The sequence below is a fragment of the Amyelois transitella genome, chromosome 9 (genome assembly GCF_032362555.1).
Source record: "Amyelois transitella isolate CPQ chromosome 9, ilAmyTran1.1, whole genome shotgun sequence".
Taxonomy (NCBI): Eukaryota; Metazoa; Arthropoda; class Insecta; order Lepidoptera; family Pyralidae; genus Amyelois; species Amyelois transitella.
The window spans coordinates 10,474,323-10,759,437 of NC_083512.1; the positions used below are offsets into that span (position 1 = coordinate 10,474,323).

General features: G+C 35.5%; 2 protein-coding genes and 1 non-coding gene across 6 annotated transcripts; 2 read left to right on the forward strand and 1 right to left on the reverse strand.

Moving 5' to 3' along the window:
* Nucleotides 1-278: 278 nt before the first annotated feature.
* LOC106132498 (centaurin-gamma-1A) lies at nucleotides 279-215,246 on the reverse strand. Of its 4 annotated transcripts, none has more exons than XM_060945751.1 (16): nucleotides 214,790-215,246; nucleotides 39,810-39,956; nucleotides 38,350-38,432; nucleotides 17,404-17,545; nucleotides 17,125-17,259; nucleotides 16,059-16,183; nucleotides 12,218-12,745; nucleotides 11,305-11,470; nucleotides 10,638-10,835; nucleotides 9,277-9,443; nucleotides 8,345-8,456; nucleotides 7,763-7,880; nucleotides 7,106-7,225; nucleotides 5,924-6,146; nucleotides 4,950-5,112; nucleotides 279-2,361 (listed from the first exon to the last, which is right to left on the reverse strand). In XM_060945751.1, exons 1-16 carry the CDS (start codon nucleotides 214,983-214,985, stop codon nucleotides 2,090-2,092), a joined length of 2,895 nt encoding a protein of 964 aa, XP_060801734.1. In that variant the 5' UTR covers nucleotides 214,986-215,246; the 3' UTR covers nucleotides 279-2,089. The 4 variants fall into 4 exon arrangements, with proteins under 4 accessions (XP_060801734.1, XP_060801733.1, XP_060801735.1 ...); XM_060945750.1 differs by having other exon boundaries at nucleotides 38,350-38,435; XM_060945752.1 differs by lacking the exon at nucleotides 214,790-215,246 and adding an exon at nucleotides 64,697-65,326 and having other exon boundaries at nucleotides 38,350-38,435.
* Nucleotides 86,665-86,736, forward strand: Trnah-gug (transfer RNA histidin (anticodon GUG)). Its single transcript has one exon. It is a non-coding gene; the product is annotated as a tRNA-His (tRNA).
* Nucleotides 215,247-217,838: 2,592 nt separating the features above from the next.
* LOC106132499 (angiotensin-converting enzyme) lies at nucleotides 217,839-279,561 on the forward strand. Its single transcript, XM_013331937.2, has 25 exons — nucleotides 217,839-217,984; nucleotides 253,526-253,747; nucleotides 254,361-254,616; nucleotides 255,076-255,219; nucleotides 256,219-256,410; nucleotides 257,123-257,390; nucleotides 258,717-258,841; nucleotides 260,215-260,342; nucleotides 260,780-260,994; nucleotides 261,696-261,836; nucleotides 262,762-262,937; nucleotides 263,773-263,846; nucleotides 270,197-270,418; nucleotides 270,807-270,913; nucleotides 271,302-271,450; nucleotides 271,838-271,981; nucleotides 272,340-272,531; nucleotides 272,886-272,983; nucleotides 273,127-273,299; nucleotides 273,889-274,013; nucleotides 274,493-274,620; nucleotides 274,932-275,146; nucleotides 276,880-277,020; nucleotides 278,731-278,906; nucleotides 279,441-279,561. Exons 1-25 carry the CDS (start codon nucleotides 217,970-217,972, stop codon nucleotides 279,518-279,520), a joined length of 3,906 nt encoding a protein of 1,301 aa, XP_013187391.2. The 5' UTR covers nucleotides 217,839-217,969; the 3' UTR covers nucleotides 279,521-279,561.
* Nucleotides 279,562-285,115: the final 5,554 nt, after the last annotated feature.

Below are 285,115 nucleotides of genomic sequence, written 5' to 3' on the forward strand. Positions count from 1 at the left end.
ACCTAAATAGGCACAGGAGGGTTCAGTACATTTGGCTTAAAATGGTTATAGCATAAAGAGAAATGCATTATTAGGATAATGCCAACCAACATCACAAGTTTACAAAAGGTTGCTTGCCTTTTGTGTTGGGTAAGATGTCTTTACATATGATTTAAATTGTACCCGAACAAATAGGTGAAATATTCGTTTTATAAACAGACTTCAAATGAGGTTGTCCATATGTCACGGTGTAAATTTTTACTAAATACATAGGTATATATATTTTCTTGTATTCTATATGTATTCTTGTTTATTAAATTTTGCGCATCTTCTAATTTAAGATTATTGTTTAATTTCCATTCGTTCATTACCTAATTGTAAAACAGTGAAATAAAATATATGACGACTCCTCAACTTACAAGCAAACATAGAGTAATATTGATTGGTACCAATGTGCACTTCCCTTTAGCTCGAGCCACCGTGGGAAACCTTAAAAATATCACATCAACTATCCGACCCTTGGGCACACAATGGAATGTTAATTCATGATTAAACCACATCAACATGATGTCTTTAATTAATTTCAAACAACGGTCCCTAAACCTCTTAAGGTTGTGTCATTACAAAAATCAATCATTGTATTGTTCTTAATTTTTAAAAAAACACTCGAATACCACTTCAATTGTAATTGTTGAATTAAAGAGCTTTTGATAGAATGTTGGGGTATCAAGATAATTCATTCAATATTCAAATATCATACAATAGTTTATCGTACGATAATAATTTGACATTCAGATTTAATTATAGATAATCTTAATTATTGGAAACCAAATTAAGACATCAATGAAGTCGGGAATCAAGGATACAGCACACCCAAGGGATGAAGGGTAAGCACAATAATTAACACTAAAACAATTACCCTAATTTACCCTACATTAGCATTGAGCTGAGATCTTGCACTAATTCAATAATAATTTACTTTATACCTATTACGTACCTAAAGTTATGGTTTGTTAATCCGGTATTAACCGGTTATTATGTGATTTTTCCGGTACAATGTGATTATATACTATTTTTTTAGTATACAACGGGCAGAGATATCTAATTTTTATTAAACTTGCGTGCCTTATATCTGCGACACGACTTAGTTTGGCGGTAGTTCGGAATTTTCCGCCAAGTTACATAGTGAATTTTTTTTATCAGGTAATTACTTATCCGAATTTTCATAGCGTCATGAATGCAACCAGGGCGAAACACTAGTTTGATAACAGACTGTCGCTACAATGTAACATCTATCTTTGCAAAAAGAAACTGGATTAAAAAATCTAAGTTATTTTAAACACTGACTAAAAAAATTAACACTAATCTAATTAATTCAACTAATTGCAAATTGACAGATAATTTCGCTAAGTACCTTCGATTTCCAGGGTATATTATATTTTAAAATTTACACAGAACATTAATATAATCCAGTGAGTCAAAAATTTATATTTAATCAGCAAATGGGTCAAATTTCAAAATATATACCAAATTGGTAATTAATACACGGAAAGAATTTTTGTAAAACTATTGTAAAGTAGTATTTACACATATAATAAACACTTTAACCGAACGAGGTTTTTTTTATACAAAGCAAATGCACTGATAACCAAATTTACAAAACGACATTGTTAAAAATTATCTTTATTTACAAAAATAACACAATAACAATAAATCTTTATTTCAGAGAGAGCCAATGAATAATTCGAATTCAAAATTTATCGTAATCGGACTAATATGTGACAGAGAAAACAAAAACTGTATAAAAACGTTGCAATAACGTTACACAATAAATGTGATAAGATTAACCGGTTCTACACAAAAACGTTGCGATAACGTTACACAATAAATGTGACAACATTAACTGGTCATGCCCTTCACTACAACAATCCCAGATCATAAAATGATCAAATATATCATTCTTTTTTTGAACGCGTGAGATAAAAGTCTAGTATACAATACAGAAATATAGAATGGTAACTATAGAACTCTCTCTATGGTTTCAGTCACGATACAAACTCGTATTTACGTAGTACGACGTCACATAGTAAATGTGAAAATTCGACATTATTTAAACGATACTACCACATTTGCCGTTGGTCAACGATAGACTCGGGGCCAGCGACGGCCTACCTAAAGTACCGTGGCTGTATGAACTGCTGACACCGTTATTCTCATAACCGTTCATGTATTGATTGTTCTGCAGTCCTATTAAAAGTTCGACTAACGCGTTGGAGGCGCTCTGGGCGTTCAGTAGTTCGAATATTATGCAGTTGCATTCCGTCTCTTCTGGGTTTTTCACGTTGCTTTTGGCGCTTGATGTGGAGCTCGTAGAGTTCGTGCCTGCGGAGGGAAAAGTTGTTTAAAGTAATTTATCTCACAATGTTAAGCTGGTGTAGAGGTTTTTAAAATACTCTGCTCAGTTAGCTTCTTTAAAACATATTGGTACCAACTTGATAGGTAAAATAAAAATCACTAAAAAGTTCTTCTTTCTGATACGAGTACCAATATTTTTTACATCAGTGCCTCTCTCTATAAATGGGTAAAAGCGTATTGCAAATTAAAAATATCAACGATTGTTTTTTTTTTAATAATAAATATTGCTGGACGGATTTTCTAAATTTACTTGCCTTTATTAAATTGCCTGACTGAAACTGTCGATTGACGTTCCAAATTCAAAATGAAATTTAAAAATTACCAACATAGCTCGCTTTTTCGTTCGCAATGTTACCTCATAATGCTGCCGACTGACATTCCAAATTCAAAATGCAATTTGAAATTACTAGTGTCCGACCGAAGCTTCGGCTTCGGCCACCTTCGGCCAAAAAAACCACCTTCGGCGAAACCTTCGGCTTCGGTCGGGTTTTGGGCCGAAGCCGAATGTTTCGCCGAAGGTGGATTTTTTGGCCGAAGGTGGCCGAAGCCGAAGCCGAAGCCGAAGCTTCGGTCGACCGTCCGAGCGACCGTCGAGATTGAACGAACTGTTACGAAAGTCATGAGGCGGCGGGGAGTCACTGTCAAAATATCACATTTAGAAGTTAGTGTTTGTTTATTTTATTTATTAGTCTAGTTTTGGTCTAGTCGAGTAAAACAAAGACTGATTGGTCTAATTGTAATTTGTGAATTACTGTAATTCAATTACATAATAAAGAAATCAAATCATTTTTTTTTTACCAGTAGGTAAATCACAAAATCACAAACTTTTATTTATCTCTAAACCAACCATCTCTATGTTATATCATCAACTTCTACGAGGGCGGGGTTCTCGGCCTGACAATGAAAAACTACGATTTCTATGAAAAAAGTTATTTTATTTCTCTACATATTCTCCGTTGACTTCAACACACTTGGTCCAGCGTTTCTCTAACATCAGAATTCCTTCTCGGAATTGAGAATCTGGGAGCCCGTAAAAACCCCATCTACTGCCTCTTGAACTTCTTCATTGGACGAAAAACGTTTCCCAGAGACGATTTTTTTCAAGTTTGGGGATAGATGGAAGTCTGAGGGAGCCAAATCCAGAGAATAGTGGGGATGGTCGAGCAAATCATACCCCAAATCACGGATTTTTCCCGTCGCCAAAACACATTTGTGTACGGGTGCATTGTCCTGATGAAAGATGATTTTTTTCTTCGCCAATACAGGCCTTTTCTCACGAATTTTAGCATCCAGCTGGTCAAGAAGGTTGGAGTAATATTGCCCAGTAATTGTTTTGCCTTTTTCAAGGTAATCAATCGACACAATTCTTTTCGCATCCCAGAAGACACTGGCCATGACCTTTCCAGCAGACACAATCGACTTCGCTTTCTTTGGCTTCTACCCACTGTTTCGACTGTTCTTTTGTTTCTAGCGTGAAGTGGTGGACCCATGACTCGTCCATAGTGATAAATCACCGCACAAAATCGGTCGAATCCCTCTTAAATCTGTCCAAACTTTACTGCGGAAGTCGTTTGCGCATTTGCTTTTGATCAGCATTCAGCAAATGCGGCACCCACCTTGCGCAGAGCTTTCGCATCCCCAATTCTTTATGCAAGATTCGCACTCATTCTTCCGATATCCCCAGGGCCTCAGCTATTTCATGCACCTTCACTCTTCTATCATCCAACACGATATTGTGCACCTTTTCGATGGTTTCCGGTGTGATGGCAGTTTTTAGCCGTCCTTCGCGGGGGTCATCTTCGGGGGATGTGCGACCACGTTTAAATTCGGCTGCCCACTTTTTGACGGTTGACATTGAAGGAGCAGAGTCCCTGTTAACTTTTATCAACTTTGGATGAATTTCTTTAGACGTTAATCCACCCAAAACGAAGAATTTTACGATAGCACGATATTCCAGTTTGTTCATTTTAACACAAAACGCGTAAAACGTTTGCATTAAAAATTCGTGTAACTAAACTACTCCGCAGGAAAAGTTGAAACTTTTCATAGGAAGTAAAGAAAAGTCTATCCAGATAGGAAAAATATAATATCCCTGATTGGAGTTAAATTTCTACGTCAGGCCGAGAACTTTTCACCTTGCCCTCGTATACAGTCAATATATAAACCTTCAATATTGAGGTTATGAAATAATTTTAATATGAATTATAGCTTGTAGACAATATTCAACAAAATTAATTACTGACTGCTGAGAGAATATAAACCTTCGGCTTCGGCTTCGGCTTCGGCCAAAAATAGACCTTCGGTCGGACACTAGAAATTACCAACATAGTTCGCTTTCGAGCAATGTTAACCTCAATGATACTGCGACTGACGTTCCAAATTTAATTTTTTTCTTTCTCTGAAAACTATTATATGTACATACATAACACGCATATATCTCTCGTGGGGTAGACCGAGCCAACAGTCTTGAAAATACTGATAGGCCACGTTCAGCTATTTGGCTTAATGATAGAACTGAACATACAAAACATAAGATGATAGAAAGCTATAATCACCTGAGCTATTGGCCCCGACGGGCGGGTCCGGGTGCAGCGGGCAGGCGAGCTGCAGGTTCTTGGGGTACTGCGTGGGGATCCCCGACAGGTGGTTGGCGGCCGCCCGCGCGTAGAACACGCACGTGTGCCCGTCCGCGTCGGGGTAGTTCGGGTTGCCGTTGTGCTGGAAATGCAGTTTGAATTTAGAATTGTATGTTTTTTTGTTTTGTTTTTCGTTTGGAACTCATTTGAATTCTGTTCAATGTAATAGCTTTTTTTTTTCAATTTTGAAAAAATGGAATTAGGATCTGTGATGGAAAGGTCAATTATGATGTTATCCAGAAAGTTCCAGCAAGTAGTTGAAATAAAGCGATTGGAAGGATATATTGTGGTTCCCGGCACCAATACAAAAAAGAATAGGACCACTCCATCTCTTTCCCATGGATGTCGTAAAAGGCGACTAAGGGATAGGCTTACAAACTTGGGATCCTTTTCTAGGCGATAGGCTAGCAACCTGTCACTATTTGAATCTCAATTCTATCATTAAGCCAAATAGCTGAACGTGGCCAATCAGTCTTTTCAAGACTGTTGGCTCTGTCTACCCCGCAAGGGATATAGACGTGACCATATGTATGTATGTAGGATATATAGCTGAGCTAAGTTTAAAGATTTGTTTAAAATGAATTTACAAGTCTATCCCTTAGTCGCCTTTCACGACATACATATACATTACATATAATTGCAAAATATATTCAAAATTATGTTGTGCGAGTTATGAATGTGGACGAGGCGAAGGAAGTATGCAGAGATCGTGGCAAGTGGATAGCTGTAGTCTCTGCCTACACCCTCCGGAAAAGAAGGGTGATTTTGTATATGTATGTACGTATATATGTATGTATGAACGTATGTATGTACGTATATATGTATGTACATACGTATGTATGTAATAATGTATGTACGTAAGTATGTACCTATGTACATCTAAAACCTCTCACCCATATCAACAGCTGAGCGGCAGCCAGCTGTCCGGCCGCGGCGGCCGCCCGCAGCGCCACCGCCCGGTCGTGCGCGGCGGGCGCGCGCGGCGGCGGCGCCGACAGCAGCCGCGCCAGCGCCGCCAGCGCGCCGCGCGACCCCGCCGTGCGCAGCGCCTCCGGGCTGGGGGGCGCCTCGTCGGGGGGGAGGAACGCGCGCCGCTCGTACTTCAGCCGGATCCATCTGAGAGGGCAATTATGGAATAGGGATGTTTTGACAAGTTTCGTCTTGAAACAATAGAAATTAGTGAATAAATTACCTAGTGAATTTTTTGTAGATTCTTTTATAAGAATAAATTTCTTTAACCGTATAACATGATAGAATACAGGTAATTAAATACGTTAAGTGAAATTTTTAGTTTTAATTTTCACGCTCTACATGTTTTATACTCATTCAAAGTACAATGGGAAAGTCCATTTTAAAAATTCAATATTATTTCGAAATAATTAAGCTAGGAGTGAATTAACCAAAAATGGAATAACTTTTATTAAGACATCATATCCATAAACGCAATAATTTAGGTAGCTGCCATACAAATAAAGTTCATGAGGCGAACAAGATACTAACATGTGACGTCACACTTGAGTAGCGTTTTGTAGGAGGCGTTTTGGACGAGTCCAAATAATGTGATTGATGATTTCTCACATACTCTATCTGGTTGTAAATACTTTTCTGTCATTGATTTAGTTAAGGCTTATCATCACGTCGGGGTCACCAGTTGTAGAAAATATAGTTATTAAAGGTTATTAATTCCTACAGAAGAAAGAAGGAGAAAAGAGGAGAAAATATTCAGTTTAAAATAATTATATTATGAACATAAATATTGAGAAGCTTTTACAATAAAAAATATTTTTGACATATCTCACTAACAACACCATGGCAACCGTTGCTATGGGCGTCTAGCAAGAAGGTTGCCTACATGTAATATTACTTCGCATATCTCAAGTAGATTATTGTATATTGATAAGTTAGACTAGTTTAAAAGAGAAAAGATCTGAGGTTATTATATCATTCTGATATATTTTTGCATCAAGTCAGTATATATGAGTATACAAACCAACTCATACACTAATTGGCCATTGAGTCTCCCAGCCCATTGACATTAAACATGAAAGAGAAAAAAAAATAAAAAAGTTGCATACCTCTCCTTTTCTTCCCTGGTAGACGTGGCCATTGGTTTGATGTGTCCCCTGAGATCAGCCTCCCATATGGAGTTCGCCAACGCATTACCCATAGACACCATGACGCTGACGTGGCCCAATCTGAATTTTATAGAGAAATATTTTTTTTATACATACATAAAATCACGCCTTTTTCTCGGAGGGATAGGCAGAGACTACATATTTTCCACTTGCCACGATCTCTAACTCTATATATCTCTATTTTTGGTTTAAATTTACTTATTATATATAATGGTACCTAGAATAGTTTTATTATTTAATTTGAATAATTGTAAAGTTTAATGTAATGAAGAAAATGCTGCAGTGCAGTTTGTTACCGCAGTAGTAGGCAGTAAGTTTTAAGTTATTAATTTGACGTTAACCAAAGTTGTGAAACCAAAAGATATGACAATTATTAAGTTATATTGAAGGGTCCCATAATAACGAATAAAAGTTGGGAATGTTGAATTTTTGAATTTGATTGATTCCACGCGGACGAAGTCGCAGCCGTCCTCCAGCATAATTATACTTACATATGTTGACGTCAATAAGCGATAGCTTATAACCTCTTCTTTGAAAACTAACCTATTTCTATTGTTCACGAAACATGGTGTCTCTGGGTAGAAATATAGTACTTACGGCCACTCGTCCAGGTCCAATGACCGCACCCTGGATATATGAGAACCTAGGTTCCTGTGTATTCCGGAACATTCGATGCAGATCAGCACGCCTAGGTTCAAACTCGCCCAGTCTGGATCTGAAAATGAAAAAAAGGGTCAATTTAACTACTAAGTTTTTTTTCCATACAGCACCAATTTATCACTGTTTAAGTAAAATTCTAATGTTTCCATTGCAATTTTCTATCTGTGCAAATGTCATGGAGATTGGACAAGCAGATAAAGCACATGGGCTGGCAATAAATAACGTTTTTTCCATTTACATAACACTAGCGACCCGGCTTCGCATGGGTAGCATTATTGATTTTCATACAAACTTTCACGGTCCAGCATTTAAGCTGTGAAAGCGGAACAAACAGACAGAATTTTCTATATATATATTTAAATCAAATTGATAAAAGTAGGAGCCAATAAAAATAAAAACTGAGGATGTCGAGGACCCCGAGCTCCGAAACAAACCAATGGGCAGTTCAACCGAGACCACGCTAAACTGAGAGAGAAGAGACGATTTATACAAAATAATATATATGTATATATACAATACCTTGCGCTTCACAATCGCAACATTTATCGTTGCCCTTCACCCTCCTAATGTAGTACGTGGCTCGCACATCGCCCGTGGAATTCGCCCCGGTGGGCGCCGGCTGACGGGACGTCTGTAAAAAACAAATAAAGTATATTAACATCATCATTATGCTTTAAGGTTGCGTTTCCTCTGAAGCGTAGAAGATAGGAGAAGCGTAGAAGACGAGAGGAGACGTGAAAAGTGGTGGCGGAGTAAACCGAGGATATCAATTCGTTTCTCACTCGGCGGTTAGGCTGTGTTTTCGTTAGCGTGGAGGATGCGAGATTAGACGTCGAAATGTGGTGGAGGAGTAAACTGGTGGATATCAGTTCGTTTCTCACTCGGTTCGTCCTCACATCGCTTATACCTATATATGCCGGGCGTGCTATATGCGAGATGCTGTATATCGGTGTGACATATAGAAGTGGCGTCGCCGTACTGACCCGGCCCTGCAGCGAGGCGAGGATCTGCGCCTCGAGCGCGGCGACCCAGGCGTCGCGCTCTATATGCGAGATGCTGTATATCGGTGTGACATATAGAAGTGGCGTCGCCGTACTGACCCGGCCCTGCAGCGAGGCGAGGATCTGCGCCTCGAGCGCGGCGACCCAGGCGTCGCGCTCTATATGCGAGATGCTGTATATCGGTGTGACATATAGAAGTGGCGTCGCCGTACTGACCCGGCCCTGCAGCGAGGCGAGGATCTGCGCCTCGAGCGCGGCGACCCAGGCGTCGCGCTCTATATGCGAGATGCTGTATATCGGTGTGACATATAGAAGTGGCGTCGCCGTACTGACCCGGCCCTGCAGCGAGGCGAGGATCTGCGCCTCGAGCGCGGCGACCCAGGCGTCGCGCTCTATATGCGAGATGCTGTATATCGGTGTGACATATAGAAGTGGCGTCGCCGTACTGACCCGGCCCTGCAGCGAGGCGAGGATCTGCGCCTCGAGCGCGGCGACCCAGGCGTCGCGCTCGGCGGCCGCGGCGCCGGGCCCGCCGCCGCCCGCCGCCACCTCCCAGCGCCACCGCTTGCCCGCGAGGCTCACGATGCTGAACGAGTACGACTGCGGGGATTCCGCTTCTGCAAAATTTTATTACGGTTCACATCTTGGTCGTGATACGAACCAAAAAACAAGAACAGAGTTGAAGGAGAATTAGAAGTACATTATTTATAATTCATACTTGAATATGGTTTGTTAAAGCTTCTTCTGCACTAACGCTTTGTAAACGACAGTATACTTAATTTTTAAGTACGAGTTGTGAAACCAAATTTGAAAATAAATTTGAATTTTTTCAAGGGTTATATAATCTTTAACATCACACCCTGTAAAACGCTCACTAACTCAGGACTCTTGATTTGATGAGAAAAAAAAGTTTTGGTAATATTTCTTAACCTAGCTAAAGCTTTTGACACAGTCTATACGCCTCTTCTACTGACAAAATTACAGATTGGGAATTCGTGATAACCCTCTGAAACTTTTTCAGGATTATGTGTGGTAGGCTGCAGAGAGTTAGTGTTCGAGAGTACAAAAGCGATGATTTACCAATTAATTACGGTGTACCACAGGGCAGTGTAATTGGTCCCACTCTGTTTCTTACTTTTATTAATGATTTATATAACTTGGATCTGCCAAATTGCAAAATTGTATCTTTCGCTGATGATACTTGGGACCAAGTATATCAACATGCCCAAAAAGGTTTCAATAAAGTCTGTTCTTGGCTCTCTGATAACGGCCTTACACTCAATGTTGACAAAACAAAATATATACAAATATGTTGTTATGGATTGGTGATGGGTCCTTATGTTCATTTCGTTTTGTTATTGCTTATTTTGTTTTATGTCATAATTCTTAAATTTTTTTTTCTTTTTGTTTTTCTCCACAGGTACATACCTAATGAACCTAAACTAGTGTAACGTTTACCTGCATTGTATACACTTGCTTCAGAGTAGGAGAGACTGGTAATCTGTCATACAGGTTTTCCTAGTACAGACACCAGTCTCTCACATAGATCATTATTTTGTAACTGCATGGTTCATCTTACTTATTTTTTTTTTAACTGTGTAATTCTATGTGAGAGTGGAAAAATATAGATTCATTATTATTATTCTCTTTTAAAGCGATGGGCTAGCAACTTGTCACTTTTTGAATCTGAATACCATCATTATGGCCAAACAGCTGAACGTGGCCAATCAGTCTTCTCACTTCGACTGTTGGCTCTGTCTACCCTGCAAGGGATATAGACGCGAATATATGTATGTTTTAAGTATACATACCGTCATCATTGTTCTTCACTCCGCTACTCTTCATCCGTCTATGGCGTTTCTTCACATGCGGCGTATCCTTGTCCCCACCATTTGTCGCCAATTCTGCTTCAGAAGCCAAAGATTGTCGACTTGAAGCCGGTTCCTTCATAGTATCGAAGGCTGACATCAAAGCCTTGTCAGTGGCCCGTTGAGGTTTATCTTTGTACCCTGAGGAAACACAGTCTGCTTGAATCAGGAATTACACTGCTTTTATGTAAAACTATTTGTACCTTGTTTTTTTTTTCAGTCTTTCTGATTAGAACAGTTTTATGTCAAAACTACAGGGGATTATTATTTGATAGACTTATTTTCAAAACCTTTTTTACATCTTACCCATGAATGTCGTAAAAGGCAACTGAGGGAAAGGTTAATAAACTGTAGACTCTTCTTATTGGCGATGGGCTAGCTTCAAACTAATCTACATAACTTTTAAAACAGTTATTGGACCATGGCCGAGGTGGACAATGCCTTATAGCGCCACACGTAGTTTAATTTCAACCGGAAACTTTACCGATTCGACCACCGGCGCATTATAATTCCCATTTATATTGAACGAAGTAAAACATAGTGTTTGGCAAACGTCATAAAAGGAGAAATAGCAAACGCAGCTGATTGCATAATTCGTATGGAGACTTACCAAGGGACAATCCACCAATGCTGTCGTGTATATCCAGGCTGCTGTACCCGTTGTACCCTGGTACCGTCGTGATGACGGACTTGGAGCCCCGGGGCTTCTGTCCGGGAACCTTCACCGTCACGTATTGCAGCGATATCTCTTTGCCGTTCACGTCTTCCATGTAATCCTGAAAGTTATATGAACATACATACATATAATCACGTCTATATCCCTTGCGGGGTATACAGAGCCAACAGTCCTGAGCGGACTGATAGGCCACGTTCAGCTATTTGGCTTTAAGATAGAATTGAGATTCGAATAGTGACAAGTTGCTAGCCTATCGCCTAAAAAAATAATCTCAAGTTTGTAAGCCTATCCCTTAGTCGCCTTTTACGACATCCATGGGAAAGAGATGGAGTGGTCCTATACTTTTTTGTATTGGTGCCGGGAACCACACGGCACAAGTTATATGAAAGTGAGATTATATAATAATTTGAGTGCGTTTGACTTCAATCTGCCTGGAGGTATGTAAGATGAGGTCTAAGATGGTGTACGCAAGCTCAAACAATGCCTCTCCTCTTGCCTTGAGAATCCCCAAGTTTTATGTATCGGGGAAGAGAGATGGAGAGAGGGAAATAATGAATAATATTCAGAAAATTTAAAAATTTAAGATATGTATGTTTCGCTTCTTAGGAGCCAAGGTTCCGATAAAGAATGTGAAACATATCGTAGAAAAATACAATCATGCTTATAGATGTCAGGTCAATGGAGTCGGCACGTTTTGATGACAGTTTCCAAAATAACGTCTCATGACTTTTGTCTCCGAAGGCAGATACTGATACAGTTCGGGGCTTAATAATTGTTGAGCCAATCAACTAATTGACAAATAAAGCTGTGCTTAATAAATAAACGAAAATATTTCAATTCAACTTACATGCAAACTAGGATGATACGTCAACCGCCCATCGTCACATAACGTGACATACTTCTTCTTCCATTCCTTGTTCAATGCCTTGCTACTTTTCTTGTACAGGTAACCCTGCTTCAACGGTATCGCTCTACCTGACCCCAGCTCGCCATTCTTCAACCTATCATCGCCTTTCTTCGAAGGCGTAAAGAGGTTAGACCTTCTCCTAGATTTCCTGGAAGTAGTCGGCGTCGAGGACGGTGTGGGCAGGTCTTTTGAGTCTTTCACCGGTTGCAGGTTGTCGAGACAGTGTGGTGCTGTGAATTTGACGTTATTATTCTCTGTTGCTATGGAGACGAGGCCCGATGAGGAGCCGTGGCTCCCCAGGGAGTTTCCCCATCGCGATGAAGTGTCAGAGCCGTTTGTGCTGTGAATTTCGACGACGTGTGTTGAGGATATACCGCTACTGTTGGATGAGGCGTCGAACGAAGACGCGCCTCGGTGGAGGTGGTGGGAGGACGCTGAGAGCGTGTGGTGCCCGCGGGGAAGAGAATCCTGGAATGGCACGAGGTTATTTTGAATGAGATGGAACATAAAGCAAAAATCTGAGCAACTTGAGCTTGATAGGTATGGACTCGCCAAATGAATTTATGATTACAATGGTAGGTATGGACTCGCCAAATGAATTTATGATTACAATGGGTATTTCAATATTTGCGTGGCGTAACAGGGCGTGTTTGCCAATAACTAAAAGTTATGGAAATAAAGGGATATAATAATCTTAAATAAGCAGAAAAAAAAACGAAAAAAAAATTATTAACGTTGTAAAGCAAGTTTATCATAGTTATTGATTTGATATTAATATAAGTACCAACACGTAGTATTTATGCATCATAGATCGCAGTTGCCATTATTCTTTATGGCTTGTTGAGGAAAAGCAATGAAATAACTATCTCGCGCAATCTGAGAACATGTCACTTTATATGATAATTTGATAACCACTTTGATAAATAACATTTCCGATAAATATTCTTTCCAGATAACTAAATGTCGGCGTTTTAGCCAATATGCATACACCTGACAATAACATAACCACAGATTAAACTAATGTACAGAACGGACATTTGACGTTTGGTTTCCGGCAATGTATTTAATGACAAATCTGCCTGTGGATATCGTAGGGAGTGAATACAGGATATTTAAAACACTAATAACTAGTGCTTATGAAGCTCTTACTGTGAGGGAAAACATCATGAGGAAACCTGCACATTCTGGCAACTGGATGAGTAACCATGATCCAATACGAGTTAGGTTCCCCTGGCAAAGGTTGCGGAGGTTGCTACAGATTGTAGACATATATACTGGAAAATTATGAACTAGTGCTTATGAATGTTGTAGGAGGAAGCTAAAGGCTATGCAAAATTCTAAATAGTGCATATAATCCCTAGATTGTTTGTGAAGGTATTGTATGTTTGTTTGTCAGACAGCCCACATGAAACATGTAGTTATTAATAATCTCATACTACTATCTTTTTCTCTATACACATATATGTACCCAATAGCATTCTTTTCATCTTTTAAATCATCATTAAAAAAAATATGGGTGATTCAAGGATATTTCGATGCAATATAAAGCTACCTACCATCTTAGTGCTTTTACTGAGTATATTATTATTTTAGGAGTACTTCAAATACCAGTCTAAGCCTATGCGACATTGAGTTGCAATTAAAAAAACCTTGTGGACCACTCACACTCAGTTTGGGCTGTTTAATTTCAACAACAGTTAAACCCAACCCACACATTCCTTAATCTCTAATTTGGTAATAAAACCTATTGTATTCTTTTAATTCTTTCCACCTACTTCCTTCTTACTTCCTTTTTCTCTTCAAGGAGTTTTTTAAGAGTCTTAGATATCACCTATTTATATGTTTAATATCAGAACTCATATTGAAAATTAAAAAAAAAACTAACATTAACAACATATCAATAAACAGAGCAAAGTTACAAGACTCCATTGATTGATATTTACAACCTGCGCTTGAAGAAAATCAGCTGGAACCCTCTATGGGGTTTTCCAATAACAGACCAAAATAGAAGTTGGTACTAAATGAACGATGTGTCCCCTTTATATCTGGCATTCTATTAGTAGTAGAGAAATATTGCACATTTTAGTATCAGTTGTTTGGAAAAAAGAGGGAGGCCGCCCGCTATCGACCTGGTGGTCGAATATCCAAAAAGATCCTCAAGCAGTTGCCAAAATCTACAACCCAAGTCCGATAGTCAAACCCATTCATACATAAAAAAATAAGATCACGTCTATGTCCCTTGCGGAATAGACAGCGCCAACAGTCTAGAAGAGACTGATAGGCCATGTTCAGCTGTTTGGATTTAGGATAGAATTGAGATTCAAAGAATGAATGAAGAGACAGGACCCCAAATAATGGGACCATGGAAGAGAAGATGAGTATCTCCCTTCCCCGGTCCCATTATTTGGGGTCACATCTATAAGTAAACATCTATAAGTATGTATTTAATAAGTATTACTATTTGTTAAGTAAACTGTATTATTTTTACCAGTCCATAATAGGTATTTATGAGTTAATTGATATCTTTATCAAAATATTTAAATATCAAGGACAGGTCGTCTTTGCATTAGATAAGGTGTGAAAATATTGCAAGGTCAATATAGTTTTTTTAAGCAGATAGTAAGCATATAAAGTTACATTATTATCTGTGATTTCATAATCCGTTGATAACTTCATTATCTTAATGCTACTGTAAACAGAAAATTATTTTTTTGTCTACCATTGTTTTTGGAAAACATTGATTTATATAGCAGTTGCTTAAAAGCGAGATATATAACATATAGGTAGGTGTCATGTGGTTCCAAACACCAATAAAAAAACATAGGACCATTCCATCTGTTTCCCTGGATGTCGTAAAATGCAACTAAGGGATAGGCTTATAAACTTGGGATCCTACTTTTAGATCATAGTCTAACTGTCACATTCTAATCTCAATTATATCATTAAGCTAAACAGCTCAAAGTGGCCTCTCAGTCTTTTCAAGACTATAGACTCTGTCTTTCAAAAAAATTTTTTAATTTGCATGGAAATCCATCAAAAATTATCTGATTTTTGATAATTACTACAATAATTATAAACAAAATCAGGGCACTTAACAATAAAGCCAATTATAATTAACACAAGTTATATTATTTAATTAGTTAATTACACAGTGTTAAACAAAAATGCTAATTATAAAGTAGTGAAATAATAATAAGGAACTGGTTATCTGTCAACAATTTATTAAAATATTCATAATATTCAGTGAAAGTGTACATACCAACTCTCCATTAAATATTTTTTTGTGTAAATATACAACTTTTAAGCAATTTACGGCATTAAGTAATTCGCTACATTAGTATTTTTTTCATTTTCTTTTGTCTTTTAAAGACAAAAGGAAGGTAGTACAGACTCCAAAAAGAAATTATGAGGATTTAAGCTAGTGTAAAATGCACTGGATAAACCCAGGTAAGTATATGACATATACTGCCTATCTTAATTCTGATTAATTGATCGCATGATTGAAAAATAAAATAATGCAAAAAAATTTACCTCATGTCATCAATTTGTTTGTTTGTAAATACTTTGTTACAAATTAATTAAGTTACAAATAAGTGTTAAACACCCTTCATTATGTTTAAGAATTACGCAATTACTCTCAGTGTTACTTTCAAATCCTTTACTATTTTACTGTCCAATATTTCATAAAAAGTCTACAATCTTAGCCCAATGAAGCATGACTTGATTGCAAGTTATTTCCAAGGAAACAAATACGGAACCACCATTATTGCTACAAACTTACCTTGTAGAGGAATGATGTGTGATTGTGGCTTGGTGAATTTGCCAACGGTTGAGGCGTTACCGGTCGGGAGCCCGACAAACATTGAGATGACGCCGAAAGCCGTGTGCCCACGATTTTCTGACATGCTGTAAAACAAATCACCGTATAAAACACCGCACATATCACTGACGATCTTAATTACTTTCCAACATAGGTACATATGAAGTGTAAATGCGAACAAACACTGAAATATTCACGCACATTCAAATTTCACCGATTTCCTTCGATCACGCTCTTCAGCCCTTTGTATATTATAACACGAGCTTCGACGCCTCAAACTCCCTATCGGCGACATATTCGTCTTAAATATGAGTGTTTTATCCATTTCTCCATTCAGAAATCACAAATTTAATTCCCGAAACAACCTTCAAAACACGAACGTTTATTGTCAAAAAAATGTAAACAAAGCGCGTTGCGCGGAATGAACGAACGAACAACCGCGCAGCTGGAGACCGGTGTTACCACTGCGCGTGGCTAGAACTCCCCGCACGCTCGGCGACTCGGCCGGCGGATGGCGGCGGAACAAGAATCAAGATCATCCACATTGAATTGACTAGGAATACGGCCTCTTGAGCACGACATTACCTATTCATCACGCAATTCTCTAACGTGAAAATATCTCGTATTACATAACTTTACGAGTAAAGTTTCTACTAAGAGCATTCATTTGAAAAATGAATTAATGATGATGTACGATTTTGTTGATTGGTTTCGTTTTATCATCGGTATAACTAGTATAGTTTTCAAAACCTTGTTGGCTGAAGTTGGCTGGTTTATTTTTTTTGACAAATTAAATAAATACGTAACGATATACTGAAGTTTTGGACAACATAGTTATATTATTATATATATATATTATATACAACATACTTAATCTCAAAACCATAGAATTCATAGAACCATCGAAAACATGAATCCGATTTTTATTCTGAAACCCATTTGAGGCCGAATCAGGCTTTATCACTTCACTTTTGAAGGTACAGATACCTACGAATTGTATGTAAATGCTATGTAAAGTTACGCTTACCATCCTGGAAAACCCGTTCCACGTTTAGACCATACGTAGCGCAAGTCTCGTAGTAAGAGCATCTTCGCAATTCGTTCGACAACTTGCGAGCGCGGTTGTCGTCCACCACGCGTGGACTACTTTCACTTATGGCATCTGGAATAGCAACCAATCATTTAATAGGAAATGAATAAGAAACGCGATATTTATTTGAAATCATTATTGTATAATCTTTCCATTCATTGAGGTAACGCTGATATTGAACTCTGTGCACGATGTTGGAATTCCTAATCAACTAACCTTGCGTCCCGACCAATATGATCGGTATTTCAGCGGAATTCCGATAATGGGACATCTTATTGAAGTAGTTCGACACTGTGTTGTAGCTGATTTCGTTTTCCAAACTGAACACGAAGATTACAGCATCCACCCAGGCTGTGAACTGAAACAAAAAGAAACATTCGTAAGCAAACATGTTAAGATTTTTTAAAACAAAATACTTAATTGTTGTCTTCTATTTTCTATCAGACAAATGACATAAATTCCCCTAACACGAAGTTGCCCTATGATACAACGCAAATTGTGGTTGTAAAAAAAAACTGCACCCTCTTTCGAAGCATACTCATTACATGCGGTAATACAGTACAGCGGTAAGGGAGCTTTAAATGAAAGGGTTTTGTATATAATACACATAATACGCGTAATATTCCTCCGCTAATTCAAGAGATAGTCCTATTCTATAGAAGATACTATATAAAGTCAATGGAGACATATACGTGAAAAACAAATTTTATAAAATTACGGGAAATCAAATTATAAAATTAAAACAGGCCTATCCTGCATTCATAGTTCAAATACAACAATCATGTATGAAAACACGTTGGCACTTTTTGAACTTGTGGTTGTAGTACGTGCAGTTCAAGAATACACACAAACGAGTACATACCACATGTTCAAAAAGTACTTAGTTCACTTTAAATGAACTGTTCAGTAAAAACGATACGAATTGAAAATAAAATATTTTCTCCTGAGTAAGTGTTAGAAGTCAGGTGCTTTTACGTGTATGAGAAGAAGTTTCCACTTGAATGAGGATATGCGTAGGAGGGTGTCACCCCTTTCTGAACAACAATCGACGGCGATGAGAGGCGTCATCTGCCATAGTGGGGTGACAGGAGAAAAATACTTTTCCATGATAGAAAAAAATCTCTTTTTGTATGGTAGGAAAAACCTTGACAGGTTATTACGGAAATATCTACGTTTAAAAAAATATGTATAGAATTTGGTAATTATTTAACAGCATCGAATATAAAGCATAAGTAATTTCTTCGAAAGGAATTTCCGAGCTATAGCTATGACAAATTTAAAAGTATTTTTTTTTAATATCAAGATCAATAATATCTTCGTGAAAGTCAAGTCAATACATTAAATTTGATAGACCCTTGTTTGATTAACTCGTTGATGCAAAGATATAAAGCGCTTACACGCAAATGTAAAATATTTTCAACGACGCGTGAAACAAGATTTACGATAGATAAGATAGGTCATAATGAAACATGAGTTTGAAAATATGTATAAGTGAATTAAAAATACTTATTAAATGATCTTTCTATTAAAGTTAAATTTTTAGTTTTTTACAATAAATGTCAGTAAAACAGTCGATGAGTATTTTTAGTATGATGAAATCAACAAAATAAATCCTTACCAATCCATTTCAATTAAATTTGCAGCGAGTGAACGGCGCGTCTTTATAAAATCAACAAATCACTGTACTTTTTTATTTGAAGTGAAAAATAAAACAAATAGTGATAGAGTGTGCCCCAGGCTGCTTGCCGATGGCGACTGGGCGGGCGGGCGGATTCAGGCTTAGGCGGCAAAACCTCCATATATTTCCATCTCACTCTACCTACAATTTTACCTGTACGGTAATGAAAGAGACAAAACAATAGATGCACCGAACCCATTACCAAGCTTGCAGTATAGTCCATTGTTGCGTACGGTATCTGGCTTGCATGATATCTGTGATAACTAAATTTAGAACTATGACGATCGATTAGCAGAGATTACCTTACAAATGATTTTTATTTAAGCTAATGCTTTAACCTTTTCAGGAGAAGTGTCCTTGAATCGGCTTTAATATAAACCAAGAGCTGTATTCGTTTATAATTAGATCAAACAAAAGAAAAGGTATTTATTAAAAAAGGATTAGGTAAGACATTCTAAGTGATGAAATCAATAAAAAGATTGGATAGTAAGCCAGGCCTACGTTGGTTGAACTGCAATCAAATCCCCTTTTGATTAGCTCTGATAAGTGAAATCTTTGTGTGCAAGATTATCCATTGACCAGATTAAAACGAAATAGTTCTCTATATTCATTTGGAATGTGTTGAGTTGTTCTTTTCAAGGATACAAATTTTGTACAAGGGCCTGGCCGAAGCTGAAATAGGTAAATATATTTTGTGGTTACACGATTCAAGCTATTTTTATACATTATCGACACATTGTTATTGCAAGGTGATTTAACAGATGAATTTAAATTTGATCTTGACTGCCATTGACACTAGACTTAAGGGACGTCGGGGTAATGCTCTCCTCGGGGGGCAACCAACTTTTTCTAGACAGGGGTTAACACAGTCTACACATTATGACCTGATCGCACTTAAAAAAATCATGATCAAATGAGAGCATATATTGCAATTGCTTTTAAACATTACGACATTAGAATTAAAAGTTTGTTAAATCAGCAATAAACGCAACAATTTTTGCAGAACTACATGAGGTGAAATGTAACGATAATAAAATATACCAACCACTTTCATCTTTGATGGCAAAACAGACACGGTTAGGAAGCAAAATAACGAGGAAGTAATTCGTTGCTCAGTGCGTGCAGTCACAACGGTGGGCGACGCAATTTAATATTTCGACATTCCGTGGAATGAAGGAAATTATTTGCTGCGTAAATTAAATGTCCCGGATAATTACTTTATTACTCTTGTGATCTATTGTGCAATATACAAATTAATATATAGATCTACAAATAGAAATGGAGGGCTTATTAAACGCACAACATCATCACTAAACGAACTTAAAAAAATAAAAAGCTAAATAGAAATGTTTTAACATCTATCAAATCCATACCATACTTCACCATCCAATGTATTTCATTTCTTATCTTTTGAGAGCATTGTACTAGAAATCTAGAAATAACGATCCATCCGTCCGCAAACATTTTGATAACGCATCCGGTGCATTGCATTACATTACAAAACGTCCACGCGCTTTGCTAAAATTTTTAATGTTCATTTTTTAACTTTCACGAGCCAGAAAACCTCAGTAATAACGATAGTGCATATCAGCGTACACAATTCATGTCCTTTGTTGCCTTGTTAAAAGTACTCGGAAACAGGTTCTCCTGCCCCCACAATGCCGGGGTGCGTCTCGAACAAAGCAAGTCGGGCCTATCTACATACTTACGCGAGGAGTTAGTTACAGTTTTTTTTTTACGTACCATGAATAGAACCGAGAATAATGTCTGGCCAGGTAACCCGATACACGAACGTGACCCTTTTCACTCTCACCAAGTTACATTGTCTGGATGATACGATGATACCTTTACTTCAGAACTACGGATGTATTTGCGACCACATCATATCCGTAAGAAAAGAAATTTGTGGTATCGTGTTTCGCAAGATAAAACGATGTTGAAGTAAAGCAATGAACAAGACAGAAGATGAGTAATGAAATCATATGACAAAAACGACTTCGGTTTGGCAAGGATAAAACGAGGTTACTGTCTTCTACTGAATACCAGTAATCTGTGCGACAAATTTTAAAGAATAAATTAGAATTCATGAAGAATAATAAGGGTCAAAACATTTTGTACACCTTTTAACGCATGACAATTCATCAGCTTGTAAATAGGACCAAGACGAATGAGGCTCTAAACTCTTTGAGTGTGATCCTATTCAAAGAGCAAAGGAAACGTGACTGGCCGACATCGGTCAGAACACAAGAGCATCGGTCACTTCAGAACAGTAAAAATAAGTACTAAAGTATAAATATGACGGATAAACAATGGAAGACCATTTGTTATTCCTTTCAATTATGCGGGTGTCTCATTTGTTATGCTTGTATAGCAATATTAATGAAATAGATAATTGTATCTTATACTAGAAAAGAATTATGATAAGTCGAAATAGAAGTAAAAAGCTTGCAAAATTTTATCGAAATAAATATTTCATTCCAACTAGTAAACACCCGTAATTAATTAGCATGCAATAATGAAGTTAGTGTATGAAATGGAGCAACAAACTCATCAAGAAATAATTAATGACAACAATTTAACAGTTCTTTGTTTACATTTATAATAGTCGCACGTGTCTTAGATTAAACTTAATTGTTACGATATGTGTAAACAAACCAACAAAATTACGACTTATAGCGTAACGAACACCAGGGGGGCCATAACAAACAAAACGTAGGACAAAATTACGATCTAATTAAAGCACCCCATACTGATTAAATTGTCTCAGTCCGGCTGAATTCTGTGGGCATGGTCGTATTATAATAGACTTTGTTTAAAAAATATGAGAATTCCATAATTTGTTACTTTTTATACAAATTCGTACTTATCAAATAACATTTATTCTGGGATATATTAAAAAATGACAACACTACAAATGAATGGATTACATTAATTTCCGTTCATAGAAAGTATTGTCCTTTTTCTTAAAAACTGTAGGTAATTTATTTATTATTTACAAAAGTACGTAAAGTAGGTTGCTTGATTCAAAGGTGTAAGGTAAACTCGTAACATTAACTAACTTAGTATTTTCTAAGAAAACACGTACGATACGACCAAAATTTGTTCCCTGCAAGACGACCCCTTGCATCAAACTTTCATGACTCGTGAGTTTCTTCTTATTCAAGGAAAGTTTTTGTAATAAATACTGATCAACTAAGGGGGAGACCAAAATGCAAACAAATTAGATATCTTTAATGTATCGCTCTCAATTTCACCTAAGTAAACAACTTTATGCATACAGCAAAATTATGCTAATTGATTTGATAATAAATAATGATAAATTGAAACTGACTATAATTTAAGTTTATACTTATATTATTTCGTATCAGTACTAACACTGTCGTTCGTTGATATGAATGCTAACCTAAATATGTAGGTTAGTATGTAAATGTGTGAAATTTACTCTCTCATCTTCGCAGTTTCCCAGTTAAACTACTATAACCTAAATATTTATTTAATAATAACTATAACACTCGGAAGATTTACTAACTACTATATAAAGTTCTTCATTGTAAGATGTCATTACAATTCTACAATGTAGAATTTCTCGTGCGTACCATACTTAACCCCTCGCGTTACGAGTACAGTAATTATGTCGCTACGCTACGACTAGACGTAACTACCGTCTGCATAGGTATTGCATACTGCATTATGACCATATTACTTAATCAATAAAAACAACGCAAACTTCCAACGAGTGCTGTCTTCACAGTGCTTTCAACTTTTTAACTTTATTTAAGTTTGTCGCTTTTACCGTGCCACCGCCACCGAGAGCTTCCAACCGTGTTCGCAAAGCATATTTATTTAGGAATTTGTTTGAAAATACTTCACTTTAAAAAGGAAATTACTTCGATATAGGATTTACGTGTAGAATGTTTCTCACAAACGTCTGGTCTGCACTGAATAGCTTTGTATCATTAAGATGTGATTAGAAGTAACAGTGCACTAGGGTAATTGCTGAGCTTCAAGTCCAGCACATCCTGTACTTATCATCAACTGGTGGATTGTTTAGCCCCATTGAATTCCCTGTGGTTAAACTTGTTGGTGTATTAGGTGTGTTTAGGTTTTCCTTGTTAATTCGTATTTACAAAAAAAAATAAGCTTCACTAGTTATTTAAAATTTATCTTCATGTTTTATTATTTTCTATGTCAGATTCAAACTTTTGGAAAACATGCAAAATGTATAAAAAAATGTCATCAATGCTTGATGGCTCAAGCCTCTTTATCATTGTTTTGTTGAAAAATTAAAACCTATCATATTTCTTCGATAAACATTCACAAGTTATCACAAATGTATATATTAAGTTTCAGATTCTTTACAAATTATGTTGTTAATAATAATAAGAACATCGAAATCGATAGGTTTAAATTGTGAAAACTAAGAAAAAGGATTACTTGAACCATATAGCGCAAACTCAAACTTAAAGCCGTTATTTAACATTGAAAGTGCGTTGATCTCAGGTCATCGGGCTTTTCTACAGTCGTTATCAAGGTCAAATATTTTGACTTGGATAATTCTAACATGTATTGAATATAAAACACTCGTTTTACAATTTAATCAACCATACTTTCTTTTATTTATGTAATACAGTTAGCTGTTAGTTTTTTTTTTAAATTATAAAAACTACTAGGACGTCTAATAAGAAACGAGGTTTTGAATAATCTACGTTCATTGTACGACCCCAATGCATCATCCATTACCATAATTTCCTCTGAGAAATATCTTCTAGGTAAATGGAAACTAATGATAAATGTTCGTCGCTTGAAAACATTAATGAAGTACTTTGAGCCACCTGGGAAAGTGTTAAAAGCTCTAAGTATTTTTTTCATTCTCCTTCGTTATAAACATTTTAAGTTTAATATAGGTGGTGGATAGACGTTTTTGATCAGACAAATATACGACCAACACACAGATAATAAAGAAACAATTGACGTATAATTTAGTAAGGAAAGTAATTATGACACATGGAAGGTTTTATGTATATAGTGTTCACAGGTTTCATTTCGTGGTGGTAATAATTACGTAAATACACTAAGACACAAGTCACAAAGCATACATTTTGGTATTGATTGTTGAACTTAAGAACCAGAAGGGAACAAAGCGATAGAAATTTTGGAATTTTATGTACTACATGGGGACCAATTTCTACAGTACAAAACGACTTAATCCGTGGAATATGTTTACTTTTGTTGTAACTACAATACATTTTATGAAGTCTGCCACTGGGAGATATTCATTCTTAAGTTAAGAGTCCTTTATTTTCAATTTTAATTTACCTTAGTGCGATTGAATGTGAGCATATTGTTTATATCCTACCAAAAAAATAAATCTGATAGTACCTAACTACAAATTGGTATTTCTAAAATTAAAATAAAAGTTTAAACATTCTATGTTACTATGTATATACAATATATCGGGTACTGTTTTGATATTATACGAAGTCTCAATAATTTGCGAAACAAAACTTCAGAGCACGAAGCAATTCCTGTTATTTGCATCGGTTATTTGACAGTTCATAACTGACTTGAAATATTATGTACCATTACTTCAGCAATCGCCCGAGGTGAACTGTGCTGTGCCTCGTTATATATCTACCTACGTAGTTTACAACGCAAAAGTGAAAGATACTCGTATAAATCAACCTAATCGACGCTATCTCGTTCACAGATCTATGAATTTCGGCATTACACAATATGAGCAATCAGTGTAAGCGAGTTTATATTCTCCAAATTATGATCTATTTTTCTTAACAATGGTATGTCAGAGCACAAAGGTGAAAAGTTAGAGGTGAAATATAGAACTTGATCGCAAAGGATCGTGTACGTAGGTTAATACTGTCAGAAATTTATGAATAAACTGTGAAAATATTAGAAGAGAGAAATTGTATAAGTATATTTTTTATGCGTACTTTTTCAAATTTCAAAGCAATTCTTAGTCTAGATGGTGACAAAAAGTATTTGCATAAGTATGATAAGTATGCATAAGAATGACAGATTTTCAATAACGTGAAAAATTATTTAATAGCCAGTTTAAGAAATAAGCGACAAATTTTAATTAGAATATCTAGCGACGGTAAGGCGCCACACGCGACCTACGCGCCCTCTTTGCTTGGTAACAGTATTATAGCCCTCCCTATTTCATTTCCTTGTCGACGCCAGTTCACCCCTGCAAACACTACTATAGCACTAGTTAACCCCACAAATGTCATTCTGTGACAGCTAAATTTCATTCGTTCAATCACGCGCGCACTTATTCATTCATCTTCGATTTTAGATTTAAATTCGTTTGTTTTTATTTCGACGTTGACTTTTTAAATAAGTAACTTTATAAATTTACTTACAGTAGGATAGAAAGTAAAAAGAAATGTTAGCATGTTCCTTCTCGTAAAATAGGTTTCTTAAAAATATAAGTAAGTTTTAAATCCATTTGGACAGTTTCCATCTATATTTTTTATTCTACAATCCACTACAAGTTAAGGGCACTTTTTACCCTTCGACGCCGTCCGCCAATTAGGTACCAACGGTTGTAATTTGATTAAGAATTTCCTGCCGTTGCGTTGTTTTTTCCAAACGGGGTAAAGGTTTTAATTGTAATTGTGGTCATTTTGTGATGTAATTGGCAACACCATAAAAGTTGAGTTACCCATAAACAGAAATTTACTCAGTTACAAGAAATAGTACATAGATATAATAAAATAAATAAATCACTTGCAATGGCGGACTTATCACATCAAGGGATCTCTTCCAGTCAACCGGCGAACTAAAACACTTTCTGTGGTGTGATATCTACTTACCTACCTGCCTAAATAATGCCTTCCTTGCAACAAGAAGTAGCTATATCCTTATCCCTTATATCCCTTAGCAATCATATTTACACCATCCCTTTGAAATTGCAAAAATAAATAAATTCTCTGCGGTAATTTATTTAATATTAACCAACCAATCAATGTTATTACAGACGAATCAAATGCTACCTAGTTACTCGTTGGTTAAGTAGGTACTTACTTACCTACCTGTAAGGGTCAATACTTAAAAGAAATTGACAGTATAGCACATGGTAATACTCATATTTTTGTTATTATATTATCTACTGTCATTAGTGTTCGAAACGGAGTAACAGGAAATACTATGAAACAATACTCTACTCATGCCTACGAAGATATTTTCCTCTATGAAGTTCGTAATACATATTTTAATAGGTACCTACGTAGAAAGAAAATACAACCGAAAATTGTCTTCCTTTCACAGTTGGAACAAAATTAAAAAATACCCTCACGTTTTAAAGAAATCTTGTTACTTCAAAACGTATAAAATACTCGTAGGTACGTATTGTTGAATATTCTACACAGTTACACATTTACCATTCAAAAAACATTCAAAAGTGTCATAAAACAAGTTATAAAAGTCACCAGGCAGTATATGGAATTCATGGTACGGCTATAAAACGGAATAACAGCCATAAACAGAGGTGTAGTAGGTATTAATTCACCCCTTAAAATATGATTAAACTAAACGCATTTGTAATTTATTAGTCTTTGGAAGCACTCCCTCAGTATTTCATCTATTATGTATCAAATTTTCTTTGTGAAGTTCCCTCTTCGCTTTGAGCGCTGGTTCATATATGTTTCATAGGGTTTACGAATTGCTCGCGGTGTTTTAACATTTTGGTATGTTAAAAGGGATTCGTATCAACTTGTCCTATTGGCAACTCGTTTTGCAACTTTAGGATGATTTTGTATGAGGAACATAACCAAAGACTGAAATATTCTAGCGAACACAAACAGTTCAACTATAAAAATGAGTAGTGCAACATGGCCCTACAAGACTTAGAGACGATTTAGTATGTAGAACAAAATCAAAGACTCAAAAATATTCAAGGGAACACAAATAGGTAGTTCAAACAAGCGTTGGAGGATAATTAAGTACCTACTTAATCGTCATAGAAATCTGAATAATATTAGCTGTATATTCTTCTTACTAGCTGTGCCCGCGACTTCGTCCGCGTGAAATAGTTATTTTGGACATCATTGAAGCCCTCAAAAATGAATAACTTACCCCGTTTTTTTTCACATTTTCCATAATTTCTTTGCTCCTAATAGTTGCAGCGTGATGTTATATAGCCTAAAGCCTTCCTCGATAAATGGTCTATTCAACGCAAAAATAATTTTTATATAGAACCAGCAGTTCCTGAGATTAGCGCGTTCAAACAAACAAACTCTTTAGCTTAATAATATTAGTATAGATAAGCGGCTTACATCCAAGATTAAACTAATAATCATAGCCAGCAATAAATCCCATCAACTATCAGAATATTTAAAAGTATGTGCAGCCTAGAAAAGTTGGAGATTGAAAATTCCTATTAAGTATTTTTCATTCGCTCCAGGCAAGCCAGGATGCGAGACAGCGAGAGTGTTACCACAGACATTATTATAACATCCGCCTAATAGACAGATCAAACATTGAATTTCGTTTAACATAAAAATTATTGAGAACTGTATTTGGTTTTATAAGAAACTAGCTTTCCGCCCGCGGCTTCGCCCACGTGTAATTCGGTTATATATAGCGTTTTTTAATGATCTCGACAGGGCTTTTTCTTCCACAGGCTGAAATCTTGTAGAAAATAAAATTCGGGTGTTTTATTTATGCATACCGATTACGCCGAGATTTATGGACCGATTTACGTGATTCTTTTTTTGTTCGGTAGAGTATACTTTCAAGTTGGTCCCGTTGTTACCTAGTCAGGATCTGATGATGGTATTCCAGGGAAATCAAGGGCAAACCTCAAATTTACAGGCAATTACGTTTTTGACAATTTCATAGATCTGTTTAAGTATTTGCGTCTGATAGTCATCATCCCATGTGAATGAGCTGATGATGGAAGGTACAACTCCTCAACGGTTAGGAGTTGAAAGAAAATTCTTACGAAGTTATACGTACATGTGAGGCTATTAGGTTGACCTGATAATAAAAAGTAAATCTCATTAACGTTAAGAATTTAGGTGAAAATGGATGCGGACAAATTTCGTCTCTTCACTTGTTTCCTTTTAGCTGTTTGTATGGGTAGTGTTAACACAAAATAGGGATTTAAAGGCGTGATGTTATTAATGTTATGCATGTATGTACATAATTATGTATGTTATTATGTATGTTAAAGAGACGACTGAAAGTTGTCATACAAAGTCTTTTTTTTTAAGGATGGGAAATCATCAAATGACCTCTCCCGCTCTGGGTGGAACGGAAGGGTGTGTCAGACTTTTACTGACTAAAACCCACCTCGTTCCTTCAGTTGCCCTTTGCGTTCCGGGGCCACGGTATCTCGTTAGAACTTTCCCGCAGCCCCGGCTCAGTTTATCCCGTTTCCCCCCCCTTGGGGGTTGACATTTCAAAAATCCCTTCTTAGTGCTCACTTATGTTACTAAAGGAACCTCTGTTCAAAATCTCAGACTCCTATACCGAGCGGTTTCGGCTGTGCGTTAATAAATCAGTCACCGAATCGCACCACCTTAATCACGATTGGAGGGTAGTTTGAAAAAACTTATAATGTCAAACATATTTACTTGCCTATGTACGTGTTCATGCCAAGTTTCAAGTTTATAAACCCAAGGAATAAGATTTTTCATAGAAACGTTTTTACCCCTTTTCCCCCCCTTGGGGGTTGAATTTCCAAAAATCCTTTCTTAGTGCTCCCCTACATATCCCAAGGAACCTACATTTCAAATTTCAGCTGTCTACGACCAGTAGTTTCGACTGTGCGTTGTCTGTCAGTCAGTCACTCAGTAACGGAAGAGTTTTATATATATAGATTGTTAGAACTTTTATAGCAAAGAAAAAAAATCGGAAAAAATAATAGGACCACTCCATCTTTCTACCATGTCGTTTAAGTCGACTCAGGGATAACCCTATAAACTTGGGATCCTTTTTTTAGGCGATGGGCTAGCAACCTTTCACTATTTGAATCTCAATTCTATCATTAAGCAAAATAGCTGAACGTGGCCGATCAGTCTTTTCATGACTGTTGGCTCTGTCTACCCCACAAGGGATATAGACGTGACCATATGTATGTAGGTATGTATGTTTACTAAATAACTAACTGATTTTCACGCGGTTTACGCAGACATACATATATGAAGAAACTTGATGTATATAATGCTCTAATTCCCGTACGAGAATCCACGTATATAGACCGCCAGTCAACTGGAAAAGTCCAGCATTGTTATTATTACGACTATTTTTCTGAACAAAATCGGACATGTTCATTCAAATAAAAGAATACGACGACGCCGCAATGGAATCACGATTTTGTTGAAGCCACTTGTTCACTGAATGTCTAAGCTTACGCCATGACACTTCTATGCGTTAAAAATGTCTTAACTTCACTTTTGGAGCCATCTATCGATAAACAGCGAGAACTTAGTTGCGCACCTAATAAATTATCCGTGCAACGTCTAGCTCTCAAATATACTAGATGGTCTATGGAACTTTCAGATGCACTCTGAAAGTAGGTCACACTCGCAATTACCGAGTGGAACGCACTAAGGACAGATCGTCAAGGGACGCGTGCATCTGTGCATGTGCATATAATAATGTATGCATATACTGGCATCTCTTAAAGGTCACTCTAGTTTAATGCCGTGTGGTTCCCGGCACCAGTATAAAAAAAAAAACAATAGGACCACTACATCTCTTTCCCATGGACATCGTAAAAGGCGACTAAGCGATAGGCTTTTAAACTTGGGATTCTCTTCTTATGCGATGGGCTAGTAAGTTGTCACTTTTTGAATCTCAATTCGATTATTCAGCCTAACAGCTGAACTTGGCCTACAAGATTGCTGGATCTGTCTACCCCACAAGGGAAATAGACGTAATTATATGAATGAATAGTTTAATGGAGAGGAAACTTTCTTGAATGTTTGACGTCTTCCGAAAAGTGAAAGAACGCGTAGCATCTATTGTATTCAGACTGGTACATTAATGTGGACCATCAACCATTGCCTAAGAGACCAAGATAGTTTTAACACCAAATAATTGCCATGTGGTCTGTAAGAGACGATCAAAGTACTGTGGGGTTAGGAGATAGCTGTGTCACCTCGCCTTGGTATGGGGAGGTGACCCAGGTACCTCCTGAGACGCGTGTACAAATACACCACAATTTATACACATACATAAAAAGCTCTCTTAGGCAAGCAACCGAACATTACAATGTAATGAACCTCTATATTCGGCACAAGCTGTTGAGATTACAATCAGGAATTAGCTATGAAGAAGAATACGTACCTACGTAACCAAATTTATTTTCCTGCATGCATTATCTTAGTGCTTAATTTAACTTATCTCCACGTTTTTAAGCGATATAATAAGTGCAAATAATTAAAATTAATTATTCTGTGTGTGGTTCACTTTATCAAGTTTTTAACCGTAATACAATTCATTATAGATATAAACAGACCTTCATTGAAATTTCAATTAAATTGATAACGAAATGTGCATGCGCCGAGGAAGGCTAGCGCATAAAGTTGAATTGACGTATTTTCTAAAAAAGAATTTTTTATACTGCACATAAAAAATCGACAGCTCTTGAATTCTGAATATATTTTTTTATTTTATTTTATTTTATAAATATTCCGACCAATAAACTAACACCTGGTGAATTCAACAAAAAATTGTGAAGAAAGCTATTCAGTGTCCAGCCGAGCCGACTGTAAACCCCTAATAATATAGATATAAATACATATATACATATAATCACGTCTATATTCCTTGCGGGGTAGACAGAGCCAACAATCTTGAAATGACTGAAAGGTATTTAAGACAGAATAAATAAACTTTTTAATAACCAGATAATTTCACGTTTTGCAAATATTACTCGAATGCAAAATTTAATGGAAGTTTTAACACGAACAATTCCATAGTTAATTCAGGACCACTATTACTACTAACAGTATCACGAGAGAGAGGGAAACAGAGGCAAGCCTTTAACCACGTAAGATGCCGAAGCTTGCTTACGTGGGGCGCGGCACCCGATGGCATCACGCAGGGTCCGAGCCCGAAATAACCGGGAAAAGGTCAACCCTGGGCCGAACAAAATTATATGCCAATCAGTCACGCCACGTAAAGAAACCTAAACATCAGCATAACTCTTTGAATCGTTTGAAAATGAAAAGAAATATTGTACATGGGTACTTACTTACATATATACCTACAAGAGAATGGCTTATAAACTTAGGATTCTTGTTGGGCTTACAACCTGTCACTAATTAAATTCCGCCATTGAGCCATACAGATGAACGTGGGCCTTTTAGTCTTTTCAAGACTGTCGGCTCTGTCTACCCCGCAAGTGATATAGACGTGACTGTGCGTATGCATGTAATCCTCCGAAACCAAATAGCGAAGCTTATTATGTCGTTTAATAATTTTTCTGTCTTAATTCTTCAGTGTATTTTTAATCGAAACATAACAATGTTCAGAATATTGTTAAAATTAAATATGACATCTCAGAAATTGCTCTCAGGAAATACAAAACGCAATATACTTTGGCATTAATCCGCCTCGTTTCCCGCATTTCCTTAATTCCTCTCGTTGCGACGGAACGTCCGGAATAGCGGCTTTATTCAACAGGGCGGGACAAAAGCGAGGTATTCCCGCGATAGTGCTTTATTTATAAACCACATTTTTTCCGTCAGCGACTCCGCGCGTGTATGAAAGTGCCCTTTGTCCTTTTCCGTAGAGAAAATTTCACGGACATCGGTTAAGTGATCAGTCAGACAGAAAAACAAACACAGTTTCGCATTAAAATATCAGTGATGATTCTATTATAGCCTAGTATACTTCTCTTAGTTAGACAGATAAAACATTTTATTGCACCATGAGCAGTATACAGCACGAAAGAAACAAAGGTTTAACTGTTCTTATAAGTAACTCATCTTGCTTAATGTTTTAAATGCCCATCAGATAAATGAAGATTAGAAGAACGACAAAATCTGTTCAACACTTTCTCAATACATTTGCCAACAATGAAAGATCATCCAATCGTTTAAAACTTAAAAATTGACAAAAAATATCCCACAATGGAACTTTATGGAACCTATGAAAATTATTCAACAATTTTTTACAGCGACGGAACTGCCAGACTTTATTTTTTTAAGTATGTACTCAAATAAAACTGTTTGAAGTTAAGTTTAACGAAAATTTACTGACACAGCAATGTCCAATAATTCTGTAATGCAGGTTTCACAACGGTTTCCAAACTACACTTTCCATTTAGCTAAAGTTTAAACGACAGTTTTTGCGGCGGCTCCCATCTCCCGCCAATTTGTTGTAAATTGATGTGGTTAGGCGCACTCTGATCGGTTATGGAGCTGCTGTGACCACACGGTTTGGTCTACACATACATACTCGTACATAAAATCGCGCCTCTTTCCCGGAGGGGTAGGCAGAGACTACCTCTTTCCACTTGCCACGATCTCTGCATACTTCCTTCGCTTCATCCACATTCATAACTGTACACGATATGTAAAAAGAATGTAACATGACCAAGATGCTGCTAGTCATCAAAATCTAAGTGTATTTCTGATCTCCTGATTATTGCTTTAGAGCTATGGGTTCTTATTGTTGATTTGACAAAGGTATTGGTTAAAGATGGTGCCGTGAACGGTATAAAAAATATGAAAATATCGAGAATACGGCGCTGCTCAGCTTGTGAAGCTGTGTGAAGCATTTGCCGCACTATCCAAAATTGATATAACTGGAAATTTAATAGGTTTGAGCATAGAAATCGTAAGTCTTTTATATCGAACTGGTAGAGAATGCTATTAGTATTGAGTCCACATATTGTACCTTTGAGGTTCAAAAAAGATTATTAAAAAAAAAAAACCAAATCTCATGATTTTGAGGCTGAGCTAGTTTTATTTCTTTGTAAGGACATAGTAGTTTTATTTAATAAACAGGTACCTACTTAATTCAATTTATCTCCGGCATATGCCAACTATTACAACTTATCGAAAATTTCTTATGGAAAATCATGAGCTATAGTCACCCTAGTTACCACGTGTCACCGTGACTATATTTAGCCGTTATATCGGGACAACCCGTTCGCGGGTCGCAGGCCAATCGGCCTAATGCGATGACGTCATCGGGTAATCTGTGACGGATTGGGACGAGATGGCTCAAAAGGGCCATGATTTGGCGTTGCGGTTAAGTAAAACGTGTTTTGTGCAATCGCAATGCCATGAATGATGTGAAATAGAATGCAATGTTACCAGAGATAATAAAGAAAATATCATTACAACTTGATCTTACTGGTTTTTTTTTATAATTTACGTGATTTTTGGATATTGCTTTATACTTTGCCAGGTTATACGAGGTTAAACACTTGGCAACATTTTTTTTTTTGGGAAAAAATGGGTTGTAAATACTTGTAAATACGTATTGTGAATATCTAAATGTTTATTATTCTGTGCCCTAAGAGATTTAGCTCCGTTTCCAATCCCTGCTTCACACAATACACCGCGGGCCATCGGAACCAATTGTACATTAATTAAGGGAGTTGTGCAAACAACGCCTGGGGCGCACACTAGTTCAGATTGGAGCGACCCAGTGAACCGAGAGAGGAATTCAGTTTGTAGTTTAATTATTTCCTGGATTCATAACTTACTTTAACAGTGCCGTGTGGTTCCCGGCACCAGTACAAAAAAAAAATAGGACCACTCCATCTCTTTATGTATGTATGTACCTATTCAGAACTTAAATATACGTGGCCGATGTTACATACAAACACAATATAATCACGTCTATATCCCTTGCGGGGTAGACAGAGCCAACGGTCCTATAAAGACTGATAGGGCACAGCTGTTCAGCTGTTTAGCTTAATGATAGAATTGAGATTCAAATAGTGACAGGTTGCTGACTCATCGCCTTTTACGACATCCATGGGAACGAGATGGAGTGGTCCTATTCTTTTTTGTATTGGTGCCGGGAACCACACGGCACGGCACGGCAGGAAGGTAATATCTGGTAGAAAACCAATTTAAAGCGAAATGGAGGCATCTGTCATATTTTACCGAGAAAGAAAAGCAAAAAAAAGGGATCATCATCTTAAATTATGCGACATCTTTTCCTCATACTACCAAATATATTACGGGACATTGATTAAAAAACAACCTCAGGAAAATACGGTAGAAAAATGTTATTTTTAGCTTAACTGGGATAAACATGAAACTTAATTGGATTTGTACGTTACTAAAGGCTTTAAGGGAAAATGGGGATTATAGTAACTAAAATCCCCTCGGGTTGCGTGCGCAGAACATCGACCTTGTTCCTGTTCCGGCCAGAATTAATTAGTCCGTGAAAAAAAATATTAAAGATCTGGATTTTGCAAACCTCCTTTTTTTGAAGTCGGTTAAAATTGGAATTTACTCATATCAGATTTAAATCGAAGCGTATCACAATCATCATCATTTATCCAGTTCTATACATAAGCCTTTTCCCTCATCTCACACTCTTGGTAGTTTAACGGCCTTCGTTCCGTATTAAAAAGTAAGAATGAAAAAGGTCACTCAAAAAGAAAAAAAAAGTAAAGGTCTTGGAGTCTCAATTTTCTTTAAGAAAACACCTACAATAAAAAAAAAGATATGATCGAATTCAGAACCTACTCGTTTTTTGAAGTCGTTTAAAAATAACGTTTGTCACAGATCTTGCTTAGATATTAAAGAAGCATTCATCCTAAAGTTTCCTTGTAATAATAAAGTTCCTTGACTCTTATCTCGAGTCGTATTGATTGACACCCGTTTTACGATTTATTTACCAAGTAAATGGGGGTCGTGTATAACGATAGCGAGGTCATAAAGGGCAACCCAAAAACGACGCAAATGCAGACTAAAGGATGCACTGTGACGGCCGTAAAAAACTAAGCGCCTAGTAAATTCCAATACGGTGCCGTAAATGCGACCGCAGCGGGTTTAGGGTTGCCATATTTAAATTAAACCGTGCTTTTACGGAGAACAAAGAGGAAAAGTTTTATTGCTGGAAGAATAAAATGTACGAAATTGTCACACATACCTATTAATACATACATATGATCACGTCTTTATAAATAGGAAATAGGCACGGAAGAAGAAGAAGAATAAGAAGAATCACGACGGCAAAAAGACCGCGTTCAAGCTGTATGGCCTTATAAGGTTGCTATAGCGTATAACCTTGACGTTTTAATATAATACGTGTAAGTAGGTTGTTTCCCGATAGGTTAGCCGTGTGATGCTGGCAGAGTGGAATAGCACCACCCCATATCGGCCCGTTGGTACCGTCAGAGGCGATTGAGGGATTAAGCGGAAAGTGACAGCAGCGCCTCCTACGCTGATATGACAACATAGTCCAGAATCATTAGATACTGCGGTCACCAACCCGCCTGCCCAGCGTAGTGACTATGGGTAAAATACTCCCATTTCTGGGGAGGCCTTAGTCCAGCAGTGGACTTTTACGGGCTGTGAAGGTAAGGTAAGTAGATTGTTTATAATATTTAATTCTTTGTCGGTAAATTTTTTATAGTTTGTTAGTATATACGATAAAACTTCAGCGGAGACTATTTTCTTGTTTTACTTTTTTTTTTTTAATTAGTTTTGTTTTTAGTTTTTTTTTAAATTTTTTCGCTTGGATTGTACCACGAAGCTATCATTCAGTCTATATATTTTTTTATTTCTAGACAAATAGAACGACAGCTAGTATAGATCCTTTTTCAAATCAGCTAACGAATTTCCGGGAACACGATCCTAAATTTAGCCGCGATCAATACGAAACTTTCTGGGTTTTCTCTGGAACTGAAATAATAAGCCGCGTTGAAATATTACGGTTCAATCAATATACCACCACCACCAAAGGGAAGATCTTCCACCAGGCTAGGTGGTATGCCTGGGGAACCGCGGCAGCAATCCGTAAAAACTTTGTAATCGCGATTTAGATTCTTCGCCACTATTGGCTGAGAGCGTCATTTTCTTCTCTATGATTTACATGAGTGATGTCACCACACCTATAACTTACTACCGGAGGTCCCGGGTTTGAATATTTACATATGCTTATACTACAGTATAAGCATTTATTACAAAAAATAGTTTCGTTGAGTTAATATCTCGTAACACAAATCTCGAACTTACCACGAGGCCATCTCAATCTGTGTAATTTGTCCCGTATATATTTATTTATATAATTTGAAAACATTCCCTTTCATATTCCGTACTTAATTTTACATCCTAGAATAGAATAGATTTATTTTCAAAATTGGATACAAGGTATCACTTATTGACGTCACATCACTTTAATCTAATTTTAGCTACTACCGCTTTCAAAGCGCATGTGTAGAAGAAGCGGCGGAGCAAACTACTCTGCAGCATTTTCATCGGACGTCAATTTACAAATATAGATCTCTTAAATCTAAATCGTGGACGAATGCAAATTGTCTACATTAAAAACACGAATGAATGTAGAACTAACATCCTCTGAGTAGTCCTGGTTACATCCTCACCTCTTTGGCGACGATCCCGTTGTGCGCTTTATTTATTTACACACTTTTATACAAAGCAAAAATCACGTCACTTCCCCAGACGGGTAGGCAGAGATTACATCTACTTACGTTAAAACAAATACGCTGCGAACCCTATTAGGCGTAAATAACGCGGCACATCTATTAAACTGAATTCCCTTTATAGCGTGAATCGATACACGACCCAAACGATACGAACATGAAAATACTTTCTGAAAATACATGTTACACTAACGGCGGGGACAGAGCCTCGGTACAGACAGCCTTTGTCAGTAATGTGATGGCTTCCAGTGGGAATAGATGGTTGAAAAAGCAACGTGTAAATTTGATCACAAACTAATAGTTTTAGGGCACTCCAGTTACAGAAAAAAATGTTAAGAAAGAAGATACTATGTGGTTAGATTTTAAAAAAATCTATCTAAATAAAAATATTCAGGTTTTTATTCTATGCGGGCTAGACAGAGTCAACAGTGTCGAAAATACTGAAAGGCCATGTTCAGTCGGTTGGCTTTTATAATGTAAATTGAGATTCAGATAGTGACAGTTTATTAGGCTTTCCCTCGATTGACTTATAAATTAATGAACTAATACAAAAAAGATATTACAATAATATACAGAATATACTTTACATATAGTGTCTATTACGTAGAAATTAAGTTACTTTATTTAGTTTATTATTTATTACGTTTAGTACGTAGTTTAAAAAAATAAAGTAAAAATGACTTAATTTTTTGGCCCTATATACTACAGGATACTAATAGACAGAATATAGTATATATTCAGAATATAGTATGTATTCTGTCTATTAAGTATTACTGTGTTCTTTTTAGACAATAGAAACTCTTGCTAATGATACGAGTATATAGTATATGTAATAGGTCAGAGCTATTCCCAAACACGATATTGATGGGCCATCAATGTTTGGAAACACTGCACAATGACACGCACTACACTTGTTCTATGCTGCGTTTGTATGCACTTAGTGAACGGTGGTAAATTTCTATCTCTGTTTTTTTTTCTCTAGGTTTTTCTTCTCATATTTACAACAACTTATTTATATTATAATGAGACTTCAGAACCTGTTCTGTAGGTTCCAAAATGGGATCTAGATTTTACGAGTACTTCTTAAACGACCGACATTGCCAACAATGATATGTATTATAGTAAATTTATATTTATATACTTATTAAAATCAGTCTTCTTATTATTCTCCTTTTTTGGCAATAATAACTCGTGTTTGAAGAAAAGAGATAAATGGAGGACGCTCCAATTAACTCTTTCGACAAGAGTTAGCTCTTAAATGTAAGATGTTCGAGGGCACGTTTACTTATTTTCACACCCATAAGAAACCAGTCGGATGCTAAATCTTGAAGATATTTTTTTTAATTTATTCTTAAATTATATTTAGTTATATGACCATGTAAACGTAGCACTTAACAAACTACACCAATTACGACAATGTTTTGAATATTTTATTGTTTGTTATCGATTTTCGTGGAACGGTCGTTATGTTTTATGTTACGATAGCTTAAATTATATTGTACCTCCATTATTTTTATTCCCCAGAGTGAATTTAATGTAAGTAAGCAAGTTGTACATTTTTGAGCAATTCTTTATTTATCTCGCAATTTGGTGGTAATAGTTTGAATAGAGCACGTAAGGATTTTTTCTTACTGTTATGAGTACAATAGTCATCAATATAACTATGGAAATAAACGGCGATAGAGTAAAAATAAATTGATTTGACAACATCGTTTTTCATAGCTTTTCATATGAATTCAGATTTTATTCTGTAAAATTTTGTATTAAAATAAAATTATACTTCCAACTAAAATAGAAACACACCTGAATTTCTTTTAGCGGTACAAAACATAACTGAGAAAAAAAATAATTTTGGTATTATAAAATAGGTACTGACTTGCATTTCTGGGGGCCCGCCCTCGTCTCTTATCAGCAGGAGGTAGCTGTGACCGTCGATGATCACTTCCTTCTTGAAGCGACCTCCTGGAACAATCGATCAATACCTTAAGAAAACAGTAAGAAAAATGTGTCCGAAATACTTAAAAAAACATGAGTGTTAGTCCCGTCTGTCTAATTGTTCATATCTGTTCGTAGACGCTAATCTCCGAAATAATAGGATTTTGATAAAAAAAATTGTTGTATAAATGGACAAATGAATTTTATTAACTAGAACATATGATGTAGTGCTATAATACTTTCTTCCACGCGTACTAAGCCGAGGAACAATAGCTAGTCAATAAAAAATACTATATTAGATGGAGTAGCTACATTGGCTGAAGTATTTCCTAACCTTACGACGCAAAACGTGAAAATTAATACTAAAAATTAAAAATCATACTGTATAAGTAGGATTTATAGAATAGAATAGAATAGATTTATTTTCAAAATTGGATACAACGTATCACTTATTGACGTCACATCACTTAAATCTAATTATAACTACTACCGCTTCCAAAGCGCATGTGTAGAAGAAGCGGCGGAACAAACTACACTGCAGCATTTTCATCGGACGTCAATGTACACGCGGATGATACAATGGACGGAATCAATCAATGGCTCAATAATATAGCATGAAGATATCTCTATGTCCGAGTACGTTGGGGCGTAACGTAAACCATTTGTTCGAAGATTTCTTTCTGAGATTTCTTTTATGACTCGTTGACGTGTGGTTCTCGGCACCAATGAAAAAAGAATAGTATGTACCTTACATAGGTACATACAAAAGCAAACTTGGTTTTTGAAAAACAAAAAGTTTAGGCCTTTTGGTTACTCACAGGACTCTTTATTATTATTATTTTTTTCAAAGTATTTTCCTACCTTATATAAATTTAGGCAGAAAATATTGATAAAGATCTGCAAGCCCACGCCAGCAAAGCAGATCATTGAGTGGGCTATTTTGTAAACTAGTAACTTCGATCTTAAAATCAAAGTCGGTTCTACTTTTCTTCGCACAAGCCTAAATACAGATTTAAAATTTTTACGTACAAAATTTTAATAACTAAGTTGGCTTAGTAACTAAAACATTTCAACTAATGCCACGTTTTCTTATTTTTTAATAAAATTTAACGCCATCTAGTGTCATTTTAAGGTAAAAAATTAGCACCGTGTAATGTCATACTAAGAAAAAATTTAATGCCATCTAGTATTACTTTAAGAAAAGTTTTAACGCCATCTATGAAATCGAAATGAAAACACGAAGCAGTACTATTGCCATCTATTGGCGAGTAGCAAATATATTATATTGTTCAAATTAAGTTCAACAGATGGCGGTATAAACGTATGAAATATTTAATGCTTTCGAACATAGATGGCGCTAGACAAACCGACTAATCCGAATCTAAAATATAAATTGAACACCTTCTGGGCTTTCCTCCTGCATGTATGCACCAGTCAAATAACGATGAACAAGTGCAGACTTTCCGCTGTCTGGGGATCCGAGAACTCCAACCCGTAATTCCGTTACACCTCTCGCAGCCGTCCATTCTTGACTGTTCACGAAGGAATCTGTAAAGAAGGAAACATAATTTTAATTTATGGACCTTTCTGATTAGAATTACGTTAAAATAAAGTATAACATACATACATGCATACATACATAATATCACGCCTATACAATAAAGTATAAAGGTACTTAAACTAATGTTTTTACGAGTTTATTATGCCGAGTTTATTATTTTTTAATGATTCTGTATGACCAATTTTAGATAGCTTGACGTAATGGATATCCAATTCGTCAGGCGACCGACTGACCATTAAAAACGTTATTTATTTTAAAAACTTTTTATTCACAGCATGTATAGATAGGTATTATCGTTGCTGACCTTGGAATTTTGGCACTAACGGAAGCTAAGTTTGGTAATTAATAAATACCTAAAATTACAATATAAACAAAAGAAGGCATCAAGCGTTCAGCTTCAAATTCAATGGGGTTGTAGAATTGCATTACAGAGACAATGTCACATATAATACACTCATTTGATTACACATGCAGAATTTTGTAAGATCTTCTCAGATTCTGGCTAAAAAGCATATATGTATATATATTACACAAACACATCATCTTCATTACATATAGAGACGTCTCACCATGCGCCGGAGTGTTAAACATAAAAACAGCGTAAGAGATGATGTCATCAAGATATCTTTATTAGTGGTTATTCGCAAATGAATGGCTAACTTCAACTTTCACTGATATCCCGTTACTTCCTGGTCCACGGTTAGATAAACACAAACCAGTCGCCGTATTGTTTCTATGAAGCGTGAATAGAGATATGTAATTTATGAGGCAACAGGTCTTAACTATTTAACAACCAACAACTGAAACATTCAGTTTTTTAAGACTCTTGGCTCTGTCTACCCCGTAAGGGATATAGACGTGACTATATGTATATATGTATGTACAACCAACAAAATGAAAAATGATGAAAATTTTTCAAAAAAAAAACAAGCTTTTCCTCCGAAGTTCCCATCATCAGACCTTGAGCTGATGATGAAAACATCCTCCTTATTTAAAGTCTGCTAAAATACGGAAATGAGGTCTTAGAATTGTTGAATAAAAAAAAATTAGATACTCCACTCATTTTACTACAGGTACTTTTTGAATCTTGATTGATGTACAGAGTACAAAGATTTTTGTAATCCGTATCGTACGTATCTTTGGCTTGTTGTAATTTGTAATTTTTTAAAATTAAAAACTCAATTTACGAAAATTCTCTAAGATCGATTGTTTTTGTTTTTTAATTTTCTATTGTGTTCTATTATAAGAATGTTATTTAGTATGAGTCCTCTTTAATATATGTATCTTATACACATATATACGTAGATTAAACGTGTAAAATTAACGAAATAAAGAAAAATATGAATATCTTTATTTTTATCAAAGAGATATGACTTATATTTGGCAATATGAGAAAAATAATTCGTAGTACACATTTAACGTGTTTATAAGTTACCATTCTTTTGATAATTGTGTTAGCGGACGAGAACATATGGCTTTAAGACTCTTTGGGAAGTGTTAAAATTAGTGCTAATGAATGCTTTAACTTACATTTGACAGCCAATAAATATAACTGAATGCACACATCTTGTTATTTTTATGGGAAAATTACATAAATGACCAGAATTACATAAATGAGAAAATTACATAAATGACTCTGTATAAAAACACGTGGTCAAGAAATGCCTTCAGTGTAACGGATTTAATTTATAAAACCGGATAAAAATAGGTTTATTTATTAATTAAACTTACAAACCTCACGGTTTTCTATCGAGAATTAGACATAAGTTTCTACTTTTTATCGAAGTGTCTTGAATATTTTCAGTATATACATACATATACAAAGTATATTATTTTGAAAACTACTTTATAAACTAGTTACTAAACTATCTAGCAAAAGATCACATAAAATCCGAAATATTTTCACTTCGCAGCAAACAGATCATATAACATCCACTTTAAACCCTTAAATCTTTATTGAACTCAAAAATGGAGGCCGGAGAAAATCCGCAAAATCACGACCTATGTACCTAAATACAAATGTCGCTTCATTCATTCCCTTGAGCTGAATAAAAAAAAATTCATTGAAGTTGTTTAGATTACACAATCCTAAAGTCACGACTAAGCTGTTTTTCTAAAAAAAAGGATAAAAGTCGGCCGCTTTCTAGAAAACGGCAAAAACAGCCCGTGCCATTACACAATGTGAGATCTGTCATTTGTCAAACTTGCTAGTCGGGCCACGCAACTTCTTTTACCATCCATACCAATAATATAAAGCTGAAGAGTTTGTTTGTTTGAACGCGCTAATCTCAGGAACTACTGGTTCGAATTCGAAAATTCCTTTTGTGTTGAATAGACCATTTATCGAGGAAGGCTTTAAACTATAACATCACGCAGCAGCTATTAGAGCGAAGAAATAATGGAACATTTGAAAAAAAACGGGGTAAATTATCCTTGAGGGCTTCAATGATGCCTCAAATAACTAAAATATTAGTATTTATAAAAATGAACGAAACACACAAAAATCCAGGGCATGCTTTATCGAGAAAATCGATCACAAGCACTTTGAAATAAGTTGTTTCCACATTAGATTGCTGATTTAGTGGCCATCAAGTCTTTTCAAGACTATTGGCTCTGTCCACCCCGCAAGGGATATAGACGTGACCATATGTATTTAGTGGCCCCACCCGAAGTGGAGGCCGGCGGTCGGATTGCGTCACGGCCGCACAAATCGGCCGGTTAGCGGCCCATGCGCACACAATAGTCACTAATGATCCAGAACTTGTATTGGAAATTCCTAGCTTTAGTTACGTAGCAAATGTTGCGATCAAGGTGATTGAAGGTAGCCTATCTGAGGTTGAGAATTTCATTAGAATAGTTATTGCGATATATATGTATTTTTGTGTGAGATTATATTAGAATTTAGAGCGTCCGTGGTCGAATGGTTGACATACTGTTTTATGGCTCTCTCTTCTTCCTCTTCTCTTCTTTCCAGTTACATCCTTACCTCTCTGGAGAAGAACCAGGAGTGCGCTTTTTGACCAAGATGTTTTGATTGGGTAAGTCAGGTTTTAAAACGAAGACTCTCCCGTCTCCGCAACTTTTAGAAACTTAACCAATATGAAATCATGGTACATCAGGTGAATGTGTCTTCGTCACGACATCCAAGAGCAATCCATACATCCATATAATCACGTCTGTATCCCTTGCGGGGTAGACAGAGCCAGCATTGTCCAAGGGTAATAGGTATTCTACGGGGTAGACAGAGCCAGCTGGATTGGATAATCCAAGGTATTCTAAAATGCCGAATGAACCACACGGCACAACTCTATACTCTTAATTTCACCAAACCCCAAACGTAACCCGACTATCCAATCCAGTCAACTAACAAGCACTAAACGTTTAAATACCTCGTAAAACTCACACAATCCATGTAACCCTTCACCAAAGCAAACTCGCGCCCATTCATTACAATTTGACACATGTTTACACTCCTTACCATTCAGAACTATCATTAACGTCTGATTCCCGTAGTAAATTACCTTTATTACCATTTATTACGGCGGCAATAAATCCCGGGGTCCCTTTGACCCGTTTGCTGGGGGTTCATTTGAAATTCATGGGTCGGCCTTTACGACGTCATAAAGGTGTGAAATGAGTGTCTAATCGTGATCATTGAGAGACGGGACAGATTTTTGCTTCACCAGTTCACTTTTAAGCCTTTTGCAACTACAGAAGACGAATTTCACCATTAAAGCCGAAAATTTTATACATTACCGTACGTATTATTCTATTATACTTATATCTGAATCTAAAATCCATCTTACTCAACGTGGTCTTATTATTATACGGGATCTGTCTATCCCGTAAGTGGCTCTGTCTATAAAGCTTTATTATTAAGACATGTTATGCATATACGTCTTCAAAAACAGATCCATAAACGAGTTTGTTAGTGCTACAAGCGTAGGTACATGTATATTCGTACATAATATATTTGAAAACACAGCGGAAAATATAACTAGAGAAACAGCGAAAACATTTTCCCATTTTCCTCAATTCCCGAGTCACAATCGGGTTGCGAACACGTTATTAGCAACATGGCAATGAGACGTTGAACAAAAAACTGGCGTCTTGACCTCGGGTAAAAGTATTACGGGATGCCTCAGCTTACCGATATTAAAGATCAATCTGTGTTTCGATTTTATCAGCAAATAACGTTGCCGCTCATGAAAATCAATAAAGATTATAGATACAGGTATCAATGCCGTGTGGTTCCCGGTAATTCACCAATAAAAATAAGAATAGGACCACTCCGTCTCATTCCCATGGATGTCGTAAAAGGCTACTAAGGGGTAGGCTTGTAAACTTGAGATTTCTCTTTTTGGCGATGGGCTTGCAACCTGTCACTATTTGAATCTCAATTCTATCATTAAGCCAAACGGCTGAACGTGGCCTCTCAGTCTTCAAGACTGTTGACTCTGTCAACCCCGCAAGTAGTATTAGGGCGTCGGTGGTCAAATCGGTAAAGTGCTGGTTAAAATACGTGATGCGCATAAAGGCACAGGTTCAAATCCAACATTACTGCTCATTTAGGTAACTAGTTATGTATCCAATACGGATCCACGGATCATTGTAACACGATTCAAAACAACTGAAATAAAATAAAGGTACGTTACTCGCGCGTTTAATACCAGTATTGTTTATAAATAGTATATAACGCAACGCGAAAGTTTAAAATCAGTTATAAAAGTAATCAATAAAAGTTCAAGCAATTTTCCAAACTTATAAAAATAAGAATTTTTTTCATCATCAGTTTTCCAGTAGAAGTCTTCGAAGCATATTAAAACGTCTTAACATAATCGACACACCTTCACAAAACTGGCGAGGAAGGAAGCCATATGTTTCCCGCGTCCGGTGCGTCACCTGGGTCAAGGTTCGGTTCCCGGGCCGTCACGTGCGTAGTAAGCTCAGATTTATGCTTTGCGTGACTTTCATTGTGACCTTACATAATTTTTTATTACGTTTTTATGAGGGAAGTGGAATTTATGTGTAGGTAACTTAAATTTCAACAAACATTGAATATTTTTAAAAGTCGCGAGTCCCTTACGGCTTAGAATGTGTGTGATACAAAACCCGAACTGAGAATTATAAAAAAAAAATTTGACACCCTACGTAAGAGTAATGTTCAGAAGAGCTGCGATGATTCGACAAGAACGCAGTATTACTAAACTTTTCACAAAACCTATTCTGAGCAATAAGAAACGACTGAGAGGGTATATTCCGAGCTACACCCATCTTAGTTTACTACTCATCCGACATCCATTTTAATTTGATCCAAAGGTCCGACTTGCAGAGAATGCCTTGTGGCATTAAGTCCACGTGTTGTACATTTTACGTGCATAAAGTTTAAATAAATAACACTTCGTATACCTGTAAAGGATACGGAGTAAACAGAGTCAATAGAAGGTTACGTTTACCTAGATGGTTGAGATTCAGATAGTGACAGGTTGCTAGCCTTTAAGTAGAATCCCAAGCTAGTAACCCTTTTTTGCTAAAAAACTAACTTTCAGATGTCTTTTTGCATAAACTCTACACTATCGTGATGCGCAGGTAGAGAAGCAATTGGCACATACTACTTATGTGTTTTCGTCGCTACCAACTCCCCAAGCAAGTCACGCGCGACGCCGTTTTTATCGCGCGAAAAACTATCGCTGTTTCGCTTTTTATTATAACGTGAAGCGGGACAGCGACAATTTTCTTGCCTAAAAAGCCTTCTTAAAAAAGCCTTGCATTTGCCAAACTACGAGGGCACCATATAAGCATCAGAACTTTATTTTACAGTAATTAGCTACATGTATACAGATTAGGGAGTGAAATGTAATTAATGGATCTCTCCCTGAAACCTGATCATTGCTGAGTACTCGTATGTTTGTTCACTCCTCCATTTCTCCCACACATTAGGTATTGTGTTTCGCCACTCTAGACCCACAAATGCTTTTAGGGCCAGAAGGTTTAGGGTTACTAACATTATTTGTTATGCGGTCATTAGTTAGCAGCTGTATGGAAGTCGAAGAGGTGATAAATTGCGTTTCTAACATTGTGATATATAGTAATGGACTTTGTTAACTCTACACTTTTATGTAATTAACAAACATAGATCCTAGACAAATACTGCAAATTTAGTTTAAATTAATACTTGCGCTTCTGAATATTTTGTATCTATCAGACAACACAAGCTTAAAGCTTCTTAATGAGAACCGTTTTGAGATTTTAATACGTTCTTTATCACTTAAAAACTATATTCCGACAGGTCCTAAGATACATCCTTGAGGTACTACGAGCTTTTATTGTAATCTGATCACTTTTTCATTTATTTGTTGACTAATTAACTTTTAGTTAGCATCTATCAGCTTTACTCTTTAAGATAACGTGGATTCGTTCCGCGACATTATCTTGAAATAATAACTGTTAATAATTACGGTATCTTTGTATAGGTTGAAGATGTAGTGACAGCAATATAACATTATTATCTTCAACTGTCAACTGTGGCGCCAGAACTTGTATCAGAGTAAATTCAAAACAATAAATGGAAGATGTATTATTAGCATGGAAATCGACGTGGGTCACCACGTCAGCAGCCGTTAAGATATAGGTCACATTTACTGTAGGTAAATTTCATAAATAAATTGAAAATCTGTTAAACTTGGATGAAGTTTAAAATAATAATTGAAGTTTGAAATTGAAAAAATGTAAAATAAGTTACAGTTGGAAAGGATTAGGTCCAAAAATCGTGCTTATATACTAACGTATGCTGTATTCAGTATAAAATAAAATATCATGGAATAAAGATATCACTCATTTAGCTAACTGTAATTAAAATATCTTTAAACTTCCTTCACAAGTATTCATGCATATTGCATAAACTACACGTTTTGTTCCTGTTTGCAGATAAAACTATGTGGATTCCTATTTTTGCATCTGGTATGAGGTAGATTAAAAGAGATTACTAGGTATGGATTTAAGTCCTTTAGTGTTTAACATTTTTTAAGCCCTTATCTGGTCATTTCTAGGATATCAACTATACGTTTCTGGTTGCAATACAAATGTATTCATAACTTATGCACCGGCTACATGATCTTAGTCAATACATACATACATATAATCACGTCTATATCCCTTGCGGGGTAGACAGAGCCAACAGTCTTGTAAAGACTGATAGGCCACGTTCAGCTATTTGGCTTTAAGATAGAATTGAGATTCAAATAGTGACTGGTTGCTAGCCCATCGTCTAAAAAAGAATCCCAAGTATGTAAGCCTATCCCTTAGTCGCCTTTTACGACATCCATGGGAAAAAGATAGAGTGGTCCCATTTTTTTTTTGTATTGGTGCCGGGAACCACGCTGCACTAACCTTTTGGCTAACATGATCGTATATATAGACTGACTAGCTGTGCCCGCGACTTCGTCCGCGTGGAATAGTTATTTTGGGCATCATATTTATTTTTGCAAACATCCTGCTCGGCTTTTTCAATTATAGCGGTCAGGCGGTCACGCGTATTAGAAAGAACGCTGGTTCGCCGTATTAAATGTTTCGCTGCAAATTGCTTATAACGACTATATCTCAAAACCTATTCGTATGATTTATATACTGTAAATGGCAATTTTAGTCTACATGAGAAGCCGAAAGTAATAAACATATTTATTTGGATAACGATTAATACTGAATTAAAGAAAATTGGTTTCAAAATAACTTATGTTTATAATGAAAAAATAATCTTAAAGAATGAACATAAAAGTGGTTATTGTAAGTAAACCTTAAGAGATAGATATATGCTCTCGCGGACTTTTTTGTGGCAAAAAATGAGTACTTCACATCTTTAGTACATTGTTTTACTATATCTTTGTTGGTTTGCGCAGCGTTCGCGTGGAAAGCTCGCAGATGGCCGACTCATTCAACTTTCACCTGCATTGTCGACGTTTCCCGTAGGAAATTCGGAATAAAATGTAGCCTATAGCCTTCCTCGATAAATAGACTATCTAACAGTGAAAGAATTATTCAAATCGGTTCAGTAGTTTCTGAGATTAGCGCGTTTAAACAAACAAACAAACAAACAAACAAACAAACAAAACAAACTCTTCAGCTTTATAATATTAGTATAGATTAATCTGTCTAGTAAGATTCCATCCTTCCAATTATGTCAGTCTCTTCAAGACCAGTTAGAACAAAATTACTCTTATTAATTCTTACACAGGCTATTTTAAGACTAACCAGTTGTAGGCCTTTTAAGGAAGATTGAGAATCAATAAGGTTGTTTTTTGTGTGGTGACACAACAGGTTTGATTCTCGTTAATTAGTAAGTTCATGTGAAGTTGTTACTATCTTATTTCTGACCGGTATCACAGGAATGTCTCTTTCATCTTGAAACAACACCATTGCTTGTCGTTTGATCAAATCTTTTTCGTGACTAATTGTATTTATAATTTTTGAAGACATGTCCCTATTTTTCGGTGTTTCTAATGCTACAATTATAATATTTATTTCATAACAATTCTGAGCATTAGCGTCTTCAGCTTATCAAATGGGAAGAGGTGAAGAGGAAATAATAGGCATATCTTATTTATTATCAATGCTTCAAACACAAAAGGAGCAATGAACGATCGGAAGAAGAAATCCGAAGAAAAAACAGTGAGTTTTTATAAGATTTATCAAATTACTAAGCACATAGCTTCAGAAATAATCCGCAAAAAATATATAACAAGTAATTCAACCAGTACATATTCGATACGATAACGATAAACTTAATTGGAAAGTAGGCTTCGATTACAATAACTGTCAGTTTGTTCGTTGAACTCTTATCGAACATTTACATACAAATTGGCTCGCTGAGGTACGGTTCAAATTATATAATTCGTGCTATGTTTTTAAGAAAGTCTGGTTATATTTTTTTAGCGTTCATTTATAAAAGTATGCGGAATCTTATGAAGTATATTAGTATGTTTAAAAATAACAACGTATGCTAATATTTAACATACATACTTATATATAATCACGTCTATATCCCTTGGTGGACAGAGCAGACAGTCTTAAACGGACTAATAGGCTTAGGCACGTTAAGCTGCTAGGCTTAATGATAAAGCTTATATGAAAAGCGTATAAAAAACCACAAATTAAGTAATAATTTTTTTGGCATTACTGACTGGTGTAGTTAGGGTGGCTCTTACTCGTAGGGATCGTTCGAGGGATTGGTAAGATGGTAGATTGAACTGAGTCATTATATCTAGCACAATACATATTTTGCTAGAAATAAGTAGTGCCCTTATACAATTTCTCTTTCGTTTATGTTCTATTTTTTCTATTTCCTTGATGTACAAAAATACATAAATCAAAAATTGTTGCCAAATAATATTTTTTAAGCAAGTAAAGCTGTTTTGTGTAAATGTTCAAACATCCATCTATAATTAATAAAGTTGACGCTTTGAGGCATCTACATAAGATATTTCCGTTCAAATTTTACCACAAAAATAAGGAAAACAAAAGCCAAATCCAGAGAAAAACGAGAAATTAATCCGAAGACTCTCTAAAATCTTTTGAATTTGTTCTAATAAAACTCCCACAAGTTTTACCCTATTGTTGTTGCAGGGTTTGTGACTATGCCTGACCTTTGCTTTGTAATCATCCCCAGGACAGTGAGTATGCGTCTTTTGTGAGGCTGTCTTTTTTTGAGATTTACAGGATATTTGCTGTGTGGCAAAAACTAATTTATATACGTTACTTTTGTTAATATTACCTCTATTTTAAGTTCTATTTCATATATATATTAAGTTCTATTCATAAGATCAATAGCACTCTATACAGGGTGACATTTAAAACAAAAGGGTGCACCTTTTAAACATAGACTAAACCCATGCTTATGAGCCGTTTGAGCCTATTTTTATTTAAATTAAACTTCATCGTTTTCACATTTAAGAAACCCTCAAAAATTACGTTACACGCTTTATTAAAGACAAAAACTACAAAAAGAAATTAAAACTAAACATGTAAATACATGTCTGAAAAAGAAATTATTTTTCTAGTATCAAGATCAAGTAAAATACAGAGTTGTCGAGATCGCTCAGCTGAATGAATTGTGTCGTTGTCCTCTGAATCTTACGCGTCACTTTTCCGCCGGCCGGTATTGATATTTTGTATTTAGGATCGTGGATGTTGATACTTTTATTTTTTTCGTACTTTCTGAAATATGAACCGATATTTTTCTTTTAACGTTTTTAAATATCCTTTAGATGAGTACACTTAACAGTTAAATTTATGCAGTTGAATTAAAAATCACCCTGTATATATAAAAGAAGATAGCACATCTGGCCGTAGTAACCTTTGAATCTTTTGGCCATTATTTGAACTGACGGATTTATGTCAATGATTTGTTCATTCGGGAAGGTTTGCGCGGGTGTTTTTGTTACGTTTCTTATGTTATTTTTTTATGTAGGGGTCAGTCGGAATCGGTGACATCTCTTTTAGTTACAAACGGCATCATGACATCGACTATCAATTAGTTACACTTTTAGTTCAGTTCTCGTCTCGTCCTTGAAAGAACTGAATCAACGTTACGAATGTGTGCCACGTCGCCTGCATGCTTCTTTCGCTTCATCCACATTCATAACTCCGTTCATGCAAGCTCGTCGATTTCGGGTTCTTTTGACCTGAGGTTTTGGCAAAATTTTGTTTTGTCAATATTTTAGCGTACCAATAATATCGATAATTATTACGCCCGGTAACACTTTACCCAAGCGCGTCGAACCAAGTCGAAAACTTCAATTTACATAATTAATTGCTGTTTAAACGGTAGTTATGTTAAACTATGTTAACAGGATACCTAACATTTTCACACTTCACGCATACATGGACATATGCCTAGTTAATTTACAATTCCAGTTTCTTTTATTAAGAAGGCATTAATGTGTTTGCGAGGAGGGATAGTGGAATGTATGTAAACTACACTCCGTATACCCTCCAAACAATTTTAAATTCTAAACTCCTCGACACTTACAAAAATTAAAAACGACTAAAGAAAAAAAGACAATAATGATCTTGTACAGCTACAAATGAATATTGGGTGTTATATTAGAAGAGTCTTAAAATTGACATGTAGAGATAACAGCTTGCACCTCCGATTAATTTTTTTTTTTTTTTTTTTTTGGACAAATTATAGATAAACATCCAATACCCAGGCCAAACAGAAAAAGTTCTTTTCTCATCATGCCCTGGCCGGGATTAGAACCCGGAACCTCCGGTCTCACAGACAAGCCTACTGCCGCTGCGCCACAGAGGCCGTCAATTAACATTAAGATCTCAAAAAAAAAGATTAATATTTCGTCAATTTTATAATTCACCAGAAATGCGCTTAAATGAATTGATAGTGAGGTGCACCTGCAACTATCGATTATCGATATCGGCGACGTAGGCAGTAAAGCCGAGCACGTAGCTGCGATAAATATATAAAAGAAATTTCAGCGCAGTCTTACTTTGTAAATTATTGCGTGGTAGATGAGAGTTTCAAATTAGAAAAGTTTGGTAAGAAAACCTATTTATATGACGAAGTGCACTTTAATCTTTAAGAGTACGAAGACAAATTATAACTACAAAGTAATAACTGCATAACTGAGATTGATTGCATTTTTAATGAGTTTGTTTGTGAGTCCTGATCTAACAAGTTGAAATAAGCTGCTTTTTACTTGGAATCAAATTATTCTGCATAATTATATCTTACAAAATAAACATGAAGGGATCGAGGCAAGGGGCAAAATGCGTCTCTTCTTAAAATATATAAAATAATTTTACATTTAATTAAGTAGTTTAAACTAATTTCACAAATTTTAGTTGAATGGTTTATTTAACTAAAATTATGGTTCATTTGCATTTGAATCACCACGATAAGCATAAAATAATTTAAGTCTTTCTTAACACTATATGATGTTTGATTGTGCTTCAGAATACACGTGCTAAACAGACAGATTGCCTAAGTAACTTTCATATGTCATATTAGAATACATAAATATAAAGAAGACTGAGTTATTACAGGGCACTCCTAAAATCAGGGCGTCTAGATATATTACGTAATCCACCGACCCAGCCCGTCCTTTTATTACCTAGTCTACCACGCAATATTGTCATTCGCTGTTATTTTAATTTCGGTTTTTATAATGGCTGCTTTATATCTCAAAATTTATTCGCTCGTCAGATGGAAAAATGCTGACTTATATTTAAAGCTTAGTTGGTGTAGTTCAAGAAAATTTAAGATTTAAAACGAAACGAACAAATTCTATCATTAGGACAAACAGCTAAGCGTGGCCTGTCAGTCTTTCAAGACTGATGGCTCCGGCTACCACGCAAGGTATATGGACGTGATTATATGGGTGGTTGGATGGATGGAACAAATATTTTGCTATACAAAGTCAATGTCGAAATATTCGGTTAATTTAATTTCGGTTAATTTAATTTAATAAAGTCAATGTCAAAATAAAACCGAAAATAACAATCTTCAAGCTCAACAATTTACAGTTACGGCAAATAAGAGAGCGGTTACTTGTCCGTGTGTCTCAAATCAGTAAAAAAAGGGTTGAAAAAATCCGTGGCATGTTTTGTGCAAAGGTCTGTGGAGCGTGAAATGAAATTGCCAGGCTGTTAGATTTTCGATAAATAATTCTACATAACGGTTAGAAGAGAATACTTTTTACTTGACAATTATTTTCTGCTTTCAATCTTACAGTTATTTTAACTTAAGTTTGTGACACCCAAATTTGTGAGACACAAATGTGGTTCGTTATCAAAAGTTATGTTTAAAAATAAAAGAGTAACTGCCAGTTGCAACGTCTGCTTAATATTTTGCTAAAGGATTATATAAAAAGGTTTACGGTCACGGCTCAATCAGGTAAACATTTTGACACAATAATAACACAAGATTAATGTAACGTTACGTCATAAGCGAACGTTTCCGACTGTGTTGTGTAACTAATTTTGCCAAATTGTACAACATGACTTGGACTTTTTTGGCAAATGGGAAAAATAATAATTATAATTGTAAAAATTTTCTAATGGCGTCATAAAAATACAATCATATAGACTAATGAGTTGGAAAAGTAGTAAACGTCAAAAAGAAAAAAAAATACATTCAAAACGTAACCAACACTGAGGATGAATTTAACTTAGTTTTTAATAGAAAAAACATCCTCAAGGCACTATCACATTCAAGTGTTTCTCAAACTCTGACACAATAATTTAATTAAAAGCTATACAATAGAGTCGTAAGATGGTCGGTTACATTGTTCTACAAGCATCTGCCTGCGCAGAATGCTCCGATTTACCTGCATAACATCTGCCTCACAGTCAGTTCCTTTGTACGGTTCCCTTCGCGAATAGATTACGAAATCTTTAATGTCGAGCGCGAGCGCAACCCTAATCTTGAGTAGTGAGGTCATCGCCTCGATTTTTATCAGTCGATATTTTGTTTTCAATTATGATTAACAATTTATCCGTCGTGCAATTAAGGTAATCGTACGATTATTCGTGATATTTTAATGTCAATCAACTGTAAGTAGAGCATAAATTTGAAGTTGTTTTTTTTTTTTTGCTAAATGTGCCTATAATTTGTTAAATGGTGGTAAAAAAAAAACAAAAACGCAGTTATTATAATTACTTTACTTGTATTTTGGAAGGACGCGGATTCAAAAAGAATTGGTTGAAAACAGCGAAGATTCGAATTAAAAAACCTTCTATAAAATTACATGTTATCTCCGAGATGATGTTTGTTTAGCAATGGAAACAACGAACAGAAACTACCACAAGAATCTAAGACAAATAAAGATTTTCACAAAAATATGTACTCTATGATAAGAAAGAGATTTCCTACACCTGAAATATCGGGAATATAGCAAGTTCTTAAATACGAATTTGAATATCAGTTACAATTTAGCAATTTAGTTCTTTTTATTTTATTCCCTTAAGAATATTTATCGATATTTGTTTTATCGGAACCCCAACACTAACCTGTCCCTTCGTCTTGATGCTTTTTAATAAGCATAATTACATGTTTTACCGATACGTGAATTTTTCGGTTTGAAGGATCATTATTAAGTCATTTATCGTCAGTTACCATGGAAACGCCCACAAACTATACTTCGCAGCGGGGTGCGGATTCGCACACTCTAATGATATGTTTTGATGTTTTGAGTCGGTGTTTGAATTAATTCATTCATAATTCCATTAAACACGATCGCTTTGTTGAACTAATTTCACTCAAAAGCAAAGTTTGTGAGAACGGATGAAATTTTTAATGCACCGATTTTACGGCTAATTTATATTAATGAAATTTAAATTATTTTCGTCATACATTTTGAACCTTTAACCATTGTAGTTAGTAATTATTTTAAGCTGTAAGGAAATAAGTATTGTTTAAGTGTTCACATTACGAATAGGGTCAAGTTTAACTAGGTAACTGTATTTACATAAGCAGAGACGTAAGTACAGTTAAGCACATTACATTACGGTATAATCATTCTTGCATGTAAAAGAAGCTAAAAAGCAATTAAACATAATTTGAAAGATATTTACCATATGTAAATTATAAATCTGAATTTCATTTCAAAATTAATCCATGCAGTTAACGCTTGCGCGTATTATTACTATTGTATTTTAGGGATAAGGAAGTGATACTAGTAATACTAGAAACTCTCTTTTATATTTTGTACGTAATTTCAAACTTCAGCTAGAAATAATTATCGTTTTGTTTATCTCGCTGAAGAATAAAAATACAAGTAAAAAAAATTTCTTCGGAAATAAAATAAAAAATAGTAATGCGAAAACTTATATCGATAGTCGACTTAGCACGTGTCGATCGTATCGTCGAATGCGATACAGCGGAGTAACAATGGCTTCCGTTTCCTGCGGCCACGTGCGTTCGCGCACCGAAACGACTTCACGAGATCAAGGTGGAAATTATTTGTAGAAATGTTTATATTCTCGTTAGTGTTAGTTAATATTATTTAGTTAACTTTTTTTTGGTCAGTTGACAAATACACCACCATTTTTGCAGTAACGTCTTTTGCTTGAATTTTTTATTTATTTAGTTACAAAATTATTTGTTAAAGAACAATTCACATGCGCTAGTATCTACTCGTTGAAAAGAAAATTTAAACGATGGATACTTTAATGATATAATTGAGATTCAAATAGTAACAGGTTGCTAGCCCATCGCCTCGAAAAGAATCAAAAGTTTGTAAGCCTATCTCTTAGTCGCCTTACTTACTTCGTATCGCTTAATAATTGTCAAAACGTATGGTTTAACAACATTGGTTGACGTCAAAAGAAGATGGAGGAGAGATGGAGTGGTCCTATTCTTTTTTGTATTGGTGCCGGGAACCACACGGCACAAATAGCTGAGCGTGGCCATTCAGTCTTTTCAAAACTGGTGGCTCTGTCTGCCCCGCGCGGGATATATATGATACTTTAAATAAGTCTTTAAAACAGACCCACAATTGGATTCCTTCTAATGAATAAAAACAAAACGAAAAAATATATTTAACAAACAAATTATTGAAGTTTGTTTTCCACAACGTAAGGACTGGAATAGATTTCCTAAAACGAACTCTGGGTCAAAAGGGTCACTGAAAATCAGGTCGCGAGACTGTCAACTCGCATTTTAACTGTTCCTTTAACGCTAAATATACAGACACTCTTTGTTGTTATGTTGTCATATCGAGTTGCGAAACCCAGACTGTAAATGAAAATTATATTGGAAGATTCGGAAAATTTATTAAGTAAATATCAAAATATATTTTCATATAAGTAAAAGCTGTTATCCAGTGCTCTGCTATCTTTTAATTGTAATATAAAATATAGCCTATGTTAACCTTCAGATAGTTTATTTAAATATTTTTAAGTAGTTAAGAATAAATATCTACTAATAATTACAAATCCAAAAATAACAAGTCTGGTTGGACATTGACAGATTAAAATGAAACCCAATTCTCACTGCCATTGCCAAAGTGGTATTAAATATTAATAGGATGAGAAAACTTCTGAAACAGAAGCCAACCTTTAGTAATTATTAAAGCGCATAGCGTGACGGAGGTCACACAAATTAGAATACAAATTGCTACTAATATATGATAATAATTCGAATGACATTAAACTCTATTGTCATCCGCGTATGGTTGACGTTTTAATGTTGGGATTAAAGGAACGCGAATCACAGCAGTGCAAATTGCAGGAAGTAAATGTCGTCATATATTTTATCGATATCGATAAACTAAACATTAGATTTGGAAATGTTACATTAGTTACTACAGAACTTAACAGCAGTTTATTAAAGTGTTTGTTATTACAAAACCTCTAGTCTATGTTACACGGTTGCATCTTCACGACCATGCTTTCGGCTCCGGAGTCTGCTTTCTTACAATTCTCTCCACATTACTCACACTTACCACATGAAATACACTTTTCGATTTTATTCTGCTTTAATATTAAAAATATTAACAACCTAAAAAAAAAATATAAAGCCGATTTTGAACTGTTGTTAATATCATTTATGAATCACCGCTATGACAATGCAGACAGGCAGTCAATTACTCATTTCTTTTATCAGACTAAGATTGTTATCGACAAAGAGCCAACACTATGTATTCAGTAATAATGTCGTCGCAGATATATCGATAGTTAATATCACGGTAGCTGTGTTGGGGTCGATATCTCGCTTCATTTGTCGACGTACCAGAATAGGGTTGGCAAATTAATTTCAAATGAATGAATTTAAATCACTAAAATATCTATAGCCTTTATTTTACAATAAATAAAATTGCAGCACGAAAAATTTGGAAAACAAATGTCATATCTATAGTGAAAATTAAAGAAAAAATACTATATGACTGTCTCAATATTAATAATATTATGTTGTGACAATTAGTGACAGGGCGTGCCGTATAATAGGACAAAGTGGATGAAAATAACAAAAAAATGTAATAAATTTATAAGGAAATTTTATTTTGTACTTGAATATGAAAAGTAAACAAAAAATTGACTAAGCCTTCACGGTCCATCCGACAAATCACCTTGTAATTACGACATTGGACGTAACTGGAACATTATAATTCTTTGTTGATTTATCAAATTTCATGATGATAAATTACCGAAGCAGTACCCAAAAAATTATTAAATATTGTATGAACAAACCAATATGCTTTTTGGAAATTCTCGCCTTAATTACGTAAAAAATTGACCAAACTTAAAATTAATACATTAATTTATTGCAGGCCGTGGTTCCAGGCACCAATAAAAAAAAGCGTAGTAAAAAGAAACAGCTGAACGTGGCCCATCAGTCTTTTCAAGACTGTTGGCTCTGTCTACTCCGCAAGGGATAAAGACGTGATTTTTTTTGTATATTTATGTTTTTCAAATTCATAACGGCAAAAATATTACTATATATTTGAAATTTTAATATTTCTGAAATAAACTGACATTGTAGGTACAAAACAATGCTTTGAATCAAATCAAGACGGTTTTCTTTAAAGGAAGTGAAAAACAGACAAACAAAACATCGTCTCGAAAAAGTCGACAGTTCGCAGCCCTGACTTCCGCTCAGCGTTCGCATCCGTTGCAATTTATTTGTTTTAAACGAGTGTTCACATACGCAACGTTATTAACGTTGGCTATAAATTCACAATTTTATATATGAAACGCACGGAGCCTACTTGTATTAACGGAATTTCTCCTTGTGCAGTAAATGAAACCAGTTATCAAATCACAATTAAAGCCTTGATTTACGAACATATATTTCTTTAGTAATAAACTTGTAAATAATGACCAAATTGCAAGGTAATAGAAAAAGCAACAAATTATTAATGATGGCTCTCTGCACATTTAACACATAACATTTACTAACCATTAGGGCAGTAAACGTAACATGTTAAAGCTCTTTCAGGCTTCTTTCACAGTTAACGAGATTGCATTGTCGCGAAAAAACGCTTCCTCGAAAAATAGGTCAACCGTCAACTACCAAGCCTCCGCAAAATGGCTTCCTGGGCCAGCTAGGCGTTCCATTTTCTTTGCCCCTTCTGGTTTTAAGCTTTTGAAATTGGAACGGGGATAGACTCGAGCCGTCAGGTTGGCAGCACTTTTATTTCTTTTTAAAATTTCGCGGTCGAATTGTCAATGGTCACAGTTTTTAGTGGCAGTGACTATTTATACTGAATCGATTAGTCGAATTTGTTGTTGTATTGAAGTTTTAAATCAGCATGAAAGTGTTCAAAGCGATTGAACTCTTCAGATGAGAGTAATTCAGTTATATTTTATTCTTTAGTTATATTTAGCCAGCTCTAGAAATCAAAATATCTTTGGAAAATAAATAAAAGATTTGTTGACTGCATTATTCATTTCTCTTTCGTTTGAGTTCTATTCTTAAAGTTGTTCCTTGATGTACATAAATATATACATAAATAGAATCACATCAAAATATGTAAGGTCGTAAAAGCGTTTGAGTCACCGCAAATGACGACATACTCGTATCAATTATCCATTTGATACATTCGTCTGCCTAGTGAATGACTGCATCGACTATATCGTCAACGGTGCTATGAGTACGGCAAACGTGACGAAAATCTTACTCGACGGTCATCACTCACTTCTTCACTACATAGTATAAAACGAAGTCGATTCCCGCTTCCCGCGTTGTATGTATGCTTTTATCTTAAAAACACAACGGATTTTGATGCGGTTTTTTTTCATACTAGATAGTGTGATTCAGGAGGAAGGTTTATATGTTTAAATTCTACCCGTGCGAAGCCGGGGCGGGTCGCTAGTTATTATATATTATTTTAGTAAACATTTTAGATGATTTCAAATCTTTCATTCAAAAACTACTGAACACTGAGAAATTATATTATTTTTGAAAATACGTTACATGTAAGTTATAATTAGCGATCTCATACTCGCCTATAGGCGTATAAATACCTAAAATAATCATAATTTCAGTTTCATTGTCAAAAGATAAAAACATACCTGTCACAACTAAGCGGGAATTTTCCGCCTCCATCTTTTCTTTAGCTGGTGTAAGGCTGGTGTTATTCCAGGTATTCCCGTTGGGAAAATGAATTTCACCAGTGTCAGGCCTATACGAAAACACGCCCAAAGCAATAGGCGTGCGGAACCTTTTCAATAACATACGGCTTTGGACGACCCCAATAAATTGTCGGGCGGCGCGCGGCAAGAGAGGAAGCGACAGCGGATATGTTTTACGACTCCTGATATATAAACTTCTGAGAATTATTTTATGATAACACAGAGCGAGTCTTCCGAGGAATTGGGGACTGTGGACGGGCACTCACTCCATACAAATGTAGCCGATCTAGAAAATCGACGTAAATTACTTTAATGAGCGTTTTATTATTTCTTGATGAGTTGTGTAGACAAAGCCATCGTTAACTATAGTCGCTGCACTTTGTTGAGTGCATTATATATATATGATCTTATTTCTGTGCAAAATAAATAATTCATCACACAACCCGGTCATTTCTCTTTTAAATCTATGTAAGATGCCTAGAAAGATAAATAACGAAATATTTAGGTAAGATGTCTTTTAAGGAGATATATAAGATTAATAAACGCGACTAAGGGATAGGCTTATAAACTTGGGATTATTCTTTTAGGCGATGGGCTAGCAACATGTCACTAGTTGAATTTCAATTTAATCGGTAAGCCACACAGCTGAACGTGGCCTATCAGTCTTTTCAAGACTGTTGGCTCTGTAGACAGAGGATTAGAGATCCCCGCAAAGGATATAGACGTGATTATATGTATGTATAAGATTACTAATGTTCTATTTTGTGGCTCGCCCGCTTCCGCCTATCGCAGACACCACAATAATCGCGGCACCATTAAATGAATTTATTATGAGTTTGCGCCCGGAACTTTAGTAATTTTCGATAGTGTACTTTATGTGATAGGTTTATTCTCGTAACTAATGTCAGTTGACGGGATCTTTCACAGTTCTTATGGCAATTTCGGAATATAAAAGAATCATTTGTTTATTCAACTTCACTTAGTACCTAGCAGGAAATTTTACGTCAATAATATCATATCAATCAGACAAAAGAACAAAACAATTTTTTTTTTATATTTACATACATACATATAATCACGTCTATATCACTTGCGGGGTAGACAGAGCCGACAGTCTTGAAAAGACTGATAGATCACTTTCAGCTATTTGGCTTTTAAGATAGAATTCAGATTTAAATAGTAGCAGGTTGCTAGCCGATCGCCTACAAGAAGAATCCAAAGTTTATAAGCCTATCCCTAAGTCGCCTTTTACGACATCCATGGGAAAGAGATGGAGTTGTCCTATTCTTTTTTCTATTGGTGCCGGGAACCACACAACACATGTTTTATGCCAAAAAATAGTGTAGATTTTCTGAAATTACACGAAAATAGATCATATCACTCTTTGCATTGTACTCAAGCATAGATTTCGAGATTGCAATCTGCTCTCGGCCGAAACAATGAGACGCCACATTGCCACTGAACCGTCAATTGGATCCAGGCCAGTCGTCTCAGATCTGCATTCCGACCATGTGGAGTCACCGCACCTTGATTGAGGTATTGCCTTCTGAAGGACGTTGCTTGGAGTACCACATACTATTTAGGTACAATCTTACTCTAATGTACAGGTTATTTATTTACATTTCCTTCGATATATCCACAACACACATTTCCTTCGATATAAAACAAACAATAAACCATACTAGCTATTCATAAAATAAAATAAAAATACTCTAATTAACTCAGATGTCCAATAGGCAATATGCAATGCAACTTTTAGGCCAACGAATTGTGTACTCATTAGAACATTAAAGACTCACTGACTACTTTGTAAATGTCATTTCATTAAAAATTTAAATTGTCACCAATTAATTAATCATAATATAATTATTATAATTATTATCATAATAGCTTTTTCCTATAATATGAATAGCAGCTAAACATGGCTTGTGACTTCCAGCTCTGTCTACTCCGTTAGGTATAATTACGTTTAATGTGTGTGTTATAAAATTGAACCTATTATGATGATAATTCTAGACCGTACAGCTTATTCTGAATGGCTTTGATCAGTGTGGTGCATTTGGACTGCTTCCAAGTTGCATATGGTGTGATGGCTTGGGCACCAGGCCAGGCATATCGACAACTAGAATAAGTTACTTAAATTATTTGGATAAAAATATTGAACACCGAATAAGGTACACTAAAACTCTACTGATTGTATGAACTTTATGTTTTAAAGATGAAAAAACGTTTTTTTTTAAATTAAGTAATAAAAATATAAAAACAAATGTTAATAATTTAATTCTCATTGTTATTCGTGATGACAACGATACATCACTTATTCTTTTTTTTTAAATCAAAGCAGGTTAACGAGACACTACATGTGGCCAGTAATAAAAAAAAAATTGCGAGTGAATCGACTACATGGATCTTCGATGTGTCGCGTCTCGTCTCTAGCAATTTTATGAGTTCTATATTTTTAGTTCTCACGCTTGGAGTTGTTAGCTAAGCTGTTAAGGTCAGCCATATTTATAACTGAAAAATGATAATACAAAATGTTGTCTTTATTTAACATTTCTTTTAAAGTCATACATAACCTTTGACCATAATGCGGGGGACATTTTATAAATTAATCTCATTTCTTTTTAGTGATCTTACAGTTTAAAGTATTTTTAAGACTTTTAGGTAAGGTGTGGTTTATGTATGTTCACATTCTCATTCTATATTCCTGTATATTCTCAGTGAAATAGGGCACATCTCTATTTCTCTCGCAGGAATTGAGCAATCCGAGAATGCAGGTGACGCGGAAAATTCTCGATAAGTGGGATAACGTTTTAAATGTATGGATAACAGGGATATTCCAGTTGAAGGGAAACCCTCGTTGGGGTAGGCAGACTGTAAACATTAACCTTGTACTTGATTAAACCTTTTTAGGTCAGTGATGTCCATTGAACCGGGGGTATCGGTGACACACCCATGCCTGCCATGCATGTGATTCCGATGGACAATTTACTAATTAGGCTGCTAATGAAGACGTTATAATTAATTAATAAGGGATAATAAATTTATTTTTATTGTCAATCAACTTTATTTAATATTAGACCGACTAAGGGATAGGCATACAAACTTGCGATTCTTTTTTAGGCGATGGGCTAGCAACCCGTCACTATTTGAATCTCAATTCTATCATTAAGCCAAACAGCTGAACGTGACCATTCAGTCCTTTCAAGACTGTTGGCTCTGTCTACCCCGCAAGGGATATAGACGTGAACATGTGTATGTGTGTATGTATTAATCCCTTAAAGACGCGAATAGTCTTTCTTTATAGGTGATCATTTATTAATGTGACGAGCGTCAAAAAGCCGCGGTACCGTCTTACCTAAAAATAGGCAAAAATCTACCATATACATATTGCGTTACAAATTTAAAAAATTGGATGATCAAAGTAGGTATTTACAAATATATTTTAAACTCGCTGGTCGATGTTCATATGGAGATACGTTAGAAATAATCTTAGTCTAATTAAATTAAAATCAATTAGACATATTTAATCAGCAATCGGGCTTAATTAAATTCCCCTCAAAGTGGCACGTGTCAAAATAATATATTCGTACCTTTTGACCCCACCTACACGTTTTACCCCAAGTATATTTTTATTGACCAATTACTTGGTTGCACCTGGTTGCAGTAAATGTCACAGTTTTACGTTACACAAGACCAATTTCTGTTGAACTCAAGACACATAGAATTTACAACGAGAAGAAGTGGCACATGACACTGGTAGCTCTTAGTATGTTGTCTTGCAATTAATGTAGTTAAATTAGAATTCTTTCTCTGGTATTTGCGACCGTTAACAGAATATCGGAAGCCATATTAGTTGTTCTAATTTAAGGTTTCGATATATACTTGTAGCAATATACCAGAGTGCTTTGTGGCAGAGGAGAATAGGAACGCTTCATTTTCGTCGAATTAAGCGAATGTAGTCGATAGCAACTAACGAATTAAAGCGCGTAAGTGCACTAAAAAGTTTACCCACAATATAAATTAAATAAACATTGAATTTGGAAAAACCTTCATCTTTGTTTCATCACAATTTTTGACAACAAAGATGAAGTAACGTCAGCAAAAGAAATATACATAAAATGCCAATCAATAAGAAAGGTGAAAACTAGATCAATTTGTTTTTATTGCAATTAGTAAAAAAAAAAATTAAGTCATCTTATGGGAATCATGTCAAATGCAGTTTATTTACACATAAAGTCATAAACGCTGATACCAAGCCATGTGTGGACTGAAAAGAATACTTTGCAACATGTGGATATCATGCTTGTTACTCGCATGTGGGAAAATATACCTTGAGTTACAAAAACAATAAGACACTAATTAAAAAGACAACGGCAGGATAATTAGCCAAAAAGAAACAGAGAGATTTCTTGAGATATAAAATAATTTAAGGCCCAATAGACACTTTTTTAATATTATGACAATAAATTAAAAATCAAATAATATCCCCAGCTGTGAATTCAGATCGTTCGAGAAAATACACACGCCCCGTTTCTGCTATATACATATATTTTTGCAATTTTATAGCGATATAATATTTTTTTCATAAAAAGAAGTCTTTATTACAGTCACAAATTCTTTTCTCTCTTTTTGTTAGTGTTTTTTGACGACTATTAGTTGTTGAAAATAGAGAATCTGTTCATATTTTGAAGAATAATAAATTCCTTCATCCACAGTATTATTAGTATTATTCCCATCAGATTAATTTTAATTTTATAATTTCTCCATGCCTGCTAAATTATTATCTATGTATAAATGTTTGTCGACGCAAAAACTAAACACACTATGCACAGTCAACTAATGAATTTAAAATTAACCAAGATAATACCAATTAAGGTGGTCAATTAGCTGATGAAGAATAACAATCAGAAGACAATGCTAACCACGGAAGACTATTTGTAAAGCAAACAACGTGATAATAGGATTCGTGCTGAATTATCCATCAAATCGTGTAATGAATTATGGATTTGTAGAATAGATGATTTCTAATGTCAATAGCCGTCAAGGTAAGCGATTGATCTCACGATGCACCTGAAGTTACATCAGAGATTGAAATTATGGAGACAATTAACTTTCTTGAAAATATAAACCAATGTAATTATTATCGGGAAACAGTAAAATAATAATAACTTGTAACAGCACCCAGCTAAGCTTAACTAGACTAAATAAGTATAATTAAGAAAATATTTCACACACCTGCTTATATAATATTTAATATTACTTATATATAAATTTTAAGTGTCCTTAATTACCGTTAATATAGACAAGGCATACCTAATAAAAAATAAGTAGTTACACACCATTTCTAAAATTTACTTAATCTAGTAGCAGAAACTAGTTTCATAATGGATCATTTCATACCAAATAAGTATATGTGAGTAAAGCAGTACCAGGAAATAATGCAGCCAGGTAAAATATAGTAAAGCTGACCGACAACCAACAATTCCATAAAAGTAAAATATGTTTTCACATAACAACTGAATCGTACAAAATTGACATGAAATTACGAAGAACATGTTATTAATCACTCGATAAAAATATCACAATTTCGGCATGTTACGAAATGACGTAATTAGGTACTAAATCATACTCTACCACTCACCGGACTTCCGTTTTTCATTGACCAACACCAATGACTTGGTGCGCTTCACCCTCAAGGATCGCCTCCTAATAGATCTCATCAGAGCCTCAGGCATTCGAGAGAATCTTGGAGAATCAACCCTTTTTTCGGGCATGAAAAAATTCTTCACTGCCAGCATCGTCATTATAAATGTCTACTAAATTTAAATTCCGAGGTTCTAAATTTAAACTTCTCAAAAGATTTCCAGAAGGAAATTCATATTTGAAATTCGATTGTCAATATCACTTTAAACATCGCCATCGCTTAATCATTTGGATCGAAGCCAAATAGACCTGCACCAAAACACAATTATAAGTATTTTACGGGCGAATTAACATCACAAGGTCGACTTGAACAATCGTAATTCACTATTGTATAATCACTTCCAATTATTCGGTTTTCAATTTTCTCTTTACTTCCTTTAACACTGACCGTAATCTCGTCTATTGTTTAAATGTTAATGGCGTCACTATTGTTCTTGTGATCACTATTCGAGTCACGGGACGTTATCCTGTCGCCTTGTAAGGATCAGTCCTAGATATTGTTCGATTGTGAGTTCGGATCGCGAGCACAGTTCACGGCGGAATTGGACACGTGCGTCCTTTAGAGAAGCGTAGCACGAACTGCGGATTCAGCTTGAAGGCGAGAGAGGGGAGGTTTCCCCGCCTCGATATCTGTTATCAAAATTCACCTAGTATGCACTGCACAATGCTTAAGGTCGAATGGATTTACAATTGTTGATAACCGTGAACAAGGTTAATCGAATAGTCTATTTGAATGAAAGAATATCAGTTTAAATGAATTCATAGTTAATTCGTAATTTTTTCCAAGACTTGTCAAACTTTTGAAGAAGAGAAATAAAATTATATTACCGAACCAAGTTTATATTATGTATATGGTGCGTTTATTTTGTTTTCCCCAATGTCATAATTAAGGAAGAACAATTTAATAACATTGGCCTACATATGTCTGCATTTTAGATTACAGGGCGCATTCCATTCATTTAAACTTTAGTTTGGAGTCATAACTTTGCTGTTATGATGGAAATTTTGTTACTAATCTACAATTTTTTCAGTAATAATCATAATTAAGAAAGAAACAATTTCTAGATCAAGTTTTAAGCAGGTTTGTTAAACTAATAAATTATTATATAGAAGATGTCCAATTAGCGTAGATATTCCTACATTTATTGTGAGAATTGGAACTTCATGAACGATCCCAAGACGTGTCTAATACTAGAACAAATGTGAGAAAACGACACGCATCTCCTTCATTATGATATTTCTGTCAGTTTCATACTAGGCATGTAGATCGTGAGAGCGTGTTAATTTAATGAAATGCTCGATATAAAGGAGAATGAAACTTATGGATTGCTATAGTGTTTCTTGAGTAAAAAAATTCAAGAGCGCTGGAAATGTCTCAATCTTATAATTTTGATATCCATTGTAAAAATTAAAGAGCGTATCAAGTACTGGTGTATAATTGAAATATATAATATCGACATTACCCTTTTTTTTTTTAATTGAAATTATACTTAGTACTTAAACATTATACTGAAATCTAAAAGATACGTTCTTTTACATTTTCCATGATAAACGGTTTGAAACATTAACCTCGGGATCAAGTTTCTACTCGGTTTTTCCATCATAAATCCAGCTATATTGCGCTGAAATCTTTCATCTTCAATCTTTAAAAGTGTGTAGTTTTAAATTAAGTTACGATTTTGAGATAACACATACTGTGAAGAAATTACTAGAATAAAATGCGGACAGAAATGAGAAACACCAAGTTAAAACTAAAAAAGAAAAAATAAAAACTGATACGATCAACGACACCATAATAAAAAGAAACCTGAAAGAGTAGTTACATGTATTATATATAGAAATGATCATTTCTCGAATAAACTCGTACTCAAGAATTGCATGCAATTTTCTCAAACCAGTTCACTTAAGCGTATTACGCTACATTTTACAAGACACGGTGCTGTTATGATATCAAACACGTATGAAATATGCAATTTATTCTTGTTACTGCAATCTCCAGCGCTTCATCGCTTTATTTCCTCAGCTCCTTCGAGACTCGTGCAATTTCATATCTCGACATCGTGCCACGATGTGGTTTACATTTTGAATCAGTTACCACTTTACTTTGGTCTCTCGACCCCTTTTCATCTGCATCAGTATGAGTAGTTCGTAGTAGTTACCTGCTGCGAGGTAAATGAATGGTCATATCACGGGTCAAATTATGCTGGTCAGAATAAGTATCAACATTACATTTTCGTAGGAAATACATTTTAGTAGGGAATGCTAGCGTCAGGTATTTATGTTGGTTACTCTGAGTGAAAATTAGCAGAAAAGTAAATTTATGGTTTGAAATGTTAGAATTTTTGCTGAATATTTTCGATTCACTCAATTCAACTTTACTATATGATATTGTATCTTTATAAATTGATGGAAATTTTAAATGAGAAATGTTGTGTTTAGGTTAAAGTTTCATAAAAACCCATTTATACTTTGATTAGGTGTTCAAAAGCTTTAATCAACTTTGATTTTTTTAAACACTTATACTAAAAGCGTGTAATGATGATACACTTGCCTAGAGTATTTGGAGAATGTCGCCCACGTCCTACGGGAACAGAACCCTGAACCGGTTGTGTGGCGTCCTACAAGAGCGGTCCTGAGATAACAACCAGAAGTAGATGTAACCTGAATTATTCTCAGACAACTTGTACACGTATTGATTAATTTTATAGAGCAGATACAACTTGCTAAACCTTCAAGTATTTTTGAGTCTGCTGTCTCGGCTCTGTCTACTAGGGAAGGCATGAAGACGTCTTATAATGTACGTAGATGTAGAAATTATAAATTCTTTCAATGAAAATTTTCAAAGACTGATGTCATGGACTTCAACAATATACAATAAAGAAACAAAATGGCAAATTCTTCTGGTTTAAATCCTTAAGCTATATATACTTGAAAGAACAAATGAACAGGAAAACGAGAGAATAATAATCCTGAAAGCAATGAAAAGTTCAGAGGTAAATGTCGAGTTCATTAGCCACGCGAAGGAGGTCGTCTACATTGTCCGCACACCGAATGTTGTTCACATAAAGAATATTAAATTAAGGCTCCTTTTTCTTGAACACTTATATATATTTCGTACTATCGTTAAATAATATTTTTCCGATTTGTGCAGCATCTATTCTAGGAGTCAGAAATGACTTTGACATAAGCTGCCCGACAAACAAGAGTTATGCAGAGGTTCCAATATTAACCATGACTTTTATCCCGAGTTATGGAAGTTTGATTTCTTAAAAAATGCTCTTACGGTGAGAAAAGCCATCGGGTCACCTATCAGGCGACTGATGGATGTTGAACATGATTTAATGATGTAAGATATCCCTGCGAAGATTGCGGAGGTCAGACGGGAGTGCTCTCCTCTCCTCTCTATAGACATGAGATAGGACCGCATTGAGCGTAACACCAGGAACATGATGATATTTATTTATTTATTCTCAAAGACAGAAAATTTCACAATGTGTGGTCTGAAATTAAAATAATTAGAATTACAATTCGAAGTTCTACCTTTAAGAGTGAAACCTTGTCGTAAGTAAGGTTAGTTTATATTTCATCCCACTCACATCAAATATGAACAGACAAGATTAAGTACTTTGTTAAATTACCCTTGAAGTAGCATTCGTCGTTTATAAATTAGATATAGCATTAAAAAATAGTAAACATGACTATTCAATTCAAAAAGGTAGCTTATTTGCCGTTAATGGAAGAAATATTTTATATTTGAAAGATAAATAGGTATATTCTTAGTAACTATTTCAAGGCTTGTTACCGATTCTATTGATAAAGCGGAATAATAATAATATTCAGATACCTTTGTACTATGTAGAATTACTGTATTAAATACTTCTGTATATAATTGTACATAAATAAATAAAAAGAGCGACGTGCTACAATAAAGCGGTTAGGGATCCAATCTGGTCAAACTTGACATCTATAGTAATTGTAGTTATATGAATTACATGTCGTAAAAGGCGACTAAGGGATAGGCTTACAAACTTGGGATTCTTTTTTAGGCGATGGGCTAGCAACCTGTCACTATTTGGGTCTCAATTCTATCATTAAGCCAAATAGCTGAACGTGGCCATTCAGTCCTTTCAAGACTGTTGGCTCTGTCTACCCCGCAAGGGATATAGACGTGAACATATGTATGTATGAATTACAACTATTTGAAGATAGTTGTAATACCGAAAGTTGCCGCTGGCGTGGCTGAAACCAAAATAACAAGTGTTTATATAATGAACCTTTCTGAATAAGCAGATTTAAAATATTGCTTTTGCAGTAAACTGCCTTGAGCCAATTTGCGAATTGTTCGAGGCTTAGATGTTTTGCTGTAGGAGGTGAGTGGGTGCTAAGTTAATTCAGAGCGAAACCCGCACAAGTTTTCGGTAATACTGATTAAGTTAAAGGTCAGTCATTAATCATACTCAATATAATTATAAGTTCATATATCCATATTTTCCTTATGCATATAAAACTTAAAGATCCGTACACACAGCACATCAAGTTGAAATGACAAGCCGAGGTCACAGCTGCCATTACCTGAAACAGAAATCAAGGCATCAGAACACAATTCATCTGTAACGGCATTCATCATAACATTAACATTGTTAAGACCTCGTAAAATTAGAAAAAAAATACAAGGCCAGGAATCAAACAGCCATCAGATTTATATATAAATCTGGTCAGAGAACAGTTCATAAAAGTGTATGAGGTTTTACGAGCTGTCTTCGGAGTTAATAAAAGATTTTACGAGTTCTCCCTCAATGGACAACAAGATTGTAAATTTGAACATTAGCGGTCGGTCCATACGAGGAAGCGTTTCAAAGAATTAGGTCGAAGTATTATGAACTTAAAGAATCGTAAATTTGCGAATAAAGATTTGCCGGAGATATGTTAAGGGATGATGTTATAATACAAACAGGTATTCTTGTCAGCCGTGAGAATTAGATGTCCAAATGTCTTAAATAGAGCCGGAATAAACCAGAGGATTTGATCTGTGTTTAAGATGGAATTGTATGTGTTAATTCAGCTGGGATTAAGCGTGACATGTCTAACTAAGCTGGTCTAAGATAATATGATGTTAATGATCATAATGCTGATGTTGTATGAAGACATAACGAGAGCTTTACGTCCATGACACTTTCGTGGTTAGATAGTCGTGTGATTACCCTTGATGTTTGAGTTCATAATGGGTTTAACATGTTTTCATGCTATATTTAAAATATAATTTTGTTTAATGCAGCGGTATGCTTTCTCTCGTAATTACCGCCTTCAGACTCGCTATGCTTTTAAGTTTCATTTTGTTGTTTTTCACTGTTCTGTGTGGAAATACTTACAGATCTCTAAATAGCTTATTCAAAAATACGTTCAAAATTTATAACTTAATCATAAGCTTTAATTTAATTTTAGGCACTTAAATCGAGTCTAGGTCTAGTCTAGATTTAGATGTCGTTTTAGTATATTCTTTTTCTCCTTGTTGCTACTTTTCAAACAATCACGAAGGGCAGATTTTGATCGAATTTTATTCGATAAATTAAGTAACAAATCCATAAATGTTTATTACACACTTACATCGATTATAAAATTGGAAAATTCACCATTTCTTACACAGTTTTAAATTGACGTCAATGAAAGTCGATGAACTCTTAAAAAAATCATGATTTCACTTCAGTGATTTCAACGGCCTATAAAACATCATACATTAGATGATCACCGTCATACCGCCTTCTTGGACGTGTGATTTGTGTGTTTGTCGGACGATTGTACTTACTGGAGTCAGCGATTTGGCAGTGTTTTTAATGCTGTATTAGATTTATGTAACAATAATTACTAATGTTATACCAATCTTCTAAGAATAATAAAGGAGAAGTAACTATTTTCCTAATTTAAGATTACTAGCTCTATTAATACCTAAGCTGTGTTTGGCAGAAAATATATTATAGTAGAAATGGCTTAACCATTTATGTGATGTTATTCAAGGCAGCTAAAATAAACAACATTTTTGCAACACACCCTAAATCCAAAAGTGACAAAGAATATTGTAACGTTAACAAATAACATGCACAAGCAATAACTTTTCAACAAGCTGGATCATAATTCGTTTCACAGAACGTGAAAACTGTTATCACCGCATGACTATAAATAGTGAAAAATTTGTTGTCCAAAATCACAACAATCAAGTTTGCCAATAAATTGGTCATACTGTAGAATTTAATAACAAACCCCTTTGAACTATTGTAGAATACATTAAACAGTAAAACAAATCGTAAAAAAATATTATAATGTTTCAGTAACGTTTCATGAATGAGAACATGTTCCGGAAATTATAATAGTCATGAGCTAGATTAAAATGGGCCACAGCCTAAAAATGTCAAGGTGAGTTATAAGATTACCTCTATTTTTATACATGCATCAAATTTATCAAAACATGTTTTCTTGGCAGTTTTATCAGTTTTCTCAAATCAATAGTAGATGTTATATCCACATGATGTACTTTCTTTTGTGTTAAAGATTGAGAATTCGTTTTGTAAACATAATCGCCAATGGGAAATATTTGAATTACTATTTGGAGATTTCTGTGATTAGATTACTGGAATAATTATTTCTAAAGGTATTCGAAATATTTGAGTTTGTACCAGTTCAATCCAATTATTACCCACCATGTTGAGGTATACATTTGGTGCATCTGTAAATCTTAGCTTATATAATTTTCACAAGGCTCCGTTTGGTAGTAAATGTTGTTGTCGTGTAATTAAATGCAGAACAGAATTTTCATTTCGCAGAATCAATCAAGATAATGAAAATAGCTACGCAGTGATACCTATCTCATACAAACATTCATTAGTTTGTGTGGAAAATAAAGCATGTTCTGAAACTGACATATTTTATTCTCATCTCATCTACATCAAAGACACGTGACCACACTTTCGCAGAAAATCTGTGTCTAAAAAAGTTTATGAAGGAATAATTCAACGTTATTATCTAGCTGAGTGGGAAGACCTAGATGAACGTATCTTGATCAAATTAAGGACGTCCTGGTAAAGGGTCAGGTCAAAAGTACCCGCAACCGCCGAGCTTGCATGAAGAGAGTTATGAATGTGGATGAAGCGAAGGAAGTATGCAGAGATCGTCTTAAGTGAAAAGAGGTAGTCTCCGTCTACCCCTCCGGGAAAGAGGCGTGATTTTATGTATGTATTATCTAGCTCAACGTGATAAAAATTTAAAAGCAGTTACATATATACAAAGTAAATCTGGCTAAAAATGACATCATGGATGCAAGTAGTGAGTCACTTATGTAAATGTACTTACAAACAATCTATGTTGAAGGTCGTTGTAAATACAATTCGCATTTATTGATTTAAAAAAAAATGCATAATTATCTTTCTGATCTTCTTTGATTCCAGAACCTCTGACTTACTAAAAAATGACACTTAATTTCGGAAGTAGTTAAATTGCGCCGTAGGTATCATCGTTATTAACAACATTATGGTGAGCAGGCAGAAACTAAATCTTACCACTAACCACAATCTCTACTTACCTACTTCTCTTGCTGAATTTACTTACTTTCAACAATGTTTTTGTACAAGATCATCGGTTACTCTTATTTTGTACCCGCTTTCATTTGTCACCCCGAGACAATCACAAAATGCCTTTATCAAGCTGTTATTTATTCAGTCGATCATTTCTCTCACTTAATTTAAACTTTTATTTAAATACATACATACATATAATCACGTCTTTATCCCTCGCGGGGTAGACAGAGCCAACAGTCTTGAAAAGACTGATAGGCCACGTTGAGCTGTTAATATAGAGGGCTAGGCTTAATGATAGAATTGAGATTCAAATAGTGACAGGTTGCTAGCCCATCACCTGAAAGAAGAATGCCAAGTTTATAAGCCCATCCCTTACTCGCCCTTTACGACATCTATGGGAACGAGATGGAGTGATAATATTCTTTTTTTAATGGCGCCGGGAACCACACGGCACTTCATTATTGTATGTATGGAATGTATAAAAAGAATTTCAAACTTGCCATGCAGGTAATGAAAATAGATGATGTTACAAAATAATGCAAAATGACTAGTAACATGCTTTTCAGGTCAAGGTGGCAGACTTGTGGGTTAGGCAAAATAAAAACTAGACATGCAATATTTTATAGGCTACTCAAACACGGCAGAATACTGCAAAATGTGGAGATGATGCAAAATGAGGTCATGTGGAGAGGATGAATGAAAGCAGGTTGACTAAGCAGATATACAAGGAGAGTGTGGAGGGAAAGGTCGGAGTGGGAAGACCTAGACGAACGTATCTTGATCAAATTAAGGACGTCCTGGTAAAGGGTCAGGTCAAAAGTACCCGAAACCGCCGAGCTTGTATGAAGAGAGTTATGAATGTGGATGAAGCGAAGGAAGTATGCAGAGATCGTGGCAAGTGGAAAGAGGTAGTCTCTGCCTACCCCTCCGGGAAAGAGGCGTGATTTTATGTATGTATGTATGTATACTGCAAAATTCTTGAACAAACGTGACATTTCGTATGTATAACGATTGAAGTGGAAAAATGTGTAGCTAATTGAGGAGTGCAAATGATCTTCCGTGCGGTTTCCATCACTTTAGAGTAGGACTATTCTTTCCCGTCGATATCGTAACAGCTGATATAAGGAAATAAAACCTTTACTGTACGATATCATCATCAATTTTTAACTTATATATGGGTCTTATATATGTTCTATATGTGTGCCGTGTGGTTCCCGGTACCTATACAAAGAAGAAAAGGTGGTCCTATACTTTCCCATGGGTATCATAACAAGCGATTAAGGAATCTAAAAAGACTGATAGGCCACGTTCAGCTGTTTGTCTTAATGATAGAAGTGAGATTCAAATAGTGACAGGTCGCCTAAAATAAGAATCCCAAGTTTATAGGTCTATCCCTTAGTCGCCTTTTACGACATCAATGGGGAAGAGATGGAGTGGTCCTATTATTTTTCTAATGGTGCCGGGATCCACGCGGTAATTATATAGATACAAGATATTAAATAAATTGTGTATAATTTCACCACGCCTCAAGCCTTACCCTACTCGTGTCAACATTCACACAATATTCTTCATATCAATGTGCAAGGCCCCTTATAAATGTTGCGTAACAACTACTTTACGAGCCAAAACTAAAGGCAATTTACGACTCCTACAAAATAGAATTAGACGCGATTCGCTGGCTTCGATTAATACCGATGGTATCGATTTATTTGAGAATTGATTTCGATCGATTAAAGCCTGTTCACACGGGCGTATTTCATGTGTGATTCAATTTATCGGATGCTATAATGGATGATAGAAAGAATATTTATCTGCAGTGTAGTTTGTTCCGCCGCTTCTTCTACACATGCGCTTTGGAAGCGGTAGGACTTATAATTAAATTTAAGTGATGTGACGTCAATAAGTGATACCTTGTTTCCAATTTTTAAAATAAATCTATTTTATTCTATTTATAAAACGTATCGTGATTAGTGGAGAAAAGATAGCGATAAAACGTTTCGTACACATACATAATAAATGACGCCTCCTTTTCGGAGGGGTAGGCAGAGACTACATGTTTCCACTTGCCGCGATCGCTGCATACTTCTTTCGCTTCATCTACATTCATAACTTTCTACATGCCATGTCCTTTTTCCAGAACTGTATAAAACATTACATATTTTATAATTTTGATATCAAAATAAAATATTTACTTAACTTTTTCTGACTTCTGTATAACGTACGATATTTTATCTATTTCAGTGATTTATAGATAAAAATCTCTTATTTTCATAGCGCTACATTCTTAGCAGGTCATTAAGGTTATGCGTTTTCCATCACTTCCTACGATTCAACCTCAAATTTAAAATTTTATATCACAAAATCGTTAACTCAGTAAATTGTATGTCAATAAAGTTTAAATTAAATTAATATCCTAAGGTCACTAGAAAGTAAGACCCATAGGACCACATTTCATCAAATTATGCATTTCACAATCTGTCATTTCGCGTAATATCCGATGTTACGGTGAAACTGCGGATAATTGCGTAAAGGAACTTTCCTCGTGGCGTATAGAATGGTAATTATGGCATAAGCGAAAACGTCTAGACTTTCCTTTTTGCTAGGTCTTTGTTAAGCTGTCATAGATAATAATAATAACATTTAAAATATTGAAATGAACTTATTTTCAAGTGCACGAAAGTATTTTAAGTAAAACGCAGGATCTGTCTACCCCGTAAGGGATATAGACATAATTACATGTATATATGTATTTACTCGTATAATCGGTTTGCCGTGTCAGTCTTTTCAAGACGTTAGCTCTGTCTACCCCGCAAGAGATATAGACATAATTATATGTATGTATAACCGGTATAACACGAAGTATACACGTTCAAAAGTAATCTTCAACCCTTAACCTTAAATAATGGATCTTATGATATTAAGGAAACAAAAATTAGTCACATCAAAATAATTTGGAACACCATTACAATCAATTAAAAACATATTTGGACTATCCGAAGGGTGAATTATTTAAATAAAACTTTATTATAACATGTGGCGACGGTTGATTTTATATTTTTAAAACATAAATAACGAGCGGAAGCGGAAGTTTTAGTATACACCGTTCTTAACTGGATTCTATTAATTTAAACTTTTTTCGTTATACAAAGATTCTAAATTTTTATTCATGATTATTATGGGACACTTCATATGACTTAATAATTGTCATATCTTTTGGTTTCAACAACATTGGTCGACGTCAAATAAGTTACTTAAAACTAAGTTTACTGCCGCTTCCGTTATACATAATCTGTGAAAGTGTGATGAGATTTTTTTTTAATTCGGCAAATAAACCAAATCCTCAAAGATTTTATTAAAACAAGGATACAATTAATTGTAACGGCTGATTTGCAACGGTTCAGTCTTCAAGTAATAAAACGTCATTAAAAATTAAAACATCTATTTAGCTACCCACTTTTGGTTGCTACAAAAATACGATGCCACAAATGAAAAACAGGTCATAATTAAAACAACTTTAGTTTTTTGGAGAGTAGTTCAAAACTGCAGATATGATACCGAAAGGTGGCTCTCTCAACGCCTGAAAACTGCCAAGTTTCAAGCCATTCCCTCGATTAACAGCCATACATACATACATAAAATCACGCTTCTTTCCCGGAGGGGTAGGCAGAGACTACCTCTTTCCACTTGCCACGATCTCTACATACTTCCTTCGCTTCATTGAATTCATGAATTCCAGGATACTGAGAAATCGCTAGCAACTTATAACTCGCTCTGTACCATAACTCATATCATACGCACGTGGTACCGTAATTCCTCGAGCATTGAAGTGTTAAAACTGTCACGGCTTGTGACCTCGCGACCACCTACAAAACTGTGGCTGACCATTACGAGGGTTAGGCCGGATATCCGACGATTGGCATCATCGATCACTATTCGAGTATTATCAATCGATATATATATCGCCTTGTAGTTGGCTTTTGGAGAACGACCTCTTTTGTTTGGCTCTTTAAATGGATTTGTTTGTACTAAGTGTTTCTGAGCAATGTGACGGGTAGACAGACATGGCAAAAATATGTGTTTTCTTTGTAAACTATACAGCTCTGAAAAGCAAGATAAAATATATCAAGACACATATACTTATCTAACACGTGTAAATTACTAACGGATATACAGCCAACTGTTTCGAAGGATTTGGGATTCAAGCAGCGATGGTTACTTAGCCCATCACATAAACTGTTTGTAAGTATTTATGTTTAATATCCAAAACTTAGAAGCAAAATTTACAAGAAACTTACTAACTTTAGCCAGAACGATCATCCTAAGGCAGGTAATGTCAAGGGCACTAAGCCGAAATTAGCCAAAATTCACGTAGCGCCGGTAACCTAAGTGATGTTATGCCTTAACTTTTAATAGACGTAGGTAAATCCACAGATCTAGACAGGTATGTAGTCCACTTCTTTAGGTAGGTACTCAAAAAATGATAAACAATCTCTTACCTCGTAAGACATTAGAAGATATTAATCTTCTCGTAAGATATTAATATCTCGTAACACAAGTGTCTGTCTCTGTATAATTTGTTTCTTATATATATATTTAATCTTGATACATAATTTAAATCTTTTAATTGATACTGTGAACAATATGATACAACAAGTGTCTTAATAACTTAATGATAACAAACTTAAATTACATACATAAAATTACAATAACGCAGAGACGTCATCTTTCCACTTGCCATGATCTCTGTATACTTCTTTCGCTTCATCCACATTCATAATTCTGTTCATTCAAGCTGCTATCGTCTCCACAAGGGATATTGACATGATTATGTTGTGTATTTTGATATACTTACTTCTTCATTATCATAAGAAATAACTTTGAACACAGATTACTGCAGCCACGGCTGCCTTAGTAATTATAGTCAAAGAGGGTATATAATACAAAGCCACGTGGCTATGAGGGTCTAGGCTTAACAAGAGGGTGACAGCCCTCCTGTCTACCCCTACATCTTAAATGGGCTTTTAATATCGATCGTTAGCAAGAAGAGGTTCCTTTCACTTACAAGAAGAGGTTTCTTTCACTTAAAGTTATATTCTATCTATTTATATTTAGATCTATGTTTTACTCGTAATTAGTATTTAGGATCGATTTGTCTTTATTTGTATCTATGTGACGTGCACATGAATTCTAGAAACAAAGATCCTGAATTTTTTTTTAAATATCCGATGTAATTATGTAATATAACAAGTATAAATTAAATTAAATGAATCCGCTTAAACACACAAGAAATTAGTATGACAAAAATTGTAACCATTACAATTTTTCATATTTGCATTGATTACAAATCTTAATTATGTATGTATGGTGACGCACAAAAATATTGCAATATGCAATTTCATATAAGCCGCTTCTAAATTGAGAGTTCTAAGTTACTTAAACTTACTACTTATAATATTAAATTTACCTGTCCTAAAAACCTACACACTCTTGTTACCTTTTAATTTTGACTTTTTATCTTAACAACCATCAAATTGCTGTAATTAACTTCATTAGCTTTATGTTACTTGCCCCATTACGTGTTTTGAAAGTAATTTAAGAGTGAAAACAGAGGTCCCTGTTTACCAATTAGGGAGCTACTCGGTATTTTAAAACTCTTATTTACTTACGTTTAGAAGTTACAAAGAGTCTTTCAAGTAATTACTTCATTGTCTGTTATTAAATAACAAGGCCTTTTCCATTTTCTTCACATAATTGGTTGTGTTTAACTTTTCCTAATTGGCCTGGGTCTTGGAGGCAGATATACATATATATATATATCCGCCTCCAAGTATATATATGTAATATATTTATTTTTATTCACTTCGAGGCTAACACAATCTGTGTAATTTGTCCCGTATATATTTATATTTTCTTTGTTTAAGCTTTCATACATACATATAGTCACGTCTAAATCCCTTACGGGGAAGACAGAACCAGTACCATACTTGAAATACAGACAGGACAGGTTCAGTTGTTAGGCTTAATGATAGAATTGAGATTTAAATAGTGACAGGTTGCTAGCTCATTGCCTATAAGAAGAATCCTATGTTTATAACCCTATCTAAGGGATAGTCAAATAAAATTATTACAAACAAAAGTTCGTCTTACTTTGTGGTCATGCGACTGTGTTCCCTCTTCACCTTGTCGTGTTGTTTTAGACCTTTTCTAAGCTTGGTGAAGTGACAAGGCTGATGTTTTACACAGATCGACTATTCTGACCTCCACAATCCAAAGAGCCAAGCCATGAATCAAGCCCCGCAGCTTAGAACGCGCGTCGCCGTTTTTATCGCGCGTAAATCTATCGCTGTTCTCCTTTTTATTAATGACGGGACGCGGAATAGCGATAGTTTTTCGCGCTATAATATATCCAAGATACAGGCCAATTAGAAAAGTTAGTTTTTCATTACGCCCTGGCCTGAATAAACTGATACTCAAAGGCATTGTTTTTTTAATAATAGTTTATATTCGTTACTACTTATAACTCATGCATAATAACGTTTAAGCATGTATGCACAGATGCATCCCACACACGTGTGAGTGCATCAGAGCGTTAGAATCGTGTTGATTTTATCGTGAATCCATCCATCTATAAATATTGTTTTCCCATATAGATCTTTATGTTGTGGCGATAATGCTTGAAATGTAATGAATTGTGTCGAAATTAATAGGCTGTTAACAGCGATTAAAAAGATCAATATTTAAAAATGTCAGTGTTTTTGAGAAGATCAAAGTTACGCTGAAATAAAAGGCAGTTTAAAAAAAGTCGAAATCCTGGGCTCATTTGGTGCTTTGGTAAATTTTTGGTTTGGTTTATTTTTATATGTACATACATACATATAGTCACGTCTATATCCCTTACGGGCTAGACAGAGCCAACTGTCTTAAAAAGACTGATTGTCCACGCTCAGCTTTTTGGCTTGATGATAGAATTGAGATTCAAATAGTGTCAGATTGTTAGCCCATCGCCTAAAAGAAGAATCCCAAGTATAAGCCTATCCCTTAAACGCATTTTACGACATGTTTATATTAAGTAAAATTACTTTGGGTTTTAAATACAAAATGCACATCAGGCATAACAGATATCTGCCCGTACATTACAACATTATTACAAAAAATACAAATAAAAAAAATCTATAAAACTGTAAACTCACACGTAAGAGAAAACATTAGCGATAAAATACTCCAGCTCTTCGTATACAGGGGCGCAAATACTTTCATAGAATCAGAGTTATTAATGATACGCCAAAAATATACGTATCATTGAACATTTATTACACTTACGTCGCTTCCAGATATAATGATTCAGTCAATTTAGATTAATGATAGCTACATTGTGAAAGATGCAACAGATTCGTCGAAAAATAGGGTATTAAAGTAAAAAAAAGGAAATCACTTTGTGAAATAAACGTTATACTTGTAAATTCACGTTCATCTTCTGAAGACTGATGGTGTTTTTATACAGCTAAAATATTGAATATAAAGTTAGCGTCCTTATCAATTTAAAAGGCGAGAGCTCAAAGCCTGACAAAAAAATTATCAAATACTCAACTCCGACAAGAACATTCAAAGTTTTCAAAGCGAATACTTGAGAACATGTTTCAAAGTAACAAAAACTTCACCATATTGGAAACAAAATTATCGAAATTCGTGTCACGTAATATCGACAATTGTTAGGAGTTTCAACCGCGGACAATCCATTATCCGCACTAATCCATGCTCAAATGGCACAATATTTCCGATCATTCAAATTGATGGATCATCAGCATGACGTCTCCGCAACAACTTGACGTCACAAGAAAAAAAGCGTACATAATCATCAGCAGGGGACCAATTAAACTGCATTTAAAATCTAATCCTTGCACACCTTAAGAAAACATTAGCATACAAAAAGAACCCAACGTAACGAAATAGACTGTTGCAATAGAATAAGAAGCAGGTAATATGAGTAAGTATAATAGAATAGGAAAATAAACAAAACGTCGGAAGATATTATAAAATCAAGTTGCTCACTGTACTAATTGAGTCTGACAAATCCCTTTGTAAGTCGACACTTCAAGTGAAAAGTTTGTATCGTGTGAATGTAAAAAACAGAGACAATGCAATGACAAACAATAACAGAGGGTGCGCTAACTACACACACGTACAGGAAATAAGAATTATTATGATTTCTCTCAGAGTTACTTCAGTAAATTACAAAATGATGAAATAGTAAAAGGTGACGAAGACCTGGTGATTATATCATTACTGAAATATACTAGAGGTGTAAATCAAACTACCCAACCAACCTATTTAAGCGAATTAAAAGAAAAAACTTTGGAAACTTCAAAAAAATTGGAACAAATGATATCAAGGATGAATCGAAAACCGGTAATAATATTGCGGAATTACTCGCCACACAAAACCCAAGAAAATTTATCCATAATACCGCAATATTTGCAGCAAAAAATATAGAGATTTGCGGATCCCGTCCAAAATTGGGGCAGAATTGCTAACATGGAAAGAATTGCAACCCCAGAGGTCTTTGAATTTTTTATGCAATACAGCGAACACGAGGGGTGCAAAGATAAAGATTCGAATTTAAGACACTACCATTTCGCCATTGGAGGAGAATTGTAAAGGGCGACACCCAATATGGGAAGGGCGGAACGTAAAGGGTGGTTAATGCGAGAGATAGATACTGCACTAATGAAAGTTGACTTGATTGAATTTCAAACATGTCTTGATCCGATATGTTGTATCATTTTCAAGACAGTTTTATAAAGGTCTTACCATCGAACAATTTGCTACCCAATTTGTAACTATTGATCATATTCAGTGATCTACTAACCTAACACAGAAAAAAACTCATGATATCTAATGTATTTCAGAATAAAAGCTATAAATCCAATTCACTCACTATAAATATCTTCACGGCATGCGCAAACGCACACGGACAATACGTTGCACTATCAAAAAGTTTTGTCCCGACGTTATCAAAGGCGTTAAACAAATTTATGACCCGTAACAGCCACGTAACAATTATGATAAGAATATAAATCATACAAAAACTAGGGTATACCAATGGTACCGTATAATTTTGCGCTACTAAGATTTGGTTATGGGTCGTTTAACTAATTGAAGAAATGGGAACAATAGTACACTATGAAAGAGAAAGTTTCGGTAATGCAAAAATTATTTCTTACTTTTACGCAGCCTTTTTACAATACATAACTTATATTCAGAAGATTTCTGGAATACAATTCTAACTGATTCATTTAAATCAGATCGTGCGTGGCTAACAATTATTTTTGTTGTGACTACTTATAAATATTCTGAGGTACTTTCCGAATATTGAAATACAAGATATCCTTAGTAATATTAACGCACGTTCTCAAATCACAAAACAACAATTCTCCCGTAAACAAATCATAACACGTCAAGATTTTGACGAAGACGAAAGTGCAACAATGGCCGACAATGATGCACGAAACGTTGCACCAAACACTAAAGCAACAATAGATTCAAACGGATTTTCTGAACAAAACGCATTTGACCTTCCATCTGTTGCTAAGGTACAGACAGATTTCTCAAAAACTGGAATATTCGTGGGACTTAGCTTCCGTGTTGTGGAACCGGTTTTAGGAAAAAAAAATGAGAATGAACAATTGGGTATTTTACGTTTTCTCATCAAGTTCATGGGAAATGTTGAACAATTCAAGGTGAGCGCTGCGATGGCGTCTAGACAGATATTTAGTACAGACATTTGTAAGTGTACAATGTTAATCCTTTAAAGATAATTTTAATAGTAGATGTAAGAACTTCAGATAGGAGTGTGGTTTCCGGCAGAGTGGAATAGGGATCATCTCAAATGACTAAAAGAGAGAATCACTAAAATCTAGTGTCACACAGGCAGCCGATTGCAGAAACATAATTACATTTTTTTACGATTATTTATACTTTATGTTAGGTTTGATGGACTCAATTTTTTGGCACACAATTGAGAACGTATACTACTAATACAATTTTATCACATAATATTATATCTCTCTTTCGAGAGAAAGAGGTAAGTAACTACGAAAAGAATTTCCAACCGTCTCAACTACAAAATATTTTTATTTGTACTTTCAGTTTTGCAAATAACATAATCCAAAGATCGAACCACGACTGCATCAATCTGACAATAGTTATAATCTAGATACGATTATTAACAATATATTTAACCCGATCTAAAACCAGACGAAACAGCTTATAACTTACAACGATCTTAGATAAACGGTATGACATTTAGAAATATAATTACGGTATTGTTGACCCGGGGGTCGAAGTAGAACCCTTTCGCGTCAATTTGCAAGCGTGACAAGCAGGCAGTCACGTCAATCAAAATGTTGAAGGAGAAAATGCACTTTAATGGGGTGGCATGAATGCAAGTTTTGAAATGTATCGTAACCTTTCGGTGCGAAACGTTCACACGATATTGATTACTTTGAATGATAGGCAGTTTTTCGGTTCTTCTATCTAGTCAAATGATTCTACACACCGTGGTGTAAGAATTTCTTGTGTCACGCGTACGAGCATCAAATGGCGATGGGTTTAAGCGGCTTGATTTCAGAAGAACATACATACATACATACCATCATTGCCTGTTTCTCATTGCGGTAAGCAGAGACTATGCATTTCCACTTACTAAGATCATTACAGAAGAACATTTTCATCTTTCTCTTACAGCTAAATTATTTAAATCAATTATAAGTTTGGTTGCAGGAGATTTGAAACAATCTCAATATTTACCCACAACAACGGGTTAGGAACATTCAGAAAGACCACAGAGACTAATATAGAAAAGCAGTTCATTCTTCCCCCATTAAATTCAATATTACATACATCGCATGATTTTACTAAATTAAATAAAATTTAATTTAAATAAAAGAAAATAAAATAACATTAAATTAAATTTTCCTAAGATTTTACTAAACTCCATCGACTGATAATATACTAACCCGCCTTCTCCACGATCGGGTAAAAAATAACAGTTCATAAAGCCCGAGGGTACTGTCCTGTCTCATCCCGGGCAAAGTCCTGCGTTCCCGGATGACGGAGAAATCCCTTCCGCGTCAGTTAACATGTATTTCGCCTAAAGCGATTTAGGTCGCTTTGTTACTATTTTAATCCTATAAACTTGCACATATAATATAATATGGTTCATAAAGAAGAACGGCAGATTAGTATACAAGTTTGGATGATTGATAAAAATTTCAATTTTGTAGTTGTGTCGTTTGGTTCCTGGCACCAACAGAAAAAAGAATAGGACCACTCCATCTCTCTCCCATGGATGTCGTAAAAGGCGACTAAGGGGTAGGCTTATAAACTTGGGATTCATCTTTTAGGCGATGGGCTAGCAACCTGTCACTATTTGAATCTCAATTCTACCTTAAAGCCAAATAGCTGAACGTGGCCTATCAGTCTTTACAAAACTGTTGGCTCTGCCTATCCCGCAAGGGATATAGACGTGATTATATGTATGTATGTATGTAGGTGTATACCTGAGGATATATGTACAAATGAGGATATTGATTGACTAACTGACTGACCATCCATGTAGAGCCCTATGGCACAGTCAAATCGGCTGGTGTTAGTCTAGAGATCTGATTACTATCCAGTATACCTACGTCAATATAAAGTAAAAGAAGATGTTAACGTGATGTATCGACGCACAGCTGAAACAACTTGACGCATTTCGTTGAAAATTTAAATAAGAAATAAATACGACGTTAAAACATTACCAATATACCAATTGACAAGTAGGAATGCATGAAAAACAAAATCCTCCGTTTGCAGCCCAGTAAAAATTAAACAATATTTTTTTTCCTCTCATATTAACGTAAGAATCTTGATAAATTAAAAATTGAATCAAAATTATAAAAAAAATAACAACGAATTTTTCATCCCGCAAATATTTAACGACTCAATAAATAACAATAATATCGGAATTTCTCCAAAACCATAAATGTCAGGAAGCCCACAATTCTGGGGTGAATCTCAAAATGATCTTGTTATTGTGTTTACGAGATCCGAACTCATTGCACTATTGAATATGAAGCCCCCAGTTTATATTTTTGATTTACTTGATCGAAATATCATAGTGAAATTGAAATTTTCGAGTCGAATTTCAACCTTGTTACGTTTTATTAAGAACAGTGCAAAGATTTCTCAAGATAAATGTAAGTAAAGATAATGTTTTTGGAAACAAGAGATGTTATATTTCCGTCAGTAGATTTGACAGATTTGTGTATTTTATTCCTTTATTGTGTGAAGGAGATTGGGAATATTTAGTTACGCTCCTTTCTAAATAAAGCAGTACCGCGCTGAATTTACAGTTGCTTCCAAGTCTAGGCTTGAAAATGGCACGCAAATGATACATCGTGTGAATATAGTGATTCACAAATATGCCTCTGTTACTTTTGATTTACCCATTTTAGTGCCTTTAATCCTTCTAGATTTACAGATAATCTGTGCTCCCTTTGGAAAAAAGGCGTGATTTTATGAGAATACTAGCTTTTATTCGCAGCTTTGCCCGTCCGAATTTACCGCCACCTACAGAGACACATGTTCTTCTAACTGCACAAACCTAGTTTTATTTACTTTATTTTATTTATTTAAACTTCATTGCACAAAATACAAATGTATAGCACAATTGGCGGACTCAATGCTAGAAGCATTATCTACCAGTTAACCATTCGGTCTTACAGAGAACTTAATCTTAATCTCTTTAATCGATGGATACAACTTAACGTTATTCTTCTTCTTCCAAACAATAGTGGTCCTCTTAACTAATTGGCTATAATAACATTTGTTTTCACAACTTCCTTTCAATTCTGTCCAAAGTTTGAAGCAATGAAAGTATCATTGCTTCAAACTTTTCAATGTACAACCATGTTAAAATACGTTCTTAAGGCTAAAAATAATGATTAACTAACAGTATGTATGACAATTTTAACAAGCAGTTAAACCCCTTGGTTACAATGGCGAATTGGATTAGCCCGTGAAATAAACAAGATGTCGTGAATAGCTATGAGCATGATGAGAATACGGTAACTGGCATTATTCAAACTAAAGAAATTTTTATCTAATTACAATATTACAATGTAAGTCTTGTTTCAGTAACTTAAATTGTCTGAATTACTACTTTCAGTTACTGAATTTAATCAAGTAAGTAAAATACGCGCTTCTTACAAAGCCATGTACATTACAAAAACGCCTTTGACCATGGATCCTGAATTGGGTGGGTCAGGTTTTTACACGAAGCGGCTCCCATCTTACCTCCGCAACCTTTGCAGGGGAACCTAACCTAACCGGATTGGATCGATCATGGTTACACATCCAGTGGCCTGAATATGCAGGTTTCTAGACGATGTTTTCCCTGACCGTAAGAGCATCGGTTAGTATTCAAACGAATGTAGATAACTTCGAAAATAGTTATTGATACATGGCCGGGGTGGGAAACGAACCTGTGCCTTTTTGCGCACGCATTTTAACCGGTAACATTACCGATTCGACCACAGACTCTCTTTTTTTATACCTACTTTATTAAGTGGAACAAAAGTCGAGTTGTGATTTCGTCTCATACCTTTAAAAATCATTCGCAAATATTCACAATTTTTTATTTTTATTAATTTATTTTGTAATAATCTTAATCCAGTTACCAATTCCTACCAGCTACCAATCAAACCAGTCGCGAATAAAAATGAATCCAGTTCTACACAAGTACTAGGGATCATTCTTATTCATCACTATGCAAAAAATGATGTAGCTTGCCCTACGTCGGTTTATGCGAAAGACTGGATCTTTGATTTATGTATAGCGATTTGGGTCTGATTAGCCGGTGAATATGGCTTGTTAAAATCGATGAGGGGACGGACAAGGCAATATAATGGTACTCAAGAATTGTGTTCATGAATAAAATGTCTGTAGGCTGCATGGGTTTGTAAGACTTGCTTTTATTTATACGTTACGCTTGTTACTGTTACTGTGTGTTATTACGCGTACCTTTTAGATAAATCAAAGGCGTACCATATACATAGACTAGACATTTTAAGAACATTATATAATCAAAGCTATTTTATTAAGAAATTTACAGACTGTTATTTTTCACTGGGCCATCAAGATTTGGTTTTATTTTATTGGTTTGATTTTATAAATGTTGGCTTGGTTGTCTATCCCATCGTTTTTAAATCAGATTTATACTGCATTTCAGTTAACAAAACCCTACCTATTCGACCTTAGAAGGTACTCAGTATTTTCAACGTTGCTTCGCAGTGCTCCGATAGCCGTGATCGTCTAGTGGTTAGGACCCTACGTTGTGGCCGTAGTAACCCAGGTTCGAATCCTGGTCACGGCAGTGTTCAACACTGTCATGGCGGAGCTGTATTTTTGTTTTTATTTAGATTATTGTATTTTTATGTGGGATTATAGTTTAATTATAGTTTAATATTCTAGATAATCATTAATACTTTTGATATTTAGGTACTTTAACCAACTTTTGTCATAAATTATTAATGTATTTATTTACATAGCTTTTTAAATTTTATTATTTACTGGAAACAGTCACTATTATATAATTGAAAGGAATAGTCTCGTTTTAATTTTTATAATTCTGGTTCCACCCTTGTATCAAACAATGTATTGTGTTTGTTGCCATCTAGCGACAATTTTTGGAACTATTTACACAAACTTACGAATTGTTGTTACTATTCAACAAAAGATGGCGTGGTGAAAGCATGCTATTCATAACTTATTTAATTGAATGGTAGATGTCGCTGTTTTTAAATTTATAAATGCAGTCCGTAGATGGCGCTAGGTGCCTTTTATCAAACCAATTCTAACACTATTAGTTTGTGTAAAATCGGTTTAAAATGAAACATGGTAGCACTATAATTTAAATATTATTTTTAATTTAGTTTTATATTTTTCATGATAAATAGGATTTTTTATTATTAAAATAAAATAAAAAAATTAATATTTTAAAAATATCCACGTTACTTATCTTAATTATCCAAATTGTTAGCGGTATTAATTTTTATCGTTATTTTATCGTTTTTCCATCGTTTATCGTTTTTCTACTATGAACTGTCTGTATGTCCATGATCACTACTCGTAGTAAGTACACATCACACTTATAACCCTAACCTTCTCATTAGCCATAATTTTTTTTAATATAATAATATAATCTGGTTTGGTTTCTTCAGTCAAGAATAATGGCTACTAGGAAAGTTCAATGTTTGTGTGTCAACTTCCATCATTCTTATCTCAGGCTCGGATATCCAATAAGTCCTAAGCTTAGTACGAACCAGATAAGTTTTAGACTGAATCAACCATGATTCAAGTATGTAACTTACTTATTAACCGATTACAATAACGGAGGAGGTTCTCAATTAAACCGTTTGTTTTTATTATGAAAAGTGTCAAAAACCTATTAAATTTGCACATTTTATATGATATAATTCTCTATTGGTAGGTTCTTCTAGTCATTTTAGTTAGAGGATAAATTTTTATTAATTATTATTCGTATTACATTAATTAAGTGCCGTGCGGTTGGAGCACTTCAGAATAGAACCACTCCATATCTTTCCCATGGATGTCGTAAAAGGCGACTAAGGGATAAGCTTAACTTGGGATTCCCCTTGTAGGCGATGGGCTAACAACCTGTCACTATTTAAATCTCAATTCCATCATGAAACCATTATACAGCTGAACGTGGCCTTTCAGTATTTACGAGACTGTTGGCTCTGTCTACCCTGCAAAGGATATAGCCGTGCCTATCAGAGTATGTAGAGTATTGAAAAAAATCATTTAAAATATTTTTTTTTGTCACTAAATGAACAAACTTATAACTATTTAAAAAATTTAATTAGGACCTTGGTTACCAGGCAGGTACATATATATATTTTGCTTCATTTTCCAGACTTATTTGCGACAAGCGTTAATGCGTGCTACAAATCGATTAACAACCTGTACAAAATCGGTAATATTTAATGAAATATTGTCAAACCTATCGCTACCCTTATTTACCCTTGACCTTAGTCATTTCCAAAAATAAACAGTTTGATCTATAAATCGTGTACGGTACAATATGGTACTTACTGGTTGCTATAATTTCATAATGATACCATATTTACACCATATTACTACTAGAGCGGTATAATAAGAAAAATCCCTTCAATTTCTATTCCCGCGGGAATTTTGAGAAGTCCTCTTTAAATAACCTGCTTAAGAAGAATACCCCCAGACCACACAGAGAACTTGCATGTCCAATTTCAAATGACAAGACCAGATGTGCTGTAGGTTGCTATTTCAGTCAGTCAATTAGTGTACTACTACGTGATGAAGCAAATCATTAACTACTTCAAAATAACATAAAGCGTCTATAGAAGCTTGACTTAAATCGAAAATCTATTGAATGCATTAAATATTTTACTCGGGAATTCTTGGAAAATCTTTGTTTAGTTTAAGCCTACGTCATTACAGATCTCCATATAAAAAAAGTTATTTTATCTGTGGTTTCTTATATTACACTCGAATTTTGGTTCCAATAAAAAAAAATGTGAGAATTTCATGAAATTGTCGCTTTATTTAGAAAACAAACTGGAATGAAGAATTCTACACCGTAATCTCGGGATTAGCGGTGGAGGGATTCTAAAGTTCAATCACTAGTGCAGTGAGGGATTTAGTGACGTACCTCCCTCGCCTAAGATTATTTTAATTTGATTTTACACCTGACACGAGCATTCTCTTTATTTGTTACTAGAGAGGCGCCCGCGGCTACGCCCGCATAAAACGAAAAATCCCGTTATCTCCGGTGGGAAATTCAAAATAACCTTTCTTAGTTGACGTTCTCAAGTAACAATACACTTTTTCGCCAAATTTTATCTTTATCGACCCAGTAGTTTTGGAGATATCGTGATGAGTGTGTACGTGAACGAGTGTCTCAAAGAGCAAACTGAGACTATCCGATCGTTAGTCTCAGTTTGCCCTTTGTTGGTATGACTTCGGCTGAACGTTTCAGTCTTTTCAAGGCGGTTGGCTTTGTCTTCCCCGTAAGGGAGTGGTCATGTATAAGTATAACTTCTTTATTTTTAGTTCAAAAGAAGACTTCAACTTATAAAATACTGTTTTTCCTCAATAGACAAAGCAACTCACAACAGCTAAATGTGGCCTATCAGTCTTTCAAGACTACTGGCTCTGTCTACCCCGCAGCGGAAACAGACGTGATTATATGAATGAGGTCACGACGTAGTTTAAACATTTTTTTAATAATTTAATAACATGAAAGTAAAATAAAAAAAAAATACACAAAATTCTGTGGCAGATGTAAAATGGCCGCCATAAAAATTAATTAAGAGTAAAGTTGCTAAGTATAATGAAAAAAAATTAAGAAAAAAAGTAATTAAAATTATGAATAAAGTGAGTAACATAAAAGAATCCACATTATCATAATCTGTATTATACCTACCTCAAATTGCGAAGGGAAAGCTACGTACTTACGTAGTACATAATTAATGGGCCGCATTCTTCAGCAAGAATGAATTTCTTATAAGACGTTGATTAGATTTTGTTATAAGAAACCGTAAAAATATAACACTATAGAGAGAGGCGCTTCATATTATAATAAAATTGATGGAAATAAATAAAAAAAATACTATAGCGATTTCTCGAATAGCGAAATTTTCCAGCTAAACGTGGTTTTTCGAGACTGATTCTGTTTACGCCGTAAGAAACGAAGGACGAGATATTATGTATGAAATTTTATTTGGAATGTAAAATACATTAAGATGCCTTACTCGAAGAAGCCAAGGTTAGTCTAAGTCGACTAGAGATACTAAAAGACATCTCACAGTCACCAGAAAATAACAAGAACCGCAAGTTTATGAACTTTCTAGGAAATTTATAAACTTTTGTGAGATTCCAAAAGAGAGAAAATAAAAGGAGTTGTTACTTCTATCTATATCTTACGTCCACATTTTACAAAATGTATCAATTTGCAACCTTTCCTGATAAATTTGTAAACTAACAGATACCCATTCGGCAGCATATTCTAAACGGTTCGAACAATTACAGACGAGCTTTTAATTTTACATAACATATAATAAAATAGAATAACATCTATAATCCTTGCGGGGTAGACAGAGCCAAATGTCATCAAAAGACTGAAAGGCCACGTTCAGCTGTTTGGCTCAACGACAGAATTGACATTCAAATATTGACAGGTCGCTAGCCCATCGCCTAAAAGAGGAATCAATTAGTTAATTAATCAATCAATTTAATTCTACGTTTCTTTAAATACGGAAAATAACACACAGCTCTCTGCTTATTTGTATTTCCTTTCAACAGAAGAGAGGGAGAAAGAGACAATCGTTAAATAAACAAGAATAGGGTTCCCGCTAGATTAGCAATGCAAGACACTCGTAAATCCCCCTTTATACACGGTTAACAGGAAATTAGGAGGCTCAATGAGTGTGTGTGTGTGCCTTAATTACATCTAAGGGGGTGTGATACGGAAAGTTTATTCGTCGATTTATAATTTCTTCAATGTAAGCTGTGAGCTAAGAGCAGCTTTATTTTATATATTTATATTATATGCCGTGTGGTTCCCGGCACCAATACAAAAAAGAATAGGATCACTCCATCTCTTTCCCATGGATGTCGTAAAAGGCGACTAAGGGATAGGCTTACAAACTTGAGAATCTTTTTTAGGCGATGGGCTAGCAACCTGTCACTAGTTGAATCTCAATTCTATCGTTAATCCAAATAGCTGAACGTGGCCATTCAGTCTTTTCAAGACTGTAGGCTCTGTCTCCCCCGCAAGGGATATAGACGTGACCATATGTATGTATTTTCAGGCATCAAAGGCATTACGTACGATGCATTTATAGAAAGCTTTGTAAGAGGCAGATGCATTAAATTTTGTCAGTTGGTCAGTAGTGTCCTGAAATTTTGGCAGTATTATTTTATGCAATAAAAAGAAACCGCATGATAATCGGTTTACCAACTTATAAACTTATCGCCATAGACTCAGGGTGGATGAAGTTTATAACAGTGATGCAAAGAATTAATAAGTACCTACTTACTCACATTTAGATAATATAATTCGCTGAATAGCATATCAGTTGTTTTACCTGAAAAAGGAAAACAATAATTAGTATTATTCGCTATTTGTTTTGTAATTTAACCAGTTTTGTTTTTTAAAAATATTAAAATACAAAAGCAGTTTTCAATTTCACAAAATAATAACATTTACAGACAAAAAAAAAATTTTAATTATAAACCAAAACCGAACGAAATTTTTAAAGGTTATGTCGGTAAAAGACAAACACTAATGAAGTCTCATTAGGAGTATATACGGAATTAAAATATAAACAGGATTAATTAAAATTATACACATATAAGTATTCATAAAAAAAATATCACGGCTTATCCCTTACGGGATAGACAGAGCCAGGTCTCTAAAATACTGAAAGGCCTAGTTCATCTGGTTCGCTTTATGATGGAACCAAGTTTCTAGGTTGCTAGCCCATTGCCTAAAAGAAGAATCCCTTAAAAGATCCCTAATTTCCCTAATTTTTTTAAACACCATCCAAATTTCACAATCATGTGACACAAAATTTCCTGAAAGCGATAAAAAATATAAAAGCGATTATCTTTTCAGGCTGTTCAAAGAGATATTTCGATAAACACAGGTAGCAAATAAATCCTTAAACTAACTCAATCTCTTCATAGACCAATATATAAAGGGTACCACAACCTGTTTCCCCCCTACATTCAATAAACCCGACCACTGAACGTGACCCTTGTTTTGATGGAGAAATCACAAGCGATCAAACTTACCTACTGCTACGGCGGAACTATCGAAATCTGAATAATAAATTCTGTTTCTGTGAGTGGGACAGAGTTGAAGTTTCAGTATGATACATACAAACATATAATCACGTCTATATCCTTTGCCGGGTAGACAGAGCCATCAGTCTTGAAAATACTGATAGGCCACGTTCAGTTCACTCAAAGGCCACGTTTACGACATCCATGGGAACGAGATGGAGTGGTCCTATTTTTTTTTTATTGGTGCCGGGAACCACATGGCATCATAATACAATCCTACAAAAGTTATCCATAAAAAGCCTTTGGTCATATAAGTGGACACTCTAAGATGTCGTAAGAACTGACACTGACTAATGCATTGGAAATTTTAGACAGATTGCTCGAAAATAGTTTTTCAGAAGAAAGTTCAAACAGTTTTTACGAAATAGATTCATTTATTTAGTATATAAATCTAATATTGTGAATGAACATCGCGCTGTGTCATCTTAAGGCTATAAATATTATATCGGTTTAGGTGCATCCATCATTCGCAATGACGGAAGGGGCAGTTGGTTGGCGGTTAGATGGATAGAATTGAGAGATGATAAACTTTTATGTCATAAACTGAAAGTATCGATGAAGCACCAAGAAGAAACGTGATTAGTTGTTTGAAAACATATAAAATTAAGTTATTATGTTATTAAAGAAATGTACGGGAATATTTATTTACATAAAAATGCTTATATTTATTTAAAAAAATTACAGGTCTCTTTAGCCTATGAAAATACATGAAAACATGCTTTTTCCCTGAAGGGATAGGCAGAGCCTAAATCCTGATACTTCTATTTACACACTTAAACACAAAACACTTTTAATAAATATATTTGTTTATTTTTATAGAATTTGTATGGATAACACGTTATATTCAATTATATAAAAATGTACTGAACTTGTCTAGAAATTTATAACTACTGACACATAAAAAAAACTAACTAAACTTCTAAAAATAACAGCAAAATTCTTCACTTTGAGCACGATCTTCCTGACAGTAAATATACAAGAATAACCTACGATGAAAAACTACAATATTTCCGACCAACGCGACCTCACAAACGCTATACAAAAACCTCACAACAAAATACACAAATCACCCAGCTGAAGGACCTCAACAAAGGCCCATCAGGACATTTGCCGGTCTTATCGAACCTGCGACCCGGAGCCAGAGGGTCGCCATTCTGCCGGGAGCCTGTGATTTTTATTTTGGGAACGCACCCTTTTGGGTTGAGATTGAGATTCGAGATATTTTTTATCGATATCGATGTTAAAAATTTTGCCCATTTGTTTGACAAAGCCCGCTATTGCTGTTTTTAGATTGAAAGACACATGATTTTCGCGCAGATTGTCCGTTTTATGCGTTGAAACTTCACTTTAAGAGAAAGGCTTATAAAATTGGGATTCTTCTTTCAGCCTGTCAATATCTGACTCTGTTTTTTATTGGGCATTCGAGTCTTTTTAAGACTATTAAGTCTATCTACCCTGTAAGGGAAAGAGATGTGATGTAAAGTATATCGATTCATGTGATTGATAATATCGACAATATTTTATCGATAAATTGTGACAAGCCTATCACATGCGGTAAAATCAAATATTGTTTCAGGTTGTTTTCTCGCAACCACGGCAACATTTTGCTGTTCATCGGCGGAAAAACATAATTTTATGTTGTTTACATTCGGTATTGGTTGATATTTACGTTATATCATATCGCGTTGATTTACCTATGAGCAAATAAATTAAATGTTTTAAATGCGAAAGTTTGAGTAGTTATCTATGTATTAGTCTTTATTATTTAAGTTAAAAACTTTGATTTTTACTACGGCTAGGATACAATTAGTACGCAGGCAAGCGATGCCGCAGTGAGACACCGAGAATAGAATAGAATAGAATAGGTTTATTTTCAAAATTGGATACAAGAGACGTCACATCACTAAAATCTTATTATAACTACTACCGCTTACAAAGCGCATGTAAGTAGATGTAGAAGAAGCTGCGAAAGAAACTACACTGCAGCAACCGAGAGGTAGGTAATACACACTTTTACACAAAATATTTTACGAAAACGTAGCATGGACTGAGGTAGTTCCAAATTTTGTACTTATTTTCAGTAGGTAAGTATTATTTCTTAAATAAAAAAAAAAAATGCCAAAGGTATCCTCAGTGAAGTAATAATAAAAAAAAACCATTAAAAATGCCAACCTGTACAAGAGTACCCTCTTAATCTGGTCAGCGATTGAGGTCAACCTAAGATCCCTTCCACCCTAGAAGGGTTAAAAATAAAATGCGCCCTTTTGATAAAACAAAGAGAATTAATTAAATATTGCCTGAGTTAATTACATTTCACCTACCTACTTGGAAAGCGCAGAGTAAATACATAATGATATAAGCTTCTTACGTAGAATTGGATACTTATAACCTAATTAGTTACTAGCTAATGGCCTAGTTATCTCCTAGTTTTTTCGCGCTAAATGCGGCGTTTCCCGTACCATGCCTTGGCATAGCTGAAGATTGAAAAATACCACGATTAAGCCAGTACGCAAGCTATTGTTACTCTCCCGTGGGAAATCATAGGAAGCACGCACATGGATATTTGATAACTTATCTCATATTCAAAAAGTGTGCCGTGTGGTTCCCGGCACCAGTACAAAAAAGAATAGGACCATTCCATCTCTTTCCCATGGATGTCGTAAAAGGCGACCAAGGGATAGGCTTAAAAGCTTGGGATTCTTTTTTTGGGCGATGGGCTAGCAACCTGTCATTATTTGAATCTCAATTCTGTCATTAAGCCAAATAGCTGAGCGTGGCCTATCAGTCTTTTCAAGACTGTTCGCTCTGTCTACCCCACAAGGGATATAGACGTGACCATATGTACATATGTATTCAAAATGTTCTCTTTTTTTTCGTTGCTCCTCTCGAAGCCGCTACGAATCTTATGTCTAAGATGTGTAAATTCTTTAAGCCGCTTGAAGTTCACCTTAGACCCCACGAGGTCGGAGTAGCATACCGGACTCATCCCGAGGGGTTCCACATTATCTAAAAGATTCCTACGCGCACCAACAAGAGCAGACTACATACATACATATGTTCACGTCTATATCCCTTGCGGGGTAAACAGAGCCAACAGTCTTGAAAGGACTGAATGGCCACGTTCAGCTATTTGGCTTACTGATAGAATCGAGATTCAAATAGTGACAGGTTGCCAGCCCATCGCCTAAAAAAGAATCCCAAGTTTGTAAGCCAATCCCTTAGTCGCCTTTTACGACATCCATGGGAAAGAGATGGAAAGGTCCTATTCTTTTTTGTATTGGTGCCGGGAACCACACGGACAGCAGACTACATCGAGTAAATAAATCATCGACGTAGCTCACTAACTTCTTGGTACTTCCCAAAAGCTATAGAATATTCGTCCGGGAACTGCCGAGTTGTTATGAATGTTGAATCGGGTCCGGTGCACAGAGCACTAAACGGCAGCCTATCGTGATGGCCCTTGCTCTGTGGACTGTTCAATGTTGCAGTGCTAACTGCATTTGTAAGAGATTCAATTTCGGTGCTTGTAATTTTTTTTTTTTCATGAGCTAGTACCTAATAGAAAGTACCTATATTCCACATCGTCGGAGATTTCGAAAACATTTATAGAGGCAGATATTGTATTCATTAGAATCGTTCTAATGTTAATCTGTGTTCATGGTTCTGAATTATACAAGTTTATGATTGCGTAAATTAAACATCGTAATTTTCACATTAATCTATACATATAATAAATCTGTAGAAGGGTCAATTCTGTACATTGAAAATATTGAAAAAATAAATAGCAGGGGGTGTTACTGGATCGATACCAAACACAAATATGTGATTAAAAAAATTTTTGTCTGTCTGTCTGTATGTTCAGGCATCACGTGAAAACTAACGGTTCGATTTTGATGAAACTTGGTATAATTATACCTTATTATCCTGGGCATAAAATAGGATACATTTTATCCTGGAAAAATATGTAGAAAAAAAATCTTAATTTTTCAGTTTATCCATAGACGTTGTTCTGTAGAACCGCGAACACACGTTACGTTACCCGCAGTGAATTCAGCGCCGTAACCTGTATCGCCGAAAGTCGAATTTAGCTTGAACCGTTTGCGCCACACGCGGGCTGCTACTAATTACTATGAAAAACAAATACTTTAGTCCGGTCAATCTAGACATTCGAAGCTACATTAATTCCCATCAAGCTGAAAATGAGTATAATTGTTTAAAACACAATCAAAAGCATTATTTCAGAATTCCCAATGATTCCGGTTTAAGGAAAAATAAAAAAAGGTAAAAAATTGGGTATTTCGAGATTTTCTTCAAAACGGTAAGTTTTATCGGAAAATTACCTCCGATATAAATTTTAGATCATAAAGTTATCTATAAAAAAGGTATCGATATTTTTTTTCAATAAAGCTACCGTTTCTGAGATATAACGATGCAAAAAGTTGCAAGCGTCATAATATGCACACGTTTCCACGCCACCTCTGAGGTAGTGTACTATTAGCGCGTCTTTTTAACATTTTTATTATTAAACTTGAAAAAGTCTGAAATAGGTTAAAATAAACGATTTTGGAATAAATGTTTTCACTACGCAGTGGCACTGAAAACTAACTTTCGCATTTATTATTAAAAAAAAAAGAATAACCCTAAGTGAAGAAAATCATCTTAATCTATAAAAGAGATTACAATTAAATCAAATTAAAACTAAAACTACCTACTTATAAAAAGAAAGAAAAAAGATGATTGCAAACAAAAAATTTAATTTATCAATTGTACAGTCCCTACATAGTATCAACATGCGGGAATGTGCCCAGAAGGCTGGCAGCATTGCCAATTTGAATGGCAATGCTGATTCTCTGAGCCAGATAATTTCTAGCCCTCCGGTCAAGAGATACCTCAATCAGCTTTTTCGACAATTTTCGGAAAAGATGATGGGCAGATAGGCCCCCCGGTCCCAGAGTTTCTACCCCAAAAGGTTCAAAAGTATAGGTATTACCGATACCTACATATTTGCGCCTTTCGAGGTTTTTTGCCTCATTTGAGGCAGAACTGGTCTTAGATTTAGTAACCTGAAGATGAGACGGCGCAAGTGTGTTGACACAAGTAGCATCCCACACCAAAGGCCGCCCCAATCTCCAGGGTACCAAAGTCATACCAACCGGTCTCTTGGCATCACCCCGAGCCAGACCGTTTGGTTCTAGAACGACTGGAACATGGATGGTGGCAAGAGCACGGATGATTATATTATTTAGGGCGGCATGGCGCCCTAAACGGCCGGCACTCCTAGGGCATGAGAGGCCGTGGTGTCCATAGCCGTCAACGGTATCCCCGCAAGGACTACTATTATTAAAGACTGAGCATTCTGAGATAAAGCAGGTATACGACCCTAGCCACGTACACAATTAAACAGAGAGACAGTGATGTTGTCTCAATGTTTCACTACAGTATAAATTAAGGAACTGGGTTTCATTATATTTATTTATATTTTATATTTTGAATTCAAGTTAAAGTTACCGACAGAACAATATTTTTACTTATATTAATGCTACACAGAGTATATACGAGACGTGCTTATGCATATTATGACGCTTGCAACTTTTTGCATCGTTATATCTCAGAAACGGTAGCTTTATTGAAAAAAATTATTGATTCCTTTTTATAGATAACTTTGTGATCTACAATCTATGTCTGAGGTAATTTTCCGATAAAACTTACCGTTTTGAAGAAAATCGTGAAAAACCCATTTTTTTACCTTTGACCTTAGGTATTTTTTTTTCCTTTAACCGGTATCATGGGGAATTTTGAAATAATGCTTTTGATTGTATTTTAAACAATTATACTCATTTTCAGCTTGATGGGAATTAATGTAGCTTCATTCTTATTTTTTGGTCTACATTGACCGGACTACTACTACAGAACGCGAGCTCAACAGCAGTAGCTCAATAGAGGGATCTCCTTAATTATTATAGGCCTAGCCGTAATTGGGTCCAATAGATATTAAAAGAGATGTCATTGTCAGAGTTACTCAAAATGGAGAAATAAACCATTCACGCGAAGACCGACATCCGCGCGGACGGAGTCGCGGGGGGAAGCTAGTATATAAATAAATATATTCTTCATCGTTACCTTTTCCCACGTTCTACGTGGGGTCGGCACAGTATTTTAGTTTTTTCCAATTACTTTTTATTAAATAAATATACATACATACATATAGTCACGTCTATATCCCTTGCGGGGTAGACAGAGCCAGAGTCTTGAAAAGACTGATAGGCCACGTTCAGCTTTTTGACTCGATGATAGAATTGAGATTCAAATAGTGACAGGTTGCTAGCCCATCGCCTAAAAGAAGAATCTTAAGTTTATAAGCCTATCCCTTAGTCGCCTTTTACGACATCCATGGGAACGAGATTGAGTGGTCCTATTCTTTTTTTATTGGTGCCGTAAACCACACGGCACTATACTAAACTACTAAGTAAAATATGATAGGATAAACTTGAATTACTCGGCAATTTTCAACCAAACTGCACACAACAGACTCTGAAGCTGGCGACTCGACATGAATGTTATATCAGGCAGCTTGCAGTATCAATGATGCATTTCACTGCACGTTTGTTATGTGCAACGTTTGAGGTTTACATTAGTTCAGCTTACTCTGTAATACACCACAAATAGAGGTAAATAAATTACACAGCTTTTTTTTTACAAAATGATAGAATTGAGATTCAAATAGTGACAGATTGCTTGCCTGTTGCCTAAAAGAAGAATCCCAAGTTTACAAGCCTACCCCTTAGTCGCCTTGTACGACATCCATGGGAAAGAAATGAAGTGATCCTATTCTTGTTTCTAATTATGCCGGGAACCACACGGCACCGGCACGTCACGGCCTATGGTAACCCTATTCAAATAGCACGTTGTCACGGCTGAAGTCTACAGAATAGTGAAGCAACCTCATTCTTAAAATCTAGCGGGCCATTGCATGATTGATGTGATCGCGTCTACTAGACGGACGCGATTCGTTTACAGATGTATGGAATCGCATAGAGTTGATGATACAGCTAATATTTTTCTCCTTTAAGCGGACTCTGGGACAAACTCACTGAATTGAGTTTTTTATACAAGAACTTGTATTAAATTAAACCAGTTCCCGAGCTGAGAACCAAACTTACCAGCTAAACAGCTTGTTTGATTACTCCACTGACACATATACATATTGTCTTGCCAACAATCTTGAAAAGACTGAAACGTCGTTTAGTTATGTGGCTTTATAATGGAATTGAGATTACAATGATTAATACAATAAAAAATACAATGTTTATTAGCCTATACCTCAGTCGCCTTTCACGACATCCATGGAAAACGTATGGTATGTTCCTATTCATTAGTGCCGAGAACCACACGTCACAAATGTTAAACAATTTTCTTAACTTTAACATCGGTTTCATCATCTCTATAAAGTCCTACTCCAGCGCTTCCCAACACACACTCAGCCAGAAAATTATGCTAATATTGTATACCTCCAGCATTTTGGCTGCATGTTACTCTTTTTTTATGCTCTCATATTTTTGATAACTCCGGGCGTTTATCAATTTTCATGCGTTACCGTAGAGTTGTAGTTTATAGGTTTCAAGATATGAGAGTGTTATAGGCAATATAAAGATAGGCGCTAAAATAAAAGACAATTACGGCTTTCGTTTCCTTCTTTACTTTTATTTGCTAACATTTGGTGATATGTTTGAGTATGAACTGATGTGTATCGAAATTTGTATTGTAATAATTTTTATCTTTGACTTTTTTATAATGAAATCTAAATAAATTGTTGGATATAACTATAGGAGTAATGATTCGAATTCCTTAAAATATCTATTTTTTATTTGGGATTGTTTCCTAATCTCAAGAAGCAAGATTAATTGAATCCAATAATATTTTTATGTATCAAAGCGAAAATAATTGAAAACCAATTGTATACATAAATAACAGAAATGTGAAAACGATTGGAAAATGCGATAAAAAAGGGAGCAGACGATGCAATATTTCAATTGTTTATCTGAAAAACGCCATAATAGCATGGCTGTACTCAAAAATGTTCGACCATAGATTTATAAAAGAACAGAAAGGCCGTCGCAGTGGCATAAATAATAGTCTTAAATTTTTTTTATAAGCCTGAACAATTTTTTGTATTTGCATATTATTTTTCCATGCATACACTTATTAACTAAATGGTAATATTTTTAATTTGATTTGAAATCTTGAGTTAGGATTTACAAACCGATAGTTTAAATCCTGTGTCATTATTATAAAACTTAATCCGATTATATTAATTCTTTCTTTCTTTCTTTCTTAATTCTTCGCTTTATCTCGCTCGTCGGTTTGGGGTCTGATAAATACATACATACATACATAAAATCACGCCTCTTTCCCGGAGGGGTAGGCAGAGACTACCTCTTTCCACTTGCCACGATCTCTGCATACTTCCTTCGCTTCTGATAATTGTGGAAATTATACTGATGTCACAAACGTGGAAAACGAAATGGTGTTCCCGTGTCAGATGTCGGACCCGTTTCGTGACTGGACGAATTTAAAAACGCACCGCAAATAATAAATGATTGCCTCGTGGAGACAAGGGCGGCTGGAAAAGTATTTCATTAAACCGCGTTAAAAATTACAACAGTAGGTATTGTTTTATTATTTTTTATGCAAATCTATTTTTCTATTATTAAAAACTATTTCGACTTGCACTGCGCTTTTTTGCTCTTGTTGAGAAAACCAAAGTCATTTGGTCCGATTGTTAGATCTATAATGACTTTTTTGAGTTTAACTACTTACAACGAATTATCAAAGTCATAATATAAAACTAACTTATGAAGTAACTACGTACCTAACGTATGTTTCTTTAAAATGCTTAAGTAACACTAAAAGTTATTATAAGTTATTGATTTAATTTATTATAATTTAATTCTTTATTGTATCATTTACAATTTGTGAAGCACAATAGGCGGATTTAATGCTAATAGCATTATCTAACCGTCTACCATTGGGTTAAGCAAAGAACCTTTATGTGGTATGATATGATAATAAATAACGTATAATAAACATACTTACTATACTATAAATACTAATCAAATCGTCTAGTTATACTGTATGAATGATATAGAGAAAACAAAACGTAAAACATATCTGTGACAACCCTAATGAAAATCCCCGCGCTTTCCCGTAGAATTCCGCTAGCAAATTAAATGTAAATATCTTAAAAAATCGAGTTATATCTCTTAAAAGGAATATTAAATACGTCGTGTTGGGGTTGAAAGAAAATTTTTAAGAGTTCTGTTTTTATAATTCCGCACATTTTAAGGGTTCCGTAAAAATATCTTTTATATATTATGTTCTTTTCTTTTTTTATTGACATAGCTACGTAAAAACTTTTATCGACTGTGGTAATACATTTTTAGTACGAGTCATAATACGGTTAATTTAATCCCGTCGTACTACCGTATTAGAGCTTTTTTGCTATCCAAGTTTATTATTTAATCGTATATATATGAACATACGTATATCACATATTTTATTATTTATCCTTCACGAGGTAGACAGAACCATAGATTTATGAGTGATAATCCCATGTTTATTAGCCCTTTTCCAGGCTTCGGGGCGTGAAGTACCCTTTCTTACTTCTCTCTTTCGACAGTCTTTCCTTAATCTTTTTTTACAGACTACAAGGAAAGAGACTTTACTTTTACACACTTTATTTTTTTCCCCTACACTTTGTTTTTTCCCTACTAGACTATGGCAGCTAAAATTTATAATACCTTAATTTGTTTCCACCACGGCAGGATAACGCTGATTTACCTTTCTAAAAGAGTACTCTATGGAATAGCAATTCAATGGTTGGAACAAAGCCGTAGCCTATCACCGTAACTCCCTAAGGTGCTGTTCTGATAGAAACAGGTAATGAAGTGGCCTCGGTAACTAGCTATGGGATCGACTCTCGATTGTTCTGCAATATTCACACTCAGAATCTATCGCGAACCTTCATTAATAGATTGTAGATTACAGGAGGTAACGTTAAAGTATTTTGGATAATGTGAAACGAATTTCGTAAGGTTAGCTGAATTAAAAGATATATGCTCTTTGTTGCTGGTTAAAGGGGTTTTAAGACGACGCAGTCCGAACTGAGTGGGAAGATAAATGTCGTAAAGCGGACCCAAGGCCCGAAACATTAATGGTGGAGGGTGCAACTGGGAATGCTCAAAGATGAGAGACAAAGAGTTAACTGGTAAAAAGGTTGTCAAAGCATATAAGTATACGTTGTTTCATTCGTCCAACTTAAGTTAAACGTTACTTAAAAAGATATAAAACACCCAATACCACATATATTCCGAATACAAGCACGTATTGTAAACTCACACGTAACAGGCTATAATAAGGAAATATATCTTCAATTCAGGAAAATCCATCACTTTCGCACATAATGCACCGAGCCCCAGTGAAGCGTCCGTCCCAGCGGGGGCCTTCGTGTGGACACCTAAATGCAATTTTACACCACAGTGTCACGCTATCAAAATTCACAGCAGGCTTCCCTCCTGAAAAGGTGAAAACATACAGGCCGTGTTCACGTTTTTGAACGCTTTTAATTTGTGAAATTATAGCAAAATTGATACATGTCTTTGTTTATATGTGAGAGATATAATTGTCCAAAAGTAAAGTTTCAAGTTGGTGACTGGTGGCGAGTTTTTGAATGGTGACTTTTTCTAAAAAATGTGACAAAATTACAAAGTAATGAAAAATATGTTTGCAAGTTAAAGCACAAAATTTCTTAAAAAAGGCGTCGGCATGGTTTTTATATAGCTTATACAGAAAATTCAGAAATATTATAGCAACATCAGCAATTATATATTTTTTGTACATGTCGTTAAGAGTAAAACTTTACCGATCCTACTTAAAAATTTTAAAAATCTCACTATTAATACAACAATCACAGCGTTTCTGCCCAAAACTTTAGTCCGTATGTTTAAAATGTTATATGGCAACAATGGTCGTTGTCCCGTGGCGTGCCTATTCCTATCCCATTGTCCGTCAGGATCTGTCTGGGACATCTTGTCTGGAAGCACAGCCGAACGATGCGGCAGTAACAAGGCATAAGTGGAAGCGACAATGTGTTTTATTACTTGATGACACATAAAGTAAACCGGTATATTTCGCGCGTACCTCACGCGTTAGTTAGTTTCCTAAAGTTTTAAAAAGATTGTACTCTTATTATATACCACGTACAACAGAAATACGTCAAATGTCACTCACATGTTTTTTTATCATTTTAAGGTCATTTTAACTGAAATTGGTTAAAGTATAAAACTTAACCAATAACCATAATTGGACAGGGTTTACGTTAAAAAAGAAATACTGCCATAGCTTTTTGTTAGACAATGAAATCACATGAGATTTCTATAAAAAAAAAATTATTCTGAATTAAATTGAAATCTCTTATGACTTGTGCCACCCAAATCTTCGTCACAATCCCCATTCACAACCTAAGGCTCCTTGTGACGATGGCTGATAAGATAGACTGATGTTTGGGCTCTGAGACGCTTTCTGACGAATGACACAAAGTCCTTTTAATAGTGGAACAAGTTCGGCTATTCCCGAAAAAAGCTTCTTTAATCAACGTTCTGCGCAATTAATTTGATGTATCTTTTGGAGTAGTAGTACGAGTATATGTAGTGTTTATGCTATGGCTTTATATAGTAAAATACTACACCATTTTTCCGTTTAAGCTTACAATTTGTAATAATGTTGTAATCGTTATATTAGGATTGCTTCCGAATTCTTTTGTTTATCTTTTTTCATTTATTTTCTCGACTTTCTCGAGACAAAACGAAAAGATCTAGTCGAAAATAGAGTGAACAACCGGATATCATGAGGACGTAATTATCAAATTACGATACCATTGTCTTTCCCTATGTCAAGTAAAACAATGGTGTAAATATTTTTGGATATAACCCAATTCTTCTTCTTAACCGTAGCACTGTATAAGAAGTGGGTATAAGCCATATTTTGTTGTGACGATGAAACTTTGCTAAAACGAGAATTATTTATAACATTTTCCCGCTTAACTGCAGGCTGTTTTTCCTCCGATATTAAGAACTTTATTTAACTTTGCCAAACTCGAGCAAAAGTATTTAAAAAATATGAATTTAAAATAACTGGTGTAAACTCGAAGTAACTTCTTACTGCTACTGGAACAAGTTCAATAGAAACTATTTCAAACGGATTTACTTGCTCAGTTCGGAAGTATTTGAGAAGTGGGGGCAAAAGTGTATAGCCTAGCAAATTAACTCTTTCCAAGTTTGCACTTGTTTTAAGCAAAGAAGGAAATGAGCAAGAGATTTTATTTCCAAAGAAGATAAGTTATCATGATTACAATGTCTAGAGCTAGTAAGAATTGAAAACTATTTAAGGAATCCCGCATGCAATACACATTTTCAATTCATACATATACTATACTAGCGACCCGCCCCGGCTTTGCACGGGTGCAAAATTATAAATGTTATTATACATAAAAACCTTCCTCTTGAATCACTCTACCTGTTACAAAAAACCGCATCAAAATCCGTTGCGTAATTTTAAAGATTTAAGCATACAGACAAACAGACTAAAATAGCGACTTTGTTTTATACTATGTAGTGATGAATTACGAAAAGTGATCATTGACATTTAAATCATTGAAATGAATCATACATAAAGCTTCAAATCATCTGATAATACAATCAATAATACATCTACATCTTTAAAACTTTATCACAAATTAAATTTTAACAGCGGAAGAGCTTTTCTTTTTGGTCATTTCATAGGTTTTCATATATGCTCAACCTATGCAGGATTCCGATAAACAATGAAGATTTAAAGATGTAATAAGGAATGCTCAATAGAGAGACGGGCATATAATAAATCAACCATGAACTACACGAATATACAAGTGAGACAAATATTCAGTCTAAATGCGCAGGCACCCCTGGCGCTCCCCTGAAAACCCCTCGGATTCGATTACAGTTTGTTTCCTTTTTTAAATATTCCCTGTAGGGTTGTTACATTCATTGATTTTAGTAACAACATGTCCTGCCGTTTTGGCAGAGATCAAAGTAAAGATACGCTGGACGCAGGCTGCCTATTACCTAGTTTAATTAGCTTTCTTTCCAAGAGTATATTTAAGGTACTGCCTAAACTATATGTTAGTTGTACCATAATAAATGATGGCTCTTCATGCTGTTACACCTCCAATCTGCGATATTAATGTCCGTCCACCCCTAGTTATTAGCCGACCATTTATTAAAGTAGGTGCAGTGTGGGTGGCAGCGCAATTTGAGGGTTGTATTATAAGTAGTGGTATTATATGACATGCATATTATGGTGCGTTGATAATTGATTTTACTGCACCCTGTTTGTAGTTTAATTAATATTTCTATGAATAAATAAATAAAGTAGACTTTCTTGACTTGACCTTATTCTATGAGAATTCTCATTTGTTTTGTACATTCATATTTTTATGCGTGGGTACTTAATATTTTGCGAATGATGGAATGTTTGTTACGCTTTTCAACTGAATTATTTAATGACTATGAAAAAATTAACTGGTTTATCAACTTAAACGTAACGTACATAATATCGTTTGTATTTTTGTAATATTTTTATTGCATAGAAATTTACACATTAACAGGAAAAAAGTACCTACATAGTTATACAAGAAACGAATCACTTACATCATAATCAGCGTTAGTTTAAGATGCTTTGCAAACTTCTGATCATAATATTTCGCAATCGAAAGTTTTATATAATCGCCAAGTCGATTTTTTTTAAAGACGATATAATCGATTTGCTTTTCGGGAGAAAGGAAAATAATCTGGAAATACCCCGTGAACGCAATTTTTGCAAGGTAACGTTACGTAATTTTCTTTGAATTGGACCCCAGGTGCAGATTTATACATTCAATTATGAGAACAAAGTATTGGAACAGCGTTCTCAATGGCGCAGTGGTTAACATGATAGTCCGCCATCTTGCGATCCTTGGTTTGATTTGCAACTCGTCCGAAATTTTATAACAACACTAGAGGCCGCCCGCGACTTCGTCCGGGTGGAATCATTCCCGTGGGAACTCCGGGATAAAAAGTAGCCCATATGTTATTCTGGGTCTTCAGCTACCTACAAAACGAATTTCATCGTTGTCGGTTCAGTAGTTTTTGCGTGAAAGAGTAACAAATATCAATAGGTTCTTACACCCTAACATACAAACTTTCGCATTTATAATATTAGTAGGATATATCGGACCACTCTATCTCTTTCCCATGGATGTTGCAAACGGCGACTAAGGAAAAGGGTTTTAAACCTGGGATTCTTCTTTTAGGCGATGGGCTAGCAACCTGTCACTATTTGAATCTCAATTCTATTATTAAGCCAAACAGCTGAATGTGGCCTTTTAATCTTTTAAGACAGCTCTGCCTATCCTACAAGGGATATAGACGTGATTATATGTATGTTTGTACATAAACAGCCTTTACCTAACCACCAATGAAAAAGTTAGGTAGTCAAACAATCCGAATCTCTTTTTTGCTAACTATTAAAAATAGAAAATGGACGTTAACTCGCTTAGCAATAGGATAAAGCTGGAAAATAAAGAAGTGCACTCTATAGTCGACATGTAATTTGTCTGAAGTGGAGTGTGGATTGCACCGCGTACGGGGTGGTTCGAGTGCAAACTGTCAATAAATTAATTCATTAAGGGCTTTGCGGTCGTTCACATGCGTCGATTGTACCGTATTGTATAACTATGTCCATGATTTAGATTTAAGAGATCTATATTTGTTTATTGACGTCCGATGAAAATGCTGCAGTGTAGTTTGTTCCGCCGCTTCTTCTACACATGCGCTTTGGAAGCGGTAGTAGTTGTAATTAGATTTAAGCGATGTGACGTCAGTAAGTGATACCTTGTATCCAATTTTGAAAATAAATCTATTCTATAAACAAAAAATGGTTTATCACTCATATCTTTCTATATATATTTCTACATATGATTTTTTGCCGTATGGTTCCCTGGTATCAATAGGAAAAAACTATAGGACCACTCTATTCCTTTCCCATGAATGTCGTAATAGGCGACTAAGGGATCTTCGTATTCTTCTTTTAAAATTGCATCCTGTCACTATTTGAAACTCAATTCTATCATTAAATCAAACAGCTTAAAGTGGCCTTTCAGGGTTTTCAGGACTGTTGGCTCTGTCCACCCCGCTTTTTTTTAAACTCATGCCCGGCTACTATTTCTTCACCGTTATAAATTATTTTATATTTGAAAATATATTCAATGTACAGACAAAATATTTTTACTGTTTTATTATATGTATTGATTGATTTATTGATGATATTGATTCATTTAATAGAAAAATGTAGACACGGCATCACTTAAGAATATATAGCGTTATAGAAAAATAAGCCAGCTACATTGCAAAATATGCGAGTAGTAAAGTATTTTCAGTTATTCGTACATTTAACGGTTCTATTAGCCCATTACAAATTACAATATCCCCCCGACCGTAATTCAAATTGGATCATGTCGTGAAATTACCTTAATTTGAGGAAAATATACAAGGTTTCCCCGAGAAAAATGGAATATGGGTATTGGAAGGGGACTTGTAAGGAACGTCAACCACTGCACTGAAAAGTTGAGTACTTCAATACTTGATGTCTTACTGAATGATTTATCATTATATTAAATCTCATATCTTTTTATTTTCGGTTGACAAACAACCTATGTATGTTGACTTCATTTTAATCGGTTTGGAACTAAAAGCGACACGTCTTTAGGGAAGCTATTTAAGCAATTGTCAAAACACACGAGTATATCATATCTTCGCCCTATCTCTTAGGTACAAATCTCTAACTCCTTGGTTAACGTAAGAGTTAGAGATTTGTACCTTATCTACGCCTGTGTCACTTTAATCTCAGATCTTTTATTGTATTTGGCCACATTATTTAAGAGAATCATTCTTTTAGGGCCTAAAAGAATGATACCCTGAAATAATATGGTTTTTCAAAAATTTTGGCGATGAGCTAATAACCTGTTTCTATCTTAATCTCAAATTTGAGATTATTTGCGTAGGTATATCGATTTGTTCCCTTTCTTGTTTTCCAATTCAAGTTTCGTGAGCGACTCTCCTTATAGGGGAATGTTATGAGCTTCGAAATTTATGGGCCAACCGCCTATTGGCACCTGCGACAGATCGATTCATTTTATGACACAATTGCTAAATTAGAATTCGTATACGTACGTATTTGGATTGAAATAAAGACGAAAATAACGATATTTTAGGAAGAGAGCTCATCTGAATTTAGAACTCACTTCTTGGATTTATAATTTTATTGTATTCTTAGTTGCTTTTCTACATTCTTAATTTGCCAAATTAAGTGATGTTTTCCACGTTGATTTAAATTTGTCGAAGTTTTTTAGTTTAAAACTTCAAACATTTTAATGTTTATTTTAACATGTTCGCGGAGGCGCGCGTGGACACCTTCCAGGCCATAGTGCGGAAGAGGGTAGCCTCCCTGATGCGGAGGGTGGACGCTAGCTCCAACAGCCTTCTCACTGTTATTGCTGGCAGGGTGGATGGGCCCATACTTAAACACTGGACCAATATCCACTTAAATAAACTACTAACATAGGTTTAAGAACATTGTACTAACATTTGATATGGATTTTATCTGAAATAAACGATTATTATTATTATTATTATGTTTCTCCTCTTGGATTTCACGGGTCTATACACCCCGGATTTTTGAGAGGCTTGCGTGGGGATATAAATCCAACACGTAGAGGCCCTTTGGAGAAGTTGATGTTATGTTGTTCTCCTGCCAAAACCCGTTCCCGGCCATATCAATAGACGATATGTCCATGAACAGGTCTCGGCAGGAGGTGGAGCTATTACAAAATAAGGAAAAGGATGATGGGTTATGGAGTTGACGTTTGGATGGATTTAAACTGGGCTATTGCTGGAGAAGTTCGGACACCTGCCATAATCATGAATACGTGACTATTATGTGGCAGGTGGTGACTCGCCACTCACTAAATGGACCCCTCAAATCAGTCACCATGATTGGCAACAAAGGGGCAACATCGGCGTGGGTGGCTAAGGATGTCGAGAGGTGAGACTGCGGGGCGTGAAATCGTGGTGATCCAGTCAGGCACCCCCGGCGTTATGACATTTTACACTTCCATCCTTCGAGCATATAGCTCTCGCGACTCCACTCTGACCGGCCGGTTAAGGCAAGCCAGAGGTAGGGGTCCTGTCCCTCATCGGTTTCCACTCCGACCTTGGCAAAGGAAGATCGGAGGCGAGGAACAGGGGCCTCCCCTGGGAGCACTCAGGTCCGTGGGGTCGCTACTCCCCAACAGCTCGCCACAAGCTGCCCTGCGGAGACTGACTGCACTGGGAAGGTGACCCAGGGGGCGATGGGGTCGTCACGTCCCTACGCCTTTATTATTATTATTATTAATGCATATCGGCTAGTATTTTTTATAGCTCTGATGGCCTTCTTCGAGTTTTGACTTAGCTGAATGTGACCTAGTTAAATAATTGTGCTAATACTAAAGTTATAATTAGCGATTAAAAGTAATTATAAGAGGAATCACTTTTCTGTACTTTTTACAAGCCTCCCCTAAAATCACGAGAATATTGGTTAAAGCCATATAATTTATAGCCAATTTCAGGTAATTTCCGTAATGGCCGTTGTTCTGACATTATAATTAAACCAGCTTTCACACTTTTATTATTAGAAGGCTATTTTTCTTCTCGCTTCACTGGTAAAGGTCTAAGGTACATACATACATACATACATACATAAAATCACGCCTCTTTCCCGGAGGGGTAGGCAGAGACTACCTCTTTCCACTTGCCACGATCTCTGCATACTTCTTTCGCTTCGTCCACATTCATAACTCTCTTCATACAAGCTCGGCGGTTTCGGGTACTTTTGACCTGACCCTTTACCAGGACGTCCTTAATTTGATCAAGATACGTTCGTCTAGGTCTTCCCACTCCGACCTTTCCCTCCACACTCTCCTTGTATATCTGCTTAGTCAACCTGCTTTCATTCATCCTCTCCACATGACCGAACCATCTTAACATACCCTTTTCTATTCCTGTAACTACATCTTCTTTCACATCACAACATTCCCTTATCACGCTGTTCCTTATCCTGTCACTCAATTTCACACCCATCATACTCCTTAACGCTCTCATTTCCACTGCATTTATTCTGCTTTCATGCTTCTTTTGCCATACCCAACTTTCACTCCCATACATTAATGTCGGGACCAACACGCCCCTGTGCACAGCCAGTCGAGCCTTTTTGGATAGTTTCTGACTGCTCATAAAGGCATGCAAAGCTCCATTCACCATGTTCCCCGCGTTCACTCTCCTTTCAATATCACTATCATACTTGCCATCTGATGTAAACTTTGATCCTAGATATACAAACTCTTTCACTTGCTCCACTTTTTCTCCTCCAATCAAAATATTACATGCTGTCATTTCTTTCTCCATTTCAAAAACCAGTGTTTTAGTTTTACTTACGTTCACTTTCATTCCTTTCTCTTTTAAAGCTTCATGCATACAGTTTACCATCTCCTGTAACTCCTCCGCTGATGACGCCAGTATAACCTGATCGTCGGCATAGAGCAGACATTTGACGAGTAACTCATTCATCCTTAATCCACTTTTAGACTCTTTCAAATCTGTCAAACAGCTATCCATAAATAGGTTGAACAGCCACGGTGACGCAACACATCCTTGCCTAACGCCTTTCTCAATCTTAAACCATTCAGTGTGCGCTCCGTTTATCCTGACACAAGCACTCGAATCCTCATATAAGGATTTCAGTGCTCGTATTAAGAGACTGCTCACCCCATGCATAGAAAGTGCTGACCACAATTCATTCCTCTCAACTCTGTCATAGGCCTTTTCCAGATCTACGAATGTGCAATAGACTTTTTGACTCTTGGCCAAAAACTTTTCGGCTATGCACCGCAAGGAAAAGACCTGATCAGTACATCCCATTCCCTTTCGAAATCCCGCTTGAGCATCCCATATTTTGTCATCAGTTTCATTCCTGACTCTATTAATCAATACCTTAGCATACAATTTGCCGACGACGCTAAGCAGGCTTATACCACGATAATTTTTGCAGTCCAGCTGTGACCCTTTTCCTTTGTAAAGTGGCACGATAACAGCCTTACACCAATCTTTTGGTACTCGGCCGCTTCTCCAACACAAATTGAAAAGGCAGTACAACTGACTAGCTACTACGCCTTTTCCTGCTTTAAGCATCTCGACCGACACTCTATCACACCCAGCAGCCTTTCCCGCTTTCATACTCTTAAGTGCTTCCACAATTTCGAACATTTCAATTTCGCCTTCCATCTCATTCTCTTTTTCTTCGCTATAGCAGAAATCTTTCTTATTTCCTTCCTTTTTTTCAAATAAACTTTCAAAATAGTCCTTCCATATCTTTAGTACACATTCTTCTCCTTTCACAACGCTACCATCCTGGCATCTGATCCTAGTCAGCTCTCTGGTTATAGTATTTCCTCGGGCTGACCTTACGGATTTCCAGAATACTTTCAGATTTGACTGAAAGTCTTCTGATAGCCTTTTATCAAAATCCTCTTTATACTCTTCTTTCTTTCTAATCACAGCTTTCTTAACCAAATCTTTCATTTTCTTATATTCCTTACGTGCTTCATTCACATCTTCATCTATAACCTCTTGCATTCTTAAGTTAGCTTTTGCTGCTAACAAATCCAGCCATGCTTTCTTCTTTAATCGCACAAGTTCTTGCACATCTTTACTCATCCACGCATTTTTGTGATTTTTTCCTTTCCTTCTTCTACTTACACCACACACTTCAACAGCTACTTTCACAATTCTTTCTTTAAATTCCTTCCATCCATCTTCAATATACCTTCCATCCATCGTCTAAGGTAATCGGATAAATATAATTATGTGTTTAAAAAATCTTTGTACCTATAGCTTTTTGACAATTAACGGCTTGTGTGACACCGGAGGTCTTGGGTTTGAATACCGGCCAGAGCATGATGAGAATCAACTTTCTCCGTTGGGTTGGGTCCTGGATGTTTATCTTCATAAGTATTTATTTTAAAAATTTGTATCGTTGGGTTAGTATCGAACTTACATTCCGTATATAACTCTTATCAGACTTAACGTATTGCGGAAAATACTGGGCGAAGGAGGTCTAATTTTGTTATGATTGTTTCTTGGAAAGTCCTGGTCACTAAGAAAGGATTACTTCTCAAACTCTCAGGGAAACGGGAAATTTCGATTCACGCGATCCTTACTAATATTATAAATATGAAAGTAGGTTTCTTTTTTACCTCTCTACATTTAAACAACTGGACCAATCTTCTTCAAATTTTGCATACGTATTCACTAGTGTGAATTACGGTGAAGAGCATACTGTAAACGCTGGCGGGCCGCGGACAAAAGCTAGTACTTTGTAATAAATGAAAATAGACACTTTCGCGTTTATAATTAAGTATAGACGGAGTCGTATACTAGATATGTAGAGATTAACCCTGTGTTGTATGTTGTGTAATCCTTTAATGGACTGCCATTACCGTGCATTCAGCGATGCAGTGATCTCGCTGTAGATGTGTGCAAATTAGCTCCCCTTTATAGGTAGTATGTAAATAGCTATAGTATAGTAGTATATATTAAAACGAGCCGTGTGATTCCCGGCACCGATATAAAAAATAATAGGACCATTCCTTTTTTCTTCCATTGCAAAAAATGCAGAAATCAGACAGGAGTCGCTTCGTGTAAAAACCTGTGCTACAATCTACTGTCATAGACTTACCTACATTCTTATACAAAGAGGAAGACTTGACTGATGCTTCTAATATCGCCTTTATGGTCCTCTTATACCGATAATACTAAAGTTGAAACTGAACACTTACTGTAGCTTAATTCCACATTTATTTAAGTTCACCAGCTGAATATGCAACAGCTTGATCGAGCTAAATGCAGCCGCCCAGTCCATTAAAAGCTTAGCAGTCGAAAAGCACTGGCTTTTAAACTACTAATGGAGGGTGCCTGACTGAAATTTACTATTGAGCTAGAACTATTTTGTCAATTCTGTCAATTAGTTTTGCATTATTAAAATTACAAAAGACAAACGAGCATTGTGAAGAAAAAAAAGGACCGCTCCATCTATTTCCCATGGATTTCGTACAAGGCGACTAAGGGATAGACTGACAAACTAGGAATCCTTGTTAAGGCCATGGGCTAGTAACCTGTCACTATTTGAATCTCAATTCTATTATTAAGCCAAACAGCTGAACGTGGCCTATCAGTTATTTCGGGACTGTTGTCTCTGTCTACATCGCAAGGGATATAGACGTGACTATATGTATGTACAAATGTATAGTATGTATAATTAATACGTGGATTGACAGGGAGTAGGTATGATTTATTTATTTATATATTTAGACAGGAAAAGGACTTTAATTCATGATTTTTACTAGATTCTATCAATTTGTCTATGCGAACCTTGTTATGAACTATCTCTTTCTTAAAAGCAAGTAAATATTAAAATTTTAATTAAAGAGAAACTCACAAAGTGAGTCTACTGAATTATAAGTGACTGAAAAAATACGAGGCAAACAAAAACGGCTATTGCAAGATGAAACGAAGGTTTGGAATAAATACGCGTAAAGTAAAAAGGTTCCGTACGAATATTTATGAAGTCGGGGAGGGAATAGACTGAATATCTGAATAGACAATGCAAAATATATGCCTATTAAATTAAATTAGTGTAACAAACAACAATGTCGATGGTGCAACACCCAAAAACCTACATAACATGTAATGAAAACATACATACATACATATATATAATCACGTATATATATATATATATCCCTTGGGTGTAGACAGAGCAAACAGTCTTGAAAAGACTGATAGGCCACGTTCAGCTATTTGGCTTAGTGATAGAATTGAGATTCAAATAGAGACAGGTTGCTAGCCCATCGCCTAAAAGGAGAATTCCACGTTTATAAGACTATCCCTTAGTCGCCTATTCTTTTTTCTATTGGTGCCGGGAACCACACGGCACTGATGATGTAATGGAAACATATGCTAGAATTTAGATATATTATTGATTTTTTTTTCTATATCTTTAAAACATCGTTTTACAAGTTTTACATAGAAAATAAAGAATTTTTCATTATTAGTACAACGCTATTGTCCAAAACAAAGCCTAAATAATTCCACTAATAAAGTGACAAAATTCAAGTATATTCCCCTAATCATAAATATTTGAATCTTTATTTACTTCAATCCGAGTAATAATATTTAATCTATTTATTGATTAAGTCAATAGGTAAAGGGTGAAATATGGTCAAGTGTGCTCTGAAGATAAGCGGAGGGTTCCTCGTGTAGTTTTGGCGGTTAATGGCCCAGATTTGTGTCACAGTTTTCGTTACATCAAGTCGTTGAAGTTATTTTGGATAACATTAACAATAAACCTGTCAAAATTATTGTCTCTTATGTAGGGGATATTTGTTGGCTGTGACAATTGACTGAAACAGAGCGCCGGTGGCTAAATCGGTAATGTGCCCGGTAAAATGCGTGATACGCAAAAGGCACAGGATCGAATCCCACCTCGTCCATGTACCAATGACTATTTTCGAAGTTATGTATATTAGTTTGAATATTAACCGATGCTCTTACGATGAGGGAAAACATCGTGAGGAAACCTGCACATTCAGGCAACTGGATGTGTAACCATGATCAACGATCCAATACGGGCTAGGTTTACCTGCAAAGGTTACGGAGGTCAGATGGGAGTCTCTTCTTGTAAAAATCTAACTCACCCAATCCAGGATCCATGGTCAAAGGCATACCCCGGGCTCCCAGAGTGAGGATGCAACCGGGACTAAAGCCAGGAGGAAGAAAACAACTGACAAATACAAACATATCGTGACTGTGAAGAGATGACTCTTGTGGAGTTGTTGTACGGAAGGTGGCTCCGGCTTCTAAGTTTAATTAATATTGTAAAGTTGACGTTGTTGAAGAAAATACTGCAGTGCAGTTTGTTACCGCTTCTTCTGCACTGACGCCTTGGAAGCGGCAGTAAACTTAGTTTTTAAGTAATTTATTTGACGTCAACCAATGTTGTTAAACCATACGTTTTGACAATTATTAAGCGATATATTTTGAATTTTTGCTTCTCTTGAGCCGTATGTACTGAGGTAATAGGAATTATTATTTGTTTAGAATTTAAGGTCTTTATAATCTTCTAAGGGCTATAATTCCCATACATCAACCCTAAGTTTTGAATCTAATAGTAAACAGGATGCGTCTTTTATGAACTTACCCTAATGTCCATTCGCTACATGACTTTATAGATGAAAGTATAACAGCAGACCAATTTCTCAACCGCTAACGACCTTTGGCGATAACGTCATTGCCTATAAGGCGGTATACTGTTCGTATGAGTCAGTGCCATAGTCTTAGATAGCCTGTTTCTAGGTCATATAGGATGTTGACTTGAGAATGGTGTAATATAACTGGTTTTATTATTAGTGCTTTCCTTCCAAAGTTGTTAGGAGGAAATAATGGTTGGATTGTCCACAGTAATCTTTAATGTGCACAGTTTTATAGAGACATTTGTGATACAGGTTGCTTATCCTATATCAATCAAATCTATACTAATATTATAAAGCTGAAGAGTTTGTTTGTTTGTTCGTTTGTTTGAACGCGCTTATCTCAGGAACTACTGGTTCGAATTGAAAAATACTTTTTGCGTTGAATAGACCATTTATCGAGGAAGGCTATATAACATCCCACTGCAACTTTTAGGAGCGAAGAAATAATTCATCCTTGAGGGCTTCAATGATACCCAATATAACTATTCCATGCGGACGAAGTCGCAGGCACATATAGTAATATTATAAATTTGATAATAACCTCTTCAGAATAAAATCAATGAAACTGAATTTTGCATACATATAGTGTGGAGAGTACGGGGGAATAGACGTGGTGTGTACTTATCACGCGAACGGAACCACAGGCGAAAGCTTGCTTTCAAATATAATAGCTAATCTGCCCGGCTTTGCACAGTGTTATTCTTAGTCTGGATCTCAAAAACAAAAAAAAAATTCTAAAATTTTACTTCATACTCAATATACAACGAAATGGGAAAATCCACTAACTTTTCCGATACATAACTAAATCAAATACAACTTTACCTTTTTTCAAAGCACCTGCTACCACAAAAACCTCCACCTATATCAATGTCATCATATGACTAACGACCTGCTCTTACATACAGGATGGTGTGAGAAAAATAAATAAAGAAGAGTAATAATTATGAATAGAATTTATAGCTCTCGCCTGCGTACCATATGATTGAATGTACGGTACATTCAATCATACTTCTACTACTACACTCCACACTATAAGTATGGAAAATTTAATTGGGATCGGTCCAATGGTTTTGACGTGAAACACCGAAAAACAAACACACTTATGTATGAGACGTATGTATGTTTATCAATTTTTTTTTCTTTTTTTTTTTTGCTAAGATGTTCTTCTTTAAAATAGGTTTCTGACATCATTTTCGAGCTTTTCCAACAATACAATGTTTAATTTACATAATGAAAGACTTTAATATTAATATTTCTCTTGGGTCAGTTGGTGTTCTGGTCAAAAAATACCACGAGTTTAGCATTTAGTCAGCTATTAGTAATTTTTTGTTACAAAAAAATTTAAAAATGCTCATGAATTTAAACACATTCTGTATAAACCATAGAATACAGAATTGAATAGAACGGGCCCCTAAAAGCAATACGTACAAATCGTGGAAAGAGAATAAATAATAAAGAGAAGCTGCGTTCTACAATATTTTATTTTCCAACGCCAATTCACTCGGATCTCTTTGTGTTTACTTTTATTACATAAATAAAAACCACTAGAAGGCAATCTTCATTAAACAATAATAGAAATTGTATTTTTTAGAAGCATGTAGCTTGCAAATAAGTTATATTCTTTGCTGAAAGTATTTTACTAATCTTATCTTTACAATATCTTTAGATTATTTTATCCACGATTTATTTATAAGTCAAGACCTAAACGGATCAGTTTTCATGGAAAGATTCATAAAATATTTTCTTATAAAAGATCAATTTTATTAAAAGAATTAAGCCACTTGGTAAATTCTTTTAATAGACATGACCGTAAGAAGAGGCTTTCAAATATAAGGTTAATAATATACATACATACATATGGTCACGTCTATATCCCTTGCGGGGTAGACAGAGCCAACAGTCTTTTCAAGACTGAATGTGCACGTTCAGCTATTTGGCTTAATGATAGAATTGAGATTCAAATAGTAGTTGTTGCTAGTTAATAATATAATTGATACTTAATCGACCAGCATCCAACATCTTAGTACAAATAACTTAGCTGCAGTGTTTACATTCAACTTCAGCTTAGCAATACAACTATGAGCTTGAAGGCGGAAGGAAGCTAATAAAAGCTCGCTAACTCGATTGCCGAGAAACATCCCAAGGCTTTCTTTGATCGCATCACGTATTCAGATCGAGGCTGTTGGGTTGTTCATTCCTTGAGAACCCCTCTATATATGAGCTTTGTGATAATTTGCGAATGTGGCTTTTAAGCTTATTTTGTATAGGTTATATCTTTTTTGTCAAATGTGGGTGTGTGATTTTTTTTATTTATGCATCCTTAATGTAAAGTATACAGGTCATCGTTTCCAAAATAAAGGAACAATTAAGGACCCTGTCATTTTAGTTCTGTTGAATAGGTATTGCACCTTAATGCTTATAATAGACAATATTCTTTGTCACATTTGGATTTAGGCAAAAGTTGTTTATCTTATAAATATCATCTAATAAATTTATTAGCCCTTTCTTATTTTATTATATTTTTCTCTCTAACAAGTTGTGTCACCATTTTAAATTTTATGTATTTCTATGTATGGACTAGGTATTTTCACATTCTAAAATTAATCATAATCATTCATTACTTGAATTTAATTTATATATTGAATTATATTGAAATAATTTATTTTATCTTATAACCAAATTATATTTCATATTAAGAGTCCAATAAATGTAAAATAAATATGTAATTACTTTTTTTTCTGGTACTGGTGCCAAATTGTGCAAGACCTAATAACCTAATACCGTACAAAGACACTGGCGGCGTAACCATTTGAGTATACGAAATATTTTCTTTTTTAAAATCTCTGTTATATTTAGTTAGTACGTAAATACTACAACATTCCATATTTGAGTCTCCAATTTTTATTAAAAAACTATTTTTAATTCGAAGTCGACTTTGTTGGCTAATTATTTGTTGGCTTTGACAAGCCAAGTTCAAATGTTTCTATATAGAATCCACATTGAAGATCTAAGCTTCTTAATAATTACAATACCATTAGTGAATGTGTTTCGTTCGATTGTAAACGAAGACAAACCTGAAACAAATGAAAAGTGAAATTAGATTTTTATCCATTAAAGTAGTAGTTTGGCAGCATTAAATATCGGTACAAGTCTTTGCGACACAAGTAGGTAACGAACTTACTAGAACATAATAACAAATTATTATGTAAGTGCAAGAAAATTCTACTTAATCTGCAACAGCTGTGAAGCGAGAGCCTGTAATATCCGGCCATCGGACAATATGAGCGTTGTCCCCGGGAGACCATCAAGCCGTTTTCTTGAAATATCGACCATCCCGCAGGAACAAATTGAGATCTTAGATCCATTCGAACGATTTCCAGTGACTTATTGCTTACTTCAGGTGAACGACGCAGGTGACGAGAGAATTTGTAACATTTGAAAATCGAACGGCATCAAGATCGTTCTGTGATTGGCGTATGGCAATTTCCAAACGATGTGACAAAGGATTGTTATTAATCGGACAATGTGAACTTTGTCCTCGGGGATCAAACACCATTTTTTTTTTAAATATCGACCGTGAGCAGGAACAAATTGAGAGCTTAGATCTATTCCAACGATTTCCAAAGACTTATTGCATACTTAAGGTGAGTGACACAGGTGACAAAAGAATTGGTAACATTTGAAAATCTTGATCAGATCTTGGGTCTGTGATGGGCTTATTCCAACGTCCAAACGATTTGACATAGAATTAGTAATAAAATATTAATTTTCAATATGTTGCAACTTGTTACGTACAAGTATTTTAAGTGGCCATTATTAAAAAGACGTATTAGTTTTCCACCCATAAGATTTTTGAAAATTTATATTGAATTACCAATTCCTTGTTAAATCGTTTGGCCGTTGGAATAGCCCATTCGAGACCAAAGATCTGATCAAGATAAATGATATTGATAAACGATAACTGTTACAATTAGCAAGCAGTTTATTGAATTAGTATTAGGCGACAATAATTCAGTAGTTGGCGGACCCCGGGCCCCGAAACACTTCTGTGGAGGGTTCAACCGGAAACACGCGGAGATGAGAGAGAGAGAGACAATAATTCAGTAGTTCTGTTTTCAATTTATCTAATTATAGGCTGTTAATAATGAGGTGCACTGCACACCTTTCTCGAGTCTCCTTTGACACCTTTAAAATTAATCATTCTACCCCTTTGTTCTAGATTAATTGTTCTAGCTGAGAAGGCTTTTGGGGACCTGTCAAATAATAGACGTTTATGAAGCTTTGTCATCTGACAAATAACTCATTCATAAAGTTTAGATAAGCCGGATGGAGAATAAGAAAGGGATCTCCTTAAAGTGCTTATTTATTAATAAATGGATTATTAGAGGCTCCTTAAATTCTGTTTTGTTCGGAGCGAATCTTAATATTCCATTGTCTTGAATTTTTAAGACTTTAAAGTCACACGACCTTAATCTAAATATAAATAAATAATAGTTTAAAAATAACTAAAAAACTACGCTTTTATTGCTAATCAAACTAAAAAATAGAAAATAAAAATTAATGACAAAGGAATTCAGTAGTAGCAAGTCGAACAATCAGTTATAGTCAGTTGTAGTAGTAATTACCTCGGATTAAAATTATAACAAAATTAAATTTATTAACAAAACAATTTAAATCTGAGTAAAAAGCGTGGGGTGCCTGATGTAGTAAATATTAAAATCATTCTATTAGCATATATTTATGACAAGAGAGTTATGAAAATGAAGTAAAATGCACCCCACGCTTTTTACTCTGATTTAAATTGTTTTGTTAATAAATTTAATTTTGTTATAATTTTAATCCGAGGTAATTACTACTACAACTGACTATAACTGATTGTTCGACTTGCTACTACTGAATTCCTTTGTCATTAATTTTTATTTTCTATTTTTTAGTTTGATTAGCAATAAAAGCGTAGCTTTTTAGTTTTTTATACAATTATTTTTTGGAAGTTAACACTTCTAGTATAACTATCTTACTAGAAAAGACTTTCGCAACCATGGGCCCATCGCCGGCGGTTTTCACAACTAACTTTCTTAAAGTTATATGTGGCCTGATTGGATTAAATCTCATAATATTCTCATCATCATGATTCTTTTTTAGGCGATGGGCTAGCAACCTGTCACTATTTAAATCTCAATTCTATCTTAAAGCCAAATAGCTGAAGGTGGCCTATCAGTCTTTACAAGACTGTTGGCTCTGTCTACCCCGCAAGGGATATAGACGTGATTATATGTATGTATGATGATTACCCAATTGAAAAGAATTTTATAGTGATAAATCACTGTTAATAATATTTTTGACTATCCAGCAAACATAATAATTTTCGATTGTGGCCTTGCCAGGAATCAAACCACAAGATTAAGAGGCAGATTGATACAGGAACAAAAATATTTCAAACATACCTCCACTGCCTTTACAACCAGGAACGCAACAATGTTTATCTGAAGACATCGTGGCACTTTTGTTGTAAAATCTGTCTGTCACAAAAACAAACACAAACTTGGGAGTCCTATCTCAAATAATCAGGTACTTTTTACAGGAGTCCTATCTCAAAATATCTGCACAACACTGTGAACACAGTCAGGGTCCAATCTCAGATGATAAAATCACACGAATATCTGGAAGAACAAAGCTCGACTCAACGGGAGATTCCAAACTCCAAATAACGACAAGTTATCAGCACAAAACAAAGTGCAAATAGGTAAATACACAGGCACCGGTAAAAAAAAACAGAAAGAAAGTTTACAGGTGTTCGAATCGAATTCAAAACTTACTGCAAAACTTATTTGACATAAATAAACTGTCACTCATTTTCCAAACGAGTATTACAGTGTTGCTATTATAAATAGGCAAAAGATACCTAATGTTAATTCAAGAATTGCATTAATATGTTAAATACGTATTAAATATCGCAAAGTTCTGTAGGTAGTAACTTTATTCTTGTATTATTGTAAATTTAGATGTTCAATTTTCATTTATTACTTTTGTTTTATTACTTATATATTTTTTATTGTTTTAAAATATTCTACTAATTATACTATTGTTTCTAATGGTAATTCTAAATGGAACGATGCGATGAAATAAAAAAGCCTCAGGGTAATAGTAACATTATATGGAAATATATTACATTTTTTTTGACTCATTATACGTCAGAACTTCTCGGTTTCTTGCATGGAAATTGCTAGCTCTGTCTCTCTTACTCTCCTACGAAGGATCTAAAAATGAATTTATTAATCCTGGCAGTTTTAATAAGGATAATGAGAAACTCTTATCAAAATATTGCATTGTCATCGGTCCTTAATACGTGTGCAAAGTTCCAAGTTGATCAGACGTTTAGAAACCAGTGAAAATTAAGGTCAAAGATTCCGTTACATACATACATACATACCTACATACATACATACAACCCAAGCTAATAAAAGCGTAGTAAAAAGAAGAAAGTAAGAAATGACTGAATGAAATATCTACGCACAGCCCAAATCTAGAGCCTAGACTTAAAACTTGGCGTATAGGTTATAAAGGGGGTGCACTAAGAAAGGATTTCCTGAAAATCCTGCGGGACCGGGAATTTTCGTGATTCTTTTTTTTACGCGGGCGGAGTTATCTTATAACTCAATTTTTTTTTTCACATCTTATAATTTTTTAAGAAGATTATAAACTTGTGATTTTATAATGTGATAAACAAAATAAAGATGGTCCCCATGGCGTTTTAATCAATGAGAATAAAGATAAAGTACATTTAATCAAAAGGGATGCTAAGTTAGAAGCTGAAATGCGTAGTGTTTATCAAATTAGATTAAATTGTAGTTAATGGCCGGAGCCGACCAAATCTGCTTAGTGCGGCTGGCGTTCGGCCGATCCTATTACAAGTTGGGATCGCCCATTATGTTTATACGTAACAAGTATTTCGATAATGCCGACTCTCCATCGATTTTAATAAGAGATGCGATATATTAGATTATATAAAATCCTTCATTATCCAATATACCTAATATAAGAATCTTTGACGTTACTGTCGTTTGGTAATTTTTATCAAATGAAAATAGTGTCTTTTTTACGGAATTACAATATAAAATTTATGACCGATATTAACAAATAAGGTTACTTCTAGATAACGTCGCAGACAAATATATAACGAATTGAAACAAATAATAGCAAAGACGGCCCCGCGCACTATAAATGTATAAAATGTAAAAAATCTTATTTATAAGATACAGGAGAAAAAAGGTTTTCCTAAAATTAATATCAAATCATGTCATCAACAAACAAAAAAGCCTACTCAACAAGGCTTTTCTTTTATAACTTGTTTATATTTTCATTTTGTTTTAACAAAGTGTTTATCATCTCCTTATTACTTGCCAAAATATTATTCGCTTCTCAATCACTGTACTGCAAGCCTAAGATACTGAAGCTAACAAGTCTACATAGTTTGCTAACTTCTCGTCTCCGATAGGCTCTTACTGTGTTTGTATTCTGATATCGGCTGGAGCTATCGTGATGAAAACACCGATTGTATTGATACAAACTCAAACTAAGTGGTAACATTATTTCCTATTGAGTACTTGAATGTTAGTCGATACGATTTGGGTTTAGTTTTGTTTACACATATTACATATACAATATAGAGCGTCTTAACATACATATACATACGTCAGGCAATTTATCTTAGTTTATGTATGTTTATTTATTAATAAGTTTATACATATATATTTAGTGGATTGGTATATGTCTATTATATGTATTTCTGTTAGTATATTATTATATTGTTGCTAAAAACACTGTGACTTGCCGTTTTTTACTGAATTATCTAGTTCCTTTATTGTTTGCCGGTTGACTGGAAGAGATCCTTTCATGGGATAAGTCCGCCATTGCAAGTGATTTGTTTCTTTTATAACTATGTAGTATTTTCTTGTTACTGTGTTAATTTCAATGCAATAAACATATTACAAACTAGCGACCCGCCCCGGCTTCGCACGGATGCACAGCCGATACTAAATATATCTCTATTAGAACTAACTAAAGGACCGCCCGCAAAGCGGCTAACTAAGTCTTGCTCCCGGCAAAAGTGTCACTTCTGCCTGCAGTCCCGCAGATCGTAATATTTTAATTTCACCACAACTTCAAAACCAAACGTCCAATTTTAATTATTCAAAGACCAAATATTATCTACATAAACTGTACTCATTGACGAAATTATTTATTTTGATAAGGATTAATAGCATGAGTAAAAAAAAAACGCGTTTAAATGTAGACCAAAAAAAATTCAAGATTTTTAAATAAAAATGTGGTTGTTGTGTCGCGGACTTTTTTGTAGATATTTATAAGATCTACAATTAATTAAAATATTTTATGGTTCTATCTTTTGTAGTTTAGGCAGCGTACGCAAAATAAGTAACTTTTTGGTTGATTTTTTTCAGTTTGTGTCCGAAAAATCCAAATATATTACGGAACCCTATTTTTTCCCAAAATAAAATATAGTCTATGTTACTCGTGGATAATGTAGCTTTCGAATGGTGAAAGAATTTTAAAATCGGTCCAGTAGTTTTTGAGCCTATTCATTACAACCAAACAAACAAACAAACAAAGTTTTCCTCTTTATAATATTAGTGTAGACAAACAAACATATAATCACGTCTATATAGACCACCAGTATAATTTTCGTCGCAAGTTTGATTCAATTTTTTCAAGCAATCATAAACGAAAATTGGAAAATATTTTTTCAACCACATACCTTGCCGTTTCGTATGGATGAACTGGAGACTCGGCCTTTGAAGTTCTCGTATGACCTTATTTCTATGGTATTCCACGAACTTAAAGATTGGTATTCCACGAACTGAAATTTGGGTAGTGCTTAAAAATGTACATACATACATAAAATCACGCCTCTTTCCCGAAAGGGTAGGCAGAGACTACCTCTTTTCACTTGCCGCGATCTCTGCATACTTCCTTCGCTTCATCCACATTCATAACTCTCTTCATGCAAGCTCGGCGGTTTCGGGTACTTTTGACTTGACCCTTTACCAGGACGTCCTTAATTTGATCAAGATACGTTCGCTAGGTCTTCCCACTTAAAAATCTATACTGTTTTAAAATGGCGTCACGCATGTCATAATACGGGGGCAGCAGGTGGTCTTCTAACAAGTACACGGAAAGTTAGCTACAGTCTGTTAATCACGAAATCAACATATCACGGTGGATCGGAACAGTTCTTCCGTGTCATTACTCGTCATTACAAATTACAGACGATCAATATAAACACGGCGAGCAGAGCGAGACGAGCCGGAGGAGACCTGTATCCTATTGAAAAAAAAAACGATATAAAATAGTTAAATAAACAGACTAACCCTACAAAGATTTAAAAAGCTTCGAATCTTATATTTTTTGAAAAAAAAAAAACGATACAAAATAGGTAAATAAACAGACTAAAACTACAGGGATTTAAAAAACTTCGAATCTTATATTTAAAAAAAAAGATACTAAATAGTTAAATAAACAGACCCTACAGACCTACAGATATTTAAAAAAACTTCGAAACTTATATTATAAATGCGATAGTAAGTTTGTTTATTGGTTTGTGGGCTCTTCCCGGGGTTTCTACTAAACTAATCTTCTAATTACGCGTTTTCATAACTAAGTCGGGAGTCGGACTAAGGGCTACCTTTCCAGCCATGTAAAAGCTAAGTTCCTGTAGGATTTGCGAAAAACCTGCATTATTTTTTCGATGGCGGTAATTTCACACAGGCAAAGCCGTAGTGGTAAATGCTAGTTTAGTCGTGCAATTCAAATAGTTATAGGTTGCTAGTCTGGCCTAAATGAAAATCTCAAGCTTATTAGGCCATCCCTAAGTCTTTTGCGACATCCACGCCAAAGAAAGGTCCTCTCCTAAATTGCCGAGAACCACGCGGCCAGACGTATAATCAGCCAGCAAAATAATCTGCCAAATTCGTCTTATCCAAACACGATGATGGACTTGTCGGATCACGACCAGACAGAACACAATACGTGATGATTTTAATAATGCGAAATCATTTCCCATTTTCGATCCTGACCCGTTTCACAGATTCAAAAGGGCTTTTTTTATTACATACATACATACATACATATGATCACGTCTATATCCCTTGCGGGGTAGACAGAGCCAACAGTCTTGAAAAGACTGAATGGCCACGTTCAGCTATTTGGCTTAATGATAGAACCGAGATTCAAATAGTGACAGGTTGCTAGCCCATCGCCTAAAAGAGGAATCCTAAGTTTATAAGCCTATCCCTTTTTTATTACGATCCGATAAAACAGCAATTAGGACGCTTCCATTTGGTGCTATCAGCTTTACGAGAAATAAAAATGTAGTAAACCGCTCACGAGCGATTGAATCGATTTTCGATAGTAATGAAGCATCGAGTGCCGGCTATTGATAAAGGTTTAACCTTCACTTTGATAAATTGAAATGATTTTCAAATCAACTGAAAGATAAAGATTTCTACGTAAGGAGTTTCAAAAGAATTAAGAGCATATACATGATCAGGTCCCATTCCCGTAGGGGTAGCTATCTACCCCTAAAATTTTCTAAGATCGTGACAGCGAAATGATGCTATCATCATTTCGCTGTCACGATCTTAGAAAATTTCTCTAACTGCACATTTATCGATCGATTCATTAATTCATTAATATAATTACGTCTTTATCCCTTGCGGGGTAGAGAGATCCAGCAGCACACAAATAAAAAACTTAGTGAAAATGTGGGAAAAACTAATTTGCCCAGACATGAGACCCCGCTTAATCTATTTTTACCCCGTATGCATCTACATTTCAAATTTCAACGAAATCGTTAGAGCCATTTTCGATATTGCTTGTTCAACAATAGTATAACGATTACTAGCTGTCTCGGCAAACGTTGTTTTGCCATACAAATAATTTTGAAGTAATTTCTAGTTAAAAAAAATGTTGAGGGTGGACAACTCTTATCACTAAGCGGTATGAAAAATAGATGTTGGCCGATTCTCAGACCTACTCAATGTGCTCACAAAATTTCATGAGAATCGGCCAAGCCGTTTCGGAAGAATACGGGAACGAACATTGTGACACGAGAATTTTATATATAAAATTTATAGTATGATCAACTGTTTAATGAATTTTAATACATACAATACAGACAATGTACTTTTGCAGGTAAAGCTAAAAAACGTCATCATAATTAAAATAGATACCCAAAAACAAACATAAATATACATAATGGCCGCGGGTCCTGGTAATGAACAAAGTTGACCGAAATAGGTGAGAGGACATTTGCGGGCGTGAAATAGTTGGTACTTTCTCAAAATAAAGTAGGTCTAGAACGAAACTGTTTAATCCCTACATTAAACCCATTGGTAAAGGGACCAATCAGTAGCTTTTGCATCATGAAAATAGATTTATTTGTTCTTCTTGCAGTTCCTTTTTTATTATGAGGGCTTATTTTCCAAACGATAAATACAAAAAAAAATATTGAATCCTGTGCAAATTATCACTTACCTTATTCTATATGATTAGAGGAACTGAATAGAATATGATTAAAGTTTTTAAATAGATTATATTATAAGAAAAAAACAATGTTACATCTCTGTACTCTCTCTCGTTTGAAATACAATTATATATGAGAAATACGTGCGCCAAATGTAGGAGAATTTATATGAGACGGTGAAAATTCAAGTCTAGTATGAAATTCAATACAAAAACAAAATAGTAAATGAAAATTTAACAAAATTTATTTATTTACTAATATATAAATTTTGTTTGCAAATTGAAAGTTTTTGTATTAAGACACGCTGCCTACGTAAATTAACTGACTTAGTGCAACACAGGATTTTCCGAGTCGGAAGTCCGTGTTGCTCAAAAGTTGACTGGCATTACATAACATGGTGGGCCCATCGTTCAACTTATATGCCGAACACTGTCAGGAAGTGTATTGTAGCGGGAGCGATGATTCGGCTCGACCGCTACCAAAGGGAAGATCTTCCGCCAGGCTCGGTGTTATGCCTGGGGAACCGCGGCTCCGACGATGTTGTGTCGGAGGTTGTATATATAGCGCCAATCCATGAAATCTTTGAAATCGCGATTTGGATTCTTCGCTCGCTGCTATTGGCTGAGCGCGTCAATTTCTTCGCGATGATTGAGAGTTGTTGTGTGATTTGATGTTGTGACGAGTGGCGTAGAGATGTCGCCACAGAATTTATCAAAAAACAAATCTTATGAGTATGTTACACTGGTATACTGCAATTTGTTTTTATGTCTCATCGAGGTTACATGCCTAACCGTCGTCACAAAGGATGCATTCCCACATCTACAAAGCGAGGTTCTCACATTTCGGAGGAAGGCATTGTTGAAACGAAATGGGAGGAAATTTTCGTCATCTCATTCTGTTTCGGTAAAAGAGGTTTTCCTTTAGATGCTTCATAGGTAAACTGATGTTATTTTAATCTTAACTAGCCAAAAGCAACCTCAACCAAAACTTTTTAAAGGTATAAAAATATAACCAAAAATTAAGCCGGATTAGACTTTCCTGAATCGTGCTCTTCTATGGAACAAGCCATTTTGAAGGCATCATGGGATTTACTTTGCTTTTTACCATGATACTTTTGACCTGATTTTCGATAAGTCCGCCTTTGTACCATATCTGTCTGTTTTGTGTGTTTTACTCTTATAAAGAGTCTATCAATCTATCTAGTCAATAACAAAATACAAAACTTACAAACTCACATATAAAACGTTAACACATGTGCAAATTACACAAACTACAAACAAGTTACAATCTGCAACCCGCACTGGAACGAATTGAAAAATGCGTTATCCCTGAAAGCAATCTGCATATCCCGCGGGTTTATCTGCACATTACATACATGCGCAATGCACATAGCACTTGAAATATGGAAAAATACTGGGAATGTTTATATTTTTATCGCTTACATTGTATTTAGGTGCAGGATTTTTAATTTGAATTCATAAAATACACAGTAAATACACGGGACTTTGAGTAGATCAGTTCTACTATCCATATAAATTTGTAAGATATCAAACAAACATAAAGTCACGTCTATATCCCTTGTGGAAAAGACAGAGCCAACAGTCTCGAAAAATCTGAAAGGCCACGTTCAACTGTATGGTCTAATGATGGAATTGCCTATCCTTTAGTCGCCTTTTACGACATTCAAGTGAAAGGTATGGAGTGGTTCTATTCTAAAGTGCCGGAAACTACACGGTATTTGATATCAAAATTAAAACCAATATAGATATTTCTTAATTAAATTAACTCGAATGTATAAACATTATGTGTAAACATTACTAAACCAATAATCATAATATGCATTCAAATGAACAAAATTTATTTTATAGCTATATTTCAAATTCAATATGTGATATTAAAACACAAAAGATCTGCAACATACAATACGGGCGATCGATGCTGCACTGAATAACTAGCATATTTGAAAATACATATTTGAAGTTCGGACTGATACTACCCGTGTAAATTTCCAACCTGATTCAAAAATATAAAGTTACTTATGAACTTAAATTGTTTTTAGTCTTCCTCCTGGCTTTAGTCCCGGTTGCATCATCATCACTCTGGTGAGGAGCCCGGGGTATACCTTTGAATATGAATCCTGGATTGGGTGAGTCAGGTTTTTACACGAAGCGACTGCCATCTGACCTTAAACCTAACCTAACCCGTATTGGATCGATGATGGTTACACATCTAATTGCCTGAATGTGTAGGTTTCGTCACGATGTTTTCTCTCACCGTAAGAGCATCGGTTAGTATTCAAACCAATGTACATAACTTCGAAAATAGTCATTGGTACATGGCCAAGTAGGGTATCGAACCTGTGCCTTTATGCGCTACACGCATTTGAACCACGCACCTTACCGATTCGACCATTAACGCTCTTAATTCTCAACTTCTTATTAGTATTGACGGCCTCTGTGGAGCAGCGGTAGTACGCTTGTCTGTGACACCGGAGGTCCCGGGTTCGAATCCCGGTCAGGGCATGATGAGAAAAGAACTTTTTCTGATTGGCCTGGGTCTTGGATGTTTATCTATATAAGTATTTATTATAAAAATTTTGTGTCGTTGAGTTAGTATCTTGTAACACAACGTAACACAAGTCGCTAACTCAATCTGTGTAATTTGTCTCGTTTATATTTATTTATTTATGGTTAGAGACTAATATAATATCATGTAAACAATGAGAATTTAAAACACTTATATATCTTCTGTACAATACAAAAATTCCAGCGACACTCGCGAAGCCGCAAGTGCAAAATTCACTTCCACCCACTCCAATTATGTCACCGCGGGTGTTCACCCGAATATTGCGGAAATTTTTAGAAAATTTTCGCCAGAGTTAGCTAACGCGCCACACGTCCGTTCCGTATAAATGTTGAGAACACAGTGACATTGTTTGAAATTTGAATTCTTAATTCAAACTTTTAATGTGGAAATATTTGAAAACGTATGTTTGTTTACTCTTGAACACTCTTTTTATTTCTTTAAAGTCTTTTAAATACCAGTATCATGTACTGTCATTAAACGTCACCTCAAGCTGCTAATATTATCTTTTCATTAGAATACGGTTATCTTAACAGGTAGACTGTTAACATCATCTTTTCATTTGAATATATTCATAAAGAAAATAAATTCTGTAACACCTACAAGTTATCTGAATAATTTATACAGCCTACGTCTCGCTTATGTATATGACGTTAGCGAAGCTTAACTAACTTCCCATGTCAGACTCGAGAGAATGTGAAGACAGGTTGAAAAGTAAACCGAATTCAAATAACTTATTTAGCAAAAAAAAAAGTAAATTTAATGGATGAACTAAGTAAGTCCCAAGTTCGAATCCCGGCCAGGGAATGATGAGAAAAGAACATTTTCTGATTGACCTGATTTTCTGATTTTATAAAATATAGTATCGTTGAGTTAGTATCTCGTACAAGTCACGAACTTACTTCGAGGCCAATCCAATCTGTGTGATTTGTCCCATATATATTTATTATTATATATAACTTAATATACGTTAAATCGTTCATACCGGGAGTACCGATAATTTGGGTTCAACCACCGCAAGGGACTATCTTCTACATCCCTAAAATCTTTGCATGCGTCATTTAGCATCTGCGCTATGATAGGCTTGGTGGCGTATGAAATTTGAGATGTCGCCATAGATTCTTCGCTGCTATTGGTTGAGAGCGTCGCATTCTCACTAGGATTGGTTGATGGTGTGTGACGTTAATAAAGTCGCCACAGTTCTTCCGTTTTCACATAGATACATATAGTCATGTCTATATCCCTTACGGGGTAGACAGAGTCAACAGTCCCGAAAAGACTGAATGACCACGTTCAGCAGCTCGGCTTGATGATGGAATTGAGATCCAAATAGTGACAGGTTGCTAGCCCATCGCCTAAAAAAAGGATCGCAATTTTATAAGCCTATCCGTTTTTTACGACATCCATGGGAGAGAGATGGGAGGAAGATGTCTTCCGTTTTCATCTTATCTCATTTCCAGAGTGGCTTTATTTTTCTCGATAATTTCAAATACACAAATAAAAATCACACGGTTAGAAATCCACTGCCACAAAGCTTCGGAATTAGGGTCAAAGTTATTGCAAAGGCGACACCTGCAAAGGCACTTTCAATTTTATCACTTACTCTTTCGTTTTTATTACCTTCCTGGCGTTCAACGCCAAAGAATTAATAAATCTAAGAATGTGAAGAATGACTTTCTATTCTAGCGACTCAAACTAATTTTGCACTCATCAATTGAATTGAACCAATACATTTTATCGAGTATATTTTCTTATTTATATGTATGTCGTTGCGTCTGGTCACACATTTTTCAATTTTCTATAAATAATAAGCAATATATTTTTCATTTAATTCTTGACATTGTTTGTGCGTCTGATGCATTACTTAATGGAATTGGAAACAAATCTAAGGCAATGATCATGACAGACATACAAATGTGGCGATTGTGACGTCACGTCCGCAATGTGACAATATAGAATTATAAAAGTTCTAACGGTAATATGGCATTGTGATTCATATATTATTTTAACTAGTAAACAGGAAACAAGTTGTAGAAAATAAATACATAGAAATCGGAATAATATGTGCCTATCGGCCATGCTTAATTGGAAACTGTAAAATGCTTGTCATAAACTATTCTATTGAAATAGATTTGGAAAGTCAATGAAAATAAAACATTTAAGCTATGCGCATATGTTGATATTTTGATATACACCATTAAAATGGCTTGTTTGCCGTCGAAACTATTATTGTCAAGATGAAAATGAATGTTATTTATTTTTTGGAACTAATAAGCGATAAAGAGCCCCATTTATTTTATTGTATTGTTATACAGATTTGTGAAATTCTTAAAATAACGTTTATAAAACCTTAATTTATTTAAGTTGATATAACGGTTGTTTACAGATGTTTATTGTTGATGACATTATCAGAAATATCAGCCGCATTGCGGTCAGTTTTCAACTCCAACCAGATCAGATCAAAAACAAATTTCTATTCAACAAAGAAAAGTAGCAATTTGTTGTCTTCATGCAGTGCTTAAGAACATATCGAATCATACAAATGTTGTTCTGGAGCGCTCATCTCGAGCCAGTGGTTAATCACGGCAGCTCACTGCAAATTTACAATACGTAAAGTGTCAAGATACGGTTTCACCTTTAACTAACCAACTATTAAAACAACGTTCGCCCGCGTGGAATAGTTATTTTGGGCATTATTGAAGCCCTCAAGGATGAATAATTTTGCCCGTTTTTTTCACATAGCCATTATTTCTTTGCTCCTTATAGTTGCAGCGTGATGTTATATAGCCTAAAGCCTTCCTGGATAATGGTCTATTCAACGCAAAAAGAATTTTTCAATTCGAACCAGTAGTTCCTGAGAGTAGCGCGTTCAAACAGCTCTTCAGCTTTACAATATTAAGTAAAGATTCCCACATCCATCATATCGAAGGTTAAAATCAGTTGATAATGATCGTGTCAGTCAGTATATGTATCAAATGCAAAGAATTGCTAACGATATTGGCTTGTTGTATCCCAAACGAATCTCCATCAAAGCTATCCGAATCGTGATTGCCAAGTAATCAGCTGATTGACCCATCGCTCATGCGAACTTGATCGATGTTCGCAAATTGATGTGATAACCAATATTGAATTGTTTCTAGTAGGCGTTAATTTATCACTATCATTGACTAGCTTTTGCCTCTGTTTCCTATAATACCAAATTTTTATGTAAAAGAAGACCGGAAATTTCATATCTCACACAGATATGAGAAAATATTGTTGTAGATATTTATTTTAATTAAATAACCCTCATTGTAGTAGTATTTGTAGTAATTTGTAGCTCTACTCGGGTCTAGCGTCCCTTTGTTTTGCCGCAAGATGTATTAAGTAAAACACGGTTAAGATTAGTTGAAGGCTTATCATAAATATTGTCAAGGTTATATTTCCCCCAGGAATTAGCATTTGTAGGTTAAAGGATTACGAATTAACTCTAAAATGTACAGTTTTTTAAAGTAGGTTTTGCTCACACTCCTATGGATGGTTAACAATAAATATCTGCCCTGTAAGTGATAAAGACGTGACAATATATATAAATATGCACGTATATATAAAAACAGAGGAAATTTTGACTCGGCAAGAGGGGCAACTATATATTGCATCACTTTTCACGCTTTAAAAGAACAGCAACTCTGAAACTAACGGACGGGCACTAGACAAAAATAAAAAGGTGAAAAAAATTAAGTTATTCCGTGTCACGCCCTACGAGCGCTTAACAAAACACTTTTTTACCCACAATGGTTAGCGAGACGGCAACTTTGGTCTGGAGTTTACAACAAGATTAATAAAAGTAATGAAAGATCTGTTTTCTGATCCAGGAAATTATAAGATTAGAGAAAGTTTAAATTATGCCGATGCTTTTTTTTTGGTGTTTTGAAACCTAACCAAACAAAATAATAAATATGAGGGTTCACAATTTACGAAAAAGGTTTTATTACATATCTTTATATTTTATATCACAAAATCATTACTTTGTAGTTATTTTTATCTTAAGTATCGCATTTCTAAATAATAAAGCAAAAAAGATAAATATGAAAGAAAATTCGCATTTGACAGCTGTTTACATTTCCACTTCTTATAACATGGTATATTTCGTTCATATTGTTGATGTTCCTTTTCACGCCAAAAATTAATAGAAATAAAATTTCTTTCAATGTTCAGTAAATAGGTATCCGGCTTGCATCAAAGGCCGATTCGGAGGACTATTCCAAATATGACCCATATTCGGGATGCGAGCGTAAGCTCGGGAATTCTTCGGCACAGGATCCGAATATCTTTTCGGCAAAACCCACTTCTAAAGTAAAGAATGCTTCGGTGTAGGCTTTTCTTCAGTAAAGCCGCTAAAATATTTTTTTTGCTTAAATAGAGAATATGATATTGCAAGTATCAGAATCGATTTTGATATGATTACTATTGCAATTTTTTTTAAATTTTATTTTGGAGGAAAGTAGCAAGAGTAGCCTAAACCGACAACCTCGCGTGGAAATATCGATGAAAGTACAAAAAAAAGTTGTTACCACGATCGGTATCGTGATTCGGATTCGAATTGATATAGTCTTATACCCATCGATTTCGGTAAATGCATGTGTTCTATCATGACACGAATCTCATCAAAAAGACACAGATAATATTTCCAAAACCACGATAAGTCAAGTCTGTTATAAAACTTGTCCAATCCATTCTTCACAGTGGACTGGATGGCATGGACAGTAAAATTTACTCGCCGAATCAATTTTTAGAGCTCTTCATTTTTTACTGCAGTACGAACAGATTTGACTCGATTTAAAATGAGATTACATATACGAGCGGAGTTCGACAAGACTTCTCTGGAATGCAGCAGAATATTGCCGAATTAAAGTTTGATGATTCGTTCTCGATTCTGCGGTAACTTTTAAAACAAACCGGTATTTTACTAAGCAGTCTTTGCTAAATTTAAAAACAGTGGAATTTTCAGGTAACCCCCGTAAACTAAGCTGTTAAATAACTGCTCGAATACTATGATTTTCGAGGTATTATATTACCAAAAATAAATTAGCCGCTTTTTTTCGTTGTAATAAAAGTGTTTTCACTTATATTTCTTTTCTGTCTCTTGTATTTCCCGACGCTCTCTACCACTGCACCAGTTTTTTAATGACGCGACGTCATTTTACATCGTTTAAGGACGTTGCCGATACCGTGCATACAACATAATGTACTCTCATTTCGTACCTTTTATCCGCAACTCTGTCTGCGTTACATGAAAATATCCGTTGTTGTCTTTCTTTCTGCTGAATTATAAAACTATCTCTCTTTTTTTACGGATTTTAAGAGTTACACCCTAAGATATAAATAAGGGTCACGAATAATAAGACTCTGATAAACAATTAAAAACACTAACATATGTTAGTAAAAGTTTGAATAAAAACGCCTCCTTTTTTAAGTCAGTTAAATTTCTCCTGAGCGTGACAAACCCCTTCCTTCAAACGAAAATCACATCAAAATGGGCGAAACGCGATAATAGTGGATAAACGTACAGGTCAAACTGAGAACCACTTCTTAGGCGGTTAAAATTTCAAACAATATTTTAAAAGACTTCAACCAATTGCACAAATTCATCAAAGGCTAAGCGGAAGGAAATGAACAGTTTGACACGTAATAAAAGTAAAACGGTATTTATAAAAGCAACATTTTACGAGGTCGATGACCGCATTCACAGGAACTATGGTTCTGTCACCCAAGAACAAAGGGGGGGCGAATTGAATAAAAAGGTACGTCCATGAAGCGAGCTTGCATGAAGAGAGTTATGAATGTGGATGAAGCGAAAGAAGTATGCAGGGATTGTGGCAAACGGAATGATATAATCTCTACCTGCCCCTCTGAGAGAGACGTGATTTTATGTATGTATGGTTCAGTCTCGATATCTCGATACCATGCGAGTAAGAATTGGAACGTAAGAAGGCCTAGACGAACGTACCTTGATCAAACCGGGTATGGTATGTGGTCAGGTCAAGAGTACTCTGACCTGAAGCATGAAAAGAGAATGAAGCGAAAGAAGTATGCAGAGATCTTGGTAAGTGTAAAGATGCCTCCGAAAAAGCGATTACAAACACTGAAAAATTCCACTTGTACGGAATTATTAGTAACTGCGAGAAAAAGCCGTTATAAAATACTAGCTGTGCTCGCGACTTCGTCCGCGTTGAATAGTTATTTTGGGCATCATTGAAGCCCTCAAGGATTCCCCGTTTTTTTTCACATTTGCCATTATTTCTTCGCTCCTAAAAGTTGCAGCGTGATGTTTTATAGCCTAAAGCCTTCCTCGATAAATGGTCTATTCAAAACAAAAAGATTTTTTTTATTCGAACCAGTACTTCCTGAGATTAGTGCGTTCAAAAAACTCTTCAGCTTTATAATATTAGTATAGATTTATAATGGCAACGCGAAAGTTGAAAAATAGATTAAACCACTGGTACGTTGTAGTAAAACTATGTTTGTGTTTCATAAAATTAGTATGGTAATGTATTCAGTAGGGCATTATACGCTGTAGGCTCATTCATTAGATTGTTCGACCATTCAACATAACGACGAGTCGTAAAAATATTTATGCTACCGAGTTACTGCGTTCATAACTTAAAATTTTGTTTGTAAATGAAATTGAATTGAATTTCTGGATGATTGTTTAGAATGCTTCGTATATAAGAACGCATAAATCCATTCTTGAACAATTAAAAATAAGTGACTTGGTAGCGTAATTATGGTATACTAGAGGCCGCCCGCGACTTCGTCCGCATGGAAACCCTATCAATCCCGCGGGAACTCTGGGATAAAAAGTAGCCTATGTGTTATTCTGGGTCTTCAGCTACCTACATACCAAATTTCATGGTAATCGGTTCAGTAGTTTTTGCGTGAAAGAGTAACAAACATCCATACAAACTTTCGCCTTTATAATAGTAGTAGGATCTAGTATCACGGCGCGAATAAAACCTTCCCACGTATGTAGCATAGCACGCGCGAAAAACTAATGCTGTTTCGCTTTTCATTATGACGTGAAACGGGACAGCGATAGTTTTTTGCGCGATAAAAACTGCGTCGCGCGTGTCATACTACGGAGGCTGAAAGCCTGCTCAATCTCGAATAGCCTAGAAGTCTACGTTCGGCTGTATGGTAAAATTATGGAATTGAGATTCAAATAGTAACAGATTGCTAGCCAATAGCCTACAAGAAGAAATCTAAGTTGAAATGTCTTATTATATAGTCAAAAGGAAAGTCAAGAAAACGTTTGCCATCGATAATTATCAGCTCTATATAATCATTGCGGTCTATGTACCCTAAGTGAGGTATTCCAGAAATTCCAAGTAACTTAAATAAACTGGATCTTTCGTTTTACGCGCTCGGAGTCATCAAATGTATGTATATCTATACATATATCTATCAAGAAGACATTATAACAGCAAGTGTCCACGACATGGTTCCAACATTTATGAGTGGCCATCAAAACCTCCATCAATATGATGAGAAGGCTTACGGTTCTCATAAACTTAATTTACGGTGCCGGCTTTGGAATTATATTAAACTAGCTTTTTCTCGCAGCTTGGCCCGCGCGTATTTAGCACCACGACTCTTAGAAACGACTCTCAAAAATTTAAAGAAGTGGTTTTGACATTATGTAGCATGCAACAATAAACGTTTCATATATATTTATTTTACCTGCCTCAGTTTTTTATTCCCTCGGGAGAGAACCCTTGGGCGACAGCCAGTCAGTTATAAAAAGGGAGAATTATTTAACCAACTTTGATTAACCCATTTCCCTTGGCATTAACCGTTTGAAAATTCCGGATATTATGTTCTAACCAATGTTAAGCCGGTTCCGCCGCGTCGTGATTTCTTGTTTGTAAACAGGATAACGAATTATTGCTTTTGAAAAGATTTAATCCCTCTATTCTGTGCCGTGTAGTTTCCGGCACTTCGGAATAGGATCACTTCATCTAGAATAGAATAGATTTATTTCCAAAATTGGATACTAGGTATTACTTATTGACATCACATAACTTAAATCTAATTATAACTACTACCGCTTCCAAAGCGGTTGTGTAGAAGAAGTGGCGGAGCAAACTACACTGCAGCATAGGACGTCAATTTACAAATATAGATCTCTTAAATCTAAATCGTGGACGAATGCACATTGTCTACATTAAAAAACATGAATAAATGTAGAAGTAATTATGTCAATACGAATAGGTATTTCGTCAAATAAAATCTCTTTAGCATACATGTCGTACTTATTTACTTATTCACTCATACATTAACAAGAGAGCTAAGTAACAGAAAAGGATAGAAAATAGAAATAACAACAGATAACAAACAAATGTCTTCTTTTTCCAGGCATCAGTCCCGTTTGCGTCCTCACCTCTCTGGAGAGGAGCCCGAAGTCTGCCTACCACGATCCAGGGCAAGTCAGGTTTTAGACCTTCCTTAGCGACCGTCCTGTCTCCGCAATCTTTGTAGGGGAATCCATCCCAGATTGGATCATGACATATCCAGTCGCCTGAATGTGCCAAGGTTTTTTCTGCACTGTAATTTTTATTTGATATTAGCTTATTTAATGGAAAGCATTCTTTTTAATTAAAATTTACTGAAGTTTATCTCAAGTTAATAGTCCGAAATAAGACGCTGTCGAACTTTAAAACAAAAAAGTTGTAAGCAAAATTACGAAAGAAACTCCATTGTGTACGTACAATTTTTCTTGCAAAGTTACCTTCTACTACAGTTTTACCAAAATGAGGACTGGAATAGAATAAAAATAATATATGAAGAAATATCTGGACTAGAGTTAACATTTATACGTTGGTAATTTTTGAATACATTTAAGAATCATCTCAATAAAAGTACCACTACATAATCAAATTAGTTTTGGACTTTTAAAGCTGCACAGATAGACAAACAAGTTATGGAAACATATAGGCATATAAGTTCAACTTATATGACTTACTTACCCTAAAAAAACTTTCTCTCAAACCATTCTACGTAGAATTGTTTAGTGAAATTCCCAGTCCCATTTCAAGTTTTGATATGAAATAAATTATTTAAGATAAGGGTTCGTAATGCAGCCTCGTTCTCAAGGGGAGTACACACGGGTAAATAATAAATACATGAATATTTACTTACGATACAGGAAACGGATTTGAGATTCTAGTACCTGGAACAAACGCGTATGATATTAGGGTATGGGGAAAACATAACCCTACATATGATTTTCTTAATTGAATATTTTCTTAATACTTAAGTTAATTGCTTTTCAAAAAACTTTCGCTGTTCCGCTTTTGAAAACGGGACAGGAATAATTTTTCGCGCGATAAAAACGGCGTCGCGCGTTACATGCTACAGGGGCTCCACAAACCCTAATTAATTTCCTGGTCACTTTAATGTCTGCCTGATATAAAGTGAGCATCGGTTTACATAGGTTTATCTGAGAGCCTTTTTTTCGGCGTCACGATAAAAGGTAAGTAAAAACGTTGGGAGGAGAAAGCCAAACTATACGCACCTTCATTAAAACAGAGACGTGCTCATAAAAGCTCAGGTAAAACTACTCCCTCTAGCTTGCATGAAAAGATTGACAAATTTAGTTTCTATCTACCGATCCGGGAAAGAGGCAAAATAATACACACGTACGATTCAAACAACAAACTAAAGTACAGTTACATCAACAAAGAATTGATGAATTCTCTATACTTTTCCCTTGAATCTTGTAAAAACCATTTCTGAAACTGTCAAATGTAAACTAATGTTGCCTACAGCGATCCCTGCCGGGCCCTCATCAATCTTACCATAGAGGCGCACGAGCGTGAAAACTGAATGGGGGGGACCCTTTGAGTACATTCCCCAATACACCTTTCATGGCTCACAAATATTGATTGGAGAATTCTTTAGAGAGAATGATGCGATTGACACAGAGTATTCACTAGGTTTTATTAGCTTGTGTCAAACTAAAGTCCCCGTTTTTATAGGTAACGTGGGACTGTCCAGTTGAATTAATATAGCATAACTTTGACCTCGAATATTTAACTGAATTCACATGAAATATATCCACACATCGTTAACATGTGCCCGTAACCGTCGAGCTTGCATGAAGAGAGTCATGCATGTGGATGAAGCGAAAGAAGTATGCAGAGATCGTGGCAAGTGGAAAGATGTAGTCTCTTTCCAGGAAAGAGGCGTGATTTTATGTATATATGTATCGACATAGTGAAATAAAAAAAACAAGTGTAATATTTGTGGTAACAATTTCAATGCAACCAATTTATTTTCCTCTTTATTGTCTTCTCAATCCTCATCTTATTTCACATTATATAATAATAATTTCAAAATACTAGCGAGGAAATTCTGCCAACAGCCTTATGCTCGTACATTCCCAAGCATACCGCCATATTTGTTGACAAAACAAATAAGCAAATAAATGAAAACTCCGTCTGCTCGTCCATTAGTGGGCTTATAAAGTTTCATGCAGTTTTTCGTACAGCCAACCGCATATCAAGGTGCCATGTACGATCTCTATAACGTGGTAATAAAGGCGAATTTGGAGTGAATTTGGTTAGGTTAAGATATGCTATACCACAGTCTAAATTCCCTTCGCATAATGAATTCGCTGAAAACTGAAAGGATTTGAGCACTGTTTATTTTGCTAGTCTGTTGCCTCACTAGAATATACCTGTGTGTTTACAAAATTTATGTTGTAAAATTTATATGAAAATTTTGCGGTGCAAAATTTAGACAAATCGTGTATTTTCTTCTTTTTCGGTAAAGAATAATGCATAAAATGAAATGGTAGAATATAATAAAACTATTCTTGTAGTCCTTAAACTTTTTGAAGCAGATGATTTGACTGAAGCCTGCAGGGGATATAGTCGTAATTACATGTATGTATGTTATACTAGCTGTGCCCGCGACTTCGTCCGCGTGGAATAGTTATATTGGGCATCATTGAAGCCCTCAAGGATGAATAATTTTCTCCGTTTTTCTTCACATTTTCCATTATTTCTTCGCTCCTAATAGTTGCAGCGTGATGTTATATAGCCTTAAGCCTTCCTCGATAAATGGTCTATTCAACACAAAAACAAATTCAATTCGAACCAGAAGTTCCTGAGATTAGCGCGTTCAAACAAACAAACAAACTCTTCAGCTTTATCATATTAGTATATATATGAAACCGCGGCCCAAATATTTAGAAGTACAGTAAGCTGCAAAAGTCCATAAAAATAAAACTGACATTTGATAAAAAATAATAACAATCTAGATTTTTTACAGGTGATTGTCTACACTATGACTAGACGTAGCATCAGACGAGGCATCCAGATAGCCGTGAATCCAAATGGAGTTAAATAAAACGGCTTTCATTTGAATAGATCGTTCAACTCCACGCGACTGGCGGCGGACATAGAATATTCATAACAACGGAATGTAAAACGAAATTCCTTTTAACGTATTTTAAAACAAGCTGAGCGAACTGTACATACAAACATATAATCACGTCTATATCTTTTGCGGGGTAGGCAGAGCCTTGAAAAGCTGTTGGCTCAATCATAGAACTGAGATTCAAATAGGTTGCTAGCCCATCGCCTAAAAAAAGAATCCCAATTTTATAAGCCTATCGCTTAGTCGCCTTTTACGACATCCATGGGAATGAGATGGAGTGGTCCTATTCTTTTTTTTTCTATTGATGCCGGGAACCACACGGCACTATAGTTTATCCGAAACAAAATTATTTTACGCTGGTAAAGTACAGTAAAAAAGGAAGTACAGTACAGTAGTAGTAAAGTACAGTAAAGTAGTAGTAAACAAAAAAATACAAAATTACAGTATTCCTATCGTGGAAGGAAGGATGAAGTATGAAGTTACTTCAACACAACACCGGCTCCGAAAAACATTTTCACTTCTTGCAGAACCCTTGTTATCGCGAACATTAAAAAAATTACTCCTATCATTTGTCAATTTGGTCAATCAACACCAGAGAAAACATCTGGTGAAAAATCTCTATGAAAAATAGCTTCATTATTATTTTTAGTTTTTAAAGAGCTGGCTTCATGTAAGGGACATTAATGTGGGGAATCCGCCGAATTACAGTAGGTATATAATTAAAATAAATACGGACACAACAAAAATGTTAATAAAGATTCACGAATCATAATATTAAGCTCGACAAATTAATTTCTCTTCATATTTGGAATGCTTCTCATTCCATTTTTAATTTTCCCGCCAAACGCAGTCACGTACCCCAAACAAAGATGGCCGTTAAACATCCCACAGCGACCGCATGCAGTGTTGCCATCCCCTTTTATCTACAAATATATTTATGTCTTCCCATTCTTCAGTTAAACCACAGAATTGGTGATTTTTTCATTGTAGGAACATTCAACAATATTAATCAGGTTACTCAAATTCACCTCAATTACCACACCATAGTTTCATCGTCATCAGGATAAGTTGAAATGTGGTTGACCGTATAATTATCAAAAAAATAGTCAACGGAATTATTAAAATTTCTTAGAATCATGGTCATGAAAAAAGCTTCTTTGCAGAACGTCTTTCAAAGGGGACTTATTTTTTTTTAAGCTGTTCTACAATTTTCTCTACATTTAGGTTGGCAACACTGACCGCACATTAAATTAAATGTTAACATTCACAGGTCAGCGCGCGTCGGACGCAGACATTTTCAGATCTAATTAGTTTTTACAATTAAAATGCACCGCGGTAGATGCACGACTCGTTTGAACATGCAAATGTGTGCATTTAATTTGTTTTAATGGTGTTGTTCTTTGTAACTAAGTTTTGCTTGCGAGACGCTATGTTTGCCCGTTGAGAATCTGAGAAATATTTAAATTTCTTTTTTAATAATTATTTATGTATGCATGTATGTATGTACATATTATATTATGAGGTTTGGGTTAAGCAGATAAGGGGGAAAAAAAGAAAAATATATTACGAGCGACCTGCTCTTATTTCGCAAAGAAAATAAAAACAATACGTGAAAATTATTAAAATGAGGGTAACTGATGTCTTTCTCCCTCATTCACTGCCATTCATTGAGAACTATGGCGACATTCACTGTAATTATCTTTGAAGTTATATTCACTCATGTAAATATTATTAAAACAAGGACAATACTGATCTTTCTCTCATTTGATTGCGTTACTGTGTGTATTTAATGAGAAATATGGCGACCATATTTTCCTTGCAAGTCAAAAACAGAAATATATTAAATTTATCTTATAAACTTGTGATTCTTCATTAGGCGATGGGCTAGTAACCTGTCACTATTTGAATCTCAAATCTGTCATTAAGCCAAAGTGCTGAATATGGCCTTTTAGTTTTGAAAGGATTTTGGCTCTGTCTACCCCGCAAGGGATATAGACGTGATGTATGTGATCAAAAAAAGATGCAAAGTTAAATTCTTTCTTTTTCAGTCACCATTCACACATTTCTAAAACATAACTGAAATCGTTTAATCTAAATCATTTCACAAAATTGGTTTCATATGTCAGAAAGATGAAAATGGACGTCGAAACATAATTAAACGTTAGTCTGCGGTCAGACCTCGTTGCGAGCAGTCGTGTCGATGACAGAAGTAATTAATTTTTACGATTAATATGTCATTCATTTGTCCGCGATACGGTTTAGCGGTTTTGTTACCTACCCAAAAAATGGGAATATTCCTATTTCTATGTAATCTATGTTTTTTTAGTGAAATACGGTCTTATTCAAATCTAATTTGCAAACGAATGATAACCTCGTCTTCTTTCAGCATTTAAATGTTGGAAAGCGGACCCCATTTTTTATTTTATATACTCTCTCGCATCTTTGTGTGTTCCCAGTTACACCCTTCGTCACAATTCCTCGAAGCCTGGGGAGGTGCGCTTTTCCAAATTTTTCTTTCCACTTTGTCCAGTTCCCAGTCTTTAGTTTTATGTTGGCATCCGCTTTCGCTTACTTTCTATCTTATATACCAACAATAATAAATTAACAAGTATATATATATAAGTTGGTTAAAAGTTTAAAAAACAACATAGATCATTAAATGTATAAAATAAGTACATTCTCGCTGTTTCTGTTAAGAAACAAGAAACTGTAGTTGCATAATATTTCCTCGTCATATTTTCTGTGACTCAATACGTACTTACGTACACTGGGCTGGAATTGAGTTCTCAAATCGCAGAGCTTAGAATCGAGTGGAGGTTACCTCATACATACATACATATGGTCACGTCTATATCCCTTGCGGGGTAGACAGGGCTAAAATTCATGAAAAGACTGAATGGCCACGTTCAGCTATAACTAGTGACAGGTTGCTAGCCCATCGCCTAAAAAAATCCCAAGTTTGTAAGCCTATCCCTTAGTCGACTTTTATGAAATCCATGGGAAGTGAGGTTACCTCACTTAATAGTTTTCCATCTGCATACACGCATATGTAAGTATTACATAAATCGCCTCTTTAACGGAGGGGCAGACAGAATCAATCAATTAATCAATATATTTTTATTTGTGAAAACATGTTACATCGGCGTTACATTTTTGTTTTAATATCACGATAATATCTGTTCGTTCATTTCCTCTCTAAAAACTAAGCTGTTATAAATATAATTTCATTTATTGTAATCAAAATAAAAAAATATCATATTGTAATTTTTTTGCGAATCTGAAAACAATGGCAACCCTTTCTAGTGCGAAAAACATATACTTCATTGAAGTTTCTGTTTTTGTTTCAATGTAAACTCCACTCACTTCATAGCTTCTTGTTCTCCAATACTAGCTCGCTTAATAACATACGGACTTCATATAGGAGAGATCAAAAGACACTGTATGAATTCCGACTGTACACAGCCCTCAAATTTTCAATATCTTTCACGTTCAAAGCTTTACTCGGATTTCCTTCCCTGAAAATCCATTTGCGTTGAGACATCCACTCAATTTATATAAAAAAGCAAAAGATGTCACAAGCTATATGTTTTTATGGGTGATCTAACTAAGTAAACTCATCTTATCACTTTCGCAAAACAAATTCTATACACTTAGAAAAGTTGATAAAAATCCATCTTTACATGTTTATGAATTTTGCTTGTTATTATATCTTAACTTGATCCAATGGGGGACGTTTTGCTAACAGGTCCAGTCCAAAGTACCCCAAAACCGCCGAACTTGTATGATTTATGAAGTCGATGAAGCAAACGAAGTATGCAGGGATTACCTACTACTACATCGTTGCGATATAGTCTCTGCCTACCCCTCCGAGAAAAAGCCGTGATTTTATGATATATAAGTATTTATTAATAGACAGACAAAAGGAGTAGACCCAAGGGCGAACAAAAAATGTTTATCTGAAAGTTTAACCACAGTTTTCGTCCAAATATCTTACTATTAACAATAAACACATGTTTATTCTGGTCCGGGCTCCATTGCAAACCATTATTTACGACTTAACTTTCCGAACAGTGCAACCAATATGATTAATGTGATAACTGGCTTCGGAGAATTACAAACCTCCCGTTAAATTTAGTTTAGGATGTTTAGTAGCGATAAATAGAAAGAAGCAACTAGTAAGTTGTGATGTTCTGTAGGCAATTAAAACATTTATTTAATTATTACAGCCCTAACTTTGTTGTCCTCGTGACCATCTCGGAACGTCAGGACTTATTACCAGTCCACCAAATGTTACCACCACAATGTCCAGCCGGTTTTTAAAAGTCACTAAAACTTACGACTAGGTGAGTTGTGAACGACAACCTTTTATCCACCCCTTAAATAATGAGCCAAATATTTTGCTGTAACTAACTATGTACTTTTTTTAATGGTAATTATTCAGAACTTTATCTCTAAATTTACTTTTTGTTATTTTGTCTTTAACCAAGTAATAATAAATGAAATATTAAGTACCTTTAAACGTATTTTATTCAAGCACAGAACGTATTTAAGTCCTATTTACACCGTGGGCATTGTATTTTTCCTTAAAACACATTCAAACAACACCTTCAAAAATGAATTCGTTTATAAGAGCGGTAAAACATCAAATTTGTAAAATTAAATCTGGGATTTAAATGCAGAAGTGAGCGAGAACTTAAAAACAATTCCTGATTCAAAATTTAAATGTGAAGCACAGACAATAGACGAGCAGAGTCGATGTCGAACTCAGAGTAAGGACTAAAATGTTGAAGAATTGCAATACTGTACAAAAAACAACTGCAGTAGAGTGGACTATTTAGCGGACTCTTTGTCTTCACCAGTTTAAATAAAGAGTATTGACAAATCGAAAGGTTTCAATACCAATGAGAAAAATCGAACTGATATTTAAGTATCGATCGATCGGACTTTCGATCACAGGCTTAATTCGGAACTAGCTCAAATACATATAGATTAAAAATGTTAAATATTTAAATCAAAAGATACCATCGATCCAAATTGAAACACAAACAAATTTATTTTCGTGTCTATGGTACTGCTAATTCTGTATCAGCTAGACTGGTATGGACAATGGGTCGTATTTAGATGCGGCTCGCGTACCAATGTACTTTACAAGAATACTTAAAATTAGACTTGGGACTCTTCCGCTAACTTAGGCAAGGGGAGAATTCGATCCGTCTTGTCTGAAGTGATTCTGATGGTTCAGTGATACCGATAAGGGGGTTCTAAAAGTGTTTATTTGATTACAGTGAGAGTTAGGTGTAATTCGGTGTAAAGAAGCAATTCTATTGTTTTAACGGGGTTTGAAAAGGGAATTATTCTCTTTTCTTTTTCTTATAAATAAATATATGAATTTATGTATATATCTTGTCGGTAGTTTTCACTAATAACATAAAAAAAGGAAGAGGCATAACCTCTTTTATTTAATTATTGCAGGCCTAATTTACTTTTATTTAATTTGACTGTATGTTTGGTAAGCTTTTTACTTGGTAATTGTGACTTCATAAGGTTATAATTATTTTTTAATAAAAAATATGTATTCTCAAGTTAGTCTTACATTTCAAAACATTTTTTCGAGACATTGCATTTGCCAGAACCCTGAGTATTGCTTTCATCAATATTTACGTGCAAGTGCCTGGATTTAGTCCTACTATTGACCTAACATTTTAGTTGAACGGGCGCTTACACCTCGGAATAATATATATAAAGAAAAAAATACTAATTCTCGCATGTCTTAGCGTATAAGATTAAGCGATCCGTACAGTATTGAGCGCTGAACGTAACGTAGGTCGACAACTGGAGTTTTAGGTTTATTTGTCTCAGTGACATTTGGAATATTCTTGAATTACGATTAACCAAAAGGGTCTGACCTGAGTTTACTACTACAATAGGCCTGGCACCATTTTTTTTTTTTTACAAACAGATTAACAACTCAAATATATACAAGGAGAGTATGAATGAAAAAGTTGCCTAGACCAAGTATATAAACAATATTAAACGCTATTGGTTCTTCATTTTGCCTATGATAGTGAGATTCAGTTTTTAGACTATTGTCACGCATATCATCTTTAACGATGTCAAGTCATGTTTTATTAGGCCTGCTCCTTCTACCCGCTGTACTGCAACCTACAGTTTCCATCCTCAAATATATAAATCCTGCTGCAAAATTATCCCTTAAAAGCTTATGATCTCAGCATCAGGACTACCTACATACTGCCAGCACCTACGTAGGTCATTGAACTGGACAGGGGCATGCATCGCGGATTGCCAAAGCGACCTAATATGGCTTTGGGCTTCCGCCGCACACAATGGTCCCCGCAATACTGTTTATGGACGGTGAATTTTAAGTTTATTGTATTCCAACAATGATACGCCTTTGTTGGGAATGGCTGATTTTTGACTGTAGAACAAAAGCATGATTAGTATTTAACAGATTGGAAGAGTAAACAGTAGATTTGCCGGAATAATTGCATCATTTTCGAAAGAAATCTTTTCGAAACTGTTGGCTCTCTTTATCCTGTAACTAGCTGTGCCCGCGACTTCATCCACGATGAAGTCGCGGGCACAGCTAGTTACTATAGAAGTATAACTAGCTAAGATGTCCAAAGGCTACATATATCTAGAACAGGTAAATAAGTCAGAAAATGTAGTCGCTCGGAATCCTCTTACCGTCGCTTTGAGGACGAGCCTGGGGCGCGCAGTCGACGAGATTAGCAATGCAAAACTAATTTACGGGAGCCCTACCTCAAATTAATGCCTTTAAATAACTATAGAGTTCAGTTTTATAGTAAATTATACAAATATTCCTTTTATATTATTGTTATATTATTATAAGAACTAGCTGCGCCCCGGGGCATCGCTGCCGTAATATTTTTGGGATGAAAAGTACTTTTTACTTTTTATCAAACAGGCATTCAATTAGATAAAAAAAGAAAGAAAAATAATTTCCCTTGTTGATAATAATCTGCAAATCTTTCATCGCGAGTCGATTTCCCCTTGCAAATTACACGTTTTGAAAACAGGAAAATGTCCCTTTACATCTGGATTATTGTTGAAACGCATGCAAATTATACATTGTTTTTCTTATTAGCCGTAGTCACACATTTTCCTCATTAATTTTCTTATATGTAACTATGTCACTACAAATTTTTAAGTCCCTCTATTTTCTCTGTCTGTATCTACACTAATCTCGAAAAGTTGTTGACGGATTTTGTTCCTGTTTGAAATGTTGGAAAGACGGGTTTTCTAAAAAAATATTTTTGCTTTCTATTATTCATTCTAAGTGTCCCTCTATCCATTTCAGTCAAAAATACTAAATGTACAGACAAAATATTTTTACTCGTATATGTATAGATTTGTGGTATCAGTTGGAATTCAATTAAGCGAACAGTATTCTTTGACTCAGTATTTCCCGTTACTAAGAGTTTAAAAAAGACAAAAGCATTTAGCTCAAAGGTCTTCTTACATAAACCGGTCCATAGCTAGACAGAGTAATTATATTTCTTTGTAACTTGAAATAAAGATAAATCCCATACTCTGCAAGTGTGTTCCCTTTAGTCACCTTTACTTGTTGCAAAGCTTAATCCCAACTAATATAAAAAATGCAAGTTTTTTGTTACCACTCTACGGGTTATCAACTGAATTAATCTTCTTGAAATATCACGTATATATTATTAACAGTCTGGATTAGGATATAGGGTACCTTTTATCCCATAAAAACTATTGTTCCTTTGGGATTTGCAATAAACCTGTATTCCTTTGTATGTGGCGCTAAATTTGTCGTTTTTTGTAGTTAGCGTTTAATTCGTTGCTTTTTGTAGGTGATGCTAAATTCGTCACTTTTTGTAAATGAACGCGAGCAAAGCCGCTGGTAAAAGCTAGTACAATTTATAAATATCAGTTGCCTAAATGAGCCAATAATTCATATTGAATAGAATAGAATATCCTTGTAAACATATCTAATCCTGTATTTTGCTGGTCTATTATGCAAAAATTTATTTCCAAGACAGCGCGCATATTTTAGCGAAATTCGTTCAACTGCTTTTTTTCAACGCAAATCGTACAACTTAAGTTAAAAAAGGCTTATAATTTTTTTTTTAACTGTCATGAATCTCAATTTCACCATGAGATCAACCGCCCTTTGGTTCTTGTGACAATTGACTCAGACTCGGTAAGATTTAATGACGTAGATTTAAATGTTTTCTAAAGATTTGTTTTATTTAGAGATGAAAGATTATAAATATAAATAAATAAAATAAATATATACGGGACAAATTACACTGATTGAGTTAGCCTCGAAGTAAGTTCGAAACTTGTGTTACGAGATACTTACTCAACGATACTATATTTTATAATAAATACTTATATAGATAGATAGATAAAACTCTTTATTGCACCATAAGAGTAAAACATACAAAACAACACAAAGCAGATATAGATGGTACAAAGGCGGACTTATCGCTAATGCAATCTTTTCAGTCAACCTTTGGGTGGAAGTAAACCAAACAGGAGATCGGCGTTGGCGCAGAGCAAGATAAATAATAAAATACACATACAGAATATATATCTATTTATAATACATATAAATACATACAAATATAGATAAACATCCAAGACCCAGGCCAATCAGAAAAAGTTCTTTTCTCATCATGCCCTGACCGGGATTCGAACCCGGGACCTCCGGTGTCACAGACAAGCGTACTACCGCTGAGCCACAGAGGCCGAGGTAGGATTATCCTCCTAAGCAGATAGTTCTCGCACTCACTCACTTTCACAATTATAATATTTTTATTATGATTTTCAAGGCAATTTTTTAAGAAAACATAAAGAACTGGGTTCAAAATACTAGAACCAAAAGGAACAAAATACTCGAGGCGGGTAAACTCAAAGAGTACAGCTGAACAAACGTTGCCGGGAAAACATAGGTTCTATTATAAAGTTAATTTAATTTCGACCTGTTTCAAAAGGAATGGTACGTGTAATGAGATTTTCGTTTATTTACCAAATAGGTACTCCATTTTGCGACTGGACTGTAAAGGGTTAAAATGAAAGTGCAATACTTAAGTTAGGAAATTTCGGTTACAGGGTTCATTTAGATTAGGAATGATGTTTTGTTTGGGTTTTTATAGTTCACCGTGTCGTGTGAAACACTATATCATGGGAAGATATGGAGTGTTCCACACGACACGGATGTCATAAAAGGCGACTAAAGAAAATACTAATAAACTTGGGATTCTTCTTTAAGGCGATGGGCTAACAACCTGTCACTATTTGAATCTCAATTCTACCATAAATCCGAACAGCTGAACGTGGCCAATCGATCTTTTCAAGACTGTTGGCTCTGGGTACCCCGCAAGGGATATAGATGTGAATATATATGTCTGTATAAAAAAAACATTTCTACAACTGTAATTATACTCTCCACTAACCATATCATAGCCAACTCGTGCTAAGCTACAACCGGCAATGATGACGTCATCTATATAAATTACCCATATTACGCGTCTGGTACTATAATATTATATCCTCTCTGTATATTGATCACTGCAATCAGATAGACCATTAATCGGCTAATAGTGGTCTTAATGCGATGACTACTGATTATTTATACATATAGACAAACATAAATATGATCACGTCTATATGCTTTGCGGGGCAGACAGAGCCAACAGTCTCGAAAATACTGAAAGGCCACGTTCAGCTGTTATTAGCTCTGTCTACCCCGCAAGGCATATACATAGACGTGATTATATGTATGTATGTGTTGTCACATTAGTACATACTAATGAAATATACAAAAAAAACGCGCTTGCTGACCGCCTGTGAAGAATTTTATCGATATGAATGCGAGTCGCTTCATTTCTATTTGTTTATCGGTAAATATTTATCAGCTTTAATGATATTCATTCGAGTAAACAAATATACTTCGGCAAATAGGAGATTTTTTTTTCGAAACATTCATCAGAGTATTTAAGTATTCTACAAAATGGGTACATTTAACAACTTTAAAGCATACTAGAGACGAGTTGTAAAAATTCTTTCAATTCCCACGATCAATGCATGTTTCTTTTGCTTTTATTTAATTTTTGATTGAATCTCGTCAGTATTAACGCCGCCGCCAGCGGGTGCGCATTGAGGACGAGTTTTCTTCTTGGTGCCATACCGTGGCTGGTGTCCCTCAGGGTGGTGTGCTCTCTCCTCTCTTATTTGCGTTATTTATAAACTCCATCTCGTTTCAGCTCTGCACTTCCTATCATCTCTATGCTGATGACCTTCAAATTTACTGCCACTCTTCTTTAAGTGACCTATCAAACGGCATCGGAAAAATTAATGGCGATTTGTCTCATATATCCAAATGGAGCAGGGATCACGGGCTTATTGTTAACCCCACCAAAACTCAAGCAATCATTATAGGCTCCCCGTGGCAGATTTCAAGAATTGATTGGTCTTCCCTCCCTCCTATTTCCTTTAATGGTGTAAACATTGTTTATAGCGAAAGGGTCAAAAATTTAGGTGTTCTCTTTGACCGTCAGCTCTCATGGTCCCCTCAAGTGGCGGAAGTTAGCAGGAAAATATTCGCATCAGCAAGGTCACTCACAAGACTAAAAAAATTCTTACCCATTGCAACTAAAATTTCACTTGCCCAATCCTTACTTCTGCCTGTCCTTGACTATGCTGATTCATGCTATCTCAATCTTTCTGAAGATCTACTTAATAAACTTGAGCGCCTTCAAAATTTCTGTATCAGGTTCATATTTGGCTTACGCAAATATGACCACATCTCCTCTTTCCGTGCACAACTCAAGTGGCTTCCAATCAGGTTACGTCGCAATTATCACATTCTCACACTGCTTTTTTCTGTACTTTTCATCCCTTCTACTCCTCAGTATCTTAAAGAGCGCTTCACCTTTTTTCATCAGAATAACAGTCACACTTCCCGTAGTCTAATTGCCCTTCGCCTCAATACTCCCATTAATATGACTGCAGCCTACTCTAAATCCTTTACAGTTCAGGCCGTTCGTCTGTGGAATGCTTTACCCATTGACATACGCACCTCACAAACAATAGGTACCTTTAAAACGAAGTTGAAGAAGTACTATCTCTCTTCTTAACTTTATTCATGGTAACATTCATTTTAATCAATATTTTTTTTTATATAGGTATGTATATTATTATGTATTTATTTATTTTGTGTAATATTATGTATGTAGTCTGTGTAAGTTTATATTTATAGTTTATGTATGTGTGTAGTTTATTTATTATACACTTACTAACATATCTTAAGTATGCTGCCAACCCGGTTCCAGGATTTTACCATTCACTACCCAAAGGTTGGCTGGAAGAGATTGCTTAGCGATAAGTCCGCCTTTGCTCAACATGTTCATAATGTATGTTTTTTTACTACGTTTGTATTTTTTTTATGGGCAATAAAGATAATTTGTATTGTATTGTATTGTATTAAGCATGAATTGCTCACTAACGTGAGTAGGTACACCAATCTTGCACACCGTGGTTAAGTTTATACTCTCAACCATTTCTCGACTTCAAATGTGGTCATTTAACTTCAAAATTACAAAAACATTCATACCAATATATACATATACATATAGACACGTCTATATCCCTTGCGGGGTAGACAGAGCCAACGGTCTTGAAAGACTGTAAAGCCACGTTCAACTGCATGGCTTTATGATGGAATTGAGATTCAAATAGTGACAAGTTACTAGCTCATAGCCTACATGAAGAATCCTAGTTACTTTGTATGACATCTATATTAAGATATGGAGTGGTCCTATTCTAAAGTTCTGGGAACCACACGGCTTTTTACTTTTTAATAAAAATATGAGCGCGTTTCAATCTCTATGTTGGTAAGCAAGATAGGATCTTAAGTTACCTACATGTAAGTTCAATTTAAGACTCTTAAGTTTGTAGGTATCGGGGCTCATAGACGCCGGATAGTAGCTCCCTATATCTTACATACATACATATGGTCACGTCTATATCCCTTGCGGGGTAGACAAAGCCAACAGTCTTGAAAAGACTGAATGGCCACGTTCAGCTATTTGGCTAAATGATAGAATAGAATTGAGATTCAAATAGTGACAGGTTGCCAGCCCATCACCTAAAAAAGAATCCCAAGTTTGGAAGCCTATCCTTTAGTCGCCTTTTACGACATCCACGGGAAAGAGATGGAGTGGTTCTATTCTTTTTTGTATTGGTGCCAGGAACCACACGGCACACACGCCACACAAAAAAATTATATCTTTGAAATTAACTCTGTCAGCATGTTGAAGATGGCAAAATATTTATTGTCATGTTTAATGCAATAATAGCTGTATTCATGACAGCGGACAGTTATAGTACAAAATTACGGCAATTTTCCGCTATGTAGTTCGCGAACTATTTGCAATTAACTGAAGATATGAGTATGAGGAAATATTTCCGATGAATAGTGACGATGCGTCGGCGACGAATTAATTAATAAATAACTAAAGAAGTTTCTTTCAGCATTATTGGTAACGATGTAAGTTATCAAAGTCAATCAAGGAAAAGGCTCAACTGTCACAAAAGGAAGATCTTCCGGAATGCTGGGTGTCATGCCTGGGGTACCGCGGCTCCGAAGATGTTGATATGGAGGTTGTATTTATCGTCTTAACCGTAAAATCTTTGCTTGCGCGATTTAGACCCTTCGCTGCTATTGGCTGAGCGAGCTATATGAGCGAGCTACATTTTTCGGTATGATTAAGAGATGGCGAATTAAGTTCGTGATGTCGTCAAAAACTTATTTGTCCGGGGTCAAACATATACAATATTGTTTGTTTTCCCAAGCGGAATTTCAATATGACGCGGGCGGATTTATGGGCAAATGCTAGTGAAAAATATCTATAGCGATCACCTGATGCCACTTTATAGAATGAAAAGAAGGAATTTATTTCATAAACAACAAATTTGATGTTCGCAAAATAGCTGAGGTATCCGAAAGTAAAGTTTACAAAATGAAACCAATATTCAAAGAACCTAAAATAACAAGACTGATAAGATTTCGCGTTAAAAATAATAAGGCGAAGAAAAATGAGTGTTCTAAGAATATACTTAATGAATTCGAAGTTCGCGAGGTGAACTTTGATTTTTTAATTGGAAAACTTAAAGACGATCAAAATATTAATGAGTTTAGAGATAAAGTAGAGAATTCAGTAAAATTGTTTTGATTAAATTTTATTTAAGACTATACTTTTGCACGGGGCATCGTTCCCGTGGGGATTTTCAAAATGACCTTTACATTTTCCTTAATAATCGGTCTAATCATTTTTTGTTTACACGTATTACATTTATTTCCTCTCAGTATGCTTTTACTACTGAAACTAGTGTCAGACGGGAACATTTAGACTAAATCGAATTACGGGATGCGAGTAGCAAAAAAATTTGATAAATTATTAGGTTTTGGTAATAACAATAGTTTTGATTAGGTGGAAAATAATGTATTTATATATAAAAACTTAATTAAACTTAAAATATGTGGACCTAATGCCATAAGACACAAATTTGTTTATCACCCAGTAATTATGTTTATGATTATAACCCTTCATGTTTCTAATATGAAGATCTGTTATACATTATATTTAAGACCTTGTTGTACTCATATTATGCAAATAAAAGTTTGAATTTGAATTTATATGATTGACCAGACCCAATGGTTGACTGACAGATAATGCTTCAAATAAATAAATAAAAACAAAAAGGAACCCTAAAAGTAATATAAGTAGCCCTACACGTCTTACTGGCCGTAGTTAACGGCCCATGTGAATTGATGATAAACACGAGCGATCGAGACGATCGGGTTACGCGGTCAACGATCGGTTATTCGATTATGTAATCGATTCCTGCTACTGCCGATATGCAGGACGTGCAGTGAGAGGTAAGAGTTCTATGAGTTGTTTTTTTTTCTTCTGCATAACAAGTTATGATAAATAATTATTTATCATAACTTATATATAATTATAATATAATATAATGCTTATTTTGGAATTTTCCTTTTAGAAGACGGGCTAGAGAAATGACATTATTTGAATCGCAATCGTATATCAAGCCAAACGTGGCCTATTAGTCTTTTCAACAATGTTGGCTCTGTCTACACCGTAACAGATAAAAACGTAATTATGTGTTGGTATCCCTTTCAGACGAAAGATTAGTAACCCACAAAACTATCTCCTTCATTATTACTCGCTTCCATCATTATTAAACCACTCAATTTAAATTGCTTTTTAGTCTTGAGAATTCTCGTATTGGCTCCTAAAGCCAGGTGAAGCCGTGGTCGTACTCTAGTATTGTAATTCGACAAAATATCATTTCACCACAATGCGGTAGTATTCAATTCATGATATTCGTTGATAAATCACCACTAATTGGTAGCGGTTTTTGAATGATATGTTTTTGATGACAGTGGTCGTTATCAATTTATTTGCGTGGGGCTGTACATCATAGGTGTGGAGCGGCTGTTGTGGAAATGTAGAGGTAAAAAAAAAAAAGTTAATGTTACCAAGACTGATTACTGATTTCAATGAGTTTGATTGCTATGATGCTCTCCCGGTGAGGGACAAGTTATTGTAGAAAGAAACAGGCATAGAGAAAGGCTAGACTTTTGGAAGTCATCATACTCTTGGGCGTTAATTCCAGTTGCGACCTACCCTCCCTGGAGAGGAGCTATGTGTACGATTTGTCTATACCTGCGACATTATGCTGAGTACCTTTTCACTGTCCATCATTGTTCGTGGTACATACATACACATTGCACATTCACATTTTTTATTACCGTTAATTATGTGTCAGGTCAAAAGTACCCGAAACCGACGAGCTTGCATGAAGAGAGTTATGAATGTGGATGAAGCGAAGGAAGTATGCAGAGATCGTGGCAAGTGGAAAGAGGTAGTCTCTGCCTACCCCTCCGGGAAAGAGGCGTGATTTTATGTATGTATGTATTAATTATGTATGTAACCAATAAATGTATTAAGATAGTGAATAAAGTTTTTATCTATTTATCTATTTTGCCTTACTAGTATGGATAGCGCGACGCCGTTTTCATAGCGCGAAAAACTATCGCTGTTTCACTTTTTATTATGGCGTGAAACGGGACTGCGATAGTTTTTCCGCGATCCCATGCCGCAAACTTGGCAGGGAAATCTTATTCAAATTGGATCATGATCATATAACCAGTTGCCTGAATTTGGAGGTTTCCTCACGATGATTGTGATGATGATGATCGCCGTCTTTGAAAATAACATAGGCTATTAAATTTCGGTGAATTTCAATAGTAATTTGACTATTACGCAATGCATTTTGTACATACATACATATGGTCACGTCTATATCCCTAGTGGGGTAGACAGAGCCAACAGTCTTGAAAAGACTGATAGGCCACGCTAAGCTATTTGGCTTAATGATAGAATTGAGATTCAAATAGTGACAGGTTGCTAGCCCATCGCCTAAAAAAAGAATCCCAATTTTGTAAGCCTATCCCTTAGTCGCCTTTTACGACATCCATAGGAAAGAGATGGAGTGGTCCTATTATTTTTTGTACTGGTGCCGGGAGCCACACGGCACGTTTTGTACAATAGGGAGTTAACAAACAAACATTCAATTCCATTACAGAAGCTACTCATTATTACGAGAAGTTAAGACGATTTGACACATAACACTCACTTTGTACAAGCTCTGTGCTAATTGGTCTCGAGTCAAATGTGCTAATTGTGGTAGCTACGGCCCAATTCAAATGAGGTGGCGGAGTTGTTAACGCCATTTTTAGAAAGACATAAAATAAAGTGAGGATATAAGTTTTTATGAAATCACAGAACAACACTTTCAACATAAAGCATATTTATAAAGCATCATTGTTATATTAGTTTTGTGTCAGTAATACTGTCGAATTTTATCTATCTATCTGTCCTCTCATTATATAAATTTATAACTAGCTGTGCCCGCGACTTCGTCCGCGTGGGATAGTTATTTTGGGCATCATTGAAGCCCACAAAGATGAATAATTTTCCCCGTTTTTTTTTCACATTTTCCATTATTTCTTTGTTCCTTATAGTTGTAATGTGATGTTATATAGCCTTCCTCGATAAATGGTTTATTCAACGCAAAAATAATTTTTCAATACGAACCAGTAGTTCCTGAGATTAGTGCGTTCAAACAAACAAACAAACTCTTCAGCTTTATAATATTAGTATAATAGATTCAATCTAAGGCAACGATACCTTGAGGATTTGACAGCACTTCCCGTTAAAACTCTGGCCTTACTTGTCCTTAATATATGTATATTTGCTGTAACAAGTAATAAAAGAATCTAAATTTACAGATTGAAGCTGCGCCAAAGATTCATTGCGTTTCGTAATAACTACCCAGCGAGAATCTAGGCAAAAAAGCGAGGATTACGGGCTTTGAATCACTATCTTATAATACCAAACTCATGTGAATTATTTAAGTCCCTACGTCATCGTTCTAGCAAAAGGCCAGGTCAAGAGTACCCGAAACCGACGAGCTTGCATGAAAAGGTTATGAATGTGGATGAAGCTAAAAAAGTATGCAGAGATCGTGGCACGTAGAAAGATGTGGTCTCTGTCTATCGCTCCGGGAAAGAGACGTGATTTATATATCTACATACATCATAATCAGGTGTTACCCTCTTCAAATATCTGAACTAAACCAAGACGCATTGAGTAATTACGCATTCCAGTGTTACATATATATATTTTTTTATCGCTACCACTTATAATTTATATTGCGCTCTAAAATAAGAAAACAAGCGTGATAAAATAGGGCAACCCTGGCAGTACCGCTCAGTGCGTAATTAGCACAGGGCGACTCACACACGGGGCCTAGGAAAGTAGTGCTTACTTTTTTATTTATAAATAAATATTGAAGACCTAACTGTACATTAGTATATTGATATTGATTGATATGGACGATTTTTATACATACATATAGTCACGTCTATATCCCTTGACAGAGCCAAAGTTTTGAAAATACTAAAAGGCCACGTTCAGCTGTATGGCTTTTTGATGGCATTGATATTCAAATAGTGACAGGATGCTAGTCCATCGCCTGCAAGAGGAATCTCAAGTTTATAAGCATATCCCTTAGTCGCCTTTTACGACATACATGGGTAAGAGATGGAGTAGTATTTTTTTTATTTATATTATAAACGATTTTTATTACGTCGGCACGTTTTTTATACGTCAATTCAAATAGTTTTTTCTGCACATACGTTAAAGACCTCTGAACTTCAGGGCTCCGTAACGTACTGCAACATACTTTTGAATTACGAACCGCTGAATTTGACAGTTGGAATAATGTTAGCACACCGTAAATAGCTGGGGGCTGTTCACGGGCCCTCCCTTTGATCTTGTATCTCTTTGTTGAATTAGGATCTGTTAGTTATCTTACGTAATAGGTAGTTTGATATCTGCTCACTGGCTAGTGAATAGAGTTCAGCTATCATACTTGAAACTTAACAGTTCATATCAATTTGATAGATAGTATTATATCAATATGATACTAAATCCTCGAGTCGAAACTTTAAAACTATATTTCGTTCCGGTCGATTGTGTCTTTAATGCTGCATTTCACTAAGATCCTTGCTGGTTGTATTTTGCTGTTGCCCACGACTTGGTCTCCCTTAAATTGTTAAATTTTACGTTTTATACCCAAGCTATTAATTAATGTTTAGTTTCATAGAAATATGTTCAGTGGTTTTGCGTGAAAGAGTAACACATCAAACATGTTGTACGTACAAATGTCGCGTAATTATCCCACAGAAACCTGAGCCAACATTGTCGAAAGATTTAAAGACCACTTTCAGCCCTAGCCTATCACTTAAAAGAAGACACTAAGTTTATAAGCCGTTCCTTTGATTGATTTTTACACCCCACGCAGCATTATTCCAGTTAAATAAAATATTAAAAACATAAAAATCTAGTCAAAAATACTATACAAACCATAATAATTTTAATGCACGCTTGAATAATACAATTTCAACATTATTAAACAACCAAAGATTTACTGAGCATTTACGAGCATTTCGTGTAGGGCTACCATTAAGAAATTCATATTTACAAAACTGAACACCAAATACTGATCTAGTAATTAATTAGTCTAATTCATTTTACAGAAAATATTTTTATTCGAAATTGGGTATATCTCAAAAACGACTTTACCCATTTTGATTATATGAATTATCGCGTTACAACATATATGCATATAAGTACATACATAAAAAAAAAATGGAATGGAAATGGAAACATGGTGAATGGAGCTTTGCATGCCTTTATGAGCAGTCAGAAACTATCCAAAAAGGCTCGACTGGCTGTGCACAGGGGCGTGTTGGTCCCGACATTAATGTATGGGAGTGAAAGTTGGGTATGGCAAAAGAAGCATGAAAGCAGAATAAATGCAGTGGAAATGAGAGCGTTAAGGAGTATGATGGGTGTGAAATTGAGTGACAGGATAAGGAACAGCGTGATAAGGGAATGTTGTGATGTGAAAGAAGATGTAGTTACAGGAATAGAAAAGGGTATGTTAAGATGGTTCGGTCATGTGGAGAGGATGAATGAAAGCAGGTTGACTAAGCAGATATACAAGGAGAGTGTGGAGGGAAAGGTCGGAGTGGGAAGACCTAGACGAACGTATCTTGATCAAATTAAGGACGTCCTGGTAAAGGGTCAGGTCAAAAGTACCCGAAACCGCCGAGCTTGTATGAAGAGAGTTATGAATGTGGACGAGGCGAAAGAAGTATGCAGAGATCGTGGCAAGTGGAAAGAGGTAGTCTCTGCCTACCCCTCCGGGAAAGAGGCGTGATTTTATGTATGTATGTATAAAAAAAAAAATATTTTCTCCCCATGTCGATTAATAAATCTCACAACCTTCGTTCGCTCGGTCAATTAGTTAAATTCCATTTTTTTTTATATTTTCAGTTTAATTGTCAACCCTAAGTGCAGACAGACATGATATTGCACTGATAAAGTGGATCTCATTTACCTAGTGTATGAATACGGAATTCATTTGATACCTTAATAACGTTCATTTGGTACGCTTGCAGAATTTGAATTAATTGTAACTATTAGTATTGTTTGCGGTACTTTATGCACCGGTGCATTTAACCGGTAAATATAAGGTTTAATTCAAATTTTACTTAAGATTTTATGCATTGGTTTTTCAAGAGTCCTTAACTTCATGGGACCCAGTATGGACCCCTGTACTGTACCAGTTCTTCCACATTGGGGCCAAATATAGGACGACAAAAATTGATATTATTCAAAAGCCAATGATTAAGTTTCTACATTTCTTTAAATACAATGTAATGGAATCCTACAGATATAACTATATGATCGGAAAACTACCAAGTCAGGCATTCAAGGAAGAAATGACACCAGCCAAATTAGAAACAGTAACAATCCATATTCGGGTAATTGGACTCATGGTGCGACGCCATGTTATAGTGGAGACTGTGAGACAAAAAACTTAGTTGGAAGATTCTAGTTTAATTGGAAAGATGAAATGAAGTTTGCAGTATTGGATACACCTGTCTACGATTTAGATAATTGAAAAGGGTCCAAAATTACCTACATCACAATTGGTAGAGAGAAGTGATGGTGAGTATCGTCTGAGCGATGACCTTGTTTTAAAGGATCAGAAGATTGTTTTTTCAACAATACTGTACGGAATTATTATACAAGTCAAAATAGTTTTCCTAGTTCCCTGTTATTATCGACCCGTCGACAGACAGAAAATGTTTCGCAATAAGTCTTGAAATAATTAAGATCGTCGTTTGCAGGTTCATTATTTGTACTGAGAGGAACTTTAACGATAACAATGGCAAGAAACGGAGTAGAGCGGGAAACTAGTTCGGTTTTGTTATTTAATGATGTCAAAGGGAATTAGAAATTATTTTTATACTATACACGTGAATATAAAAAATATTTAGCGCTTATCCTTTTTTTTTTATTTTGGTCACGCATCAGATAAAGTGGATCTTATTTACCTAGTGTAATTTATGAATGATATTTATAAAAACATCAATTTCTTAATCTACAAATTGAATCCTATCTCTAGAGACGCCTTTGTGGCAAAAATTTAATATAGGTACTTAGATCTATAGAATTGACTTCGAAATCTTTTATATAGTTTTTACGATTACCACCAAAAAGCACGACGAATTCCAGGTGAAAACAATAAGCAAGATGGATATTGAAAAGGTTTTATTATATCTTTAATGAAATTCCAAAACAAAACTTCTCAAAGTTTAAAACTTCAGCTCGTTTATGTCTAGACTGGAGGATTGAATAAAAATACCTAACATAGAAAAATAAACTATAAGGTATTCTGGTCACATTAGTCTGTATTTTTGATCCCGTTTTCTCGTTGGTCGCTGTTGATCACTTCTTGTCTCTGGTTATTAATCACTCCTCTATAACCTTTGCTATTTCTGCATATTTTTCTCCAATTTAGAAGATATCTTCAATCTTAAACCTGGTAGCATTTTCGGCAAGCATGATTATGTCATCAATATACATATATGTTCGGAGTCACAGGGAATGCTGATGAGATATTTATATTATACTACACATAAATACCTTATTCTTTATCTTACCTCGAAGTCTTACAAAATCAAAGGCAAATCTTACTAAAATGAAAAAAAATCAAAGAAAAAACATTAAAAAGGTAGGTATAAAAAGAATTTACTTACTGACAACGTCGCCGTCCTTTCAATAGATTGTGAATGAAAAGGCCCTAGGGTATTACCTGAAACAAAGAATATTGATAAGTCCCGAGAACGAGGATTATAATTCCGAAAAGAAATTTCTAAAAGAAGCCGCATTAGAGTTTTGTAATTATTTTTTTCAGTAAGATTTTAAAGTGATCGCTTTCATACTTAGTACTAGGAAGGGCCGAGTAAAAACATACTATTGACCAGTTTAAGAGATTAAGAAAAAGGTGGAAGTTCTGAAAATATTTTTTCGAAAGAGAACGAATTATTGTCGTTTTATGATTGTGGGATTTGAAATGAAATAAAAATAACGAGATATCATCAAAAGCAAGCAAGATAAAGAGACAATAAGAGGAAACGCTTCAGGACGCAGCTAACAAAGTGTATAAAATTGTGGAAATTCTCCTTCAAAGGAACTGTGGCAATTTGAACAAAAGTGCATTTAAGTAGACGACAATGGACTATGGGCAAGCTAGGACTTTGGTTCACAATGACTACTGCACATTACTGTGCTAAATTTATTTAATTAAGAATACAAATGAGATAAATACCTAGTAAATAAAAAGATGGTAAATGCTGGAAAATGCCATATTGTTCGTTAGAATACAAATGCGAAGCTTGCATGAGAAAATTTATGAATTTGATTGAATCAAAATAATAATGCACATCGTGAGAAGTGTTTCTGTCTATCTCTCTGCAAAAGAGGAGAATACATTTATTAATGAACAAATTTCAACTACCTCAATTTAAAAATTTTGAAACGCCGGAAATAGTCAATTACTACAAGTTTCCTTTTATGATTTTTGAAATATTTTATTTGTAGTCACTCTAAAAAGTACACTCTGTGTTTATGTTTGTATACTTTTTAAATTGCCAAAAAAGCAAGTAATACCGATTAAGGAAAAAAGAATTATGCGGTATCGCGCACTTATCCGAAATGGCTACTTTCCGGTTTACCACATTAAATAACAGAAATATTCCATATTTACCGTTGATGTACACAGTTTGAGAGTACTAGTACACTAAACTCTTCTAACTGTAAATGGACACAAAAACTAAAGTTTTCACTCAAATTCAAAACCAAATATCGCTTCCCTCTCTCAAAACGAAACGGATACACCATTAACAATCTAAAGCGGTGCACAGCTGCTCATTTCCCCTTTGTCACCTACCGTCCCCAACAGTCCATAAATCCACAACACTAAAACAATGGGACACAATAACTAATTTCCCAAGTTGTCGCGGAGTGTAGGATTAATTAATATAATAGATGGCCGCGATGCGTCCCGAACACTGATCTCTATGTTTATTGCTGGATAGAATTTGTGGTTTAGCGCGCCGAAAGTGTAAAAGGCCCATCCCATCCCTTGCCAGTTCGATCCCAACGCAGCGTTGTAGCAACGACACGATTTTACTTTTTTGATCATGGAGCTCAAACAGTTATCGCTTTGTGTATACATATTTTTTCCTAATTTACTAACACAAGGTTCGTGGTTACAGGCGAACCTCTGGCTCCTTCCAGATAGGTGAGACCGCGACCAAGACTAGGACCAGGTGGATAGTTAGAATTTATCGATGAATGAAATAGTGGTTACCGAAACTTTAATAGGTTATCTGACTTTCCCACTTTGGGTAGTGGTCATACAAGGACAATCAGAATACGATTTAATCCATTCTGTAATCCTCACTCCATTCTTACTTCTAACGTTCTTCTTCCGTGCCTGGTCTCATTATTTGGAGTCAGGTCTCCTCACTATTCTGCGGCAATGTGCTCGATCTTGGATTGTCTTTCATGGCAACTGGGCTTGCTTGAGGTCTACTTGGACATTCGATCACCAGGTCGATGGCCTATCCCTCTTTTTTATATTGGCAACCTTAGCGCAATTTGTACCACGTGGTCTTTTTTGGGTTCTGAGGGGGTGTATGCGCAAGTTAAGAACTTCTTCAAGAGAAGTTCTCTAGCCTCTGCACCTCAACTCCACTCTCACCTTCACGGGGTGGAACCTGTTACGTCGAGCAACCCTACGGAAGATTGAGTGGAAATCTCAGTGGGAAGCAGGGTCGACAAACAGACGAGAGCATAGGGGGGGTCTAGAGGGCGAATTTCGGCCTCTAGACCTGGAAGTCGTTAGCGAGGGACGATTTTCCTAGGGTTGGTAGCGGACGAGCTCTTTGAACGAACCAACGGTAGCAACCATGGTCCGTATCAGATGGACTACTTCGCACTCGCCAAGACGCCCTGGGCAAGCGGGTGAGTTACTTTGCCTAAACCCTTCAAAATATGGACACAAGAAACAAGAAAAGGCCCCGAGTTCCCAGCGGATCTGTGATTCCCAGCCAAGGCAGCAGCGTGGGCTCCGACAGATCCAGGGGTGCTAAGAATCCCTGGGAGAAATTAAGCTGCTCTAAACTTAAAACTACCAAATTAAGAATAGCGTCTTACAACGCAAGAACTCTAAGGTCAGAGGACAGACTAGAAGAGCTTCTCTACGAATTGGATAAGGTCGCATGGGATGTCATTGGTCTATCAGAGGTTCGAAGACAAGGTGAAGAAAGTATCAAACTACATAGCGGGCATACCCTATACTATCGAGGGGATGACAGCACCAGTCATGAACACGGGGTCGGACTCCTGATTCATAAAAGACTCAGTGATAATATTAAATGTATTGCTTCAGTGTCGGACAGAGTATTATACGCAGTGTTTCAGATTACCAAGAAGATAACACTAAAAGTAATACAAGTATACGCACCAACCAGCTCGGCATTAGACTTAGAAGTAGAAAAATTCTATGAAGATATCAGCAAATGCATTCATGAGAACAAGAGCACGTATACAGTAGTAACTGGGGACTTGAACGCAAAAATAGGTGCTGAAAGAGATGACGCACAAATCTTTATTGGCAAGTTTGGCTTCGGTACTAGGATCCCCGCGGAGACATGCTGGTTAACTTTATTGAACAAGAAAAGCTGTTCCACACGAGTTCATTTTTCGAAAAGAGGCCAGCTAGGAAATGGACTTGGATATCTCCCGGAGGTAGACATAAGAACGAGATCGACTACATCTTTTGTAGCCACAAATGCATAGTGCAAGATGTCAGCGTCCTAAATAGCTTTAACACGGGGAGCGACCACCGTATAATTCGAGCCACTTTACGTATCAACGCACGGTTGCAAAGATATGCCTCAATACGGATGAAGAACGCAAAAGTCAATACGGTCCAACTGAACATGCACAAAGACCAGTATCAACAAAGGTTGACAGACGAACTAAGTCAGGTAAATGCGGATTGCGACCATGAAACAATCATTCATAGCGTACAAAGTACTCTCTACAGGGTCGCGAAAGATCTTACACGTAGACCCGCAAGACGCCAAAAGTTCCAGACAGAGACTCGAGATCTTCTAGAGGAAAGGCGGACTCTATTACGTGAAGGCAAAAGAGGATCAGAATACTTCAAAAACCTCTGTAAAAGAACTCGAGAACGCGTCGAAACAGATATCGAGGTATATCGAGAAAAAACCGTGAAAGATATAATAGATAGGTACCAGGGTCCAAAGGTATTTCGTAGAGTCTTGAAGCCGGGAATACAGCAAATTACCAAACTCTTGGACGAAGATAACCAACTCATAATCGAGCAAAAACATCTACTCGAAGTCATCCAGAGGTACTATGCACGATTATACACATCGAACAACCCCAAACCAAGAGAGGTGGTGAAACGTAGAATCTTGAACGTGGGCTCTGAGGATGTACCGGAAATAACAACGAGCGAAATAAAATATGCCCTCGGAAAGATGAAGAACGGCAAATCTCCTGGCAGCGACAACATCCCGGTCGAGATGGTTAAGGACGGAGGAGACAGAGTGATTGAGCTACTTAGAATAGCCTTTAACAAATGCTTAGAGGAACAAACTATACCCGAAATTTGGAACTGTGCCATAGTTATTCTACTTCACAAGAAAGGTAATAAAGCTAACTTAAATAACTATCGCCCTATCAGTTTGCTCTCACATATATACAAACTCTTTACGAAGATTATAACCCTACGCCTTACCAAAAAACTTGACTCGTATCAGCCTGTTGAACAAGCCGGCTTCAGGAGCGGTCACTGCACGTTGGACCACATATTGTCGATCAGAGTTATTGTAGAAAAAACTACTGAATATCAGATGCCGCTGTGGTTAGCCTTCATAGACTACAAAAAGGCATTCGACAGTGTTGAAACATGGTCAGTCTTGGAGTCACTGCAAAACGCACGTATTGATCATCGATATACCGCTCTGATCGAGAATATGTACAAGAAAGCCACCTTACAGGTCAACCTACCACCACTCACTGAGCCCGTGACGATTGGGAGGGGCGTACGGCAGGGAGATACGCTTTCGCCAAAATTGTTTACTTTGGTGTTGGAGGACATCTTAAGAAGCCTGAACTGGGGGGATTGTGGGTTGAATATACTAGGGTATCGCCTAAATAACTTGCGCTTTGCTGATGACATCGTTTTGTTGGCAAATGACCCCGAGGAACTTCAACGCATGATGGAAGAACTTAACGGCGCCTCCACCCGATGTGGCCTCGAAATGAACTTGGACAAAACGAAGGTTATGACCAACACAGATTCTAACGCAACCATTAAAGTCAACCATACCACCATCGAAAAGGTTGATAAATACGTATATTTAGGGCAAGAGATAGTGACTGGGAAGAAAAACCAAGCGAACGAGATCAACAGACGAGTGCGGCTGGCCTGGGCTGCCTATTCCAACCTCGAGTTTGCCTTTAAAATGAATCTCAAGGCCGAACAAAAGGCACGCATTTTCGACCAATGTATCCTGCCAGTTCTCACCTATGGTGCTGAAACCTGGGTCTTCACCAAGGACATACTGCATAAATTAAGTGTGGCCCAGAGGGCACTGGAGAGAAAACTGGTTGGGATCACGTTGCGGGACCGCAAAACAAACGAGTGGCTGAGGCACCAGAGCAAAGTCACTGACGTTATCAAACGCGTGGCTAGACTGAAGTGGGAATGGGCTGGTCATATGGCGCGCAAGACCGATACGTGGAGCAAACGGTTACTCGAGTGGCGACCATGGGGTGAAAAACGTCCCCGAGGGAGACCCCAGATGCGTTGGGACGACGACATCAGACAGACAGCAGGGACAAGATGGATGCAAGTGGCACAGAGCCGCGATGAATGGCGTAGTTTGAAGGAGGCCTACACCCAAGGGGTAGAGACGGGCTGAAGAGAGAGAGAGAGAGAGGTCTTTTTTAGCGTCTTTTTACATGACATAACATGCGGTGTTCTGTAGTTTTCTTTCCGATTGGGGTAACTTAAAAATTCCAATAGAAATGCCAGGACCGTACAATATTTCTGTCTGGGATCGAGGACGCTGATCCTGTGCGTCTCGTCAGCTTTATGTTGGAGTATCCTTAGTCCAAACGTAAATAAATAAAAGTCAGCTAGACTTCTTTGCTTATTATTCTAGATACTAATATCCCATCAACAATACACTTAATTAAACCCGCTTGTCAGCGACTTGGCGCGTTATTGCCGTCAAAACGCCTTAGACTATCCATCAAGTCGCAAAGGTAGAGAAACCTCCGATTCTCATTTAGGAGGCTTTACACCCTCCGCGGGACGGGTGACGAACGTCTGGGGAATAGGGATGGGAAATGTCTGAAGAGGAAACGGTGTCAATGTAACTTTGACGTGGACTAATTTTATCGATAAAGATTGATGTGGATGAAGCAAAAGAATATGCAGCGATCGTGGTAAAGAGGAGTGGTGTATTCCATACGTATATATACGTAAAAATTATAAATATAATAAACAGACAAAATTATCAGACCGATTAATATATATATTAATCGGTCTGATAATTTTGTCTGTTTCATTTGCAATAATAGAAAATAGTGTAAGTTCTACAATACAGTTTTGAAGCTCTTCTTTTAAAAGTTTCTGCAAATCTAATTGTTGACCACGTCAGAGTATCTTACAAAGATATACACTTAACAGGAACGTCCTAATATTTTTGGCATCGCAAGACAGTATCAACAAAATCTTGGATGCGACAATTACGACTTCAACAAATACATATTTGGATACCATCCAGATTTTATACTACCAACATCTAGTATCACACCAAATACGAGTATCGATGCCGTGTGGTTCCCGGCACTTCGAATAGGTCCACTTCATATCTTACCAATAGATGTTGTAAAAGGCGGCTAAAGAAAAGGCTTATATACTTGGGTTCCTTCTAGTAGGCGATGAGCTAGCAACTTGTTACTATTTGAATCTCAATTCTATCATTAAGCCAAACAGCTGAACGTGGCCTTTTAGCCTTTTCAAGACTGTCGGCTCTCTCTACTCCTGACGGGATATATACGTACTATATGTTTGTGTACCGAATATCGATAAAATACTCGCCACATCCCTACAAATAACCAAGGATTACGGGCATCGCCTCGCCTGATTCGACGGGCCCTTTGTTTTCCTGTTTAACATTCCCTTTGCACGGTATTTAGTCTAACTGAATACGCAAATGTAAATAGCTGGTATTTAGCTGAGCCGTTTGCTCGTATTTTAGACGATTCCTGTTACGGTTTGCTTTTTAGATTCCGTATAAACTGTATCTCTGTTTCATCATTGAGCCACAAAGCTGAACGTGGCACTTCAGTCTTTTCTTCTTCTTCTTTGGAATCACGTCCATATCTCTAACGGGGTAGACAGCTACCCCGTTAGAGACATAGACGTGATTATATGTATGCATGTATATTAGATCGCAATGAAAGGCTGCTGTATCTCCTTACTCTCTTCTCTTGGGGTGTTACCAGTTGCACCCTACGCCATTATGCTTCCGGGCCTGGAGTCCGAGTCCGATTACCGAGTTTTCTCTTTCCACTCTCTTTACCCACTCACACATATCACATCTTTACGCTCAAGAGGTAGACAGAGCCAATGTACACTAGACTTGAATGACAAGTTTAATTGGATGGACAGGTGTTGCCCATCGCATAAAAGAACAATACCACCAATTTATAACTCGATTCCCTTGATTGTCTTTAATGTCTGTTGGCTCTGTCTAGCCCGCCGGGGATATAGACGTGATGATAAGTATGTTTGTATGTCTTTAACAGTGCGGAGAGAGAAACAGCTGGCACGCTTTCTTGCTTTACGCTATTTTTAACTGACCTCTATATAATTCTCTAAGGTCAAAAAGGCTTTTCTCACACCCACTTATACCAAACATTAATGTTCCTCCATTGGATTAACTTTTCTATGTTTACAGTTAATTTAGTATTCCATTAGAATAAGAAACTTTCTTGCGTAACCTCTCACATATATCAGAATGAATAATATAACTATGCAAGTCCTACTATGTTTTATGTATAGGAAAATTTGGTATAATGTATAAATATAACCTTGCCTACACAGTTCTTTTATTTAATTTTCTTAATCCTAAGATCACTACATATAAAAAATCTCCTTATTTTATATACTACATATGTCTGTATGTATGCGCTAATCTGGAAAAGTTGTAGACGGATTTTGGTTTTGTTTAAAATGTTGGAAAAAGGTTTTTCTGAGAAAGGTTAACATTTAGGTACTAAGAGAACTAATACATTTATTACACTAAAATTTTATGCTATAATGATCCCTGAAACATATTTTACCGCAATTTTACCTTATCAAATTATAAGTTTACGTTTTGAACATGGCCAATATAAAGTTTTTGTTTGTTTTTCAGTAATAAAGATTTAATATGCAACTAAGTTTAGGAAAGAACTTTTTCACGGAAGCTATGAAAGAAAGCTCACGAAAGCACGAACGGTATCACGTGTTCGTAAACTTTTGTGAGCTTGACACATTCGTATTGTTGGACTTTTGATAGCGTTTCACAAAGCAGGTGTTTCTAGTTTTGTAATATACTTCAAATTGTCTTTTGGAAACAAAGTAGATACGTTGAACGAAGTTAAGGAAAATTGAAAATCTATCGTGTTAGAGTTAAAAGCTTTAAAATACATTTATTTATATATTATACAACAGGTTAATTTAACGCTAAAATTATTCTCTACCAGTTGAAACAAAATTTCAAAAATCTGCTTTTTGTTAATGATTGCAAGCAATATTTTGGCCAAATTCTTCTCGGAAAAAGGCGAAGACTATCACAAAAAGATATGACAGTGATGTTCCAGATGTATCAAGTGATCTTTAAATTTGAATTGAATTTAATTCTGAAAAAAAAGCTATAGAATAGAATAGAATAGAATAGATTTATTTTCAAAATTGGATACAAGGTATCACTTATTGACGTCACATAACTTAAATCTAATTATAACTACTACCGCTTCCAAAGCGCATGTGTAGAAGAAGCGGCGGAACAAACTACACTGCAGCATTTTCATAGGACGTCAATTTACAAATATAGATCTCTTAAATCTAAATCGTGGACGAATGCACATTGTCTACATTAAAAAACATGTATGAATGTAGAACTGATTATGTCAATAGGAATATTTCGTCAAATAAAATAATTATAAAATAAAATATGTACATACTGTACAAATTATGTCCAGATCATGTCAAAAATACACAAGCATTTAAGAGGCCATTATGTCCAGCTCGGGCCACACATGTTTATCATTAATATAATCATCCGTGCTGTAATAGGCTTTCCTACAAAGCTCAACTTTAATATACTGTTTGAATTTTCTATCATTCATTTCAAGAACACTTTTTGGTAATTTATTATAAAATCTTATACAATTAATAAGAAATGATTTCCCTACCTTAGCCAGCCGATGTGCTGGGATCGACAACTTGTAATTGTTCCGCAGTGATCTACTAGTACATTCACCTACTTTTTTGAAAGAGTCTAAGTTTTTCCTAACATGCATGATGTTATCGAATATGTATTGGGAGGGCAAAGTTAAAATATTTAGGTTTTTGAAAAAATCTCTAAGGGAATCTCTTTGTTTAAGACCGTAGATATATCGAATTGCCCTTTTTTGTAAAATGAAAATAGTTTGTATGTCTGCTGCTGATCCCCAAAGCAGTAGACCATATGACATTAAACTATGAAAATAACTAAAATATACTAGCTTAGCAGTTGCCACATCTGTCAAATGCCTAATACGACGAATAGCGTATGCTGCAGAACTAAGCCTTTTAGAAAGTTTTAAAATGTGAGCATGCCATTTCAAATTTGAATCTAATGTTATTCCTAAGAAAGTAGTACTATCAACAAAATCTAATCTTTTACTACTTATACTAATATCCACATTTGCCTGCCGCACATTGGGAAGTGTAAACTTAATGCATTGGGTCTTATTTGCATTTAACAGTAAGTTGTTGATTGTAAACCAGTTAGAGATGGCGGCTAAAGTGCTATTCACATCATCACAGATTTCGCTACGGCGGTTCATTTTAAAAATTAGTGACGTATCATCTGCAAACAACACGATGCCAGTCTGTTTCTCAATCATGCAAGGCAGGTCGTTGATATATATCAGAAAGAGAAAAGGTCCCAAAATGGAACCTTGCGGTACCCCAATTTTTACCGTCGCTCCTTTCGATTTTGTATTATTTAAATCTACCGTCTGTAATCTATCACTAAGATATGATTTAATTAGTTCAACGGCAGCAGTATCGAACCCGTAATGAGCGAGCTTGAGCAGAAGAGTTCTATGATCTACGCAATCAAATGCTTTGGTCAGATCGCAAAACACTCCGATGGCATCCTGTGAGTCTTCCCATGCATTGAGAATATGAGTGACAAGAGCCACACCTGCATCTGTTGTACATTTCCCCTCAGTAAAGCCGTATTGCTGACTATGAAATAATTTATTAGACTTAAAGTAACGCTGCATTTGATTAAGCATGATTCTCTCGAACACCTTGCTCAAAATTGGTAAAATTGAGATTGGTCTATAATTACCAGGATCTGATTTTTCACCTTTCTTGAATAATGGAATTAGTTTACTATACTTCATTAAATTTGGAAATATCCCTTGGTCAACACAATTATTGAATATATAAGCTAAGTCCCCAGCTATAATATTTACAATATGACATATCACAACAGCCGACATACCCCAATAATCCTCAGACTTTTTCAGATTAAGTTCTTTAAAGGTATTAATAATGTCAGTAGGGTCAATATTTAAGAATTTAAATTTGGAACTGCAAATGCTGACATTATTTTTAAGTAGAATTTTAGCTTCATTAGGGCATGAGTCAATATTAGAAGTTAATTCCAACGGTATATTTGTAAAAAAATGTTCAAATAAATTTACTATTTCTGTTGTAGAGGTAATTTTCCTATCATTAAATTTAATTTCATTAATATTTTCTTTAAAATTACTTCTACCAGTTTCCTTGTTTATAACACTCCAGGTTTCCTTTGTTTTGTTAGGAGCATTACTTATTTTGTTTTTAATGAACAAAGATTTTGCATGTAGACATACTTTTTTGAAAATTTTTGAATAATTCCTAACATGGTCTACGAAGCCGCTTTCAAATCGATACTGTTTTTGGGCATATAAATCGTACAAAGTCTTTCTACTTTTGTAGATGCCAACAGTAGCCCATTCATTGAATTTAAAGTTATTATTGCATTTCCGTTTCTTTTGTATAAATGTTTTAGAGTACGCGTCTGAAATGGTAGTAAATAACTTATTATAATGACCATTAGGATCGCTGCCCGTGTAAGTTACTGCGCAAATTTTATTTTCTAAAGAACTTGTAAATTTATTGATTTTATGGGCTGTGATAGGTCTGCACATAATTAATCCATCACGTGTACTACGTTTAGTGGAAAAGGTAACTAATTGACCGCAGTGATCAGAGGGTAATTTACTAAATACATTTTTATTAATTGGTTTTTGTTCACTAAAAACATTATCAATACATTTAGCAGATGTGGCAGTGAAGCGGGTTGGTTCCAAGAAGGCATTATCTAAGTTAAAACATTTAAATAGGTTAAGAAACTGTATTGTCACTGTGGAGCTAACTAATATGTCAATGTTAAAATCACCGCAAACAATTACTTTCTTATTACTTTTTGTCGCTACTATTAGAACTTCCTCCATTACATTCAGGAAATCCATAATACTACTGTTGGGTGGACTATAAATACAAATAACAATGTGTTCCTCAAGCTCGGCACAAGATACCTCAACACAGCGCTCAAGAGAAAGTCTGACTATGTCATGGCGCTCCTTACAGCGATGACCATTTTTAACATATATTACAGAACCGCCTCTGATTGCAGACCCTCTCCTGAAGCAGCTCACCGCATTAAAATTGTTAAGACTGGGCATCAGCTCACCCTCCAAGATCCAATGCTCAGTCAAACACACCATATTAACATCCATTTTTTCATTAAATAGATCAATAATAAGTTCTTTGCCAGGAAGGCCCTGTATATTTTGGTGTACAATTTTTAATTCATTTGTCCTTCCTTTTGTCCTGTGGTTTAGTTTAAACCACATGTAGCGTCCACAGAATCATCATTACAAAAATTTGATGATTCTGTCGATTTTGTCAGATTTTGTAAACAATGTAGTTTACCACAATGTAAACTCGTCCATTCTTTTATGTTATTTGCTATCAAAGTAGCAATTCTTTTTTTATAAAGTCGAGAAAGATAAATATTATCTTTAGTCAAATAACAATTTTTTATGAACAAATTTGTATCAAAAAATACAAACTTGTCATGACGACATGACATATTATGAACAATATTGTTCATCAAATGAATAAATTTATTCTTCTTTGGCGTCTGACAACTTATATAGGGAAAAGCACAAAAAATTATTTTACCTACATTTAAATTATTCAGAGTTCCTAGACCCTGAATAAGGTCTTGTTTACTAATATTTAAACTGTTTCCAACCATTATAACAATTGTAGATGTGTTGCTCAATTGTGTGTTTTTTATACAATTAATAATTTGTGAGTAGTTGGAATTGGGTAGACAATAATTTATTATATTTGATAAATTCTCACTAAACAGTTTACCCATGTTGCGTCCTATGCTGTCTGAAAAAATGACTGTGTTCTGGGGGCTACACATATCAACACCGACACTCTCCGGCATACTATCAGACAAGCCCCCAAGACATGGGGAGGGAACTACGGTACTACTGATACTTGACCCGTTAAATATTCCACAGGTACATAAGTCTCCTGCGGATTTAATCATTTCCTCAATGTAATTAGCATCTTTAATTAATGATTCTGTAGCCATGACATGATCGGAGATTTGTCTGAGAGATTCAGTATTTTTTTCCAAAAGATTGGATACATTTTCCTCAAGCTGTGAGATTTGTTCCGTTAAGGTCTTGGTGTCAACACTATATAACTCCTGACTTTCCAGCAATTTACTTTCAGTTAATTCCAAACAAGAACACATATTTGTATATATTTTGATCCCAGATTTTATTATATGGGACTTTTTCTTATTAATTTTCATTTGGATTTTATTCTTTTTAATAATTTTATTTAATTTTCTGATTTTTCTGCATTTGTTGTGACTTAACCGAATAGCTGTAGATTGTTTATTAATTTCACATAGTGAGGTCTCACTTGTGAGATCAATTACTGAGTCTAAGAGAAGAGCGGAGGTAACTGAAATAATCTGGTCAAACATATTATTGACCTCTAAGGACTGCCGTGATTGTTCATAAAGCTCTATTCGTCTTCGTGCCTCTCCTAGCTCTTTTTCTAATTTAATATTATGTCTAAGGACATCTTCATAAGAATCACTACATTGCTGGAAATATCCTAACTCTAACTTAAGCTGGTTTAACTGCTCAACTAAGTCATCACATTGTAATTAACTTTCTGTTAAACTTAAATTTAATTTTGTGTTACGAATAGAATAGAATAGAATAGAATAGATTTATTTTCAAAATTGGATACAAGGTATCACTTATTGACGTCACATAACTTAAATCTAATTATAACTACTACCGCTTCCAAAGCGCATGTGTAGAAGAAGCGGCGGAACAAACTACACTGCAGCATTTTCATAGGACGTCAATTTACAAATATAGATCTCTTAAATCTAAATCGTGGACGAATGCACATTGTCTACATTAAAAAACATGTATGAATGTAGAACTGATTATGTCAATACGAATATTTCGTCAAATAAAATAAATATAAAATAAAATATGTACATACTGTACAAATTATGTCAAGATCATGTCAAAAATACACAAGCATTTAAGAGGCCATTATGTCCAGCTCGGGCCACACATGTTTATCATTAATATAATCATCCGTGCTGTAATAGGCTTTCCTACAAAGCTCAACTTTAATATACTGTTTGAATTTTCTATCATTCATTTCAAGAACACTTTTTGGTAATTTATTATAAAATCTTATACAATTAATCAGAAATGATTTCCCTACCTTAGCCAGCCGATGTGCTGGGATCGACAACTTGTAATTGTTCCGCAGTGATCTACTAGTACATTCACCTACTTTTTTGAAAGAGTCTAAGTTTTTCCTAACATGCATGATGTTATCGAATATGTATTGGGAGGGCAAAGTTAAAATATTTAGGTTTTTGAAAAAATCTCTAAGGGAATCTCTTTGTTTAAGACCGTAGATATATCGAATTGCCCTTTTTTGTAAAATGAAAATAGTTTGTATGTCTGCTGCTGATCCCCAAAGCAGTAGACCATATGACATTAAACTATGAAAATAACTAAAATATACTAGCTTAGCAGTTGCCACATCCGTCAAATGCCTAATACGACGAATAGCGTATGCTGCAGAACTAAGCCTTTTAGACAGTTTTAAAATGTGAGCATGCCATTTCAAATTTGAATCTAATGTTATTCCTAAGAAAGTAGTACTATCAACAAAATCTAATCTTTTACTACTTATACTAATATCCACATTTGCCTGTCGCACATTGGGAAGTGTAAACTTAATGCATTGGGTCTTATTTGCATTTAACAGTAAGTTGTTGATTGTAAACCAGTTAGAGATGGCGGCTAAAGTGCTATTCACATCATCACAGATTTCGCTACGGCGGTTCATTTTAAAAATTAGTGACGTATCATCTGCAAACAACACGATGCCAGTCTGTTTCTCAATCATGCAAGGCAGGTCGTTGATATATATCAGAAAGAGAAAAGGTCCCAAAATGGAACCTTGCGGTACCCCAATTTTTACCGTCGCTCCTTTCGATTTTGTATTATTTAAATCTACCGTCTGTAATCTATCACTAAGATATGATTTAATTAGTTCAACGGCAGCAGTATCGAACCCGTAATGAGCGAGCTTGAGCAGAAGAGTTCTATGATCTACGCAATCAAATGCTTTGGTCAGATCGCAAAACACTCCGATGGCATCCTGTGAGTCTTCCCATGCATTGAGAATATGAGTGACAAGAGCCACACCTGCATCTGTTGTACATTTCCCCTCAGTAAAACCGTATTGCTGACTATGAAATAATTTATTAGACTTAAAGTAACGCTGCATTTGATTAAGCATGATTCTCTCGAACACCTTGCTCAAAATTGGTAAAATTGAGATTGGTCTATAATTACCAGGATCTGATTTTTCACCTTTCTTGAATAATGGAATTAGTTTACTATACTTCATTAAATTTGGAAATATCCCTTGGTCAACACAATTATTGAATATATATGCTAAGTCCCCAGCTATAATATTTATAATATGACATATCACAACAGCCGACATACCCCAATAATCCTCAGACTTTTTCAGATTAAGATCTTTAAAGGTATTAATAATGTCAGTAGGGTCAATATTTAAGAATTTAAATTTGGAACTGCAAATGCTGACATTATTTTTAAGTAGTATTTCAGCTTCATTAGGGCATGAGTCAATATTAGAAGTTAATTCCAACGGTATATTTGTAAAAAAATGTTCAAATAAATTTACTATTTCTGTTGTAGAGGTAATTTTCCTATCATTAAATTTAATTTCATTAATATTTTCTTTAAAATTACTTCTACCAGTTTCCTTGTTTATAACACTCCAGGTTTCCTTTGTTTTGTTAGGAGCATTACTTATTTTGTTTTTAATGAACAAAGATTTTGCATGTAGACATACTTTTTTGAAAATTTTTGAATAATTCCTAACATGGTCTACGAAGCCGCTTTCAAATCGATACTGTTTTTGGGCATATAAATCGTACAAAGTCTTTCTACTTTTGTAGATGCCAACAGTAGCCCATTCATTGAATTTAAAGTTATTATTGCATTTCCGTTTCTTTTGTATAAATGTTTTAGAGTACGCGTCTGAAATGGTAGTAAATAACTTATTATAATGACCATTAGGATCGCTGCCCGTGTAAGTTACTGCGCAAATTTTATTCTCTAAAGAACTTGTAAATTTATTGATTTTATGGGCTGTGATAGGTCTGCACATAATTAATCCATCACATGTACTACGTTTAGTGGAAAAGGTAACTAATTGACCGCAGTGATCAGAGGGTAATTTACTAAATACATTTTTATTATTTGGTTTTTGTTCACTAAAAACATTATCAATACATTTAGCAGATGTGGCAGTGAAGCGGGTTGGTTCCAAGAAGGCATTTTCTAAGTTAAAACATTTAAATAGGTTAAGAAACTGTATTGTCACTGTGGAGCTAACTAATATGTCAATGTTAAAATCACCGCAAACAATTACTTTCTTATTACTTTTTGTAGCTACTATTAGAACTTCCTCCATTACATTCAGGAAATCCATAATACTACTGTACTGTACGATCAAGTAAACATTGAAATTCCAGTTCGTTCTGTTCCCTTTCCAAAAGTAATCTTTCCTTTTCTTCTCTCTCCGTTTTGAGGTTGAGAAGTGCTGTCTTCAGCTTGAGTTCAACTTGGCGAACAGTTACAGCACGGCTTGAGGTAGACATATTTAACAAATATGGGACTTATGTACAATACAGGGAACAGGACGAATATAGTTTATGATTTAAAAGTGCTTGTTAAGTTTATAAACCAACTTACCTAACCTTTCAAGATCTACCTACTTAATAAATATTAATTATTAATTATGGCTACCGTCTGGATGTGTGGCAACAGAAGAGTCTATAAAGTATACCTGATGGTGTACACTACGATAAACGATAGGATTAACTACAAAAACAGGCGAACTAACCTTTGTTTACGTTATAAACCGGCAACTTCTTGACTACAACTTTCACCACAAATTACCCATACAAAACTATATATTTCTTAACAAAAAAAAAAACACTATAACACATTTATTATTATATTTTCTTATTTAACATTTAAATTATAGTAAGTTTTAGTGCTTTTAAACATTTATTTCATTAAATTTATTGCGGAGCTATAAAAATGACAAGTGAGCTCCAGTGTTGCCAGAGGCCAAAAAAAAACTACAAATCCAAAATTAAAATATCATTAAACCAATTCGCAATGTAGTTAAGTACATGATCCACGTAAAACAAGTTCCACAATTTCGTAACGAAAATCCCTAATTCATAAACCTCAGGAGGGCCCGAAACTCTTCAAACCCCACTTTAATGTGGTCCCACCGTAATTCTCTGCACGTTATTTACTCGCACAACTTTTCCATTACATAACATTAAAAATCTCAACCCGTCCGCAGCCTTCTGGGCGCAACTCTGGTCATTTTACCGCATCAGTCTAATGAGCATTGTGTGTCTCGTGAGAAGGGCCTGACTTAAATATTTTAAATCTACCACAAAACTGGGAAAATTCATTTTCCTGGGGCTACTTTCTCGTGGGAGGTTCAAAAAGTTATTACGTAAGTAATCTCTTAACAAAATTTCGCCGCAATCCGTTTTGTGGTTTCATGTTTGTTTTGTTATCTGTGCCAGTCGTCCCTGTGTAGTTACTTGTGTAAATAAATTATGTACAATTCAGACCCTAGAGTACATTTAGACATTTCCTTTCTAAGAGTTCTTCAACAAGTAATTCACATTTCTATCATGGCTTCAAGCTCGAAAGAATTTAATAGAAAGAATTTAACCGCCTCCTTTATCATTTCTTTTATATGTTTAGGAATCAGACAATCTCCATATAGGTACTGTTATACGCCGGAAGTATTGTCTAACTCAGTGATCCAGTAAGTGAATCAAAAGTAAATATTATTTTGGATAATAATTCCACTGAGACACTCAGCCCTACAAAACTTTAGTGGTCAGAATTGAAAGTGATTGATATGCTTCTGAAAAGTTCCTTATTCAATAGAAATTCGAGGGTTACAAAGTTACTCTTTGAATGGCGAGATGAAACGATCGCCCCTAGAAAACTTTTAGGCTTTAAAGGAATATCGTGTCCATAATTTCAAAATTCTTTTGATGTGGGATTCAAATGAAAAGCCTTCTATATTGACTGTCTTTCTGATAATGATAATAATGATCGTTTATAATTAACAATCACCTCACAGAGTGTCTATAAATGGGGTATGCCATTTACCATTATTTAAAATCAAACTTATGAGAGTCCTAAAGAAAGTTTCTTTTCTACGATACTATGGCCACATTTTGAAATCCTGATTTCGATTCCCAAACAGGTCCGTATGAAAAATGATCAATAAGAGTATATTCCTAATCAAGCCCTTAATTTGTCTATAAACGATGGCCGGGCCGGAAACATTATTTGTAGCTACTCATTTAAAAGTTGAGCTTTTGGGAAACCCACAGGAATCCTCGAAACTTAAATCATTAACGTCGGTGGAGCTTTTTGGACGCAACTGGGGCCGCGGTGGGAGCTTTTTCGAAACAATTTACATTACATTGAGTAACGGCTACTGTTTTAAGTAGGGAATTAAGGTATATTTTAGTAAAGTTTAACATGCGTCTGAATATTTAAAATACTAGGTTACCGCCTCGAATCTACATTCCATCATAAAGCCGCCCAGCTTTAGGCTTTGCCTACTCTGTAAGCCTCTAACTTGGTCGCCTTCTACGACATCCATATGAAAGATATGGAGTAGTTCTATTCTAAAGTATAATCAAAAGTATGTCGTAAAAGGCACTAAAGAATATGCTTAAAAGCTTGAGATTCTGCTTTTAGGCGATGGGTTAGCAACCTGTCACTTTACAAATCTGTAGTATAGCACAGTAACAGTATGTGATTATGGCTTTGTCTCTGGAGAGGTAGGAAGAAACTACATATTTTCATTTACCACCCCTGCATACTTCATCTCTATTCATCAATGATTTAATGCAATTCGTCGGTTCAGAGTATTCTTGAGCTTGTTACAATATCAGTCAAATTAAAAAAAAAGTCAATGGCCTTCCTTAAAACATCATCACGCCCTATGCACTTTAATTTCCACCCCACGCCAAGGTGGAATTTGGAAGGGTCATAAACCGCCATAAAGATAACACTATCTTTTCAGTGGACATAAAAAATACGACGAAAAAGTAAGCAAGGCCGAACGCTGAATGGGAGCTTAAAAATAATATTCCTTTCATATCTGCGCCCGGTTCCGCTTAGCCAGTACCTATTCGGGGATTAAGGAAGATAGCACAACGGGATCCGGGAAATGTGGACGAATATTAAAAAAATAATAATAGTACGTTATATTTTTAATTACGGTTGCATGTACTCTTTTGTTTTCCGGCATATACATATCTCGCTTCATTTCTGAGTATACGACTTTTGAACCGCTTTAAAAAAAAAGGAAAGTTCTTAGTTCGACTTGCATGTAAGTACGCATGTATGACCGCGATTATCACGCGAACTGATTTCGATGCAGTTTTCAGGAAAGTGTTAGGAAAAGTTTTAGGACTTCAAAAAAAGAAGACATAGATTAGTAGCGGTTCTCTCTACAAAAGTTATGCATTACGTGCTTACAGGGTAATACATATCAAAATATTATGTACAGCAATTCCAACGCCCAAATGATTAACAAAAACCTGCGAGCATGAAAGTGAAAATCAACGCAGATTTGAAACCATTAAACGGATTTATCCTGAAAATTGAAAACAAATCTGTTAATATCACCATTTGGTCACAAAGCCATTCAATTAAGTAAGTGATAATTCTTTGAAAATCCAAAACTAAGCAATTAATAATGTTAAGAAGAAGAAGAATTGGGCTAGAGGATGCAAACAGTAGAGGTAGGTAGAATAACATACCTACATACATATAATCACGTCTATATCCCTTGCGGGGTAGACAGAGCCAACAGTCTTGAAAAGACTGAATTGAGCTGAATCGAATTCAAATAGTGACAGTTTGCTAGCTCATTGCTCAAAAAGAATCCCAAGAATATAAGCTTTACCCTCAAATTTATTTAATAAATACTCAAATAGGTATCCTTCTGTTAGCATACCTGAAAACTGAACAGGTTATATTAAACTGTCGGAATTCCAGCAGTCGTGCTCGACGCGAGTATTTCAAGAACGATATTCATAAAAGGTTTCAAAGTGAAGCTTTGGAAAGGAAAATTTAACATAACAATGAATGCATTCGCTTTGTCGGAGACACGTGGGGCACGCTCCAAGAATTTATATAAATTTTGTGCACCCCGTGTAGAACTCGTGTACGTGAAATTGTTTTTAACGATGGGGGTTATGGCTTTTTCTTGTTCTTTTACGAATCATTATTTTTATATATTACGACTTTGTATGCGTTGATTCGATACTTTATTATTATATACAAATAGTCAAATAAAGCTTTTATATAATAGACTAAAGTAATTAATTTAATAAACAACCGAACACTAATGTATGGGTTTGAGTGAAAGGAGATCTAGAACGAACCTATACTAAATCGGAGACGTCCTACCGAATGGTTTTGTCAAGACTCGGGTGAACTTGTTTGTAAATAGTGATGAGTTTGTGTTTAGCAGAACGTAAAATACGAGTCACTTAAAAAAAAAATTAAATAAATTACAGGAATTGTGTCAAGCGTAAAGACAAAGCGAGTGGAATTCCATAGTCTCTGCCTACCCCAATGGGAAACAGGCGTGATGATATGTATGTATGTAAACACATATTAGTAATATTCAACGGCTACTCCTCCGAAAATCTGACGTGAGATAAGTATTTATGTTATTATGTTCCAGAAAACAACTTTTCTATACATCGGACTAGTAAAGTACAGGTGAATTCAATTTTTGCCTACTTACCTAAGAAACTATCTTTGTAGCAGAGCATTCCCAAAAGGCGTACATCAGCAAATAACCATTAACATGCCTAAGTGGACCGAACATAGACCAATCAGTAAATAGACACGGCACCTTATCGGTTCTCAAGTTTTATACAACGCGTTTCAACACATGTAGTTCTGCGTGTTTGTGATAGAGTTTAAACTCATGTGCCAACCCTCTGGAAACTGTCATGAAGGCCACATGTCACTATCGTTCATATAAGATTACGTCTTTTCTAGAGGTGTAAGCGGAGACTTTCTTTCTACTTGTTATGATTCCTGTTTATACGTTTGTTACATCCATCCAAAAGATCAATAACGCAAATACATCATAATATATGTAAATAATCAAACATATGTACACGAAAACAGCTGAAAACAGAATTGAAAATCAAGCTGAATTTGTACCGTCCAGCAAACATGACGAAAACACCAATAAACAACGTTCATTTGGCAAACTCATCATTGAATTTAACCCGCCGTAAAACGAACTGTTTAACCCGTTACAAAATATTGATACTGCGTGAAATTTGCAAAAATGAATTTATTCCAATCAAGCGACTTTCGCCTCAAAGTAAAAATCTTTAGAGGTGGTTATCGGATGTAGACTATTTTGGAATGGCAGTAACTGTTACTTGTTTAATTTAGGGGAGCGTACCTGCCATAAAATAAAAAAGTTTTCGCCCATTTGAATAAAATAGCTAGATAGGGCGATGTCAAAGGATATAAATGTCAAATGGATTAGGTTCCTAGTTGTAGAGCATCGGTGGTCGAATGGTTAAGATGACCGAATAAAAAAGAGTTATGACAGAGTAGCACAGGTACGAATTCTACCGAAGCCATGTGTACTAAGATTCATACTGAAGTATCAGATAGAAATGGATCTCTAAATGATCTTCTGCCGGTAAGAAATAACCGCATGAGGAAAACTGCACATTCAGACAAGAGTTGCTTCCTGTTAAAACCTGACTTAGCTTCTAGGATCGTGGTCAGTTAAAACCAGCTTCTGGTATCATGGTCAGAGGCGTCCTTTATTATATAATATATAGAAGTGACAATGCAATCAGCCAGAAATATGACGTCAAAGGAGTTTTTAGAATTTCGAAACGCTCGCGCTGCCAGCGACTGCAACATTGGCGACAAATAACGTCGGAATAGCAATTAATTACAATTCAAATAGCTTGGGATAGCGTTAGCATACAGTTTGAACCACTTTTCGATGCTAATTCTAGCTTTAGATCCATTTGCGAATGGATGGAATTACTGTACGTATAGACGGAGCGTTCAAATTCTTGATATATCTGTGCGAATTGGAAAGGGACACGAGTGGAATAGCCAATCTTAAATTTGGAACCATTATTATGGATAAAAAAAATGCATAAATGTGTGATCCGTTTCAATTTTTAAGTGTTATTTAAAGAACCACTTAATAGAACGAGTGGGGAAACCAAACTGAAATTAGTGATCATTATTTTGAAATCAAGAAAAAAAATGCATAAAATGCGTGATACTATTTTGTGTTACTCAAAGAACCACGTAATATAACAAACCAAAAAGACATCGACTAACCATATGATTCGTGGAGGCAATAGTCATTTTTACCTATAAAACTTTCACGCTTTTATCCGTGGACTTTATGGATGAATGGCATCATCGTTCAAGGCATTTGTTATTAACCGGGGATTTGGCAGGTTTAAACGGTATTATGATACAATCAACAACCAAAATTTAACTTTAAAAAAGAAAGTAAAGTACCCAAACATTATAACTTGGTTTTTTAAAACCAGTTAATCAGTTACACCTACAGCTAAGGCGATAAACTGCTTCAATTCTTCATGTTGACCACTATAACAAAGTCTGTTATTATATGGGAAATTTTATATTCACGTTCAGGTCATAACGATAGCCTGTTAAATGTCGAGACACATTACTTCGACGCAGCACCGCCCTCCCGTATATATATAACATCGATATAAAAATATTATTTTTGTATCTTTGTTTTATGAAAATTTTTATTTTATTTTATAGACTGCATTTTATTCAGTGCTTATAATGTTTTGACTAATAAATGTAATAAGTTCAATGATCTGATAAAATGCTGTTAATTTTGTATATTAAGTTATTGATTTCTTCGTATGGAATCGTGCGAACATGAACGTACTTAAAACATGCATTTACTAACGTACAACTTGATAAGAAAACAATATTATATTTTGATGCTATTAATAATGAAGAAAATGCATAAAAAAAAGCGGCTTAACAAGCGGCTTGTTGGTTAATTTTTTGAGGCGCACTCGCCCGGCTCAATGTGTCTTGACCATTATGCAGATACTCCACTGAGACAATAAATCTCCAAGCTGAATTATTCTAACAACAAACCTTATGCTTCAACGTCGGACTAAATGGCAGCTACATTGCTCACCATTCATTTAACCCTTTATCGTTTGTTTATTTTAGCTTACTTAGCTTTTTAAGACTATGAAAATGTATTTTACTCATATTTTACTACACAAAGATAAACGTAGTTTATTTTTATTTCTAGTTAAGATACTCTTTTAAGTTAGAAATACAAGTAGCTGCAAGTAGTATTTGCAGATTTTAAAATTAAAAAATTTTTCTTATTAAATTGTTAATGTCGTTATAATTTAAAAAAGAAAACGCAAATACTTAAGAAATTTTAGCCTTATTTTACAGATAAATTCAAATTTTATTGTTTGTCAGAGCAGCGCATTCAGAAGCATTTCATATCCATGAGATTCCAGTTACTTACAGATATCCAGACAGATTTTAAAACGCCATCTCGTATAATTTTTCAAGTTGCAGAAAACTGAAAAAATGACACTAATACTAATGCTGACACAATAACGGTCAAATAAGCCATAGATAAACTCACTACCAATAAATAAAAACCTGTAGTATCCACTAGACACCAAAAGCCGACAGCTCAAGTTACATAGGATTTTTATTCTCCTGGTACTTCTGAAATTACTTCAGCACCCTAATAAAGCCTTCAGTGCTCATAAACAGGGCCCCAGTCCTTGAATTATCTATGTGGCTCGTAAAAAGGAGATTTTATACACGACACGGTATTATGTTGGACTTTGGAGAGATACCCCTTTTTGTGTTATTTGTTTGACGTTATTATTTATGTACAAACGATCTATCCCGGTCGGGGTTTCCGCTTTATTTGTCTCCATCGGCTCCAGAAACTTTTCTGGACTGGGTTTTTGATGTTTGATCGTTTAGTTAGTATCTGATGCCACATGTCACGAACTTACTTCGGAGATAGCTCAATCTGCACCCGTGATTATGTCGGTATTATATATATTTGTATTTTAATTTATGTAAAAAAAATAATCTTGTTAACATTATTGGATGTTTGATCGTTAATTTAGTATCTGATGCCACATGTCACGAACTTACTTTGGAGATATCTCAATCTGCACCCGTGATTATGTCTGTATTATATATATATGTATTTTTATTTATGTAAAATTTAAATCTTAAATCGCTTCGCACGTTATACACAGAAAGATATACTGCAGCCCGTATAGCATAGCACGCGGGACACCGTTTTTTTTCGCGCGAAAAACTATCGCTGTCTCGCTCTTTTTTATAACGTAAAACGGGACAGCGATAGTTTTTCGCGCGACAAAAACAGTGTTTCTACGGGGCTGCTACCGAAAACATATCTGAAATACTGGTGAGTATATTTTCCCTCTCCGTTTCCAAAATTACTAAGCTCGTGAAACGCATTATTCAATTTCCAAAAAGCAATAACAGTTTCACATGAATTTCAAACCGCTGCATTTAAATCAAAATATCCAACTGAACATCCCACAATCCTATTGGACGCCAGGAACCGGTACAAACTAGTAATATCTGACCCAATCCGCCGCAAATTGGATTGGACTGCATTGTACCGCGACTTTTGCCTTGTGGTGGTAGGGTTCTATTTTATTCATTATTCTGCGGGTAATGGAAGATATTTTCTATATTTGTTTGAACTAGTATATTTTGTTTTTAGAAAAACGAACAGCCCACTCCATCTCTTTCTCATGGATGTCGTAAACGGTGAGTTAGAGATAGGCTAAAAACTTGGAATTATTCTTTTAAGCGATTGGCTAATAAATAAATATATCATAATGTTAAATCTCAATTCTATCATTAAGCCAAACAGGTGAACGAGGCTTATCAGTTTTTTCAAGACTCTCTCTACCCCGCAAAGGATATAGATGTGATTACATGTATGAAGTATGTACTTAAAAACTTGATAGAAAAAATATTTTGTAGCATTTAATTTGTGACTTGAGATTGTATTGCCGAATGTATTGTCTACCTTTACAGATAACAGGCGTGACTCATACTCGTTTGTATGTAACTTCTTCACATCTGAAAAACATTGGCACACATCGGAATCTATTATTCCAATAATGTCTATCACACGTCGAACAACCTTAAAGCTGTCTAACATTGACAGGCCTATCATAATGGTGCTCCCTGAGGGACGCCGGTCGAATGCGTATGTTAATTATTTATTACTTTAGGGTTTCATCTTTAAATGGGAAAATAGCTGCTCTATTTTTACGACCACCTCGTATTTCCCAAAAAAAGTACTATAATTCTCGTATGCTTACCTGCCTTTAAATTATGTTCGTTGTTGTCTCGTCCTCGATGATGAACAGATTACTAATGTAGTATCGGTCTTGTACTCACTAGCGCCACACAATTTTAAAGCTTGATTGAAAAACTGAACGCATCCCTCTGTGTGCTTCCTCTTCCGGTATCTATGGCCTTATGTCATTCGGTTTTTTGTGTCAAAAACGGCGTCACATATTTCCTCATTTTTTATAAGTTTTTCAGTGTATTGTTGAAAAATGTCACAAAAAAGGTCCTCGGAGGAAGAAAGGAACCATCTTTTAAAGAAAATTCGGAAATTAGAAAGAAAAATTATCCGACTCCCCGAATCGGATTGTGAAGGTGAGGTTATAACCAAATTTTTTCTCTTCCACAACACAGAATCTCAGGATATCTGTAAACATATATTGTTTTTTACACTGGGCCTAGGGCATTCTGCGGGAATGTACATGGCTGTCAAGTATAAAACAATGATAAAACCTAAGGGTGTTCTGTGGGAACACATGTGGTTTTCATACGAAAAGCACCTAGGACATTCTGTGGGAATGTACATGGCGCGACTTAATGCAGTATATAAACATGTTTTTTCGTCATTACAGACGATGTGGAGATAGATGAATGTCAATCTTATAACAAAGAAAACATGCCTACCCCACTACCTGAGGATGAGTTTGTAGAAAATCCATGTGAAGAAAATCTAGACCAGGAAGATTCTAACCTAGATGAGGAGATCCTCAATGTGTTGGGAGTGGCACCTGCTCCATTACCTAAAAAAGAAATCCTACATAAGGAAGTGGCTGACCGTTGGACAAAAATCCTTAGCAGAGGATTAGATAAAGAGGAAAGGGAGCCACTTCACAAGGACAATATTGAGTTCCAGAACGTACCAAAGATGATAGCACCTAAATTAAATAAAGAAGTGGCTGCCGCCATGAACGAAGGTGCTCGGAAAAGAGACCAGGTCATTGAAAACCGTCAAAAACAAATATCGACGGCATTATCCTGCATTGGCCAGGCCTTGCAGATGGCCCTACAGAACATTCAAGAGAATAAGATCTCCATAATCAAGAAAATGAATGATGCCGGGCGATTGCTGTGTGATTCTTTTTTCCTGGATTCCAGAGGACGTCGGACCTTAGTCTTGTCAACTATTAACAAGGATCTCAAAGATTCTTTGTTAGAAACCGAAGCGGGAGAATTCCTATTTGGAGAAAATTTAACAGAAAAAATAAAGACAGCCAAAGCTGTACAAAAATCAGGAAAGGACCTAAAAAGTGATGACAAGAAGAAACCTTTTGTCAAACAAAATGAAAATAAAGACAAGACAAATAATAATAAAACTTTAAACTGGCGGGGCCCTCCTCGAGCAGGAATACAGCAGAGATCCCAGAGGTCAGGAGGGCAGCCTTACCACCGGTACAACAAACATCAGTCTGCGGTGAAGAAAGAAGATCAAACAACAATGAGGCGAGGGAGGAAATAGATGTTAAGGTAGGAAGAATCTGTTATTATTTACAAAATTGGAAACAAATAACAAGTGACCCCACCATATTGGATTGGGTTAAGGGATATAAAATCCCATTCAGGGAAATACCTCATCAGAGGTCCATTCCCTTGAATAACAACTTTTCTGATTCTGAAAAATCACAACTATATTCAGAAATAAACAAGTTGTTATGTGTGAAAGCCATAGAGGTATGTTCACCTGTAGACAACCAATTTTGTTCATCCATTTTTATTATTAAAAAACCTAATGGATCATACAGATTTATATTAAATCTTAAAAAATTAAATACCTTTGTTAACTGTGATCATTTTAAGTTAGAAGACTACAGAACAGTTTGTAAACTGATACACAAAAATGATTACTTAGTATCCTTAGATCTAAAAGACGCTTATTATATGATTAACATGCATAATAGCAGTAAAAAATATTTAAGATTCTATTTTGAGGGAAAATACTACCAGTTTAATGTATTACCTTTTGGTCTTTGCACAGCCCCACTAACTTTCACAAAAATCATGAAACCAGTGACCTCTTATCTACGTCAAAAGGGCTACCTGTCAGTAGTGTACCTCGATGATTATTTATGCATTGACAGTAACTACACCAAATGTTTTAACAATATGACTTGTACCATAGAACTGCTATCTAAATTAGGTTTTATTATTAACAGAGAAAAATGTGAATTTATTCCAAGACAGACATGTAAATTCTTAGGCTTTATTTTTAACACATTAGATATGTCTATCAGTATCTCCAAAGAAAAGAGACAAAATTGTTTAAAGTTAATAACGGAATTATATTCAAAAAATAGTATTACAATTAGATTCTTAGCTCAAGTTATTGGGAAATTAATATCAGTATGTCCTGCTATCAAGTATGGTTTATTATATACTAAAGAATTAGAGAGAACAAAATTTCTATCTCTTCTTAAAAACAATGATAATTTCGAATCAAAGACCTCATTAACTGAGCGGTGTAAAGATGATTTGAGATGGTGGTCCAGAATAATCATGAAATCAACCAACAATATAAGAAAAAATAATTATCAGTTAGAAATATTTAGCGATGCATCCAGGACTGGATGGGGAGCTTCTTGTGGTGCTAAACAAACTGGAGGAACATGGACTGAACAAGAATTAAAACTTCATATCAATTCCCTGGAATTGTTGGCAGCCTTTTTCGCATTAAAGTGTTTTGCTTCACATGTTACAAACAGTAATTTTCTTCTTAGAATTGATAACATCACTGCGGTTTCATACATCAATAGATATGGTGGTATCCAGTATCCTCATTTACATAAACTCTCAAAACAAATTTGGCAATGGTGTGAATTAAGAAATATACACATTTTTGCAACATACATTAATACAAAAGACAACATAATTGCAGATTTTGAGTCGCGAAAACAATTAGCCAACACTGAATGGGAATTGAATGAAATATATTATAATAAAATAGTCTCTGTATTAAGAAAACCAACTATGGATTTGTTCGCAAGTAGAACGAATGCGAAATGTGAATGTTTCATATCATGGCACCCGGACCCTGAAGCATTTGCTATCGACGCATTCACACTATGTTGGTCTAAATTCCATTTTTATGCATTTCCACCTTTTTCTATGGTTCTTAAAACCTTAGAAAAAATTATCACAGATAAAGCAAAAGGTATTGTTGTAGTACCATATTGGAACACTCAACCTTGGTTCCCTCTATACAATAAGTTGCTTGTTAGCAAACCTATTATATTTGAACCCTCTAAAGATTTGCTTATTTTACAAAATTCCAGGAATCCACATCCTCTGTACAAGAACCTCAGCCTGATGGCAGGTGTCTTATCAGGCAAGCTTTCCTAAAATTAGGAATCAACAATGATGCAGCAGAAATCATGTTGGCTTCTATTTCCACAAATACTTTGAAACAATATCAGCCATGCATACTGGCATGGGCCAGGTACTCAAAAGAAAAAGGTATTTCATTAACAGAACCATCTATTTCTGATATTATTATATACCTTACTAAAAAATTCAATGAAGGCTTGTCATATGGTAGTTTGAATTCACATAGGTCTGCCTTATCATTAATAATGGGCTCACAATTGGGATCTGATGAAAAAATTAAAAGACTTTTTAAAGGTTTCTTTAGGTTGAGACCTAGTAGCCCCAAAATATAGTATTACATGGGATGTATCCATAGTTTTAAAATTTATTGAGGAGAAATATATAGAGGATAATAATTTAGAATTAGTAACTAAAAAGACTGCAACATTGTTAATTCTTGCCACAGGCCAAAGAGTTCAAACGATCTCATTAATTGATATAAATAATATAGTAATTAAGGAAGATTGTATAACAATCAAAATTGACAAATTAATCAAAACATCAGCACCTAATAAGTGCCAACCTTTTCTTACTTTACCCTTCTTTAATGATAGGGTAAACATCTGTCCTGCTAGAACTCTAATTAACTACTTGGATATTACTAAGAATTTAAGAACAACAAATATGTTATTTATTTCTTTCAGAAAACCATATAAAAGCGTTTCTACCAGCACAATCAGCCGTTGGATCAAAAAATGTATGGAAGAATGTGGTATAGATATTTCCACATTCTCAACGCACAGTACACGTCATGCCACGACTTCTGCGGCGTTTAAGAGAGGCGTCAACATTGACGAGATTAGGCGAACGGCTGGTTGGTCTGGAGAATCGGCTATTTTTGGAAAATTTTATAATCGTCCTATAATTAATAACTCAGAATTTGCTGAGAGTATATTTTTAAAATAAGTGATTAATTAATAATTAAAATCATGTATCTGTTTTTTGTCAATTATAGAAAGAAAATAATAAATATTTCTTTTCCAGTTACAAAGATTTATTGGTTTAATTTTACAACTTCTGTCTTTGAACATCTACATTAGTAATCTGTTCATCATCGAGGACGAGACAACAACGAACATAATTAATAGTCAAACGAACTTACCTGTACGTGAAGTTCGACTGTAATTATGTGAAGTTGTTGTCTCGTCCGAAGATGATGAGTCCCTCCCAACCCATTAGATCCTAAACAATTAGATTAATTGTATTGCCCTGTTATCAGCTGTAAAATTAATTCTTCGAACTAGAATGACATAAGGCCATAGATACCGGAAGAGGAAGCACACAGAGGGATGCGTTCAGTTTTTCAATCAAGCTTTAAAATTGTGTGGCGCTAGTGAGTACAAGACCGATACTACATTAGTAATCTGTTCATCATCTTCGGACGAGACAACAACTTCACATAATTACAGTCGAACTTCACGTACAGGTAAGTTCGTTTGACTATTAATTATACTGCAAAACCTAAATGCGGTTGTGTTTTCTTAAAATTTTGGGAATACACAAAAGTCCAATTTTGAACATAAATCTAATCTATTCTAAACTTAATTAATAAATAATACCTCAGACAAACTAAGTAGAAAACAAACAACATATGTATGTATGAAACGTCACGCTGGCCACTTCTTACGAGTAGAAGATAGTTACTGGTAATTGAAAGGTGTAATCGACCACTGCTAAATATAGCTAGAGCTGATGGTGATATGACAATTTGTAATACATACATACATACATACATATTGTCACGTCTATATGCCTTGCGGGATAGACAGAGCCAACAGTCTTGAAAAGACTGAACGGCCACGTTTAGTTTTTGGCTTTAAATCAGTCTGTCTGTCTGTTCCGCTATGTCTAAACCACTGAACCGACTTTGGTATTTCGAAGGAAGGGGAGACTCGTTCTCCCTTAAAAGAAAGAATCGTTTGTGAATTTTTACGGCGAACTAAGTCGCGGGAAACGATTAGTGGGAAAGAAGTTTTGGGCAAGAACCTACAACTGACTAACGTATTTAACCCCACAATTCCACAGTCACGTAAGAATTTATGCATATTGGTTTCAGAAGTCCTACACTCAAATGAATGTATTCAGCGCCCTATGCGTTGAATGTCTTCAAATTGGCGTGTAATTGTCGATTTACAATTTCAATTATGTATCAGAGAATTGTATTGAACGATAAAATTTGTAACATCTGCGGCCTTACCGTACATTTTCAAATCAATAATAATTCTTCGTCTCTCTAGAATAAATTCCTTTTACTTTTTTTTTACTTTTCTACTTCTCATAAATTGGAGTTGCTACTTAGTTGTCATAATGTCATAATTGATGAAGCCTAACTAAATATAATTGGATTTTCGGTGCCATAGTTTAAGTTGTAGTCTCTGCCTAACCCTCCAGGAAAGAAACCTGATTTTATATAAATGAGTATACTACTCCGTTTAAATCGCGCGGAGAACGATCGCTGTTTCGCTTTTTTTTTATGACGTGAAACGGGACAGCGATCTCGCGCGATAAAAATGGCGTCGCGCGTGTCATACTACGGGGGCAGTTCTGCATTTGTATTACATTTACAATCTGATAAAATAAAGAATATGACCATACCGAAGGCTTCTCTTCGCCCACCTAATGCCTTACTTCCATAATAAGATTTTCTCAGTCTGAAACTTGATCCGCAGTATGGCTTCAATATTCAACTACCCGCATACGAAACTTGTAACAAGCAACGTTATATATAAACTTCTACGAGTATCTTGTTATTAAAAAGTTTGATTATTTAAGTTTAGCCCAATTATGCCAGAGGAAACGTACCTATGATTTTTGGGAATATGTTTTGCAAATGAACTTTGTAATAAACTTGGGATTCTTCTTTTAGGCAATGGGCTAGCAACCACTATTTGAGTCTCATTTCCATCATTAAGACATACAGCTGAACGTGGCTTTTCAATAAGTAAGAGATAAAGACGTGTTTTACAGTCTCTTCCTTCAGGGATAGTTCGGGTCACATCCTTACCTCCCTAAAGCCTGGGGTGCGCCTTCGACCATGACCATAGAATAAGTTAGTCAGTTTCTGACAATAAGCGACTTTCACCTGACCCCTGAACCTAACACGTATTAGGTTATTAGAACATGATTACACATACAGTTGCGTCTGTTATTTGTAGATTTCCTTGCAATGTAATCTTTAAATGTTAATTCGCAAATCCAAAAAGCACAAAAAGCCGATGTATAAGGTCATCTCTTTGATGGGTTTAAGGCCGGGAACGTTTCCTCGTTGGCTGTCAGACCTGGATTAAACTGTTTCCGCGTCAAAGTCAAGGGATATGTAATACAAATGTACAACAATATAATATAAATGTACAACCGTAGAATAAACTTTTTTTTGTAAACTTACCCTTTAAAAGTCTTCGAGGAATAGAAATTTTACGCGTCATTTTTATTTGGTTTGGTAATTCCGTGTATTTAAGAATGGGACCACTCTTTTCCTTTCCCATGAATGTCGTAAAACAACAAAGAAAATAAGCACATTCCATGCTGGTTTAGAAGTGAAGAAAAACAAAGTATAAGGAATGTAAGCTGCATTAATCATGTGAAACGCGTCTCGACAAGGGATACTAATTCTCATAAATAAATAAATAATAAATATATACGGGACAAATTACACTGATTGAGTTAGCCTCGAAGTAAGTTCGAAACTTGTGTTACGAGATACTAACTCAACGATACTATATTTTATAATAAATACTTATATAGATAAACATCCAAGACCCAGGACAATCAGAAAAAGTTCTTTTCTCATCATGCCCTGACCGGGATTCGAACCCGGGACCTCCGGTGTCACAGACAAGCGTACTACCGCTGAGCCACAGAGGCCGTTAAGGCTCATATATGTATGATATATCTAGCTGGACGTGACTAACGAGTTTAGCTCTGTCTGCCCCGTATAACAACGTGGTATAGGTAGGTATTGATCTTTTGTTATTACAAATTTGTCAAAAGAGACAATATTTCAATTTTTATTGGCTTTCACAGTCCCTTAATATCCGGATAGTTACTTAAGCTAATCGGTTAGAATTTTGCAAATATGGCATAATAACGGGATAAACCAATTTGGGGGTTCTCTAAAATACTAAAACCAATCACTCGAGGGAGGGGAAGCTGAATTGAGTTGACAACCTGGAAAGATTAGATGATCGAGTTTGACGTTGCCTATTACTGTACTTTTTGAAATAAACATAATTTAGCTTTACAGTAGGTTTATTAAAAGGGATGAAAAACAGTGGCTTTTAAACTTGGGATTCTTCTTTTAGGCGATGGGCTAGCAACCTGTCACTGTTTGAATCTCAATTCTATCATTAAGCCAAACAGCTGAACGTGGCCTATCAGTCTTTTGAAGACTGTTGGCTCTGTCTACCCCGTAAGGGATAAAGACGTGATCATATGTATGTATGTATGAAAAACAGTGGCTCGATCTTCTTTTAATTTTTACCTTTTTCAATTTCAGTTTATATATTGTAGATCGCTTGGATGGGAGTCGCTTCATGAAAATCCTGGCCCTAGCTCATCTTCAGAGTGGCGAGGATGTAACCGGGACTAAAAGCCTGATGGAATTAAGATTCAAGTAGTGATACGAGCAGGTTGCTAGCCCATCACCTAAAAGAAGAATCCCAAGTTTATAAGCATATCCTTCATCGCCTTTTACGACATCCTTGGGAACGAGATGGAGTGGTCCTATTCTTTTTTTTATTGGTGCCGGGAACCACACAGCAGATAAAAAAAAAATACTTATCAAAGTTATTTTAGCGAGGTGCAATGCAAAAATGCCACTGCAACGGGTGACTTATTGCTCATAGTAGGTTTTTTGCAGCAACCGCATTAAAAGTCGCTGGCAATTTTTCCTTTTAAATTGCATACTTGAAATATGATCTATAAAAACGACTATAAACATTGTTAAGTAACATGCTCGTGGAAACTTTATTTATTTCTTGAATAAGACATTTTGTAAGATAACGACGATAAAGACTATGTACTGTTTACTAGCTATTTCCCGTGACTCCGTTCGCGGTTAAAGTTCACTATAAAAGCTGACCCCCTGTCCCTATTGAGATATTTTTGTTAACCAGTTTTTAGTAGGATCAAGCCTAACACATCTGACAAAAAACGCATTTAAATCATAGCAATAGTTTTCGCGTAATTAAACAGTAAATTCATCGTCAGTACTTATTTATAAATTCTTTAGCATGTAAGTAGTTTAGTAAATGAAGTTTATTTGTTTGTAATATCTTTAATGTAGTACATACGAAAGAACACAAAAATACAGAAAATTTGTATGACAAAATTTACAAAAGCAGACTATTTATCTAAGTTAGTCGAAATGTAAGTAAAAACATGTAACCATAACTATTTTGGTTATCATCAACCGGATTAGCAGGCTTAATTAATTGCACACATTAAAATAACAATTCCTAACATGAACATTCCTACTCTTTTAATCATTCATTCACCTAACGCTGTTTTTATAACTACGTTATCAGTAAGCATGCCGAGCACATAACACAACGTGGTAACCGCAAAAAAAAACTATTTATACTAAACCGTTTTAACGATACAGTTATAATGCGTTTTAAGAATTAACATCTAAATGGTAGCAATTAATTTCCTGTTGAAAGTTGAGTTCTAACAGTACCTGTCGTGGTTCCTTACGTCTTTTATGTGTACGTCCGTGTGTTTTCCGACACCAAGAAAAAAAAAGGACCACTTCATCTCTTTCCCGTGGATGTCGTAAAAGGCGATTAAGGGATAGACTTATAAACTTGGGATTCCTCTTGTAGACGATGACCTAGCAACCTGTCACTATTTGAATCTCAATTTCATCATGAAGCCATACAGCTGAAAGCTATCAGTCTCTTCAATAGTGTTGGCTCTTTTTTATCGCCCGTAATACTATCGCTGTTTCGTTTTTTTTTTAAGACGTGAAACGGTACAGCGAAAGATATGAAGTGGTTCTATTCTAAACTGCTGGAAACCACAAGGCTGAATAAAATAGCCAGTTGCATTTTTAATATTCTCGTTATCAACTCGTCCGTTCGTAATTTGATGATGACAACTCGTAAACTCTTAACAGCTTTTCGTTTCCACTCTATTAATATTGAACGAGTCTCTGAATTTAAGCGGTTGGTCCGCCAAATGTTTTCAGTTAAAATGGTTAAAATAAAAAAGATATATACATATATAGCGATATTAAGTACAACTTGGTAGTTAGTCTCTGTCTCCCAAAATACAAAATTGAGATTTTTGTACCTGTAACAAAGAGAAAACAAGGTATATGAGATGATACTATAAACCTAGTTATTTTAAGACATTTACTAAATTTTAAATATATAGATATAAAATACTACCTAAAAATTTGTCATTTCATAAAATTTTACAGAAACAAAAAAAAATTGAGTGTCGTTTCCGCCACATTAGAATAGAACTACTCCATATATTTTTCATGGATGTAGTAAAAGACGATTAAAGCGTAGGCTTATAAACTTGGTAGTCCTCTTGAAGGCGATGGGCTAGCAACCTGTCGCTATTCGAATCTCAATTTCATCATGAAGCCATACAGCTGAACTTGGCCTCTCAGTTTATCGAGACTGTTGGCTCTGTCTAACCCGCAAGGGATATGGAAGTGACTATATGTATGTATTTATGTAAAAACAAAGAAAACTAACACGTTAACAGACTTCAATACCCATCCATCAATTCCACCTATCCATTATCTCCCGGCAAACATTTCCGCAGAACCAATCCATTTACAAGAGTGTACTTTATTTATTCTTACACAAACAACATCGGTCTTTTTTGTTTGCATACATTAAATCACATTAAATAAATAAATAAATATATACGGGACAAATTACACAGATTGAGTAAGCCTCGAAGTAAGTTCGAGATTTGTGTTCCGAGATACTAACTCAACGATAATATATTTTATAATAAATACTTATATAGATAAACATCCAAGACCTAGGCCAATCAGAAAAAAATCTTTTCTCATTATGCCCTGGCCAGAATTCGAACCCGGGCCCTCCGGTGTCACAGACAAGCATACTACCGCTGCGCCACAGAGGCCGTGAAATTAGACTTCGCACATTCATTTACTGCATGTAAAATATCAAGTTTACTGGTAAGATTTCCGGTACATTAGAATCCCACCAAAACATTTTGTAAAAAAACTAGCCAATTGTCGATGGAGCTGCCTGTTTAATAAAATTTATTAATTTATCTAGACTGATTTTATTAATTTTCCGAGAAGTCCTGCCAAGTTTAAAGTTCCTTACTGCGATTTTTTTATTATTCTTTGAAATGTTATATGACCGGCCGTTGACAATTATTTACACATATTCTTTATACAAATGCTGGCCTGTTGTGACTGATGTCTCTGTCTACCCAGAAGGGACGTGATATGTATGTATGTGTGGTGTAGGATCCGAGCTTTGGTACGGTGTGCTCAGGAGATAGCTGTGCCACCTCGCCTTGATTGGTGTATTGGAGATGGCCCAGGTTATCTTCTGAGCCGTGTGAACTTACTCTATGAAAATGCAACTAGGAAATCGCTTAAAAATAGATAAAACAATAAAAAAATTGCTTTGAAATTTTGTTAACATACATACATATAGTCATGTCTATGTCCCTTGCGGGGTAGACTCGAGCCAATGGTCTCGAAAAGACTGATAGGCCATGTTCAGTTGTTTGGCTTTAAGATAGAATTTAGATTCATATAGTGACAGGCTGCTAGCCGGTCGTCTAAAAGAAGAATCACAAGTTTAAATTCTGTTAAATAAATAAATATATACACACAGATTTAGCTAGCCCCAAAATAAGTTCGAGACTTGTTGTACTTACAAAATTACTTGTTCAACAAATTAATAGAATTCTAACACTCACCATGAGAACACTCGTAATGGCGCCAATTCAAAATGATGTAAATAGAAACCGAGCAATTTGCGAAATCCCTCCGCTATTCAATACGAAATCTAATTCGGTTCATTCGAGGGAGAGTATTATTCAAAACAGAACGTTAAAAGTTTAACGTTCCATAAAATGACACGATCCCCGTTAAACCTTCAAATGAACACTATAAACGGGGGGAACAGTGTTAAAACACCCACCAAGGCGAGGGCGCAATCGTTAAATTTGTCATTTGAAGAAGTTCGGATTGGGTCCAATTTTTATTTGCTTTAATAGTGTCAAAGGGCCAAAGGTTTTGCGAGACATTACTTCTATATTAATTTTAGTCAAGATTTTTATTTTACCCATAACATAAGTCACAAATTTTTGGGTAAATTTTTGTGATGTGATTTGTCATTGATTGTTGATTTTATTCTTCCCAGCGTCCCAGTGTGAGACAGCAGCAACGCATCATTAAATATTCATTCTTTGTGGATTTTTAATAGTCTATTGAATTAATGTAAGAAAAGTCCCGTGATATTATAATTTCTATTTCAAAAGCGAATAGACAGAATATTAAATTAGGTCCTGCTTACATGAACGAAATTCTCATTTTACTTTCATCTTCTAATGCTATTTATTTAAACTTTGTTTTTAAAAGGCTAATATTATAGCTTAATCAAAACGTCGTTTTGGTTCTCAAACTGGTGTAATTGTCTTTTAATTTCTATAATAATAATGTTATTCTTTATTCGTAGCACTAAAACAAATACAAACTATGTCGATAAAAAAAATGTTGAATCTATAATTAAAGATTCAACAGTAAAAAGTCGTAACATAAAGTAAAGAATATGATGATTCTCATGGATGTCGTAAAAGGCGGCTAAGGGATAGGCTTTTAAACTTGGGATTTCTCTAAGGCGATGGGCTAGTAACCTGTCACTGTTTGAATCCCAAATCTATTTTTAAAAAAATCATCATCCGAATATTAAGTACAATTTCTTTGTTACTTTTCTATTTATACAACATGTTAAGACTACAATTTCCGATAGTATCAAAAGATTAAGATTCCAACAAGCACTTTGACTCGTATTAAAAGTTTCCGCGAAAACGTGGGTGTCCCCAAAACCGGAATAAATCACCTGAAAAAGCTCGAAACATTTCAAATCGCAGCTGTGAAGGAAAAGTTGTGGACATAATCTCTTCAACAACTTTAAAATTGAATAAACAGGAAATATTCCTTGAGGAGCAAAGTGGATTTAGAAGATGTTTGATGTTTTTCTTCTAAACTCGTGCATAAAGAATGACATCATTTGTATAAAATAGCAGACATTTAAGATGAACCAACGGAAATCGGTTTAACCAATTTTCTAAGAAATTAGTGAGGAAATCAGCCATTGAACTGTCGTCGTGTGCCGTGAAAGGAATACTTCATTAGTCGCTGAAAAATAATAAATAATAATGAGAACGATGGTAAGGATAAAACAGATGTGGGTATTTATTATGATAGTTATGTATGATCATTACGTGCATTGGAGATTGGATATATTACAGGATCATATGGAAGACGCAAATGTTAAACAATTAATAGTGATGTCCGTATTTGAGATACTGATGTACAACTTGGCGTAGAAAGCTGATATTTGGCAAGGAATAATGCGTAAGATAGGTGTAGAGTGCCGTGTGGTTAAAAGAATATATAAAAAAGAATAGTACTACTCCATCTCTTTCCTATAGATGTCGTAAAGGGCGAATTCCTTAGTCGCCTTTTACGACATCTATATACATATAAACTTGGAATTCTTCTTTTAGACGATGGGCTAACAACCAGTCACTTTTTATGTTTTTATGTTAAAAAAAATGTAAGCAGAAATATGTGAATTGAGTGTGTAGATTTAATAAGCTCTAGTTCTAAATTTATTAAAAATATCCTACATTTGACAAGTGTTTTTTAATATATTACTGGCTGTCCCGGCAAACATTTTGCCATATAAATACATAAGTAATTACTAGTTAAAACAACCTGGTGGACAACCTTTACAACTATGAAATGAGGGGTATGAAAAATAGATGTTGGCCAATTCTCAGACCTACTTAATATGCTCACAAAATTTCATGAGAATCGGTCAAGCCGTTTCGGAGGAGTACGGGAACGAACATTGTGACACGAGAATTTTTTATATAAGATTCCTGTTTGTCCTATGCCGGTTAAACATAAAAACAATATGGCGTAGGCGGTTTTGTTAAGGTTAATTTTAGTCATATTGATTTATATAATTTTATTTATTCTATTTATTTATGGTTACTTAAAAAAAAGTTTAATATGAGTATCTTACAAATTTAACACTAAATTGGCTTGAGTATTTACGTTCAAACAACGATACATGGATGGTATGACTTAAACCTGAAACTAATAAGTCGACAGTCTAATGTAAAAAATAAATAAAAAAAATCAAGATTAAAAGTAAAATAATGTGATTATTGTAACTTTCAGGCAATATTGTCATCTTTTAAACTACATTGGATCATTAGCTTGACGTTACACCCTATTTGGTATTTAGCAATAGAATCCTTTCCTCTTGAGATTAGTGTAGCGTTGCGTCGTAACATTTAAGAGGCCTTTGCAAATAAACGGACAGATATAAATGTCACACGTTCACCTTTAGGGTGCTTGTATAGTTAACAATGTTTTAGGAATAAAACAACAATACAGATACATACAATATCGAGTCTAAAATCATTTTTCGACGGTCATTTGCAATAATTGACGATATAATCTATCGTCTTCAGGTATTTAGGCGATATGACTTTTTATCTTAGAACTATTCCTCGAAAATTCCGCCTATAAAAAATAATTATGAAAACTCTTCAAACAAGTTTTTATTTAGGTGCCCTAAGAAGATCAAAATTAAATTTAAAATTACATTAACCACATCCATTTACGATTTTACAGAATTGAAATTATAAAAGCTTTTAAAAAATACTCTTCTGTCGACGAATTGTTCAAAGAAAGTCCTATGACCACCAGATGTCTTACTTTCACAATTCTTTAAATCGTTTGTTTTTTTATTTAAAATAACCTAAATCTAACCTAAATGAAAAAATCCATCCATTAATACGTTGATGTGCTTACAGGGAAAATTATATAAAATATATTTCAGACTCGTTAGAATCCCCAAAAATTATGGTGAAAGCCATCACCATCTTTGCGTAAAAACAAATCGCTTTAGGGATTCAGGATACGTTTATTTTTTATATGGACTGAACACTTTCAGTTGTTAACTTGTCTACAAGCTAATGGAGTGTTATTGAACTTCTAAAAATAGATCAAATGACCCTCGGAGTCTTGTCAAAATCGGCGATCCCATGTTGGCGCCGCGCCAACACTTGAACCATGAAGCGGTGAAGCTGCTTCAATATTTCCCTCGTTCAATGGAGTGGTAAACGATAAAGAGCTGAAGCGGCTGAATGGGCTTGTGCACGCTTACAATTAGGGTTGCCAGGTTGCCAAATGTGATGACCGGCAAACTTTCGAGTTTGGCCTAACATACATACTAATAATCACGTATTTATCTCTTACGGGTTAATTAGAGCCAACAGTCTTGAAAATAATGAAAGGCCACGTTCAGCTGGGTATCTTTATGTTATTGAGATTTAGATAGTGAGAGGTTGCCAGCCCATCGCCACCAAGTAAGAAAAGAATCCCTAGTTTATCACCTGAGTGACTTTTTCCATCTATTTTGCCTCACATTTGAGTAAGAAGGCCGGACACTCTGCATTGTTCAAAATTGCTCGATGAAATGACCTTTTTTACTCGTTTTGAAAATGTTCATAGATCATTGTTTAAGCGTTAACCAGGGATTTTCGTGAGTCTGAAGCCGGGCAACCCGGACACCGTACATTTTTCCAGGTCGGCAATCAAAAAGCCTGACTGACAACCCTACTTGCAATGACCATTGTGATGTGACTAACTATAATAAATGTTATGAGTATAAGCGGTTATTGTCCAACAAGATGGTAAGGATAATGATGTTATTATTGAGTGTAAGGATTGTATTTGGTGATATGAATAACAACCGCTATGGCTTAACAAAATAAAAACAACAGACATTCCAAGTTTTTCATTTCTTTATTCCAAACACATACATATGTTACGACTTTAATAGTAGTACGCCGCGAAATTAGATCCCTATAATATCCCTATAATTGTTGCCCTACCTTAAAAATTCTATAGACAAAACTTACATGTTTGAAGAATATATATAATATATACCTTTTAAATTTAATCATTAACAACGAACGGTTCGAAAGTTATCGCGATAAAAATATACACATACAAAAAATTAGTTACAACCTGATTTGTAGAGAAAAGCAGCGAGGAAGACAGTATTCGAAAAGATTCTAAGGTGAAAAGTAAGGTTTTTAAGCCTTTCCCATAACTGACTAGATAATCATGGCACTAAAGGCAAGGAATGAAAAACAAGAGTATTGGAATAATGAAATGACAAATTTATATAGTTGTCAAAGTAGTATGTTGTTTGAATCCCGGCTAGGGCATGATGGGAAAATAACTTTTTCTGAATGAGCTTGGTCTGGATGTTTATCTACATAAGTATTTATTATAAAATAAAGTATCGTTGAGTTAGTAACACAAGTCTCTAACTTCGAGGCTGACTCAATTTGTGTAATTTGTTCCGTCCATATATATATTTATATATAATGTATAAGCCACACCATTAACAAAAAGGTCCGGAAGTGTTCCACACCACATGAACTCACCTTACAAAGTTTGTCAATTACCCTAAAACAGCAATTAACTCTGCCAAAAACAAAACATCCCTAATTACCAAATTGTTGGCATTATCTTGCGAGTACATTAAAATTTACCATTATTCAACAAAACACAGCATTCTCCTTCGCCCGCGGCAGACGTGTAAAGCTCCCAAATTTAAAGGCACCTTAATTAAATACCGCTGGTAAGTAGAGGTGGGTTACGATAATATGTTACTTCCCATTTTATTCGTCTTTTGATTCGGAACTCTAGGATTTCCTTTATAGAAAAAGGTTTCCAATTTTGTTGTTTCAAATATTGTTCACAATCAGAATAACGTACTAATCATAACTATCAAGTTCCGATGTACAGTTTGTCGATTTAACAAGATTTCCAAATTGTTATTAATTCACAACACAACATGACTTTGTCGTTATAAGGATCTAATTGAGACAAATAAAGACTTTAAGCGTCCCCTTATACTAAATCTTATATCAAAATCGCAATATCAATAACTACACAAATGTAAGAGAGCGTAGATTGAAAAACCATTTTCACAAACATTTTTAGAGTATGACTCGGCGTAATTTTAAATCGGAAGGGCGATTCATCTGCCCGTAGTTTTGTACTTAGAAACCAGCGCAGCGGCTTTGTTTCGGAGGAGCAAAATGTATGTGTACCGTACATGTGTGTGTTTGGGATTAGCCACTTGGGAAGCTGTAGGGCTTAATGCTGATGTGGGTACTGTGAGAAATGTGTCTTGGAAAATTTTAGTACAGCAACATGCTGTAATGATTTGGAAAAACCTTGTGTTAACATACATAAACACAATCACGTCTTTATCCCTTACGGGAAAGACAGAGCCAACAGTCGTAAAAAGACTGAAAGGCTCCGTTTAGCTGTACTTGTTTATGTGTTTGTGATAGAATCAAGATTCAAGTAGTGATAGGTTGCTAGCCCACATCAGGGTATATACATACCCTGATGTGGTTATACATAAAACGGTAGCACCGTTTCAATATAGAAACATGCTTACATAAAATTAACAGTTAACAATTACTTTCTTTTCCATGTAACTTCCTGCGACAGTATTACAGAAATAATCTTAGCAATAAAGTACGGTCGATAGCTTCTCAAGTTTTCCAGGAAGTAATTTGAACAGCTGTTGAGAGGCACTTAAAAGTTGGCAGTTTTTAATAGTTCCCCTGCCTTCTTGGTACAACACACTTCTAATTCACTCAGCGTTTTAGAAGATCTGAACTTCATTTAACTTGTTCTTTGGGATTAGAGCACAACTCGTTTCCTGCCAATTTCTTAATTTGTTCCATTGGATGGAGGTCACTTCTTACAGTTTGGAAAACATTATGTCCACGCCTAACAGGTACGTTAAGGCTAAGATTGTTTTGAAGATGTTGATGTAATAATGATGCATGACGAATCTTTATAAATATTGACACAAAGTGTCACTTTTTGTGGAAAGGGAGAACTGGAAAACGACATAAATGCATCAGAAAATAATTTCATCAATCCAGGCAAACTCCTTTAATAGTTTCTTTGTCACATCACTGCGTTTCGCACTTGACTATAACACACACATTAAATATAACAAAATTACGCAAAAATAAAATCAATTTTGTATGCAGCATTATATTAAATTCTGCTCAAAAGCCAAAGTGGATACAGTCAAGGTTTCTAATTTAAAACATTTTCTAATCCATAATACAACTATATCTCTGATTTTTTTATCTGCCACAGCTAATAGTTCCCTAAAACCGGTGACTCGTTCCCGGCCTATCCACTCAGCGTCTAGGAATGCTAGTCTAATTGAAGTCCTGAGTTGATGTCATGGCCGTGGTCACGAGTTAAGTAATTTATATTTTCGTAACAGTAACAACCACAAATTCTAACACTGGTATTGTCACTTTTAATAACTACAAAATTCTATAAATAGGAGTTTCTTTCATACTTGCGTGTTCCTAGTTGCACTCTTTGCTAATAGACTTTTACTACAACTAAAAGAAAGGTAACACCTAAAAATCGTCTAGGTAAATCGTAAAATATCCTTTTATATATTCAGAAGAACTTTTAAAATTATGTTAGTTTTTAAATCCAAACCAAACTGCAAATTGACTAACAAATTGCATCTTTTCATTGCAACACAAACCGTGAAAACGTTTTACGCTTCCGCAACGGGAATTTGACAAAACCCTCGGACCAGTTCCATTGAGTGTACCGCACTTAACGCTATATTCTTCGCACGTTCAACCCCACCTTTTTACTATATTGATACGTTCACAAAGAGTACGCGTCTGTAGTTCGATCACGTGGGCTTTTGGATTGCTGTAAAATTTTAAGATCGTATATTAAGTGAGAATATTTTTGATCGGGGAAAAGGAATGGAAAATCTTTATTGCCTCCATTGCACACCCTTTTGACTTAGAACGTTTACAAAGGATAACTCGTATAGTTATTTGATAGGATTTTCAAGATATCTGTCAATTTTCGAATAAAATATAAATGGGATAAATTACACAGATTGAGTTAGCCTCGAAGTGCGAAATTGTGTTCATACTAACTCAACGATAATATGTTTTATAATAAAAGTTATACATACCTAAACATCCAAGGCTAGGCCAACCACAAAAGTTCATTTATAATTTTTGCAGGCCGGCATTCGAACCCGGGACAGAGGCCACTTTGTCAGTTCTTCAGGAATACCCTTGCCTAAAAAACCGGGCACCAGAAAACTTGAATATGGACATCATAAATCAACTGTCGAAACAAGACATCGTGGGACTGATAAGAAGGTTGTTGAACTGCGATAACGGTTAATCCTAAGTGTTTATTGCCTATTAAGCAAACAGATAACATATACTTCACATTACTTATTCGGTTTAGATGTTTTATCCTGTAACAACAATGTCATTTGAAAAACAATGGTTAGGAAGGTTACATACATACAATGTCTTTATTCCTTACGGGAAACAGAACCAACAGTCTTGAAAAGACTTTAAGGCCACGTACAACTGTATGGCTTAATAATGGAATTGTGATTCAAATAGTGACATGTTGCTACCTCGTCAGCTTAAAGAAGAATACTAATTTTATTAGCCTTTCCCTTGATTTTATTTTACTACGAAAGGAAAGGGATAAAATGAATTATCCTAAAGTGCAGGAAGGTTACAGAAACAAATTAAAAAGACTCCTTCAAACATCGCATAAAGAAAGCAAAATTAATTTCACTTCATTAATTAAATAAGAGACATGTAGTTAATTACATACCAAGTTCATTAGAGCTATTTTCAATGACCTTCTCATGACAAACACTTTCACACTATGTGAATGAAAATTAACCATAATTAGTAACAAAGGTTAATTCAACTGAGTTTTTATCAAAATTCACACATATCATTAAGCATGTAACGTTGGCCTATTGAAGACAATGCTAACAATAGTTTCCCACGTGGAATGAAAACAAGTTTGATTGTCTATGGAATGTTTTATAATAAGGTCTGTAGGTTAGCGGACTTTTTGGAGTCAGTGCACTTTCTTTTTCGTTCGTTCGTTCTGTTATTTCAATCCGTAAGTCTGTTGGCTCTGTCTACCCCGCAAGGGAAATAGACGTGACTATATGTATGTATGTTTGTCAGCAATGTAGAACCGTTTCGATTATTATTTACATTTCGATAACTACAATAAATGTAAACTGTTATCAAGAGGGAGAGTCTGAGAAACTCACAAGCTATCACGGAATTCAAACACAAACCTGTGAAAATGTTAACTTACTTTCGCTGGTGTAATAAAACTTAATGTATTTTCTCATAATTTTCAACAATTCTTCATTACACAGATCGTTAGTCATAATTATTCATGATCTTCACAGATTGTTATTCATAAATTATTTATAATTTGTAAAAGATACTGAAAAGACAATTAGCTGGCACTTAGGTGCTATATTTTTTTATTCGCTCCCCGACCAGTGTGGAAGCTTCTTTTCCTCTTTTTTATTATATGTGTTAGCTGTATCCTTTCCTTTAAGAAGAAAATTAAATGATATTATCATTTTACTTAAGAAGGAAAATAATCATGTAATTATTAATTTACTTCATAGATTTTTACTGTCGCCTACTATCCACAGGTGATTAGCTGCTCTAACGAGAGGGAAAGCTGACGTTACGCATTTTCTCACAAAAATTACTAGTTTTCATCGCTGTGAACGTTATCTGCCTGCGTTCCGAGCAGAAAGGAGAAATTGTTTGTTTTTGTTCAGTCTGATCACAAACTTGTTTTAAGCTTTCGAATTCGACAAGTTTAAAAGAATCACAAAAAATAAAAGCTACTTACATTTTTTATAGCTAAAGCCTCTGGTTATAGTTCGCCTTTTTTGCATCAAGGTTAAACTTCTATGTTATGTCCATGTCTTATGTCCCGTGGTTGATTTTATTATCGATAATCGGCGGTTTTGGTTGTGCGTTGAATGATAAAATATATATTACTTTGTCCTCTGCTCGTCTTTTTTATTTTTAATTACAGCAAAGCATTTATTTTGATGATCGTTACACCAGCCTAGTAACGACAGGTTGAGTCAAAAGCACAGACATCTCAAATAAAGGTTAGTGCGAGTGTTGCTCGATTACTCGTTACTCGAACCATCGCGTTATCACTACTTGGCGCTGTTTAAATCAAATACAAACTCGATTTACTTGCTCGATTCGTTTTTTCGAGTAAAACTTGCACTAACTCTACTGATCAATAAATCAGATTTCTACGGCTAAAAGTTAAAATTTACGTAGCAACTGGCAACCAGTTGCTAAATCAGTTTGAAATCCGAATGAAAATCTCGCGAAAATTCAGTTCCATTTTTAAAGTTTGAAAATTCATGAGCCGTCGACGTTAGGTTGTTAGCACACTGTTAACATCGCGAGCCGGCTTCCGCACAGCGCCGGCAGCGGACTGTGAAACCGCGTACAGTTACAAACTAACGGTATGAACTTAGCCTAATAAAGTCATCACGCGGTGAGATAAAAACCCATGATTGCAATAAATTTTCATTATGCCTGTTTCAATATATTTTCATTAATTCAGCTGAATCAGTCTTTTCGAGTATCACTTACAGGGTAGACACGTGATAATTATGTATAAGTAAGTACTCAAGCAATTCGACAAAAGTTACTAGACTTATTAAACTTTAAGTGACAAACGGTACCTACATCGTTTTTTAAACACAGTAATTCACTTTAAGTTAGGGTCGAGGTATAGGCATCTGATAGGGGCACACTTCCACAGGTGGCAGATAAAGAATCGGCCATTAGATATAGTTACCTGCGAATATACGAATAATCAGTCCCAGACAATTCAGCGGCAAAATTAACAGAATGTGGTGGGAAGTCCGTAATTGTGGACTTACCTTAAAAATGCCACATTGATATTCAATTACAAATTTGTATCATTGCGAATTAATGCCGCCAATAAATAAGCATTCCTGTAACCTGCTTCCCCGTAGCTGGCACGCTCGACGCTGTTTTTATCGCGCGAAAAACTATAGCTGTCCCGTTTTACGTTTTCGAAACAGCGATTGATTTTCGCGCAAAAAGTACGCTCCACATATAAAGTTAACTCTTAAATTTAAGAAGAAAATTTCCCTTTTGGCATTCGCTAGATAATAAAAAGAAAATAATAGCCTTTCATAATCTCATAAATAACTTCAAATTTAAATCAAAACTTAAGGAATATTATGGAATAAATCACGATTTAAATCAAAAGTTAGATGATTGATTGAATCGCAAAATTACTTTTGATTACTCACCAAGAATTGGCGGGTCATCGACCCGATGACTCTGGCCACGGTTACAAGGACATTCTGATTAATAGGTAAATGAATGACATTGACATTCGAATTTGTTCAAAAATTGACAATCCTTATGAGTATAGAACTAGACTATTGAAAAAAAAAAAAGGAAAAATATATTAAAATATTTTTAAATCATTCCCAAACATGTTCGGAATCCAAATAGGTATGTAACTACCAAATTTTCGTTTTAAAACGCGCAGAACACGTGGGAGGCTTGTGTCCTTGTAATTAACAAATGGATTGGTTTTGCTTTGTACTCTGTAGATGAATTTCGTCTTAAAATAAGAATATTTAAGATTGAAATTCCGTTGTTTGAGGATATCAAGTAAACAAATAAGATAACTGTGTTTGGTTGATAGCCTCCCACGTGGTAAATATTGCGTACTATGTTTTGTGACCACGGAAGATTAGTAAGCAGATAGTAAATAAACTACACCTGGATAAGATAAAATGAACACAATAACCTAAAAACCTCCGTAAAATATAACAGCTGTATGGAAGTGATGGAACAATAAAATAATATGACGTAGGTACTGGTTCTATCCCAAAGTGCGTGAAACCACACGGCACGGCAAGACACAAAACGTATATGCGCAAGTGATTAATTATGATTTCATCAAAATATACGCGTTTCGATTTTATCTGTCTCAAAAAGCTATATTGATAGATAGATAAAAATCTTAATAAGAGTAAAAGATGAGCCTTTTTACTCATTTCGGTAATCGCTGCACCTATTTATTGTTCATTTATTGTATATTGTTTATTTATTGTAGTTTTTATGTATGTTTATTTTTTTTTTTTGTGTAGGTATACTTGAATATATTTATTAAGTTTGACGCCACATAAAGGTTTCTGTCAGACCCAATGGTTGACTGGTAGATAATGCTTCGAGCATTAAGTCCGCCAATGGTGCTATACATTTGTATTTTGTACAATGATGTTTAAATAAATAAATTAATTAAAAATACAAAACGGTAGTCTCTGCCTACCCCTCCGGGAAAGAGGCGTGATTTTATGTATGTATGTATACAAAACAGAGATGGTACATTTGTATTGTACTGCAATCTCTTCCAGTCAATTTCTGGGTGGAAGAAAATTAATAATTGCGATCAAATCTAAATTAGGTTCACTAGGATTGTTATAAAGATCATATAGTTATCTCTTTTAAATTTATAATTTATCAGCATTCTAACATACAGATTCAGCTTTTTTTTCATTGTTTTAAAATGACCATTATAGTCTGGATTCTTTTTCGCAGCCTTTCGCTGGCTTCTCTCCAGGAGAATGCGGCCAGGGTAAAGCCAAATTGCCGACGAACATTGACAAACTAGAAATTTATTCAAGGCTATGATTGAATTTTTTGTAATTTCAATGACTTAAAAAAGGGAGATGTTAGGAGCCGTGTGGTTATCCGGTACCAATATAAAAAAGAATAGGTGTCGTAAAAGGCGACTATAGATTGGCTTATAAACTTGGGATTCTTCTTTTAGGCGATGTGCTGGCAACCGGTCACTGTTAGAATCTCAATTCTATCATTGAGCCTGACAGCTGAGCGTGGCTGCAAGACTGCTGGCTCTGTCTACCCCGCAAGGGATAGAGACGTAATAATATCAATGAATGAATGTTAGGAGTTAATGCATAAAAAGAGTAATGATTGTAGAGGAAGCGGGAGAGGTCTGTAAGGATCGTAGCTAGTGGAAATCCATAGTCTCTGCCTACCCCAATGGGAGACGGGCGTAATGTTATGTATGTATGTATGTCTAAAATGAATAAATTATCCCCTAAACAGTGGCGTTCATATTTTGTATTGAAAAGAGTCAGTCTTTTCACCGCTTCCTTATAAAGACAAATAAAATTTAATGAGTCAGAAATAAGACCAGACGGCAGAAAGTCAAATAAGGACGTCCTTTTAAAGCAACGTTGAAATTCACAATTAAACTGGAACGAACTAAAACATGGAAGAAACAAGAAATTCTATCAAAGCCGAGAACTAGGAATACAAAGTAAGTAGAGCTTATTCTCTTCAAAAATCAATTACTCAGATATTTTTTCCCCACATTTATGACCAGACCTTAACCAATTTTCAATGGGACCACACGGACACTACTCTTTTGACTACAAAAATGCTGAGACATGAGGTAATATACAAAAAAAACGGTCGCATTAAGAAACCTTCTCCTTTTTTTAAGTTGGTTAAAAAAATACAAGTTTTTACCCTACACTACAATCCCATCGTCCATTTTCTTACAAAAAATTCAATTTGAGATCAGACCATTTTCAATCTAGCTTAGTTCTTATAAAAAAGATAAAAGGCAAGGCAAAAGGTACAGTTTCCTTCTTACGGCGCTAACTCTGAAAAATCACTTCACACTATAAAACAAAGACCCTTCCCGCGTCTATTCCTAGGTCTGTATGTATATATATATACGAGTATGTAGGCATGTTCTGTGTGCTTGAATCGTCAAAACTACACATCGGATTTTGATAAAGTTTTGTTAATTAATAGATAGAGTGATTCAAGAGTAAGGTTTATATGTATTAATACTACCCGTGTATAGCAGGTTGGTCGCTAGTAAATAACAAAGAATTTTGCAACTTTGGAACAACTTTGGAAGGGCAATTTTTGCAGAAATACTGAACCGACCATAAACAATTACTTCATAGTTAAAGTGTTTTTTTATCCAATAATAGTTAAGGTGTTGTTTTTTTTTTTTAATCCAAAATGAATAAATTCACACGGCGATGCCATAACTAATTATGTCCAACCGTAACATGAACATATCATTAAATTATACAGTAGTAGCGTCAACAGATAGCACTGTCATTTGTCTCCGTAATTGCAGTGATACGAGTGGCGGCCATCTTTTATCTATGATAAGTGGACCAATTGCATTCCACGCTAAATGGTGTAATTATAGTCATCGGGGTCATATTTTGATTTTGTTTTTTAAAGTCCGAAGAAAGGGTTCAATACAATTTAATTTGTTCGTTAATTTTGCTACTAATCGACTATGCGAAATGTAGTGTATTTGAAACACTTTCAAACGTATCTGTATTATGGATACTGCCCCCTAAAAAAACAAAAATTTATCGCTGTCCAGTTTTACGTCATAATAAAAAGCGAAACAGCGATAGGTTTTCGCACGATAAAAACGGCATCGCGCGTGCCCCACCACGGGGCCTGGACACTCTCTGAAAGTCACTAAATAGCTTTTGTCCGAGTACTAACCTTATCGCAAATCCCATGAGAACAGTTTGAGAGGTCCTTATTTCTTCATGTGTGCGGGATTTTAAGAAGATAGATTAACAAGATAAAATACGGACCAACCAATTATTTGTAATTATTCATTGTTATTATATGGCAGGAAGTTACGAAGCGTTCTTACTATCAGACAACATACGGTGAATTCTTTTATACTTTATCATCTTATTATTCACTATAATGTGCACTGGTGATGTATTCTGTCGCATATTTACAGAGTGTGACCCAAATTTGACTAAAACTAAGAGCCGAGTGACAAATGTTCATAGTTTTATGAGAATTTCAGTTTACGATGTAAGCATAAAACTATTTTGTAGCTGAACTAACATTCGAATTTTTATTTCTAGACAAAGCTCTATTTATTGTTTGATAACCAACTTACTGCCGTGTGGTTTCCGGCACTTTTGATTAGAACCACTCCATATCTTTACCGTGGATGTTTTATAAAGCGACTAAGGTATAGGATAATAAATTTGGGATTCCTTTTGTAGGCGATGGGCTAGCAACCTGTCACTATTTGAATCTCAATGCTATCACTAAGTCAAGTAGCTGAACGTGGCCTTTCAGTCTTTTGATGACTGTTGGCTCTGTCTACCTCGCGGGGGATATAAACGTGATTACATGTTATGTTATGTTGCTTAATAATGTTATTAGGCATACCTATGCAGCGGGTCATTCTCTTTACGAGTACAGTCTTATATTACTCACTGGGAAGGCTTTGGTATTTATGTGATAACTCATAACCTTAAAAATCCTAATAACTAGTCATCCCGAATTCATTTACCATAAAAAATTATAACATAATAACATTAAGACATATTAAGGTAATTTATCCACAAAAAGCGGGCTCATTGCATTTATAGATTTATTTTTACAAAATTTAAAGAGATTAAAGGGGACGAAGTCACTTTAATACTTAAACCGTATCAGTAATATAAATATGTGCTCGTGTTAAAAAAAATTAAAGCTTGTTGGTTCAAGCTTTAATTTTTTTAAATACGAGCACACCCGCAGACGACAACTAGTGTGTAATTAAATCAAGTGTGTGTTACACAACCTACCGGTTTTTGTCTCGCCCCAGTTCCGACGCGGAAGAGAGGCATTGAACTTGCCAAATGTCAAGATCGTGTGTACTTTTACACACACACACACACACACACACTTGTCTTCCGTTTTATTCTATACCTTATTATATTTAGTCACGTCTATATCTTTTGCGGGGTAGCCAACAGTCTTGAAAATTCTTAAAAGCCACGTTTAGCTGTATGGTATGGCTTAATGAAAGAATTAAGATTGAAATAGTGACAGGTTGCTGGCTCATCGCCTACAAGAAGAATCCCAAGGTCGCCTTATACGATGTGCATAGGAAGATATGGAGTGGTTCTATTCTAGTGTCGGCAACCACACTGCCTTAACCTGTCACATCTTTATTTCTTACAGAGTAGACAGAGCCGCGGTAATAACCTCAAAGGTCACATACGTGTTTGTCTACAATACTAACTGTTGTCAATACAGCAAACTGATCATGTCTTTATGTTACGGAGTAGACAGAGCCGCGTCACATGACTACACACACAACTACTACTGTACTTCCTCTAATTTTAGCCCTAACTTCTTCCTCCTGGATTTTGTCCCAGTTGCATCCTCACCCCTCTGGAGACGAAGCCCAGGGTTGACCATGGATCCTGGATTGGGTGATTCACATTTTACATAAAAATAATACTTAGGTACCTACCTATCTAACCTATGTCTCTTTCAACCACGAAACTAAAAGCGAACGTATTTTTTCAGACAATGGCAACACAAAAATGTTTTTTTTTTTAATTTAATTAATGAAGAATCTTTATTTCTTTAATGATAGAACTGGTTTATATAATCGTTTTATTGTCGTTATCTTGTCATAGTACTAGTAGTAGTAGGTGCTAAATAAAGATAATACGCGAAAGCAAATGATAGCGAAGGGCATATGAAGTCAATTCTTTAGTGAAAAGAATTTATACACTATACACTAAGTACCTACCTACTGTTATTTAATGTATAGTAAGCAATTTTATGCTTCGACAAAATTGATTTTATTTATGGTATAATAGTAGGTTGGGAAGGAAATCGGCGTAAAAAACTACATAATTATATTAGACAATTAACTAGGTTATTAAGCCATTATAACTACCTACCTGTCGAAAAATCAAAACAGCCTTTTTAATTGCATACGTGCCAAACATTTGTTTATGAAATCTTATCTCATTGGGATGTTAAGGGCTCCTATTCCTATGTACCATTGTAAGTACCTGCATTGTACATTGTTACCTGCGAACCATTATGTTTTACATCCACTGACTTCCTACCCAAAGATTATCGTAGGTAATTTCCTACCTGCGTCTATTTCCCGTTTCAGTTTCTCACCCCAATGTAGCAGTGTCCTTAGAAACGAGGGTTCTATCGCATCGTACGGATGTAAACAATCTTATCAGTTTGATTCCCTGTACCCTTTAATGATCTGAGGCTTTATAGATTTAAAAAAATAATTAATATGCCACATTTTGCATGTTCATATGCAAAATGTTTTAATGTCGGTTATCTATGTACGTATAACTGGCAAGTAAGAAAATATAAACAAAAAAATATCGAACCTTTTTTTAAAATAAGAACACTCTACCAGGCACGTATTCTGAAATTAATCGGTTACACAATACATAATAGGTAGGCACACAAAACAAATATTTACCTTCTATAGCAACGACGTGGTCCCGTATCTGCTGTGCCAGCAACGGATCAGGTACCAACTCCACAAGATCATACAGAGCGTAAATAGACGGATGCACGCTCTCAAAACGCTGAATCTCTTGTCTTATAGACAAGGAGGTGTTCAGGCAAGCCTGGCTGTGTTGTCTATTGCACATCGTAGACCTGAAGCCCAGCATTTAGGCAGAAAAACCCAATTAGCACACCACAACACTACACAAGATGCATTCTCATTTCAACGCCGCGTGAGCGATACACCGCACATAGCGGTTATAAACTCTTTAAAACACACTTAATCGTTCGCTAATGTAGTAATTCACAATCACGAGCACAATAACCACTTGTTCACAATGATTTATTGTTAAGATGCCAATATAAATAATGTAAACAACGAATCAAGATGAGATGCACTGACGTAAACACATACAAACCACCCCGACGGCGGCCATTACCGAACTGGCATGGCATTTTCGAGCGCGTCTCAATCCGGTCCTGTCAAAATTGAAGTTACTAGTGGAGAGCGCCATCTATAGGTTTGAAGTGCAAACTGTTATCTTAAAGAAAAGTGTACACACAGTTGTATTAAATTGATAGTACATATTTGGTAGAACAGATGGCGTTTCACATCTTTTTTATTTATGTTTCGTGGTTACTTGCATTGGTGAGTGTTTTCGTCACGATGTTTTCCCTCACCGCAAGGGTAATAGGTTGATACTAAATTATTTTTATTATTTCATAATGAACATAAGGAACAAAATAAATTTTCGTACCTTTCAGCGAAACGGTTATACATACAAATATCACGTCTTTATAACTTACTGGGTAGACAGAGCCAACAGTAGCAAGACAAATAATTCACGTTTAGCTGGTTATTAAAAGCAATGCCTCTGTTATTGTGTAAATATTATAATGTAATAAGATAATGAAAAAATTACCTTCGACGGTTACAATGGTGTCAACAGACCGAATTTATTTTGTCCACCGACATGTTTAAACGTAGTAAACTAGATAAGATGGCTGGATTCTCATAACATCAAGAGGTAGTACAGCTGCAGGTAGTTTGTTCCGCCGCTTCTTCTACACATGCGATTTGGAAGCGGTAGTAGTTATAATCAGATTTAAGTGATGTGACGTCAATAAGTGATACCTTGTATCCAATTTTGAAAAAAAAAATCTATTCTATTCTAGGTAAAAATGGTATATTGTACTAGTGTTTTTCTATTTTTGGATTATTATTGCAACGTTTGTCAATGTTGACGATTAGAATGAAATTTGACTGTGAAGAGATATATAATAGACTTAGTAAAAGAGTAGTAAGATTTATTCTTACATGTGTTATCACTTATAGACGTAACATCACTTAAAACGATATGTGTCTTATATGTGATTTTCTCATCATGCCCTGTCCATGATTCGAACCCAGAACCTCCGGTGTCACAGACAAGCGTACTACCGCTGCGCCACAGAGGCCGTATCGATTTTAAAGACTGATTTTGATGAAGTTTTTTAGAATATAGTTATGTTACACACAGGCTACTGTTATCCGTAAATTCCCCAGAAATCCCGAACAAATCGCAAACATATTCTATCCAGCGATGAGACATATAAAGGTCAGTGTTGCACCCGCAATCTAAGAAGTGGGCCAAACGGTTTCTTTGTAAGATAACTACATAATTCACGGTTCACTTGCCATGATAAATGTATGAGATTGGTCATTCACCATTCATGAGCTGAGATGCTGAAACAAACACACTTACTTTTATTGATACTTGTTATTTTGTATCTACTTATTTGATATCGACAATATCACTTACATCTATTTTAGTCTATGGTATGGTAATACGATGTGTGTATTCAAATTCAAATAAAGTTCAGTTCTTTTCTGTGACTCAAGCGTTTAATTCATATTAGGTTATGGGCCCAGCACGCTTCCACTGCGCATAATTTTAAGGTGTTCTATTTTCTTTGAATAAATGTGCGACTTTGGAAAACACTTCCATAATTGATGACATACACATACAGATGACCACGTCTTTAACGCTTACGGAGTACTAAGAGCCAACAGTCTCCCAAGGACTGAAAGTGACCACGTTCAGTTGTACGGCTCCACGATGCAATTGAGATTCAAATAGTGACAGGTTGCTAAATGAAAAACCCCATGTTTATTAGCATATCCCTTAGTTCTCTTCTCAAAATCCATGGGAAAAGTGGAAAAGATAAAAGGGAGTGGTCGTATTCTGAAGTGCCGGAAACCACACGGCGCCTTACCAACTTCTAATATTTGTCATAGTTTTCTAAGGAAACATTCTTCTCATACATACATACATATGTTCACGTCTATATCCCTTGCGGGGTAGACAGAGCCAACAGTCTTGAAAGGACTGAATGGCCACGTTCAGCTATTTGGCTTAATGATAGAATTGAGATTCAAATAGTGACAGGTTGCTAGCCCGTCGCCTAAAAAGGAATCCAAAGTTTGTAAGCCTATCCCTTAGTCGCCTTTAACGACATCCATGGGAAAGAGATGGAGTGATCCTATTCTTTTTTGTATTGGTGCCGGGACCCACACGGCATCATTCTTCTCATACTTGTTTACAAAACGTTTGCCTAATTCTCACATTTGAATAAATGAAATAGAGCATCTTTAAAAGTCGCTTAGTGAATAAAAATACCACTTTTCCCGATTTTGTAAAAGGCGACTAAAGGATAGGCGAATATAATTGGGATTGTTCTTTTAGGCGATGAGCTTGCGACCTGTCACTATTCGAATCTCAATTCCACCATTAAGCCATACAGCTCAACGTCTCATTGCGAGACTGTTGGCTCTGTCTACGCCGTAAGAGATAAACACGTGAATATGTATTAATGTATAGTTAAGTTAGTATCCAACAACTCCAGTCTCAAACTTCGGGGATTTAAATGTGTGATTTATCCGAATAACAAGAAAAAATATGGCCTTCAATTAATCACCAAACCTGCAAACAAGCGATGTATGAATTTCAACTTTCATTCGCCATAACAAGATACAATAGAAGAGCATTGTCTGTCCGGCAGTTGATAGGAGTTTGTCGCGGCGCACGGTCGCGTGGTGATGTGAAACATACACACGGACACTTCTCCCAATTGTTGATGTGAACTAATATAATTAATTGCGGCGTCCACCATGTCAAAAGTCAAGGTAAAGTGGTGTTTAGAAGATTTGTATTGTTTATTATGTAAGCGTGATGTTGGCTTTGAAACTTGTTTGGAGTCTTACGTTGAATTTTAAGAGGGAATTACTGCGACTTTATTGGCTGAGGTATATAGTCGAGGTAGTTATGGTTTATATAAAAAAAAGAACACATACATATGTGTATCTATGATAGAAATAGTAGTGATTACTTCTATTATTTACGAGGTAGACAGAGCCGATGAACATGACCACGTTTGGTCGAATCGAGATTCAGATTGCCAGGTTGCTAACCTTTTCAATTAACGAAGAATCCCAAATTTTTAAACTGGGTTTTCTCGGATTTGCTAGAAGAGCTGATAATCTTTGGGGGAAGAAGAGCAACTGTCACACTGTCACTATAATTTTTCTTCACTACCATACAAACCAACAGCATGAAAACTAACTCTAGAAGAATCTGCTTTTTCCCTTAGTCGAGGCTGTATTATATACATATTTATTCTCTCTTCAATTTATCACTACACTAAATACTTCTTTCTTCTTCCTCCTGGCTTTAATTCCGGTTACATCCTCACTATTCTGGTGAGCTAGCTAGCCTTTGAACATGATCCTGGTTTGAATAAGACAGGTTTTTTTACTCGAAGCGACTCCCGTCTGACCTCCACAACCTTTACAGGGGAATATAATTCATATTGGATCGTGATTTTTGATATATTATATATGTATATAAACGTAGATATAACACCATAAAGGGATTAAAAAAGACGCAAAAAATATATTATTCAAAGTTAAAATAAAATTACTTTTGAAAGTGGAAATGAGCCTTGGTAGATCCTCTTAAAGTAATTAACATTATTCTTATCGTTCTGCAACACGTTTTGTGTGTACTTTACATACTATGTTTTCAAGTGTTTCATACAGAATACATATAGACTTATTAGATACATTTCATTCATGACATTTATACAAAAACTTTTATTAAACCAACTTACTCTCACATAATCGATAAGAAGTGTATATTTTTTGTAAAAACACATTTGAATTAAAATCTTTATGTTATATATGAAGTTTATCACTGAATTATGGGGTCTTAGAGTTATTGTAATAACGATGTCTATTGAAATCCAAATAATGATATTAAACGAGATTTTAAACATATAAATTTTTTAGGTTTCAAACAAAATTTAACTTTGAATTAATTTTTAAGTTGTATGAAACTTATTACTTTAGATAAAGACACAATGGCTAACGTTACTTTTCTAGGGCTCAATTATACTTATTTGATGAATGTTTCGCACGCTATTACAATAATTCTTTGCTTAATTAATCATCAATGAAAAAAATCTGTGCGTTGAATATAATTGAAATAAAAATAAAATAAGGCGATGAAAAAAAAAGCAGAGAAAGAATTTAAAAAAAAAATAAGATTTTGTCCGTTTGTACACGATGATTTCCGGAACTATTGAACGGATCGGAAACATGTCGGAATCGAATAAATCTCCAAGGAGAAAGAGAGAAGTGGTCCACATTTTATTTATTTAAACTTTATGCACGTAAACTGTTCAATTTATTCTGTTTATTGTTTTTTTTTTTTGATGTGATATGATTTTGTTCTCTTTTCACAAAATAAATAAAAATATAACAATAAATTACACAGATAGAGTTAGACTCGAAGTAAGTTCGAAACTTGTGTTACGAGATACTAACTAAACGATACTATATTTTATAATAAACACTTACATAGATAAACATCCAAGACTCAGGCCTATCATAAAAAAATCGTAACCCCTTTTTTGTATCACTCTTCAATCTGAATTTTCATCGGTGTAATTCAAAACATTTGTCGTTGGTCACGCACTATTGAGATGGTTGATGGTATAGACGGTCTTTTTATTTTTGTTTTATTTAGAACTTTACTCTGAGCTTTACGTCGGCGACAGGGTGAAACCTTAAAAAATGGCGAACAAACAATATTAACTTGCCAATTTGAGCGAGGTATAGAACAATAAAAATATAGTTTAATTTTTGAAATTATAAAATAATAACAATATATCCACGTATAGGAATATTTTTAAAGGTGTATGAAACATTAATGGATCATTTCGACGTTTACTATTTGATAAGAAAATAATTAAAAACATTTGCTTATAATAAAGTTTGCTGATTAATTCTTTATGGGCAGATGAATATCATTTAACTCAACCTTATGGAAATAAGCTTCGGTAACCGTATCAATTTTTTCATAGATTTCTATGTGTGTTATAACACGGCTTTATCAATTATTAATTCCGTAATTTTAGGGAGATTCTGACTGCTCTATGTGAACATTTAATGTTTATTTATCTTGGACCCAACCCCATCCCATCCTTTGAGAATACATTAAAAAGGTTTCCTTTCTGCAATATGGGATTTGTCCAAAAAGGTTTTCGAACTACTTATGAATAACCCAGAAAAAATGTAATAAACTTTATTGATTTATTTTTCTGTGTACTACGGAAACTATACGACACGATCCCTTCATGGGATAAGTCCGCCATTGCAAGTGATTTGTTTCTTTTATAACTATGTACTATTTCTTGTTACTGTGTAAATTTCTATGCAATAAAGATATTACAGACAAACAAACAAATTCGTTGCCTCTTTTTCTTATTTGTAGCATTATTGGGCGTAGCTTTAAGGCCCGGGGTGTAATAGTGATGGTTCAGAACTTGTGAAAGGAATTGCCGAAGATTTACGGGACAAATTACATAGATTGAGCTAGCCCCAAAGTAAGTTCGAGACTTGTGTTGGGATAACTAACTCGCAAATTAATAAGTATTTAAATTGATAAACTTAACATCCAAGGCAAACAGAAAATGTTTGTTTTTTTATCATGGCCTGACCGGGATACGAAACTCAGGACCTCCTGTGTCACAGGCAAGCCCACTCCGACATGCGCCATAGAAGCTGTTGAATTTTTGCAACGGAGTCACTTTATTTTTTAAAAATTGCAAAAATTTCGTTTCGTTGTTTCATTTTTCAAAATGTTATCAAGGCAATATTTCATATTATTCTATACGGAGCGACATAGTAATATATAGTATGTGTTAACAACGTGCAATATTATCTTTACGAACTATGTAATTTAATAATCTTCTATGCAAACGCGAAGTAGCTTAGCATCCGGCTTATTGACTTATGGAAAAACAAACAGTCAGTGGTTTGTTATTGTCAAGTTATTATTCTCGTAACATCGGTCCTAAATTAAGTGTTGCACGAGACTTCAATCACGTAAGGGGTAACAACAGACAAAGGATAATAGTTTAGACGTGGATATATGTACTTAAAACACATACATTTGGTCACGTCTATATCCCTTGCGGGGTAGACAGAGCCAATAGCTTTTAAAAGCCTGAATGGCCACGTTCAGCTATTTACCTTAATGATAGAATTGAGATTCAAATAGTGACAGGTTGCTAACCCATCGCCTAAAAAAGAATCCCAAGTTTGTAAGCCTATCCCTTAGTCGCCTTTTACGACATCCATGTGAAAGAGATGGGGTGTTCCTATTCTTTTTTGTATTGGTGTCAGGAACCACACGGCACAGACTTACTTAAAAATACAGAAAAGACCCGATGGCATTAAACAGGAGTAGCTTTTAAAACTTTTTCTCTTAAGATTCAATTACCTAAACCCTTCGATCAAGTATAAAAACCTATACTTTATTCTATTTTTTATTATTATTATTCTATTTATGATACTTGATCAAAGCCTAATCCACTTATTAGCATGTACTGCAGTTGAAAGAAATAACGGAGATATGGGAAATTTTACCCAGCTGGGGTATCCAATGCAACTTTTAGGGAAAATCGAATAAATTTTGCACCGTTTGCCCAAGATTGCCTCTCGAGCAAGCCGTACCTCGTTGAATTTTACTTAGGGTTGATACTTCACTCTTTTCTTTAATGGAAGACGGACCCCGGGTCCCGGAGCATCCGCCGTACAACCTACAATACGCAAAAATGAGAGAGAGTTTCTGCTCCCTTTCAATAAAAGAAAAATAATATAATTAATATAATTTAATGCGAAGCAAATTAAAAATGATATCTCGTCTCTCACTACTATAAAATGTATAACGAATGCACTGTGAACTTTAACTCTTGTTGTCTTTTTCTTAGGATATGCATTTTGAAACCTTTTTCACGAAATTGGTAGACAGCAAATACCTAGACGCGAAACGAGTTAAAGTACACGTTCGCCTGAACGTCTTAAATGACAGAATTGAGATTCAGATTGTCCATCCCTTAAACAACCAATCCCAACCCAACTAGATCTTTTTATACTCCTTAGTCTTAAAGAGACTGGTAGGCTACGTTCAGCTGTCTGGCTTTATGATAGAATTGAGATTCAAATAGTGACAGGTTGCTAGCCCATCGCCCAAAACGAGAATCCCAAGTTTATAAGCCCATCCCTTAGTCGCCTCGTACGACATACATGGGAAATGAGATGGAATGGTCCTATTCTTTTTTATGTTGGTGCCAGAAACCACACGGCATTGAAAAAAAAAGTAGATTTAGCTGTGTGTCTGTCAACCCTTACACCAGGTGACTCTGTAAAGTTAGATATACATATGCAATGTATGTAGACGGGGCAATCGAGGGGAAACTTCGACATATTAGGTTGTTTAATAAGAAACTAGCTAAACCTGCCGATTTACTCGCGGGATCTCAGTAAATTATCTTGTTTTAAGAGAAACAAAAATTGTTTTCTACCTTGAAGATATCACACAATTTTGTTGTTCTATGATTGTCTTATGTTTTGTAAAATATGTTTTTCTTTGAAAATAAAACGACTTATCACCTAGATTCCTGTACAAATATTCAATAGCGAAAGCATGTCTGTCTGTTACATTTTTACGAACAAATCGCTGCTGGAGCAATTTTGATGAATTTTGTTTGAATAGAGTGAGTACCTACGTAGCATTTTTCTGTAATTATAAACACGGGCAAACGCTAGTAAAAAGTAAAATAAAAAAATATGGAAAATTTTGCTAAGAAAATTATTATTTATAAGAAAAATATTAAGCCGTGTGGTTCCCGGCACTAATTAAAAAAAAGAATAGGACCACTCCATGAGAACGAGCTCATGGATGTCGTAAAAGGTGACTAAGGGATAGGCTTATAAACTTGGGATTTTTATTTTAGGCGATAGGCTAGCAATCTGTCCCTGTTTGAATCTCAATTCTATCGTCAAGTCAAAAAGCTCAGTTGACTACGTACGTTGAGCTTTTTGCCATATCAGTTTTTTCAAGACTGTCGGATCTGTCTACCCCGCAAGGGATTTACTGACTATATGTATGTATATAAGTAAAATTATTATTAAGTAAAAATATGAATTTGTCTAATGGTATAAAGACACGTGTTCTAAATTGTTTCCTTAGTGGGACCAGATTCACTCGAACAATTTGTTTGTCAAATCCTCAGTTAATTTATATAGCTGACCTCTGTTTGAGGACGACTATTAATAACTCTCATTTACTTAGTTATACGAGACTCAACTCCCTTCAATCTTGGACCGTTCCGTGCCCAAATTACTAAACGTATGTGTTGTATCATCATACATTCATAAAATCTCTTTCCGTAAGGCTAGGCAGAGACTACAGCTTTTCGCATGATCCCTTCCTACATCTTTCATGAAAATGTGGATAAAGTTTAAGACTTATGAATGTGCATGAAGCGAAAGAAGTATGCAGAGATCGTGGCAGTATCAAAGACAGAGGCCGCCCGCGACTTCATCCGCATGGAAACCCTATCAATCCCGCGGGAACTTTGGGATAAAAAGTAGCTAAATATTGTTCTGGGTTTTCAGCTACCTACCTACCAGTTTTCATCATAATCGGTTCAGTAGTTTTTGCGTGAAAGAGTAACTAACATCCATACTGACATACTCACAAACTTTCGCATTTATAATATTAGTAGGATATAGTTTTGTAGACCCGCCTAAAGCACTTGGAAAGATGTAAATAAATAATGTATATACACATATTAGGTACATACGTACATGTAATATTATTTTTTTGCAGCACGGTCTATAAAGACCAAGATTTTTTTTAAGATCAAATAAATATTAAGTAAGCAAATTAAAAAAATAGCAGAGAAATGAGATGAATGGAAGGACCCTTCACTTAACTCCACTTAGCACTTAAATTTAACAAAACGGTATACATAATTTGTAAATTGACGTCGTAGATAAAAACGTTGCAGTGTAGTTTATTTCGCAGCTTCTTGCCCTTTGGAATGGTATGAAAATTTTACGCTTTTTGGGCCCAACTGAGAGACCGATTTTAATGACATTTGATATCGAATTAGGGTATGTATAGACCTAAAACACAAACATTAAGGTATCTTTTTTGCCATTTGGCAATGGGACCCTAAAATGCTGATATAACTGTTCTACGCTGACGAAGTCGCGGGTAAATAGTTTGTACACTATCATCAACAAAATACTATTAGTACGGTATTAGATAAAATAACGCGGAGAAATCATTTAACATGTGCAAAAGCATAAAAAAAACACAAATCACGAATTGATAACGTTGCCGTAACACTATTGTAGTATATATTGGTTCTTGTATTGTTTGAAAATGAACACATAAATGACATTTCATTACTATGACAAGTGTAGAAAAGTTTACGATGGATTTTATCGTCAATTTTTTTGTAAACAGCTGTTAATTCTGTTGCCACTATCGATGATTTAGCTCATACTTTTATACATATAATCACGTCCCCATCCTCTGTGGGGTAGACAGAGCCAACAGTCTTGAAAAGACTGAAATTCCACGCTTAGCTATATGGGTTAATGATGGAATTGAGACTCAAATAGTGCCAGTTTTTTTAGCCCATCGCCTACAAGAGGTATTCCAAGTTTATAAGCCTATACCTTAGTCGCCTTTTACGAAATCCATGGGTAACATATAGACTAGTTTTATTCTTAAGTGCCGGACCTGCGAAAGTAGACAGAGACTACATCTTCCCACTTGTGATGATTCCTGCTTACTTCTATCGCTTCAGCCACATTTAACAATATCTCGTCGTTTTAGGGTACTATGGACAATTATTAGTGGGAAGAAAAGGCTTTTACTAGCAGTGGGATATGAATGGCTTGTAAAAAAAGGAACGAGGCAAAAAAAACTTGTTGGTGCAACCTTTTTACCTTAAGTTAACTGGATGTATGTCCAGTCCATAGTACAATATATATAAGTTTTTAATTTATTTTTAATTTTGGAAAAAAAAATACAGCTAAAACAATATGTTTGTAGCTTAATGTCAAACATTCAAATAAAACTATTAAAAATATAATATATACACAGTTTATTACGGAGTTATTTACTATATAAATAATACACAGTTTACGGAGGTAAGACTGACGTAACTTCCTGTTAAATTTGACTGACCTAATCAAGTGTCGTGGTCATCGACCCCAGGCTTCTTTCCACAAATGTGAAGGTGTAACCTGGACTAACGCCAAAAGGATGATGATTACATACATACATATGATCACGTCTTTATCCCTTACGGGGTAGACAGAACCAACTTGAAAATACTGATAGGCCACGTTCAGCTGTTGGGCTTAATGATAGAATTGAGATTCAAATAGTGAGCCCATCGCTTAAAATAAGAATCCCAAGTTTATAAGCCTATCCCTTAGTCGCCTTTTACGACATCCATGGGAACGAGATGGAGTGGTCCTATTCTTTTTTTTATTGGTGCCGGGAACCACACGGCAATGCAAGGATGATGATTCCTTGATCAGAGAGAGTCATGACGAAAGAATGTAGTTCAGTTGTGTCGTACACCAATCCTGTGCTTGAGTAAATCATCAGTAAGTACCACATCCTCATAATAAATTGATAATAGTCTGGCATTTTGTCCAGTTAGTAGATCTATGTATACTAATATTATAAAGCTGAAGAGTTTGTTTGTCTGAACGCGCTAATCTTAGGAATTACTGGTACTAATTGAAAAATTATTTAATTTTTGTGTTGAATAGACCATTTATCAAGGAAGGCTTTAGGCTATATAACATCACGCTCCAACTATTTGGAGCGAAGAAATAATGGAAAATGTGAAAAAAACGGAAAAAATTATTCAACCTTGAGGGCTTCAATGATGAAAATAACTATTCCACTCGTGGACGAAGTCGCGGACACAGCTTGTCAACTTATAAAATAGGAATATTGTTTTATATTTATAATTTTATAATGCTTCTTCGTTTTTTATTTTACGTATAATTGTACCTTTACTTTTATTTCAATCTGATCTAAATATTTTATTCTTCGTCTTCCTCTCTTCCCATTAATTCACATCGCGTGTTAGCAATTGCAATGCGAAAATAAAAAAAAATTACCAGCATGGCCTAGCTTTGTTGTCAAGCTAAAACGTTCAGATAACGAGAATAAGTGTACCAGAATGATCTAGCTAAACATATGTCTATGATCAAAACATGGCCAATAGCACTCTCGGATTACGAGAGTTCGCGTGTTAGTTTAATTGCCTTAACTCGACCGGCCCTGCGCAAGAGTTCGGAGAATGGCCCACTTCCTGGACCCATACGTAGGGTTGTCAGCGGTGCTGCTGACCTCACATACAAGTATGTCATACACATACACACACACACGGTCACGTCCATATCCCTTGCGAGGTAGACAGAGCCAACAGTCTTGAAAAGACTGAATGGTTCAGCTATATGGCTTAATGAAAGAATTGAGATTCAAATAGTGACAGGTTGCTAGCCCATCGCCTAAAAAGAATCCCATGTTTATAAGCCTATTAATTTATATTAAGCCCTTCGCCTTTTACGACATCCATGGTAAAAAGAGATGGAGTGGTCCTATTCTTTTTTGTATTGGTGCCGGGAACCACACGGCTCCAATAAAAATAGCATTATTGTAAGAACATTGATAAGCTATTGATAAGATATTGCTGGCAACCAGTCACTATTTGAATCTCAATTCTATCTTTAAGCCAAATAGCGCAATGTGGCCTATCAGTCTTTTCAAGACTGTTGGCTCTGTCTACCCCGCAAGGGATATAGACGTGACTATATGTATGTATAATGCTAAATTAGGCAATCATCTCTGTGTGCACACTCCATCGCTACGCTGCGACATCCAGGGTCCATTTTGCAGCATTTTCCTTCATTTGATAAACAGAGATTGACAACCCTAGGCCTTAGGGAACGTTGTGGAAAGACACATGATTGGAGATCTATGCTCTATAGATCTCTTGCATGTATTTTATTTACCTTACACTAGTAGGAGAGGATATTATCAAGAATGTACATGAAAATATGAGTATCTTGATCAAATTAAGGACGTCCTGGTAAAGGGTCAGGTCAAAAGTACCCGAAACCGCCGAGCTTGTATGAAGAGAGTTATGAATGTGGATGAAGCGAAGGAAGTATGCAGAGATCGTGGCAAGTGAAAAGAGGTAGTCTCTGCCTACCCCTCCGGGAAAGAGGCGTGATTTTATGTATGTATGTATGTACATGAAAATACTTTTACAAATTTTCTGACAACCGTTAATTACAAGTGCCGTGTGGTTCCCGGCACCGATATAAAAAAGAATAGGACCATTCCATCTCTTTTCCATCGATGTCGTAGAAGGCGACTAAAGGATATGCTTATAAACTTGGGATTCTCCTTCTAGGCGACAGGCTAGTAACCTGTCACTATTTGAATCTCAATTCTGTAGTTATGCCTAACAGCTGAACGTGGCCTATCAGTCTTTCAAGACTGCTGGCTCTGTCTACCCCACAAGGGTGATTATATGTATGTATGTATGTAAAACTTTCCCTTTACGAAACAAAATCGAAATCGTTGGCTGCAATTAATAACGGTCCCAATAACGTTCCATTACAAAAGCAATTTGTGAAAACTGTTTGAAAGAAAACCAATAAATATGTATGGGAATTGAAGGCCGCACGTCGGTGCTGGATTTATTGAAGTCAGCCTTTAACATAGACGGACAGACAGGTGGCGTGCGCTTAACGAGTACTAGTTTTACATATATATAAATACAAAAAGGCATTTATGAAACGTTATGAATCCATCCGCAATTATTATGTAAAGCTTTCTTATTAGGTTTGTCACGAATTAACACTGAAAATGGATTGTTTTTTCAAGATATATTTGGCGTGTATACAGAAAAAGTTCTCCAGGCTAATGTTCTCTAGAAATTTCATTTATATCAAATGCCGTGTGGTTCCCGGCACCATTACAATAAAGAATAGGACCACTCCATCTCTTTCCCATGGATGTCGTAAAGTTAGTCGATGAGCTTGCAACCTGTCACTATTTGAATCTCAATTCTATCACTAAGCCAAACAGCTGAGCGTGGCCTATCAGCCTTTTCAAGACTGGTGGCTCTGTCTACCCCGCTAGGGATATAGACGTGATCATATGTATATATGTATGTATCAAATTCTTCTAATAAATACTGAGTGAGTGAATGACAGACAACCTACAGACCAAACCATTGGGTCTAGTTTCAAATTTGGTATGTAGGTACCTCCCCTGTGGCATAGCGGTAGAACGCTGTCTGTGACACCGGAGGTTCGAATCCCGGCAAGGGAATTATGAGAAACGAACTTTCACTGGCCCGAGTCTAGGATGTTCTTAATCTTTATAAGTATGTAAAATGTAGTATCGTTGAGTTTTTATCTCGCAACACAAGTCTCGAACTAACGTCGAGGCTAACTCATTCTCTGTAATCTGTCCCGTATATATTTATTTGATCTAAGTGTGCACTGAGAGCGAGTTTCCCGAAATACAAGACAAATACGAATAAAAATTATCTTAATTGCTCATAAAAAATACATACATGTAGTAGAAACAAACATTATGAATATGTTGAGCAAAGGCGGACTTATCACTAAGCAATCTCTTCCAGTTAACCTTTGGGTAGTGAAATATAAAATCCTGGAACCGGGTGGGCAGCATACTTAACAAATGTTAGTGTATTAAATATCGCAATGAAATGGATTATTAATTTTTGACGGGTGAAGCCACGTGCGTGCTATAGTATAAAATATTTATTTACTTTAACGAATCCAGTACTCTCGATTATTTGGCCGCTAGCCACGAGCGATTGGATTACCATTCAAACAAACGTACCTAGTTATTTGTTTCCAAAACATCAATTAAAAGCCAGCTCCTCTACTAATTGAATTAATTATTGTTTAATTAATCTCAGTTACAGGTGCGGTACTTGGATTATTTACATTAGAAAATTAAAGTTTAATCGATTGAAGGCCAAAAATCGTTCTCGCACTAAATGAATGAAATAATGATTTTTTATTGAATTTATTTGCAGGAAAATATTATTCCATTTATTACATAGCTAAAGAAAAAAGTTTTTTTTATAATAATTTTTCTTTGATAGGTAATATTCGCACAGAGACAGACAAATCCTTCAGGAGTAATAAGAAAATATATTTGTTTTATTAAATAACTAGCGACCCTCCCCGGCTTCGCACGGGTGCAAAATTATAAATGTTATTATACATTAAAACCTTCCTCTTGAATCACTCTACCTGTTACAAAAAACCGCATCAAAATCCGTTGCGTAATTTTAAAGATTTAAGCATACAGACAAACAGACTACAATTGCGACTTTGTTTTATACTATGTAGTGATATAACTTATTATAAGTAGGTTGTGTTTAAGTATTTGATGGGACTGGTATGGCTTTCGGATAATTAAAAAAAGGAATGCTCCTAATAAAAAAAATTGAACTTATTTTTTCATTGTCATTGTTTATTTTGATAAATATCTTAAGTCTCCCACGGTCTCTCATAACTTTCAATTAAACTCTCAGTAGCAAAGCAAAATGAAACTTTGTGCCTAAAAGCCGAAAGTGACCGCGTCCAACGTTTTTGTAGCGAAAAAACAAAGAAATGAGAAACGTTGTTTTAAGAATTCCACAAAGAAAACTACGCTACCATTTCGCTATGATGGACATGTGACAGCTGAAATAATACTAGTACCGTGTGGTTCCTGGCATCAATATAATAAAAGAATAGGACCACTCAATCTTATTTCCCATGGATGTCGTTAAAGGCCACTAAGGGATAGGCTTATAAACTTGGGATTCTTGTTTTAGGCGACGGGCTAGAAACCTGTCACTATTTGAATCTTAATATTAGGTAAAATTAGGGTAAGAGAACCATTAACCGAGGTGTTTGCACGAAGAGACTGAAGCAAAAAATGTATGCAATGTATCGCGGCAAGAGTAAAGATGTAGCTTCTGTCTACGCGTCCAGGAAAGAGGCTTGATCATATATGTATGTATAAGTGAAGTTAATTTTATTTGAATTAGTTCTACATTCATTCATCTTTTTTAATGTAGACAATGTGCATTCGTCCACGATTTGGATTTAAGAGATCTATATTTGTAAATTGACGTCCGATGAAAATGCTGCAGTGTAGTTTGTTCCGCCTCTTCTTCTACACATGCGCTTTGGAAGCGGTAGAAGTTATAATTAGATTTAAGTGATGTGACGTCAATAAGTGATACCTTGTATCCAATTTTGAAAATAAATCTATTTTTATTAAACGGTTTTATTTAGCTCACCCCGTTTGTTTTATTTATTCTTGGGTCAAATTTAGTAATTCAAATTTCACCCTCTTCCTGTCAACCGATTAATCTGAAATTTTGTATACACTTTGGATTTTGGTGACAATATAATTATGTTTATTCATTATCATTATAAATTCAAGATGGCCGCCGTTACAAAATGGCGGATAATTTAGGTTTCATTAATCCCATCAATATGGGTATCAAATGAAAGGGCTCAACAAGCAGAATACAATATACTATAAAAAATTGAAATCCAAGATGGCGGCCTCTACAAAATGGCGGATAACTTAGGTTTTATCAATCCCATCAACATGGGTATCAAATGAAAGGTCTCAACAAGTAGAATACAATTTACTATTCAAAATTAAAATCTAAGCAGTGGGATAAAATGTAGCCTATGTTACTCCTGAAGGTTAAGTCTATCCCTGTGCCAAATTTCATTCAAATCGGTCCAGTAGTTTTTGAGTTTATTCGTTACAAAAACTAAAAACTTGAAAATAAAAATAGGTAAAAAAACTTTTTAAGTTAAACGGTTTTATGTTAAACATACATTGCAATGTTTAATATAAATGTACTAAAAACCAAAAAATAATAAAATAGATACAGTCGTGGGAATTATAAACATATGCATAGACTAGACTAAAATAAAACCGTGGGGCACGTCAATTGTCTACAATCGTTGATTAAAATGTTTGTTTTGTAATGTTACACTATAATTAGGCAGTTGTTCAACCGACAACGATGGACGTGTGATAAGTAGGGCTAGAATGTGGAAACAAGTTAGCAAGCTCGATTAAGCGAGTTTTAGGGTTTCATAATGTTGAGCGAGTAGTACTTTTATCATAAGTTTTGTCGATTAAAGACAAACTACGAGCAGTGAAACGATTCCTCGCTAGCCAGCAAAATAGTAAGTAATTTGCGCACCGTCTGCGGGCCAACTGCCTAACGACGAATTAAACGATTCTTCTATAGCACATTAAGTCTATAATTTGTAGACAATTGACGTGCCCCACGGTTTTATTTTAGTCTAGTCTATGCATATGTTTATAATTCCCACGACTGTATCTATTTTATTATTTTTTGGTTTTTAGTACATTTATATTAAACATTGCAATGTATGTTTAACATAAAACCGTTTAACTTAAAAAGTTTTTTTACCTATTTTTATTATATTCTGAAGAGCGCGTGAAAAAAAAATTACGCGTTTATATCGCGCGAAAATCTACCACTGATTAGCTTTTTATTATGGCGTAAAACGGTTCGCGCTTGCAGGAGCTACAAGAGTTTCAGCTGTTTTGGCATGAAAATTTAACATACATACTTTCATTAAAATATTTGTATGGAATAATTCACATTATCTATTTTGTTCCCTTCTGTAAATTACATAAGCATGCCTAGTTATTTGCGCAAACACTATCATTTGGAGCACAATACAAGCCTCTATTATGCGCACGACAAAGGTGGAAATCGCATCCCAAATAGTACATAATTGAAATGTTGCCATTATCATAAAAAAAAAACGAGTTATATAATCTGTTTTACAATTTTTTTTTTAGTTTAACTGTCTTCAGGTAATATTTTTATAGTCGGTTTATATGTTGATCACATACCTACTCATATCACATCCTTATCCCTTACGGGGAGTACAGGGTCAATAGACATATAAATCGAAGACCACATTAACCTGGATTAAGATCGTACTGACAGCTTTTCCTATCAACGCGCGAATAAAATAGAAAAAAAAAGAAAAATTTGAATTTGGAAAACTTGCATCCTCTCACTTTTTAAATCTCAAATCTATCTTCAAGCCATAGAACTGAAAGTTGCTTTTTGGAGATTATTCGCTCTGTCTTCCCCGCAAGGGCTACAATTTACAAACAGAATTAAACTATGACGTTTTAGCTTACAACCTAGTCGGGCAACCAATTTCAGGTTAAGCAATAAACTTGTGAAACTGAATTGGTTTTTGTAATAAATAATAGTTATGTAGGTACTAGTCTGTTTGTATTCTTTTGTGCTATTGGTCACGGTATGGTGATTTCTTTCAGTGATTGTCCCATTCTTCTGTCTAGTGACATTTTGTTGTTACGACAATATTTTACGTTTTTCAAGTGGAAGTACCCGGGTTCAATCCCTGGCAACGGATTTTTTTTAATTTTATATATTTTTTTTTTGTATTTTTGAGGGATTTTTTGATGTCTACCGTTATTTGTTTTTATAATTTTTTTTTATAGAATTGCTGTGTTTTTTCTTGTGGTTTTGTGATTTTACTACTTTTACGTATTTTCTAGCGTCCACCCAGCATCCCTTAGTCACCTAGGTACTGAAGTATAAACTAGGGTACGCTCGCGTTAAAAGTTAAGTTTGTTAGACTTTTCCATAAGCTTTTGAGCTGTTGTCTGGTCTCGTGGCTACAAGACCATGGGAATTTTAATGCTTCGCTTTCTGTGGTTTGTCCTTTTATCCCCTTCTTCTCCCAATCACAGGGAGAGATGGAATTTTGCTGTTTTCCACGTCATTATTTTTGCAGCATCTGTAGGTGTTTTAATATTATAAATAAAATAAATATATACGGGACAAATTACACTGATTGAGTTAGCCTCGAAGTAAGTTCGACACTTGTGTTACGAGATACTAACTCAACGATACTATATTTTATAATAAATACTTATATAGATAAACATCCAAGACCCAGGACAATCAGAAAAAGTTCTTTTCTCATCATGCCCTGACCGGGATTCGAACCCGGGACCTCCGGTGTCACAGACAAGCGTACTACCGCTGAGCCACAGAGGCCGTTTAATAATTAATATTCTGTGCTAGTATTCATAAAATTCAATTAGGTTTTGCTTTCAGATAATGCATTGTACTTTATGTATAATTTAGATGCGTCCTTGACTGTATAAGTAACAACAATAGCACAATGCAACACGTAATATGCATTCAGACAACAGTTTATGACGCTTAGATGTTATGATTGGATGTTAGTGAAATTATAATTTGATACAACGCCATCTGTGTTACACATGTGAAACTTAAACTAGCTGTTCGGCGCTGATGACAAATAAAATACTTGTGACTTTAAGGTCTACCAAAAAAATAAGTAAATATAATAACACAAACAAATATATTATGACAGTGTTATTTTCCATTTCAACTTAGTACCACACGTTATACACACGTTATACTATAATATATATCAAGTTGAGATTAAATTAAAAGTATCGCTATTAGACACTAGATGGCACTAGTGTAGTAGGTTAGTGTTTTACAGACTTGATTTTATTTTTGTAAGATTGAACATTTATTACTATTTCCGATACATGTGGCTTAAGTTAATTATTTCTCTATTCCAAGATCTTTAAACACCTTTTAAAAATACCATTCAAGTGATACCTTAACGCTTAGAACGCCACGTACCATCAACTTCGCGTCGTGACTAGTCTCAATGTGAACTCCGTCTCTTACCCATACCTGGTATTGTACTACTGATAATGTGACTATATGATGTGTGAGGCGAACCCCGGGCTCCTCTCTAGGGCGGACGCAACCAGGTCGAACGCAAAGAGTATTGTTTTAAAAAAAGAAATTAATTATACATACACATGGTCACGTCTATATCCCTTGCGGGGTAGACTGAGCCAAAAGCCTTGAAAAGACTGAATGGCCACGTTCAGCTATTTGGCTTAGCGATAGAATTGAGATTCAAAAGAAGAAATTGACTGACTGAAATAGCTGGTTAGGCTTGATTTCTAGATTTTCGAAATTTGGCATGTCCCGTGGTATAGATACCTAAAAGAGGCAATGACCGTAACTGCCATATCAACGAATAGCTCAAATAGTATAGAGATTTAAAATATGGTAAAGAGATATAATAGGTATTTGTTTGTTAGTTTGTCATGTGGGTAGTCCAGGGATGCATTTAGGGAGAATTTCCAAAAAACGGGAATTGAAATATTTTTGAACATAACACATTAATTAATTTATATAATCACCTCTATATTCCTTGCGGGATAGACACAACCAACAGTCTTGAAAAACAGACAGGCCACGTTCATCTGTTTGGCTTAATGATATAATTCGATTCAAATAGTGACAGGTTGCTAGCCCTCACTCACATCACATCACCTATTAGTAATCCCTTAGTTACTTTTACGACATTCATGGGAAAGAGATGGAGTGGTCCTATTATATTTATAATGGTGCCGGGAACCACACGCCAATTGCAACGGCAAACAAAACACACGAATTAAAAGTATCAAGAAGATATGATCCACATATAACTCAAACCTGTCGGGGTCAACGACCGCTGAACGGGTTCGTCGGCATCTCCGACACTAAAGTAAAAATTGCAAGTACCAGCTATCTTATTAGATAGGGTCATGCCGTGTCTGTCTGTCTGTGTGTGATCAACTCTTAAAGGTATTGATGGATTTTGATACGGTTTTCTCTCCTACACCCGGTTACATCCTAAACCTCACCGCAGAGGAGCCCGGGGTGCGCCTTTGGACCAGAATTGGATGAATAAAGTTTTCATGTGGCTTTCTTTATAGACCAAAGATTTCAAAATTAATATAAGTTAGTCTAAAAGAAGAATCCACGTTTATAAGGCTATCCCTAAGTCGCCTTTTACGACATCCATTGGAAAGAGGTGGATTGATCCTAATCTCATTTCTATTGGTGATCGGGAACCACACGGTAAATACACTACGATCAAATCAAATCTTTGACAATAAGCAAATCTTTTCCGTACTACAACATTTAAATTTCACGCGTGCACTTCACAACCTCAATCGTGTCGGCTTACTGCACGCTATAAAAATATTGAGGTTAGCAAACAAAAAGAAACTGCTTCTCTTTCCTTCGATTACAAGATATACAAGGAGAGTGTGGAGGGAAAGGTCGGAGTGGGAAGACCTAGACGAACGTATCTTGATCAAATTAAGGACGTCCTGGTAAAGGGTCAGGTCAAAAGTACCCGAAACCGCCGAGCATGCATGAAGAGAGTTATGAATGTGGATGAAGCGAAGTTAGTATGCAGAGATCGTGGCAAGTGGAAAGATGTAGTCTCTGCTTACCTATATTTTATGTATGTATGTATGTATGAGGTTTAATGATGAAAGGTAATAAAGAGCTTGATAAGCATTAGCTTGCATCATGGTTCTAAATAAGGTTGTGTAGGAATAGAGGCTAGGCTATTTTTAGCCTGGAGGATGGCAAGTAAGGTCTTTAATTATCATTCAAGATGCATTTGCTTTTCCGAAGAGGAAACTCCTTAGAGGTCTCTTTAGTTGGAGGAAATAATTATCAATATCTATTTCCTTGGACTCAAACGTGTGTTTAAAAGTAATGACATACATTACTGGAATTAGTTGTATGGTAGCGACTTAAAACAATAGTGTATTGCAGTAGTCTTTCTATCGCAGTGCTTATCTGAACGTCTGAGTTGTAAGTCTAGAAATTCGGCAGTCTAGGCCAAAAAATGTAATGTGCATACATACATATATATAATCACGTCTATATCCCTTGCGGGGTAGACAGAGTCAACAGTCTTGAAAAGACTGATAGGCCACGTTCAGCTGTTTGGCTTTATGATGGAATTGAGATTCAAATAGTGACAGGTTGCTAGCCAATCGCCTAAAAGAAGAATCCCAAGTTTATAAGCCTATCCCTTAGTCGCCTTTTACGACATCCATGGGAACAAGATGGAGTGGTCCTATTCTTTTTTTTTATTGGTGCCGGAAACCACACGGCACATGTAATGTGCCCGGCACGAAAGCTTAAAAATAGATTTTTAAAATGAAAAATTTCTATTGCGCATTTAAGAAGCGTCAAATTCTAAGATCCAATTATTTGTTGGGTGCTATAATTGTAAGTAGGTCTAGAAATTAGGTGGTCTATGGCCAACAATTGTTATTGTAATAGCTTGCCGGCCTACGGTAACGCGTGGGAATTACTTGGCATTATAGTGCAGTCCGCATGAATGACTTAGGTGCAGTTGATTGTACAATTCATCCGACTTTATAGACGAACAATAACATCAAACATTAAAAAAGTGAAACAAAAAAGACAACAGTTCTCCGTGCCGTGTGGTTCCCGGCACCAATAAAATAAAGGACAGGACCACTCCATCTCTTTCCCATGGATGTCGTAAAAGGCGAACAAAGGATAGCATTAAGTACATATTTGGGAGTCATCTTTTAGGCGATGGGAAAGCTACCTGTCACTATTTGAATCTCAATTCTATCATTAAGCTAAATGGCTGAATGTGGCCTTTCATTCTTTTGATGACTGTTGGCTCTGTCTACCCCGCAAGAGTATATACCCGCATAGACGTGATTATATGTTATGTTATGTTACAACAGTTCTCTGCCAGACCCAGATTATGGTTGGTAGATAGGCTTCTAGTTCTAGTCTAGTCTAAGTCTAATTTTTGTGCTATACATTTGTATTTTGTACAATAAAGTTTGAATAAATGAGACAAGAACTGTAAACTGTATGCAAAAAGCCATTTTAAAATTTCCACTTTTCTTTATTAACTGACCTCAAAAAAGAGGTTTCTCTAATTTTCTATTATATTTGACCAAAGGTACCTATCCTAAATTTTACATTCTAAAGTCAACAAGTTTAATTGCTGGAAAAAAAAGCATGTTTGTAAACTCTTTATTGCACAAAAAAAATATGAAAACCGTAGGTTCTTTTCAATTTCAATACATAACTTCCGATGTTCTTACTTCAATTTAAATGTATATTACATTTTTATTGAAGTAATTTCACACATTCAGTATTTACTTAATAACTTTAAAACGACGTTTGATAGACATGAAGTCGAAAAGGGGTATTATGACAGCTCTCTTTTGCCGCCGGTAGTAAAAAAAGATAAGTTTTACTCATTGCTATTTTCAACAATGCTGATAACATTTCACCGTTGACCTAAACGTTTGAGATTGTGATAATGGACATCACATTAAGTGCCAGATTAAGTGCTCGGTAAGTCATCTTGTACTTTATAACTTTATTGATAAAAATTATAGAGAAGTTAATTCATTCAATGCCGTCATGAAGCCATATAACTGAACGTGACCGTTTTGTCGAGACTGTCGGCTCTGTCTTCCCTGCAAGGGACATAGACGTGACTATGTAAATATATATCAAGAGAAGTCAATAAAGAAAAAGTAAAAAAGAAAATGCCCCCGTAACAAAGTCCCAAAAGAGAATAAAAATTTTGTTTTGTTGAATTTAGACAGAACAGAGAATGTCTATACACGTGTATACATATGTATTAGCCTCTTTTCCCAGTATTGGCAAAAAGCTTCTTACAAATCAAGATATTTTGAACACATAAAACCGGTTCTCAAATAAACAAACATTTCTGTAATTCCGCTACACAACTTAACAAAAAAAAAAAAAAACATTTCTATCCATACTAACTGGTATCACGCTCATAATTATTTCGAAGACATTCAAGCTGAGAACTGCATTGCCCCACCTCACCGAAACGGTGCACTCTATACCGTCGCATGCGCAACACGACTTCCTCATACGGGCAGTGTGGCGTCTTTTTAGACATCCACCCGACGTCTGTAACGGTAATGAAGCGATCAAGAAGTTTGCATAACGTGTTTTAATCGCAAAAAGAACCGTTGAAAACGGTTAATCGTTTTATTTGTTTTTTTTTTGTAAAGCGGTTATCAAGTTTCTGGATCATAAGTGAAGAGAGTGGTGTGCTGTGATGTCGTGGGTTTAAATATATGTGCAAAGGTGATATAACATTGAGGTGAGCATTACCTATTTAAAAGAGATATTATAGAACCGTGTGGTTCCCGGTACCAATAAAAAAATAAGAATGTTATTCTCTCCTCCTCACTCCGTCTCTTTCCCATGGATGTCGTAAAAGACGACTAAGGGATAGGCTCATAAATTTGGGATTCTTCTTTTAGGCGATGGGCTAGCAACCTGTCACTGTTTGAATCTCAATTCTATCATCAAGCCAAACAGCTGAGCGCGGCCTATCAGTTTTTCTCCAGACTGTTGGCTCTGCCGACCCCGTAAGGGATATAGACGTGATTATATGTAGGTATGTATCATATATTTATACTCAGTCAAACACATTACGAGTTCCCTATTATCTATATCTTTGGTTACTTATTATTTCACCACCAGTAACAGATTAATTTAATACCAAAATAAAATAATTTACATCACATTTAGAAAGTAGTGTGAATATAGAAAAGCTACGTTTGTATGTATGTTTATACGTAAAAGTGGTTCACACATTATTACAAAATGTAGTATTGGCAAAAAGTTGCGAAATCTGTTTTTCAATAACTTTATTCATAGTGACGGCCTCTGTGGCGCAGCGGTAGTACGCTTGTCTGTGACACCGGAGGTCCCGGGTACGAATCCCGGCCAGGGCATGATGTGAAAAGAACTTTTTCTGATTGGCCTGGGTCTTGGATGTTTATCTATATAAGTATTTATTATAAAATACAGTATCGTTGAGTTAGTATTTCGTAACACAGGTTTCGAACTTACTTCGAGGCTAACTCAATCAGCGTAATTTGTCCCGTACACATATTTATATATGATAATTATTTATTTATAAGATTATATATATATAATATAATATAATTAACTTAAAAAAATATCACGTCTTTATCCCTTTCGGGGTTGATAGTGTCAATAGGCAATAAAGATTTTGTATTTTGAATTTGAAAAGTCCCAAAACTCAAAGGTTACGATTTTTATTTAGAGATAAGGAAATAACATAAATCTATCACGTCTTTATCACTTACGGGTTAGTCAGTGCCAATAGTCCCAAGTCTCGAAGGCCACTTGGATATGAGGATGATGACAGGTCGCTGGCCCATCGCCTAAAGAAGGTAAACAAGCCTAAAATATTAAAAATGCAAATCAATATTGTTAACTTTACAAATATTTTGGTTCGCAAACATGCCTTATCTTATTGAATGTGGCGATTAGTGTTGTCGATAGATAGTCCACTATCGATAGTCTATCGATATAATACAATACAATTGCCTATAAAAAATATATATATGTTGTAGAAACATACATTTGAATATGTTGACCAAAGGCGGACTTATCACAGCAATCTCTTCTTTTCAAAACTGTTGGCTCTGACTACCTCAAAAGGGATATAGATGAGATTATATATATGTTTGTAAAGACAGCATCAATAAAATCTATCGATATAATTGAAGGTCAGTGACATACCCTATCGTATCGATACTGCTACTATAGTAAAATTATCGATAGCTCGGCAACACTACGCGTAGTGACGGTAATTACCAGTTCCGCTGGTATTCAGTCGTTTTCCTAGAGAATGTTTTGCATAGTTGACAACCAGTCTAGGCGAGATGAGTCAACGGCTAACGTGCTTCGTACATAGACCACGTACGTAATAGATAACATAGCGGGATTATTTTACGACTTTTTTTTTTTTTAAGAACGGTTTTTGAAACTTGCCATGAGTAGTACATAGTAATATAATTCAAATAATTATCGAAGAACGTGCTGTCACTATTTGAATCTTAATTACATTCTATCATTAAGCCATACGTGTGCAGTTGACGTTGTTGAAGAAAATGCTGCAGTGCAGTTTGTTACCGCTTCTTCTGCACTGACGCCTTGGAAGCGGCAGTAAACTTAGTTTTTAAGTAATTTATTTGACGTCAACCAATGTTGTTAAACAATACGTTTTGACAATTATTAAGCGATATATAGTATCCTATAGTAAAGAATAAAAATTTTGAATATTTTAATTTTTGAATACAGTTGATCGTGGCCTTTCATTATTTTCGATAATGTTGATATGTATGTGTGTATGTGCTGTCATTACTGAAGAAGAATTAATCAAGTAGTTTTTTTTTTCAATCTGCTCAATCTTTTAATCATATCATCCATATGAGAAGTTTTATACTTTTTAATATGAAGATTTATATTTTTTTAAAAGCATACAAGAAGTTTATATTTATTTATCGCACTGTTTTTCGGCTACAGCTGTGATTATAGACTTTGAATGGTGAGATTTGGCAAATTTCTTTCGATCTTACTTTTAATATACATACATACATATAGTCACGTCTATATCCCTTGCGGGGTAGACAGAGCCAACAGTCTTGAATAGACTGAAAGGCAACATTCAGCTGTATGACGTTATGATAGAATTGAGATTCATAATAGTGAGTTGCTAGCCCGTCGACTATATGAGGAATCCAAAGTTTATAAGTCAGTTCCTTAGTCGCCATTTACGACATCCATAGCAATTATATATATATTTATAAATGAAGCGACTCCCGTCTAATCTTCGCAATCTATGTAGGGTAATCTTACCGGAATTTCATCATGGTAACACATCCAGTTGCCCGAATGTGTAGGTTATTATGTTTTTCCAAGCCGTAAGAACCAGTGACACACAAAAATCATTACCAGGAGAAAGAAAAAATGTATCGACAATACCTTAATAATGAGTATTTCTTTTTAATTTTTAAAATTTAAATAAACTACAATTCGCACATTCAAAGATGCCATGATGATAAGAAATATTAACAACTAGATTCAGGTAGATATTATTTTCAATAAAAAAACAATAAATCAGCAATAAATATCAAAGTGTTACATTGACCGCTCACAAGTACCCAGACAAAACAATAAGATCAAACACAACGCGAAGACAGCAATTCAAATCTACCGAATTCAATTTATCATTGCGCGTGTGTGCGACCGTATTGAGAATTGCGCAGACGCACAGTCTTCGACCACCGTCCAGCGCAAACTGACCGCTCAACTAGTATTTGTTTATTTTAAATTAAGAATCGCAGACTCTTAATTCATGAAGATTAATTAGGATTTCTTAACGGCCAGGTATGTTAAATTGATTTTTTATTTAAATTGCGAAATACTATGTTTTCATTGTCGCGTTGCAATTTGTTTTTCTTGCCAATTTATTGCAGTTCTCTACGGAAATTTGATTTTATAATCAAGATTTAATTTTATCAATAAAATGCGTTGGACACAGCTGAGATTAGATTAAAAATCTGAATAACTGTATCTTAACCGTAAAATTTTCATGACGTACCTACATTTGTACAAATAATAAAATCAAATTCTTTACTTTGAACCTTAGGTAAGGTTTAACCTAGTTATATCGAAAGTGATTGACAAAATAATATGTAGTTTAAGAACTTCCCAAAGATCGTAAATATTTAATTTGAATTAATTGCACATCATGATCACCTGAAATGCATACACACCAACAAATGTATGTCAGGCTATCAGTAAGATAGAAATACATACCTTTAACATGTCCACATCACTTGCGGGGTAGACAAAGCCCACGGTCTTGAAAATACTGATAGGCCACGCCACGTTCAGAATGTCAACTTTATAAGCCTGTTCCTAAGTCACCTTTTACGATACCCATGGGAAAGATGAGTGGTCGTATTCTTTGTTTTAAATTGGTGCCGGGAACCACACGGCCCTGTCTATACTGCACTAGATAGATAATAGAAATATTAAAAGATGTATCTTGAAATATTTTGAAATAATCCGTTTCAAACTTACATTGATAATTGATACCCACAAATTAAAGGTATCCAAATTAGGGGTTCGTTGAATATTTTATATATTGGATAAAAATAATAAGGATTAAAGGCAATTAATGACTTGAGATTGACATTAAGAACATTAGGAACAAAAGTATATGACAAAAAAGATAAAACTAGTGAAAGTGCAGAAAATTTAAAAACTTTTAAAAGCGGACCGCCGCCTCCATAGTATCAATATTACCCCAACTTACATTATAAATGCGAAAGTCTGTTTATTTGTTACCTCTTTACGCGTTATCTACTAAACCAATCTTATTGAAAGTTCAAGTATATGTTTAATAAGAGTATTAAGAAGCATATAAGATACTTTTTATCCCGGTTAAAACTACATTAAGTTCCCACGGGATTTGCAAAAAAAAACTGTATTATTTTAAAAGTGGCGCTGAATTCGCGCAGGCGAGTAAAAGCTAGTTATAAATACATTATTTAAAAAATAAACATCATCAGTGAATTAAATATTTTTAATAAATTTATACAACATCCGTGAATTGGTCCGCTTAAAAATTTAAGCCTAGCCAAGTTTGACCTTGTTCTTCAGTTACCTTCATTACGATTTAAAAAAAATCTAAATCCGTTTAACTGAAAGCGGTAGATGGACATGCACCTATTTAGAATTCCTAATAAGTATAAAACTAAATTATTGATGACATAGTATATATACGGGTGATAAATGTTATACGTTTTGCGCATCGATTCGAATTTTCTTTGAGGCTAGCTCAATTTGTGTAATTTGTCACGTATATATTTATTTATTTGACCTCGGTGACATGCAAATTTATATTCAACTAGAGGCCGCCCGCGACTTCGTCCGCATGGAAACCCTATCAATCCCGCGGGAACTCCGGGATAAAAAGTAGCCTATATGTTATGTTCTGGGTCTTCAGCTACCTACATAACAATTTTCATCGTAATCGGTTCAGTAGTTTTTGCGTGAAAAAGTACCTAACAAATATCCATACTGATATACTCACAAACTTTCGCATTAATAATATAAGTAGGATTGCCGTGTGGTTCCTTGAACTTTAGAATAGGACCACTCCATATCTTTCCTATGGATGGCGTAAAAGGTGACTTAGGGAAACGCGATTAAGGGAAACTTGATATTTTTTTCGGTGATGGGGATTTTGAGCAACCTGTCACTATTTGAATTTCAATTCCAAAATTAAGCCGTACAGTTGCACGTGGCTTTTTTGTCTTTTCAAGACTGTCGTTTCTGTCTTCCCCGCAAGGGATGTAGACGTGATTATTATTTTGTATTAAATTACTGTTTGTTTTAGAACAAAGAACCTATTCAGAGTAGAAGGCAAACATCCATATAAGTTGTAGGCATTACTCAGAATTTCATAAATCTTTGCGAAATGTCAAGGCTGAAAATAACAAAACGCCGTTAAAACGTAATGTTTATTTGTTTGTACATAAAATAGAACCGTATATTATTTATGTTTGCACATCTATACTAATATAATAAAGCTGAAGCTATACATATATTATATATAGTATAGTGCCGTGTGGTTCCCGGCACCAATAGAAAAAAGAGTAGGACCACTCCATCTCTTTCCCATGGATGTTGTAAAAGGCGACTAAGGGATGGGCTTATTTACATACATACATACATATGGTCACGTCTATATCCCTTGTGGGGTAGACAGAGCCAACAGTATTGAAAATGCTGAATGGCCACGTTCAGCTATTTGGACTATTTGTGTTTATAAACTTGGGATTCTTCTTTTAGGCGATGAGCTAGCAACCTGTCACTATTACAATTTCATTTCCAACATTAAGCTTTACAGTTGAACGTTACCTTTCAGTCTATTCGAGACTGTTGGCTCTATTTATTCCGCAAGGCATATAGACGTGATGATTATAAGTACATGATTACATAATCTCTTAAATAAATCAGAGGCCATGTTGCAAAAATTGCATTGTGGGGCTTTGCCCCGCCGGGGCGTCGACACCTGTAGTACAGTTAACTGCCAATCGGTAACTTAAAATTAATTAATATATCACGTCTATATCCTTTGCGGGGTAGATAGAGCCAAAAGTCTTAAAAAGACTAATTGGCCTATGTGGCTTAATAATAGAATTGAGATTCATAATAGTGACAGGTTGCTAGCCCATCCTCTGAAAGAAGAATCCCAAGTTTATAAGCCTATCCCTTAGTCGCCTTTAAGTTAAAGAGATTTAAATTTTAGTTGGCACGTATCTTGGTTGGTTCTCGATATATAATAAAAGATAGATATAATAAATACCCTTTAATACACATAAATTTATAACAATAAATTTATCTTAAACTTACGTTTTATGCAAATCTTTTCCAGGCAACCACAAGAACATTTCGTGAAAGAGAATTTTGTGTGGGGTAGTAAGAGAATATTAAAAGAAATATCTATCTACTAATAATAGACGTACATAAATACAAAAATATAAATACAACGATTATGTGTGTACCCACAGAGATACTAGTTAGATGTACACTTAATACACTTATTATGAACAGGAAATTAAAAGCGGAAAAATAGGGGTTCCATTTCAAGTCAAAAGAATAGCTTTTGCACGGAGCTTTGAGTCCGTGGGAAATTTTAGAAAAAAAAAACAAACTGCCCATAATATTTGACTGAGTAATTTTGGCAAATTTTAAAATTTAAAAGCCATTAGCTGCTAATGAAATACACAACTAAAGGACAATATTATCACCGTGCGTGTCTAATACGGGTGAATATATTTACAATAAAATCTTAAATTTTTATAACAAGTGTGGTAAATCAGTGTAACTAATACTTTCAAGTAAATATATTACGGTTTCTCATGCATAATTAGTAACAAAACGGTTTGTTAGCGATAGATGAAAAGATAAATAAATTTGTGGTGAATTTACTTACGCTTTTACGTTGAAATGAGAAGGTCATGTCGAACGTTCCTTAAACAAATCGAGGACGTTCTGGTATAAGGTTAGGTCAAGAGTACACAAAGCTCTTTTTGACCCCTGAAAAATAAAGAATAAAATAAGAATACAGAATGGTAAGATGTAGTCTCTGCCTACACCTTCAAAAAAAAGGCGTAATGCAGCGTGTCTCTGTAAAAAAATGTTATTAACCTAATTCTGACTCAAAAAGTGTAACTAGCTCCCGTAGCAGAACACGCGGGCGGGACGCCGTTTTAATCGGGCATGTAACATACTAGCTGTGCCCGCGACTTCGTCCGCGTGGATTAATTATTATGGGCATCATTGAAGCCAAGGATGAATAATTTTCCCCGTTTTTTTAACATTTTCATTATATATTTGCTCCTTATAGTTGCAGCGTGATGTTATAAAGCCTTCCTCGATTAATGTACATACATACATACAATCACGTCTATATCCCTTGCGGGGTAGACAGAGCCTACAGTCTTGTAAAGACTGATAGGCCACGTTCAGCTATTTGGCTTTAAGTTAGGATTGAGATTCAAATAGTGACAGGTTGCTAGCCCATCGCCTAAAAGGAGAATCCCAAGTTTATAAGCCTACCCCTTAGTCGGCTTTTACGACATCCATGGGAAAGAGATGGAGTGGTCCTATTCTTTTTTGTATTGGTGCCGGAAACCACACGGCACTTTTGTGTTGTTGATTAATGTTGTTGAAAAATTCTATCTAGGACGCAAAAAGAATTTTTCAATTCGAAACCGAAAGTAGTTCCTGAGATTAGCGCGTTTAAACAAACAAACAAACTCTTCAGCTTTATAATATAAGTATAGATTATTCAAATCGTATACGGACTCTTTCTCAAAGGTAACATATTGACCGGTGTGATCCGAGGGTAATTTTTGAATGATTTATTTCAATACTAGCTTCCCCCCGCGACTCCGTCCGCGCGGATGTCGGTCTTCGGGTGGATGGTTTATTTCTCCATTTTGAGTAACTCTGACAATGACATCTTATAAATACCTATTGGACCCAATTACGGCTAGGCCTATAATAATTAAGGAAATCCCACTATTGAGCTACTGCAGTTGAGTTCGCGTTCTGTAGTAAGTAGGCCGGTCAATTTAGACCAAAAAATAAGAATGAAGCTACATTAATTCCCATCAAGCTGAAAATGAGTATAATTGTTTAAAACACAATCAAAAGCATTATTTCAAAATTCCCCATGATTCCGGTGTTAAAAAATTACCCAAGGTCAAAAAAATGGGGTTTTCACGATTTTCTTCAAAACGGTAAGTTTTATCGGAAAATTACCTCAGACATAGATTGTAGATCATAAAGTTATCTATAAAAAGGAATCAATATTTTTTTTCAATAAAGCTACCGTTTCTGAGATATAACGATGCAAAAAGTTGCAAGCGTCATAATATGCATAAGCACGTCTCGTATAAACTCTGTGTAGCAGTAATATAAGTAAAAATATTGCTCTGTCGGTAATTTTAACTTAAATTCAAAATATAAAATATACAAAAGTATAATAAGGAAACCTAATCCCTTCATTTATACTGTAGTGAAACCTTGAGACAACATCTCTCTCTCTGTTTAATTGTGTACGTGGCTAGGGTCGTATACCTGCTTTATCTCAGAATGCTCAACACATGAAATACCGTTAGGCATTTATAATAGTAGTCCTTGTGGGGATACAGTTGACGGCTATGGACACCACGGCCTCTCATGCCCTAGGAGTGCCGGCCGTTTAGGGCGCCATGCCCCCTAAATAATATAATCCTCCGTGCTCTTGCCACCATCCATGTTCCAGCCGTTCTAGAACCAAACAGTCTGGCTCGGGATGATGCCAAGAGACCGGATGGTATGACTTTGGTACCCTGGAGATTGGGGCGGCTTTTGGTGTAGGATGCTACTTGTGTCGACACACTTGCGCCGTCTCATCTTCGGGTTACTAAATCTAAGGCTAGTTCTGCTTCAAATGAGGCAAAAAACCTCAAAAGGCGCAAATATGTAGGTATCGGTAATACCTATACTTTTGAACCTTTTGGGGTAGAAACTCTGGGACCGACAATTGTCGAAAAAGCTGATTGAGGTATCTCTTGACCGGAGGGCTGGAAATTATCTGGCTCAGAGAATCAGCATTGCCATTCAAATTGGCAATGCTGCCAGCCTTCTGGGCAAACTCCCGCATGTTGATACTATGCAGGGACTGTACAATTTATAAATTAAATTTTAGTTTGTAGTCATCTTTTTTCTTTCTTTTTATAAGTAATTTTAGTTTTAATTTGATTAAATTGGAATCTCTAGTATAGATTAAGATGATTTTCTTCACTTAGGGTTATTCTATTTTTTTTTTTAATAAAAAATGCGAAATTTAGTTTTCAGTGACACTGCGTAGTGAAAACATTTATTCCAAAATCATTTATTCTAACCTATTTTAGACTTTTTCAAGTCTAATAATAAAAATGTTAAAAAAAAACGCGCTAATAGTACACTACCTCAGAGGTGGCGTGGAAACGTGTGCATATTATGACGCTTGCAACTTTTTGGATCGTTATATCTCAGAAACGGTAGCATTATTGAAAAAAAAAATTGATACCTTTTTTATAGATAACTTTATGATTTACAATTTATATCCCAAAACAAAAACCCAATTTTTTACCTTTGACCTTTGGTAAATATTTTTCCTTAAACCGGAATCATGGGGAATTTTGAAATAATGCTTTTGATTGTGTTTTAAACAATTATACTCATTTTCAGCTTGATGGGAATTAATGTAGCTTCGAATGTCTAGATTTACCGGACTAATGTATTTTTTCATAGTAATTAGTCGCGGCCCGCGTGTGTCACAAACGGTTCAAGCTAAATCCGACTATCGGCGCTACAGTTACGGCGCTGAATCCACTGCGGGTAACGTAACGTGTGTTCGCGGTTCTACAGAACAACGTCTAAGGATAAACTGAAAAATTAAGATTTTTTTCTTCGTATTTTTCCAGGATAAAAAGTATCCTATTTTATGCCCAGGATAATAAGGTATAATTATACCAAGTTTCATCAAAATCGAACCGTTAGTTTTCACGTGATGCCTGAACATACAGACAGACAGACAAAAATTTTTTTAATCACATATTTGTGTTTGGTATCGATCCAGTAACATCCCCTGCTATTTATTTTTTCAATATTTTCAATGTACAGAATTGACCCTTCTACAGATTTATTATATGTATAGATATAGATAAATAGATTATAGCTAAATATATATATATAGAAACTTGGCAGACAGACAGATTTTCGCATGTACATTCAGTCAGAAAAGTATCGGGAATGGATTATTTATTTATGGTTCCAAATTCAAATTTTTGTTTTTTTTGTTGTTGTTAGATTGGCACAACTGTTTTCCATTTTGGCGCGGAGTTTGAGTTGCATCTGTTGTTTACATTAAATACAGTGCTATTTTTAGTTATATCATATCTAGTGTGTATTGCTAATTTCATAATGGATAAAAACATCGAACAAAGAGTTTGTCTTAAATTTTGCATTGCCAATGGAATATCGTGTTCGGAGTCACTGAAAATGTTACAGAAGGCTTACGGTGAATCGACTTTATCAAAAACTCGTGCTTATGAGTGGTACAAAGCGTTCAAAAGCGGTCGAGATGTGATGGAAGATTTGCCTCGCTCTGGTAGGCCATCAACGTCTGCAACTGAAGTTAACATCGCAAAAGTGAAGGAAATAGTGACTGAAAATCCTCATTCAACTTTGAGAGAGATAGCCACCGAACTTTCTGTATCTCACGAGTCGATCCGTACCATTTTAACTAATAATTTGGGTATGAAACATGTTGCCGCTCGGCTAGTCCCAAAAGACCTGAATTTTTTTCAAAAACTCAATCGCATGAGAGTCGCTGAGGACATGCTAGAACGAGTCAATTCCGACCCAACATTCATGAAACGCATTGTTACTGGTGACGAGACGTGGGTTTACGAGTTTGACATGCAAACTAGTCAACAAGCTTCGGAGTGGCGCCTTCCAACTGAACCGAAACCGAAAAAACCACGCCAAAGTCGTTCAAAAGTCAAAGTCATGTTGACTGTTTTCTTTGACTATCGCGGTGTTGTGCACTCGGAATTCTTGCCGGAAGGTCAAACGGTAAATAAGGAATATTATTTGAGTGTTATGCGGCGTTTAAGAGAGCAAATCCGACGAAAAAGGCCAGATTTGTGGAAAGAAAATTCTTGGATTTTGCACCATGATAATGCACCTTCGCACAAGGCCATCATTGTGAACGAATTTTTAACCAAACACTCAACAAATACCATCGAGCAACCACCATATTCACCAGATATGGCTCCAGCCGACTTCTTTCTTTTTCCTAAACTCAAATTACCACTTCGTGGCACCCGTTTTCAATCGGTAGAAGACATAAAAGAGAATTCGCGGCGAGAACTGACCACAATTCCGGAAACAGCGTTTAAAAAATGTTTTGATGATTGGATTATTCGTTGGCGTAAGTGTATCGTTTCTAAAGGAGCATATTTTGAAGGTGATAAAATAAATTTGGATGAATAACAAACAGTTTGTGTATTATTGATCTTTTCCTGCTACTTTCTTGACAGAGTAGTATCTATAATATAAGTATGGATGAATATTTTTATTTCCCAATTATAATTGCTTATAATTCCGCCGAGTGTACATTCCAATCTTGGAGTGACGTCATCATTGAAACAGGTTGGATTAACTGCATCTCATTATGCAGAAGATGCGGTCATTGACCTCCTATTAATGGCATATTGCATTGCATGAGAATTACAATATATAGTTTATGGTTAACATAGCGGGATAGACAGAGCCAACACTTTTGAGAGACTGATAGGCCACGTTCAGCTGTTTGGCTGAATGATAGAATTTTTTCATTTAGATTTAGATTTCATTCATAACTGTTAATGTATTTCTTCAAAATTTTATACAGCAGAAAAAGTATGTTAGGTTAAGATAACGTTCAGTTTTCTAAGTCGCTAAGATGACACCGTCCTTGGCGGTCGCGCCCCGACGCACACCGCTGGTTTCATTACAAAAAAGCTAGTATATGTCATTCTCATTATGTTTTTAAGATGTCTTGATAAAGATCCATTTACAATGCTTTATGTACCTGCCCTTGTCACTGGACCGTGTATTGGTTCCCGGCACTAATAGAAAAAGGTATAGGACCATTCCGTCTCTATCCCATGGATGTTGTAAAAGGTGACTAAGGGATAGGCTTACATACTTTTGATTCCTCTTTTAGTCGATGGGTTAACAACCTGTCACTATGTCAATCTTAATTCTATCATTGAGCCAAGCGGCTGGGCGTGGCCTTTTAGTCTTTCGAAGACTCTGGCTTGGCTCTTTTTGCCCCGCGGGGGATATAAACGTGATTATATGTTATGTCCCTGGACAATCATGAAGGGAGTGAAAGCCTACATAAAATCGTATAGTCCCAATTACTTCTGTCTATTGCCATCTCACTGGTCACTCCCTTTCTCCTCATACTTATATCTATCTAATTTACTTAATATCTATTTTATATCCTTTACGCCGTCCATCCATCTCTTTTTCGGTCTTCCCCTATTTCTTAAACCTTTCACTTCCATATTTAGTAACATGACCTTCCACTCTTCTCATGATGTCCGTACGAACCCAGCTTATTACCATTCACCTTTTCATTTATTATTTATTTCTAGGGCACTATTTCTTAGTAATTTGATAAGACGAAATGGCCTTATAGACTACTACAGCTTTATTCACTGTTTGTCCCGCTAGACATTCCTGGAATTGGGATAACGTTAGAAGCATTTTAAAATGTCTGAGGACCGGGAATCGGTAAGAAATTAGATTTTTGGACGATTTTTAAACACGGGTCCAAGGTTTTTTTTTGCGTCATGGTGGTACATTCTGTTTTTTAAATGTGTATTCGTGTTAATGTAGTTTTGAGGATAAAAATGGAGAAATTCAGTTTGTAGTTCTGTAGGTATGATATGTTTTCGGTATAACAGAGTTTTTGTCATAGTTTCACTAATATGAATTATATGTCTGACCTCGAAGCATGGCACGTGCGACGCGACTTTTACATACATACATATGGTCACGTCTATATTCCTTGCGGGGTAGACAGAGTCAACAGTCTTGAAAAGACTGAATGGCCACGTTCAGCTATTTGGCTTAATGATTGAATTGAGATTCAAATAGTGCCGAGAACAACACACCTGCTAATTTTTTATAATAATCCGGAGCATTTAAACTTTTTGGTTTATTTTCATTGTAAGTTCAAGTCATTTATTCTAATGCCATTATTTGTCAAAATATTTACATGACATATTCAGATAAGATTTAGAGCTATCAGCACTTTGTATATCAATATATTTAATAAAACTTTTATTGAGTTCTAACAAATATTGGTAATTGATTTTTCTCATTTTGTTTATTTGATGTCGTTCTAAATTAAATGTTTATTGAATTAAATGAGCCGCGAAAGTTTAGACGGTGCTTGGTCAGAAATAAATCAATTGGTTTCTTTTGTTGTGGTGGGTATATAAAGTAAGTTTAAATTACATTGGGATCAGAATACTTTCTTTCTTTCTTTCTTTTCTATATTATGGCTTCCACCGGACTTTCGGTGTTTCTGCCAATGTCATAGTATACAATGTGAAAGGAGAAGGTTAACAAATGTACAAACACAAAAAGACAAACACAACATGTAGGTATTGTTAGTAAAAGAGATCAGAATACTTTAAAAGTTTTATATTTTGACAGAGACACTAGTTGAAACATCCAGGTTTGATGTCACCAGCCCCCGGTAGCAAAGCACGCGCGACGCGTTTTTATCGCGCAGTAATTATCGCTGCCCCGTTTCACATCTTAATAAAAAAACTAAATAAGCAGTAGTTTTAAGGATAAATTAATCACTATTTTAATCTCAATACTATCATTAAGCCAAGCAGCCGAACGTGGCCTATTAGTCTTTTTAAGACTGTTGGCTCTGTCTACCCCGCAAGGGATTTAGACGTGATTATAATATGTATGTAATGTATGTTTAAGCGATAACAAGGGCGTCGCTCGTGCCTTATATCGGGGGTAGGGATGAAATTATATAATTTAACTACTGTCCCGGCAAACGTTGTTTTGCCATATAAATAATGTTTGAGTAATTTCTATTTAAAAAAAAATGTTAAGGGTGGACAACTCTTATCACTAAGGGGTATAAAAAATAGATGTTGCCCGATTGTCATACCGACTCAATATACTCACGAAATTTCATGAGAATCGGTCAAGCCGTTTCGGAAGAGTACGGGAACGAACATTGTGACACGAGAATTTTATATATAAGATGTTCTTGTAGTTTCCTCCTTGACAAGGGTTTTAAAGGTTTCCTTATACGTTTCTTAGCATCAAATTGCTATTTTGCTATGCTATTGCTATTACGCTATGCCGATTCAAGTACGAAATTCTAACACAGCATGAAAGTGTTACCGCTTAAAACTGTAGATAAATTATAAATTTTTAAGTTTATGTTTACAAAATAATCTACTACCTATTAACAATTAGGTGAAACGGTGTGGTGATTGTTGCATGAACCTTTTGTGTCGTTTCTTATTTTTTTTAAACTTAAAGGAGATCGGCTGTTTGGGAAAATTTGTTTCTAGGAAGGATATATCTCTCTTCAAAATCGTATCGGGGTCATTATCAATTAATCATAACAATGCATTCTCTCGTCCACATTTCTATGCTAAGTTTGGAAAACTGTGCATTTGACGTTATTTAAGAAAATGCTGCGGTGCAGTTTGTTACCGGTTCTGCGGCACTGACGCTTTGGAAGCAGCAGTAAACTTTGTTTTAAGTAATTTATTTGACATTAACCAATGTTGTGAAATCAATAAACATGACAATTATTAAGTGATTTTGAAATGTACCATAATAATTAATAAAAAAAAATTAATTTGAATTTGCACACAGTAAAAGTGATACTTAAAGAATATCATGAAAGAAGATTGATATTACAATGTATACAATACTATTCGCGCGATAAAAATCGTGTGACGGCACCAATACAAAAAAAAATAGGAGCACTCCATCTCTTCCAATTGATGTCGTAAAAGGCGACTAAGGGATAGGCTTACAAACTTGAGATTCTTTTTCAGGCGATGGGCTAGCAACCTGTCGCTATTTGAATCTCAATTCTATCATCAAGTCAAATGGACCAAAATAGGACCACTCCATCTCTTTCCAATTGATGTCGTAAAAGGCGACTAAGGGATAGGCTTACAAACTTAAGATCCTTTTTTAGGCGATAGGCTAGCAACCTGTCGCTATTTGAATCTCAATTCTATCATCAAGTCAATAGGACCAAATGTAATTCCAGACGATGCTGAAAATTGGCGGCGGCGCTGCCCTGGTTGCGGCCATCGTCGCCGTGTTCGTGGTGGCGACGCAGGGGCGGGACCCCGAGCTGGAAGCCCTGGAGCACGAGGGCCGGGACTACATCGTCCAGCTGGACAGGGCGACGGGACTCAGGAAGAACTTGGTCAGCAAAGCGGAGTGGTCGTACACAGCGAACATTTCGAAGGAAAACGAGGAGAAATTTGTAAGTATTTTGACCGCCTCGAAAAGAAAAAAAGGTTTTAAAAAGGTGGTTTTAGTTTGACCTGTATGTGTCTTTGTCCGCTATTATCTCGCGTTACGCTGAACCGATTTTGATGCTGTTTTCAGGACATGTTTGTTCCACTTAGGTGGAGGCTTTTTTACAAAAGTTATTATCATTACATGTCTGTCTTTCATGAAACCCGAATTGTAAGCTCTGGTGTATGAGTGTCGAGACTATACCATGCCCTTTGGCCATGGGACCAAGTAAGAATTAAGGCAGAAAAGAAAATGAAGTGTTATTCTTCGATATACCTAACAAGAGATGGTGTCATCTTAAAACTACACGACACATGACATACTTTCTGCTTATACATACATACATAAAATCACGCCTTTTTCCCGGAGGGATAGGCAGAGACTACATATTTCCACTTGCCACGGTCTCTGCACACTTCCTTCGCTTCATCCGCATTCAAAACTCTCTTCATTCAAGCTCGGCGGTTTCGGGTACTCTTAACCTCACCCTTTGCCAGGACGTCCTTAATTTGATCAAGATCATTCTGCTTATAGACAAACAGAATTTAAAGATTCACCATATAATCACCTTCTTTCAGATACAAGTCCGTTTAGACGTTTCAAAGTTGGACAAGCAAGCGTGGGAGGAGACACGCATGTACAAATGGCAGGTCTGGCAGGACGCCACTCTGAAGAGGATGTTCAAGAAGTACAGCGAGTTGGGAGTAGCAGCGTTACCTGACGAGAAGTATAAGCAGCTGATGAGGGCCGTCTCGGGAATGGAGGCAAATTATGCCACTTCAAAAATATGCTCTTACAAGGACGAGACTAAGTGTGATTTGGCTTTGGAGCCTGGTAAGTGACATTTCAAATTGCAATATCTTAATTTTCTGCATTACTTGCAGTTGTTATAGGTGTCTGAAGGGAAAATGTTTTAAGGAGTTCATAACAAAGTTTGAAAATCGATAGAAAAATCTCTTAACTTGACTGAAACATTCCGCGTAATATTCGACTAAAATAGTATGTCATGTGAAATTGTCACATGACATACTATTTTAGTCGAAATGAAGTCCTCTTTATTCTGATACCTACCAACGTCCTGATAAGGTTATGGACATGAATAAATGTAAATATATTCATATAGTCACGTTTATATCCCTTGCGGAGTAGACAGAGCCAGCAGTCTTGTCAAGACTGATAGGTCTATATAATTTACCCAGATATTCGTGTTCTGTGAGATCACCTATATAACTGTCGCGCTGCTTAAGACAATTATTTCGGCATTAACGTACAAAAATATAACTAAAATTGCAGATATCACTGAGATCTTCGCGAAGAGTCAGGACCCTGAGGAGCTGAAGTACACCTGGGTGCAGTGGCACAAGCAGGCCGGCGCCAAGGCCCGACGTAACTTCACTCAGTATGTCCAACTTTACAACGAAGCTGCTAAACTTAATGGTAAATATTTTGTTGAAGACTCCAATTATTATATGTTAGGTGGATTTCTATTTCTCATACTCCTACTCCGGATTTAAGTCCAGGTTGCATCATCACCACTCTGGAGAGGAGCCCGGGGTATGCCTTTGACCATGGACCCTGGATTGGGTAAGTCAGGTTTTTGCATGATGCGACCGCCACTCTGACTTTTGCAGGTTAACCTAACCCGTATCGAATCGATCATGGTTACACATCCAGTTGCTTGAATGTGCAGGTTTCCTCACGATGTTTTCCCTCACCGTAAGAGTATCGGTTAGTATTGAAACTAATATATAAAGTAATGTACTTCGAAAATTGTCATTGGTACATGTTGGGACTTTCATATCGTGACAGTTTTGAATTTTAAAAATTAAACTCTTTCGTTCTAGTACTTGAAAAACAAAATCTATAATATTATGAATCATTTGTTTTTAGTTAGTTGCACATAATTCAGAGCCATGTGGCTTGTGAATCTGCTTGTGAATTTGTTTTTAACTGATTTTTTATCGAAACTTGTATGATCAGCTAAGCGGAATCGTATTTCACCAACATATTAAATTCGTAAAGTTATGGAATTATTTAGTTATTACCGAAACCCCCGAGCTTGCATGAAGAGAGTTATGAATGTGGATGAAGCGATGGAACTATGCAGAGATCGTGGCAAGTGGAAAGAGGTAGTCTCTGCCTACCCCTCCGGGAAAGAGGCGTGATTTTATGTATGTATGTATGTATGAAGCGAAGGATAGGCGGAAGGCGTATGCAGAGATCGTGGCAAGTGAAAAGAGGTAGTCTCTACCTACTCCTCCGGGAAAGAGGCGTGATTTTATGTATGTATGGAATTAATAACATCGTCTTTGTTCCTTTTTAAATCATGTGTGCATTTACATTTGCATTTTTATTTCTTGTATTTATCATTCTCGATATTTAACTGTGTACCTACATAAATAAGTAAATTTAAAAAAAAAACAATCACCCTTTCAGACTACAACGACGTCGCTGACTGGTGGCAAGCCGACTACGAGGTGCCAGACTTCGAGGGTCAGATGCAGAAGCTGTGGGCTGACGTCAAGCCTCTGTACCAGCAACTGCACGCGTATGTTAGAAAACGTCTGCGCGACAAATACGGAGACGGCGTTGTGTCTCAGAGGGGACCGATCCCGGCCCATTTATTAGGTGAGACGTGGTCAGTGGTGACGCCGCTGAGGATGCAACCGGGAACTTTAAGTTAAAGATAAATGACACAAATTGAACTCTCCCATGGATGTCGTAAAAGGCGACTAAGGGATAGGCTTACAAACTTGTGATACCTTTTTTTAGGCGATGGGCAAGCAACTAGTCACTATTTGAATCTCAATTCTATCATTAAGCCAAACAGCTGAACGTGGCCTATCAGTCTTTTCATGACTGTTGACTCTGTCTATCCCACAAGGGATAAAGACGTGACCATATGTACTAAAACTGCAATCACGAACTTCGTTATTGAAACGAAATAACAATTTAGCTTTTTAAGGAATGGGCTGGAGATTACATTTTTCACATATGACACGTGATTTTTAATCTAATTTCTACATATTTTCATTATTAAGATAATTCTTCTAAAACTAGACAGTAAATTATGTATATATATTATGCAGTGCAGTTTGTTACCGCTTCTTCTGCATTGACGCCTTGGAAGCGGCAGTAAACTTGCATAGTTTTAAGTTTTTGACGTCAACCAATGTTGTGAAACCAAAATATTTGACTATTACTAAACGATATGAAGTATCCTATAGCAACGAATAACAATTTTTGAATTATGAACTTTTATAAATATGTAATTATTTATACAGATTATTGTTACAGTTTTGAATGAAGTGTACTAAGTATAATTTAATTTTAATTACAGGTAACATGTGGGCTCAAACGTGGAACAATATAGAGTCTTTCACCCGACCTTATCCCGACAAGAAGGAGATTGACATAACCCAAGCGATGCGCAACCAAAACTACACAGCTCTGAAGATGTTTCAGATGTCCGACGAATTCTTCAGGTCGTTGAACCTGACAGCCATGCCGGAGAAGTTCTGGAAGAATTCCATTATAGAAAAGCCAAAGGATAGGGAGATAGTGTGCCATGCGTCCGCTTGGGACTTCTATGATGGGGAAGATTTCAGGTAACTTTTATCCTACTACTATTATAAAGGCGAAAGTTTGTATGGATGTATGGATGTTTGTTACTCTTTCACGCAAAAACTACTGAACCGATTACCATGAAATTTGGTATGTAGGTAGCTGAAGACCCAGAATAACACATAGGCTACTTTTTATCCCAGAGTTCCCGCGAGATTGATAGGGTTTCCATGCGGACGAAGTCGCGGGCGGCCTCTAGTACATACATAAAATCACGATTATATCCCTTGCGGGGTAGACAGGGCCAACAGTCTTGAAAAGACTGATAGGCCACGTTCAGCTGTTTGGCTTTAAGATAGAATTGAGATTCAAATAGTGACAGGTTGCTAGCCCATCGCCTGAAAAAGAATCCCAAGTATGTAAGCCTATTCCTTAGTCGCCTTTTACGACATGCACTTTTATCTAATGATAAAATGATGGTGACGTGTGGTTCCCGGCACCAATACAAAAATAATGGGACCACTCCATCTCTTTCCCATGGATGTGGTAAAAGGCGAGTAAGGGATAGGCTTATAAAACTGCGATCGATGGGCTAGCAACCTGTCGCTATTTGGATCTCAGTTCCATCATTAAGCCGAGCAGCTGAACGAGGCCATTCAGTCTTTTTGGGACTGTTGGCTCTGTCTACCCCGTAAGGGATAAAGACGTGACTATATGTATGTAATGAATTTTTCTTAGAGATCAACATAAAAATCTGTGTTTTTTAAGACAAAGATAATTAACTGCGAGACTAAAAAAATTAATTATCTTTATCTTAGAAAAGGCGGCTGTTGAATAACAACTTAGTTGCCTAGATAAAACGATTCAAAATCATTGTTCTGGAACTAATTACTGAATCGATTGCTTTTGAAGGATTTATTCCGTAATTGGATTTTTGGAAGCAACCATCTTTTGATTGTTGATGTATCTACTCATTTTAAACAGCATTATCAATAATGAAACACTGTTCTATTCCAAATTTAGTACGATATCACTTAGAAGAAAATTAATTTACCAAAAAAAAACAATTCAAATCTATACACACTTATAAATATATTCATGTTTTTTAATGTAGCCAATGTGCATTCGTCCACGATTTAGATTTAAGAGATCTATATTTGCAAATTGACGTCCGGTGAAAACGCTGCAGTGTAGTTTGCTACGCCGCTTCTTCTACACATGCACTCTGGAAGCGGTAGTAGTTATAATTAGATTTAAGTGATGTGACGTCAATTAGTGATACCTTGTATCCAGTTTTGAAAATTAATCTATACTATTCTATTCTAAATGCGATCGTACATTCACCTAATACTTTGGCTTTACATTTGAAGGATCAAACAGTGTACCACAATAGATTACGAGTATTTTCAAACGACTCACCACGAAATGGGCCACGTGCAATATTTCCTACAGTACAAAGACCAACCGATTGTTTTCCGCGACGGAGCGAACCCAGGTAATACAATAGTCTTCTTTCAGAATCAAAATGTGCACGAGAGTGGACAAGGAGCATTTCAGAACGGTGCATCATGAAATGGGACATGTACAATATTATTTGCAGTATAAAGAACAGCCTGTTGTTTTTCGTGAAGGCGCGAATCCAGGTGATGGGTATCGATGATAACATAACGCAACATAATATTCACGTCTTTATCCGTTGTAGGGTAGACAAAGTCAACAGCTTGCAAAAGACTGCAAGGTCGAGTTCAGCTGTTTGTCCTTATAGTATATATAGATATAGATAGTATTGAGATTCAAATAGCGACAGGTTGCTAGCCCATCGGCTGAAAGGAGAATCACAAGTAAATAAGCTTCAGTCTTAGTCGCCTTTTACGATATCCATGGGAAAGTATTGGAGTAGTCCTATTATTTTTTCTATTGGTGCCGGATACCACACGCTTATTATAGCTAATTTTAACAATTAACAATCTGGAATAATCTTAGTTATGAAACTCACATTGTTTTCCCGCTTATATCATATATAATAGCAATACATTGATATTCTGTTATGAAAAGTTTTACATAAAGTGATGATGATGAAAGATGTGCAAAGTAACAGGGCCATTGCTTAAATCCTTTTAGTATGGGTTGATTGTAATAATATTAATCTAGTTTCTTAATAAATGAACTTAGTTAAGTAGGTACTTTGTAACGAAATAATTTATTCAGCTTCGAGACACCCTGTAAACATAAAATAAGCTACAGTATGATGTTATATATAAAATGCTCGTGTCACAATGTTCGTTCCCGTACTCCTCCGAAACGGCCTGACCGATTCTTATGAAATTTTTTGAGCATAATTAGAGTCGGCCAGCATCTATTTGTCATACCCCTTAGTGATAGGGTAGTCCACCCTTAACATATTTTTTTAACTAGAAATTACTTAAATAATATTTATATGGCAAAATAACATTTGCCGGGACAGCTAGTTAATGAACAAAAAAATCAGTCATAGTAAAGTTTCATTTTCAATGCATTGTCCATTTGTTTGTGTCTTTGTAGGGTTCCGTACCTAAAATTAAAAAACGGGACAATATTAGGTATTAAGTATGTGTGTCAGCAAGCTTTTTCTCATAAACCGTGATAGCTAGAAAGCTGAAGTTAAAAAAATATTTAGGGTACAATAAACGTAATATTTAGAGATTTTTTGGTTAGTTTTAAAAAACAGGTAGAAAAGTGAATATTAAAAAATTAAATTATTTAAGTAACAAACTTGATGATGATACGGAACTTAATTACGAAACTCGCACTTGGCTGTTTTTTTTTACTTTTTTTGTGGGAATAGATAGAAAAAACATAAAGTATTTATCAATGTATCATATGTTTTAGGTTTCCACGAAGCTGTTGGAGACACGATTGCACTCTCAGTGTCGTCTCCCAAACATTTGCGGAGAGTTGGTCTCATAAACGGCGACGCTGAAGATGAACAGACTGAAATCAACCAACTTTATAAAATGGTATGTTTTTATTTATATCGTTGGTATAAACAAAAGTTTGATGCAGAAGATTTGCAATATCACACGTATGTGAACAGAAACTTCAAATAATATAATACATAATACATACATATAATCACGTCTTTATCCCTTGCGGTGTGGACAGAGCCACAAGTCTTGAAAAGACTTAATTTTACCATAAAATTTGGGTTTCACAATAAAATTGAGATTCAAATAGTTACAAGTTGCTAGCTCATCGCCTAAAAGAAGTACTATCACAAGTTTATAAGCCTATCCCTTAGTTTTACGACATCCACGGCAAAAAGACGGAGTGATCTCATTCTTTTTTATATTGCTACAGGGAGCCACACGGCACCAAAACTAATTAAAATGATGAGAAACCAAAAATTTTGATATGGGATAGGCATGTGATTAAAATTCTGCTCTATTCCTTCCAGGGTATAGACAAGATCGTGTTCCTGCCATTCGCGTACACGCTCGACCTATTCCGTTACGGCGTCTTCCGCGGCACCACCACGCCGGAGGACTACAACTGCCACTTCTGGAGACTAAGGGAGATGCTCCAGGGGGTGGAGCCGCCCGTGAACAGGACGGAAGATGACTTTGACGCCGCTGCTAAGTACCACGTCTCGGCTAATGTTGAATATGCCAGGTGAGAGTTGTTTTGTTGAATTTTTTTACCGCCTTCAAAAAAAGGTGTTTCTCAGTTTCAGCTGTTTGTATGTATGTTTGTCCGCGATTTTCATATAATCACGTCTATATCCCTTGTGGGGTAGACAGAGTCTTGAAAAGACTAGGGTGATAGGCCACGTTCAGCTGTTTGGCTTAATGATTGAATTGAGATTTAAATAGTGACTTGTTGTTAGCCCATTGCCTAAAACAAGAATCCCAAGTTTATAAGCCTAACCCTTAGTCGCCTTTTACGACATCTATGAGAACGAGATGTAATGTTCCTATTCTTTTTTTATTGGCGCCGAGAACCACACTATTAGATAAACTTAATAAAAATTATTTAGTCTGTAACCTATAATAGAATAGTTTTTTTTATTATTAATTAATTATTATTAGTTGAATTTTTAATAACCATCATGTATGTATGTAACATTCAATCACACTTATATTCTTTCATTACTAAAAATTTAGATCAGATACGTTCGCACATTATTTAATCCAGTGTGCACTTTATCGCACCACCAACTTAAAGTTTTTTCTGTTTGGTCAGCTGGTTGACTGGTAGAGAATGCCAAATGGCATTAAGTCCGCCTTTTGTACATTTTTGTTTTTTGTGCAATAAAGTTTAAATAAATAAATCTAGTATTAACAGCGTGCGATAATACGAGTAATCGTTTCCAGATACTACGTGTCGTTCATAATACAGTTCCAATTCCACCGGGCGCTCTGCAGTCTGGCCGGCGACTACGTGGCAGGGGACCTCAACAAGAAGCTGGTGGACTGTGATATATACCAGAGTATTACTGCTGGGAACGCTTTGGCGTGAGTATCTCTAACACCTTACTTGTTCTTCTTCTTCATGGCTTTAAATCCAGGTCGCTTTCGAGGAGAGCCCGGGGTGAGTATTTTCACTATGATTCTAAACTTAGTTAAATTAATATTGGTTTAACTAGATGTGCCCACGACTTCGTCCGCGTGGAATGGTTATTTTGGGCATCATTGAAGCCCTCAGGAATGAGTAATTTACCCCGTTTTTTCACATTTTTTATTATTTCTTCTTTATTCTTTAAATGGTCTTCATTCGATAAATGGTCTATTCAACACAAAAAGAATTTTTCAATACGAACCTTCTACTTCCTGAGATTAGCGCGTTCAATCAAACAAACTCTTCAGCTTTATAATATTAGTATACATAAGATTTCATACGATAACTCCCGTTTGCCCTCCGCATTATGGTAAAACTCGCATTAGATGAGTTTGCCATTTCCCTTAGTCGTCTTTTACGACATTAATGAAATATGTTATTTATTCCGACTTATTTCTGTCTATTTCAAGTGACAAACAAATTCATTTCAGTTCATCATTTCTAACTTTTACAGACTTCAGGCATGACTCCAAAAGCACAAATGTAATAAGCACCAAAAATATATAAACCTTTTTCATACATACATACATATGATCACGTCTATATATCCCTAGCGGGGTAGACAGAGCCACCAGTTTTGAAAAGACTGATAGGCCACGCTCAGCTGTTTGGCTTAGTTATAGAATTGAGATTCAAACAGTGACAGGTTGCTAGCCCATCGCCTAAAAGAGTAATCCCAAGTTTATAAGCCTATCCCTTACTCGCCTTTCACGACATCCGTGGGAAAGAGACGGAGTGGTCCTATTCGTTTTTTGTAATGGTGCCGGGAACCACACGGCACCATAAACCTTTTCCCAATCGTCACTACAATCTGTCTTCCAGTAACATGCTCAAGATGGGTTCCTCCAAGCCGTGGCCGGACGCTATGGAGGTCCTGACCGGTCAGCGGGAGATGAAGGCTGATGGTCTTCTGGAGTACTTCCGACCCTTGTACGACTGGTTGAAGGCGGAGAACCAGCGCACGGGGGAGTACATCGGCTGGGAGTCTAGTAATAAACGTGAGTAGACATACTAATTACGACTTTATCCCTTACAGGATAGACATGGCCAACAGTCTGATAAACACTGAAAGGCGTTCAACTGTTAGGCTTGAGATTTAAGAAGTGGCAGATTGCTAGCCCATCGCTTAGAAGAAGAATCCCAAGTTTATGAGCCTATCCCTTGGTCGCCTTTCACGACGTCCGTGGGAAAGAGATGGAGTGGTCCTATTCTTTTTTCTAGTGGTGCCGGGAACCACACGGCACTAATCACGTCTTTATCCCTTACAGGATAGACAGTCTCATAAAGACTGAAAGTCCACGTTCAGCTGTATGGTTAAAATTCATTAATTCATTCATATAATCACGTCTATATCCCTTGTGAAGAAGACAGAGCCAGCGGTCTTGAAAGATTGACAGGCCACGTTCAACTGTTAGGCTTGAGATTTTAATAGTGACAGATTGCTAGCCCATCGCTTAAAAGAAGAATGTCAAGTTTATGAGCCTATCCCTTTATTGTCTTTTACTTCTTCCATGGATAACAGATGAAGTGGTTCTAAAATGTCAGGAACCAAACGGCACTTTAGAATAATTATTTTTTCATAATCATACAAAATCCTAAGTTTAATTAAATGTCATCTTAAAAATAAGCCGTGTGGTTCCCGGTACCTATATAAAAAAATAATAGGACCACCCCATCGTTCTCATGGATGTCCTATGTTCCAAGTCAAAAGTTTGCCTAAATGCTTAATTTATGTCGATTTTTGGCAAGTGGAAAGATGTGGTCTCTGCCTACCCCTCCAGGAAAGAGGCGATATTAATGTATGTTTATATGTATGTATGTATGTTGTTCCAGAATACTGCACCCAAGAGCAATGGGCAGCAATTAACGCCAAAGAAGCGACAGAGGCCACCCAGCGACCGGCGACGTGACGAGCGAACCAGTACTTAACTCATTAGTCTAATTTATAGTAGGCGAGCGTCAGTATTCATAATAAATGTTTTTAAGATAGTACTGCCTTGTTGTTTTTTTGTTTGTGTTATTTTAATTATATGAAAACAATTTAAATATAATATTATTAAATTATGATTTAAATAAGAGCACACTTATGCAGCCACACAGTTTAGCGTTTATTTTTGAAGGGAAGAAAAGATACAAATGACATTGACACATAGTCACCGTAATGGAACATTCAACAGTTTGTTTATTTAAATTCAAATTAAAAAACAAAATCATTATTATGGGATACTTCATATCTACACTAATATTATAAAAAGGAAAACTTTGTTTGTTTGGTTGTAATAAATAGGCTCAAAAACTACTGGACCGATTTTAAAAATTCTTTCACCATTCGAAAGCTACATTATCCACGAGTAACATAGACTGTATTTTATTTTGGAAAAAAATAGGGTTCCGTAATATATTTGGATTTTTCGGACACAAACTGAAAAAATCAACCAAATAGTTACTTATTTTGCGTACGCTGCCTAAACTACAAAAGATAGAACCATAAAATGTTTTAATTAATTGTAGATCTTATAAATATCTACAAAAAAGTCCGCGACACACTATACCTGTCTATGTCGAGTGAGGCACAACAACCACATTTTTATTTAAAAATCTTGAATTTTTTTGGTCTTCATTAAAACGCGTTTTTTTTACTCATGCTATTAATCCTTATCAAAATAAGTAATTTCATCAATAAGTAAAGTTTATGTAGATAATATTTGGTCTTTGAATGATTAAAATTGGACGTTTGGTTTTGAAGTTGTGTTGAAATTAAAATATTACGATTTCTGCTGCACGGCCCGGGACTGCAGGCAGAAGTGACACTTTTGCCGGGAGCAAGACTTAGTTAGCCGCTTTGCGGACGGTCCTTTAGTTGGCTGTGCATCCGTGCGAAGCCGGGGCAGGTCGCTAGTCACTTTATAATTGTCATATCTTTTGGTTTCACGACATTGGTTGATGTCAAATGATTAACGTAAAACTAAATTTAGTAACTAAACTAGTGCTAGTGCAGAAGAAGCGACAACAAACTGCACTGCAACATTTTCTTCTCTTTTTCTTTTTCTATAATCAAATTCGTGTAACCGACTGTAAAAAGATTAATTGCCCTACTGCTTAGCAATTCCTCATTCGAAATTTTCTCAGTCATTTTTGTGGTAAATACAGAAATCGGAATACGATATAGTTCTTAATTGTTCAGATTACAGCGGCTTGCACCATGCCGATGACCTTCTTGTGAGGAAACCCGAATTTCATAGAAGATAATAAACATGTGCCGTGTGGTTCCCGGCACCAATACAAAAAAGAATAGGACCACTCCATCTCTTTCCCATGGATGTCGTAAAAGGCGACTAAGGGATAGGCTTACAAACTTGGGATTCTTTTTTAGACGATGGGCTAGCAACCTGTCACTAGGTATTTGAATATCAATTCAATCATTAAGCCAAATAGCTGAACGTGGCCAGTCTTTTCAAGACTGTTAGCTCTGTCTACCCGGTAAGGGATATACGTGACCATATGTATGTATGTATGTATAATAAACATTATAAATTCTAAGATACAAAGAACTGACTTGTTACATATATAAATAAACATATATAATCACGTCTATATCTCATGCGGGGAACATCGTAGTGTAGGGGTTTATATCATTAAGGTACATACACATCAAGTATTCAGAATGCCCACCTTTATGCTGCCTTACAGGTTTCCTCACGATGTTTCCTCACCGTAAGAGCATCCATCAGCTCTGCTATCCTATCTTTAGCAATCTGATTTTTATCATCTTAGCAGTTTCTTGATGCAAGTAAGTCGTTTCTCAGCATGGAATTGTAACTATACCTACACTAAAATTATTCGGCATTTCCTTTCGTCTTTAAAGATGGTGCCGTGTGGTTCCCGGCATCAAAAAAAAAAAGAATAGGAACACTCTTTCTCTTTCCCATGGATGACGTGAAAGGTGACTAAGGACTTATAGACGTGAGATTCTTCTTTTAGGCGATGGGCCAGAAACCTGCCACTATATGAATCTCAATTCTATCATCTAATCAAAAAGCTGAACGTAGCCTATCACGTCTTTTCAAGACTGTTGGCTCAGTCTACCCCGCAAGGGATATAGACTATATGTTGGTATGTATGTTAAAGATATCTTGTTATTATCAATATTTTTTATCGAAATCTAGAGAGTTTTGATAGTGTATCTGTTTATGCTTGTCTCGAGTATTTTTATATCTATAAGTGAAAGATGCACAAAATAACGAGATAGTCATAAACGTATCTGTTTTGGACTGGTAAGTACATTTTAAATAACATTGTTGAAATGATCCCCTACAAATGTGAGATTTATTTTTGTCTACAACGCTAGATTAATTTTAGTATTTGATTTTGACTTTTTATCATAAGTTACTAGGTTGGATTCCGTAACAAAAAAGAATTGTTACTCGTAATGTTAATTTAAAGTTAAGTATATTAAACTTAAATAAACTTAAATAAAAATTATTATTATTAGCAGTGTGGTTCCCGGTACCAATAGAAAAAAGAATAGGACCACTCCATCTCTTTTCCATGGATGTCTTAAAAGGCTACTAAGGGATAGGCTTATAAACTTGGGACACCTACTTATCGATAATTTTTTTATAGCCGTGCCGGGAACCACACGGCAAAATAATAATTATTTTTATTTAGGTTTATTTAAGTTTAATATACTTAACAAAAAATTGACATTAACAATTCTTTTTTGTTACGGAACCCAATTAAATAGTCCGACTTTAGCTTAAGCAAAGTCATTTTCGGGTGTCACTTACTTCAAACGTTCATATTTTGTTGAGAAAAATGATCACATTGTCAAACTACTATAGGCGTCAAGTTTGGATGTCTTTATGCATATCTGGGTGACCTCTTGTACGAAGTTGTTTTAATAGGTTGGCTGCATGAGATCCCGCTTAGGGATAGGTTTTTTCCATACATACATATGAAAATGCTGCAGTGTAGTTTGTTCCGCCGCTTCTTCTACAGATGCGCTTTGGAAGCGGTAGTAGTTATAATTAGATTTAAGTGATGTGACGTCAATATTGTATCCAATTTTAAAAATAAATCTATTCTATTCTATTCTTGTCACGTCTATATCCCTCGCTATATAGATAGATAGATAAACTCTTTATTGCACCATAAGATAAAGAAAAACAGAAAAAAACACAGGTTATGAGGTACAAAGGCAGACTTATAGCTTAAGCAATTTCTTCCAGACAAGCAGTATACTCTTTCTACCAGAACGGGAGACAGTCGTGATGGTATATACATATGTATGTATATCTCTCCCGGGGTAGACAGAGCCAAGATTCTTAAAAAGATCAAACGACATTTTCGAGTAGCTTTTGTATGGCTTTATGACGCAATTGAGATTCAAATAGTGACAGGTTGCTATCCCATCACCTACACGAGGAATCATCAACAGTCTTGAAAAGACTGAAATGCCACGTTTAGCTGTATGGTTATGATTAAATTAGTGAAAAGTAACCACCCATTGCATACAAGAGGAATCTCAAGTTATAAAACCTTTCCCTTAGTCGTCTTTTACGAAATCCTTGGGAAAGATAATGAGTGGTACTGTTCTAAAGTGCCGGCCACACTGCACATTGAGGCAAAGGTAGTTAGAATGTCGTTTTAAAGTTTGATTCAATTTCAGATAGTGTAGAAGTAATTTTTTGTGGCATATGTAAAACATCTAGTTTATGTATGTTTATTTACTAATAAGTTTATACATATATATTAAGTGGATAGGTATATGTTTTTTTTTTCATTTTTTCATATTGTTGCTAAAAACACAGTGACTTGCCAGTTTTTACTGAATTATCTAGTTCCTTTATTGTTTGCCGGTTGACTGGAAGAGATCCCTTCATGGGATAAGGTCCGCCATTGCAAGTGATTTGTTTCTTTTAAAACTATGTACTATTTTTCTTGTTACTGTGTAAATTTCTATGCAATAAAGATATTACAAACAAACAAACAAACATCTTATGAATGAACCGCCTTGGCATAACACCATCCACTTCACATTAGCCACAGCCGCAATCTTGAAGACAAAAGCATTCATACCCGGGCCATGACAGACCGACAAACATACTAATTCATTTACATAATGAACAATCGTAACAACATTTAGTGATACTTTTTCGTTAGTTTATTTTTATGTTATTGACAATATGCCGTGTGGATACTGCAGTGAGACGACAAAAAGAGTTTTGCTTGTGAGTGGTAGCATTATCTTCTTTGTGACTAACTAGTTGTTACCCCCGACTTGGTTCGCCGAAACTTAAAAGCTGACCACCTATATACACGAATTAAAGATGGAATCCTACTACTATTATAAAGGCGAAAGTTTGTATGGTGGTATGGATGTTTGTTACTCTTTCACGCAAAAACTACTGAACCGATTACCATGAAATTTGGTATGTAGGTAGCTGAAGACCCAGAATAACACATAGGCTACTTTTTATCCCAGAGTTCCCGCGGGATTGATAGGGTTTCCATGCGGACGAAGTCGCGGGCGGCCTCTAGTTGAAAATAAAACTCATTAGAACTTTAGTGTACAAAATATAGGTGCATAAGCCCTCAATGAAGAAAGCAATAACTACCAATCTACCATTAATTGGAAGTTATCTGTGATTTAGTATACATCTGTTCTACACTAGCTTTCACGCGCTGCTCTGTCTGCGTTGTTTTAAAATCCTCGGTTACTCGTTCTCGTAGGAATGACCGAAAAGTAGCATATGGCCTTTTCAGGTCTAAACTTTATTGAACAAAGTTTCATCAAAATTAAATTATATAGTTAGAATGATATAATAATGCTAGCTAAGTTGATAACTATTCCACGCGGACAAGTCGCGGTTGTCCGCGTGGAATAGTAATTAACTTGTGGTTTAGATAAATAATTTTCCCCGTTTCTTTAAAGCCTTCCTCGATACATGGTCTATTCAACGCAAAAAGAATTTTTAAATTCGAACCAGTACTTCCTGAGATTAGCGCGTTCAAACAAACAAACTCTTTAGCTTTATAATATTAGGATAGATTAGAGGGTTCGAATCGGTAAGGTAGCGCACAAAAAAATGCGAATAAAGATTGTCTCATTCTTTTTTTTTTATAACCTATCTTTTCTATTACCTACGACGTTTAACTAAAACGCCACAATAAATCTAGCAGCAAATTACCTAGTTCATTCAGACGTAACATCTAAATGTGTTACAGAATGGATTATTATCATCCTTGACACCGTAAGTCACAGTTTTTAGAATCACTGCCAAGTTATTTATACTGTGTGATACGGTTAAACAGTTTATTATGGGAGCAACATTGAAGAGTTAATTAGGTGATATTTTTTTTATTATTAACTTAGACTTAAAGATAAAGTTATCGAAGTTTTACCTTTAACTCTGAACCAATGTTCCATGTTTGATCCACTGTCAAGACAATGGTGGAGAAAGAACGGTTTCTGCCAGGATCTTAGATGTTTGTCGTTCAAAATTTTTATTATAAAACTTGTTGTTGCCCGCGACTTCGTTCGCCGTAATACTGATCTTAATACATAAAGCCAGATCCCCCTGTATGTTACCTCAGAGGGGTGGAGGATTTTTGAATACCAGTCAAATTCAAATTCAAAATTTTTATTCATTATTATAGGATACTTCATATCGCTTAATAATTGTCAAAACGTTTGGTATCATAACATTGGTTGACGTCAAAAAAATTACTTAAAACTAAGCTTTCTGCCGCTTCCAAGGCGTCAGTGCAGAAGAAGCGGTAACAAACTGCACTGCAGCATTTTCTTGGACAACGTCAACTTCACAAATATCCAAACTTAGAATAGAATGTAGAATTTTTGTTTTGAACTTATACCAAACTCGTCACATACGAGTATTATTAGAAAACCGCATTCAAAAAATTTTCGCGTTATGCGTACAAACAGACCGACAGAACAAAAATCATATTTTAGCTTCTGATGTTTTTTCGATGTTTGGAAATATATTTTTCATGTACAGGCAGTCAGTTACAATTTTAAATGTACCTATGATATGATGATGATAATGAATATACATTTAACTTTTTACTAGCGATCCATCTCGTCTTCGTACGGATCTTCATCAATCATTCTATTTATTAAAGAAAACTGCATCAAAATCCGTTATGTAGTTTTAAACGTCCAAGCATACATACCTACACACAGACAAAAACAGACGCGGAAAACGATTTTGCTTTACACTATGTGATACTTCATCAGTTCATCATGAAGATCATCGGTGAGCTGGCCCTCCTGGGCGCCATAGCTTCGGTCTTCATCGTGGCAGCCCAGGGTAGGGCGGCAGAAAGGGCGGCCGAAGAAGCAGCCGGGAGGGAGTACATGAGGAAGCTGGACGAGCTCACGTCAAACCTGAAGAACAGAAGAGTGATGGCTTCGTGGAACTACGAGACTAATATTACGAAGTTTAATGAGGACCAAATGGTAAGGGATTTGATGTTTATATATATACAACTTGCTTCTGCTTGTGTTAGACTTGACCTCCGTTATTTCCCGTGATGTATGAATTTTTAGAATAAAATAACAGCTAACTTTCGATTTTGAGGACTGTACAATTTTTATAATAAAAGTAATCTGTAAAAAAACTTTTATGCATCTATGTCTGATATGAATAAATGAATTCAACTTTATTCGTGCAAATTCAAAGTTGTAGTTGGCAACCCTATCTCTGAAAATACTTTGAAGGCTTCGGATTAGCAAAGTTTTCTTTTTCCGTTGTACAATCTCCTCTTTTTCTGTCATAAAAATTCCAAGGCATGCAGGATACAAAATATGTCTTATGTAGTATATATAACTTTCATCTACTACTCAGCTAATGACGTCATTAGAAGTGGCTGAACAAGAGAAGGAAGCATGGAAAGAGACGATGAGCTACCTGTGGCACGAATACGAAGATCAGGACCTCAAGAGGATGTTCAGGTCAGCCATCAATGACATATATTAATATCTTTCAATTTGTGCTATTGATCATCTTACACTTGCAGTGATAAAAATGTTTTAAGCCATATTGCCCAAATTACAATTATTTTTTTAATGTTTTTAAAATATATTTTTACACTTGTGAAAAACCGTTAAATATGTCGGGCGGTTTATGGGATTTTAAAATTAGTCCCCCTCAACTCGTATTGGAAATTGTAAGAGGTGACTTAAGAAATGAGCACCTAAATCCATGCTGGATAAGCTAATAAAGATCAGACGAGATCCGCTTGATCTATTAACTGACATAGCCCTAAGTAAATCATCGTAATAAGTTAAGCCCGTGGTCAGAAGGATCATGGAAAAGAACAAAAAGATTTTTTATTTCCAGAAAGTACTCAGAGCTGGGCACATCTGCATTGCCCGAGGATTTGAACCAGAGGCTGATACAGGCGGTGAACAACATGCAGACTACCTACGCGAAGGCGACTATATGCGATTACAAGGACAGGACAAAATGCGACTTGCATGTGGAACCAGGTGAGATTACACACGCACACATTTACGATTTAGATCATAAAAATGTCCTGGCGAAAGATCAGGTCAAGAGTACCCTAGATTAATATCTTGCATTAAAGATGGCGCTGGTATACCGTTTTTAACTAGTCAAGGGAATCTTTGCGCGACCCTATGTCGGAGTAAGTAAACTTTCATGCCATTGATGTGATGAAATGGAGGTCATACGTCATCTTTTTTAATAAAAATTCTATGCCAGAGATATCTTTATTTCGTTTTATATTTTGTGATGAATATTAAACAAGTAAGAGTTTTTAAGTGTTGTATGTACCACCTCATCTTGTTTATCATTAGATTGAGGAACAGTATTGTCAAACACACTCAAACTATCTATATCTTAATTGGTTTCAGATGTAACAGACATATTTGCAAATAGTCAAGACCCTGAAGAGCTGAAGTACACCTGGTTGGAGTGGCACAAGGCGGCCGGCGCGCCGTCTAGGGCCCACTTCACGGAGTACGTCGAGATGGACAATGAAGCTGCGAAATTGAACGGTAAATGTCGATTTACATTTGGCATTCTTCACCAGATTCTTCGATTAGGACAGAAGCGTTTTATACACTGGCAGTTTAGTAACCGTGTAATACCTATTTTGAGACGGCAATATAAAGGTCAGATTAAGAGTACCCGAAACCGCCGAACTTGCATGAAGAGAGTTACGAATGTGGATGAAGCGAAGGAAGTATGCAGAGATCGTGGCAAGTGGAAAGTTGTAGTATCTGCCTACCCCACTGGGAAAAAGGCGTGATTTTATGTATGTATGCATGTAAGATTTGCTCTTTTGGTAGCGTCCGAGCTCAACTCATTGTTCCCACTATCTGATATAAAAAATTATAATAATCTACTTCACAGGTTTTGATAGCGTAGCAGAGTGGTGGCTCCACGAGTACGAAGAGCCAGACAGTGAAGCCCAGTTTGCCAGCCTTTGGGGTCAAATCAAGCCTCTGTACCAGCAAATCCATGCCTATGTCAGACGCCACCTCAGGGAAAAATATGGCGAAACCGTTGTGTCTGCTAAGGGTCCTATTCCTGCGCATCTTTTAGGTAAATATTTCATACCTTTTTTATTATCAGAGATTAGTTGGGAATCCCTAGCAAAGGTAACGAAGATCGCTTCATGTAAAAACCTGATTAATCGTACCTGGATGATTGAAGGTTTTTGACAAGTAATCTGATTAAAAACGTATATCTCTGAAAAAAATCTGTTCATAAAAACGGTTGTTTGTATCAAATGAACTTTCTTTATAATTTTTTTTTAATCTGTAAGATGGAAGTCAGATCACCATATCAGTTAAAAACAAAGTTTTTATTTTTAAATCATGACCATGCAAGAAGACTATATAGATAAAGTACAAACATGAATTTCGTAAGAAAGTAAATATATAAAATATATTGCAGGTAATATTTGGGCGCAAACATGGGGAAACATTGAAAAGTTTACCAGGCCTTATCCAGACAAGCCGGACGTTGATGTCACATCAGCACTGATTGCTCAAGTAAGTCCTCGTCAAAAACTTCTAGTAAGTATTTAAAGTGTTTAAAGTCTTTTAGTCAGAGTTTTTGAGAATGTTGCAACCATGATAAGTACTCGTTGATTACCTGGACAGAAAGTATTGTTTACCTCTAATTACCATTTCAGAAATACACTCCGTTGAAAATGTTCCAAACAGCGGAAGAATTCTTTAAGTCCCTGAACCTGAGTGCAATGCCGGATTTGTTTTGGGAAAAGTCAATTTTAGAGAAACCAAACGATGGACGGGACATGGTTTGCCACGCTTCTGCTTGGGACTTCTTTGATGGTGAAGATTTCAGGTAAATTGCAGTCTGATATATATCACGAAAGCTAGTTTATGCGGTAACTTAGCTGCAAAAACGTAAGGTGATTTTCAAAGGGTAAAAGTAATATGTAGAATATAGACTCAAATTAATTAATCGAAGTAAATTACAGTAAAAATGATAAATATAAGATAAACTTCCAACGTTGGAGTCAGACAGGCAACCAACTGTTGAAACTTTGTCAAACCTTTACCTTACACGTAAAGTACCACATACTAATGTCTCGAGCATCGAAACGAACAACTGTCAAAATAATAGAATATACAATGTAAGAAAAGCGCTAAGAAACATTAAATAAACTTCAGAATCAATAGTTAACGCTGAATGAATTTTTAAGTATAGATAATAATTTGAGTGCTTTATGAATGAATTTGAAGTCTTAAGGATAAAATATCATCCAAATCCTCTTGTTATTGGATCAGACAATGCACGACCATAACAAATGAATTCTTCACCACCACCCATCACGAAATGGGTCATATCCAGTATTACCTTCAATACAAAGACCAGCCAATCATCTACAGGGGAGGAGCTAACCCTGGTAAACATTTTGTATACTTTCTAGGATCAGGCAATGTACGACCGTGACCAACGCATTTTTCAAGACTACGCATCATGAAATGGGTCATATTCAGTATTACTTGCAGTATAAGGATCAACCGGTTGTTTATAGGGAAGGCGCGAATCCTGGTATGTAGTAGTTTCAAATTTCGTAAATACATTTCTATTCATTTATTTATTCATATATGTAATCGCGTCTATATCCCTTGTGAAGTAGACATACACTTTTTAAATGTCAAGCCAAACAAGTGAACGTGTCCCATCAGTCTTTTCTAGACTGTTGGCTCTGTCTACCCCGAAAAGGATATAGACGTGATTATATGTATGTATGGTATAATTTCCTAAAAAACAAGTAGATTTCCAATGTTTGGTGCCATTAATTGTCCAGTCTTACTGTCATCAGAATCATCGTTATTACTTACAAACAATAATTAATAATGTAAATTTGTACCTGTCTTAAATTTTTCACTATCTTCTAAGTGAGTTCCTGGTAGTATCAAGACGCCCGCAGCTCAGTCGGTAACAAACTTAGGTAATTTGACGATGTCATAAATCATTCCACATCATACTTTAAAAAAAATTCTGTTGATTAAAGATTTTCATTTTAGGTTTCCATGAAGCCGTTGGCGATGTGATTGCTCTGTCGGTAGCTACACCGAAACATTTGAAAGTCATGGGACTGCTGGAAGATGGTCCTGATGACCAGGAGTCCAATATTAACCAACTGTACAAAATGGTATGTTTTATTTGAGTGGCCTATCAGTCATTCAAGACTGCTGGCTCTGTCTACCTCGCAAGGGATAAAGACGTGAGCACATAAATGCATGAAAGATATGTTTTTTTTGTTTAAATATGTATGTTGTTATGTATTCCGGCCCAATATGGTCCAAAATTCATTACGTCAAGATTCACTTGGAGAAATCGAGGGAACTCTTTGAATTTCATAGGCCTTTTTTGATAAAAAGCTTAAAATTATATTATGAATTAACAAAAAAGTGTTTGCTTTTAATATAACTGTCTTTAACATATTATTCGAATCTTTTCCAGGGTCTAGACAAAATAGTGTTCCTACCCTTCGCCTACCTACTAGATTTGTTCCGCTATGGTGTCTTCCGTGGCACCACCAGTGCCAGGGACTACAACTGTCACTTCTGGGCCTTGAGGGAGACCTTACAGGGGGTGGAGCCTCCGGCAGAAAGGAGCGAAGATGACTTTGATCCGGCTGCAAAATACCATGTGTCTGCTGATGTTGAGTATATGAGGTGAGGATATAAACCCAGATTTTTATTAATTTGAGTGCGTTTGATATCAATATTGGTGATAGTAAACAATATAGTGTCTGAGTTGGTGTATGCAAACTAAAATTATGTCAGTTGTATATAGAACTAGGTGTGCCCGCGACTTCGTCCGCGCGGAATAGTTATTTTGGGCATCATTAAAGCCCTCAAGGATGAATAATTTTCTCCGTTTTTTGTCACATTTTCCAATATTTCTTTGCTCCTTATAGTTGCAGCGTGCTGTTATATAGTCTAAAGCCTTCCTCGATAAATGGTCTATTCAAAACAAAGATAATTTTTCAATTCAAACCAGTAGTTCCCGAGATTAGAGCTTTATAATATTAGTATAGATTGTATATAGTTGTATGTTGTAAAGTTAAGTTGTTATTTCTACAACCTTTACCTAAGTTGAAAACAGCATCAAAATTGGTTCAGCGAAACCCTAGATAATCCCGGACAATCATACATACAAACATACATACTAACAAACATACCTACATACTAACATGCATACTAACATACATACATACATATCATCACGTCTATATCCCTTACGGGGTAGACAGAGCCAACAGTCTTGAAAAGACTGAAAGGCCACGTTCAGCTATTTGGCTTAATGATAGAATTGAGATTCAAATAGTGACAGGTTGCTAGCCTGTCGCCTAAAAAAGAATCCCAAGTTTGTAAGCCTATCCCTTAGTCGCCTTTTACGACATCCATGGGAAAGAGATGGAGTGGTCCTATTCTTTTTTCTATTGGTGCCGGGAACCACACGGCATACTAACATACATTCAAACATACATACACTTTTTTATTAAAGTCGGTTAAAAATAATGTCTTTGTAACAATAACTTGCAGACGACCTTGAATGTGCACTAGACTTATTCTCATCATTTTATGAGTAGATACTTGTATTGAAAGTATTCCAACAAATATTCATTCAGTACCGCCCCTCTTAGCATCTTATCATCCTTTGTCCTTTTATAAACAATAACACCCACGCATGACATGGTCATTGGTCATCTGCCTATGAGACTTATTCTAATATCATGGTACATGTAAAACAATGAAACTATTAAAAAAAAAACTGTAAGCTGTTTAAACATTGGTTAATCATTTTACAGCATTTTTATAGGGTGATTTGTTTGGACTGATGTGTATAGATGCGGAAAGAAATACATATATATAATCACGTCATATCCCTTGGGTAAACAGAGCCAACAGTCTTGAAAAGACTGATAGGCCACGTTCAGCTATTTGCCTTTAAGATAGAATTGCAGAAAGTAACGCAAAAATGTAGGTTTTCTCCAAAGACATCGACTTTAAAATCTGACACGAGTGGTTACTTACACACACAAACACACAAAAAAAAAAAAACAAATTAAAAGAAAATTACATCTTCGCACCTAGTAGAAAATCAAAATACATACATACATATGGTCACGTCTATATCCCTTGTGGGGTAGACAGAGCCAACAGTCTTGAAAAGACTGATAGGCCACGCTCAGCTATTTGGCTTAATGATTAATAGAATTGAGATTCAAATAGGGACAGGCTAGCCCATCAATCCCATCAATCCCCCATCAACCCCCTTGAGGCTAGAAGTTAGAAGTAGAAGAAGTCCTACGTATCGCTTGCCGGAATGTGGTAGCTTGTAGATGACACCTCACTTTTCTGCCCCATTCATGACATATAAATATTTTTACTTTTTATTTCAGATACTATATTTCCTACATCGTTCAGTTCCAATTCCACCGGGCGCTGTGCCTATTAGCAGGAGAGTATAAACCTGGCGACTCCAGCAAGTTACTGTCTAATTGTGATATTTATAGAAGTCAGGAGGCTGGAATGGCTTTGGGGTAAATCATTATTTTAGCATATTTTTAAGTAAATTGTTCTTACAAGCTCCAGTGTAGTTTGTTCCACCGCTTCTTAGGTAGGTAGTTGTAATAAAAGTGATGTGACTTCAATAAGTGATACCTTGTTTCCAACTTTGAAAATTAATCTATACTATTCTACAAGTGTATGTCAACCCGATATGTAACCTTAGATATAGGCAAATCACGACTCCTCACCCTTTCATGATTGATGATTTTACATTCAGTCAGAAAAGTATCGGGAATGGATTATTTATTTATGGTTCCAAATTCAAATTTTTGTTTTTTTTGTTGTTGTTAGATTGGCACAACTGTTTTCCATTTTGGCGCGGAGTTTGAGTTGCATCTGTTGTTTACATTAAATACAGTGCTATTTTTAGTTATATCATATCTAGTGTGTATTGCTAATTTCATAATGGATAAAAACATCGAACAAAGAGTTTGTCTTAAATTTTGCATTGCCAATGGAATATCGTGTTCGGAGTCACTGAAAATGTTACAGAAGGCTTACGGTGAATCGACTTTATCAAAAACTCGTGCTTATGAGTGGTGCAAAGCGTTCAAAAGCGGTCGAGATGTGATGGAAGATTTGCCTCGCTCTGGTAGGCCATCAACGTCTGCAACTGAAGTTAACATCGCAAAAGTGAAGGAAATAGTGACTGAAAATCCTCATTCAACTTTGAGAGAGATAGCCACCGAACTTTCTGTATCTCACGAGTCGATCCGTACCATTTTAACTAATAATTTGGGTTTGAAACATGTTGCCGCTCGGCTAGTCCCAAAAGACCTGAATTTTTTTCAAAAACTCAATCGCATGAGAGTCGCTGAGGACATGCTAGAACGAGTCAATTCCGACCCAACATTCATGAAACGCATTGTTACTGGTGACGAGACGTGGGTTTACGAGTTTGACATGCAAACTAGTCAACAAGCTTCGGAGTGGCGCCTTCCAACTGAACCGAAACCGAAAAAACCACGCCAAAGTCGTTCAAAAGTCAAAGTCATGTTGACTGTTTTCTTTGACTATCGCGGTGTTGTGCACTCGGAATTCTTGCCGGAAGGTCAAACGGTAAATAAGGAATATTATTTGAGTGTTATGCGGCGTTTAAGAGAGCAAATCCGACGAAAAAGGCCAGATTTGTGGAAAGAAAATTCTTGGATTTTGCACCATGATAATGCACCTTCGCACAAGGCCATCATTGTGAACGTATTTTTAACCAAACACTCAACAAATACCATCGAGCAACCACCATATTCACCAGATATGGCTCCAGCCGACTTTTTTCTTTTTCCTAAACTCAAATTACCACTTCGTGGCACCCGTTTTCAATCGGTAGAAGACATAAAAGAGAATTCGCGGCGAGAACTGACCTCAATTCCGGAAACAGCGTTTAAAAAATGTTTTGATGATTGGATTATTCGTTGGCGTAAGTGTATCGTTTCTAAAGGAGCATATTTTGAAGGTGATAAAATAAATTTGGATGAATAACAAACAGTTTGTTTATTATTGATCTTTTCCTGCTACTTTCTTGACAGAGTAGTATACCAGTTCCTTAATTTTTTTGTGTTCTAAATATAACCTAAGATCATCGAGATTGTCGTAAATTAGTCAAGAGCTTGAAAGATTTATAATGACTAAAACAAGAAACCCTCTTCTTAATTTTTACGTACTCGTACTTTATTCCTTGTCAGAAAAATGCTCCAAATGGGTTCCTCCAAGCCCTGGCCTGATGCTATGGAGGTCCTGACTGGCCAGCGGAACATGGACGCCAGTGGATTGCTGGAATATTTCCAACCCTTACACGATTGGCTGAAGGCTGAGAATGAGAGGAACAATGAGTTCATTGGGTGGGAGCCGAGTACAGTTGGTAAGAATTTTAATTTTGTATAAAGTTGGAATCTTTGCGAACTTTTCTTGAAATGGGGCGTGATTTATAGGAACTTAGTTAAGCGTTTTAATTGCATAAACTTCAATTGATAAGATATTGTTGTTGGAAATTTAAATAAATATTTTTGTATCTGAAATCAAATCAGGGATACAAAAATTTATGATATATGCTTATAGACAGAGCCAGCAGTCTTCCAGCAGTCTTGAAAGACTGACAGGCCACGTTCAACTGTTTTGCTTAATGATAGTATTGAGATTCAAAAAGTTACAGGTTACAAGCCTAAAAGAAAGAATCCCAAGTTTATAAACCTATCCATTAGTCGCCTTTTACGACATCCATTGGAAAGAGATGGAGTGGTCGTATTCTTTTTATATTGGTGTCGAGATCCAGACAAGTTTAATTTATATTATATTTAATTATGCATTAATAAATTAATGTTTGTGGAAAGTTCAATTACTATTTTTAGTGTATGAATTCGAATCCAGGACTCCAAAATTAATTTCTTTGTTACAGAATATTGTTCACCAGAACAGAGGATGGTGATGGCAGAGTTTGGGTTGAACGAGAAACTCAAGCAATACGCCAATCTGTAAAAACAATCCTTGTTTATTTATTAAATATTTATTGTAAGGATGATGATGTTTTTCTTTTAAGATTGTCCTATCCAGACAATATTTGATCGTTACGTTAATCCTGCTGAATATCCCTGTATGCTTATATCACTTCATCCACATTTACCACACTCTTCATGTTAACATACATACATACATACATAAAATCACGCCTCTTACCTGGAGGGGTAGGCAGAGACTACATCTTTCCACTTGCCACGATCTCTGCATACTTCGTCTTCGCATCATCCACATTCATAACTCTCTTCATGTTAACTCGTCGGTTAAATATACTCTGACCTTTGTGGTCTACTGACGGGGATTGCCTTATTAGAGTCCCATACCTTCTAACCCTGGGATGAAAAGAGGCGACCAGTTAATGACAGTAAGATTCCCGTCACAAAAATGCCAAAAAGCTGAACGTGGGCGATAAGTCTTTTCGAAACTGTTGGCTCTGTCTACCCCTCAAGGGATATAGACGTGACCATATGTATGTATGTAAAATGCTGGGTATCCAAAGGGCATCGTGGTGGAATGTCTTGCGATCCCAAAATGGCAATAAAATCTATTTCCTCTTCGATAACAAAAAAGGGACACTAGGTATGAAATAAGGTAAATAGACCATCGTCTAGACGTGTTCAAGACCGTATCTTAGTCATTGTGGTCTGGTCAGATCAATTGCAGGATGTCACGCAATTCAATTGCTTTTCAGCCGTGATTCAATAGAAAACGAAAGTTATTGAGGTATATCCACGGCTAAGTAAGGTACGGTCTTACGGTGAGAGAAAACATTGTGAGGAAACCTGCACGTTCAGGCAACTGGATGTGTAACATATACATACATACATATGTTCACGTCTATATCCCTTGCGGGGTAGACAGAGCCAACGGTCTTGAAACGACTGAATGGCCACGTTCAGCTATTTGGCTTAATGATAGAATTGTGATTCAAATAGTGACAGGTTGCAAACCCATCGCCTAAAAAAGAATCCCAGGTTTGGAAGCCTATCCCTTAGTCGTCTTTTACGACATTCGTGGGAAAGAGATGGAGTGGTCCTATTCTTTTTTGTATTGGTGCCGGGAACCACACGGCAAGCAGATGTGTAACCATGGATCCAATACGGGTTAGGTTTAACTGTAAAGATTACGCAGGAATGATGGGAGATCGCTTCGTGTAAAAACCTGACTTATCCAATCCAGGATTTATGGTCAAAGGCAGACCCCGGGCTCCTTTCCAGAGAGGTGCGGATGCAACCGGGACTAAAGCCAGGAGGAAGAACGATAGATAAGTAAGAGTTTTCTTATAGGTATTTGTTGTAGGCAACCTTCTTTATGTACGCATTAGCAACGGTTATATGAATTATATGAAATCTCTGCCTACTCCTCTGGAAAACAATAGTGATTTTATGTATGGATGAAACAATTTTTTTTAAACTTCGCAGAGATGGACATAATCGGGCGGTTATTTAGGTATGTTATTACCTTCAATCCATACAAGTTAAAATAACTCAGGCCCCGAAGCATAGTGACGGAGGGTGCAATTGGGAGATGAGGGAGTCTCTCTCGAAAGATAAGGAAAGAGAGAAAGAGAGAGAGAGTGAGCCTATCTATCTTTACCTGACTACTTATTAGTACAAAGTATAGTTGTAATTGCATCTACAAGAATCACGAAAAAGGGAATGTTACTGACGAAAGAAAACTGTTAACATAACTCTCCTTTTCCAGTTGGGTAATTACAATGTTTGTCAAATCAAGTTGGACTACACTTCGTACGCTTTTGGTCATTAATTTACACAGTATGGACAAAAAAAAATATATTATATTAGGACAGTTGATCTTTTAGTATAACATTTTTTTTGTGGACCAACAATATGATAATTTTTTTGCGTGTTCCATATTTTCCGGTCTATTGGGTCGGCAAGGTAACACTAGAATTACTCAGCTCATTGTGACTCGAGGTGAGGTGATGAATCATATCACCTAGGTATTAAGACTAAATATATTCAAGAAGGGCGTGAGAGATTTATCAGGGACGGTAGTGCGCGACGCATGATAATTCTAAACTTGTACACGATTGCTCACTTTGTAAATAGATGTGTGTATTAAGCAATGTTTTGAAGCCCGATCTCAAAGAAGATTGTTATCCGGTAGACATTTATTTATAAATAAATAAATAAATATAGGCTAGACTTATATTCTTCTTAGGATTCCTCTTTCTGGCGATGGGCTAACCTGTCACTATTTGAATCTGAATTCTCTCATTAAGTCCAACAGCTGAACGTGGGCTTTCAGTTTTTTCAAGACTGTTGGCTCTGTCTACTCCGCAAGGGATATAGACGTAAATATGTATGTATGTAAGAACCAAGAAAATCTGTAATACATGAGAGAGAGGTATTTAAATTATATTCATAAAGCCATAATACGCTCATAGACGAGCATGTTAATTTACCACGTTAATTAAATACCTATAGGGCTCCGGACAGTCGGTCAAGGGCGATTGGCAATGTTAGTTAACATTTCTTCGTCAATACAGTCAGGGGCATCATGAAATACCAATTTTTAACAGATACTGAAATGAAATTCCATAAGTATACGATTGCTGACAATTGATTAAGTTAACTATTTTTGGAACTATAAAAGTTTAATGAATTAAGTAAAATTTTCAATCGAAATTCTAATATTTTTATTGAATATTAAAACGAAGATATTTTTTCGGTGTTTTATCGAGAGAGTAGAGTTAGAAGAATCAAATAAGTTATCTTGATCATAATACCGAAAAACATACTTAAAATAATAAGGAAAACTTAAGACAATATTAGAGTACCTACTGTTTTCTTCTCAGAGATATAGTTAAATAAATTATTGGGAAAGCTTATTTATTTAGACGTAGTCAAATAATGATATTATACAAACATGAGAAAATAACTTTTTCTGATTGGCCTGGGTCTTGGATGTTTATCTATATAAGTGTTTATTATAAAATACAGTATCGTTGAGTTAGTATCTCGTAACACAAGTCTCGAACTTACTTTGAGGCTAACTCAATCAGTGTAATTTGTCCCGTATATTCATATCTCATATTTATTTATTTCTTAACAATACAATTGTGTTGAAAATTTTGTAAAATAATACCACCACCATCCCAATAGCATTACAAATTAAATTAAATTACATATATATAACATTATAAGTTAACAGCTTGGGTCGTATGCAGATGGAGTACACGCCATAGTACATACATACATCACAGTACATTATGTATATATGTATGTATGTAAGTACCGTGCATTCTCACGGCAAACTGGCACAATGGGAAAATTGCGTACTGCGTTTTGTGACAGCCGTGGAAGTATATAGAGATGTTTAATTTAATTTGAAGTGACAATAATAATTAATTATTTCTTCAGTGCCGTGTGGTTCCCGGCACCAATACAAAAAAGAATAGGACCACTCCATCTCTTTCCCATGGATGTCGTAAAAGGCGACTAAGGGGTAGGCTTATAAACTTGGGATTCTTCTTTTAGGCGATGGGCTAGCAACCTGTCACTATTTGAATCTCAATCCTATCTTAAAGCCAAATAGCTGAACGTGGCCTATCAGTCTTTGCGAGACTGTGGGCTCTGTCTACCCCGCAAGGGATATAGACGTGATTATATGTATGTATGTATGTATGTATTTCTTCACAAAAGTGCCATTTCAGTTATATCGAGACTAAGGCTCTGTTAAGGGAAAAAGATGAGGTTCAAAATTTTTAAATTCAAAATTATATTGTTTGTAATGGACTACTTTATATCACTTTTTCATATCTTTTGGTTTCACAAAATGATGATGAGGTTTCCAAAATATTAGCAACGGTAACGTTTTCTATCACTGTGACGTTTATTGTGAGTGTAGTTAGCAGCTCTATGTAAATCCCACGCAATTTTCCAACATAACTGAGATTCTTCGACGGCAGAAAATAAACGATGCAATTTTATTCTTTAAAAATCTATTTACGATGTTATCTTTAATGTCCTGTGTCAAAGTCTGTTTCTTGATTTTGTGATTTAATTCTTAATTTGCTGTTAATATGTATATAATTTGCTGTTGACAAATAAGTCCCTGGAATTAACATTCAGTATATCATCATTTTACTATTTATAAATAATACGCGTATAAAATGCGCACGTACCTTTATTTTATCTCGAATGTTACACTCGTTTATATCCTGTATTATTTATTAATAGTGTAATGCAACGCGAGAGTTCCAAAATCAGTTATTAGCATTTTTTAATGTCAGTGTTAATTCATATACTTATCTAAGGATACTTATACGCAATGTGTAATACTAAATTAAAAATTCAATTATTAATTTACTTAAAAGTTTTTTTTTGTAGATAGCTAAATAGAAACTCGTCCAACAAGATCAGTCTGAATGATTTTATACTCCTTAAAACTAAGTATAATTTAGACTATAAAGATTTAATCAACGAATACATATACGCGATTGATAATTTTTATAAATTCTCAAAATATTCTTTTACATTTTTATTTTCTTAATTACATAAAAAAATCTATGTCTAAGAAAACCAATTAAAAAATCTGTTGTTATTAACTTACTGTCTTTTTCTTCCTTCAAGCTTTAGGCCCGGTTGCATGCATTTGACCCTGGATCCTGGATTGGGTGAGTCAGGTTTTTACACGAAGCGACTCCCATTGGACCTCCGCAACCATTGCAGATAAACATAACCCGTATTGGATCCATGGTTACACATCCAGTTGCCTGAATGTGCAGTTTTCCTCACGAAACGAGTTCCTTACCGATTCGACGCTCTCAACTCTCTCTTTTAACTAACTCTCTATACATCAGGAAAACAAGAAAATTATTTAAAAAGAAAGTGTTTCCGTGTCCTTTGTAAACGTTCCCTAAGGGAAACATTTGCACACAATCGCGTTACATAAGGACGCGTTACATTTTCATTGCGCAAGCGCTTGGGACGTCAACGCCTACACCGTTTGACAATTAGCGCTTTTTGGACATTCCGATATTTCCAAACTTGATGTTTTTTTGTTAAAATCGAGTGCAATTAGCCGTATTACATGCGTTTTTTCAATCTGGGCTAAGTGAACAAAGGTATCATTTACAGTTAAAGCGAGTACCAGAATTTGAATCAACTTTTTATGAGATTAGATCATTGTTTGGTATTGAAATGGAGAAAATGAAACTGGTACTTGTGGCGAAGAAAATCACTGTATTTATGCACTGATTATCACAATTATTGGTAAGATGAAATAAACTAAAATATGTATATAATTCTTTAAAACATGCTCTTATTAAACTGTTTTGTTTAGATGACAAAAAAAATCGAATTTTTTTCACCAACATTCCATCAAATAAAAACTTAAATATTGTTTTTATAACTGGCCAGCACTTGGCTAGCAACCAACAAACAGCAACACAAAGAGGTTGAATGTTCCATTCATAGAAATTTGAACAAACATGCTGACGATACACCTTATACCTCTCATAGTCATGCAATACGAGTAGCTTACACTGATTTCCTGACTGTACCCCGACCTGACAATAGACTTATAGTC

Bases quoted from the DNA above. Each gene is read 5' to 3' on its own strand.
- LOC106132499 (XM_013331937.2), top strand. The intron at 271,982-272,339 runs GTAAATGTCGAT...TCTACTTCACAG, and splicing joins TGAAGCTGCGAAATTGAACG to GTTTTGATAGCGTAGCAGAG. The intron at 273,300-273,888 runs GTAAATTGCAGT...TATACTTTCTAG, and splicing joins TTTGATGGTGAAGATTTCAG to GATCAGGCAATGTACGACCG.
- LOC106132498 (XM_060945750.1), bottom strand. From the start codon at position 214,985: ATGCTGGGCTTCAGGTCTACGATGTGCAATAGACAACACAGCCAGGCT. The intron at 39,957-214,789 runs GTAAATATTTGT...CCTTCTTTACAG, and splicing joins CCACGTCGTTGCTATAGAAG to ATTCCTTCGTGAACAGTCAA. The intron at 7,226-7,762 runs GTAAGTACTATA...TATAAAATTCAG, and splicing joins TTGGACCTGGACGAGTGGCC to ATTGGGCCACGTCAGCGTCA.